Source organism: Phaethon aethereus, assembly GCF_964289735.1.
Source record: "Phaethon aethereus genome assembly, chromosome: Z".
Taxonomy (NCBI): domain Eukaryota; kingdom Metazoa; phylum Chordata; class Aves; order Phaethontiformes; family Phaethontidae; genus Phaethon; species Phaethon aethereus.
In genome coordinates, this window is record NC_138577.1 from 47,490,447 (window position 1) to 47,730,536 (window position 240,090).

The 240,090-nt window shown below is 39.4% G+C and overlaps 1 protein-coding gene across 1 annotated transcript; it reads left to right on the forward strand.

Moving 5' to 3' along the window:
• Positions 1-41,409: 41,409 nt before the first annotated feature.
• On the forward strand, positions 41,410-232,974 carry AOPEP (aminopeptidase O (putative); the record flags this gene model as incomplete). Its single annotated transcript, XM_082012852.1, is given in 17 exon segments — positions 41,410-42,215; positions 54,385-54,551; positions 62,123-62,279; positions 67,479-67,727; positions 111,728-111,917; positions 113,719-113,825; positions 118,916-119,018; positions 119,136-119,243; positions 129,815-129,858; positions 139,621-139,681; positions 154,918-154,980; positions 155,630-155,713; positions 167,102-167,131; positions 167,133-167,171; positions 210,849-210,965; positions 229,503-229,589; positions 232,282-232,974. Coding segments are annotated over 17 exon segments (2,553 nt in total). The 3' UTR covers positions 232,423-232,974.
• Between the last annotated feature and the right edge of the window lie 7,116 nt (positions 232,975-240,090).

Sequence of the window (240,090 nt, forward strand, 5' to 3'; positions counted from 1 at the left end):
CTTCTCTTCTTTACCACACAGAACACACAGCTGCTTCAGCCATCCTTGTAGACCAGAAGCTAACTGTTTCCCCACAGAAAGTGGTATTTCATGCCTTTATTCCATCCTGTTCAGCAATTATTAATCTCACATATAGGAAGTGCCTGCTGCTAGGGCCGGCCTAAGGTCTAGGGCACATCAAGATGCCCCAGTTCATAAAGCATTGTTTATTCCTTTGTAGAATAGCACTAGCTGAGAAAACTCACTGCAAACTGCAGTTAGGTGACCATTTCCTGGGGATGTAACAGATGACACTGTTCTCTATTTTCACACAGGCTGAGACTAGGATAAAAAATTATCTTAGTGGGGTGGGGAGAGAAAATTTCACACTCTCAGCTTCCAAGAAATGGCATAATAAGGCTGATATGGATAATGATACTGGTGCAAGCAGGTAACTCATACACATCTGTATCATTCGAGACTATGCTTCACTCACAGACATTTTACTAGTGACAGAAAGAGTAACAAGAATGAAATCATTTAGTATGGTGGAAAAGATATATTCTCTATTTTTTTTTCTCTATCTTTTGTAATACTGCTTGAGTTTTATGAACTACAAGGTGTAGTTTCCTTGCCTGAAACCTCTGTTGGAAGGGTACAGAATAATTCTTGACAGGGAGTCTTTTCTGCATTGTTGTTAGGGAAGAAAAACCACAGGCCAGCAGGCCTAAAAACATGAAGCTGGAGTTCCTAGTGCTTATGGAGACAAAGAAGCATGTGGAAGTTCAAATCAATAAATGGCTCTGACATTTCACAGAATCACAGAATCACAGAATCATTAAGGTTGGGAAGGACCTTCAAGATCATCAAGTCCAACCATTAATCCAGCGCCACCATGTTCCCTAAACCATGTCTTGAAGTGCCACATCCACACGTTTTTTGAACACTTCCAGAGATGGAGACTCCACCACCTCCCTGGGCAGCCTGTTCCAATGCCTGACCACCCTCTCGGTGAAGAAATTTTTCCTAATATCCAATCTAAACCTCCCCTGGTGCAACTTGAGGCCACTTCCTCTCGTCCTATCTCTAGTTACTTGGGAGAAGAGGCCAACACCCTCGTCGCCACAACCCCCTTTCAGGTAGTTGTAGAGAACGATAAGGTCTCCCCTCAACCTCCTCTTCTCCAGACTGAACAACCCCAGTTCCCTCAGCCGCTCCTCATAAGACTTTTCTCCAGACCCCTCACCAGCTTTGTTGCCCTTCTCTGGACACGCTCCAGCACCTCAGCGTCCTTCTTGTAGTGAGGGGCCCAGAACTGAACACAGTATTCAAGGTGCAGCACCTTGAATTTCATTAATTTTAATGGCAGAGCTCTTTTTTATTAATTAAGGCTAAGAATTTATTAGTGAAATTGCTCATAAATTCAGCTGCCCGGTTCTCTGTTTTGCACCCATCTTCACGTGATATGCTGTGCACGACCTCTGGCAAGAGCAAGGTTCAGTTTGCAGCAAGCTGCAACAGGTACGAGGAAAATTTCAGCGTTTTAAGGCCAGGTCATAATGAAGACATGTGGGTTTTTGTATGTAAGGCCGGAGTGGATGTACTGAAACACAGCGTTCAAAGCCCTGTCTTTCCAATAGGTGCTCAGTTTGCTTTCCCTCTCTTGCGTTATTTCAGCTGCGCTGCGCATTGCCTGTGACGACGATTGCAGTCTGGTCTCCGTGAAACAGAAGCACCTCAGAAAACCTGGGGGAGAAGTCATGCGTTCCACTAATGAAATGAGATAAATAGTGGGGAACAACTTACAAAACCAACCAAGAGAACAGCCACGATCTAGTAGAGCTGTTGTGCTTAGAGAAAATACTCACATAAGATACTTAGGAGCAGGCTGGAGGAGGCTGAGGCAAAACGTTTATTGAACAGATTTGGATCATATCTCCACTTAAGTTGCATGTTTGTGCATATGAATGAGAATGCAAGTCCTGCATGTCTGTTTTCACTCTCTGGAAAGCCATTAGCACATAATATGGTACAGCATGCTGAGTAAGACAGGAGCAGATATCCAGCACTTACAGATAGCACTGCACCAGTCTAAATGTAGTATCTTTTTACAAAGGTGAGATGGTACTTTCCAAGTGACAAATTAGAACAGTGAGAGCTCTTATAACAGTAAGTCCATGCATGACAAAGGACAGTAAACCCAAGTGTCATGTTTTGAAAGGGTAAAGTGACTGAGGTACATTCCAATTTTCAAAGAACTGTGGGGTTTGCATTTGTGTGTCTGCACTACCACGCACTGGTTTTAGACTTGCTAGGTTAAATCTTGGTAGCAGCATGGAGCTCTGCATGAGCTAATTAACAGTGTTTTCCAGGCTACTGGAAAAATAATCTCAGTACCTCATTTCTTCCCAAGAGGAAACTGGTAAGGTACAAAGTTGTGAGCACCACATTCCACATCAAGGAACTGAAAAGCTGTGTGCTACAGAAGTTGAATTATTTGCCTGGTCTTTGCTGTTTTCAGAGAAATGAAATACATCAGAGTTGCCTCATTCATAGAGTAGGCTGTGAAGATAATCAATTAGTAAAGCACTTTGATATACTAGCACAGAATATGACGTAGAATTGCAAGCTACTTATTTTTCTCTTCCTAAAATAAATTACTAGTAATCAATCTTTTCCCTTTTCCAGGTCCCAAATCCAATGCTATTTCAACCTGGCTCTGTTTAGCAGTAGCACCAAGATCATCAGTATGTCTCGTTTGATGAGAATTGACCCGTAAGTGGGAGCAGAGTTCTGAATTGAAGGGCAGGCTTCCCGTGCCAAGCAGTAAGCCTGGCAGCATTGGAAAACCAACCTTACAGTGGTGAGGCTGAGACACAGTTATACAAACCACTGTCAGAAACACACAGTGGGGAATGAAAGCTCTTGACAGCTGAAATACACTACTAAGCTCTTTATAAGGAGTGTCCCTCTAAGCACAAGACACGCTGCCACCTGAAACAATAGCATGGCACTCGGTAAATGCCAACCATCCAAAATCACAGTACGTGCACTCAGAGAGGTTTCGCTACCTACCACCCTGTGCTTGTCTGAATGGCTGTGAGCAACACCACAGAAGGCCCAGAGAAGGAAAAAGCAAAAGCAGAGCAAAAGTTTCCAGCATCCTGTCTCTAAGGAAAAGCTAGAAACACAGTGATCAGGGATGAAAAGGGTTTTTAAAGTTGCAAACATCAAGTGATCTCTTTCCTGCTGCTTAAACCCTGCTCAGTTCAGGAAAACAACATTTTCATAACGAGAAAATCATCATGAAATGGTGTCAGAAAAATGAAATCTGTTCAGTCATAGCCACTTCCTTTGAGAAAAAGCCATTTGGTTTAATGTCAGTTTTCCACTAGCAGGGAGCTGCAGTGCAGTACCAAGGCTCCTCCATCAGATGGCAATGCTCATTTACGCCAAACTACTGCAAAACTGGAGCCTGTCGTCAGCTCTCACGGGGCACAGAGGCCGGTCTGGGCAGCCTCCGTCTCTCCTCCAAAACAGGTTGTGAAGCTCTTGGCACTGATGGTGACTAAGCAAACAGAGGGGAACAGAAAGTCTGGATCTCTTCTATACCCGTGGAGAAGAGATTGGCACTGTATTTCGAACCTACTGCTAGTACAAAATTGGAATTTAAATCCCACTGGAAATGGTGTATTCACTACCTCGAGGTCTCTGCTGCTGCTCACTGAATACTTCTCCCACTCCCACAGCTGTGTCACTCCTCACAGTCTGGCTCCTTCCAGGCAGTCTCCAGTGGCGAGTGAAGCTGTTTTAGCAGTACAGGATTAGACATTGTGCATTTGTCATCCCTAAGTGCTGCTGCTGCGATGGCTATGATTATTATTTTTAGTACAGTTGTTCTTTATTATGAAGCACATAATTTTTTAGCAATAGAAGCAATTATTTGCACCATACAGACGAGAAAAAAAATGCAGTCCTTGCCCTACACCATCCACAGTCTGAGGATAAGAGAGAACAGACAAAAACAGGCGTGTGAGGATGTGCCTGGTTTTACAGATGAGCTGCTGCAATGCTTGTATGGACAAAAATTCCACTGTCATTCAAAACTTCACTGTCAGTTACTCACCTCTTCCTCTTTGCATTTCGCAGTCTAAATGTCATTCTGTGAATGGCATTTTGCCACTGTCTGCTGAATATATCACCTTCAGAAACAAAAAAAAGGAAAAAAAAATGAGAAAAAAAAAAAGTAACCTGTAAGAATAACATATATCGAGTTGGAAAAGATAATTTTCAATGCTCAAAGTGGGTGAGCTTGCCAGGTAACACATCCCTAAGTCTTCCAGCTTACATAAAGAAAAGATGGCAAACTGTCCTTGTACATTCAGCGCTTCCTTCTGTTTGTAAGCCCAGATCACAGGTTCAGTCATTTATAGGCTGAATACCAAAAACAATTAAATAGTCCCCACGTGTGTTTTGTGACGTGAAATCCTTATGAGACAGCAGGAGTCAAAACATACTGCCCTCAGCTTCCACTGCGTCTTAATTGCAAAGGATGTGCAAGCACCACACAGCCAAGCACAGCTGGAAGTTGATTTAGCCTATTTTTCTAGGGGAAAGAAGACACTTATTTTTAAAATGGCCGATAGGATTTCTCTTTCATGCCACAGACACAGGCCTAAGTAGAGGATTATATGTGGATTTTATTCATTACAGATGTAATAGCTGCATAGTGCTCAAGGTGAACTAGATGCTCTAGAACAGTGGTCTCTAAAATTTTTTAATTGCATACCCTTGTGAGTAAAAAATTTTTGAGTATGCACTCCAATATATGTATACTTATTCATAAATTATATACATGTACTACTGTACTAATGTTGTGTACATAATAAAATATACACAGAATAGAAATTAAAGAAGGATGACATAAAGATAAAATAAACACTATTTTTAAACTTTCTTTTATTTTTTAAAGGTGAAAAAATACTTTCTTCCTGCACCCCAGTGGATTGTCTTGTGTACTTGCTGGGGTGCAGGAACCCTAGTTTGGGGACCACTGCTCTACAGACAAAAGCTGTGAGGTCTGCTACCCATTGTCCTGTATCCGGCCAAAAGGATACTTCTGTTCTGATTTAGACAGGATACGAGGTATCTCCCTGTTCCAAAGGACAGGCACCTGCAGGATCATTTTAACCGGCTTTATGTAGGTGGATGGCTGCAAGTGAATGGTGTTCATAGCTGAAAAGGACTTAAAGAGCTATTGCAAGACTGGCACCTAAAGATCAATATGCTCCTGGGATCTCGCACAGCAAACAGGACAGGGTTTGAGGACAAAAAGGTGTAGAGTGTGTGGCCACTTGTTTATGAGGTGTTTATGCACTTAGCAGGAACCAGTGCTGCTTTATGAAAGCGAATGTTTACAATAACTGCAAAAATCTCATGGCAGAAATATACTGATGGTTTTTCCAATGCTAACACTGACTTCCAAAATATTTTTTGCAATCTGCATGAAAACTGTACTTTCCAAATTTTTAAAGAGCATTTTTATATAATACAAGCTTCAGCTCCTAAACTTAAAACCATTCATATTTAACCATAATTTATCTAATTATACTATATTACTACCTTAGTAATAGTGGGGTGATATAAAGGTACTACCAAGGCAATAATATAGTATAATTAGAATGAAAAAATATGCTTTCTGATAAACTGCTGAGACATTCCCACTGTTTGACTTCCTGAAAATGAGAAATGATTGATTAACTTCAATTAAGAAGTCCCTGCTGCTCTTCCCATTTTTTGTCATGCAGAAAGAACTTCCCATAGAAAATGTCTCCCTGGGGTCAAATTCTAAATGACCCACAAAAATCGTAGGCGGATTTTTTTAGTCAGGAGTTTGAGCATTCAAGGTGAAAGACTGAGTTCCCAGCTCTACTGCAACTCAGCCTAATTCTCATGTTAACATTTACGCACCGACTCCTGCATATAAAACTAGCTGTGAGACACCTGCCATGAGCATCTGCCACGGCATCGCATGGGAACCGTTTTGGTCCAGCTGCACAAGCCTAGCTGAACAGTTAGAACTGGTATGAGACATAACACTACTCCCATTTCAGGTTTTAACAGTCTTAAGGTTCTCAACTACAAACCTAACGCTACTCAGACAGCCCTTCACTTTCTAGGAATAACTGCAGTTTATCAGCATTCATCTGAAGCTTTTTGGATCCCAGTTCTGAATGTAGCCTGAAAGCTGCAGTGAGCCCCAAATCTTAACCCAAATCTTAGCCCAGACAATAGCCTCTGCATTGGCTCAATTGTATTTTCAAACTGCTCAGTCATATTACAGTTGTTTGACTTATAACCCAAATCTGACATTTATGCAGTGTTAAGTGATGCCTTTATACAGAAGCATAAAGGATTGCCATCTGGGCCCTACTGTCACCAGTCTTACCTTAGCCTTGCCACACCATTCCAGGCCCACCACTATTCACAGTTAATCATTCCCCTGGGGTCCCAAATCTAGATAAAAAATTAAATTTAGCCAGCTGCTTATTTACCCCAGCAGCTGCTTCTGTCTCTACCTAGTTTGTCAGCCTTCTTTAAGACAAACCTTAATCTCAAACCTAATCTTAATTTTAGTCATAGCCCTCTGATGACTTGAAGCCCTAGAACCACTAACAACATGGAAGCCCTTATCACAGAGTAATGTCCCCATCCGTACTCAGCCTTGAACCCAGGTTCTTGCAAGGCCAAATCCTAAACCAAATCTTAATCATAGTCTCAGGTGTCCAATGGCTGCTGCCAGGTGGAAATACAAATGTAGCCACCCGTAAACCAGGATCAGGTGGTCTTTTGTTTACTAAGCTGTAATTGAGGTTTGCAGATGTCCCTCCTCATTGCAGAGGGGTTGGACTAGATGACCTTTAAAGGTTCCTTCCAACCCAAACTATTCTATGATTCTAGGAATCTATTAGCCTTATTCCAAATCCCAGACTTTGCCTAGTGACCCCTGCCACCCCCAAACTGTTCTAAGCACCAGATCCCCTGAGCTAACTGGACCATTCCTGCCCAGTCCTAAATCAACCCACTTCCTAGCGCTCTCCTGAAACTTGGACCAGTGCTGCTTCCATGCCAGACTGCAGTCTAGCCCAGCAGTCGCTATTGCTGTCAGAGGCAATCACAGCCCTTTGGCCAACGATATACCGTGCGCACCCTAACCCCAAAAGCTGTTCTACCTTCAGAGGTTGAGCACGCCCGTTTTATAGCCTCTCCTTCACAGAGGAAGGCAGCTTCAACGTTCACTCATTGAGGTGTGGATTTGGGCCATCGTTACACTGTTTGTGACACAAGCACTTACGTCTGTTGACCTACCATGATGCTCCTCCTGAGCGCTGCACACACACTTGTGTGGGCATGTAGTACATTCTCAGCAGCTTGTCTCACTCCTCAAGTAGAACCAGAAGGGAGCTTTTGCATGGCCCATGCATGTTTTTAAAAGACGTGGACATCTTATTCCATACACTTTCTGAATTCGCGGAAGCTGTGCGTTGCTGCAGAAATTCAGACTTTCAAAGGAATGGAAAAAAGGGTTATAAGAGTTGCAAAAAATATTTGAAAACATGATCTGAACATAAGGAGTCCTTCCCTGAAGCCTGCACAAAGCTTAAAACAACAATAGTTTGAGGCTTGGGATAGGCTTAAAAAGTATTTTCAAATATTGCAGTAATCAACATATGTTGGCTGAAGGAAGGTGAACACCGTTAAGGGATGTGATCGATGGACTCTGACAAATCTTGCTGTGGCAGCTTACAGGGTCATCGGCCCTTGTTGTTTCCCTTCCACTTCTGGCCGAGGCTACAGTCCCCCGAGCAGCCTGAGCAGAAGCTGTCGTGTGGCTCCACCTCTGTGCTCACTTTGTCATCTTCAAAGGCCTGAATTCAACTCCCTTGGGGGTCAGCAGGTCACGTTAAACCCCAGGTTTTATGGAGGAAAGCAAGGCATAAAATGGAACAAAGAACTGTCTACTATAGCAACTTTATAGGCAAGTCTTACATGCATTTATATAGTAGGCTAGTAGGAGTCTAGACAAATTATTTAAGATCATACAGTCTAACCCAGAACAATTTTTTTCTGGTATATGATTGGATGAATCACACTTGAAGCTAAAAAGGAAAATAGCGTTAAGTGACGGATAAACTTCTTGACCTCTTGCATTAAGGACAAAAGCCTCAAATGAGTTATAGACTGCAGCAGCAATGGAAAACTCCACCAAGTGCTTTTTTGGCAACTTGCCATTCTGTGAATGCTTAATGATATATTTAAAGTAAAAAACCCAACAAGCTGTTGTCACATTTAGCCCAATTTTTCTTTCGCTAACTTAGCCTTTTCTTGTCTACAATCCAAAGCAAGTAGTTTTGGACCTGGAAAAGGCCTGTGCTGTTACACATTTTTTTTCACCAATAAACTCTTAATTTTCAACTAATAACATGCATTTAATTCACTTTTAAATATTAACATTAGTGCCAGAGAATGCAAGTTCAGTACACAAAGGCCTGTCTGAATAAGTAGAAAATTTCTGAGTGGGTATGAGCTATGGTTATTTTGCTTCATATAAATGAATTTTGCTGCAGGTATACCCTGTTGGTAGAGATTATATCCTCTACTGGAAGTTAAATCAGCTTGTCAGCAAATTTGGGTGTCCTGATTTTACATTAATTACACAAATATTTAGCAAGTGTATTCTTGCTTCTCACTGAACTCCTTTTGTTCAAATGCTTTTTATAAAAGCTTTGCCATCTAAAATGGCTTGTGGAATGTATGGCATTATGGAGCTCTTTTTAATGAAAAGATAGACCGGGGAATCCAAAAGGAGAACTGAAACTCTGGTGTTTCAAATTCTAATGCCACCGTTGATGCTGTTCTCATGGAGACAAAACAAAATCAGTCTTACAAAGTTGACTGGTGCTTGATGGACAAAACTGGCAGGAGAATGCAAGGTTTCTGCACAACACCATGCACACTTGTTTAGCCTGTGTTCTCCGAGCTACGGATCTTCAGACCCCAGTCACAACTGCCCTTTCCTTCTCAAGATCATGCTGGGGATCGTTCACAGAGGCAGACAGAATCTGAATAACAAAGTACCGACATCTGGCACAGCATCACAACAGGGAAAAGGCAGAGGGTTTGGTTGCCTGATGGTCTGAAGAAAAAGAGCTCTGAAGAGCTATGAAGTAAAAAAGAAGGATCCATGAACAGAAAAAAAAGAACGTGTTTCTCTAAAATGAGAGCAGTGTTTGAACCCAGAACATAATTCAGAGGAACATCAGGAATCTTGCTCACACTGTAGGTCAGGCCACCTCTGTACTAGAATGAATTGAAAAACCTGATTTTGGACACTTGTTTTGGAAATGTAACTCTCTGTTTTCTAGATCTGAGTTTTGACAGCAGGAAAACATGCACTGCAACTGTTTGGATGATTCTTACTCATTTTTTGAATGAGCTGAAGCGGTGTTGCTGACAGAATAGCACTTGTGTGATACATAGTCTCTCCTTCTCCTTTGCCAAGACAGTCTGGTAGGCTACTGTCTTTGCCTCCGAGGCCCTGTAATTTTGTACAGTCAGTGAAGGGCTTGCCGTAAAATTTGTCTCAGATGACAACTGTCTTAGAAACTGTCACTGCTGTTCAGCTTTTACTTTGGGTTCTGTTTCAGATGTTTTTTGGGTTTTTGCTTACACTGCCAGCCCTGTAAGCTCAGTCTGCTGCCTAAGCTGGATTCTTACTGGGTCTGCATCACTGCTAATAAGGAAGACTCCATAGCTCAGACTTTGTTAACACCCTGTAAACTGGGGAAACAAGATAGGATGCTTGGTCTTCCCCTTAGGTCTCAACATGTTCTGCCTGTTTACTCTCAGAGTAAAAAGCTGGGAAAGGTCATTTTACCTACAAAAGTAAGCAGGAGGGCTCTTATAGAAAAAAGGGAAGTAAAACCTTGGACAAACGAGTGGTTACTGCTCTCACATTTTGCTTTTTTGGAACTTGCAATTCTGTTTTCAGTCTGTTAATTTCAGCCTGTACAACAAAGAAAAGCGGAAGAGTGCTGGAATCACCGACTGCTTTGAAGAAACAGAGTAGTGTTACAGTCGATAAATGTGCTTTACTGAACAAGTGGACTAAGGGCTGTCTGGTGGCTACAATCAACATTGAACTATGGTAAATAGTGGCACATTTTAAGTTCTATCACCCTACAGGAATGTCAGGATTTTTTTATGTATGAACATGAAATAAAAAATAACAAGCTTTTATGTAAAGCCATGGGCTTTGAAATGAGGTATTATAATGCTTCATAAATCAAAGGTTCATGATTACCATGAATAGTAGCGGTGTAAGAACCAGGATATTGGAATAAACTAGTGGCCAGGTATCCACAAATGTTACACTGTTTCTCTGTATTCAATGGAAGTCAAAACAGTAAATATCAGCAGAAAGCTCCACACTCTACAGTAACTGAAAAGGCCACTGCATGATTGACTGCTAGGAATATCCCCTGAGCAGTCAGTTTCACATTTAATCTTTCAGTGGAATTAAAAATTAAGAATAATGGAAGTAACACTTAGGCAAAGCATACCAATCTGCTATGTTATTACAATTTTTCTTTATTCTTACACAATTATAAGAGTCAAAAGGCCAGGCTATGAAATGCCAAGAACATCCCCGTGGCTGATCTGTTAATCCTGGGAATGCATAACAAGGACTGCATGGGCAGTCATAAAATTTTAAAGAGCTATGGTAAACCTCTCTGCAAATACTGCCTTCATTTTTACAGTAAAGCAGTTAAGTGAAATAGAAACAGGTCACTCATCTCCATTGAGGAACCCACTTAGGCCGTAATAGTACACCTTATTTTACTCCCTGTCTCCCAATGCCTTTTGCCTTCCCAGTGGTATTTCTGAAAGAAATAAACATAAGGGTTAAGAATTGATGTTGTCAATCATTAACTAACTTTTGTTCACATCATTTTTGTCCATTGCAGGAGTAATTTAATTGTTTTTTTGTCAAAATGCTTACCTGCAGTTTTCTGGCACAGCTGCTTAACACACCAGTTTGTTCAGAGGCCTCTGGCTAAAACTCAGCTCTGTGTCTTCCGCAGTTATCAAAAACAATACTTATGTGCTAAGCAAGAAGGGTAGTTCCTGTAAGGCATGAAACAGGGAAATGAAAACTAAAAGAAACAATTCCATCATTTTCTCCCTGAATTATAACAAACAGAGATCTCACATGCAAACTAGCAACTAAATCCAGCTGGCGGTGGTCACAAGCGGTGTTCCCCAGGGCTTGGTTCTGGGGCCGGTCTTGTTCAATATCTTTATTGATGATCTGGATGAGGGGATCGAGTGCTCCCTCAGTAAGTTTGCAGATGTCACCAAGCTGGGTGGGAGTGTTGATCTGCTGGAGGGTGGGAGGGCTCTGCAGAGGGATCTGGACAGGCTGGATCAATGGGCCAAGGTCAACTGTATGAGGTTTAATAAGGCCAAGTGCTGGGTCCTGCACTTTGGCCACAACAACCCCACGCAATGCTCCAGGCTTGGGGAGGAGTGGCTGGAGAGCTGCCCGGCGGAAAGGGACCTGGGGGTGCTGGTTGACAGCCAGCTGAACATGAGCCGGCAGTGTGCCCAGGTGGCCAAGAAGGCCAACAGCGTCCTGGCCTGTATCAGAAACAGTGTGGCCAGCAGGAGTAGGGAGGTGATCGTGCCCCTGTACTCGGCACTGGTGAGGCCGCACCTTGAATCCTGTGTTCAGTTTTGGGCCCCTCACTACAAGAAGGACGTTGAGGTGCTGGAGCATGTCCAGAGAAGGGCAACAAACCGGAGCACAAGTCTTATGCGGAGCGGCTGAGGGAACTGGGGTTGTTCAGTCTGGAGAAGAAGAGGCTGAGGGGAGACCTTATCGCGCTCTACAACTACCTGAAAGGGGGTTGTGGTGAGCTGGGTGTTGGTCTCTTCTCCCAAGTAACAAGCGATAGGATGAGAAGAAATGGCCTCAACTTGCACCAGGAGAGGTTTAGATTGGATATTAGGAAAAATTTCTTCACCGAGAGTGGTCAAGCATTGGAACAGGCTGCCCAGGGAGGTGGTAGAGTCACCATGTCTGGAAGTATTCAAAAAACTTGTGGATGTGGCACTTTGGGACATAGTTTAGGGGGCATGGTGGCATTGGTTTAACAGTTGGACTTGATGATCTTGAAGGTCCTTTCCAACCTTAATGATTCTGTGATTCTGTGAACTACATTTACAAGAATAGGCAAAGGATCAAGTGATGTCTGTCCACTGAAAAAGTGCTTTTAAGCTCCATTCTCTTTTTGGTTAAACTTTGAAGAATTAATCTTTATGAATAAAATTCCATTAAATTGCTGTCTGCTTTTAGTTTTTCTTTCCTATTAGAAAAATATAAACGGATAACAAGAAGGTTTCCCCTTGGCCTTTCATGACTTCTCAAGTTATTTGGGTGTTCCATCTCCCTCCCCAGCACTAGTGATATTTATTTATATAGATATATGACAGAACTGAGACAAAGTGGCTCGCTTTGCCTTAGCACTTACGGACTCTGCCATTTGTCCTGCAGTCAGGTCCATAGGAACTGATTTTTATACGGAAGCGTAATTCAAATTCTGTCTGCATGGCTGTGCACTGATCTAAAAAAACAACCATTTTTGTATCAGATTATGGGCTCTTGGTGTAAATGAAAACCCAAGGTAAAGTAGTTCCCCAGCTAGAATTTAATACTGGAAAGGACTCTGCCTGAGTGATCAAATTCAGTTTCCTCACAACTATACCCCACAGGTAAGAGTTATCAAATGCAGAACCATCTACAAATACCTGCTCTGACACCAACCTACACTGCACACTCATTTCTAGTTTTAAGTGTTTAACAGAAGGGTAATGTTGGCAATTGGCACAGATGATGCGTTACCTGCATGCATCAGCAGAGGTCTGCATAGGCAAAAACGCTCACCTGGCCTCGCAATGTAGACCTGTGCTGTGGAGAGGGACAAGGCATCCCATCTGACTCCCACTGAGAGATGTGGACAGCAGAGAAAGGAGTGGATGCGAGAAAGATTAAAAAAATAAGAAAATAAACATAATGTCACATGAGCAAGGAAAATGCACGAGCATAAATATAAAAGAGATGTCAGTCTCATTAATTCCCTCATATATCAAAGAATGTAGCTCATTAAGTGTGTATTATACCTCACGTCCTGTGTATGCATCTACCGTCCAACAGCAGGGAGGAGCTGGCAGCGGGCAGACCCATACCCAGCCCCCTTCCACAGCACTGCTTCGCTCTGGAAAGGAGACAGCGATGTGCAGACCTGGTGTGGGGAAATGAAGAGTATTTAGAAAGGCAACTGTTCACCACCTGAGGAAACATCACAGTGACACACCATTTTGAAGCAGGCATTCAATTCCCTAGGCTTAGTGAAAAAATAGACTTCAGCTCGTGAATCACAATCGCGATTTTACTGGCTGATGAATATGAACATGAGAGCTCAGTAACTCCAAATAATTATCCTGTTCAGTCTGATCTCCTTCTGCTGGATGGCCAATTAGTCCTCAGGAGACAAGGAGTAGGGAGTACCCTTCTTCTCAGTCCAAGTTTAAAATTCACGGTCTCTACCCGCTTTTCTGTCCAATTGGAGACGAAAATTTGGCTAACCTTGCTCATATATTCTTCCACGCCTTGGAGTAGCTTCCCAGTCAAAACCTCGTCACCCACTCTGTTCCGGTGCTGCTTGGAAATGGTCAGCTCCATTCTTTACCTTCCTTCAAGTTCTCACCCCATTAAATCCAAGAGAAAGCTATGAGAGAAAACACATCAGGAAAGCTCTTTATATCTTTTCCAGTGACTTTTTATTTCTTTCCATAGCGGAGAAAAGACCAGGCCTCCAAAAGCCTGCTTCTGAATTCAAAGTGTTGCCCAGTCCTAGAGGAGACAGATCCTTTTTGTGCTAGAGAAACACAGGGGTGCTCATCAGAGAGATGTGAGCTCAAACACGGAAGGAAATCCATGAAATTTTATGGGGGACTTTGTAAAACTCAGTTTTGAATTTTCTCTGCAGGCAGCAAGTTTTGAAATCTTTTTTTGTGAAGTTTTTTATTCAATGTGCATCCATTAATAAAAAAATTGTTGCACACGCATCTGTGGTGTTTATTTTATAAAAAAAATACACTGTACAGAAAAAGATAAAGGGAAGGAGGAAATGAAGAGACTATCAAAGTGTCATTGTTTACAGAAAGACCACAGATGATGGCAATAAAGCACGACAAAACACTTCTAGTTTTGAACTAATATGACAAGCATTCATTTTGTGGGTATTTCTGTGTTATGATGAATGTGGGTGATCCCATGCTGAACTAACAGTACAATGATAAGTTTTCAGGATGCAACAGTTGTTATTTGCTAAGATAACAGAACAACAGAACAAATGCACCACAGATGTAAGCAGACTGTAAATCTCAGTTTTCCAGAGCTGTGCCTTCCTATATCAGGACTTTGACACAACTAAGTGATTATAACTCTTGCTGGAATAAATATGTAGAAACTTTGCATAAGCTAAACCTGATTTTGAAGCTTTAATCTCTTATCTTACAATACCTGCAGTACAATAATACTGCTTTAGTGCAAAATATATTTTACTTTATTTGTTCTTATCTTCACTCTTACAGCAATTAAAAATCAGTTCAATATTTGCGTTATATTCACACAGCATTTGCTTGCTGTCCCCTTGGAAGGTAAACATCTACAGACATCTGGAAAGGCAGTGTCTTTCCATTGCCTGAGTCTCCGTATGCCACTCAATATAAACATTTAATAATAAATTAGAAGTTACAGAGTTGCCATGACAGCTATTGCCTATTTCCAGCAGCTAGCATGGGATCTGCAGCTATTAATATGCACCCAGGACACAGTACTGCTTGATGCTTTGTGCAGATTGCTATTCAAGTTAGCACTGAACTAAAGCATTACAGGTGAAGGTAATTTGCTCTCTCAATGGTAATCTTTTAGAGTACATCGGTTAGCTCATGATTAGTTAGCATGACCTTTACTGTATGGTTCTAATAGTTTAAGGCAATGTTGTAAACCACCTTAAGTAATTTTAGGATTTGCAAGTCTGAAGCTTTACTTCATCATATATGCTATAAATATACATGCTATATATCTAAAAGACCTATGAAGTGTGTGTGTGTGTAATATAAACATGGTTTTGATAAATAGGGTATTAAATTTAAAATAGACAAGGATGGGAAATTAATTCTCATACAATAATGAGAAACACAGAGGCAATGCCAGTGAATTTGATAAGTAAGTGAAAAACCATGACTGACCTACACAGTGGTCCTCAGTACATTAAATTAACAGCATTGCTTTGCTCCGTTGTCTTTTTTATTTACACAAAATAAAATTTTACCTTCTGTGTCTTTTGCCTTTGTTTTACATTTTTTTCTAGATCCTGGGGCAGCTCAGTTTAATAAAATAAAACCTACTTGATTACTCTACAAGCTTTAAGTCAAAATGCTAGTTCTTACTTTGTATCAGGGTAGATTTGCATCATGTTAACATTTGTTATGGTTAGCTATGGAAGGAAAAGGTGCTATAAACTTTGAGGTCATGCAGCTGCAGAAACCATTATACCACTGTAAGCATTTACTCGGAAGGTTGTGTACTTTTGTCTTTAGTCCTCAGAGCTAAGTTACCTTTTCCCTCAAAAATCCTGATTCCACCAGGATCCAACAGCACAAACTGGCAGCAACAAACCACTACTCAGAGAAGATGAGTCTGTCTTCCCAACACCTCCTCACTCACATCATCCCCACAAGCAGCTAGTTCACTTACGAGCTCTGACAAGTGAAACATCATCTCTGTTAAGTAAAGTGCCTATGAAAAATATTAAATTCTCAAGGATCATTTTCACATGTATTCAGATGATAAAAAAGCTGAAAAAATCCTCTTAACATGCAGCTGCATCTACTGCATTCCATTCAAATATGAATGTATCAATTTCCCTAAGGCAAGCAGAGGCATTCCAGGGATTTCTCAAAGCATCCTAGATTCCCTACAAAACATGCTTGTGTAGCCTATTTCATTGGCCGAATCCTTAAAATGAAGCTTGTTGGAATAACAGAAAACTTCCCCAGGCTAAAATGATATCACTAGGACTGCAAACCTGTTCAAAACCCTGGGGGCACTGGGTCTATCTACCACCTGCTTTATGCCAGTCCCCACCCTACACGAGCAGTGAAGTCCAACGGGAAATATCTACTGTCCTTGAGGAGTGAGTTAACCAGATCTTCTGCCAAAAAGGCAAATTGTCAAATGTTGTTGAAAGAATATCACAGACTAAAAAAAAGCCTGTGTGTCAAGTGGACTTATCGAATGACACTCACTTTCCAGTTTTCTTCCTTGTGGTAAGATTGCTGAAAGCCCAAACTCTTGCAGTATCACCATAATCATACATATCCGCTGGTAATGCTTTTCACCCATGCATACATCAAAATAGTCTCAGGAATGCTACCAGGAGTCCCATGACTAAAGAATTTTTTCTTCTGAGCCTCAAACAGGCTGCTTTGGTGACACTTCTAGATATCTTGGCCACCACTATCATTTGGTATTGGTGGCAAACATATATTTCACCTAAGAGTAAATGAGATGACACACAGAATTCTTTCATGGTTAACATACAGGTTTCAAAGAGTCCTTATGGTGACTTTTTCCCTGCCAAAATTTTCAGCTTCCAAGTTATCACCACCCTACACTTAACACATGATTGACAATCTCTTCTCAACTGTGAACACCAGAGAGGCTGGGAATTGCAAATTAGTTTTGGGACAGAGATCCAGGTCTTTTGTCTGCCTCATGGAACTTAGCCACAGAAGCTTAGTATCAAAGAAGCACAAGGCTTGTAAACTAAGCAAAACATGAGCCAGGCAGTGATAATTCCAATTACATTCACTGTTCTCGAAGATAAAACAAAGATTCATAAAATCCCTGAGAAATCATACAACAATGAATTAGATTTTATTATCAAGGACTGAATGACTTGAGTTAGTCTTAATACTATTCCCAAAGCATGTTTATAAAGGATATTGTAATTTCCTTCCTTCCTTCCTTCCTTTTCCTTCCTTCCTTCTTTTTCTTTTTTCTTTTTTCTTTTTTCTTTTTTCTCTTTTCTTTTCTTTTCTTTTCTTTTCTTTTCTTTTCTTTTCTTTTCTTTTCTTTTCTTTGCTTTTCTTTTCTTTGCTTTGCTTTTCTTTTCTTTTCTCTTTTCTTTTCTCTTTTCTTTTCTCTTTTCTTTTCTTTTCTTTTCTTTTCTTTTTTCTTTTCTTTTCTTTTCTCTTTTCTTTTCTTTTCTTTTCTTTTCTTTTCTTTTCTTTTCTTTTCTTTTCTTTTCTTTTCTTTTCTTTTCTTTTCTCTTTTCTTTTCTTTTCTTTTCTTTTCTTTTCTTTTCTTTTTTCTTTTCTTTTCTTTTCTTTTCTTTTTTCTTTTCTTTTCTTTTCTTTTCTTTTCTTTTCTTTTCTTTTCTTTTCTTTTCTTTTCTTTTCTTTTCTTTTCTTTTCTTTTCTTTTCTTTTCTTTTCTTTTCTTTTCTTTTCTTTTCTTTTCTTTTCTTTTCTTTTCTTTTCTTTTCTTTTCTTTTCTTTTCTTTTTTCTTTTCCTTTCCTTTCCTTTCCTTTTCCTTTCCTTTCCTTTCCTTTCCTTTCTTTTCTTTTCTTTTCTTTTCTTTTCTTTTCTTTTCTTTTCTTTTCTTTTCTTTTCTTTTCTTTTCTTTTCTTTTCTTTTCTTTTCTTTTCTTTTCTTTTCTTTTCTTTTCTTTTCTTTTCTTTTCTTTTCTTTTCTTTTTTCTTTTCTTTTCTTTTTCTTTTTTCTTTTCTTTTCTTTTCTTTTCTTTTTTCTTTTCTTTTCTTTTCTTTTTTTTTCTTTTCTTTTCTTTTCTTTTTTCTTTTCTTTTCCTTTCTTTTCTTTTTTCTTTTCTTTTCTTTCTCTCTTTCTTTCTCTTTCTTTCTTTCTTTTTTCTTTCTTTCTTTCTTTCAAATATTCAGACACTTCATACTGTCAGTGCAGATGGTGAATCAGGTTTAGAATTCAAACAGTTCCTCTTAACTGAAACTGATGTTCTTCTTAAAATTTTAGTGTAACTCCAGAAATCTCTCCAAACTTGCAACATATAAAATTAAATGCTCTATGTTTTGTATACATATAAATAACATTATAAACATTATAAACAAATGTATTTATTTTGTGTGTATTACTTCTTTGTAGATTATGAACACATCATAAGAGTCTAACTCATAAGAATAAAACAATTCATTGATAAGTTGAGGATAATTATCATTCAACATTCACAGCTGTTAGTTGTAAGAGTTAGAATCAGTTAGGTCATTTAAGGCATGTAATGTGTATATTATGGAATTATGTGCTGTGCAGTACATCCTCTCCTGGAAGCTGCAATGTCCATTTTTTGGAAAAAGTATCATTTAATTTTCTTGTGAATACAGTGATTACACAGTACATAATCTGAACACCTTTTCAAGAAATTGCTTTTCACATTACATACTTCCACCCAGTATGATTTCTCATTTTGAAATTCTCTGGTCTGTGTCATGCAGAAGATGCAGTTAAATGTTAATTAATCCTCCTTGTATTAAAGTCTGTAATTTACTAGAGACGTATTAAATTAGGACAAAACTAACTCTTGAGTCCTGTGAAAGCAATGCTGAATTTTGCTCTTTAATTTAGGTGCTTTGGGGTCCATCCCCCCCCACCACTGGAGCTGACATGATGGACAGACTGCCCAGAACAGGCACAAGGTGTAATGCAGATCCAGTGCACGCTCCGTCAGCCTCCCCAGACACAGTCCTCCAAGTGCTAATGAAAGGATTTTCACAAGCAGTTGATCCAAAATGCCACTTTCGAGTTCAAAAAGCAACAGCTTTATTTTGGTTAAGAACATACATACATTTCCCCCATTAAGGCTGGCACAGTGTTTTTTATATGTCACCCATCACCCTGATATCTCAATACCTCTAAAATGTTTTGAAATAGAAATTCTATCTGTACTACATCTACTTTCTGCCCTTCCAAAACATGGAGTGAGTCGCTTGACTTGTGACAGTAAATAGTTTGACTAGTTCACAGCTCAGTTCCTAAGTGTTGGAAATGTGGTGATCGTGCTGAAGAAAGCTGAGACAAAGAAATTAGCCTTGTTGTTTAAAAATAATTCTGAATGCAATCACCTTGATTTTGAAATTAAATTACCTTTTATGATATTCTCAGTCCAGTTTTGAGTTCTTGGTTCCCAGATTCAGTAACCGGCGGGCAGTTAAGAACAGGGAGATGATTTTGTCACACTTTCTTGCTAAGTTACTTTACATTCAGTTTCAATCAGTGCCTTCTTAGAGAGGTGTGTATGTCACCTAAATACCGAGATAGCACTTACTGGACTAAAAGAGACAGACAGTTTTACATAAATCTTTCTGGCAGGCTCTCCCGCTTCTGTCCTCGCATCCCTACGTAACGCTTCTTGTGGATTTTCAATGAAATGATGTAGGGAGCTGAACCTCATGCGACTGCAGATGTGATCCCTCCATCATATTTATTTTTGGTTTTTGTCTGAAAAAATTGCACAGGCTGCAGCGAAAGATTCCACGGTATTCCTGTGGCTTCCTCGGGATGTGATGGACGCAGCTGGTGACGTGCAGGAATGCAGCTGGCAGAAGGGTGAAAGGCCAGCAGCCATGTCCAGGTGGCCTCAGAGGCTGACAGCTGGCAGCTGGCTCCAAAAACTGGACTTTGCCAGCTGTCTTCATCTTCGTGCTTAGAAAAGGGAGGATACATACTGCATGCTTGAGAGGTCTCCAGGTAATGAGTGAAACCCATGAGGTCTCCAGGTAATGAGTGAAACCCATTTTGGCACTGAGCACCCATATACTTCAGGACTGCAACTGTATTTCTTTCTGACATACATGGAGCTGGGGAAGTTACAGCACCACAGGCCATTCCCTGCAGCCATTCTCCTCCAGTTATGTGTCAGAAGCTTTTCAGCCTATCTGTCAGATTATAAAATATTCTCTGGACCCTCATTTGCTTATATTTAGTCCTAGTCTGCAGCAGTTCTTGTGCTCCTGAGCCTTCTCTTTCAACTTGCTAGTGGCAAGCCAATTCATATTATTAACAGTCACAGGCGTTCAGGAAAATATTAAATTATGCATATGTTTACTTACATTCTTTGTTTACATTACGTTTTGAGATCAGGGAGTGAATAGGAGGTTTTTTATGGTGATTGACTCCATTCAATTTCCCTTTGGTGTACCAGCTGCAAGGGTTCACAATGAGCTGATCTCTTCACTGAGCATAACGAAACCCACACTCTCAGGGACAACAAATACTTTTCTTGTGTCGGTTGAGAAAGGTTTCCTGAAAGCAAGATTTTTCAGTCTCTTTATCCTATGTTCAAATGACTGTGTTAGGGTTTTATCAGGCCAAACTGGTATCAAAGCATGATACCAAATTAAGACAACCATGTGTGTTCATGTGGAGGGGGTACTTTTCTGCACTGGATGATACGAATCACTGCATCTGAAATAAAAGACTGGATAAAAGAAATAATCCTTTTAGGAAAATACACATTAAATTAGAACACAACACTCGCAATGCAAGAGTAAAGCCATAGAAGAACATTCATATTTAGCAATTATATCAATGACTAATTCTTACAAGTGATGAGCTGGTAGCAATAGCCACTGAATCCACATAAAATTTGATCCTAAAATAAAGTGCCCATTTTTACCTTTATATTTGCTTCCAAAAGGTAACTTCATGTGAGAGAGATCTTTGGAAACGCAAAAGTAGAAACTGGAAACCCAAAAGTGGAAATGCTGTATGTGTCTACCTAACATAAAACTCAGCATCTGAGGTTGATTTTTATCTTCTTTGATGTCTTTTAATATTACTTGGTACTATTTTAAAATGTGCAACCAAGGAAAGATTACCAGGAAAGGTATAAATTTTTTCCTACCTCTTCTGGAGCTTCAGGGACATCTCCACAGCCAATTTGCTTTACAGACTTAACATACTACTTAACATCTTGGTTTTGAAGATTTCAGGAACCACTTGTGGATGAGTCTCCCTTCATGTTAAATCAAAATACTGAGAAAGAAGGACAGTGGCTCCAGCCATTGGCTGCAGAAGCAACTAAAGCAGAAAGGACTTCTGGAAGAGGATAAAACTTGGCCACAGCAGGGCCATCCCATCACTCTGAACCATGTGGTAAAAAGCTCCAGTTTTAGGGTCAAGCAGCATACCAGGTGGTACTCCTGTTAACTCTTTTTCCTAAACTCTGTGTGGCATTCAGAAAAAAACACAGTGAACTAAGAACTTGCTGGTAAGAGCACCTAGGAAAGCCGCCAAAATAAATAACAGAAGACTGAGGTCTGCCAGCTTCCCAGGCTTTTAAATTCAGTTCCATGCACACCTGCTTTTATATCATCTCCTCTACTGTGCTTCCTTACTCACCCTCACTTTTGTTTCCTGTTACAACATTTATAAAAATTTATGTTTATTACTTACACACCACTGCTACTAGAGGGTATGTGTGTGCAAGACCCTTGCTGCCATCACACCATTCATGCTGCCTCTCTGTTAAACCCTTTTCCTCTAGACTGTGTGTCTCTTTACTGCTTTAGATGATAACTCTCTGGAATACAGGATGCCTTTTCCTCTGTGTTTCCAATGTTGTTGCATTGCAAGGCAAGCCATATATTCAAAGGAGTTTGAAAGGAACCAACATCCACTTTTAAACTATGTCCAAAATTGTGCACACCCTCAATCAAACACATCTTCAACTTCAATTGTCAAATATAACCTTCAACTAACATTTAACAGCTTAATTTTCTGTGCCAACAAGGTGCCACACTCACATGTAGTGTTGCTTTTTGTTGTTCTAAAGAAGAGGCAATTTTTTTAACACAAGCTCATACTGTTCTTGAACAGCGCAACCTTGTAGTGTAATTGAAAAAGAGAATCTATGCACAAGCTTTAATCTGCTTAGACTCCGCAGAATGGAGAAAATACTAGTCACTAGCTAATACTAGTTACAAGATAAATGGCAAAGTCATTAGTGTATTAACTGTGTTAGTTAATGGCAATACTAGTCATTCCAGAATGCAATCTTCCCATCTTTTATTACTTTGTGGTCAGTATCTTGCGATCAATTGAAAGGTGATTATAGTTTGTGAATTGTAAGCAGTCTAGACTCAACTTGTTAGACTGAGTTTTGCCCTCTTCTCCTTGTTCAAAGTACTGCTTCTATAGAGCAACTGCTCCAAATAATTGCCACTGCTGTCATGTTTGACACCAAAATAAAGTTGATGTGGTACTAGTGACAAGGTTTTTTAAGAAGTATTTAATGGTTACTTTCCGTATTTCTGGGTTTTAGAAATTGTCTTAAGCCTGATTGTTAAAGGTGTAAAATACTAATACTACTGAAATATTGCCCAAATAAGCTGTTATAAAAATACCCCTTTATGTAATCTTTGGATTTTTTTAGTGAAAGTTACAGTAATATTTTTACACTAAGCTTTTCTTTTTAATGGCAAATCAACTTCACTACTGGAATCACAAGCAGATAACTACTTTGCTCACATTTAAGGCCAAATAAAGCAAGCCTCTGATATTGATGTACAGCCACTAACCACTGTTCACTTGACAATAGCAATCCCGAGTGTTTTATTGTAAATGGGAATGATGATGATGATGATTTGCCATGCCGTATGCATTGGGAGAGCAACAGGAAATGCTATTTGTTAGAGAATACCTCTTCTGTCAGGAAATAAATAGGTTTGAGGTAAATATGGAGCAAGAGAGAGGTTGATTTACACTCATGATGCGGTTCTAGTTTAGGTTTTTTAGGCTAGAACAATGCATTCTCTCAGTCACTGGAAAAGGCTGCCACATAGGCAAGTAAAAACAAAAACAGTCAACAGTGTTGACAATCCACTGATCTCTTAACGAAGCGTGGTTGATTTCAAGAGCTCTGTACATCACACTACATCAGTAGGAAACTTGACCCATATTGTGCACTGAAAACAAAAAAAACACTAAAAGGATCAGAAAAAAAATGCATTGCTTTTCCAGTATTTGAGAAGTAATGTGTATTTTCATGGTCATTCACTCTTGTTTTTTTATATATATGTATCTCAGATCTTCTCAAGCAGAATTCTTGCAAATACCAGTTTCATCTGGATTCAGAACACATACTTAAGCCTATGCAAAGTGGTACACTGATTTCAGACTCTACCTTTCCTTGATGACTGCAGATAGCCCTAGCCAGAAAGTCCTTCCTAAGTATGGGTAGTGCAGCTGTAATCCTCAAAGAGAGGACTCTGTACTGGAGCTGTCTGGGTCAGAGATATTTTCTAATACCTTCTTACCAGTGCTAGTATGCTCAAATTATTTTGCAAAGACTGTGAGTTCTAGCAGTTTTTAACACTTTAAAAACCATCTCAGGCAGACCTGCTCTGCCTAGGTTTGCATTTCACAATGGCAAGCTGGCATCCAAATATCATATAGGCTCCCAAGTCCAATGTTTGTGAGCCTCCACAACCTTAAAGTTTCTGTTCAATTGTGATTTGAGCTCACAGATACCTGAGTTTCCACAAGGCAGTCTTTAAGATGTCTTTGAGTAGGTTTACACTGCAATTGATACAGAGGTCCTTAACCACGAAACACACCAGACTCCAGGCTAGGTCTCAAACCAGCACTTTACAGCTGACCACGAGGTGGAGACTGAGCTACTTGACCCCAGCACTGAAGCAATATAAGGCAGATACATCGCTTCCAGGGTCCAAAATTCATTGCTGCACTGCTTTGTGTAGATATGCCTACATTCTCTGCTAGCAGGCATTCAAAAAACTAAACCAAATCCTTCTCCTCAGAAGGAATCTCAAACTACATGAACAGGTTGCCCAGAGAGGTGGCGGATGCCCCATCCCTGGAAACATTCCAGGTCACGTTGGACAGGACTCTGAGCAATCTGATCTAGTTAAAGATGTCCCTGCTCATTGCAGGAGGGCTTGGACTAGATGACTTTCCAACCCAAAATGATGATTCTACAATTCTATATTCAGAAATTCCCTGCCTAGCATACACTGTCCAGTGGGGACAGGAGGTCTGCACAATAGATGAAGTCTCGTTTCTTTCCCTATAATCCAAGGATAACAGCGTCTGCCTGGGGGGAAAGACTGGCACCTGCTTGGAGGGAGGGAGCTTGGTTTGCAAATTTCCCTGCTTAGCAAGGATCTGAATCCAATTTCCCACCTCTCTTGAAAATGACCTAGAAAATGCAATTGGGAGTTCTGGGAGAGGCTCTCCCAACTTCCTCTCTCAGCATTTTTTTTCCTCTTTGCATAAATAATTAAATGTTCATGGGGCTAAAGAGAAAGTGACTTTGCCAAGCTGTGGTTAAGACACTCACAATGGAAAGCCAGGTTTGAATCCCTTATTCTAATAGCTATTTAATTATCCTTCTGACACCAGACAAGCTGTGGAGGCATTTCCACCACCTCCTCCCCCATCCCTTAGGCTAGCCTCCTCAAGGAGCCCGGGCACCTGTGGCCCAAACATTTAACTAGTGGCAAGGCTCACAAAACCAAACACCGCAAAGCTAAACTCAGTATTTCAAAGATCTTTCATGGTCCCCATTTTAACAGTGAGTGTGGCCTGCCTACCCTTTCTAGACAGCTGCAGAGTTGACTTGGTGCTAGCAACCTTTGGGATATTTTTAGTGGCTAGTCCTTTTGCTGTCATTAAGTATTGGAATGATTTGCCAGCAAGAAGCACCCTTGGGTTGCTTGGGAGCCACTGGCAGCCCTGGCACCCAGCCAGCTCCGAGGCATAGAAGCAGAGCCGGGGGCGGTAGGCCAGCAGCCGATTGGCGACGCATTGCTCCTACAGCTTCACCGTTCACTGCCAATCCAACCGACGGAATCACGTTATCTAATTAAATCTGTCATGAAAAAAACCAAATTCTTTTATTTATACCCTAAGCTGAGGTCACTGAGATTTTGGTTGCCTTGCACACCAATCACAGGCCCCCTCCCGCTTAGTGTGCAAAAAAAAAAAAAAAAAAAAGTGCGTTTCTCCATCTTCTGATCTTGCCCTGCCCGCAAAGGCTGGTACAAGCACCCAAGCCACTCTGACGCCGGGAACTACCCGGTTACCACAGAAGGCCCGTTCCTGCTGTCTTCCCTCCTGCCTCACGCCCTGGGAGTGGGAAATAAAACCGTTAGGATGCACGATGAGGCCGGGCCCGTTGATAAACGGGCGTGTTACCCGTAGATAGCCGTACCGTGCGTCGCAGGAAGGTGCCTTCGGGGCCGCAGAGACGGGAACCGCCAGCCCGCCCGCGGAAGGAGAGGCCGGCACGGTCGGACCGCGGGTGCCAGCACAGCGGGGAAGGACCTGCGCGCGGCCGCCACAGCCTCAACGGCGTGGGCGGAGCCTGTGGGGCCCAGGGGCGGGGCCGGGGCAAGTAGGGGCGGTGCCGGGTACATGAGGTCATCAAAAGGCGCCGCGGCCGCGGTTGGAAGGCGGCGGGGGCTCGCCGTGGGCCCGGCAGGTAAAGCGGCAGCTGCGGCCGTTAGGCGCTCGCGGCATCTGGCTCACCCGGCGGGGCTGGAAAGGGAGGGGGTCGGTAGCGACTGTTTGTCCCGCTCCCCTCTCCTTCCCCGCACACGCGCCGCGTGGTCCCAGGAGCCGGCGCGCTGGCGGTGGAACGGCCACCGCCGGTGGTGGCTGCCGTTTGAAGCGTTCCTGCTCCCGCCACCCCTCCCCCAGCCCGGTCCTTCCCGCCTGGCGCGGCGCACCGGGCCCCCGCTCCAGGCGAAGGAGGCGTGAGGGGGAACCGGGCGTCCCGCAAGGGGCTAAGCCGCGGTTAGCTGGGCGCGCTGGCTTCGCTCGTCCCGCAGCCTTTACCGCCTCCGGCGTCGAGCCGGTCCGCCAAGCCTCCTGCGAGGCGCCTCTGGAAGTCACAAACGTACCGTCGCTGCCTTGTCTTACAAGCCAACCTGCTGCAGCTGGAGACTAGTGAGCAGTAGAGTAAGCAGAATGCAAAATAGCAGGGGGTGTGCTGCTAGCAGTACCTGTCGTGAAAAAAACACACTACCTATGCAGCTTGAATCAGTGCCCTTCCAGTAGGGCTCTATTTTAAGTATAATTTCCAGAACGACTTTAAATATAATTCTGTTTGAGCTTCTCAAAGGTGATTAACAAGCTTCTCTGCTTGTTGGCCTCTTTAACACTGGGAAATGTATAGGTGAAACTCATATCTTAGTAAATGACATTTTGTAATTCACCTGAGGATTTCAGCTTAGTTGTGCATTAGGCCCTTTAGTCAGAGTAATGCTTAGTTTTGCAAAGGTCAAGTTGACTGTCTGAAGTGGCTTGCCAATGTCAACAATGGAAAAAGAAGACTCTTTCTGATTCCAGCCTTAAGGAAATAATTCTTCCACACTGTAGGTGGTATTTATAAATGACAGCTGCCTTGAGTTAAAAATAGTCATTCCATTTCAGCACGGATTTGATTTGACCACTTCCAGTGTATGAATATCTTCTCACTTGCATGCTCCAACTCCTGAAAATAAGACACATGCACACCTTCCTTGTGTACTTTGAGTGGAAATAAAATGCAAAGGAATTTTGCACCTCTTTAATGCTGTTCAGCATCTCCACAGAATCTCTGAGGTTGAAGTGGACCACTAAAGATCATCCAGTCCAATGTCCAGCTTAAGCAGGGTTAGGTATAGCAGATTGCCCAGGACCATGCCCACCTTGAAATAATTTTGTAAAATAAAAAATTGAAAATTCCATCATTACACAAATGGGTTTTCTATAAACATAGTAATTGTAGATATGTGGGCAAGGACTTGTGAAACATTTAGCTGCATATATTTGGGCTCTGTTTAATGATTTTAGGTATATGGTCACTACTGTAATACAAAGAACTGCCAAAGGACTAAGGAGAGCTTATAGGGAATATCAGAATGCTCTTCCTAGCTCATTTACTGATAGCAAGTTATGCCTGTGTCTCAATCTTTGGTTAATTATGTGTTTTTCTTTGGGAATGGGTATTTTGAGGGCGGAAGGGGACTTTGATTTTTTGGTGTTTCTCATTTCACCTGAAAGAAAGAAGGAGTTTTCTGTCTTGACTTGTAATTTCAACTCATGGGAAACAACTTCCACAGCTGTTAACTTGTACTTGGTAAAGAAGGTATTCCAATATACTCATTATTTCTATAGTTTCCAGACTTAAAAGGAGGCTTCTGGAAAGGCAACAATTGCTTTGTCAAGGGATATTACTAATTGAATTTAGTTTCACATCAAAGCCTCATTACAATGTGTGCTGGTTTTCTTGTGACACAGAGTGAGGTCTGCAAGCTCTTTTGTATGTATTAGTTTACAGTATAACAGCAGCAAATGTTTCTGCTAGTTTGCTTAAGCCTTACTTTCATCTATAGAAGAACTCATTCCTGCCTTAAAAAGTTTTAAGATAGATTAGCTATTTGTGTTAAGTGTGTGGGATAAAAATAAGTTTGTAATTACCGAAAATTATGTATACACATTACTTGATATTTAAAGAGTAAAATTACTGTTGATGCTGTTGTTCAAAACTGACTTCTTGTTAAGATCTTAGGGTTTTACATGGTGTGAAAAATTTATAAAGTGGGATTTGGAAGAATCTTCCTTGAAAGCAGTTTAAAGGGAATTAGTTATAAACCTCTTATAATTATTAAAGAGAGTGTTTATCTAAAAGACTTTTTTTTTAAATTTTTTAATTTCTTTAAATAGTAAGTGGAGAGTATTGTAGGTTATAATTCTAACACCTGCATGTTGAAAGCAATTGAGTTAGCTTTTACGTATGGATGAAGCAAATAATGCTTAACTGAAGGTGAAGAGAAAACAAACATGGGTTTATTTTGCACTGTCTTTTACATGGGGATAAAAAGCTGGTGCTGCTTAAATATGTAGCATCTAGATATTGGCCAATGGCATGTAGGGAAAGTCTGTGGTGCTGAAATACTTCTGTACTTTTTGAAGAATATAGTAAGTCCATAATACAAACAAGTTGGTGTCTGTGCTTCAGAGATCCTTGTTTGCAGCCCAGAATACTAGCTTAAATTACCAGTTGGGCTGCATGTGCCAGGCTATGGGCTGGAGTGACTGTGCATGGAGATACATGTCTCTGTTAACTTGTTCAAAGGGGATGATTCTGGCGGAGAATTCTGGCAGCTGGGAGAAATATCTTCAAACAGACCTAGCATAAATTGGTAGGGTTTGTCTGACCGTCCTTAGTTTTCTAGGAAACTTGATTTGTGTAAATTTCTATTTAATTCCTTAAGTGACTATTATTTCAGGGAATGAGTTTGTCTACTGTCTGAAAAACAGACAAGCTGAAATAGAAGTGGCCCCTATCTTGGGGATTAATGCCTGCTACTTGTGTCAGCATTTGTGAATAAGTTTGTGCAACTCTGATTTTGCACAATAAAAATATTGGTATGGTTTTTAAGGCATTTACCAGTTAATGTATTAGCATTTATGGAACAGCTTTAAGTTGGGAATTTTCCAGGGAATGGTAGACGTCAAATACAATGTTGTAACTGCATGGTTTGGTTGGAGGTGAGTTCTCTTGATCTTCTCTCATACAGCCCTCTCATTCATTTTTGTTTTCTGAGATTTTGGAAATGCATGAAAAGAAACAGCTACAGTTGTGCTCTGAAATAAGAGGTATTTTGTGTGTGCTTACAGAAGAACATGTTTGGCATAGTCCTACATTTTGCCATGAATACTTATCTTAGATGACTGCATTTTGTGCCTACCTTTCACTGTCATGTATTAACAATGTAAGACAGTCCATCACCGTTCTAGCAGGCGTGCTATGAAATAAAGCATGTGGCTTGGAAAGGCGGTAGATGATTCAGTGCATTCTGGATAGTACATTTCTAGCTTGTGCCACTATGTTATGGAGCCACCTCTAATAACCATGTATCTTCTCTGTTTTTCAGTGTCTTTTTATTTTCTTTTTTTTTTAAGTTTGTAAGCTTTTCAGTTGCTTCTACCTAGTAGTGCCTCTGCTGGACCTCCCAACAAGTTCAGATGGTTTTCTGATTTTCTCATGTGGATTATTAATGTTAGAGTGGAATTGGACAGGAATGGTTAGTTATTAGCAACTGAATATAACAGCTTCCTGGAATAATGGAACATCAGTGTCAAGTATCATAACTGATCATTCTAGTTTTTAATAGGCTATTCATAGGTTTAACTAGACTTAATTTGTGTAACAATTATTCTCACTGTCTTAGTTTACTATTTGTAATGGGTATATTCCCAGGGTAGTTCAGATCCCTGTTTTTTTTCTTCTCCACTTTCCTCTGTAGGGCGCGATTATGTTTACAAGTTCTTCCCTTCTGCTGTCTCTTTATTTAATTTTCCTTTTAATGACCAAAACTGTGCGTTATTGTGTATTTCTCACCACAAAGAAACGTTTTTTGCTGTAGATATTTTTAGGAAGTTTATTCTCTAGTCTTGTCTACTTTGCAACTGTGTTTTATTTTGCCTGGAAGCTCTTTTCTCGGGCTTGCTTTCAGAGGTATAGGATTCTAATTCAGGCTGATGCTTTCCGTATTAAATGGAAAGGCAATGTTATATAAATATCATTCCATGAAGGATCACTTCTCCCCTATTTCCCATTCTTTGTGCCTTTTATGCAACTCTATTATGCACAGATGATCAAGAGTGACTGTATTCATGATAGCCACCATCTGCTATTACTGTTGTTTATTCTTTTGCAAACATCTATCTTCTAAAATATTAAAACATATAACCAAACAATTAGCTTGCCTTAATTTTTATGACTTAGGAAGTATATTTGATAAGGAAGATGCATTGAATGTGAGGTCTGTTTTTAAAATGTACTAGTAATTTTTTACATCTTTGCACGTAGAAGAAGTATGACACGAAACAGTGTTTGTGAAATGATCATCAAGAGTTTGTGGTAGTGTTACAGTTCCTAATTTGTTTTCATGCTTAGAATCCAGCTAGCAAACCTCCTTTTCTAAAGGTGAAGGGCATTACTTTCAAGAAAATGGAAACCACATACTCATATTATGGACAGAATATAGGAAAAAATATTACAGAAGACAATGTTGTGTAAGGGAAGTATATTAAAAACAAAGTCAGAAATAATGGCCGTTGTATCTTCTCTGTGGTGACAATACCTTGATATCTGCATAAGGTAGTGAGGAACTTGTCATATCAAATGCAAGGAATACTAACTCAGAACAGTGTATTTAGGAAACAGTAGTAAAAGATGTGCTATTTGCTTGTACAAAGCTCAGATATGCACGGAGAACTTCCAAGGTATACAGCAAGAATATTGCTTCAGCAGTTGAGGTAGTATGTATGTTTCTTGTATGATGTGAACACCATGACTACAATTTATTCTCTTAACATATTAAAGAAGAATAAAAGGAAATGCAGAATGAGTAGAAGTTATAAGAGCATATTAGGTAGCTGGACCACAAAATAAACCAAATGATACCTGTGTGCTTTGACACTTGTATGGCAGAATGCATACCCAATGGCTTTTGATTGTGTGGAAGACACTTTAGAGGTACTTGGTGGGATAATTATATTATGATTTTTGTACATTTTTGGGAAGACTTGATTGAAGAAAAATAGAAGTTGCATTTAATCAAATGCAGTTGGAATCAAATGGTAAATTAAATCATTATTTACAGCCCGCTCTGTTAAACTCCCCAAATTATCACATATTTATGAAAAGATGACACAGTTCAAATAAAAAATGAGAACATGGGGTTTACAAGCGTGTTTGGTTGTTGCACAGCTATACTCATTTACTTTTTTCTTGTCATGTCTCTTGTACCTATCATGACAACTTTTTGCTTCTGTGAGTGGATACATACTTTCTCTCTGTCTTATCTCGTTGATTTAGTCATGTTGGACCAATGAGGGGCAGTCTATGTGTAGATGCTAAACTTCAAACTAAATATCAGCATGTTTTTTAGAATATTGTTGAAACAGCCGTACCAATTGAAAGTAAAGATATAGATGCCTAGCATTGAAATAAATGCAACAATATATAGATGTATATCTTTGTGTCCTGTTCAGTTATGGGTTTTTACAATGGTTCTTTTAAAGAATCAAAAAAATAAATTACTTTTTAGCTCTGATGTTACATTCTGCAGTAATTTTTATCTTCCTCTCTTGTTCAAGTGCATCATTCCTTTATCAATTTTTGCTTGTCTTTTTTTTTTTTTCCACTTGGTTTGATTTCTGATTTGCTTTAATGTGATTCCTACGTCACCTCTTTCATTGCTAAGGAGGTTGGACATACAGTCATTAATTGCCTTGATCTTTTTTTTTTTTTCTTTATGCTAAAAAGGCTGTCCATTTAAGTGACCAAATAAACAGTTCATTCCTGTCTTTTCTTCTTGGATAAAACAGACGTTCTCCCAGGGTGGTTGAGACCCAATATTTGATAAGCCAAGCACAGCCTGAAGGAGGAGTAGATATCCATCTTGGCTGGAGCACAACCATTTATCCATGTATTTTAATGTCATAAAATTAGCAGTCCTGTTGAAGACAATGCATCTGTTCATCTCACATCAAGTTAATCCTTATGTAACATGGCTTTGGGCCCAAATGAAACGTTTATATCATCTTTCTAGCTCTTAATCGAGAGACTATCATATATATACCTTAAGTTATTTCTATTAGATTGTTCTAAATTCTGGGTGGCGTTATACTGGTTTTCTGTATTGCAAATGCTGTGTGCTTTCCAAAAATGCATCATTTTACCATTAAATTTCTTGTTATTTAGGCAGGTGTAAATAAAATAGAATTAAAAAGCACAACTGTTTTGCAGCTCTATTAATACTTGCTTTTTTAATAAAATCTGGCAAATACATTATGTTATCACTGATTATACTTATCTTCTATAAATTTTGGTCTGATGTGTGTGTGGAGTTGTAAGAAGAATAGTTTGAAGGCAGGGTGTGTTGTCTGTATTTTGTAATCACTAATAATTTTAAAGACAGAACTCTATTGCATAGGTACCAAACTGATGTAATGCGTAGCGGTGTAACACTACCCACACACAAGAGGGCACACTAAGTCCTCTTAGACAATTACAGAAAACACTTTCAGTTAGAGTAAATTAATATCTGCAAAGAAAATAATAAAAGCACACCTTGAATATGGTGCTATGGATAAATTTTAACAAATGTTTTGTATGAATATTTTATGTTTGTGCAGAAAACTTGACTAATCTAACCTTAAAATCCTTTCAGTTTAGTTCCGTGAATATTGTGAAGTTCTGTGACTGAAGATTAGCATTGTTGTTTGAGCTAGTTTAAAGAAAAGTAGAAAGTAATCTAACACTCACATCATCATTTCTTTCTTACCATACTGTTACAGTCAAAAGACTATAAATACAAGAGTTCCCATAGTGAAATTAAGTCCCAGTATTCAAATACACACATCTAATGATCTGAAAAGCTTTTGAAAATTACTGTTAACTTTTGGTAAAGTTCTTTCCTATATACATTTCAGGTTTTAATTTTTATTCACTCTCTGAAACAAGCACAATGCTTCTCTGCTTCCATACCTAAAATTTATGTGTGGAATTAATTTTTTAAAGTTACATCAGTGTCACTTGAAGATTTTTTGTCCTTGAATTCAACTTAATTTATTATTTAATTTATTACTGAAGTAACAACTGACTTAAGTTTTAAGGACCATTTTCCCTTCGGTCTTTTCTGTACTAGCATTAGCTTTGTAATTCTGTTTCAGAGCTTTCTGGAGTCATTGGAGGGAGTAAATAATTGGACTTCACTATGCATTTGGGCTTCTGTTCATCTCTCGCCTTTTCCCATCTCTCCCTTCCTAAGAAGATATTTAGTGGTCCAGTCTCCATTAACAGCACTAGGTACTATCTCTGTAGATCCATATACCTTCTGAAAATCTGTCATATAATTTGCAGAACATGTCTTAAGATGTCTTTAAAAAATTCTTAAGGAATTTTCTTTCAAAAAACAATCAATGCAGACAATATTGATTAGGCATCTTCATTGTTACAAACAATTAATGTTTTAAAGTAGCCACTCTGAATACTGTGTGGAACATCACCCTAATACTATAGCAATGAAATACATATTAAAGCTAAATTCTATGTGGAAAATAAACCAGCAACCTTAGAAACAGTGATGTAGTCTGACTACTTCTAAACATATAACCTATCTTGCAGATTTCTGATTAACTTGACCCTGGAGCAGAGGAATAATATTTTGTTCATTCTCTTGTTACTTCAACTGCGTTCTAGACGTCTATTGAAAATGTAAAGAACACTGATTCCTGGGAGTATACTTTGGTATACTAATTCTTAAAATGATGTATTTCTGTTCTTATTCTTTATTTGCTCCTTACCTTTTCATTTAGTGTTTCAGTTCAACAAAAAAGCAGCTCCATAGAATATAAAAATCACCATTTTTATTGTATTTTTTAAAAAGTTAGCTCTGTTTAATGCAATATAATACAGAATGTGGTTGTATTTGCAAGACAGCTTAACACCTTTTTGCTTGTCTTTTCTCTAAGCCTCTCTAAGAAGAGTCGGGATGCATCTTCTGTACACACCCCTTTAGGTACTGGGATATAGCAAGTAATCTTCAGTAACAACCTCCATCCCAAGGCTGACCAGACCCAGTGCCATCCACCTCTCCTCCTACGTTTGTGTGCTTCAGTCCTCTAGCCATGTCAGTGTCTCTCTGCTAGGCCTATTCTGTCAATGAAATTGCAATTTTTCAATAGACTTGTTATAAACTTCGTTTCTTGCCAGAGGATTAAATTAAGCTAAGTGAATTGTTAGGCAATCAGCTTATGAATATTTAGTGGAAAAAAACATGCAGTAGAGTCTTGGCAAAAGTTAAAGTTATTAAAATAATCTGATTGCTTTCTCTTACTAAACAACTGAGCTATTAAATAATGAAGAAATAATAGAAGTTTTGCTTTGCCTTTGGAAGGGCTCTTGTGTCCTGTATTAACTTGCTTTAATTTGCCTTTGAATTTAGTATTTAATTTTCTTTTATTTGTTTGTAATTTAAAAGCCCACCAAACAAAACTCTCAGGACCATCTTCAGCATTCACCAGTGATTTAATTTTTAAGTCTGAGAGCATTTTAGATTTATTTCAGCATACTTAAATGTAGTTGAGTCTGTCCTGGGTTTTGTTCAACTTTTGTTAAATTTGGATATGGCCTCATGCTGGGTTTAAGTATGACGTGATCTCCCTGGTGTGACCTGCTTCCCAAAGGGCGATCATATTCTGTACTCAGCTGCATGTTCCTGCCTCTTCTCTTGAGTTGTCCTGTGCACTTGTGTAGCTTCATAGGAAGGAAGGCTGTGCAGAAATTTGAGGAAGAAAGACACATTTCCTGTTGTGGCATCTCAGGTTAAGATTGGCTTAGTTTTGTTGTGAATAAACACCCTCATGTGTTTTACGTTTGCATTAGTCAAGTGATGGGATGGGGACAATCTGGAGAGGCTACAAGCACTTTAGAGTTCAGGATGTAAGTGATTTTTAAAAATGAGTTGAAATCATTAAGTTGAAAATCAATAGCAGTAAGTACAAAGTATTACAGAAAGAGAAATTCAGTGTGCAAATAAAAAATTGGGAATAGGTCAGAGAATTGTTTTGTGTTTATAGCAATATCAGCTCAGGTTTAATAGAGAAACACTGGGTGTTAAAAGCTGAGGTTACAAAGAAATGCCACTTCTAGCTTTAGCAGTACTAGTATCTATTGTCTTTCTTGCTGGGAATCTGCTGTCCTTGCAGATCTGTTAAATGACTAGGCTATATAAGTGGTTTTAATTTATTACAGGCAAAATGAACTATTTTGTCTCAGAGCACAATTTAAACTTTATTTTAATAATCTGCCTATTCTCAATTGGTGTTGAGTGACTGGAGAGATGGAAGAGTGACCTCGGAGTGTGGGTTAGAAGGTGTGAGACAAAAATGAGTGCTTCCACAGTATAACTAGGTCCTCTTTATCCAAAACTTTAGGAAACAAGAACTTAGTGAAGCTTAGAAGAGGAAAAAAATGTTTACAGGAAAGAATATTTAATTAAATGTTATGAAAAAATGGATCATCTTAACTAGTGAAACTGAACAATTCCCTTCCGCAGAGGTATTTAAAAACAATGCAGAGGTGTTTCACATACTTCTGTGTCATCTCAGGAGAAAGAACTAGATTCTTCCACTGAGGACTCTTCTAGACAATGTAATTAATCTATCAGATATATGAGATACATATGCAATAGTGGAGGCACAAAAAAATAGAGTAAACAAACTAACAAAAAAATATAATTTGAGACTATTTTCAATAAATCTAGAGTTTCTATGACATGGGTAAGAAAGGCCAAATGTGGTAGAAATGATACAGTTGGCCGATGAAAATACATTTTGATGTGAATGAAGGCTAACCTGCCAAAATTCTAGTTCACACATACAGGGCACATTTTAAATAGCTCCCTGCACGTATTTGAAAATTGTTACTTTCAATGAGTATTGGGTGTGTATTTTGAGAAGTGCAAATATTTAGTGTCAGATTATGACCTTTCTAAATAATCTTCAATGCAGCAAACTAGACAAGTGTGGACAGTTAATTTGGGCAAATATGAATAGGAGTGGGCAAGAGCTGAGAGTCCCATGCCTTATCAATACTGTGGAGGCCCAGAGAGTGATGTAGCAGAAGTGTTCTACTAATATCTAGCATTATTTTGTAAATGTATCCATGTACAGAGCTCTGTCTTTAGTCTCTATTTTTCTTTAAAAATAGATATGAAAGAACATTTTTTAATGTCTTGTTGCTTGCCCATAAAGCAAAGAATGCTGTGGTAGTAAGAGTGTGCTAACCACATACTTCTTTGCAAATGCATCATGATAACTTCTAATGAAATGATCAAACCATTCGTCAAAAATACCTGATTTTCAACTTTCACAACCCGAGTTGCATGTTTATATTCTCTGAAATTTCTAATCTGATACATTTTATTGATGTTTTAATGTTAAGAAGTGTCAGCAATTGAAAAAGCTAATAGGCATGCAGGAAACACCTCATTAGCGTAAAGCCAGTATCACATGTGGCTGTTTCTTTACAGGACAATAGTTCTAGACTGAGTTCCAACTAAACATTTTTTTTGTGACTTTTTTCTTCTAAAATCTCAACTTGGACAGTCTTAAGAAATATTTTTATAAATTTTTTGTTATTTTGCTATTTTATACAATTTTGTATTGTTGCAGGGAGTTAGGCTTCTGCTTTTCAGCAGGTAGAAGAAAATGTCTGGTTCTGTTAACAAGCCTTGCTAATGAATTATTATATGCTTCTCAGCAAGGGGCTTTATCTCTGCAGTTCCACATACATATTCCCAGTGGCGTTTTGAATTTCTAGAGGAGTTTTTTGTTATCTGCCTCCATAGAATGGTAGTGTATAGTGGAGACAGATACAAAATCAAGAAGGCTTATGTAATAAATGGTCAAAGCAATTACACTAATAGCAGCTTCTTTCCAATTTATCTTAAATGTAGTGTCTTTCTATACACTATGTATGGACTAATGCTGCTGGCAGAAAGGTGTTAAATTGTTCTTTAGCAAAACTTTTGTGGATGAGTTCCTCACTAAGTTAAGAACTGTCCAGTTCAAGAATGTTAGTGGACAATTTCTTTGCAGCAGAATTAGCAGGCAATTAATGGTATGTACTGCATTTCTGATGCTCAGTTAGAGTTCCAAGATTGGACTTTGAGGTTCTTTTACTGCTTTTTAGCATTTACTTTTGGCCACTTATTTCTATTATAGAAATAGATATGTCTGAGTTCCTGGAATTGAAATGATACAGATATGACCAAAAATAGTTTTAAACTAACCTCTGAAATTGAATTTTTCGAAATAGTTTTTTTGTTTTACAGTATGTTTCTGATATTTCTTAATCTGTACAGCTGTACAGTAGCACAGAACTGCCTGAAACAAACATCGCTGCTGTGCATGACCATGCAACACTAGAGAACAGGGAAAGGAAGTAATTTAATTTATAATTTCTGTTCTGTTAACAGTGGATTTTTGGCATGTTATTTAGTGAGCAGCAACTCTTTGAAGGCTCCAGGCATAGACCAGATAGTATAGAAATGACACTTAAAAAAAAAAAAATCAGACTTTTTGCATACATTTTTTTCCTCTCAATTCAGTGTGTGTATGTTTGCAGTTGGATATTGAAAAACCAATGGTGAAGCTGTTAGCAAATTTGTTTGGTTTAGCTAGAAGCAGGTGCACTATGAAGGATCAGAACTTCAATTAACATCATGTGGACAGAAACTCACACTGAGGATGTGTATCCTGAGACTGACAAATAAATTCATGGTCATATATTTCCTTGGACTTCTCCAGTGTTGTTTTTAATACAATTTTCCATCTATTGTTGCAGATTATACCATCTGAAGTGGTCATGTTTAGAAACTCCACAGCTGATTAGTGGAGTTTGCTGTACCTTCATAACGTAACTCCTACTTTTAAAAAGCTAAAATTGGTGAAATTATTACAAAAGTAACATTTAACTTAAAAGCATGCATGATTACCCCTTCTTAAAATTGGAGTGCATAAGTTCAGTTTCTTTCCCACTTAGGAGGGCTCTAAAGAGGACTACCTCAAATTACTTGAGACGCCACCTCACTTCATAGGATGCAACTTCCAGTGTGAGGCTTTCATGGAGAAGTAAAATTATGATTTGTAACAAAAGCATGCTTTACACAGAAGGCAGAGCTTTTTGCTAATTCAATATCTATATGACATTATCAAAATACAGTACAAAAATACAAAGATATTTGAATGAGTGAGTCCCCAATACCATCAGAACAGAATAGCGTATCAGCTGCTTTGTTACACAATTCTAATGTTCTAGACTTCTTAAGAATATTTCATTAAAAAATCCTTCAGAGGTTCAGAAGCCAAGACACCTGAAAACAGACATTTAAATTCACTACTAGTGCTTGTACATAGAGAGGCTACCTACAATTTTTGAAAGCTGAGATGTCTAAAGTTAAGGTGATTTGAGATAGGATTAAACAGACACAGTGTTATATCTGAATTAAAATTCGGTGTCAGAGTGTATGCAGTAATAGTTGTTACTCGTCTCCAAGTGTGTTCCTCTTGTCTGTTGCTGTATTTGTAAACATGATCAGATGTGTCATCTCCACCCAACAGAAGTGTTGAGCTGAGACTTTAAACTGTAGACACTGTATGCCTACTCTGTGTGTTTTTTGGCCTCATTGGCCTTTGTTTTCAATTGCATCTTGAATCTCAAGGATTTAATGTTTTAATATTAATAGTTTTGAAAAGCATTTATATTTATAGAACTTAATTTTTTTATTATGCTTCAATTTTTTTTTTTTTTAATTTGGATTGAGTTTACTTGTATGGCACTATTTGTCACCTTTTAATCTGCCCTGTTAAATTAATGCTAAATAAATCTGACAGTCCTCTAAATACAAAATAAACGCAGTTTTGTAAGCATTGAACTGCAGCTTTAGTCTTTATTTTGAAGTGTTCAGGTGCTTCTAACCATGGTAGTGGAGAATTTAATGTAAGAAAGTGTAATTTTCTTAATACTTTTGATGTAAGAATTGATCGCATCTTCCAAATGTAAAACAGAAAAACAGCAATATAAACTACTTATTAGTAGTATAGCACGAATATTTATTATTAGTATAGTACTCAGATTTTATAAAATCTATCAGTGTTATATTATACCTGGTTTTCAAATAAGAAAATCTAAGTACTAGTGCAAAACAGGGGTTCTTGAATGCCTGTTCAGTGTTGGGTTTTTTGCCCACCAAGTCACTTTATTTCCTTTCTCTACCACCAGTACTTAGCTAACCTGTCAGAAGTCATATGGTTTTGGTAGTCAGGAAAAAATCAAGATAACATCAGGTTCAGTCCACAAGTGTTATGCACAGACATCGTAGATACATTGCTCATGTCACAGCATTTAGAACCTTTGGTTGCTCTACTGATATTCCAAGTTAGGTGTCAAGATAAGGACATGATTGTAATGGCCATATGCTATTTATAAACATTGCTCATTCAGCAGCCCAAGGTTTGCTGAATCTTCCCTCAGCCTTTCTTAGAGGTCTGGCTAAATGCTTTAGCTGCACTTCTGTAGTATTTTCCAGACCTCTTTAAATTAAGTTGAAAGCAATCAGTAGCATTTCATGGTATTTAATTCTTCACGTTGCTCTGCTGTTTTTTAAAAAGTCAAACTGGCAAAACACAAACCAACATTGCACATATATCTACAAAGGTAAGTAATCTTTGGAGAGCCTCACTGAAATCACTGGGACCACGCAAGAACTCATGAATTTGTTTCTGGATCCTGACACAAGGTTGAATTCTGAAAGTACACAGGTGTAAACATCAGTTAAGACAGTGCAAGATGCAAAGTGTTTTCTTGCAAATATGTGAAGCACTCAAAATGGTAAACTGTTATGATGAACAAGAGGATGATTAAATTCAGAGAAAAAGTTTGGGAAAACCCTCAAACAGAGGATAGAGAAGTATCTACTGGGAGCAGTTCAAAAGATGCAATGAATGTCTCCTGCAGGCAATGTTCAAATTACTCTGAATTTACTGGGGTATTTCAGTGAAAGAGGGCCTTCTGAAGTGAGTGAGCTTGGTGCCCTCGTATGTTTGCAAAAGTGCAGGAGGATTGACGTAAAAGTGAAAGAATGATTTTTCTCGGCTTGTCTTCAAAGACATCCCAGTAAGAGCTGTTTCTGACTGGTAGAAAGCCATCACCTAAGTGATATACTTGCTGGGTTTTGTGTGCTTTGTGTGAAGCTAGTTCAGGGAACAGTATAGATAATTTCTTGGCCCGAATCTTTCATTTATTGACGCTAGCCTGATAGCATGCCTTGGATTTGCCTTGGATTCTTACAAATGAAATAGCAAGTCTTGTGGGGGTCTTGGGTTCTCCTCTTTGCAGAATTTGAGAACTCCAGAAAAACTGACTTTGGACACTGAAGTCTGTAATGAGGCAGTGAAACTGAAACAATGTCACAAGGTGTTCATTTAAGGCACTTAAAAGCAGACTTGGCTGCCTATCATGAAAGTGTCACTGAACTTGGCAGAGAGAGGACTGCACATCTTAACAGTTGCTTCTTCGTCTTGATTTCTACTCCTAGTCTAGAAAGTAGACAAAAAGCACTTAGGTGAGCTAAAAGCGCATAACTGTAGCTCAGTGACCATAGCAAAACATGGAATGCACGACACTCAAACTTCTGTGATGAAATTCTGCCTGTTGTTGCAACAAATGTTGATGCATTTAAATATTTTCTTGCTTTTTATAGGTATTTGCATATTTTCCAGTGAGAAAAACTTTTGTTTTCTGTAAGATGTTATTGTCCTGAGTGTTAATGGGTTTCCAGCTATTAAGATGTAATCATATACCTTAAGTATTTAACTATATGTTTGAAAATCTTTATAAGCAATCTCAATACTTGAGGAATACTTGGAATGAACTCATAGTAAATTGACTCATTTTCTTCTAATTTACTAGAAGTGCTGATACGAGAGCAGTTGTAATGTGGAAAGTATGTTAATCCATGGAGATGCATCGCATATATGAAATCATTACTTTAAAAGACTTACGAGGTGGCTTAGGCTAACTCTTGTTAATTAGAATCACAGTAGAAAAATTATCACTATTTTTTGAGGTAATGCATTTGAAATAAATACAGCAACTTTAAAAACAAACTGCATTAATAAATTACATTAGATATTGCATAATCATGTATCTTTTCTAAAGGATTATTGTGTGTGAAAAAAGTGACCCAGAGGCCTAATAGTAAAGTTTGTTTCTTTCCGTTTATGAAAGCTGTCTAGAAATGTTTTCACTTGAGATCTTCTCTAAAAAATAAAGCCAGTGGTTCTTGACAGCAAATCCTGAAGCAACTAGCTTGATGCCATTCTGTGGAGACATGATTGCCCTTTGGCTGTACTATTTTTAATAAAGGCAACTGGACTTTAAATAACTTTTAGATTTAGTGCATTTCAGAAATGGTTGTGAAACGATTATCTGATTTCTTTTTTGTTTTGTTTTGTTTCTTTGTAGAATGTGAAGAGTGGAGGAACTGCAATTAATTTCAATACTATAATATAAATCAAAATTATTTTTGGCAACAGGAGGCGGAAAACCCTTGCTCTTTACGGAGACATCATATGTAAGAAATGTCTAAGGCTTTGTAAAACTGTTGCCCAATAGACTGGAACATGGAGACACCGCTGGACCCCATGAAGGATGACTTGCCCTTAATGGCCAACACTAGCTACATGCTTGTAAAGCACTATATATTGGACTTGGATGTGGATTTTAAAAGTAAAGTTATTGAAGGCGTCATAGTTTTATTCTTTGAAACCGGGAGCCAGTACAGGAAAACCAGCAGTACTGGCAAAGGCAGCTGCCAGTTGCAGTCTGATGAAAGCTATAAAATGATGGCATCTGAACCCTGCCACATTCCTGTGACAAATGTGAGTGCTTGTTCATCTAAAATGGTATATGATGATTTTTCTGTATGTGGTAAAGGTGAAGAAGATACTTCTGATAAAAATGGTAACTATAGCAACGAGGAACAGGCTTCTGGGATTTCTAGTTCAAAGGACTGCTGTGACATAGAGAATCATGGGAACCAGGATTTTCTGCTGGTATTGGACTGCTGTGATTTATCTGTGCTAAAGGTTGAGGAGGTGGATGTTGCTGCTGTGTCAGGCATTGAAAAATTCACAAGGTTATCCAAGCTAACTGGTGTTTCAAAGGAGCTGGAAAATCTCAGGAATCAGATTGTACATGAACTTGTGACTTTACCTGCAGATCGCTGGAAGGAACAGCTATACTATTTTACTCGCTGCAGCCAGGCACCTGGCTGTGGAGAGCTTCTTTTTACTACTGGCGCTTGGAGCTTGGAGATAAGGAAATCAGGAATTCAGACTCCAACAGACTTTCCTCATGCAATAAGAATATGGTACAAAACCAAACCGGAGGGAAGATCTGTTACATGGACTACAGACCAGAGTGGCAGGTATGTAACTCTTAGCTGAAAGCTTTGCACACACGTATTTTAAACATAGGTGCAAGAATGTAGAATTGTGTAATGCTGAGCAACTGTGAAAGTGACGAGCATTCCCTTCCATTGTTTTAATTTCATCCTTGGTTTGAATTCTATTGCTGTCCTGCAGGAGAATAGACAAACTCTCTGCTCGGGAAACCCCAATAGACTTGCAGACCTCAGGCCTGTCTTAAGTGATTGCATGCTTATTCTATGTGGGAGTAAATAATTGTATACTGGAATAAGTGTGTGCAGGGAATAAGGAGTTGTCACTTAGCGGAAGAGAAGATATGCATGACAGGTTATTTTCACTTTAATACTTTGTGTTCTTTTTCCTTCCTGGCTTACACAACTGATCATACAGCATAAAGATCAGTATACATAATACTTAATTGAATTGCTTCACAACTAGTCTTTTATCAATACTGTAATAAGTTTAGAGATGCAGTCTTTTCCTGTTTAGTCTCTCATAATCAACTTTTAAAATCTCCATCTATTATGTAAAGTACATTAATGATAGCAAAAGAACTGCAAACTGAAACTGCAAGAAAAATTGGCATTTTATCTAATGTTTGTGAAAGTACACAGTGCTGTACAGAAACCTTCAAGATAAGGTCTTTATAAGAGGGAATCCAATTCACTTTTGACTTCTACAACTGTTATTGTTTTACTGTAATGTTCAAAGCTGGTTTTTAATGGCTCTTAGTACTTTATGATGCCTAAAAAAGAGAAACAAATTTGGAAGATGAGAAAGAAATTTGGTCTAATTGAATACTTGCTTTTCATTCCCAAACTAGACATAATGTGGTTACTTTTCATTTCAGTTATGCTAATAGAAATTAAGAGTCTTCTCACTGGCATACATGTTAGGGAGGAGAATGAGGTCTTTCAATTGTACATCTGGTAGTTAGGTAATTCTAATGCTAAACCATGAGCAGTATCAAGTCCAGAATGTCTCAGTCCTGTTCATTACTTGTTCCTCTTCCTTCTTCTTCCTCACTTCCCATGGACTTATTTTTGGTATGAGCTTAGGAAATTTAACTCCATGTAGTATCTTTAGTTATAAAATTCTGAATTTTGACTGCATACAAAGGTAGGGCAATTGCCTGTGATCACACAACCTGTTTGTGTTTACCTGCCTCTTACTAAAGTCTTTGAGACTAATGTTAACAACGTTCAGCTGGTATAGGATTCCTCCTCTGTGCATTGTCTGTGTGTTTTGAACATTTGAAGGTTTCTCTTAAGCATCCAAATCACTAATGTCTTTTTGTTTTGACTTTTTTTCCCTTTCATTATTCTTACTTTAGAGGCATTTCACGGCAGTTATACACAAACGCATGGAATTTTATGAATCAATAATGAAGCAGGAGAAGATGGTTTGACATGGGTCAGGCAGTCCGTTGGTAGCAAATACTCTCAAGCTGGTTTATTTTCAGTGTTTTGTAGGGTATTGCAGAAGCTAATGCCTGCCAGAAAATAAGTTTTCACATCACAGTCATATAGAGTCTTTCTTGATACATTTTAAAAATCAAATTCTGTATGTGATGAACCCATAGATACAGTAGTAAAGCTCATTGTACAAAATGCTGTCATATTTTTCCTTCCCTTTCTAAAAATAAAGCCCATTTATAATGTATGGGGGAAGTACTATTACATTATATTCTCACAGGGGAATTCTTTAAATTGTTCCAAATTAGGCGTATGATGCTTTTTTAGGCAGATGTCAAATCCTTTCCCAGAGGAGTCTGTAATCTATGGTTCTAACCCTGAAGAAAAGTGAAGCAAATAACAAAGTACAAGCATTGTGTGGCCACTTCCAATATGTTTCCTCTAATTTAACACTAGTACAATGTTCTGAAATTTAACCTGTGCACTATTTTGTAGAGACTTCCATTTTATTTGTTTTAAACAATGATGTAGTATAATACACAAAAAATTCAGTTAAAACAAAGCTTTGTGGGATGAGTTTAGGCAAGCTGAGATATGTGTATGCAAACCTGATGTTAGCACAGCAGGACAGATTTCTGTTTTTAGTGGAGGAACTGAACACATGGAATTTCGGCATTTCTGTCTGTGCGCTTTTGATGCTAGAATATACGTTAATGATCAATAAGGAAAGTTTTCTTTAGCCTTACAATACGTTTTTTGTAATACCATGCTTTTTGGGACCTTTATGCAGAAGTTCTAAAAAGGGGCAAAAGAGAAGAATAGAGTATGTGGATATGCACATATATATACATACATGCATAAATACACACACTTTTTTGTCTCTCCAACAATTATACTCACAAGGACTATATCAGTTCTTAAAATTGGCAGGTAGCTTTTAACAGTGATCAATAACATAATTATTAAAATTGAAAAAAAGTGTTGATTATAATGTTTGTAATATACTTAAATGAACAGAAGAGCAGTTCTGTTTCAAAAATTTTCAATTGTTTACTAGCAAAATACAGGACTGGGTTTCAAACTGCGATGGTAATGGTGAAATTTTAACAAAATTATACTTTTGTTTGAAGTATTCTTACTAATATTAAGTATTATAAAATTATTTAAAATAACTTATTTTAGACACTATAATAACCACTTTGTGGAGGGAATAAGGTGTATAAAACATCTTTCATTACTGGGAAGCAGATAACTTTTTGCCAGCCCATCAAGGTGTTTAAGCAATTTTGCCTAACACACTTAGTGTTGAGTCAGCATGGCTACCAGCATATTTTGAATTAAAAGCTTTCTCATGATCATTGTTAATAATCCTTACTCATTAAAATATCCTGGGATCCCATCTCTCTATTGTTTAAGAAAAGGATTAAACACATTTGAGTTAAAATTATAGAGGTAATTTTCCTAGCAGACAGCCTTGCAAATTCACCTCTAATGGGAGATTCCTCCCACCTTTTTTCTGCTCTACTTGATCCAATTCTAGTGCTGTCATAAATTAGTTAATGGTTTTGTTGATATTAATGAGTGACTGGAATGGAACTCATTTCCTCATTGTGGGATTAGGAATGAAAGAATATCTTTGATATGAATAACATCAGTGAAAGACATTCCATGACACTAAAACCTTTCGGTCCTGGGTCCTAATCCTGTAAGCTACCTGTGCATTATTTACCTTGGCATACATGAATAGGCACATAAATCAGTCAGGCCCATGCATTTATTTTTTCAAGTTGAGCCCTAGATATCAGATATACAGAAAAGGAGAAATTCTGGGAATTAAAGGGGATGCGTTGAATTACTCTGAGTATATGATTTTCATGAGAATGCTATGGAAAAAGTGTATTTTTAGAAGCTATTAAAGGATTATTGAGCAGTTTTGGGGAAATGCTCTAGAAAGAGTTACCCTTGTGCTAATTTTTCAAAGTGGGGAATACTGGAAAACATTAAATGATCTCCTTAAAAAAAAGATTATGATATCTTGATATTTATTTGATGAATTTAAACGTCTTACCTTTTAAAAATATTTTGTACCTGTCTAGTTTATTGTCTTTATAATATCTTATTATTAGATTAAAATAACAATGTATTTTTAAAGAATTCAGGAAATATTTTTGCCTTTAGGAAAGCTATGAAGGTGAATACAGCAAGCATAAATGTACAGTTTCGTAGAAGTGGTGATGCTAGCATATGTTCTGTAATTAAATGTTTTTTTTCAGGGCCAGTGTTCAACTGTATCACAGACATCGCTGAACTGCATGACTCTTCATTTGTTATAAATAATCTTGCATTTCTGTAACATGCAGCTGAAGCACCTGAGGTAGATAGTGATAAGGAGAATATCCAAAGAGGTTGTACCTAACATAACAATGAAACAGACCTTGGTTTCCTGTTTGCATAATTTGATGTTACTGATTATGATGAAACAGCAAATAACTAGTAGAAAAGTTACGCCAAACCTATTGTGATCTGTTTTAGGGACCTGTGTCAGGAGTCCAATTCTGGCTGAATCTCACTGGCATGGAGACTGGCACAATTCCTCATTATCGTTTGTCTGCAGATGAAAAAGAGAGATTTTACATTTTTTGAAACTGCTTCTTTCAAGTCTGCCTCTTCTTAAGACACATATGTTTTGAAATGCAAATTGTGGTTGAATAGAGTAGTGGAAATTGTTCAGATGCATTGGTGTCAAAAGCTTCATTAAGAGATAAGCTCTTAAAAAGTCATACTTTTCTTTGGCACTGTAGTCATTCAGACTGTGTTATGTAGTATGTTGCATACAATAAGAACTAAATAAAAACTGTATAAAGCTACGCATAGCAACATGAAATTTTTCTTTTTTTACTGTTTTAACTTTTAGTTCATAGTTGATATCCCCTTGTGAGAGAGACTGAAATTTTCATAAATGTGCTAAACTTGAAATGTTTTTCTAAATATTCAGGGTAGTGGAAACATGCTAACGTATTTCTTGAGTATTTAGCTAAAGCTTGAAGTTAATTCTTGAGCAGTGAGCTCTAGTTTCCAGGAAGTTACACATAGAAGTCCATGTTTATGAGCTTTCTATAGATGGAAGTATAACCTAGAAAAAATGTTTTGTGTAGTTGTTAGCATCATGTTTCTAGCGTTCTTCATAATGACGATGTTTACTAAAAATCAAGAAGTGGAATTTAATATGTTTTAGTATATGCGTTTTCCTTAAGTTTCAGAACAATTCGCAAGAATCATGAAATTGTTTTGTTTTATCTAGAGACTGCTGGAGAAGTAAAATGTCACCATTTCATATGTGAAGGATTGCTTTCCAAACATAAGTCTTCAAAGTTTTGATTTAGAATTGTTTAAGTCTATCATCTTTTATGTCCTACAGTGGTCAAATGACCATCTAAAGGTTGCAAAATTATTTTTTGTGTCCTTAGTGATTGGTACTTCAGAGTGAAGAACTGCACTTGGCTACAGTGAGCTAACAATTTGCCTGCGATATTGTCTGGGTATTGGTAGCAAGTCATTCCCTAATCATACTCACATACCTGGGCATTTTGGGCCATACTTAGAACATGTTTGCAATAGGCCAGCAAAAAAAGAGGGTAATAGCACTGATTCTCAGACTGGGTCACAGTTTCTCCCTACTTGGTCTGAAGTCTTTCTTTTTACCCTCGAAGTTCAACATAATGTTTTGCATTTGTATTTTCTGTCTCCAAAGTGTATCAACAATATAGAGTCAACCACAGAGCTATTTTGTACTAATGAAAAGAAAGAAGGAGGGAGAGCTAAAAATAAATGAGGAAGAAGCCTACCAAAATACACATGCTGAAAGAGATGCTCTTGAACTCTCTAGATCAGGATGCTGGTTCCCTTCACCACTGCTATCATGACACAGGTGTGTGTCCAGCTGGGTGATAAGGCATATTAGAGAGCTAATCTAACTGAAAATAAGTGGGTGGAAAGGAATTCTTACAGGAGTTGTTTGGAATATGCTACTGCGGTTAGTTTGAAAGGTAGAGTTATCTGTTTCACTGGTAATACAAGTTTGTGCCAATGTAACCCTGTGTCTGTAGCCTTTGTGGAGTCTGAGGCATCCATTGAATTTTTGTAATATATTTGATATTGTCATGGTTTAACCCCAGCTGACAACCAAACACCACACAGCCACTCTCTTACTCTCCTCTGGTGGGATGGGAGAGAGAATCGGAAGATTAAAAGTGAGAAAATTCATGGGTTGACATAAAAACAGCTTAATAAGTAAAGCCAGAGCCATGCACACAAGCAAAGCAAAATAAGGAATTCATTCACCACCTCCCATGGGCATGCAGGTGTTCAGCCATCTCCAGGAAAGCAGGGCTCCATCACACATGATGGTTACTTGGGAAGACAAACACCATCATTCTGAATGTCCCCCGCTTCTTTCTTCTTCCCCCAGCTTTATATGCTGAGCATGACATCATATGGTATGGAATATCCCTTTGCTCATTTGGGGTCAGCTAGTCTCATGCTAGCTTCTACGAAGAAAGGTAACTCTATTCCAGCCAAAACCAGCACAGATATTTTCAAAGCAAATTTTTTCCAGGGTAGAAATTGCAAAAATGGATCAGATTTTCACAGTTTCAAACTGCAAATTAGAAAATGTGTCATGAAATTAGATGTTTATTTTTCAGTGGCATGAGCTAGCATCATTCTATGCTCTTGGATGCTGGAAATGCAGGAAGGGAATAAAGAGCTTGTTTTTCTTCATGGGAAAGGCTTGCGAGAATAAGATGCTCCAAAATCCAGGCAAGTCACAGACTAAATCCTAAGTGACTACCATCAGTCGTGGGGAATTCTCTCCTGTTATTTTATGTAATTTTGTTCCCAGTGTTCAATATTTGTAATTGAGTAAGTAATGACGTAGTCTGAAGTTTGTTGGATTACTCATATCTGATGCAGTGATTTCTAAGGAAGAGCAAATGGTATCAGGAGTAGAACAAAGTAGTAAAATAAAAATAAACAAAAAAAAAGGTAAACAGACCTTGATAGAAAATGAACTCATTTGATATTTCTGGAAATGTGGATGGCAACGAACAAATATTTCTAAAAAATTTAAAATAACTCCTCTGAAGTAGTTGTCCTAACTAAAAAGGAAAACCATGAGAAATGAGGTCTTTTTAGTGAATGTCATACTTTTTCAGAGTTATAGCAAGTTTCATGGCCTGGCAGGACAAGTGATACTCACATGTAGGTGGCACAGGACAGAGGAAGGAAGTGCTGGGCACTCACAGAGGCACTGCATACTGGATTATAAGGGGCAAGGCTGATGATGCTCCTTCGGGAAGAAGGAATACAAAAAAGCAAGTTGCCCCACTAAAATGTGCCAATGAGAGGACCATACTAGATCAGAGGAGGCTGAGAATGAAACAGTATTATGAAAATACCATTAGCCATATAAACATTAAAAGTCTAAGTGGTTTAATTTTCAGATCTAAAAGGGAGGTTAAAACACTGAAGAGCCAGTGATACGGTGAATGAAGAGTCAAACCAGCCCTTGTGTGTTTGTGAACTGGCTGGCCAAGAAACCAAACCAGCCTTTGATTTCAACATAGAGCTGAGAAAGTCCAGCTGTATCACAATTCATATCCATAGGAAAACTGTCTTCTGTTTTTAAAGACAAAGGCTTACAATGGGTTGGATTTTTTTGTTCATTGCTGTGGGAATAGAGCAATTAGGTAATCTCCTGTTTTCTCTGCCAATAGTCATTTATTTCCAGTATTTACTACCATTTTAGCAGGACCTATGGCTATGAAATTAAATTTTGTTTAAATGCAGTCAGGTTCATACTTCCTAAGGTGTTACAGGAGTAGTATTAAAAGATGTACAGAGAATGGAATACCTAAGAGATTGGTCAGATGTGTGACTTCAGATTTAGGAAGCTTTCTCATAACAACATTCAAGAAGCTGTTAAGTGTGTTGCATTTGCCAAAAATACAGGTCAAAGCAAGTGGCAAAAATCCTTGTTGTTAGAGGGCAAAGTGGGAGCACAATAAACATTAAATTGATTTACTTTGGGTTAAAAAGGTATGCCCTGTCTTAACCTTATTATCCTTGCATCCCAGTGATGGCTGTGCCAAAAGATAAAACCTTTGAACAGGAGATTGTGCATGTACTATGTCTAGACGAAGCAGGATTGATATACCTGATGTGGACCACAAATTAGTGGGCAAAAGTGAAAAAAATTATGTTGAAGTGTCAGTTCAGAAATGTAGCTACCAGCTGTTGGGAAACCAGCATAAGAGTAACAGGGATTACCGGAAAAGTCAGTGGAATCACTCATCTCATAATTGTATTTAGTACTTTTAAATTAGAGGATGGTTTGAAAAATGCATGGGTAGTTTTTGACTGATTTTTTATTCAACAGAAGAATGGAAATGAATACTTGCTCTGTTGGAATCTGATGACAATCACTGGCACCTTGCAGATACGTAAATTGATAAGGCAGAACAAAAAAGTTGGTGTGATTTAGGTGCTAGGAAATCCTGCTGCTTCATGGAAATGACACAGTCGTTTAGAGTAAGAAAGAGCTGCCAACAGCAGTGGTTTTACAGGGAGTGGCCTTCTAGCTGCAGGAGGTTGCTACCTTATATACTTACATGGAGGAAGAAACACTTGAAGAAATAGGGAATGTATATTTTCAAACACGAGAAAGGGATAGAGTTGCTGAGCTGGCAATTTTCCTTGAGAAAGCTTCAAACAGTCACTACCTAAAGCAGGTTGACATGGCTGAGCCTTACGACATGATTCAGGTGTTTGATGGCAGGTATCTCAAAGAAGACCTGCAGATTCCTGTTTAGAGAACGGAGTATCAACTGAACATTTATTACTAGCTTTAAGGGTAGCTTAATTTGTTATTATTATAATTGATAGGCTTACATGGGAGAGGGAGATCTGCCAACAGCTGTGTTGAACTGGCTTTGTTATGTTATGAAAATATATGGAATACTGATGAGTTAGGATTGCATGAATCAAATTTTCCTTAGAATCCTTGGCTCTGGGAGATTACTGAACAGCAGGCAGCCCAGAGTCTCCTCTTGGAGTAAAACCAAACAATATTACAACTAGTGTTTGATTTGTCCAGTAGCCTGGGCTGTTGATCACTGGGAGTTACTAGTCATAAATTTGGTTGGATGAGTGACCAGAGACGTATTTTGTGTTTTGTGGGTGCTTTTTTTTTCCAATGTAACAAGTAATTAGACAAATAGTCTGTGTTCTCTTTTGCTGTATTCAATTTCCTTATCTCTTCCAACCTATGGTGGCAAAGATTATGGTTGGCATAAACAACATATTACATAAGTAGATTATTTGAATGTTACGAGACCATTAAAAGTGAGAGAAGAGAGATGGAGAGGATGGATAGTAGGAAAAAGGAAAGGAACTATGAAGTTTCTTGCTAGCAGATTTTGTATCAATTGACAAAAGCAGTCTAAAACTAATTTTTTGTCATTGCTATTCTTTGATATACCTTGGTTAGCTAGAAATTTTTCTTTTTCTGGATCAGGTGAAAAATCAGGTGAAAAAGGATAAGAATTGTGTTGCCAGTCCTCTTATGTGCTGGAATTGTGCTGCCTGACCCAGAACAAAGAAAACTCTCAAGTGCAGTGGGTGTCCTAAAGTAACACTGCACTATTACCTATGTTGTAAAAGAAATTACTACTGTAAATGAAGTATAAGAAATTAGCAAAGTAAAACGTGATTTGTCATGGGAAGCAAAAAAAATCTGTGGAGGTATACTTTAGGGTGAGAAGAAAATAGATTAAAATTTTCAGTGAAAGAAGAAAAGATAAAGAAAAAATCATGAGTTCACATTATAAATGCTCCTTTCTAAAGCAGAACAGGAGACTGTTCAATGTTAGCTGACGTCTTGGTTTATGGCCTATGGTCAGTCAAGCCTCCAGGTGATCGTGCTATGAATGTATGAATATCACATTAAAAGCTGATGTAATTGTTGTTCTGATAGTTTCCTCTTGAAAGTTAGAACTTGTATGTTTCATTACTGTTTTCTTAGCAGACTTTGACATATTTGAATACATTTTGGTTTGAAATAATTCAGTTAGTAGGTATACCCAGACAAAAATGGTATTAAAATGGGTGAGGAGTGGAAAGGTGGCTTAGGTTTGAAGAAAAGATTATGTAGTTGACCAGTCTTTCTCAGTTTTTCTAACTCCCTTTCTACTTGGGCCTTAATTGTAGAGACTTGTGACTTGCCTGTGTATTCTAGCATTAAAATGTTTTAGGAAAAGAGATAGTTATGTAATACATATTATTTCTCAAAATGAGAGGCTTCCTAGTCCAATGTGAAAGCTATTGGACTGGGAGGCTTGAAACTAAGCCTGTAAGGTGCAGCTTGAATACTAGCACTAAGAAAATCTGTTCACTGTATTTAATTTTCCCCATCTGCAAAATAGTATTGACATTATTTGTAAAACACTTTATGGTCTGCAGGTAAGAAGTGCTCTCTGAGGGCGAGATAACATTAATGGCCTCAGTGGCGTCTCTTCCATGTTATGTTTGTATTGTATTTGACGCAGCATTGCAACATTCTGTGTGGTGCTGTTCTGCCAGACTGTTTTCTTAGTCATTGTGGCATTTCCCGCTAAAATTTCTTCAGGATATGAAAATCCCTTATATTGCTCTTAAGACTGGGTTGTACCAATGGCACCCAGGAAAACAGCCTTCACAAATGCATGGTAAATAATTGGTAAAAATATATATATCGGCAGTCATTAACCCCACCTTGCCTCTAATTCCTATAAACTCTACTAGGATCTCTTTTTGTAAGCCTGTGCATTTTGATAATGTTTTCATAAATGAAGAACCATCCTTTCCTCCCCATCCCTTCCCAGCACACATATGTTTTAGGGTAAATAATACGTGCGTTATCTCTTGGCTAGCATTATAAAGAGGAAGCAGAACCTTCTGGGTGATGAAAAAGCAAGCTCTTCCTTTTTCTTGTGAACTTACTGCCATGCACTGTTTCTTTTTCTGGGAGAAAACCCAATTATTTTGTGTGTATCAGAATTGGTTACAGATTCAATTTTAGGAGGTTAATTCCAAAGAAATTAAAGCTAATTAAAGACAGACGGATTAGTGGTCTTTTACATTTAGCTGTGCATTGTGTTTTACTGGGTAAAAGATAACCAGTTGATTTTCTCGCTACTGCAGTTATCTGTTGAGGTTCTCTGGATGTCTTTGTCCTACTCTGTTCACTCTGATACATGTTAGGGGGAGCCAGATTATTTTCTTCTTTTTTGTTTGGGTGTATTAACAATAGGTCTACTTAAACTGCAGTTTCCCTCCTTGTTTTACTGAAAGATCAGCTGGCCTGCATTAGTTAAGCCACAGTAACTTGATTGTGCCATGAACAGCTCTGAATTCAATAGCACAGATAGCCCTTTTGACAAGAGAGCAAAAATAGTTTCAGAATATTTTTCATCCATGGCCGTCAGTATCTCAGTTCTTTTCCTCTGTGTAGTTTAGAGTTGACCTTAGGGAAAGAATAATTTGAATTGAGGAGCTGTTTGGAGGGCAGTAAACAAGATGCTCAAAATAGGTTTTGCCCTAACAACTTTTCTCCTATTTTCCAAAGTGTTTTGATGATTTTTAAACTTGATTTATGAAAGATACTGATCAGAATATTTTTAGCTTCAAGCATTCCCTAAATAATGTGTTATGCTCCCAGAATATTGGCTTTAATATCATAATAAAATCATCGGTTTTTAAAAACTCAGTGCAGTGAAGTGATTCTCAAGATTTTCTTTCTTTTGCTGGAGAAACCTACTGGCTGTGTTTTTTTATATAATCTATATTTGAAAACTTAACTTTTTTAAGCTAAGGAATGGTGTTATGCAAGTACTAGGAATTAAAATAAAACTGCAAAATGCAACAAAAGAAGCAAACTGAGAATTATTACATCTGTGCACCAGCAATAGCAAGCTAGAAGGAGTTAATGAAAGACCTCGTTACTTTCCTGGCTGAGGCTAAGCTGCTGATAAGAAAATGGCTGGCATGTGATATTGCAGCTGAAATTGGAAAGGGGCAGCAGATGAGAGGCTGCCTAGGAGAGGGTTAGAGAAACTCCAAAAAGAGCAATACTACAAGCAAGACTGCTATGTGAAAAGCTAGAAGGAAGGGGAAGAAATGCTTTCTTCTCATTATGTGCCCTAGCATATATTACCTTACTGCAAGAAGAAATGTAAAAATGTCAAGATTTATTGAAGCTTGGACTAAGGCTCAAGGCTAGATCTATTGCTCTGAGTTTGGATGAGTCTCCAGGTTGTACAGAGAGATGGGATTAATGATAATTGAAACTCTACTGTGATGGCAACAGGCAGGTGTCACAGGTGTTGGTGAAGCCGTGTAATGGCATCTTCAGAAGATATTCAGAAGCCTTCTTTGCCTTATTGGTTCTGGCTGAGAGCAGAAGGCTCATGCAGAAGCAGGAGAGGGGAAAGACTGGAGTTACTCTTTTCTAGTTTATGTAAAAGTTATTGTGGTAATCTTGCTTTCCTTCATCCTGTCTTAAATTACTTAGATTGTACTTTGATTGGTTCATGTCATACAGGTTTGAAACTGACATAACTGAGATTAAAAAAAAGTCCTCAGTGCAACAGTAGGTTTGATTTTTAGTTCAGTCTTTCTTATTGTAACTCCAACTTCAATGTCTTTTCCTTCCATCTAGGCCTTGTGTTTATACGATGGGATCACCAATAAACAACAGAGCCCTTTTCCCATGCCAAGAACCACCCGTTGCCTTGTCAACATGGCAAGCCTCAGTCCGAACAGCTGCGGGCTTTATTGTGTTAATGAGTGGTGAAAACGCAGAAGAACCAGTCCAGCTTCAAGAAGGTGAAATATATTTTTCTATAGCAAATTATTTTCAATAATTTTATAATTAGAAATATAGCTTAGTAAATATATGATTTTTGAAATAACGAAGTTCCTAAACCTTAAAAGCACTTGCATATCTATCTGTAATCTCCATATCATTCTGCAGAAAAGTGACCTGCTCAAAGCCTCGGGATAACTTAGTAAGAATTCAAGACACCTACATTTCACTGTGTTACTTCTACTTATTTTTTTCTGTGTTTTTATTCCTTTTAACTTTTCCAAATCTACACTTCACTTGTCATAAATTGGCTTTGTTTAATCACTCTGGAGTTGAATGTTTCATAGATGAAGTACCTTACCAGGCTCTTGACAACTTCAGGCCTCAGTAGATAATTAACTTTAAGTTTTAGTTCTCTAGTCTAAGTGTAGCTCAGCATGCCAATGATTAGAAGTGGTCATTGTGTCATATCTGTTTCCTGAAATATATGGAATAGATGAAGAATATCAGGTCAGTGCCCTGAAAATCTGGTCTTCAGGGGTTTTTTGACATGGGTAGGTCATACCTTGTGCAACAGTAAGCAAGCAATAATTTTTCTTCTGTGTTGTTATACCTTATTCTCTAATCCTCTGTCTGCACAGAGAAGGAAGTTTTTAAGGCAGTTCTACACATAGTATATCTTGCTCCCATTAGTTTTGAGATAATCTGTCAAACAGGGTCAGTATTTTCTAGTGTAAGTAGTTCTGATGAGAAATAATGTATAGGAAAAGGTTAGAATTAGGTGTTTCTGTGGAAAAAAAAATCTTCTGTTCCCCTTTGAAGAGGCAAGTTTATTCTTGAGCAAAAAAAAAAAAAAAAAGTAAGTCTCTCTGATTTGAGAACCATAGTTAATCCATTTTCTTGGAATTGTCTGGTTATTTTTGGCCATATGTGAAGCCTGTTTCAGGCCTGTCTCTGGTGTTGAAATATGGAAAACTGCCATGATGAGCTGCTCAGCTCACTTGGACAATAATACTTTCCTGTCTCAGCATCAAGAAAGCAAGACTATTCTGGACTTCAGACTAGGAGAACAGCTCTGCCATCATTGTTTAATTAGTTTAATCCACACTTAGACCTTGCTAATGAGTTGTTGCTTGTCTGTCCTTCATTGGTGGCTATGTGGTCTGAAATATTAAGAGGAAGAAGATGTTTACGTGAATTTCTAGAAATAGAAACCTTGGAAAAATTTTCAGGCAGTATAAATTGGCATAGGTCAGTTAAAATTGATACTATCTGAGACCAATTAGCGAGTTGAAAAGGCTATATTGTGAAAGAATTATTTCCTCATTAACATTGTTTTGTCATTCTAGTGTAAAAAAAAATTAAAAATTTATTCTTGGATAAAGAAAAACAACCTAGTTGTGGGGAAAACCATTTTTAAAATGCTGTTGATGGAGTGTTGAGAATGATATAAGGGTACCATATGGTTAATGAGAGCACGGGGGCTTAGTCACCCAAAGTAAGCCTTGTCATCTCATGGAGAACAGAAGGGACTTTTGTTTAAGTCCTTATAGTTGTTGCAGTGGGTCAGTTTATGTTGGTAATTCACGTGTCAGCTTAAAGCTTTGTTTGTTTTGTTTTGGGTTTTGTTTGTTTGTTTGTTTAATTTTCCAAAGGCTAACTCAGTGTGTTTCCTAAGAACTCTGTGAAAGCAAGAAATACTGTAAGGAGTCTTTAATGGAAAGGTCAGTAGGGAAGGAAATTACTCATTTTAACTTCACTGTGGTAATGAAGTGCTGAATGGAAAGTGTGAAGTGAACTGGGAAGAAACAAATGTAGCATTAAAGCTGGCTCCTTTGGAAGTCATGTGACAATGGCAAAGTTTTGTGCTGAGCTTTACTGTAGAGAAGCAGCAGGAGCACCTACTGCAGTCCTGTCCTTACAGTTTTCCTTCCACCTTGCCTCAAGATGGAATTCGCAAGAGTGTGGAAGGTTCTGCTTATGGACCTATGTGATACAGAATTGTTTATGCTAATTTTTATGTCATGATGCAAGGCTTGCTGGGTTTCTTTAAAGGTAGTAGGCATTGTGTTCCAGTAGCTCTTAAAGTCATGGATGAGACCCTCATTATCTTGGTGCTTATATACAGTTGGAAATGACAAATAAGTGTTCAAGAGCTGTTTGGAATTGTAAAAATTTACAAAACAGATATAGAGGAAAGAAGAGAAAGGAGCAATATTCTGAGGAATGTCTTAAAAAACAAACCAACCGAAGGTTCAAGTGGTAATCTGAAACCCTGAATAAATTCTTAATGAATTTAGGAATACAAATTCATTAGTTTAATTAGTGGGACTTTTAAGACTTCAGAATGGTCTGTAGTGTTGAATAACCTGTCTCACATAGATCTTGTTAGGCAATTTATCCAACTTAAAATTTTTCTTTACATTTATAAAATACACCTAAAAGCCTTTCAGGATGGCTTCAATTAAAATAACTTTTCCTTGCCAAATTATTTACATACAGTACGCTGTTGCTGTCCTGCATATTTATAAAATCATACATAACTGGCAGAACATGAAAATATATTTTTAAAAATGCAGTTTCTCAGAAGGAATAAGCATTTTGAATTAATTTATTCTGAGTATAATTACAAGTCAGCTAAATATTTTTTCCTTTAAAAGTCATATTGATAACAAGTGTGCAGGCAGACAACAAGAGAACAGCAAGCAAGGATGATACCTTCACACTTTTAAACAGAGATTTTCATTCTGCTTCACAGACCTACATCACTAGATGCACAGATGCTGTGCTCCAGTGCATAGCTAGACCAGGTGTACTCACGTGTACAGATTCCTCATTTTCCACTTGTATTTGCGGGTTTTGGTAATAGTGTACTTTCTCCTGTTATATGCCATTTTTCCATGCTGCCTCCGACAAAAACTATGGCTTGTCCTGTCATTTAAAATAAAGTGAGACCATATTTGTTTGCTGATACATGACTTACTGAAGTACAAATGGTAACTATTCAAGTATGACTTAAAAGCACTTAAAAATACCGCACATTCTTTAAGGAGTACTTAGAGAAGAAAAATTTATCAGAGAAATGCAATTGACAATGCCCTTTGGGAGAGAACTTTACAGGGAGCACTACGTGTGTGTGTGTAATGTGAGCCATTTAACCATTGGATTTATTTTTCAACACTTGTCAATTTTACTTTCCTTCAGCATGTTACTGTAACACATAGAAGGTGCAAATATATTTAGTCACAAACACCTTTACATTTGTTTTGATTCATGCTCAAGAAGTAGACATTCAACCATTAAGTTTGAAATTGACTGGCTTGCTTTTTGTGTGGTTACTCTACCATTATGTAGAGTATGTATGTAACCTTGATTTTGGTTTGCCGTCTCTGCTTCCAGTGAGAAGGTGTATTCTGTTATTGAGAGGAAATATGGTGCTAGAGGAGCCCCTGCTACTGCTCTGTAGCTAGCAGCAACAACAGTTGCTTTTGTTTGTGGTCCTCTTGCTTTTCACAAGGCAAAACAAAAGAGTCCAGTGCTTGTGTTGATTGTCCTCCAACATATATCAGGAACTACAGCATGGGAGTTGACAGCTCCTCAAATGCTACTCATCCCTCTGAGCCAGTGTTGAACTAACGCTTTGGCGTGAATGTGAGGGTGCTCTGTGGGAAATTCTGGCTTTCAGATGAGATCAAAGATCTCTACAAGTTACAAAGAGTTTCAGAAAGCTGGAGGGTTCTTCATCCTGGTGCTCCAGCCAAATAGTTGCTTTGGCATAACTACTTAATTAGCTGCAGTTTTATGTATTAGCACTAGCTCTTACTTTTTATATCAAATGCTGTGTGGGTGTCTCTCTTTTTTTCCCTAAAGGCAGCTGAGTTTTTTGGGTTTTAGTAAATCATGGATATCATCTGTATTTTGTGGTGTTTATATTTGTGTTGGTACAAGCTATGTGAGGGAAAATATAAGTGAAAAAACTCTTGATGTTCTTGCATCTGGCATTAATAGGTACTGACTCTCAGGTGTTTCTTCAGTTATAATGGACTCCACAGGACTCACAGGAAGTAGTTACATCATTCATCATTATTATTTCAAGAGAAGAAATAAATGGCCTTTAAATCGTTCTTTTGCACAGTTATAAATAGATTATAATTTCCTACCCTTGTTAAATGTAGTCCTAAATTTTGCATGGGATGTTTTCCAGGTATACGTCCTAGAATAGGTGATTGCTGTTGCATGGCTTGTGCAATTATGACATGATAGGTTTGCTTTGCAGAACCGAAAAATAAGTTTTTTTAAAAAAATTATTTTCAAAATTACCTGTAGAAAATATTTTTAAAATATTATAATTGCCTGAAATCATTATGTGTAGGAATCAACTTGCTTTTATATTGTCTGGTTGTAAGGAGAGGGTATAAGCATTACGAATAAAAGAACTGAGGTGCTCTTCCTCTTTTTTTCCCATTGACTAACCCAAGCATAATCTCTTCTTCATCCCACGGTGTCCTTGCTTAGTCTGAAAATGTTTTTGTGGTACAAAATGCTGGTTTTGTACCACAGCTGGTAGAGAAAGCTGCCTCCCCGTTTCAGCTGCACTGTTTTCTCTTACCCTGGAGGTGGTGCTGTCTCCAAGGTAGCTACTGGAAAGGGGAAGGGGAGAGAAAGGAAAAGGAGCAGCGTGGAGCTTGTGATCCCCATCTATGCCCTGGGGTAGGTCTGAGGTTACAGATGAAGGAAAACAAAACAAAGCCCACTGACCTGAAAAAAGTTAAAGAAAGGAAGTGAAGTTATGGGAGAAAAGGGTAGGCTAGGAGACAGTCTTACCGGTAGTGAGAGGAGAAGACAGAAGGTAAATGAGGGCTAGACTCTGTTGGAAACAGTACTTTATGGCTCTTGCCATGAAGAGAAGTGTTGCCGGTATAAAGACCATTTCAGTCACCTGTCAGTGAATGTGCTATAGAGAGAACTCGCTTGTCATTCTAGTGCATGTGATTTCAGTCATTCAAGACAAAACAACTGTAGGATAAATATATAGTTATCCTACATAGTTTTAGAGTTTGAATGCAGGAGGTATCTAAAAGCTCTGCAGGAAACAGACTGACACCCAATTAGATGTGTAAAGACAGTACAAATCTTGGATCTTGTTGTGGGAGTATCCAGCGTTTGCATGGTTTCTATAATGCTTGTAAAACATAAGGGACTTAGAAAAAAGACAAGGATCTGTATGTTAGTTGCTTTTCTTTTCTTTGGGAAATCCTAAATTTAGATAAATCTGAAAACACATACCAAGAAAAACTAGCTGTCTTTGGTACCTTCACCCTTTTGCAAGGTTTGCTCCAGCTCTGAACAGCGTATGTTCGTTGCTAGTTCATGTACATTTCTGAACGCCATACATGCTGTTCTTCTCTCTGGACTGCTAAACTGATTCCCCATTAATTTTGACATTCTGTTCAAATTACCCTTGTTTTTTAAAAAACCTCTATGATCTTGCTTGCTCTAGCCCATCTTGCTAAACTTGCCACTCACTCTAACCCTCTGTGCTCCCTCTGTTTGCACAGCATAGGTCAACACCTTGTCCTTTTAGACAATCTCCTCACTGTTAGACCTCCTGCCATCTAGAACAGTTATCTGTGGCTGTCTTTTGACTTTAATGCTTGCGTCAGAACTCAGTTGAAAACACATTACTATTTTTCCATAACAATTCCTCAAATTTTCACTCTTCCTTTGCTGCTGTTTAACTCTTAAGGTTTTACAGTCAACATAACTGCATGGAGCATTTTGTAATGCTTTGTATGTAACAGATGCTACACAAAATGAAGTATTGTAGATTACCTTTGGGCCTTCTCTTGCATGCATTTAAGTCAATGGTAAAGCTGCTTTTAACTTTAGCGTGTGCAGACTTTGGCCTCTAGCACAGTTATATCAATAAAACTCTCTACATGAGGAGTTTGGTATTTCAACATAATAAATTGTTGCTGTACTGGGTGACCTCTTTCTTTTGAGGTGGCATTTGCGTGCCGTGGCTCATTCGTAGCTTTGATAAGTTAATTAAAAAAAAAAGGCGAGGGGAAGCAGAATTTGGCAAAACGGTTATCCTCTTTGTTCCTGATGTGTGTGAGGCAAAAAATTCCTTCTGCTCGCAAACTGACAGGAGATTAGGAAAATTACAGGAGTAATATATGTTCACCTGACCATACAGACAAAAGGTTTTTGATGGTAGCAGTGAATATTGCCAAAATTGGAATGGACTGAGGATGTGTAAGTGGTTGCTGGTGTATGCAAGAAGCAGAGGCTTTATCTGCCTTTTATAAGACTTCACAAACAGTATTGTTTTGTCATACTAAATTGCAGGTGGAAAATTTGTTGAAGCTAAGCAAAAAGATTTTTTTGCTTATGCTTCCTCTGGACAGCTTGACCTTCCGTGGTCATTAAGGTAGGAAACCCAGAGATGCTTTGCCGCAGTTGTTTATTTCCTTTCTTCTGTGCCTTGTGGCCTCCACTGGATTGGTTTTTTCCTTTTTTTTCCTTTTGACAGTGTTCCATAGCCCTGGTCAGAATATTATTGCAAAAGAACAAATATTAATATTCTCTTAAAATAACCTGTTTGTATGTTTTCACAGTTGCCACAGCTACAGTTATTTGAACATGATTCAGCAGGTTGTAAGTCATGCTAAGCTTCTTCCAAGAGTAATTAACCTATTAGCATGGTGTAGTAACTGTTTTTGTGACCATAAATGAGTACTTGAATGTTACCCTTAAGCTATACCCTTTTTCAAGGGACAAATGGAAAATCTAGGCAACATTTAGATTAATGAAAAGTATGCCATCCTAAAACATCCTCTAGTTTATCCAAGCGTGTTCGTGGATAGTTATCCTATACCATGCTCCTTGTCTTCCAGCACTGTGTTCACATAATGATAAGATTTACCATCTTTTTGCCTTTTAATAAACTCTCTAATCTTGTTTTAGCAGCTCCTGGATTATCATGACCAAATCATTGACTTAGGCAATATCCCATCTAATTCTAAGCTTTGATTTCTGACTGCCTGGTTGGCACATCATGTATCTCAGATTGCCAGGTCCAAATCACAAGCGCTAGTCTTTGTTAGAACTTGACTATCAGTTTGGTACTGTCCACAACACAAAGAAAAGATTTTGTTTTGTATGAGATAGTACAGTGAAGACAAAACCATAAGGGGGTTGATCCAGGGTTGAAAGAGTTAAATTTTAATCTTTTTGTGTGTGTGGATCTAAAGGTGCTATTAAATTTCACATTAGATACAATTCTTGGGCAGTAGCACTGAAATCATGTTAAGTTGCATTAGTAACATCCTACATATGGATGATTTATTTATAGATAAAGACATCAGCAGATAGAGGAAAGTTGCAGGTGTAAGTAAACAGTGCTGGATCCCTGGTGATTACATATGACTGCTTTTACACATCTCAGTGAAATTCTTTCTCTTTCCTCCACAAAAATACCAGGATATAAAGTGAGATTTTGGCCCAAAATCTCAGGTACATAAAAATGTCAAGTACTGAATGTGTGCTGTGCCTGATGAGTCTGTACCAATGTTCTTTTTATTTACAGGTATCTTGAGCTGGTACTACTATGTGACTATGCCGATGCCAGCATCCACCTTCACTATTGCTGTGGGGTGCTGGCAGGAAGTTAAACAGCAGTCCTCCACAGCTGCTATCCAGACAAACATTGAATTTTCCTTGCCATCTTCACAAGCTAATTTCAGGTTGGTGTTTAGAATACTGTTGAAAAACGAGATATATGGGTAGCATTTTCATTTACTCTCTGGAATGTGAAAATGAGTCATATTAGTCCAGGAATCAAAATAGAACTTCTTCAATCTGAACAGAAAAATCTTGACAGGAAAATAATTCCAAAGGCATTATTTCATGGTTAAAGGTATGTTTCTTTTTATGTGAAAACAAGCTGCTTAGTGAGCACCAGGGTTAATAAATCCCCGTGTCCTCTGGATTTACATCCTGTGTTTCTTAATGCCCTGCTGCAGCATTACCAGGTTCTTCCTTGTTTCTTATAATGCCTGGCTGTAAGATCTTTCATGTTACTACACTTGGTCCGTTCTGGATACCTAATGCCCACTACTGCAATATTGCCTACTCACTCGCTTGTCGAGTCCCATCCCAGAGTTAGAGATGGCCTGTGCAGGGTTTTTTTCTGGGGTGTTGTGTGCTGCCTGGGTACATGAAAGACCTGTTGCAGTGGTGCCATAAAATAAATTTGGACCAATGATTCTTTTCAATAAAAAATACCCTGTTATCTAGTACATGCAGTGGCTACTTAGCTGTCTTTCACCAAAGTCATAGAAACATAATTATTTTGGATACATCTCTTCCTCCTTCCAATCTAGTCGAAACTGCTAATTGAGTTTAATTTATTACAGAGTGATGGATGAACAGAACAATACTATATAGGCCTGCAAATGAGATTTGAAGCTAAAAATTAAGTCTCTGGAGAAATGGCACTTGTTTCCACATGTATTCATCATAGTTAGCAGAAGTCTCAGACATGGCATTTGATTTCCTTGCATATTGCATATTGCTGAGCATATTGCTCTCAGTTTTTCAAATTCAGAGAGTCATGGAATCACAGAACAGCCCAGGTTGGAAGAGACCTTGAAAGATCATCTGGTCCAGTCTTTTGTGGGAGGAGGAGCTTAGATGAGGCTATCACCACTCATTGCCCCTTGTCTTCTCCATGTGGCTCCTTGTGAAGAGAGAGCCTCTGTCTCCTTTGTAGGTGCCCTTTAAGTACTGGACTACTGTGATGAGGTCCCCCTGAGCCTTGCCTTCTCTCCCCCCATCTCCTCCTCTCCCCTCCCCTCTGTCTCCCTCTCTACCCATCTCTCCTCCGCTCCCTCTCCCCTCTCTTCTGTTTCTCATTTCCCTCCCCCATCCATCTGGTGTCTCTCCTCTGTACCTTATCTCTCCTCTCTCTTCAGTCTCTTTCCCCCTGCCCCTTTTATCTCCCCCTCTCCTATCTTCTCTCTTTGCTCCCCTCCCCTCTCTCCCCTCTCTCTTATCAGAAAGGGCCTAACTCCTCAGTCTTTCCTCACAGGGTGGGTTCTCTAGCCCTTTGTTCATTTTCATGGCCCTGCTTTGGACGCTCTCCAGTCTGTCTTTCTTGAACTGTGGGGACCAGACTTGGGCACAGTATTCCAGGTGTGGTCTGACCAGTACTGAGCAGAGTGGGGTGACCATATCTCTACCTCTGCTAGTAATGCCCCTGTGGATGCAGCCCAGATCTGATTTGCCTTTGTTGCTGCAGAAACGCACTGCTGACATGTTCAGCTTGTGGTCCACCAGGAACCCTTTCAGCAAGGCTGCTCCCCACACACACAGATGCTAGCCTGTGCTGGGCTCTTCGGTTATGTCCAGGTGCAGGACTTTCCACTTGTCTTCATTGAACTTCACACTCTTCTTGCTGGCCCACACTTCTAGCCTGTCCAGCTCTCTCTGTAAGATGGCTCTCCCTTCTGATGTGTTCACCTCACCACCCGGTGTGGTGTCATCAGCAAATCTGGTAGGGGTGCTTTCGATCCCATCATCTAGGATGCTTGTGAAGATATTGAGCAGAGTGGGGCCCAGCACTGATCCCTGGGGGACTTGTGACAGACTGCCAGCCTGAGTAAAACACATTGATCACCACTCTCTGAGAGTGGCCTGTGAGTCAGTTTCTCAGATTTCCTACTCATCTTGCAGACCCTCTATCCAGTCTGTATCTTGCCAGTTTGTCCAGGAGAAGGCAGCAGGAAACTGTGATGAATGTTTTGCTGAAGTCCGGGCAAACAATATCCACTGCTCTCCCCATGTCAACAGATAATGTTATTTTGTTGTAGAAGGCGATCACATTAGTCAGGCCATAAGTATTTCTTCTATTATGCAATTAGAAACTTAGCTGAAACAATACTTTATAGAATCATAAAACTCTGGGCTGAAAGGGACCTTTTAAGGTCATCTAGTCCAACCCCTGCACAATGATCCGGGACATCTTCAACTAGATCAGGTTGCTCAGAGCCCCGTCCAACCTGACCTTGAAGGTTTCCAGGGTTGGCGCATCTACCACCTCTCTGGGCAACCTGTGCCAGGGTTTCACCACCCTCATTGTCAAAAATTTCTTCCTTATATCTAGTCGAAATCTGCCCTCTTTTAGTTTAAAACCATTACCCCTTCTCCTATCGCAACAGGATCTGCTAAAAAGTCTGTCCCCGTCTTTCTTATCAGCCCCCTTTAAGTACTGGAAGGCTGCAATAAAGTCTCCCTGGAGCTTTCTCTTCTCCAGGCTGAACAACCCCAACTCTCTCAGCCTGTCCGCACAGGAGAGGTGTTCTATCCCTCTGGTCATTTTTGTGGCCCTCCTCTGGACCTTCTCCAACAGGTCCATGTCTTTCCTGGGCTGAGGGCTCCAGAGCTGGATGCAGGACTCCAGGTGGGATCTCACCAGAGCGGAGTGGAGGGGCAGAATCACCTCCCTCGTGCTGCCGGCCATGCTGCTTTGGATGCAGCCCAGGATGCAGTTGGCCTTCTGGGCTGCGAGTGCACATTGCCGGCTCACGTCCAGCTTTTCACCCACCAGTACTCTCAAGTCCTTCTCAGCACGGCTGCTCTCCATCCCTTCATTCCCCAGCCTGCATTGACACTAGGGGTTGCCCCGACCCAGGTGCAAGACCCTGCACTTGGCCTTGTTGTTTTAGATAGCTGTTTTGGGCTAATGCTGTGTTAATATCAAGACAGTGGAAGTCCTTACCGTTTTGGTAAAGCCAGTGAGACTTTGGAACTTGAGGACCTAATAGGATTTCTTATTGGAATTTAAAATAAACGGATGACACCAAGTTGGGTAGGAGTGTTGGTCTTCTGGAGAGTAGGAGGGGTCTGTGGAGGGATCTGGACAGGCTGGATAGATGGGCCAAGGTCAATTGTACAAGGTTTGATAAGGCCAAGTGCTGAGTCCTGCACTTCGGTCACACAATGCTCCAGGCTTGGGGAGGAGTGGCTGGAGAGCTGCCCGGCAGAAAAGGACCTGGGGGTGGTGGTTGACAGCCGGCTGAACAAGAGCCAGCAGTGTGCCCAGGTGGCCAAGAAGGCCAACAGCGTCCTGGCCTGTATCGGAACTAGTGTGGCCAGCAGGAGGAGGGAAGTGATTGTGCCCCTGTACTCGGCACTGGTGAGGCCGCAGCTTGAATCCTGTGTTCAGTTTTGGGCCCCTCACTACAAGAAGGACATGGAGGTGCTGGAGCGTGTCCAGAGAAGTGCAGTGAAGGTGGTGAGGGGTCTGGAGCACAAGTCTTAGGAGGAGCAGCTGAGGGATCTGGGGTTGTTTAGTCTGGAGAAGAGGAGGCTGAGGGGAGACCTCATCAATATTTTTTGTAGCAAAAATTAGTGCAAGTTTTAATCAGTGTGATGTCACTGTTATAAGCTTATCTGTGTGACTGTCATTGGATAAGTTAATTGGCACAGGTAGTGTGATGTATCTGCAGCAGTTGAGTTAGTGACAGTGGAAGAAACAGAACTAATGTGTTTTGGGAAAAAAAAATGACAAAAAAACCCCAAAAATCCTCTGCAAGTGTGGTATCTATTACGCCTAGACAAAAAAGGACAGCCTAAGTGTACAAGATTGTTTTGCATTTAATTAGGACATAAAAATCTATGCCCTTAAAAATCTACTCTTAGAGTTATATCCAGTTAATCTTTATTAGGGATTTAGCACAAAGACACTTGTTACTTATTTTAGTCATTGAGACTAGGTAACCAAACCAGCATTATGCACAGTAACAGGCATGTCTAGAAATGGCATGAAATGGATAGGCAAGCAAATGTTCATGTAGTGTCTCAGATAAGATAATGGAGATAAACTCTTGAGCAACAGAAAAAAAGAAGGGTTTCGGAAAGAAGTTGTTGAAATGTTTAATGTAATTTATGTCCAGGTGCCAGTGAGTTTCACACAAGGAGACTGTATCAAAGAAAATGTTAAATAGAGCTAGGGTGTTAAATAAGTTTCCTATCTCCCTGTGGTTATTAAGGACTTGGCAAGTTTTACAAGAGGTAAGGTGCTAGCTTTCATGTTCCTGCCTAATCTCAAGTCTGACAATTAAATACAAAGTGGCATTGTTTTAGAGCAGAAATATACTGGGTTAGACCACCCTTAGAAAAAAAATGTGTAATGATGGATGTAGTTTCTTTGCATATGTAATCAATGAAACAGCTCAGAGTCCACTACTTTCACAGAAAGATTTATGTAAGGTGTTAAAGTGTTGACACTTCAGCAAAATGTAGTCCTTTTCTATGTGTTCTCAGTTTGGTTTGTGTGTCAGCACTCACCTGGAGCATGATCTTCCAAATATAAATGCTTTGGGCGATGCCAGGTGCCATAACAATAAGTGCTTTGCCTATGCAGGCATAATAGAACTAGTTTCTTTAAGTTGAAATCTCAAACCAAGGAGAGGCTCTGTGCTGTACAGAAGACAGGCTAGCAGGTGAAAACATGAAGCTTGATTTATGCTTAGATATGAGTCTATTTGGGCAGGTAAGTTGTTGTGAAGATATATGACTCAGTGTACAGAAAGGGTTTCATTTACCCCTCCTTCCTTCCAGCTACAGCTCTGCATATCCTGTAAAAGTAAAGTAATCTTGATCCTAATGTGGTGATCCTAATTTTCAGAAGTCTATGGTGGTAAACCTGAATTGATATCTACTGTTGTTTTTCATTTAAGAAAAAAAAAAATCAGTAATAAGTTCCTGGAGAATTTTAGTTACAACAACAACAGGGGAAAAAAAACCTTTGGAATTTCATTCTAATTGCACTTAATATGTTTGTGTTAATATGTACAATATTTTATTTTCGTAGTCAAGTTGTGCACATTTCTGGTATCACATTAAACTATATTTTCTTTTTTTCTTGTTGTTATTGTCAGATGGCATGAAGAAACCTGTGGTCATGTGGAATATCCTTGCCGTTTCCAAAATCCTGCTGCCAGGTTGCAGGCAGTCATTCCTTATAGAGTCTTTGCTCCCTGGTGTCTTATGGAACTCTGTGAAGAACGTCTACTTCAGCTAATTCCTCAGTGCCTGTCAGCTGCTTACACCACACTGGGTACCCACCCCTTTTCCAGGCTTGATGTTTTGATAGTTCCTTCCAACTTTTCCAGCCTAGGAATGGCTAGGTAAAGAAAATTCTTTGTATCTCATCTCCTGTATTTTCTTAAGACTCCTTTTTATCAGCTAGCTAACAGTGTCAAGTTGCTATCAATATAAAGTTGTGATGTTAGTCTTCAGCCAAACTTAAAACTCTAGTTTCTGGCTTCATACTGGTAGGTTTGTTTGCATTCTTGGTGCTATGATCTTTAATTTTAGTTTTAACAGGCTGCAGGGAAGGAAGATAGAAGCTCATTAGACATGTGGATCTGAATTTCCTCATTTGCAAAACTTAAGTTCTTTTATTCGTTCTATTGATTTAAATACTTGATGCTGCTATCATTCTGTCATGTTTTCTTTTGGCATTGATTTTACCATTACGTCTTGACAGAACAAGATCATATTAAAATCCAGATCTAGAGTTTATTCATGAGCCTTTTGTGATTTATGAGTGATTTATGATTTTATGATTTTTGACTAGAAAATCAAACACTGGTCTTTGGAAGCTGAGTAAGGCAAACTGTAAGGATTATATTATCAAGTTTTCATGGAATTGTGGAGAAGAAAAAGCTTAATTAAATATTTTTGGTTTTACAGTATAATTTCCAGTCATACAATCACAATAGAATTTTAGCGTATTAGTTGTAAGGCAATGCCTAGCAATGAAAATTCCCTGTTTGCTTTTTATTTTTCTTGAAATTTACATATATATTTAAGTTGGTAATGAGATAATAATTGTTAATAGTAGAGAATAAAACACTATTTTATTCCTTGTTTGCCTAGTGCCAACAGTAGAGTGGATTCATTTAGGCAGATGGACAAAACGTCAGAGGGAAGAATTAAAGGCAAAGCTCTCTTAGAAAGATGAGGGCTGAAAGGAGAGGTGTATTCTCAGACTGTTGGTTTTGTATTTTTGAGCTCTTGGGGCAGTTGTCAAGGAGGTCTGATATCTGAAGCAACTTCAACAAATTGCCAGTCCAAGTGCTTAGATGAACCAGAAGTTTATTTCTTTTACAAACTGTATAATTCATCAAATAAGGAAAAATTTTGTTTCATGCTACATGTTTTGTTTCTTGTTTACAGATTTTTTTTTTTCCTACAGCTTTCCTCTTGCAGTCTTCCTTAGGGATAAAAGTAGAAATTTATGGTGGCATGTAATAATATTGTATAGTTTTTAGGATGTTTCCTTTTTTTAAAAATGAAGATCTGTAAAATTTAAAACTTAAGCATTCAGTGACCCTTCTCTGTCATGTAAGCTTCATTGCTTTGTAGATATCTTGTACTGGTTACTGAGTTTGCAATGACAGCTCTTTGCTCAATGAACTCTTAAATGAAAGCATGAAGAAATTTACATGAGTCCTGATTGCTTTGGGCACCTACTACGGACTATATTCTCTTCTGCTTTGCATAATGGTTTGATTTGGAGGTGTGATGTTGTGTATCATGTTCTTGAAGCCATATGAAATTGGTAGAGCTGCTTAGCGATTTTCTCTGATTTCAAAGGCGTGGTGCTAAAAGGTTGACACAGGTGCCTACGGATCATCACTTTCGTTAAGGAAGAAACTGGCCATTTTACTTACCTGTGTGATAAGAGCAGTGATCAGTGGAACCATGAAGGGCAAGACCCACAAATAGTACAAAATGAAAGAGAAAAGGGAGAGAGATGTCTAGGCCAAAATGACAGCGCACAGTAGGAGAACTCTTCAAGATTCAGTTACTGATATGCTACTGCTCTTTGGGAAGTTGTCGGAGCTTCCCCTGCATGTACCTTTCCCAGAATTTATAGGGCAAAGATGCCTGTAGGCTATTCTGTTGCAAAACCATCTGTGGTTATCTGAGTCCAGATTGCATGCTCAGAATATTGTAATTGTACTTTCTTTGTGAAAGAGATGAGAAAAACCTATGCTTTTATTTCCCTGTACTTCTTCTAACCACTGTCAGTTCCAAGTGATCCATATCATTGAATATAAGTAAAGGATGAAAGAGAGAGCATGCATACTTCCTGATGCTTTTCATTCAACAGTTCATCAAGCCAAGCCCATTCAAATTTTTCAAAATTGAAATAAAGGAATAATTTAAGCTGTTTAAATGTCAAGCTGTATTTGGACAGCAAGAGAAATTATTAAGTGACTCATAATAGCTCGTTTGTTCTTGATTTGTGTGATTTCTCAAATGGAGGCTTCTATATATATAGCAAACTACTTAAATGGTTAATTCCTGTGCATGCAGTGATAATTACCTAAATGACTTAAGTTAAGAATAAGCTATGTGCAAAACTGTGTCCAAACCCACATGAAAAAAGTTAGGTATTATCTTGGGTTAAAAAGGGTGCTGTAGTATTTATTTTTTTTTATCTTCTAGTCTATCTGTAGCAGTATAAACATAATACAGCATGCCAGCACAAAGGGGCTGTTGTTTTGAGAATTCTAATTGTACTCCTACCTGCCAGGGAAGGAAGCAGTCATAAATCTTAGTCATTATCTGAAGTATCAGGGCTTTGCAGCGCTTGGCACTTTTCTTTGTCTGTTCCTCATTATCTGATACTTACTGTGTTTTTTATATCCCAAAATACTTCCGTTTACTTAGGGAGGATGTTTCCCCAACATTTTAGACTGGTATGGAACTATGATAGCTCATGCATGGAGTGACCTAATTAGGTGTTTGAGGCTGTGTATTCCAGTAGCCACTGCTGTGCTTTCTTCTGAAGTCTGACAGATGCTTTATGAGAGACACTCTAGTTGAAAGCATATGCATTTTACTTATGTTTTCTGTACATCTCTTCCTGTGTTTTTTAATGTGCTGGGGACTTCTGTATGGAAAGGGAATCTTGACTGTATATAATAACTGCAATCATTCCCTCTTGCTTCCTGCAGATCTTTGAAGTTGGAGGATTTAATTTGCACTCTCTTTTCATTCTACACTATTTTAGTTCAAGTGATTCAGTATAGCTTCTCCCAAATTTATGCTAGTAAAAGAAGAATGTGGCCTACATGTCTTTATTGGTGATATTGTGTTAAACTGCACATAAATTAAATGGATAAAGCATTGTGGAACAAATTTGACTAGCTTAAAAGCCAGAGGGTCAGTGCTTCTTGTAGAATTTTGAGAGTTTCATGAACACCTAACAGCACTTAATTGCCTGATTTTAAGTTCTGTCACTAGCAGAAGGGAGGGAATTAAGAGGAAAAGGAGTAGAGGAGTGTGTCAGGCTGCAAACACTCTAGAGCTCCTAATTAGATTGTTCAGGGAAGAGATCCCTGACCTCATGCTACACTGAAAGGTGTGCATCAGATGTGTACTTGGAGAACTAAGAGGTTAAAAGCAAGAAATTAAAAGTAGCACCATGTTTTGGTGCTCTTGATGATGACATGCTACTCCCTGAAATTGTCATTTGGCATTTAAATTTGCCAATTGTCCTATTGGCATTTAAATAGCAGAGTTATTTCACGGTTGCAAATGCTCTCATGTGAGCCAACAGTTACTCATGTGAACAAAGCTGGCTGAAAGACTTCAAATAAAAAATAGGGCCAGTGTTTGCACTGTTTCCTATTTTTTCGTGCTTTTCAAATCAGTTCATTCCAAGTCCAGTTTTGTTGATCACATTTGAAAACCTAGTGTTTCAACATCTCTTCCTGCTGGCCTACAACTCAGTTTCCTTTTCTTTTGGCTAAATCTGAAGAGACACAGAATTCCTTTTCTTTTTCATTCCTAAGGGAAACCATTCTTACCAATACAGAGACTCTAGCTTTTTGTACCACCTGAGTCTGTGCATGAGACCTTGACTTCTTTTGCAGTGTTTAATTGTCTAAGGATTTGGGTTTTTTATTTTCTTCATGGAAGTAATTTTTTCCTTGATAACCATTGAAGGACTTTCACAGTCATGCCAATCTCTTGTGTTTCTATGGCTTTAGTAACTGCTTACCATCTTCCTACTTCTTTACAGCAAAAGTGTGGGTATTTATTTTATTCTCGTGGGGTTGTAAACCTTTGTTTGCATTGAGTTGAAGTACTTTTTTTGAAACAATGGTCTTCAAAGTTTTTTGTTTCCAGCACACATAGTTTAAATAACATAAGATTGCTGCTTTTTCTGTTTGAACTAATGTACTTTAGATATACTAGTTTTGTAGTAAGTGCTAGCACAAGGAAAAATTCTTGGACAAGCACAATGTGTCAATAACTTGAGTAGTCACATCACATGTTGCTGGGAACTGGAAGAGTATGATGAGAAAAGTGTCCATTGGTATGTACCATGCTCTTAGTTTTCCCTTAAACACTTAGTACTAGTAACTGCTAAAAACAGAATAATGGGATAGATGGACTTCTCGTTTTACCTAGTTTGTCTGTTCTTACAGCAATTTTGCCCAGCAGAGCTGTCAAGATACTGACATTTTCAAAACAAAATCCCAATGTTAGGTTGTTTGAATCCTTTTTAGACTCTAAAATTAGTGGCCTCATTTTCAAGTATGCTGGACACCCTTGAAACCCAAATGGTGTTTGATGACAGAAACATAGGGAATGGTTGGCACATTTGAAAATCAGGTCAATTTATATAGCTGGCTAAATATGGATTTAGCAACCCAGCTTCCAGTTCCTATTTATAAAGGTCTCAGTCACTCTTCTCCTCTCAGGTAAATGGTCTTTGGTATTTTAAGAGTAAAGAATATCCCTTCAAAACATGGTGTATCAGCAGAACTCCTGAGTCTTTCCAGGTGTTAACATTTTGAACTAAAGTTGTTAACATTTTAAACTGAAAAGGGAGAAGAAAAAAAAAAAGGGGTGGGGGGGCGGGGAAGCCCAAGCAACCTCTTTGATCTGTGCGTCTGTAGCCACCGTTTATCTGATCTGTATGTCTGCAGTGTTCCGATAACAACTGAAAAGTCTATAACAAAATGACCCAGGACTATTGGAAGACATCCAAGTATCAAACCTAAATGTGAGTCCTTAGCATTGTTCAGTCCTGCAGAACTGTGACTGACTATTTGCCTTGGCTGTAGAAGCCTTTTGTGAGTGTACTTTGTACAAACGTTTTTGCACAACATTTTCAGTTATGTTAATTTGACAAAATACATGCAAGAGTAATCCTTAAACATGAACTCTCTTAAGTCTATTTTTTACATATCACTAGTTGGTTATCCAGACAGAAATAACCATGTACAAAAATTAAAGCAAAAAGTAAAAGTATGATGTGTGGGAAAGAGAAAATTATCTATTTTTTAAACTTATTTTTGATTCATTATGTAGTGGAGAATCTTAACTTGAATCTTACGTACTCACATGTGTATGTGTGGTATTTTTTTTCTTTTGATTTTTTTTTTTATATGAGAGACTGCAAATTGCCTGAGATTTTAATTCCTGATCCTGCAAGTAGTTTTGCATGTCCTCAAATTTATATACAAAAGTCATTTTCATTCAAAAGCCATACTTGCATCTTAGTATACTTGTTGGCAGGATCATGACTTGGTTAAACATAAGTGAAATTTGACTTAATGATGCAGGTGACTTCAATGTGATTTAAATTTAAAGAAAAAGAAAAACCTATTGGGCCTAGACTTCCTGGAAATATTTGCAAGTAGTGGTGCTTTCGTATACATCCAGTGTTTTGTTGGTTGGTCTTTTTTTTAATAGAATTTGTAGCTTGAAATCCACAGCAGAGTCTACCTAGGGAGAAATCATGTCTGTCCTTGTGCTTCTAAGATGAATAATCAAGTAGGATATTTGTCTAAAAATATCATTAAATCCATTCATAATTGCAAACAGAAGTGCTAAAACAGGATTGAGCATGAACGATTTTCTTAACCCTAGGTTCTGTTTTTCAGTCCTGTTTTAGATGACCACCTATGCTGAGTTCTTTAAGAAAGGATGCAAATTACCAATTTTTTATTTCCAGAGGCAGTTTTTCTGGTTGGCATTTTTTTGTGTGGAAAATTACCTATTTTGTAAATCACACACAAATAAGTAAACATTGTTTATTTTAGTATTGTGGAAATTATCTATGAAATCCATGTTGTCTACGGTGCAAAGACTACCATAGAGAGTTATAAATACAGAGATTTATTTTGGTTTACATGGGGTTTCTTTTGAATAGTAGCTGTTCTGTTAGATAGCAGCGTGTTTGCTAGCCTCACACACTCTGTTCCAATGCTGCTGTAAATAATAGTTCAGTATACACCTATGTTTAGCAAAGGTACTCTAGAGATTTGCCCTGAGGAATGGAGAGGGAAAAGTGTGGTACTAGTTGGGGAGATTTTCTGAAAGAGAGAAAAAGTTGGGTATCTATTGAAAATGTTGGTTTTCTTTTTGATACTAGAAAGGTGGTCAATCCTGGATGACATAATACTCAAAATTCACTATAGGCTATATGGGCTATAACCTACAATCAGTTTTGAATTCAAAGAGATCTTGGATCCATCTTCCAGACGTCTAAATACATAGCTTATTATATTTCACTTTAGCCTTTTCTTCCTCAAATTTGTCACTGTCCTAGGAATTTAGATTCAGTTTTTAGTGCTATAGAATTTAATTAGAATTTTAATGAATCTAATACTAATCTACTGACAGGGTAACAATATAGTAATTTTTACTTTTCCTGAAGCACTGCCTTACTATTTAAAAGAAAAAAAGCTATTCAAAATTCATCCCAGTCGGAGTCTTAGCTATGATAGCATTAATTCAGAGTAAGTGCCTGTACAACACAAGCGTATGAACTTACTGGTATTTAGATGTTGAGAACATTTTCTGACTCTTAGCTGGAGCCTGAGGTGTAATTTGCTACCACTGCAATCACAGTCCTTCATCCAGTGTCATTTTGGGATCAAAACAGGATTTGGAGTACTTCTGGCACAATCTATTTCTTTACTAATGTGCTGAGCTGCCTTGTTGGTCTATTAACTCTTAACAGATGTTCTTTTGAATGTAAACCTGCGAAAAGAATAAAAAAAGTTCATTTCTTCATGGAAAGCAAAATTGTTTTTCATCATTTTATAAAATTGCTTCAGTCAGATAAACATTATTACTTTAAATAAATGTCAGAAATAAGATTGATTATTCCTAAGAAGATGTCCTTTTTCCCCTTCAGAATTATATTTGAAAGATTAATGAAGCTAAGAGATTTCTTACCTTCAATACCTGTTTTTTTCTTCTTACTTTCCTGAAAATAAGTACTTACAAGATAGGGAGTTCTTTAATTTTAACTTGGCAAATAGGCTTTCATGTGCTTTGAATGGCACTGGAAAACAACATGGCTGTTTCTTTTAAATAAACATTTCAAGGTTTGTATAAGGTAGCTGCTTAAGCCAGACACAATCTGATTTTATATTGGCATCTTCACTGATGTCAATTCTGTTTAACTGCTGCAGCACACTGAGAAAAGAGAATAAAAGGTTAAGCACTTTGTCACAGTCAAAGTGGGATGTAGAAGTTACCTGCTTTTGTTTTTATTGACTGTTTACCTCCTCCCACCACCTAACAGCCAAATTGTTTTGCACTATGTCTTATGACACCATAAAAACAAAAGGCAGTTGATGTTCTAGCAACTGCACATTTTGTGTATAAGACATGAAACTGTATTAGGGGAAGCCTTGTTTCTTTAATTTGTGGGATATCTACATATTCTAAACATGGAGGGGGGGGTGTCCAGTGTCTGAGCACCCAGCCATCTGAAAACCTTGCCCTTAATTTCTTTTATGCTTGAATGTGCAAAAAATTATATGCACTAATACACACTTAAACCCAACACACACAAGTTGCTTTTGAATTTTTTTTTCCCTCTTAGGCTTGTGTTTTACGGTCTGGCAGGTTGCTGAAATAGCATTTGAGGCTATGAAGAATAAAAATTGACTTTGGATTTTTTCACCATCCTTTTTGCAGTGCCACAGCAATAGCTCCTTTTATACTTAATCCCTAAAGGGTGATTATTCAAATAGCCTGTATAAGCACCACAGTTCAGATGGTGGTGTGCTTTTGCTTTAGTGTGATATCTCAGTGTAACATCTGTGCAAGAGTGTATATTGTTTTCCTTCCAGTGGCAGCAGCATAAAGCAGAAAACAATTTATTAGTCTACTAAAACTATGGAAGCAACTATTGCAGCTTAAGTTGGATTGAAAAGGCTCTACAGCAGTGAAAATTCCATGCTCTGAAACTAAATTTTGAATTGAAACCAAATTTCAGACATACTGCCTGGTATAATCAGCAGTCTGTGCTGGACCATGCATAGGTCCTCAACTCAGCGGGACCCAACCAGATTTATATATGATCTTGTTGCCTATGTATTATATCAATCTGTCAGTCATTACTTCCTTGCTTTTCAGTTGTAAGATTGCTGCCTCTTCATGGACACAAAAGTGTAGGAGCTGAGTTCACAGTATGGCATCACAGCTATCTCTGATGAGACTTCCTCAGTCGTTTCAGTCGTCCATTCACTGTGCTATCTGGGAGAAAGACTAACATGAGGACCTTGCTGATCTAGAAAGTGTCTATCACCAAATCTTAGCAGGTAAACTCAGAAAAGTACTATTGCTCCTGTTTTTTGAAAAACACGGTAAAATAGTAAAAAGTGGGAAAACGGGTAAAACAATGGTAAAACTGTCTTGTTTGAGTATCATTGATGGTGGTAAAAATGATGAGAAGTATCTGAAACCCATTGTCCTTAGAGGACACAAACCTGATCATCCAGCTTTGCATGTGCAAACTACATCTGTGTTTCAAAACAAAAACAGCTCACTCTTCAACCCCGGCCACTGAGCCCACTGTCATCTGGACTTCTGAAACGTGTCCTTCCTTATAATATACACCTTAAGTGAGCCTCTGCTATGGAATGTGTTAATTAACCATCCAAATGTGTATTTACAGTATTGGGGGTTTCTTTTGCATTTCTGTAGAGCTTTCCAAGTGTTTTTAGAAGGCAAGGTACAATATTTACCTGTCTTAAGATGCTTCACTTCTTGGATAGTACCACAAGAAGATAACATCTCAGTCACCGATTACAGTCCAAAACTAAACCAAAAAGGGATGTTTTAGACCATATGAATTTACTTGTGCTTCAAATATGCAACTTTAAATAGTTGCCATTTGTAGGTTTATGAGATGAATAGGGAATATTGTTTTAGGAGTTTAAAAATCATTTGCTTCTTTTTCTGTATGGCATATGAATTGCTAAAAGGACTTTTGGCCAGTGAAACTTCTATCTGAGTTTATTGAAGAGGTAGGACCTGCACTGCTATTAGAAAAGCACTCAAAAATATGTATCTTTATTAGGTAAACATTCTTAAAATTGGCTCTTGTACAGAAATTCACTTACTTCAAATGAGCAAAATAAATGTTACCTTGTCTAGAATAAACCTCATAAGATATCCCGTTACTTTAAACTGAGGCCTGAAGTTGGAACATGAACTGATTCCCTCTTCCTTCCCTCCCTCCCGCTTGGCTTTAGCCACAACAAATATAATTTCTTCTTGTAGTAACTGGGGAGTTCATGGGGCTCTTTTGATGCTACTGTAGAAAAGTAACTGCATGTTATTAAATTCTGGGATTGTAATTATTGCAGAGCCTACTAGCATCATTGTAGCTAAGGGTGCCTAAGCATTTCTAACGTAAACTTGTATTTCAGTGGTTTATAACTGGATGTAAAGACTTGTTCCCAGTTTACAGCTGCCATAAAATGGTCTGGCTCGGGAAAAGTCTGTATGTGTGTATTGTACACACATATGAGAAGCAGGCATATGTTTATGCATATTATACTTGTTATATGTTACACAGGTTTTATATATATGCCTAATCATATATATCCATGCCTACCCTTCATAGATGTGCATATATATGTGTGCAGGTAATATAAATGAATCTTTGTTGTTGTCTGAGTTGCATGGCATTTAGAAAGTAAAAGTATTTTTTTTCCCTCAGAAGTGACCCGTGTGTGGAGAGACAGAGTATGGAGAGATGAAAATAGGAATTCATTATCATTATTGTACTCTGCTTTTGCGATTCTGAAACAAATTCTCAGAATGAGCTCTCCTCTCTGTATCCTACTTTACCCCTCAACTTTTTTCTCCTACCAACAGAGCTGGAAAAAGTTTTGGGTTTTTTTGTTGCAGATTTGTAGTAACATAGTCCATCTACTGTTTAATATTGTATTCACAGTCAGCAGTATTACAATGTTTCATTTCAGTTTCTGAGTCATATAAATAGTAGAGTGCTTATAAATGCAAAGATTTTGCACTGGATGCGCTGTGAGTGATAAGAAAGAAGATACTTAATATTGTGGCCAATTGTTTTGAAGCCCTAAGCTTAATTTGAAAAGAGACAAAAGACGGGCAGTGTACTAAGCAGCCACAGACTTCTGTCATGCAGTTATCTCTGATCTGACTTGCTATACCAGGTATGCAAAGCTGTCTTGGTCTCTGTCTATCATAATCCCTAGTCGTCTGCAATTTACCAGCCCCGCCTGGGAAGAATCTTAATCAGGTGGTAGATTTTAGATTTTAAATGCAGACTGCAAGGCCAATGATGTTCAAAGCAAAAGGACATGTATAGAAAGCATTAAATCCATGCATACTGCTTTACTTTTTGGCACCAGTTGCCAGGTGCTAAAGTGTCTTTTTTGTTGCAGCCTTGGTTTCAAGTTTAAACAAAAATACATCAAAACTATGCAAACAAACTGATGGCTCTGTTTTCCTCTTTTTTTTTTTTTTCTCTGAAGAGAGAGAAAAAGGAAAGATTGTCTTAAAGATAGGGATTTGAGGTAGGAAGGAATGTTTCTGAAAAGTTGTATAACAGGAAGAGAATGAAGATAACATACAATTGTAGTAGGTAGTCCCAGTGCTGATGTTCCTCTGTTCCATCATGTTCCTCTGTATGGAAGTTTTCACAGGAGACTGATTTAAAAACCCTTAATCCTTTTCTCATATAAGTAGTAGTTTTGAGTACCTCCTGGTAACTACCTCAGAGAAGGCTAAGAGAATTCATGTTCCTACAAAACTGTGATATTACTGAGCAAAAACTCTACCAAATCCTGTCCTTGTGAGTAGTGATTCACCCTGAGATCCATCTTTTGCTTCTGGCCAGGGCACCTTTTTGGATAGTCACAGACAGTTGGATAGACAATTTTGGTTTGCTTCCGCTCTGCTCACCCACTCCTAGCCTGGGGCAATAGTCTTCTCTATACTTGCATCACTACACTGTGCTCAGTTTTGGGCTGCCTATTATGACAGAGATACTGACAAACTGGATAGAGTCCATCAGGCAGGTGCTAAGATTATTGGCAGCTAGGAGGATATGTTACATGAGAAGAGGCTGATAGAGCTAGATTTGCTTAGACTGGAAAAAGACAAGACTGACTGAGACTTTAATTGCTGTCTCCTACTACATGAAACAGTGGTCACAGAAAAGACAAAGCCGTGGTCCTCTCCAAGATGCACATGTATTACATGAGGCAACATTCCAAGTTGCAGTGAGGAAATTCAGACTAGATGTAAGGAAAAGTTTTCACAATGATCATGGTTAAGCACTGAAGCAAGTCGTCCAGGAAGCTTGTGGAACTTCCATCCCACGAGGTGGTGAAAAGAGGTCCGTTCAAACTTGATTTTTTTTGAGATTCCAAGCCTTTGTTGCTTTTACCTGTGCTACTGCTTTGGTTTTTATGTTCAGTGGCAAATGACATCTCCCTCTCCATGTTACCTCTATGACTCGTTCATGTCGCCATGGTGCTTTGAGAGCCTTTCACTAAGTAGAATATTTTGTTTTCACAAAATCCTGGGAAGTAGTAGGAATGTATTCTTATTTTACAGGTGGCTAATTGGTGTCTGTAGATGTTACAGGAGAATCTTTCAAGGAACCATACAATTTCCTAATTCCCTTTTCCTCTCCCATCCCATGCCAAGGTTAAGTAAAGAACTGACTCCATGTCATTTGGACCCAAACCCAGTGTTCTAACATTGCACCAGCCTTTCCAACCTTTTTCTTTTTTGTAGTAGTAAGTACTAGCTATCTGCCAAGTTTGAAATGCATACTCCAAAATTCTGGGCTGTTAGTGCTAACAAAAATCAGTCTTTAGTTGGAATCATGTACAGTGCTTCCTTTTTTTAGTCTTCGTTTTTAAAAACACTGGAAGCATTTTCATTATTACTTCTAATACTGGAAAATGCAAATTTCACATGTAGAAGTTTCAGTACCTTAAAAATAATGAGAGTTATTGAAATTGGGGGTAAGCGGTGGGATCTTTAGTGACAGAAGGTGTAATATCCTGACAGAGGATTCTAATATTAGTCTTATTGCCTGTGGTGTCATCTTATATGGAATATTTTTGCAGTATGGCAATAGACTGATGTTATTCACTTATTTAGAAATTGTTTCAGAATGTGGTTAAGCTTTTGGAAATGTCTTATTTGGTGCTGACATGGTCCTTCTGCAGCAGGATTAGCTCAAGAAAACATTGTGTATCAGCCATTGTGAATGGGGTGGTGTTTGGGGTTTTCTTCTAGGTTAAGTGGTGTTAGTTTTTATCATCTAATGTTGATTTTATTGGTTGGTTACATGGGACATTTCATTGTTGGCTAGATGTAAAGGTGTCTATCATGAGTATTTTTCTAAGCCTTTTTATCTTTCTGATGTTGTAAGTTAAGCTCAGACTGAACCCGCAGTATAGTCTTAGAGAAGAAAAATGGCTTTAATTTCTTCCCTTCTGCCTCTCCCAGTCCCTCAAAGAAACAAAAAGAACCCCAACCTAAACTCTTCTCCCCCCTCTCCCTCCTCCAATCCTACAAAGAGTGTTAATGTGTAGCTCTGGAAAAAGATATGAAGCTGTGAGCCAAAGACCAGATATCTATTTTAGAACATGTAATTATTTGGCGATAATGTAAAAGTAGCCTAAAACACTAGTATTTTACAACTGTTTGTTGCTAAACAAGTGCAAATTCTGTTCCTTCCCCATACCCATGACATATGATTTATGATTTAATCTGGTTTAAATTTCTGCTGATATTTTTAATTCAGTTTTTCAAATAACATGTCCAAGGAAGCAATTTACTTTTGCCCATACAATTACAACTTCATCAACCAGGTAATATATTAAGCTCATTATTTTTCTTTTGAATATTCTACAATGAATGTTATGGTCCCTGTAAAGCTGGTGTAAATCATGACTAATTCCATGAAGTTCTGTGTGGATCTGTCCCATGTGCATGAGATCATAATTTGTCTATGAAATTTAAAATTTTACAGCTAAATCCTAAAAAATAAAGAGGTAGGTACTCATGTAAACATGTGGTCTTTTTAGCTGCTACTGAAGATGAGGTGTTAAATGTTCCTAATTCTTGTGAGGTATATTGTGATATTGTGGAAAATAGATCTTGTGCAAATCAAGATTACTTGAGAGTTTAGAGCTCAGTACACAAAAAGCAGATTCTGTTGATGGCTTTCTCATCTAATTTATCTACAACTTTTGAGACTGGATGAGGAAGCAATTCACTCTTTTATCTGTGCTTTAGATAGATTTAGTCTTTGTCGAGCCACTAGTCAGTTGTACACAAAGTCACTTTCTGTGAATACAGCAGTTAACCATCATTTCCTTGAGCTGCTTCTGTCTGTCAAATAAAAACAGGGAACAGAGATGGGATTTTCTACTACATCTGTCAGCTACTAGCATCCTTGGTGGGGGGCAGGGAAGTGAAAGGCCATGCTGAGACTTCCTGCCAATTTCTACTGCAAGGTTAGTAATTTGTAGCACTGCTTCTTACACATGGAAAAAGGGGGGGGGGGGGGGTGAAGATGGAGATTATCCTTTCACTGCTTCACCTTATCTTGATTGCAGTGCATGTTATGCTAAGTATGTCTCTCTGCTTTCTGGCTGAGGAGCAGGGAGGCTTGGCATGTCATGTCAATCCTAACAAGTGTAGTCTGCCTTCAGTAGCTGGGTGCATCTATGGATGAGGCACTGAGGTGCCTTCTGCCAGGCAGTTCTGTGCATATAAAGGCTGTGTTCCAAGTGCATTTTATTTAATGATTTGACAGAGGCCAAATTGCTGACTTTCTCTTGTTTTCAGCTGCAGCAGTATAGAAACTGCCAGGAGGTAGTGTGGAGAAAGGCATAGTGTGAGATAACATGTTGTGAAGAAGAACAGATAGAGGATTAGCTGAGCAGTGATAACATGAAGGACAATAAATAGGAATATGTGAGGGAACAAACTAGAAAATGCTGTACCTAGTGAACATATTCCAAGTACAACCAGATCAGTAGGTGTGTTTTGCACGACTTAGTGAAAAACAGCAAATTTCTTCCTGGGTTCTCAAATTGTGTATTTGACACCAGTGAAGGATAAACATTATGAATTTATTAAATTGCTGCAGTACCACTTTGTGAATGTTATTTCTGTTTGTTATTATTTTAATTTTGTGTAGTGACCAAAAGCCACAGTAGAGAAGTAGATCTTCCAAAAGTACCTAATTAGGGCAGGGACCACATAGCCCTGTCCAGCAGTTCCTGTGGAGGGAGTTTCCTTTTGGTCTTAAAAAGCGAAGACCACAGCAATACTTGTTTTCTGAAACTTGGCAAACTTCAAACTTAGGTTTTTCATTCTTCAAGTATAGAATTTCTTCAAGGTGGACTTAGTACCCCATTGAAGGCTTCTTTTGATCTTCATTGGGAAATGTTTGCATGTTAGGATTGCTCTTTAGGGATATGAGAGTCCTTGATGGCATTCTGCAGTGAATGTGGATCTTCATTTGAATGAAAGTGACAGAAGTAAATGGTCGACAAGGGAGATGAGCATGTTCAGAGCCCATTGCAGGGGCATTGCAGTACTGTATTGACAGCTTTTGCTATTTGGTGGAATCTTTTATTATTGTTATTAGTAATAGTTGTGTCCTGTTTTGTGGGTCTTTTTAAACAAACTGACCTAAGAGTTCTTTTAATTAAGAACAAAACCAAAAACTTGCCCAAAACTGAAACAACTTATCACAGCCATCTTCTATAATTAGTGGAATAATTTATTGGTCATTAAGAATAATTCCTTTTCCATGGCCATCAACAAAACTAGTAGGATCATTGTTACTATCTTATTAATTTTTTCTCATTGAGTATTAAGTGGTTGGATATAGGTTAGACGAGGCCTTCACTGCTACACTCCTTTGCAGTGAGGATTTTGATCTCATGGTTTTACAGTGCTTTAGGGCTAGTTTCTGTTCCCAAAAATATGCAATTTCTCCAGTGAACTCTTACATAAACAAAATTGGGTGGTAAAAGCTCTGTCTTTATATGAATCAGGAGGCAGGAATACCTTTCTCATCACAGTTGGGGTTGTATTTATGTTTGTTTGTTTTTTTTAACTTTAAGACCTTCTGCAAGTACGTAATGATATGCTCATTGCCTCTGACCAAGGTAACTTTATCTTCCTAGACCTCCGTTTAGCTTTCAGTCTTATTTATCCTTGTCCTCTTTGAAAAGTTATCTCAGGATGTCTTTTTTAATAACGTTGGTACTTGGGATTTTTTTTCCCTGCTCTTTCAGCTGCTGCAAGTCTATTTTTTCACTTCCATAACATTCATCCCCTCCAACTCTATGCTATTGTATAGTTAAGTCACTTTTCCTCCTATATGTTGTAATACAGTACTAGCTTTGATCATGACCATTCAGCGAAGTCTTCCTCTGCTTAATGGCTTGGATCCTATACTTCCGGTATTTGCTATTCTTCTTATTTCTTAGCTGTCATAACATTCTGTCACTTGGGAGACTTCATTCCTGAAGGACACTTTTATCAAACACATAGTGTTCAGCAGCTTATTTCACCTTAGAGTGATCGTTTTCACTTTGACATTTGTTAATCTCTTTCTCTCTCTGTTCAGTCCCCACAACTGCTAGCACGGGGCTTCACAAGGGCCTCGATCAAATTTCAGTTACTCTTGATGAGAGGGGATAGCCAAAACTTTTTAGTGTCTCATGGTCCATTTTAAGTTTTCTAAGCAAATCTCTGACATTCATTTGCTATGCGAGGTGTGAGGTTTTCCCCTAACTTCAGCAATGGGCTTCAAACTGGTTTTAGGGGACCTTTGCTATTCTGAGTATGGACCAAAACCTTTGGGAGACTCCAGCATGCCTCAAAGGGCATCATTTTAATCTGTCACATATTCTGTGCTTTTAGAATAGTTAATCCAGTCTGCTTGGCTCATGTTACTGTTCTGACATTTCAACACTGATTAGTTAAATTTGCTGCTGAATCCACTGCTGAACTGTGATTATGGCATTCAATAAGCTGCTGCTGCTGTTTGGCTAAGAATGCAGAACTCATTTTTCAACACTGCCACCGTCAGATGCTGGCAGCTTTGGACCTGTTTTGCCAAGGAATGTAATTTCCTCTTTCTTTCTGGCTGCCTTCCACTGTGTATCACTTCCAGCTACTTTACACACCACTGTAGTACCATATAATGTTTCTTTCTTTAAAATTAAATAGCCTTCCGCTGCTTTGGTTTGGGAAAGAATGTTTGAAGGTGAGCATTCAGGTGGTTTACCACATCTTCCACAAGAAAGTTTTCTATTTTTAGATGAAAAATTCTGGTTGTTTGCAAGGTCTGATGGATGGCAGAACTGCTAAGAACAGCTTAGGCAGTGTTACATTTTCAGCAAAGTACACGTTTTTGGTAGATCTGATAGGAAACACTGGGTCCAGCAGCTGTGGAAAGATCTTACAATCCTTCACTGTTGTTTCTGGAGTGTGTATGTGTTGAGGGGATTGGCTGGCCTGCTCTTTTGATATTTTTGCCTGTAGTAAGTTGGGAAGGGATGTGGTTAGTAGTGCCTTGGACCTTTTGCTTGGAATGAAATCCATGGATGCTAACTTAAGTCACGGATGTTTTGTCATGGAGGCCTGTAATCCTAAGACATTTAGTTGAGCTGAGTTCATATAATTCATTTATCTAAGTCATTCCAGGCATTGGGTAGTAAGTACATTATGTCCCTGTTTTGCATTGAAATCAGACTCAGAAACTAAATGTAATAAACAGGTTTACAATGACACAGTGCTGAGCTAATTTCTAGTATAGAGATCAGCATGCTTAGAGATATGTCAATAACGTTACAAATATTTCTGGATATGTCTCTATATTTCTGCTTGAAAGAAAAAAACAAGCAAAATAAAAATTAGACAAAAAGTAGTCTTAAAAAACCCACACTTAACTGGCATTGACTGTGTTAACAAGTAATATAGTGCTGTTACAGGGGATAGGTTGAAGTAGTCAGTATGGAGACCCATACGTCTAGAGTTCGTACTGTTGGAGAGATGTACTTTCTACTTGATTTAGTCTGGTCCCCTGAGCTAAATATCCCTTCCTAAGCATTGAAGATGTTCAGAAGAATTCTTGTTTTTTCACACCCTTATGCTCCTGTTGGGGTGAAATGATGAACTACTGGAACAGAGTTTCCTCTTCAGCTTCCTCTAGAAATAATCCAGGTTGCCTGCACCAAAATATTCCTGAGAGCTGAACTGGTTTGGAAATACAAGTGTGAATGACTGGAGAATTTGCTTTAAAAATATACTGTTGGCCCAAATGAAAACACTAATGTGTGCATAACCATTATCTCCCTGCAAAAATAAACTCTCTACCAAACTGCACTAAGTAGTTTGCATGCAAATGATGTGGAATAGTGTTTAACTGTACTATTGTACATAGTAACAATGTAGCAAATACCCATGGGGAGATCTTATAGATAGGAAAGGTGATTTCATCTAAAATAAAACCTGAAATGAAGTAGGTTTCACTCACTCACTCACTCGCTCACTGTCACACTCCAGCTCCAGAATGTGCATGGTGACCGAAGTGTCCAACAGTCTGGCTCCATGATATTTCTGTCCAGATGTTAGGCTCTGAATCAGCTACCATGACGTAAAGGGCATGTTTCAAGTCCTTATGTCTCCTGGGTTCTTCTTAGCTTGGCAAGCATCTGCAGGTTTTAGATATGCCTTTTTGGATGTGCTTTTCTGTACCTTTTGGAGCTATCAGTGATCAGTGTTTCCATTCTTTTCCCCTTTGTGAGTGGTCAGGCTTTGATCACTGCTCTTTTGTCTCCGCATCTGGACGCCTTTTTGAAGTTTAGGGGACCTGGGGTCTTAATGACCTGCTAATCTGCGTGCCACTAACACAACATTCTGAGCCTTTTCCTTGCAGTGTGCTCCTCTGGGTGGCACCACACCCAGGCATGCCCGTTCATTCTCTGTGCATGCATACTATTGTGGTACTCCACAATACTGCCAAAAATTAGACACTGATGAGATTTTCTTTTCCGTGGCTTAGTTTTTGCTCGCTCTCAATGACATTTTTTCACGAAGGTTTTGTTAAACAGTAAACTCTCAGGACAACGTGCGGCTGTGGAGTTAAATTTGGACTAGGCTATGACTGGAAACCAGGAGAGTTTTCAGCAGGACGTTTATGCCAGTATCAACCCTGTAAACTAAGTTATGTAAGGCATATGTCCTAGACGTGGAGGAGGTACAGAGAATCCTGGGCCTTCGTCTCAGCAAGATAAAGGTACTGATCAACAGAGGCCACAGACTACTTGCCTGGAGAATATACCAGTAAGTCAAACAGGCCTACCTAGGAGCCTGTGTGGCCCAAGAAGCTCCAGATGATCCAGAAAGAACTGTAGTAGAACCTGTGACTAAATACTAGCACAACAACCTCGACATGATGAGCCAGTAAGACTTGCAAAGACTCTTGCCTGACAGCTATCAAGTCAGCATTGGTGACCACAAGAATTAACTACATTTATCTCAACTAACTGTAACTCTTGCAGAGGTCAGCATGTAGAAGTAACACCATAACTAAAAGGTGTTGAACTGGAAACTTAACAAAAACCTACATGTTGATATCATCCCCATGTCTAAGCAGCGTGGAATGATTATACTAACAAAGGCTTTTGCCATGATAGCAGGAAGTAGCAGAATTACATTTGTAAAACTCTGGAGCAGTGTCTGTTCCCTGAGAGCAGCTTGATATGCTGAAACTTCCTTTGAGTCCAGATCAGCAGGTTGGAATGAGCTAGACACTTCACATATATCTGGGCCATTGTTTGAGCCAAGTTACATTGATCTGAGAAACTGGCTACTTCAATTTTTGCCCTAGTAGTTCAAGGATAAAAATGCTGGGAAAAAGAGCTCCAAGAAGCTGGTAAACTAGAGCTGCTCAGTTTTCCTTACTCAAGTCTAGCATACACAAAGTCCTGTCTCAGTTTCTTCCCAGCTCTCCCTTTCCTTATATCTTTGTGCTTACTAATGGGGTCTACCAAATCAGTCATGGGTACCATATCATAACCTTCGTAAATTAGTTTTTGGTTGAGAGTGGCTGGTGCTGTGAGAACAGCTGATAGCAGCAGCTTTAAGCTCTATTTGGCAGAGGAAGATTTTGGAAAGATTGGAGTAGGACAGCCATTCCTTCTTGTACATGGTCTGGCTGTCACTTTGTTCTGGAGCTCATCATTCCTTGCTGATGCTGTGTTGTCTGCTGGAAAGCATTTTCCATCGAGGCTGGAATAATTTCTTGCCTGGCCTGGAGATGCCATCCTGTCCTGCCAGGCAAAGGCTGGGTTTTGACTGTTCACATCTGTGAGACTTCCTGGCTGCACAGTGCAATCCACCTGCATACCAAACATTCCTCATGTAGGAAATTGTGTAAAGCAGGGAGCTTAGTGCATTTGCTTGAGCAAGAGAGTCTGTTTTTAGAACGTATCAAACCTTTGCTTTTCAGATTGGCTTTCCACAGAATTAGATTACATTTCAAAGCTTTGAGTATCTTAAAAACACTCTGTCATACGGACACAAAATTCTAAAAGACTCTGTAAGGTTTCACCGTGGTGAAACCTGTGGTGATTGCAACAGAGGGGAAAATGGAAGAAAACTGAGGTTTATTTAGGCGGTTAAATGTTGGTGGGGTTGATCTAATTTTGCCAGGTGAATTCTTTCAGGAAGTAGGAGACAGGACATACTCTACTACCTTGCTGTCAGGAGCAAGGGGAATATTGTTGCCCCTGCTTTCTTAGCATAAAGACTTCATACTGCATATATTAATATATATATATGTATAAAAACCCCTCAAGCCCCATCAAAACAAGAAACATCTTTGCTTTTGTGTTTCCCCTGGAGGAATGATCAAAGAAGCAGCAATGTGCAACAGATGTTGGTCATATGGCTTAATGCAGTGTGATTTACAAAACTATGCAGAACAGAAATTTGCTTCTATTTACATTGTTCTTAGTAGATTAGTTTTTCTTTTCCAGTGACATAGTATTTTCATTCTGATAGCATAGTCTTTTTAGTGCTTCATTATTATTCACTTGGGAAGTGCTGCAAAAGCTAACCAAAGCTATTGGGACACACTGATACAAATCTTACTCCTTTTGTAGCAGAGCGTAAAATAACCACCAATAATTTCATAGTAACTCAGTAGTATAACAAGAACTCTAGAAGGTGACTTTAATGGTAAATTGTTGCTTTTACCGTTTAGTTGCACAATGTGAGTTAATAAAACTAAATCAATAAGGAGTGTCCTAAGGTAACTCTGTATTGTACTTTTGTACTTCTGTTTTTATATACATGCCTCCCACGCATTATGTGTGTAGTAAATTAGTAACAGGTATAAGCTACTGAATATACTGAAACTGGTGTAAAAACTTGGTGTGAAACTGTACTGTGCAAGCTTGTCTAATATATTCTGGACACCTTGAAGTTATTCTTTTAATGAAAAGTAGTTGTGTGTTTAATTAAAATCTAGGAAGGTAGATGGCAACATCTTGTAGAAAGGAGGACAGAAATGTACAGAGAACTCTTCCAATGATTAATAGCAGTGATAACGTTTTACTTAACACAAAAGACAGATTTCCCTTTTCTGAGGTATTTTTCATTTGTTTGACACTTGGGGCAGAGTGCAGGTGATCTTTTGAAACATTTAATTAATGTCTGCTTAACAAGACTGAAAGGTGCTAAGTTTGTTGTATTTGCATTCTAAACTGATGATTAATGCAGTTTTCAAAGAAGGTAAAGCAGGAATTACTAATATTTTTTTCCATCTCTAAGCAAATTGTTTTTTTACTTGTGCGTTTCTCTTCAATCTTATGTTGTCTTATATATGATCGTTTGTGAAGGCAAAGAAGGGAATTTGTTCTTATTTTGTAACAGCTGCATTTGTTTATGAGTTTTTACTTGTGGGTTGTTGTAATAATTTGACCTAAAATGGACAGATGTTTAAACTCCTGTATATAACCATATTCTAAACAGTGTAGCTTACTGCACAACAAGAATGCTGAATGTGCCAAAACAGAAATACCTTTCCAGTAATAACCACCTTAAAAGCAGAAAAGAACAGAGCTGTTAGTTCTGTGAGGTGATCCAGATGGAGATATCAGACTTCCATCGTTACATTTTCTGTCTACTTACAATTAATGTCACACATAAATCACATTAGTGTGATATCAGACCATTAAAAACTGTGCAAGCCAAAAGATTAGGAGAGTCCCGTTTCTCTTTTTTTTCTATGTGATTTACTGCTACTTAGAATGAATTTTAACATAGATTAATTTTAAGTGAAATGGACATTGTACACACTAAAGATGACACAAAAATCTTATAGCTGCCTTATAGTAAAGAGAACTACTGGCATCTCTAGAGGTCAGAACATTTTTACGTTGCATTGCCTCTTCTGTCTTCTCACATTTAGTCATCATTATCTCTGCTCCCACAGGTTTTCTCAAAGTTGCCATAACTTCTCAGTCTCATGAAAAAGTCAACATTCTCCACAGTTTTCATTCTTCTTCACATAATGAATAATATTTTATTGAGTATAAATAATTATGAGTAGTTTTTGAAAGTATTACTACCTGAACATCCAGCTGAGGCCTGACCGCTGTTCTGTTGCACATCCTCAGCTTCCATGGGGAGCTGAATGTGTTCACTGTTTTTCAGAAAGTGCTCAGCCCTCCTCAGATCACTGCCTGTGCTTTGTAGCCAGCTAGGAAATTTCATAACCATAACTGGCCTAAAAAACTTTGATTTGATATAATACATCCTGCTCTTTTAAAACACCTGCATAAATGTTACTAATGCTAGTAGGGATCGCATGCTCACAAAGAGGGGGAAGGATAACCATTTGTCTGAGATTTATCATAGTCTTTGTGATGTTATTTTGAAAGATTTCTGGGTTGTATTCAGGCATAAGATTTTATTCACAGGGTTCCTATTGACATCAGTAGGAGGTATGCTTTCATATCTGGAGAACATTCTTGTGTTTAACTACATAACATATGGATCAGTGCTTTAGATACAAAGATTATAGGAGCCAGAGAAATAGCTAAATAGAGAGACATGGGTGGAATGGCTAAAATGTATGCATAGTTTTAGATATTTAATTTACTATAGTATGTCTGAAAATGCAAGGCATTCTTAAGATGTTGATCTTGGCACTTAAAAAAATGAGACAGAGTAACCTATGATCATTCCCAATCAGTTTATAAATTTAGCTTTCCTTTGGATAAAAAATAAACTGAAGTCAAACTAGTCTCAGTTGATGCATAGATGTGCTAGAAAGCTTGCCCTATACCTTATATCTTTTGCATAGCCAGATGTAGTCAAGCACAAATTATCCAGATCTGAATGTAATATTGTTGTGCTGTAATCTTGTTGTGAAGGTAATGATACAATATCACATTAAAAAATGGCTGTTATTACATTAAGGTTTTTTTCAGTCTGCCAGTTTGTTCCTTTTCTTTCTGATTCGATTTTGCTTTTACCATTCCAAATTGATAAAAGAATAAATCCTTCCTGTTTATAAACTGTTATCACACTGATCTTTTTCTGTTTTTGATTTGACTGAAAATGCGAGGTGTATCATAAATCATAGCTAGCCACTTTCTCACATCATTTTAGCATTCTGTTTTCCATGTATGTATGGTACTTTGCCTTGTGATTTTTTGCCTTTTTGTGTTGGTTGAAAATGAGATTATGCTTTGGAATATGCAGTGTGTCTACTTCTGTGTCTCTTTTTGCATGTGCTATAAATATTGTTACCACTAATACTGCAAGTACGGTGAAAGAGTACTTTGTGTGCAGTGTGTTTTTAAGTTGGGGCTGAAACAGATCATCACTTTCTTCCTGCAAAGGTATCAGTGCTTCTGATAGCTGGACCTTTGGAGTCAGTTAAAACTCTAAAAGAAAGAGATTTTTCATTGTTGTTTGGTTTGATATAATTTTTAAAGTATTTTTCTATATGGCCATTGTGTCCAAATTATCTGCTTGTGTTAATAGGTATGAGATTGTATTACTGATAAACTAGCTGAAGAAATCAGGTGGCTAAATTCAAATCTCATACATTAATCTACAGAGATTCTCATTTCTGCATGACTTGAGAAAAGTGTGGATGAAAGAATTTAGTTGCGTTCTTTGTGTTTGTTATCAGGTGTAGGACCAAGATTTTTCACCTTGTGTGCAAGTTCCTGTTATGAGACTAAACTAGCAATTTTTGCTGTTGCAATTGCTTCCTAGCACCCCAGGCTTTTCATCTGGGTTGATTAAATACTAGTCTGACAGTACAGGAGTTACTTAAGGAGTTTGCTCTGGGTGACTATGGTATCTATGCTGCTGTCACCCGTAAATAACCTTAGGATCTCCTAGATGCTGTGAAAACTGTGAGTCTCAATACCTTTGCCACAACAACAGTTAGCTGTCTTTGAACTCCTACGTGAGAGACTGGAAAGGAGATGGTAACATCTATGCTTTTGTTCTGGTAGTATCTGCCGCCTTAGAGCTCTGGTTGGCGGCCCTACAGGTTAGAAATAGGTTACATGGAGTGCCTCCTGTAAGCGACCGTCAATTTACATGTTCCACTTCAGGGTGTACTTGCACGTGTGCATCTGAGCTGATACAGGTTTTTCTAGACAAAAGAATCTGTGTCTTGTACACACCTACCTTTTCTTGGTGCTTTCCACTGAATGCATGGAGGGCAATGCACGTCTTCCATTCTTTAGTGCCTCTCAGTTCTGGCTTTTGCTTAGGTAAAGCATTCTGTGGCTTCTAGTCCATAGTTTTGTCTCTTCTAAGCTTACAAAATATGTGAAAAAAAAAATTACAAGTTTGTAAAAATTTGCAAATTACAAATAAGTAGTCTCCCTTATTTTGTGTGGTACTTTTAAATAAACTGAGTTTGCAAAAACTGTAAATATGAATAGTATACAAATGCATTTGTGTTACTTAAAATCTAAGTAATTGTCCTCCTGGAAGCAATTTTTTTTGTTTGGTTTACAATTCTGTCTCACTCTTTCCACAGTAATCAGGCAAACAGGAAGTTGCATGACATGCAGCATTTTAAAACCCAACTGCCTTTTTCCCAAGTGCATAATTCATAGGCAAAACTAGCTAGTGTTTAGGTAGAATTGTGCTGATAGAGGCTGCTGTTACAGTTCTGCAGTTATGCCATAGAGACTCAATATAATTTCCTTTCCTTGGTCATGGATTTGCTGAGAGAGTTGCTACCTGTGAACTGAGATTAATATGTTGCCATTTATGGAGAAACTAATGTGGGAGACATGGATCTGACACTGACAGGCTCATTAGAGCTTTCCAGTCAATTGAAGAGTGCCACATATTCTCTTTTACAAATAGGCTGGGTTTTTTCTGGTTAAATTGTCAGTGCTCACAACTTAGTTAAAAATATCCGCTCTCTTACTTAGTGTACAAAAGTCAGAAAGGCACGGTGAAGCAGCTCTGGCAAAGGCCAGCATCTGATTATTTCTTATCACATGACGTTTAAATTGAATGTGACCTGGAGCATTCCCTGGACAAGGAACTTGCAAATAAAGATGATTTGGGGTTTTCTTTTCATGGTACTAATTGCATAGCACAGTGTGCTCTCCAGAAGCCTTTGGTGAAGCTCTGTGCAGTAGTTGCACATATTCCTTTATGAGATCCCAGAGAATAAGGTGGTTGTGTGCTCATTATTCCTGGGGTCTGTTTTGTAGTATGTTTTGCAAAGATCTTTTCTGGCAATTTCTTTGTGTAATGTTCCTGTGGGGCCAGTGAGGGAGTCTTTGAGATGGTCTGTGCTTCCATGCCGTCAGTATGCTGAAGAAACCCACCTCCCTGTCGTTATACCCAGATGGTGCAGGCTCTGCTTCCCCACTCTTTGTTTGATTCATAGGCTTACATAAGGAGGAGTTGGCTGAGTTTAGCTAGAGGTAAAGGAAGCTATAGGAAGAAAGGAAAAAAATAGTGGTGCTTCATCTGATTCCACTGTTGAGAAAGAATGCTCATCCTCTTTCAGGAAGTCTCATCTTCTACTGATTTACTAGATTCTCCTAATTCTACAGAGTCATTGTTGGATACAGCTTTTTTTTGCAAGAGGCACATCTTTTTGTGCTGAGAATTATTGGTCAATGAATGGATCTTTGTCTAGTTCAATTTAGACCCTCCTGTTTTAGTTCAGGATGTGGATAGTCTTCTTGTGCGGATGTTGGAGGCCTGCTGTCAGTCATTGCCAGTCAATTGTTTTGTTTTTTTTCAACCTTCAGCTATAAACTTGCCCAAAGTTTTATGTGTTGAAATGTTTTATACATGAATATTAGAATAAAATTATACTCTCAGATACAAGTATGTTTCTCTCCCATTGAAATAACAAGAGTCATATGCCTACATCTGAAGAACTGAACTTGGCTTTCAGCATTTTCTCAAACAGATATAAAGTATGAACATAACATGCTTTCATTTCTCTTTATGGGGATCCCTAAAAGGGCTGAGAACAGTCAACACAAAGAAATACTGCCATACACAAGTGTTCCCCTTCTGTGCTGCACTACTTGCTTTACTTTTTTCTCTTTTTCAGCTATCTTTGAAGTTACCTTTTTGTGATTTGAATGGAGGACATGCTTTATGACTGTGAGGGACCCAAAGCTGATGAACCATTTTGTGTCTAATCAGAATTTTGCCACTACGCAAGAACATAAGCATTGCATCTCTGATGCATCCAGTCACTGTACATCTAAGGAACAACAGTCTGTTAGCACCTTTGCTTATGTTTCCTGCATTTACAGCACATTTGTAGTGCTGTTTCTACTTTGGTAATATGACCAGCTTAAATTTCATTCTAACTATGTCAGATTATCAAGTCAAGCTACAGCACTGCAGTGGCCAGTAAAATGAGAGTCTGGACAGTAACATATTTGTGATCTAAATTCTTCCTGTTTTTCAATTCTAAGGCTGCTGTCATTTTTCCATTTTACCAGTCCAATGTACATGTTCAAGACTTGCCTGCAGATGTCTACATTAACTGAAGAACTATTTCTTTACATATTTATTGTTTGGCTTTTTTTTTGGTTTTTTTCTTTGTTTTAATTGAAGGAAAATCCTTCTGAACAAATAAACAAAGCTGATAAAGTTTGGGAATTGGTGAACTGAGTGATTCTTGATATTGAGTAGTGTGTTACATTATTTGGGTGGCAGCTTAATTCAACTTTTCTGCATATCACTACCTCATCTTTACATCAGAAGGAAGATACATGCCTTTGGAAAGTTTCAGCTTAAAAACAGCACAGTATGGTGTTCCTTGAAGAAAAATGTATTCTACATATTCTGAATAAATCAGAATTAAAGATTGGGTTTTTTCATTTCCTGGGCTATTTTATGCCTAAATCCAGATTTCTCATACATATATGACTCGGTGATGTGGGCGTCATATATAAAAGATGTATATGGGGGAGCATTATAGCCATCCAGAAACTTTATGTTGCTAGTTCTTGATCCAACTCTGTTTGCTCCTGCGTGTATATACTTAAATGGTATGTTTAGTCTTGGAGTAGAATACCACCTGATCTTCCTGAGAGGATTTTGACTGACAAATGAGAGTTGATTGGAGAGGAAACTTGCCCTTTTTCTGAGGTGTAGTTTAAAACTCCATAAGGAAATTGAAGATTTTGACCTGTCTCCTCAGAGCTTTGTGTTTGCAGTTGTAAACCTCCAGAGGTTACCAATGTTTTGGATTAATTACTGCTTGTTAATATAGCAGAATTAAACTGCAATGACAAAGTTACTAAGAGCTTGAAGGAAGCAGCTGGTAGTTAAGGATCTTATTGAGGGTAAAGAGCTTGTTTGTGGTCATGTGTATTGCTTCTGGCTCCCATCTGATGCTTGTAACATAGCTGAAGGAGGAATTACAGGGGATCTGTAAGATGCTTTGAAACCTGTCTCTTCTGGAAAAGAGGATGGGACCAGGTAATCTATTAACTTATATATTATATATACAGTTATATATAATATATATGATTATTAACTTCAGATAGTTAGATGTTTTAGCCGTTTTGTCATAAAGTTGGGATTTAAAAAGAAAAAGGTTTTAACACTGCTTGCAGATGATAAGCTTTCTAGCATACTGTGAAATGTGGTTGCAAAGTCCTGTGCTGCCCCTTGCCACAGTTATTACACACTGGCAACTCTTTCTTTCTTTCATACATGTAGCAGTTTTTACTGCTTTAAAAAAAAAAAGCAGAAAAGTGTTGGTGATGCACCAAAGTTCCATGGTATGAAAGGATTCCCTTTGCCCTCACTCTGACACTCAGGGAAATTGCTTAGTACTTACTCACGAGGCTTGAAAGCACTTTGAGAACTTAAAGACACCCATGCTGACACCATAATTCTTACAAAGCATCAGTGAGCTGGTTCATTTCTCTTAATTTGGTAGTCTCAAATTACCTGTTTCATCTTGCTGTCTTTAGCTTTGTTTTCTTAAGCCATAGGAAAAGGTGTTGTTACTATTATTGTGACTACTTTGAGCATAGTCCTGTGCCTGTTGATTGCAATGGGAATGATAGCAAGGGTTTGGCCCTTTATATATAATTCGTCAGGTGTTTTTCAACCTTTCTATTTTAAACTTGTCCTTTATTATCTGCCTAGAAACCACTCTTTTAATCACATAATTTTTAGACTTTTGATGTCTGAGTGGGATGCACACATACAATTCTTAATAGTGGGTGATGTTCATATCCACAGTGACAATACATCTGGCAAATCTCTTAAGCAATGGTGTGGATTTTTTGATGGTTTGATCCATTTCTACTTATTGCGGAGGTTACTTGGTTTAAAAATGTAGTGCTGGTATCTATTGTTATTAGTAATGCTCAAATGTCAAATCAGGTATTCCAACACACTTTCAACTAATCATTATCTGCTTACTCTAGGCTTTAACCGGTGTTAACTGAGTTAGGTCTCTTTGGCAGTAGATTATTTCTCTTTTGTGCGGTGTAGGAAACTGTTCTAATTTTCATTGTTTTCCTCCTTGACATATTAAGTACAAGTAGGGAAGACTGTTTGGATAGAACAGATGTGATATACTGTTGTCATGACACGAATGTCCACACGCTCATTTTGGAAATGTTCAATGGTATGCCTAAGAATATTCATTAAATAACAGCAAAAAATGTGTTGAAAGGAGAGGGGGCATTATAGGATGTGTTCGGGGGAATCTGGCCAGTAGTGATATTAATGCCTTGGTTTATCTGTGTTCTGAGACTTTTGCAGTGAATACACTAATAAAGTTAATAAAATGAGGGATGGTTATAAAAATTCTTTTACACCAAACATCTAAAAAAATCCTTTGCTAGCTTCTGTACTTTCTCTGCCACTGCCAAATTTTTAAGGTTTTTATGTTGCATACAGAGCAAGTTCCTTTGATGTGCTGGTCATCTCCAAATTATTCTGCATCCTTGTGTTTATTCATTGATGTGTGAGGGAAGGAATGAAAAACAGTCTTGTGTATCCTGAGAATAATCATGTAGCACTTGTGTCTGTTCCACTATATTGAAAGTAAAAATTACAATTCTTCTCTTCAAAAGTGAATTAACATGTATAGTTCATTTTAAAGATGTTTTTGCAACATTTCTCATAGGAAATAATATTCTTTGAAAGGTGCAAGAAGCTGTATGAGTAAAGTAACTATTTATTTAGAACTCTTCATATATATGAAACTGTATCAATTGCCCTTTCAAAACAATTTCATTTGAAGTCTCCTTTAGAAGAAAAATATCAATTAAAAACCTTCGAAGTGTGCCAATACTACCATCAAACCCTAAACCTTTAATGGGGTTAAAAAGAGATTTTGCAGCCTTTTTTTACATTTCAGTAATTGAATTTCTTCTGATCATGCTTACTAAGGAAAAGTTGGGTTTTTCTGAGAAAAGCTGAACTGTAGAACTACAGAATTTTTCAGAGTACTGTCAAAATATTATAGCTTGTCGTATAAAAGTTAGCACCTAATGGGATTGCTGATCATTCTATTTGACAGGAAATTTTTCTAAGGGCTGATATGTGATACATTGCAATCTGAGTGTTGTCATATGAATTTTCTCTGCACACATGCATGTTTCCCAACAGTTTGTTGCTGTTGGAGATTTGCTTTGGGACCGGTATCGATCTCGTGGTACAGTCTGAGAGTTAAACTGTTGAAATTGATGGAGGAATGCATGTAAGAACATTTTGTCCTTAGGAAGATCAGAAGGACAAGTAGACTGCTGAGAGTGCTTACAAGGAGGAGAGAAGGATCCTGTGTGTTTCCTTTTTCTGTGAGGGAATTGGGTCTATGATGAATTGCGGGAAATTAATTGAGCTGTGTGGGTTTGAAAATATGAGAAATTTGCTTGGAGATTGTGGTTTGTGAATAAAACACCATCTCTGTTTTCTGGGGTGTTTTTTTTATTTCCTCTGTCTGTGGTAGCATGAAGGAAATAGATGGTTTCATTCCTTTCAATTTCAAGGCCTGTCCATTTTCTTGCCGGGTGGCAGGCATCTGGTTTGTGATGACTGCCTGCTCTTTGCACAAGGTTGCATAAATTAAGTCTCTGCTTAACAAAGGAGGTTACTATGTGCTTTGGTATTACACATTCCTAATAATTTTGACTTCTAAGTCTAGCTTTAAACATTGAAACTGAACAGTGAAGTTATATTCATTTGATAATGTTTCATTAATGGTATGATGCTGCATTGATATTTACAGAGGTTCATTTCCCTTTAATTATAGCATCATTTTACAATTTCAAGCATGTTTAAGATTACTTGGAAAATTGTTATCTTCTGCTTAAATTGTTTGAAGGTGAAATTTAAGGTAGTGTTTTGAACTGTAAAGAGCTAGTACAGTGAATTTACAGGAATATTCTTTCTCATATTTTGTCAAATAAACATCTGGGAGTTCACTGTCAGGAATAAATTTTTCATATGATCACCAGCTTGGTAGTGATAGATACTGAGTTAGAGTTATGATGTAATTCTGAATAGCCTTGTTAGTCGTCTTGGAGATAATTCATAGACCACCAAAAGAAAGGTGCATATGGCTTGGCCATTGAGAAAATTTTTCAGAGGCCTAAATTAGACCTTAGCATGATGAAGTGAGAAAAGAGACTTGCTTGTCAGTGATTGAAATGGCTTTGTAACTATCTTGTACATATTACATATATATCTTTGGATATTTCAAAGGTTTCTGTCTTCGCACATGAAATTGTGTGCACTTTTCAGTGCTAGCTGAAGTGCTGTAAGTATTTTACTTACAGTACAGTGCTCCAGACAAAAATGCAGCGTATCAGAGACAAGATAGTTAGCTTGGAGAGAACATGAAGTTACTTCCAAGTAACTGTAGAACATAATTTTGAGCTGTTAGGGGCAATTTTTCTTTTCCCCACTGCCTTCAGTAGCATAATAAGGCAAGGTCTTTAGGGCCAGTGCTGCTTTTCTGATTTTCATTTTGTGTGATGTATTTGTAATACTTAACATTATATACTAATATTACATAGTATATATGTAAAAGCAGTATGTGCAAGTTGTGTCTTGGAACAACCAGATTTACAGATGAATTCTTCTTTCTGAATCCCATGACTTAAGGTTGGGTTATCATGTTTCCTCTGCAACAATTTGATAGGTTAGAGATGTGTTAAAACAGTGCAGAGAGAACTGCTTTTATTCACTCACTTTTCCAGAGCAATTGTAATACTTTATTAATTTAGTGGCATGAAGGTGCCCGATTAAAAAAACAACCATCTGCCTTTACTGCAAGGAAGGCGAAAAAGGTAAAATGAAGCTGCCTACAGTCTATGTGAAGTCTTAGCTTCACATAGTTTTCTGAAAAGAGAGCTATTAGCAGAGAAAGGATTCACCAAATTCTATTTAAGGAATAAGCAACATTTTTTTCCTCAAAAACCACACTGGGCACATCCTTGTCAATTCAAACCCTTCTGCCATTATGGCCAGTATAAACCAACAGTCTCTACTTACTGCTGTTTACTTTTTTTGTATAATATCTGAGAAACAGGCCTCTGACTTTGAACAGATGCTGGTTCTATTGGGCTGTCTGGTAGTGCCGGATTAGATATGTTATTTGTCTCTTGAAACTTAATTTCTGTTTTTGCTGGGACAGTTGATCTGGGTTAATATAACAGCACGTATGTATAAATGCAAAGTTCTCAGAAAAAAAAAAAAATGCAGTGCAGTCACAGAGATACTTCCAGAAGAAACAGCCACATCCAATTTGCATATGTCATTATAAATAATATTTGCAGTGAATTCTCAGTGAACTAAATTTAAACCTGCTGTAGGTATAGCTATAGAGTGATAGCTATTGGCAGGGGTGAGGTACATATTGCCATCACCGAAGAGCTTTTCTCTCCAGAACTTGGAACTGAGCCCAGCAGAAACACGGTGGCAGGCACTGTGCCATCCCTTCTAGTGTCAGGCCATGGAGAGGGTAACAGCTTCTTGTTTCTACACGTGACTTTGCTAACAGGTGGTGAAGACAGTAGCATAGACCTAGAGCTTTGAATCCAGAATATTACTTCAGTATGGAATTTATCCTTTTAAATGTTTCCTACTTGAAAACCAACATGAAACTGCTATACTAAAGTTTAAGCTGCAGTCAAGCAAGTATGTACAGTACGTCAGAGACACACTATTTTACAGCTGAAGCAAGTCTCAGTGTTCTTCCACTTGACATTAAATTCTGATAAAGCTAAAAATGTAAAGTAATTACACTGTCTGTGGAGATTAACTAGATTTAGTACAGGGACTGGATTTGGCTGTAAAACTGTTAGCTATTTGGAAACTTCAATCTGTACTTTCTGACAAATTATACAATTTACACAATGTTTTGATCACCAGATTCATAAATCTAAACCGATAGGAATGCCAAATACCATCTGAGGTTTAAAAAGATTGATTTGATTAGTGCTGACAATATGGAATACGTAGAAACAAAGTTTAACCATTTGAAAAGATATAGACCCAACTGAGTTTGCAAGGAAGTATCCATAAAGAACTACGTGTTATCCAACTAGCAATAACTTGATTTTAACTGGAAACCTGATTCTGTTTGGTCTTGGTAGAAGTTTTTGAATATGTTTGCTTCCTGTGAGTGGTCAATATCTACATGAAAATATGAATGTATGACCTGACAAAAAGACAGAAGCTTTAGTCTATTGGCAGAAATGTTGTCAGGAGAGTACATGGAGAGCAATTAAAAATTTTCTACTCTCTAAAAATTGAAAATCTTTGGTAATTTAAAACCAAATCACCTCAAAATGGATATCTTTTGACCCATAGTAGTTTATTTGCTGTGATCTTGCAAGGCAGGAAACCACTTCACTCTGTCCTTTTGGAATTGGGAAAATATTTATTAATATAATCTGTATTATCCTTAGCATTTTGCCAAATACAGAATTTGGCATTCTCAATTTAAAAACTTGAAAAGTTCCTTTCTATTTTCAAGATAAATTCAGAGGGCACAAGTTATCAGGCCACTGTTGGAAATCTCCAGAAGGAATGTTGGATGCAATAGATGTTTCTAGAATATAATGGTATTTGCTTCTTTTTGGCATCTTTGAAAAGAACAGGTAAATGTATTCTGTGGCAGTGTCCTGGACAACAGGAGAAGTATTTGTTTAGTCCTTTTGATGCACTGAAACAAATTTGGAGATGTATGAAAAGGTAAATTGATAGAAAATGCAACAGAAGAAAAGTTCATTAGTAGGTGATACTTAATATTCTAAGACATTTACACAGTTCTCAGTTATGCTAGCTATTTCCAGTTAAACTCTCCCTTGCTATGTGATTCAATAATAATAGCTGAATGTCTTTGTATGATGAATAAAGTAATTCATAGGCACACTAGCTACTTCTAGCTAACTGTCCCTTTGCTATAAGATTCAACAATAATAGCTCGATGTCCTGCATAATGGATAAAGTAATTCTCAGGCACACTGAAGCTCTTCTATCACTGGATATGATGTAATTTAATCTTATTTTTCCACCAGTACAATAAATGTGACTGTGTGTGAAAGAGAATCTGTGTTTGTGTATAAGATTTCACTTGGAAATAATCTTCCAAAAAGGAGGAAAATGAATGCATTGCAAAGAGTTGGATGTTCCCAAAAGATTTTGTTTACAGTTTTGTTGAACTATTACGCATTTATTGTAAGGAGAGTAGATTGTTCTAGTTTTAATAATTATAATGCTGTTCTGTTTTAATAGTGCATGATCTGTGGGCTGCCATAAAGTTGTTACAAATTGAAGGGCTGATATAACATGAAAAGAGGCACCTCTTCTGAATGTTGCTTTTGTTCTGTATTTAACAAATTAGTATGTTGACATTTGCCACTGATGGATTTCATTATTTGCTGAAAGGGTTTTAGGGGGTTTGACAACATGAATGGTTTGTCCTACAGACTTTTGAGAATTGATAAAGGCATCTTTGTTCTTTGTGCAAAAGCACAACAGATATCTTATTGACCGACACATACAAAAAAGAAGGCTTGCATAGCTGCTGCACAGAATAAACTAAGAAAATAATTTTGAAGCCATTACATATTCTTCTGTGCTGTTCTGTCTTTTTTTTTTGCTAACAACATGTATTGCGTTAATCAATGTAACGAGAAGCATTGGATCCTCATTCAGTAAAACAAAAGCAGGCATTTTGTATTGGTTCACATACTGTTTATAAATGACAAAAATAGGAAAAAAAAAAGGTAATGGATGATAGTAGGACTAGTTAGTTACACTTCTATTGCCTGAACCATTTTTAAGACGAGTGTGCAGACTCATGTAGTGCTTGTATATACAGAGGATGAAGGCATAGTAGACATAATGCATTTTAACAGGGATGTTGAAAATCAGAATAGACTTGACAGTGTTGAATTTGCACCCATTCTTTTAAGTAAAATGAAGGGCTTCAGAAAATGGATTTCTAGGTACCAATTCTTAAAAGCAAGAATTGTGGGTGATACTGTGTATGGGCAAAAATCAGATCACATGCAAATTTGATAATTATCTTAATCCCATTGTTTGCTTCCAGATTTGTACTTGGTACAACACGTAAGAGTGTATTAGACATGAACTGAAAATTTACAGGAATTGGATCTGTGCCTCTTTTATGATTTTAGACGTTTTGATCTTTTTTAAAAACTCTGAGCTTTACATATTATTTATTTTTTTCCTAGAAATATCAGTAATGTTTGGAATTTCCTGGATGATTCAGGGATATATGTGGAGTTTTCTTCGTCTGCAGATGAAGGATTTGTGATAGGAATCCTTAAAAGACAAGATAATTTTTTAGGCTTGGTTTATTTTGCAATGCTACTCTAACTGTAGTTTGTAGAGATTTAATAAGAACCACTTCTGTCTTCCAGCAGATTTCATTTCCTTGCTGCTTTTAGAACAGTGATGCCATGAGCTCTACATTGAGAAAAAGAGTCCTGAAAAACTTGAAGAACAAGCAATCTCTTTTCCTTAGTTCTTGTTTGTTTGACTTTGTTGTCGTTGTTGTTTTATTCTGGTATGTGTGGCTAAAAGCTTTCTTCTATATATTAAATTAAGAAAAAATGACCCATTCTTTATTTTATTTTGTCTTGTCCATGTCACCTTTTGTGACCACTCTGTACATGCCCTTAACTTGAGTGAATTTTCATTGAATATGGAGAAGCAGATACATTTTGCTTTTTCTGAGTGACTATTTATCATAGTTGGTTATTTGCACTTTGGCTCTCAGCTGTGTTAATATCTGCCAGAAACTGCGTGATGTAGTAAAAGGAAATCCCGGTCGTCCAGTAATAACAATGATGGAAAGCTACAAGTAATGAAATCCATCCATGATCAAATAATATCAACCATCAGTGACAAAAGTCATCATTTAGACTGGAACTGAGGAATGTTGTTAGAGACTGTTCATATTAATCATTTTAGCAAGAATACAAAGAATAGTTTGAAAAGGCTCTGAAACAAATGCTATGTGCATTTCTAATATAAAACAAGAGATTCCTTTTTTTAGTCTTCCCTTGGGTATATGAGAAGGAAACAAAAAAAGTTATTATCACAAAAAATCATTTTGTATTTATAAAATGAGAGGTGTGATTACCTGTATCAATCACAGAATCATTAACGTTGGAAAAGACCTTTAAGATCGTCAAGCCCAACGATCAACACAACACCACCATGCCCATTAATCCATGTCCCCAAGTGCCACATCTACACGTTTTTTGAACACTTCCAGTGACGGTGACTCCACCACCTCCCTGGGCAGCCTGCTCCAATGTTTGACCACACTCTCAGTAAAGAAATTTTTCCTAATATCCAGTCTAAACCTCCTCTGGTGCAACTTGAGGCCATTTCCTCTCATTCTGTCGCTAGTTACCTGGGAGAAGAGACCAACACCCACCTCACCACAACCCCCTTTCAGGTAGTTGTAGAGAGCAATAAGGTCTCCCCTCAGCCTCCTCTTCTCCAGACTAAACTCTTGTCCAGTTCCCTCAGCCACTCCTCATAAGACTTGTGCTCCAGACCCCTCACCAGCTTCGTTGCCCTTCTCTGGACACGCTCCAGCACCTCAGCATCCTTCTTGTAGTGAGAGGCCCAGAACTGAACACAGGATTCGAGGTGCGGCCTCACCAGTGCCGAGTACAGGGGCACAATCACTTCCCTGCTCCTGCTGGCCACACTATTCCTGATACAGGCCAGGATGCTGTTGGCCTTCTTGGCCACCTGGGCACACTGCTGGCTCATGTTCAGCTGGCTGTCAACCAGCACCCCCAGGTCCTTTTCCTCCGGGCAACTCTCCAGCCACTCCTCCCCAAGCCTGTAGCGTTGCATGGGGTTGTTGTGACCCAAGTGCAGGACCCTGCACTTGGCCTTATTAAACCTCATACAGTTGACCTCAGCCCATCGATCTAGCCTGTCCAGAACATCTATATCTGTTTCCATTACCCTGTTCTTGTTAAAATAATATCATCAATTAAAATAATTAAGTACAATTATCATTGTCCATCAGTTGGACACTTTTTTTAATTTTAGCAAGTGCTTAAGGTTAATTTTGTGGTTAATTTTGGTTAATAATCTTATAAATCAGTTTTAAATAAGAGAGAATGAATATAAAAGCATGGTTCTAATAGAGACTTTCCACACAATATTATTTGTTACTAACTGTTTTCACAAGGTTGCTACCATAACTTTTTTTTTCTGTACTTGGCCATTTTCTAATATTTGGAAACACTCAGAGAAATGTGGTAAAAGTTTGATATGAAATCTGGAATTTAGCAAATCCAGAATGTAAACCAAATATTGAATTTATATGTGTATATAAAGTTCTTATTGAAATTAGTGGGAACACGGTGTTTCCTCTATCCTCAGGCATGAACAAAATTTTCCTTTCAGCTTCTGAAACTCTTTTGTGATGCTACCTATGACAGCAAGAGTAGAGATGTTTTATCGTTGCTGTGATCTTACATCAAACCAAAAAAGATAACTTGTATGAAAATTTCCATATCCTAAAATACTCTTCACAGAACAATCTGAACTAGAAATATTTTTACTTTCTTGATCTTGGTTTCTTTGCTCTTTACCTGAAGTACTGTAGATTGACTTCTAATCTATCTGTTCTTTTAAGAAAAAAAGAAATAAGCTAATTGAGTTATGTAGCTTATAAGACTTGTTTGGAAACATCTGCCATGAAACTGCAATTTTGTACCATGAATACTTAGCACAGGATCTAGAAATTGGTGTCACAGATTCACAAATTATTTTAAATGTTAGCAGTGTAAGTACTTTTTGGGGAGCAACTGCATCTGAAATGTGAAGGTTAAAAATTGAGCTCCGTAAAATATAGAGGGTTTTTTTTTTAAAGAGTGAAATGGGTATTTGCATTTATTGAAGCCACATTATTTGCACTTACTTCTAAATATGTGAACTAAATCAGTTAAATATGAAAATATAATTCTGTTATATACAGCATGAAAAGCTTTAGTCCTCAAGGTGTTTCTCTTTGAAAGCTGACTGTAAGATTTTTGACAGTGTTGTAGCCACTTGTTACTAGGAGGTGTTGTGTAATTGATATTTATAGGAGAATTCCATTACTATGTGTTTTTTCAGGTGTGAGGTTTCAAGCAAATCTGGATCAAAAATCCTGATGGGAGCTGAGGTTTTGAATCTGTAATTCCTTCTTCCCACCCTGTAATTTTCAATGTTTGCTTTTCTTTCTGTGCAACAGCAGCAATTTGCTGCCTGTCACAAATCCTGGGTGTACGGAAGTTTTGAAATGAATAGATATTGTTGGACTTACTTAAGACATTAGGAAACAAAATCTGGAGAACTCAAAAAAAGTTCATGCCCTGAAAGTTCCTCTTTGTGATACAGAATGTGTAAGATGAAAAGAGGAGAGCTAGAGCTGCTGTTAGGCATCCTGGGGGCATCAGAGGAGAACTGATGAATAACTCTTCAACTCCACAGTTCTTACTTGGATTGACTGCTGGTTGATCTTGTCACCTCTAGTTCCTGATGATTATTACACAGCTGGGTTAGTTCACTGGCAATAATTTGGATCTGAGACATCAGGCTGAAGTCTGCATGTAAAATACATCATCGTTTCTTTCCTTCTTGGTTTACATCCCAAGTCAGAACATGTGAAGCATGTAGGATTTATTACCATATGACTGCAGCAGGATATAAGTCACAGGTAACTTGTTTCATGAATTTTTGTAAAACCCCAGTTAAAGGGGTTTTTTTGTCTTTGCACTGTCAGTGTGTGTGCTCTGTGTGTATTAGAGGATGAGACAGCCATTTTTAAAGAAACTAGTTGCATTATTACCAAATGGTTCATCTTGTGGTGTGTTCTGTGCTCAAGAGTTGGATCTAGGGAAATTCTTGTAACCCTTTTGTGGAAAGTGATAGTTTCAGTCCAGCATTTTAACGTTGTATATTTTGGTTGGATGATGGGGGACAGAGGACCTGAGCCCCAGGAGAGAGCTGGAACTTCAAAGCAGAGCATGCTTTAGGAAAAATCAGAAGAGAATAAGGCACATTTTTGGCAAGACTGGTGCAAAAATTAAAACCTCCAAAATGCTTCCTCTCTGCTAGATGTGCATTTTGTTGGGCAACTAAAGAAATATCTTGTTTTAGCAGGTGCAGCTCTGAATTTTATATTTGAAGTCCCCTAAGGTAGAAATATGAAATATGAATCCCACTTTTAGGATTGACTGTCCTATAGTACTCAGAGAAGAAGTTAATCGATGGTATCACCATGTATGTGGTTAGTTCCCATTGATCTAATTTTAAAAGAAAAAATAAATTCATTTTTTAAATTTATTTGTTTCTTGACTTTTATTAATTTTTTATTGTTAAAAATAATCTAAAAATAGTAGAGATTCTTCTTTTAATACTTTGACTTTTTAGTCATATGAAAGTTTCAGAGCAAGTTATAATTGAAATTATGAAGAAATTTATGCAAATATATTTATCATATAGCATGAAAGGATATAGCATATCTTTTCATTTGTGAACATAAAGTTAAGAGAATTGAATTATAGGGAATTATATGGATTGATACAGTTTTCCTTTCGACTGATCTTATAGTAGCTGGGAGTCCATCAAATTCTTTGTTTATTTTTTTGAAGCACATCAAACCTGTATGCTTTTTGTTCAGGTCAGTATGATTGGTCCTTTTGCAGTAGCAAAGTAAGGTCTCCTGATATATAAAAATTGCATTTGTCAACTCTTGTCACTTTTTTAAAATGTGTTTTAGTTTATTTTTGTTCATTATAAAGTTCCAGAGCTATTTCTGATATCTGAAGAAAATCTATAAAATTTCCTCTGTGAATAATGTCTGAAAAAACCAAACAAATAGTTGACTTCTAAGTCTGAAGACACTGGAAGGTGGTGTATGTCACAGTTGTATGTGATAAATACATACTGTCTTTCTATGCAGCTTTTTACTTCAAGGTTGTTTATTTGGTGTAATATGGGATTGGAGATAATGAGAAATTATCAAGAGTTGTTACAAACACAGTTGTTTGAATAGCAGTTGTTTGTGTAGCAGGTGTTTGAGCTTATGCTCCTGTTAACTTTTTCCTTTCACTGTATAATTTAATCAGTTTTATGCCAAGTACTGGTTTTGCTGTTGAACACTAACAAAGAGAGTTTCTCCTGAGAGGGTTTCACCCTTGTTTATACATCCTGACTAATCTGGTTTGGTACAGTGAAATAAGCAAGACTGAAGTGATTGTCTGCCAGTTCATGGAGCAGCTGCTGCTCAGGTGTTCAGATCATTAGTTAGGTGCTTGACTGAAATTTGAAGTTTGGATGTTGAATTCCTGTACTGAGTTGGCTGATACCACCTTCCCTCCAACACAGGGATTGGTCTTCTTTACCTATTGACTACCCTACGGTAATTACTACATGATCTATGGAGTAAAAAGTTAGTCATTTACTCTAGAATGACTTTCAGCTGTAACTTCCAGTCACTTGTTGGTTTACCAGTGTGATGGTAGGAAGGGAAAACTTTATGAAGTTTCCATTATTTCTGGAACAATGCTCAGAGTATTCTAAAAAACAGATCCTTGTCTATACCAGTGCATCTGTGTGTATGTGTGAGTTCCTGGTACACTACAAACATAAGAGATTAAAAAGGTTGTAGTTCTCTCAGTACTGGACATACACCAGAATGCTGGAGATTATAGAGATAAGTAGGTGGATGTTGCATGTTCTTGTGTCTGCATTCCAATGGCACAAGTGTCCTCAAAGATAAATTAAGCTAACATTCAAAGTCTGATGTAGATACCACAGGCTTTATGCTAACACTGTTCTTTGTATTGCTGGAGTAATGTTGGTTGAAGGCAACTGATGAGGGATTGCACAAACGGTACGTAAAAAACTGTCATTTAATTGTCTAACTTTCTCAATCCCAGTAATCTTAATGTGTTCCTATGAAAATATTTTTTGAGAGATTTCTCCTGCTCCCTTCTATGTGTTTAAGAAGAGATTTCTAGAAGTACAAGTCTGACCCATTTACTATCTGACTACCTTTTTCTAAATAGGAAAAGATAAGCAATATGTGAACTACTATCAAAACGTGATTTTTTTTTTATTATATAACTTCCATCTGTAATGGGGATTTTGGGTGCTACTTTTGACTAGACAAGCATAATTCTCCAGTTGATATGGTCTTGCCTCTGTTATTTCAATAAGTACATAAAAAAATGTATCTGCATCTGTGTGTTAAGAGGGAAAGACTTCTACTTCAAAAGGAATGGAACAAGTCTGTTAGAAATGAGCTTCATGTTCCTAGCTTAAATGTGTACTTAAGTTCTTGCACGTACATTTGGCTAGGGTTTGTGCTATGTGTCTCATCTGATTATGTGTGAGCAGCCAAAGATAGCACACTGCTGCAGCCTGCATCTAAGTCACAAGTCTGGAGAAGAAGTTTTGCAAAATTGCTTACAGAGATTTGGCCTCTCAACTGGTCAGATTACTGTTCAGAGCTCTAGGACCCATTGGAAACCTTTTATATGTTGAAGAGGCCATTTATTAAGAACATCTACGTGGGTAGATTTGGAGGATTGGAACATCAGCACCCTTTGGCCTTTCACACCAAAAATTTCTTTCCCTCTGGGGCTCAATTTTTCCTTCATATGCATTCATAGTTCATATGCATCCATAGTTACAGTGTTGAGATTTCCCTTAAGTGCAGTTTAACTGGAAGAGGGAACTTGCTCCTTCTTTCAGTCAAATGATACAAAGATCTAAGTTATGAGGGTGTGATTCTGGTCAGAATAATAACCTTTTGCTTTAAAAGTGGAACCAGGTGTATACTTGTTGAAAACAAGTCATTAACTTCTTTTTCTGTAAGAACCATTGGGAATTTGTCCAGCTTCCTGGGAAGGACTGGGGTTTTTTTTTATTTTTTTGTTAACTGGGAGAGGTTTCCCATCTTCCTTACCACATCCAGCTAGCCTGTTCTGGCCTGCTTTAGAAACTTGGGACAGACTTGAAAAGACAACCACTAGAGGCATTTATAAGCTGTGCATACCTTGTCAAGTCTTGATGTAATTGCTGAGGTGAATCACCTTTGTCCATTCCTAGTGTATTAATGGATTTATTTTCTTTTCAGTTTCAATGAAAGCAATGGATATCAAGCCTTGTAATTTGTTCCTAGTAAATAAAATGGATGGGAGGAGAGTCAAATTCCTATTCTAGTAAAAGAAAAATAAATTTTATGGCTATTGCAATTTAATCATCATCCTGATTATCTTATTTTTCACATAGACACTTTCCTGAATTACTGAGTGTTTTAGGACCAATGCTGATAGTAACAGCATTGCAATGAATAACACTGCATATCCTAGATGATGTAAAAAAATGCAGATTTAGTTGGTATCAGTAGAAGTGAAGCAGAGTTTCTGGAATTCAAACATGTGTTGGAAATAGAGAATCTGTATTTTAAACCAATATATAGAATCAAACTTCTCCCCAAACTGATAGGTGCTGGACATATTACAGAAACATGTTCAGTCTTTGATAAAATTACTCCTAAGATAAATGGGAATTTTGCACTGCTCTGTAGTGATATCTGTTGCTAAATGAGGCTCTGAATAGGTGATATAGCTGCTTGTTAAGGGCATATAAAATAAAAGGAGTCATTTAAGGTGTTCTCAGGAAAGGAAGTTGCTGGCTGTACCCAGACTCTAAAATGAAATTCTGCTGCAGCACATAATCATATTTTTGGCCTTAGAGAGAGTTGTATTCTTACTCTTTGGCCAAAATTTAACTCATACACATTTTTCTCACAGAAGTGATTTGCAATCTTTCCATAAAGAAGATTGTCCAAATGCAGCAATTCTATTATTTAAGTTATTGGAAAAAGCAGGGAATACAATCTTTACTTTTATTGTGTATTTACCTACAGTAGACTTAAAATGCAACCATTCTGTGAGCCTGTTTATAAGGCATGAAGTTACTTTTGTTTTGCTTAACCAAGTGGCTGAAACGTTGCCAGCAGTATGTCTGGAATGTTATTTACTTGGTCCATTTCTGTGTTTTTTCTTTGTAGCACTGTACACATGCTACAGTGAGGGGTCATTTACTTAAAACTGACCAAAGAAATACCCCTGAAGCTGCAGTTATTCTTCTCATCAGGGGCTAAATTTATAATAAAAGGTTCATCATATTCTGCAGCTTCTGTGCTTGCGCTTTTCCCCCCTCTCCCTCCCTCCCTCCCTCCCTTCTCTTAATCAGAATTGCTTTTGGCAAAGATTTGGAGAGCTGCTGTTTTTTCTTCCTTTGTTCTCTGTGACTTGATTCTTCTATTAGTGCTTTAATTTCTTACATTGTTGCTTACAATGCCAGCTGATTGAAATGTATTCACTTGCTTTGCTGGTTGACTATTATTATTTTATAAGGACATGGTTATTGAGTATGTTTTTCTATTTAAGTGTGTATCATATTTTATGGTCTCAGTTCCAGACATTCAACTGGCTGCAAGAAAACAGTAGGTGTTTTAACATTTCCAACGGAAGGGTAGGATGGGTGGGGATGCTTTTTGGAACGCTGATGAATAATATTTGACTCTTAAAAATGTCTTAAGGCCATGCACTCCCCTCCCATGCTCAGAAGGCTAGACTTAGTTTTAAAGACCTGTGATCTTGAAGGTATTACCATTATGCTTTATTTCCTTTCTAACTGTTTGGAGTTGAGAAAACAGTTGAAATGCAGGTTATGTATGCCAAGGGTTAGTGCAGGAATACTCTGCAGATGGTGGCCTTGGTTTGTACCCTTGCTACTCCCATCTGTGGCATGGTGCCCTGTTAATCCCTTACATGCTAGTCAGAGGGCTTAATTCTGCTATTTTTCTTTCCTAGAGTTACTTAATTGCAAAAATTATGTAACTTTTGAGACATTAATGTCTGCAATGTCTATAAGCATAGCAGAAATTGCCTTACAGCAGAACATGAGTTGGGAACTGCAGTAACTTGCAATTCAGTGTTAAGTGTTTTCAATAGCAGAGCAATAATTCATAACATTTTTTCCCCCCAATTTCTTCTTATAGTACTTGAGTGCAAAGCAGAGTAGACACAGATTGGGTTGTTCTCCCCTGTTGTGAAAAGCAGAGATTTAGTGAATAGCAAGTCTCCTTCTCGCTACTGTGCTTGCGATAAAGGATGTTCTTCTTCCTCTGCATTTGCAGAAATTATCAGCTCCTATCATCAGATGATATCTTTGTAGCTTGTTTTAGGTTTTAACAAGCACATGTGCTTTACTATACATGGCTCTTGTTGCTTCTGGATAATGATTTATTTTCTTTATAAAATGTTTCTGCTGCATTTATTTCCAGCTTTGATCATTTAACTGATAAATACTTGCTGCCTATATTCATACCTGCTCATCTTTTATTATCCTGGCTTATATATAAATGCTTCTATTGAAATAAATCAGTCTTGTAATTTGAGAAATATAAAATTTGGGTTTAAGGTACTTCTTACAGGTAATAATGTTTGACGAGTGAATACAAAACAACTGCTCGGCAGAATTTTAGTTTGATTCTCTGCCAGCCAACAATAAAGTACAACCTAATTCCTAAAAACGCCTGAATTATGAACTATCTGTCATGACCTAGCATGCATATAGTAATAACAGGCTGACAAGGCTAATAAAGCCTATACATTATTATGGCTACACAATTCATGTTATAACAGGTCAATAATGTATTTTGTCACTTATTCCTATTGTGCAGCCCACACATCATCTTCCTGTCACAGAGTGTATTACCAGGAGAGAGCCATCTCTGTGGAACACGTCTGTGCCATGAAATTGCTCATGCTTGGTTTGGACTGGCCATTGGTGCTCGTGACTGGACTGAAGAGTGGATAAGTGAAGGGTTTGCCACTTTTTTGGAAGATGTATTTTGGGCTAGGGCACAAGAGGTAAGGTGATGATACATCACTTCTCAGTTGAATTGTGTGGAAACTGAAATCATATACCCTGTTGTGAATTAGTTATAAATGAAAAGTCCTGTGTTGTGAAGATAAGTCTTTAAAATAATATTGGCATTTGCATGATAACTTGACTTTTAAAAAAATAAAAAATACTTCCCAATCCACAATGAACACTAATTTTTACAGAGGTGGGGGTTAGTGCAAATTAGAATGGAAACATCTGTTTGTCAATGATTACCTTCCTGCAAATGTACTACGCGGTTATTACAATTCAGCTATCAAACAGTTGCTCTGCATTCCTTCCACTTGTGTTCCTGAAACTGGAATAATCATCAGACTCTTACTGAATATTGTAATAGTCCAGGTACCTAATGAAAGTGGTCTGTTTTTGTCCAGTGGACAGCCAAGAAGTGTACTTCAAAACAAAATGGAAGCTGACCAAATAGGGCACGAGCACTTACACTTTTTTTTCTCTTATACAGCCCAGCAAGAGTTACCTGTATGTCAGAGGCTTAGAAATGATTGTTTGCCTTAAAGTGAAAAGCTTATAAATTGCATGTCAGCTAGTAAAGTGGTTTTCAGATCCAATTCTTATTTTTGTTGTACCACTGATATTTAAAACATTTCATGTATTAGTCATTTCTTCCTGTCCTTGTGTAGGGGCCTGATTCTCCCCCTTAAGTCTGCAGAGCTCCATCTGTGGAAGAGCAGGTGGGACTGGGAACTGAGCCTCCATTTTATTAAGTATCAGGCATATTTATAGCCTCAAACAAAACAGAATTCCTTGTCACTTACTGTGTTTCTGGAACAAGAAAGAGAGGAAGGCTGTCCAAACACTTTGCTTTTCCCTTCTGGTCCTAAAATTCATTTTGGCCCTTACATTGAGCATCACTCCTCTGCTGTGAGCTGTTCACATTAATTCTAAGCTTCTGTGAGTCACCTGAAAGCATTTTCATTGTAGAACACACCCTTCCATGTAGCTGAATGGAAAGCAGTAAGCAACAAAACGGGGTGATGAGTGCCCTTGTTAATTTATAAGGTTAGACAAGTATTACTGCTTTTTTTTTTCCTTTTTAGAATTTATGAGTAGTTTTGGTGCTGTGCAAGCATACAGTTGTAGGATTATAAGTATCTTCCACAGTGCCTGACAATCATTTCATGTGACTGAAATAGTGGTGTAATGCAGCATAATATTAGCTGCTTTTACTTTCTCCCATCTCCCATCTTTTCTTATAATAGATAAGCATAAATTAGTTGTTATTTGTAAGCTGACAACCTGGCATTTATTTCATAAGCATGCATCTCTGTTAATATTATGTTAATGGGGGAAAATACAACAGGGAGCTTTCACGAGTGTTTCAGAAGTAGTAGAAAAGAGGAGTGAAGTCAGCACGCAAAGCAGCTCTCTGCTTTCAAGGCTGGAAAGAGTAAAGATGCAACCAAAACCAATATGCCAGGTATCTGTACTGTACATTCAGTTCACTTATTGCTGGTCAGTAAACGGAAAAAAACATGCTCATCTCTCTCCTCAGGCAGAAGTATGTAAATGACTATTGATTTGATGCACACAGCGAGGCTTCTGTTTTCCTTAGTGCTGCTATTAACTCTTCTGGTAGCAACTGTTATTTTTTGTTTGGTTGGGGTTTTTTTTTTAGTCATGGATATCGGTACTGTTTCCTGCATCTTCTTCCCTGTTAAAGGGAAACAAAACAGGTTTCTCTTTCTGAAAATTATTATTATCTGTTGGGAAACAGCAGTCAGTGATCTCTGTTTTTTGTACACTAAGCAGCTGTCACATGATGAAGTAAAAGGGCAGCAGGAACTGAAAGCTTTACTTCGTTGGCGACGACTCAGAGATGAGGTGCAGAACTCTGAAGAAGAGCTGCAAGTTTTAAGGTAACAATATGACAGCATAATCTTTGCTTTTGCATGTTCCGCCTCTCCTGTTTTCCACCATTTTCTCCCTTCAAAGGATATGAATTCAAATTATCAGATTAAATCCACTGCCTTTCCTTATTTCCTTCTGAAGAAAAAAGAAAAGTCAAATTAAATTCACTAGGTTATTCATCTTATGTATAATGCAATTGCTTTACTGTTTGTTATAGAAAGCATTGAAAAACCATGGGATTTAGTTTGATATAAAATGTCTCTAAGCAGTTTACAAGAGCCTCCACTCGGGGAAAAAAAAAAGGCTGTTTCTTGAACAAAGTTCACTGTTTGAAGCCACAACAGATTCAGTTTCTGTGGCTGAGACAAGCACATACAGGAGTATGGTATCTAACTGCCAAGCTGAATGGAGCTTTAAAAAACAAAGGAAAAAGCATAATGAACTATATAAATCTATTTTCTCTTTAGAAATTACCAATAATGCTATATAAACAAGATTTTGGCCTTTAGGTGCGAGATGCTGAGCTCAAGACTTCTTACATAGCTAAAGACATTAGATCAAAAAAAGATTCTTGCTTTGCTAATGATTATTAATCTGGGCTGTTCTGATTGGTGTCTTGGGAATTTGCCATAGTCTTTTATCTTGAGTGGCCGCCTACCATTTCCACTGCTTGTCTCTCCATAGTCTTTGACCAAGAAAAACAAGTTTACTAATCCTAACTCAAATTAGCCCTACACTGACCAAGTCATAGAAGTACAGGGACAGATTTCAAGAGATTATGTAGACCATTCTTCTACCCTGATATACAGACAGTATACACAGACCATCTCAAGCAGGTTTTTGCTAACATGTTCTCAGAAACCTCCAATAAAAATTAGCGGTACCTAGCTAATCTGTTTTAATGTTAACAGTTAAACATTGTTTCCTAATGCACAGTTGAAATATTGTTTATTTCAAACAATGTAGATTTCTTCTTTTCTTCCACCAAGCGGAATTGAAAAACAAATTGATCCACACCTTCTATATAATCAACTTTTAAAAGTTTTTGGAAGACTGTTGCCATTTCATTCATTTTGACGTCTCCCCTTCTTTTGTGCTTTCCCAGTAAGACGTAAAAGCCTTTTATATTTGGGCAATGTTCACTAACACAGAAATTTGTCTCTATGGCCTCATGTAATCTGAAAATGTGTCACCAACTTTGTATATACTGTAGTCTGTCATTGATCTCTTTTACTTCATGTTTATTGATGAATTGTGTATCCTACGTGTAAGCAGAATCAGTGAAGTTATACATTTGCAAGTGTGCAATTTGAGGATAGGTGTAAACACAAAAGCAAGCCTTATCACCAGCTCTAATACAGCTGCTACCAACACAACTACTAACTGACAGGTTCTAATGTTTTTGTTTGTTTTTTAAAAAAAAAAAATATTTTTAGGAACATTGCTTCTTGTGATATGAGGCTTATCTGGATGTATGGTTCCATTTTCAAAATTATGGAATGACATTTGTCATCTTTTGCATCAATTATGTAGTTGTTACTTTTAATAAAATGTGTATGTGGTGTAAATTTTTAAAGTAATTTTTCTATTTAAAGGGCCAAAATATCCTTTGTAGTTTGAAGCTCAGGAAGGATTGATCTATCTCGAAATTGAAACTCAAGCTTTCTGTTGACTTCCACACTTAGTAGACATAAGTCTCTGTAATAAGCATGCTACTTACCTTTTGCATAGTGGTATTCTCAGTGCTAATACAAAAGAACGACAAATTGATTCTCCTTTGAAAAATATGCCTCTAATAAACACTTCAGGAGAGGAACATGATGCCACCTTGGGATTCTGGCAATCTCTTCCTCTCTGATGTCTCTAGTTTGCTGTGGTTGCATTTAAGGACTTTCCACTGGTTTCAGTGAGATATAAATATTCTTTACTTTTTTGTGGCATGGACTTGAATAGCTTCTCTCTTTGTATGTTTACGGGGTTTTTTTCTTTTCTTTTTCCTTCTGAAAGTACGTCCATGTGCTTTCCAGAGTTGGTGTGTAAGACAGCAAATTTCAGCCTTGGCGTTGCACTGGGTTTTGAGTCTGTACTGAGGCTTGTGCTGGTTCAGGCTTGTGTTTTTACACAAGGATATTGAAAATAAATTATAACTGTTTGTTACTTCTTGACAATTATGTCAGGAAGAAAAAAATCAGCCAACCCACTCTTCCCAAGCATAAGCCTATTCCTCAATTACTTTTTTGTTCCCTGCCCAAAATTTGTCAGCTGATCCAGCAAATGAATACTTGTTCAGACTAAGGCGAAAGCCACTCAGCAAACTGATCATCAGCATGATGTTTCTTCTTATTATGGATAGTTGATATTATGTTATAGTAGCATCTCATAAGCTACCTGTGAAAAAAGAAGTCAGGTATGAAAGAAATAGGTAAATGTCTTTTCAGCAGGCAGCAGCTCTGAAAGGAAGCACCAGCAAATCTGAGTATTGAAGAAGGAATTTGTGGCACTGTAGTGCTCATACAGGGTAAGACTTCAGACAGAACCCTGTGTATTTTCTCACAGAGTTTGAAGGAAACCTGCAAGGATAAAAGCACTTGTGAAATATATCCTTACTCTGCTGGCAAGCAGCAACACCAGCACTGTCATCCAGTCTTTCATGTTACGAAAGCAAAGATGACTAGAGAAGTCTATTTCATTCTGTGGAATAAAGCTGGTGTTGAGATTGTTTCATGGCCTAGCCCTTAGAATATCAGCTTGTGATTCTTCATTAAGACAAACCTGTGTTAATACCTAATTCTAAATTTGTCTCTGAGTTGCACTTGAGTCAAGTCCATTTTCCCCTGAAGCAATGCTGTCTGGTGGATGTTCGAAGAGTTTTATTCTGTCACAGGCATAGGAAACGTGCCTTTCAGATGGTCTCCTGTGATCTGTGCATAGGTTTTCATCACTACCTAGCACATCAAAGCATTTAATTACCAAGGACTTCCTGGTGAATTGTACTTTTACTTTGCACAGTGTACTTCTCTTCCTGGTAAACAAAAAGCATCTTTTGCTTCCTTCAGAAATTTGCTGGTATCTAAAATGTGCCAGGTAGCAGCTTGAATTTCTTGAATCAGCTTGCCTTTATCATTATGCCTAGCTTCATCAACTATGTTAGATACCAGATTTTGTAGGTCAGTTTTTCAGTCTTTGTACCTTCAATGTGTTGTAAATATACTAAGCATTGCTTTGAAATAGTGTGCTGAAGTACTGACAGCAGAGAACAGGGTAATTTTTTTAATATTTACATTCTTTTGCAGACGTTATACATCTTTTGCAAAAGGAAATTCTTTAGTACCATCATCCAGATGGCATGCTGCTTTCTAGTCACCTACTAGGATCTACACAGGCACAAAATTGGAGGAAGAGGGAAGGAAGTATAGTTGCCAAATTTAGAATAATTGTGATTATGGGAGGTATTTCAGTTTAGTGTGGATCCTGTAACCTGTGCTTAAACTAAAATTTTCAAAGTCTGTAGACTGGGCTATTTATTATGAGAGAAATGAAGCAGTTTTGGCTTGTTATATATGCAGAGAACAACGAAAAGTCATGTATGGAATGCGAGCAGGCCTTCCATCCAGCACACTGATCCAGAATGGAAATAGGTGGACCTCTGTTCTTCTGCTGTGGGTCTGCAGTGATTACATTGTCTTGAAGAACTGGAGTTATTGAAAACAGTTGTTGATCTCTTCCTTTCAATGTTGAAGGAAGATCTTCCTTGAAAGAAAATATGAACTATAGCATGGTAAAGGACTGTGTTAGGAACAGTATAAAACTGAATCTGCATTTTGGTTTTCTACTTTATTTCAAACAGTTATATTTTATCAAGATACTACTGTGTGAAGTGAATTTCATGTGCAAAGGTCCTAAATGTAGTGCCTAAAGGGTGAAAAAAACAGCTTAGCACTCTGGACAAAACTCTAATAAGAAACCATTACACAGATACAAAAAAGGAAGAATGTTTTCCTCAAAGCAGACATAGATATGAAAGAAATTTGACCACAAAGATTAGCTCGTGAGAAATGTGTGAGTGATGTGCTTTGAAGGATCGTGCACTGCTGTGGCCTGTGTTGCCCATGTTCTCTAGAAGTGAGGGGAAAGACGTTTGGTTTCCAAGACTGGCCATTTCAAAATCCACACTTAGAATTGGAGAGATTGTTTCAGGCACAGGGTTAGGCTCCTAAGACAGACATCTGTTCTCAGGCCACTGTTAGCTGGGATTTCTTGTGGATGGAATAAAAAAACCTAGAGGGCTCTTTAGTACTTCCCTGCTTACAAATGAAGAAAATTGTTTACACAGCTTCCCTTTGGTTTCACTCTGTGCTCAAAAGAGCCTCGCTGAAGTCCTCCAAACCTTACTGCTGTAGATTTCTGGCATACCAGATGCTGTATTACATTTTAAAATCAGGCATTGAAGAATTAGGTTTCTTCTAGACATTAGTGTGTAGAACAAACCTCTGTGTGTGTGTGAAAGGCTTGTTTTAAAAATTCAACTACTTTCTTCCAACCCCAAATGGCAAAAATGAACATAATTTCTTATGCAGTGTACTGCATGCAGATGAAAGAGGTTATTCTTGAAGTATAGTTATGTAACCTGTTAAGCCAATGTTCAGGTATAAGAAGAGAAATCTGTAGTTGAACATAATTACTTCAATCCCTTCCCTTCCTTCTTCCTTTCCTCCTTCTTCCCTTCCTTCTTCCCTTCCTTCTTCCCTTCCCTGTTTGATGCGCTTTGTTCATAATGTGCCTGTGCACTGTAGAATGGCATGCAATGTGATGTCTTGCTGGCAGTGAAAAGAGGACACCAACTCGGTGATGGATTTAATTCATACCCCAGCTGTCTGGTCAGCTATGTACAAAATTCCATTAAAAGTTTGAAATTGGTATGTTGGTTCATCTGTCTAAGCGAAGTTATTTACTTAGGGTAAAGAAAAAAGACTAAACTAGCCATAGGTGTCTAACATTACTATGTCATTCACAATGCATTCAACTATGAGAATGTGTAACGTTTTAATTATTTCTTTACTTACTTATCTAAGACTTAATTAGTGTGTTGCCATTTTAGGCCCAAAAAGGAGAGTACAGGAGAACTAAGTGAGTCTGGAGCTTCTATTGTCAAACATGGTCTTAAAGCAGAAAAAATCTTCATGCAGGTTCACTATTTGAAGGTGAGTGTTGTCAACTGATTTTTATTGAAATATCATACTAATATGATAAAGACTTCTTTCTTCTAGACATCAGCAAATTCACAGCATCCTAATTGTTTCTGGCTTAATTTCTTGCAGGGTTATTTCCTTTTGCGGTCTCTGGCAAGGACAATAGGAGAGGCTTCATACCTTGCTTCTTTACGAAAATTTGTCCATAAGTTCCATGGGCAGCTTGTCCTTTCTCAGGTACTGTGGTTGGGGTTGTTCCTCACTTTCTGAAAAAAACAATGACCTAAACTTTGATTTGGTTATCTAAATCACCACTTCTGGTTGTGGTGAAAAGAGAGAGGCAATTGTAACTTGGCAATATTAGTGAAATTCCTACCTGCTAGAGGGCAGAACATTTTTTTCAGTGATACATAAATTGGAGACCCTGCTAGTATCTAATAATGTAAACAATGGGTGATTTTTATTTTAAATTAAACTTGATACTTTGAAAGGTCAATGTTCATAGGTGCTGATGTGCTCCAAGATAGGGTCATTTACAGTACTGGAATTGTCTCCTGTAGTCGTCCAGCTCCCAGGTTTTGGTTGTGATCAGTCAGTCTTTTCCCCGATACCTCTCTGTTTCTTACAGAGGAGAAACACAGAGCAGGAATCTAACTGAAAACTTCTATAAATAGAAGTGTGTGCAGTGTGTGCACATTATATTTCTGACTTTATTTCCTTCCTCGCTGCATGCTGCTTCATTCAATGCTTATAATTTCACACTTTTTCTTATGAGGACAGTCTGTTTCTCACCAAGTCAGAGAGTGATGTCCCATCACTCTGTGACATTGCACGCACCTGTATTAAAGTCTTGTGACAGCCAGCCTCTGTGTAGGTTTCCTCATCACGGTCCATAGTCCCATGCTTTCTAAAACATTCTGTTACTGAAGTATTAATCTAAAAGGGATATTTAAGATGCGCTACTTCTTTCTTTCAGCAGAATTTCTCTGACAGTGATAGTATCAGTGGCAGCCCACTCTTAAGAGCAGTTGTTCTCATAGAACAGGATTTTTTTCCTGGATTGGTGAAAGCTTGGTTGTAAAAAATAATGTTGAATTGGGAATCCGAATCTGGCCTCCCTAAGTCCAATTGCATATATTAATGACTTGTACTACAGACTCAGCCTATTCTCTTGCTGGCATACGTGGTGTATAATTATTTCATGCAAAGTAGAACAGCTTCAAAAAGAAAGATTGAGCAAGTCACACCACAGTATATTGTACCATCTGTCACACAGAGAACGCACCTGAGGTTATAAATAGAAATTCACCTCCCGCTAGGTCTTCCTGAAAGAGTCCTGTAACCACTGGCTGTAGCATTAAAAGGGGGACTGTCTTGTCATCCAGTGTTTTGTCTTGAGAAGGGAATGACATAGCTCTCCGAACCCAGAGTTCTAGGAAATCCTGTCATAGGTGATGAATCCAGCTTGTGCCATGGCACTTAACGTGCTGTGAAGACAACCATTCATGGGGGTGTCTGTGAACCAGGTCACTAAACTCATCATGGTTAAAAACAGGCCTGAAACAAAAGGCACAACATGACAAATAGTTGGCATCACTAGAAGAGCAGTGTGATGAGAGGGAGTAGCAGGGCAAGAGAGAAGAGAAGGGGTATGAATGAATTTCTGAAACCAGTTTCTTTGCCGAAGTCTGTCTTTTCTGGAGTTGTGGCTGAAATCTTTGAGGGGACTCAGGATGGTAATAAATGTCTCCTTGCAATACGTTGTAAGGGCCTCTGATTTTGAGGGAATGGGATCTAATACTCCTGTTTCTCCCAGCCACAGTGATTCTTTGTGCACTTGCTGTTTTGAATCTCACTTTTATGGGATGAGATGTGCGCTACAAATAGCTTACAGACCTGTGGGTTCTTTCATGTGTCAAGTCACCCAGAAGATGGGCACAGCAGGTCTACTGCAGCGGCTCTGCCCTGTGGAAGAACGTTTGGGGTGTTAAGGGAGTTAACGTTTCCACTGCTGCAGCTGTGTACTGTACCATGTTAACTGAGACCTTGAGCAGTTAATGTTTGGCATAGTGTGGAAAATGCCGATGACTATACAAGTCTTGCCTACATTATGGTGTCCAAACTCATAAATATGATGCTTCACTGTTACACATCTGTAAACTTCTTGAAAATTACAGAAATCATGAAACTGCTAAAAACACAAAGCAGCCCAATGTTTTAACCTGGTGGTGAGAAAGGTGCTCACATTTTGGTGAGAAAAAGTTACCTTGTTGCTCCTGGTTGATGTGAGATGAGTTGTGTTGGTAGACTGTTTAAATGCTGCAAAGTGTCTTAGCACATTATGCTATTAGTCATGATAGCTAGATTGCATTGCAATTGAACTACCCATCTACTAGAGACTTCTCCCTTTGTCCACCACTTTGCTATGAAATTTGTAGCATATCTAACTCCAGTCTCATATGATGAAATACTGTATGTTGTTTCTGCACCCAGAAACAACCATTTTGGTTATTGGATAAAAAATTGTTTAGTGTTCTTAATTATTCAAGCAAGAGGAAGTGATGCTCTTACTTCAGGTTTCTTAGGCTAATTTTTATTTGAATATTTGCAATATGTCCATAGTTACGTGCTTATTGTGGGTCAAAAAAAGATACTTTCCTTCATGTGAAGATACTTGCTCTGCTGGAGAAAGAGCTATGTACCACATAACTTTTATTGTGTGCTTTTTTGTGCTTTTACCTTGTTTCACAGCAGCCTAAATCCAGCTCCCATTGAAGTTGCTGGGAAGATAATTTTAATATCATCATGTTGTTTGGACACTATGTTAAAAATGGAAAGGGGATAGGGCTACATCCAATTGTAAATGCATTTACTGTCTTTGTAAGAAATCTTAAGGATTGTATTTATGTCGATGACTGGTATAGGTAGATAAGCAATCACAGCAGGAATGGCAAATGCAGAAGCAATGTTAGTACTAAGTTTATTATTCAAGTTCCTTCTTGAACAAATGTGCTGTCAGTGTTTAAATTAATAAAAGTTTTAAAATAAATAGAGGTGCAAATCGTAAGTTTTAAGTGTTGTATTTTCATTGTGTCCAAAATAATTGTAAAAGTTCCCAGCATTAGGAATTGCGGGGACAAGGGAAAGTAAAAACAGTGAAAATAACTGCCCATGTTCTGAATACTAGTCTTGTGTTCAGTGATGTTTGTAGTATTTTTCCTAGATGGGAGCTGCAGGTGCAAGGAAATGACTTCAGATGTGAAACATTAATCAGTTTGCCTTTTTCCTTCATTTTGATTGCATGCTTAGTATGTTTTTAATAGTAGTTTTGTTTATTTTAGTTGAGTTAGCAACAGATGAGTAAAGCAAGTCTGGAATCTTTGAGAAGGATTTAAAAAAAATCTTCTATTTTTCCTTCTGTGAGAGAATTCACTTGGTAACTCCTTTGAATGAACTTTTAAAATAATGAATGGAGTGTTACTGACGATAAATAAATAGAAAGGAGTGCAAGTTGCTGATATTTCTAACACAGTTAAAGCTGTTCAATTTGATATTGAACTAAGAACACCTTGGGAATTGAATTGTTTGCAGACTTTAATTTTTATGTAGTTCTGTCTGCTATAATAATAACCCAAGTTTTGTAGTGTTCATCCATCTGATAGAGTTATAATTTTCTATAATAAAATGATAGTTAAGGAGGCAACATTTCAAAAAATAATAATTTATGCTATCCTTAGAAGTTTTAAAGGCAGATGTATGGATCCAAGCCTACTGTGTATGTACCTATATTAACACGTTCCTGCACACAGATTTGCATATCATCATTTTATAAAATTGGTAGCTGCACACACAAGCTGCTATTCAACTATCTGTTAGCTTGTAGAACTCTTGTAACTAGAATTGTAAGTCTAAGGAAGCCGTGTGCATGTATTTTGATGTTTCAACCTCCAGAATCTGTTCTTTAGATAAAAGTTTAACTAAAAATTTGTCTCTGCAGTTTGTCCCCAGCTGTTCCATGCTTACTGAGCTGGGAGCTTGAGCGAGCAACTGTTGACATCAGTGGGGTATGGTGTGGACTCTGGTGCTGTCCCATTCACAGCACATCCCACTCCTCTGAGACAGGGGTCTTTGCTTTCTACACTCTTATGTGCTTGGAAAACAGAAATAGATGGGTTCGTTTTACTCAGATGGTTTTTCTTGTTCCAATTCTTACATAAATGAGCATATTCCTACTTTTTTGTTAGCAGGGCATCATGCAGCCTTCATTAATTTTCTTTATATGTCTGCATTATGAGACAACCTTTAATTACTACATGATCACTGTTCTTCTATTATTTTTTTTCCAAAGACCTTTGCCTCATTTCTGTAGAATAGGTGTTGCTCTCATATGAAGTAGCTGCTTGGTATTTTGTTTTCTGTTCACTGTTTATAGGCACTTTATTTACCATGCAGTATGCCTTTCTTTGTGTTCAACTTTTTAAGTTCTAACAAGTGTAAGCCAATAAAAAAGACTGCTTCACTAAGTTAGACATTTTAACATGAGATTAACTGTGTTTAAAATGTTTATGGATGTGACAGTTGATTAACGTATGGATCAGTTAATTACATTGCACATTTTGACAACGCATTGCGTTCATATATAAAAATCTAACTAGCTTTAGGCCATATCTCTGCTTCAGCTCAAGTATCTTGAAAGAAGGAATATTGTGCTTGAAGACTAGGTTAGTAAAAGTCATTCACATGGCATAAGGCAAGATTTTCTTTTGGTGAGAAAACTTTCTATCTCTTTTTTCTGATACACTTTTTTCATAATTATATACGATAAAATGTTTATTTTTGAAGGACAGAAGTCAGAATGAGCTAGAGCTAGAAATGTAACTGGAGAAGAAAGCAGGGACTAGTGAAGCTAAGAGTAGCTCAAATGATTTTATAATACAGATGAGTGATTAAAAAGTCAGTTAATGTGTCACACATTTTAATGTCTAGCAGTATAGTTGTATTAAAAAAAACAAGTATCTTTTGGTATCATTTATCTCAAGTATAAAGATCTTAAAAGAAGCTGTAAGTTTTGCCCATATAATTGTCTTCGATCTTGGAAATGACCCATATATCTGAAAATGTCTTGGACCTTTCTGACAAATCCTTCCCACAGCTGCTGAGAACTTACTAAGTCTTGAGCCTCAGTCTTCAGCTGTGGAGTATCTTTTTTCATTTCCATTCTGTTACAGTAGTCTCTCAATCCTCTGCTGACCTGAAGTTTTTGTATTTGCTTAGCCTCCGTTCGGCATCTGTCAAGCTTAAAATTACATGGTGGCTTGTTATGCAATATCATTTGATAAGAAAAAATATAAATTCTTTAATTGTGACCAGACCAAACTGACAAGGGAGCAGTCCTAAACCATGTGGGTTTTATTAGTGCTGAATCACAGCTCCACCTTTTGTCTGATTTAGTGAGATATATTTTAAATAATTAGAATCAAATGAATCTTACATGTGATTTTCTGCTGCATAGTCTTAAACAGAAGTCCAGAGAATGATTGAGGGGATCAGTACTGGGTCCGGTTTTGTTCAACACCTTCATCAATGACCTAGATGAAGGGTTGGAATGTTCCCTCAGCAAGTTTGCTGATGATACAAAACTGGGAGGAGTGGCTGATACACCAGAAGGTGGTGCTGCCATTCAGCGGGATCTGGACAGACTGGAGTGTTGGGCAGAGGGGAAGCTCATGACATTTAACAAGGACAAGTGTAGACTTCTGCACCTGGGGAGGAACAACCCCAGGCACCAGAACAGGTTAGGGGTTGAGCTGCTGGAAAGCAGCTCCGTGGAGAAGGACTTTGGAGTCCTGGTAGACAGTAAGTTGTCCATGGGACAGCAATGTGCCCTGGTGGCCAAGAAACCCAGTGGTATCCTGGGGTGTGTTAAGACGAGTGTGACCAGCAGGTCGAGAGAGGTTATCCTCCCCCTCTACTCTGTGCTGATGAGGCCTCATCTGGAGTATTGTGCCCAGTTCTGGGCTCCCCAGTCCAAGAGAGACAGGGAACTTTTCGAGAGAGTCCAACGGAGGGCTACGAGGATGATTAAGGGACTGCAACATCTCTCATATGAGGAAAGGCTGAGAGACCTGGGGCTCTTTAGTCTGGAGAAGAGAAGGCTGAGAGGGGACCTTATCAATGTCTATAAATATCTGAAGGGTGGCTGTCAGGAGGAAGGAGACAGCCTCTTTGCAGTAGTGCCAGGGATAGGACGAGGGGCAATGGGCACAAACTGCAGCACAGGAAGTTCCACCTCAACATAAGGAAAAACTTCTTTACTTGTGAGAGTCACAGAGCACTGGGACAGGCTGCCCAGAGAGGTTGTGGAGTCTCCTTCTCTGGACACCTTCAAAACCTGACTGGACGCGTTCCTGTGCAACCTGCCCTAGGTGATCCTGGCTTGGCAAGGAGGTTAGACCAGATGATCTTCAGAGGTCCCTTCCAACTCCTACCATTCTGTGATTCTGTGAGGGTTCTACGTAGAACCATTTATACATAACAGATCTAGTTCCCCATCTTTTTCTTAGATATATCTGTGTGTGCTTACATGTTTATACATATAAAATAGAAAGAATTTGTGTTTAATTCCAACCAATTATGCCACCAATTTTTAGGTGGTGGTATATTTAGTATTTTTAGTGGACAGTGAAAACTTGTGTAACTTCTGAAGAAATTTAAACATTTCAAGTGAATTTGAGACATCATAGGCTCTGGTGTCAAAGCGAAGGTGTGTTCAAGCTGCATGCCTTAACTTTCCTGCCTGGGGTCTAGTTTGAACCTTCCCATCAATAAGGTAAGGAGGAATGCCAATGCTTTGTTCAGTGAATTAAGTGACAGTCAGCATACTTTTGAACTGGACTTACCTGCTCTGAGGTGTTTTGATATTTACAAAGATGTATTTTGTGAAAGACCTGGGGCTCTGACAGAAACCCTTTTACAAATATAGCTGGGGTGATTTAAAGACTTGCTTCCCTTAGTTATTCACGCTGTACCTAAGAGGACAAATTCAGTCTTGTTAGTATGGTCTGTTACTAAGATTGGTTTGTGTGAAAGCACTGGACTGTGATTTTGGGCAGCTCAGGCAGGGATACAGGTTGTCTTCAGCTGCTGTGCTACACAGGGACAATAACCTTAGTCAGAGAAATGCTGGGGAGGGGCCATCCAGGGGTCTGATATCACCTTAAATATCCACAAGAAGATTTACCAGAAATCGTTGTCAGATCCAATCTTACTTGCCATTATAGCTGGTCATTTTTCTTCAGGGAATTGCTAGTGATCTGAATGTAGTCCATTGGCATGGGGTAAATGGACAACAAATTCTGCTTTTGAGTAGAGCTAGTCACTGGCTCTGTTGTTTGGTGCTTAAACCATTAAGCTGTCTGGCTAATAATTGCTGCTTGATAATAGAGCATGTAGTTGGGGAATCTTGCCTACTCTTGGCAGGAAGTTGTTGTCTTTGGAAGGGCATTCTGGGCTTTTTACCAAAATGCCAGGAGAAGGATTTCAACAGGTCGCTGATTTTGTTAGGTAGAAGCCAGGAAAGTGAATGGGGAGGGAATTCGAAATAAACAGGATTCTAGGAAGGGTGCTCACTATTTGTTTTTCCACCCAGAAGAGACAAAGTAACATTTACCGTTTAGTTATGTAATTTACAGACTGCATACTTGATAGGGATAGTTTAAATTTGAGTAGGCAATTTCCGTAAGGAATTGGACATAAGTGCATTTGGAGTTTATTTGTTACCAGCGGAGTATCTTTTTAGATGTATCACTAAAAGTAATGAAATCTCCATTACTCTTATGCAGTCCATTTATATTTCAGCTAGAGAATTTAACTGAAAGTATCTGTTGGTCATAGAAAACTTGAAATACCTAGATTTAAGTTTTTCATAAGGAGGATATAATTTGTCTATTAATATTCAGTGCTCTTTATTTAATATCAACATGTATGATCAGAAAGAGGTACCTGTCTGGTGCCCCAGAACAGTTCAAGAGTAGAAACAAGCTGGTCATTGTTCAAGACAAGAACTGGAGTGGTAATATAGTATCTTAGTCATTAAATAAAAGGTCTTACAAACTCGTATCTGTCTAGTTATTGCTTCAAGTAGCCTTCATTTCTACAGTTCGCAAAATTACTTCTCTCAACCTCCTTCTCAGTCATTCGGTCCCCACTCTTCTTTGCCTTTGACTCAGATGTGATACATGCATTAACAGTGCAAAGAAAACTTCTCCTTGATCTCAATTCATAGTCTGTATCCAGATTTGATCTGCTCGGCAGCAGTCCAAAGTTGCAGTTGTGATTAAAATTGTTGGCTTCAGTCTGGGCTAAGGTGAGACCAGACAAGAGTCTTTGGGAATTTAATTATGAGGGTCTAGCAAATCCTTAGCGAACGTGTGTGAACTCATTTTTCAGAGGCTTTTTCAGGTTGGCCAAATGTCAATAAAATTCCACAAACTGCAGAATAACAGTTTCTGTATACAGGGAGAAGTTGTTTTCTAGCCTCCGGGTTCCCAGTCAGGGAAGAGCAACAGGAGTATGTAGGGAAGTGAGATTATTTAATAATATGAATATAAGCCAGTTTGTTAATAACACAGCACTGTGGTGGCATGTGATTTCTAACTCATGTTTTCTTTCTGGCTTCATTGAATTACTTGCATCAAAGACAAAAAACAAACTATAATTTGTTTTATGATCTGATTCAGCATTTATTTATGATTACCTTGGTCATCCACAAGTCTTTGCTTCCAACTGTAAGGTCACTAGAACCTCCTAAAGAAATGGCATCAAAGCTTAAAAAAAACCCACAATACCCCCTAACTTTTATCTTGGACACTTCCGAACCATTTTATCTGGGGAGGAAGAAACAAATAGCCTGAGGATAAAATTTCACTCCAGATGGTTAAAGTTTGGCAAAATTCTAAGGAGTTGAAAAGTCAGACCTATAATGGGATGTGCCATGCAGACTTGATAATAGGCAAATGTTAAAAGCCGTGCAAATATGAAGTAAGTGGTAAATTGTTTTCCTATTCTGTTTCAGAGCATCAAATAGAAGCAGTTAAAATAAAATAGTATAGATTAATTCTAATTTTAAGAAAGCACGTAGAATGATGGTTACTGCCTTATTCTTAATACATATTTGGAAAAATGAAGACAGGCTTAATCACAAAGGAGATGTTTAATTACATAGTATAATATACAGAATATAAAAGCACTTCTAATGTCTAAAAATGTACTGTGGGATTGATTATAAAAAGTCGATACAATCCAATCAGGGAATCTAGCTGCACTAATGTATACAGAGACAGTGCAAACAGTGTCAAGGATGACCACTTCAGTGTTACTTTTCACACAATTTTGAAACAACTCAAAAGATGATGTTTTCATAGTCTTTATTTCCATGTAAGCTTACTCTGGCTCCAGCAAAGCTTCCACAGGTGGAAGGAGACAGTAGTTCTCTGTTTACATACAGAATAATGTTACAGCACTGCAAATAGTCGTACGAAATAAGGGGATTTCACACTTTACCATCATGTCAGCAATACACTGTAGTTAGGACAGAATGAATCCTGGCATAGTTAATGATGGCATTCTTGCCAGGATAACGCTGAGCCCTGTGCTGTGTAGTTTACCTTTTGTCGTAAGCAAATTTTGCAGCCACTGCAGAATAGCCTGAATCTCACTTGTAACCTAAAGGAGGAAGGCTTAACCGTGTTACCAGTAGTTTCCTTTGTGCAATCACTCTTTTATTGCCTGACAATGCCATAATCATACAGAGAAGCAGTATCTTTTGTTGAATGCTGTGGCACAGTCCATAAATAAGTTTTCTGCCTTTTACGAAACATTCTTCAAGACCTTAGGGAGCAAGAACTTGCACTCAGAAGTGAGCCTGCACTCATATATTGCAGTGAGGAACATCATTAGCCTATGAAACTTGTCTCCACAAAGATTAGTATTAATAAAGTGGATGTATTGCTTCATGAAATAACATATAAATGAGTAATTCATATTAATAAATCCTCTTATGAGATCATTCAGAGGAGTGCATTGTGACAAAGTGATTGTCATTAGGTCAGATATAGTGTGGGGTGCCAGAGAACCTTTGTGTGATGCCAGGTGTAACTTTCTAAAGAGGGCTTATCATGTAAGTGAGGATGATAGTAATGCTGTCCCACTGGCATTGCACCTTCTTTGTAAATGCATGAAATAAATTCTAGCTACCTTTTCTTTGAAGAATTTACTCCTTAGCTGGTGTGATTGGCAGCAACATTGTGAATTTAGTTATGGAATGAGGTGTGATCTTCCAGTCAGGTATGTGCATTAAGGATAAAAAAAGCTTTATGTGGTTATATAATTAAAGACAGTGTGATAACATAAGCACAGTGGTGAGAACGCAAACACCCTTAATTCTGGTGTTTCTTAGCCTTGTGAGTATGAGAATCTGTAGCCTTTAACAGTTTTTAATATAGTTTGTGTATGTGTATTATAGATAAAACAAAAGTGGGAATATGGGATTGTGTTAAAATAGTCAGGAGGCTTTTCAAGCCCATTTTCTTTCAATATTGACACTTTTTGCAGAAGTGGGTTGGAAAACTGACAAACATAACGTATGTTGTATAAATAACTGAGCGGTGTATCACCATAGTGGATACATAAACTTCTTTCTTACCATTCTGTTATCTGCAGTCTTTACAAATCCGTTGCTCACTAGCAATGCAGACACAAAGTTATGTCTTCATAAACATACTAACTGTGGTGCTTTGTTCATTTTCCAGGATTTTCTTTGCCTGCTGTTGGAAGACATCACTGAACAAAAAGAGTAAGTATGAACCGCGCTAGAAAAGTCAAAGAAGAAAGTAGAAATCAGATTTAAATATCAGCTGTGCTAGCCAGAAATAGTAGGATTTCATTTAGTATTGTTCTGCTTGTTTTTTTCAAGTGTGTGTGTATCTTTCTCTGAAAATTCTCAGACATATATACAGAAAAAGTACAAGACTTGCTGTGTTGTTGCTATAACATGCTCCCTCCAAGTAGTGCCTTTAACTTGCATGTTAGGGCAGCAATGAGGTCCTGTGTTCACTATGCAATCTGAAGTGCCAGGCGCAGCTGCCTCCTCAAATTAATCTGTGATCCTCCTGCCAGCTGCTTTTGACACATGGCACCCTAGAGCAAGGAGGCTAGAGCTTTGCCGTGGATCTGGGAAACCAGAGAAGATGGATTTTCCTCAAGCAGTAGTCTGGTACCATTCCCTCCCTGTCACACAGTGTGCCAGACAGGGAAGGATGGAAAACGCTGACGGAAATCCAGCATTTAATTGCCTGACTTGTCCTTCAGAATCCTGCTGTATGTGACTGACTGGCCAAAGATGATACAGCTAGTCTTTAGCAGAGCTTTGAATCCATCTCTGCTTATCTGTTGTTTTTTTCTGTGCTACAAATGCAGATTCTTTTGTAATGGAGCTTTACATATTATAGTTTTTAAAAACAATGTATTCACTTGAAAAATGCAGTTTGGGGAGCAAGATTCCAAAAGTCTTTATAAATCTGGGTGAGTAGTTTGAAAAAAAAAAAAAAAAAGAGAAGATATTCATAGAAGTCAAATGTATTGAGTTTTTTTGTGAAACATTTCTGTTCTTAGGGGGTGAGGGACATAGAAGCTAGTTGTCATTGAGATATTGTGTTTTGTGGAACCATGAGTTTAGTTTGGGTGGTGTTACATTTTACAATGATGTACTGTAGTGTGGTATTTTGTTTCTATCCTTGGATATGGATTTCCAGCCCCAATAGAATGAGGAATATTAAATGGAAGATATGGGAAGCTGAATTATTTAATGGCATGATTATACATTGATTTGTTAATAAAATCTCTGTCTTCCTTTGTTTTTTTCACTTGTGTTCTCTGAAGCCCAAATCCAGTGCAAAATGTTATTTGAATAAGCATCCAATTTTCAGCTTAAAAACATGCCAAAATATTTAAACTTTCAGTGAGACTAATGCAAAAGAATTATGTCTCCATTTGTGTTGTACCATACTCCAGAATGTATGGACAAAATTTCAGATCTATGGTAATTCATTTTACAGTCAGACATATAGTGTATCTGAACTTACCTACTGCCAAAATTACCTTGGGTGTAGATACCAACAGCGAAGCCAAGAATAATAGAACACCTGGATAAACAGAAGGCCTTTAATTCTTATCTGCTACAAAGATGTTTTTTCATTCCTGAATATATCCTGTTGCTAGTACACAAATACTAGCCTGAGGTAAAAGCAAAGGGAGGAAACAAAAATTAAATATGTTTAAAGATCATCTGCTGATAAGTGCTTTTTTGCACAAAGCTTCAGTCAGGAATGAAATGCATTTCAAGATTAGAGCAACAAAATTCTTTGTAGCACACAAAACCTCCCAAACTTGTGCAATTCTACCAAGTAAATTGTTAATGTTAAAACTAAATGCTTCTTACTTGAAAAGTATTAAGCACTCTAATATACTGAAGTTTATAATGGAGGCTGGACTTAATAATAAAAAAAAAGCAGAAAAGAGAAAGTAGTAGTAGTAGGGAATCAAGCCAAATCCTGCCCTCAGCTGTGGCAACAGGGGCAAGCTAGTGTTGCTAGGAGTAGAATTTGGTTTATGGCAGGTGAGAACAGGATTAACATTGGGAGAAAGCAATCATACAACATTGTGGAAATTTTCTGTAATTATGATGTCGGTGTAATGCAACAACAGTTTTCTGCTATTGGATACGGCAGACTATATCTAAAAGATTCTCACTCTTCCAGTACTGAATTCCTTTAGTTTTTAGTTACAGGAGATTTTTTAGTACATTCCCAGCAATGAGCAGTTCCAAGATACAGATGTAACTTCTTAAGTGGCAGTCATTGATTTTTGCTGCCTTCTGTACTCAGAGGAGGATGATTTTATATGCCTAGTTTATAGGGCTACTTCACTTCCTGCTCTGATGCAACTTTAATGGCATGTTAGCTGTAGGAATCCATTCTCCAAGGCAGGATCCTCCTGTTTCTGGACTGCGGCTGAATACTGACATCAGACAGGCCTCAGAAGTACCTTCTGGTCCTTTAGAACTTCCTAACTTGCCCTTAAGGCAGATTATTTCTGTGTGTGAAGGGCTAATGGCAAGAAGGACAAAGATGTATCTATCATTATCCTTCTCTGTTTTCAAAGCTTTTTAAAATATAACATACACTGGCTATAGCCTCACATGACCTTGGCCTTTCTGTAGAAAATATGCAATACATCCCACCTGTAACTGAGGCATCGTATTTCCTAATACGTAATTTGAAACTTCACTACATTAAAAAAAATAAACCAAACAACAACAACAAACCCTCTTATGTATCTATATATCACTAGATTTGATAAAACTCCCAGTGGCTCTATTCTCCTCAAGGCTTACACCCATAATCTTTGCTGTAAATCGATCCTCTCCACATCTGCCCAACATGTGAGCCCTGCAAAGACTCAATGTTTTTTAAGGTCTTGTAACAGAGGGTGAGTTTCACCAGCTTCAGATAAATCAGAGTTTCAGCTGCTTGTGCTCTTTACAACTGCAAATTTTTTTGAGCAGGTCAGTTCTGGGTTTTGGGGTTTTCTGGTGGTATTTTATTTTATTTCATTCAATAAAATAAGTAAGTGTACTAATAAAGCTCTGGTTTTAATAATACACGATAGACAAAGGGAGGCTTGTGCTACAGCTCTGCTATTTGTACTGTTAATAACTCAGGCTTACTAACCACATTCCTTGGATGTCTTCATAAATTGTCAATTAAGTACTAAATCAATGTTAAAATAACGCTGTAATTTCAAACAACTCAGCTGTACAGGTATGTGTCTCTTTCTTTCATGATTGCTTTCTTCGTTGCTCACATTGTCATGAATGTGGTGATTTTGACTAATACAAACTGCTGGTAGGCACTCAGCTCCCAAAGCAAATCACTTTTATGTGCACTGTTTATTTGCTGAAATATCTTATTCTAAAAGTGGTTTCTCCTCCTTTATTGAGGAATTTAGTGGGTTCATGATGATGTTTGTAGAGTGTCTTCAGGCCTTGTGCAATGAACGCTTGATATATAGGCATTTTTTATAATGCTAATTTTCAAATTATTAGTAATGTTAGCTTGCTCTGAAGTATTGAATCTGGCCATGACCAGTGTGTATGCATGTTAGGAGATCATTCCTAGGCTGATTGGCTTATCGTCTAAACAAATAAACAAGGGTGATGAGATAATGGGTGTACTAGGATTCTCATTTTACAGTAGGGAACTGTATTACAAAGCAATTGAAGAACCTGCCCAGCCTTTAAGAGCTCTGTTACAGTGCTAAGCAGTTGAACCCAGATCCAACAGTCCAATACAGTACCTTTAACCAGGCAGCCATTCAGGAAATCACATACACACCAGATTTAAGTCCTTACAGATGCTTAACTGCAACATAAGTAGGTGGTCGGTGCCCTTTCTGAATATGGATGCTTTGCTGAACTGCAGCCTCTATAAATATCAGGCCCCGTGTCCTTTCTCTAGGACATTTGTTTTGAAATAGCAAGCTGTTTGTGATCTATTTTTTGGGCTTGATCCGAAGTCCAACAGGTTAGTGGAAACCTTTCCAAGGACTTCACAGTTCTTCAGTAATGACTCTCAACACATTCAGGGTAGATCTTTGCAATAGTCTGTATATTGTTAATATACTTGGAGAAAAATAGTGAATGCCTGTAAAATGCTAAAACAAGTTGCTTTTTCTGATGGGTGTCAACAAGAATATCGTAAGTTGGAAAAAAAAAAAGGCGTGTGAACATACAAAGATGACTGCATGTGGTCATATAACAGGTGTTTAGCTGAAATTGAGGGTGTTGCAGGCAAAGGAATAGCAGCGTTGTTGTCTTTGCCCTTGAGAAAAATGTCAAGGTTTCAAGAGAGGCTGAGCAACTTGCTAGTGGTGTTTCTGCCTGGATTAGTGTGGTGTCAGAACAGTGCAATTCCCCTCAGTGTCATAAGCTCATTTCAAAGCCAGTGTTTTGAAATGAGCTGTTGTTGGCTTTGAAAGAAATAGAGGGTATATTAAACAAAGGCACTACATAGCAAATGTACTGTTATTATTTTGCATAGATTGTTTTTTTTTCCTGAGGAAATCTCACACTTTAAATTAAGCTTAGTTTCTAGAGGGGGAAAAAGACAAACTAGCATTGTGAGGCTGTTTCTTAACCCTAGGTGAGACAAAATAAATGCACACATAAGGGTATTTTTCCCTAGCTGCTAGCTCTGCTTCATCATTGGAACACTAAGCTGTATTGGTTTTGATTCATGCAATAACAAATAAAAAATTGTTTTTCTCATTATGCTGCTTGAGACAGAATAAATGGTATAATCCACCTGATGTACCTTTGACTATATAAAATGTGGATGTCCAGTTTTAAACTAGTCCTGTATACCCTCTCTGTAGTAACCAGACAGAAATAGGAGCTCAAGAAAAACCATCATCTTATCCCGAGGAGGGTCAGTTGACTAGAGATACTTCTCTCTCCATTCCCTGTGGAAGGGACTCAGCTGACTAACTTAGACTAGATAACAAATTTTAGAGCATTGTAGTCAGGTAAAGGTACTTATAGCCTGAAGGATCTGGCAGTCAAATGGTGTAAATGTAATAAACTTGCACAAATAACAAGGTACTACTAAAAGCTGATCAAATCTGGATATTTAGTAATTCATTTGAGTGTAGACCACTACCCCGTTGCATATATGTTCAGTTAGATGTAGAAAATTTATTTCCAGAGTAATCAGACATGCACAATGGTAATTTCCTGAAAATTCAGAATCCTGGCCATGTAGAAATGCTTCTGCATGACTGCTGCAGGTTATTTGAACCACATGATCAGAGGGAAGTTTTTTTTTTTGTCTGTGACAATCTGTGATCTAATATTACAAGAGATATTTTGACATTTCAGATTTAGTGATTGGGAAGATTTCTTTGTCTCTGTGGGAATTATTCTCCCTTCTGGGGCTTTTTATATCATCTCTTACTTGTAAAGACACTGTTGAAGTAAAGTTTGGGCCTAAATTGCGTGAACTATCAAAATATATTACCAGCAGCACATAGACTACTGCTGTTTCTACATTAAGCCTCCTTGGTGTGCCCCTTAAGACTCATCAGAAAATGAAGAAAACTATTAATAGTGCAGTGAACAGATAGACAATGAAAATATGTATAAATGGCATTATTGTCATCTGAAGGTTCTTTTTCTTTAATCTGGAGCATTGTATTGGGTTTGCATGGCAAGGTTTTGGTAGTGGGGGGAGCTGCAAGGGTGGTTTCTGTGAGAAGCTGCTAGACGCTTCCCCTGTGTCCAACAGAGCCAACATGAGCCAGCTCCAAGACAGACTCACCGCTGGCCAAGGCTGAGCGCATCAGCGATGGTTGGTAGTGCTGGGGATAATGGGATTAAACATATTTAAGGAGGGGAAGAAAAAGCACAGCAGTATACAGCCAGAGAGAGGCATGAGAATATGTGAGAGAACATCCCTGCAGAACCCCAGCTCAGAGCAGCAGGAGGGGCTCCAGGCGCCGGAGCAGAGGTTCCCCGGCAGCCCCTGGGGAAGCCCATGGTGAGGCCGGCTGTGCCCCTGCAGCCATGGAGCTCCACGAGGGAGCAGATCTCCACCTGCACCCGGGGAGGATCCCACGCCGGAGCAGGGGGTTGCCCAAAGGAGGCTGCGACCCCGTGGGAAGCCCACGCTGGAGCCGGCTCCTGGCAGGGCCTGTGGCCCCGTGGGGAGAGGAGCCCAGGCTGGAGCAGGTTTGCTGGCAGGACTTGTGACCCCGTGGGGGACCCAGGCTGGAGCAGCCTGTTCCTGAAGGACGGCACCCTGTGGGGGGACCCAGGCTGGAGCAGCCTGTTCCTGAAGGACGGCACCTGCGGGGGGACCCGGGCTGGAGCAGTTGGTGAAGAGCTGCAGCCCGTGGGAAGGACTCACGCTGGAGAGGTTCATGGAGGACTGTCTCCCGTGGGAGGGACCCCACGCTGGAGCAGGGCAGAGTGTGAGGAGTCCTTCTCCTGAGGAGGAAGGAGCAGCAGGGACAATGTGTGATGAACTGACTGTAACCCCCATTCCCTGTCCCCCTGCATTTGCTGGGTGGGAGGAGGTAGAAAATTGGGAGGGGAGTTGAGCCCAGGAAGAAAGGACAGGTTGGGGGGAAGGTATTTTAAGATTCGGGTTTAGTTCTCATTATCTCTACTGTGATTTGATTGACATAAATTACATTAATTTCCCCAAGTCATGTCTGTTTTGCCCATGACAGTAATTGGTGGATGATCTCTCCCTGTGCTCATCTCAACCCACAAGCTTTTTGTTATACCTCCTCTCCCAGCTGAGAAGGGGAAAGCAGCTTTGGCGGGCACCTGTAATCCAGCCAGTGTCAACCCACCACAAGCTTCTTTTGATTTTCAGTGGGATGCTGTAGCCTGTGTATGCAAACGTATCTTAGTAGCTGAATGACATGGGGCAGCATTTGTAAGGCAAGACTTTCTTATGTTTAAGGCACTTGGTGTCCAGTTTTTGCCTTTGTTCCAAAATTTATGTGTATGTTGGACAAGTTATTAAGACCAGATTGCTTATTTTTTGCATATACTGCTGTTGAACAATTACTCAGTGAGAAGCCAGCTGATTCTCTATTTTGATCAGGTTCTCCCACTCCTAATTCACATTGGCAGAATTTTATTCTATTAGGAAGACCTGCTCATTTTAATGGACCTCCTTCAGAATACTGCCCAGTGTGAGTAGGGATGCCAGATCTCCCAACACGATGGTGTAGAGTGGAGGTTGTAGCTGCTAATTCTACCTCAAAGGATTAACATATTCCTAACACATAGTTCTGCTTGGAGATGGAGGGTAAATTTTTCATCTTGGATTCAACAAGGGTAAGAATATCTAACTCAGGATATAAGCCGTGCCTAGAAGAGTGCTGTTGTTACATGTATTAATATCAAGAATTTAAATATTTGATCATTCCAAATAAAACCAGCCAAGTTAAAAAAAAAAAGTTTTAACTATGATCAGTAAACAGAGATATTTTTATGCTATGAGTGTTTTTGAGGGCCATTCACTGACATATTGCTTGACTGCTTTTGAGACTCCATAAGCTCTCTAAGCCTTAGTAGCATGTCAGGCATAACAGTGGTTGATCTCTCTCCCATTGGCATAGTGCAAGTTAATATTTAAAGGTGTTTAAAAATCGCTCGCTAAAAAAGACTGATGTGTTCATTACAAACTCTTCTTAGTTACTGAAACAGTTCATAAATAAACATCCTTTAGAGTCAGAATTTTGAGCACAGCTTTGTCAGGGGGAAAAAAAAAAAGAGGCTTCTTTGTCATATAATTCAAATAAAAATCGTATTGGGTTGCTTGCCTTCCTGGTTCAGAGCTTCTAAATGGCTGTTCTTTTTAGGAATGCTTTGTTGGTTATGGGTCTACATTACACATGTGCAGGTAGCTACAAGTACTAGAATGAGTCTTGCCAAGACATTACCATGCACAGGACCATGCAAATCTATTCAGCTTCTCAGAGTATTTACATGCATTGAGGGCTTATCAAGCTCCTTTTCAGTATTGGTACAATGCATGGACAGTGTGATTTTGCCCCTGCCCCTCCTTCCACCCTTCTCCCTTGACTTCCCTGCAAGTTGGTAAGAGTTCAACCAAAGTTCAAGTAAATGCAACTGAAGTTGCTTACAAAAGTAAAAGGGAAGATACAACTTCTGATTTTGCAAATACTTATGCATGTGGTTATTTCAGTCCCACAGAGCTTGGTCAAGACAAACTTTTTCCTTTTTTTGGATCCCCAGATGACCCTATGACTTCACTGTGAACATTACCATAGAATCATAGAAGCTTTGGTTTGGAAAGGACCTCTAAAGGTCATCTAGTCCACCACCCCTGCAATGAGCAGAGACATCAACTGAACCAGGTTGCTTAGAGCCACATCCAACCTGACCTTGAAGGTTTCCAGGGTTGGGTCATCCACCACCTCTCTGGGCAGCCTGTGCCAGGGTTTCATCACCCTCACTGTGACACATTTCTTCCTTATATTTAAACCTACCCTCTTTTAGTTTAAAATTATTACCCTTTGTCCTATTGCAACAGGCCCTGCTAAAAAGTCTGTCCCCACCTTTCTTATCAGCCCCCTTTAAGTACTGGAAGGCTGCAATAAGGTCTCCCCGGAGCCTTCTCTTCTCCAGGCTGAACAACCCCAACTCTCTCAGCCTGTCCTCACAGGAGAGGTGTTCCAGCCCTCTGATCATTTTTGTGTCCCTCCTCTGGCCCCACTCCAACAGGTCCATGTCTTTCCTGTGCTGAGGGCTCCAGAGCTGAATGTAGTACTACAGGTGGGGTCTCACTGGAGTGGAGTGGAGGGTCAGAATCATCTCCGTCAGCCTGCTGGCAATGCTGCTTTGGATGCAGCCCAGGATACGGTTGGCCTTCTGGGTTATGAGCTCACATCGCTGGCTCATGTCCAGCTGTTCACCCACCAGTACTCCCAAGTCCTTCTCGGCAGCACTGCTCTCCATCCCTTCATCCCCCAGCCTGTATGGATACGGGGGGTTGCCCTGACCCCGGTGCAGGACCCTGCACTTGGCCTTGTTGCACCTCATGAGGTTCATACAGGACCATTCCTCGAGCTTGTCCAGGTCCCTCTGGATGGCATCCTGTCCCTCAGGTGTGTCAACTGCACCACTCAGCTTGGTGTGGTCTTCAAACTTGCTGAGGGTGCACTTCATCACACTCTCTACGTCATTGATGAAGATATTGAAGAGTACTGGTCCCAGTACGGATCCCTGAGGGACGCCAGTCATTACCAGTCTCTATCTGGACATTGAGCCATTGTGCAGTATCCTCTGGGTATAACCATACAACCAATTCTTCATCCAGCGAACAGCCCAGTCCTCAACTCCATATCTCCAATTAGAGAGAAGGATGTGGGGGACTGTGTCAAAGACCTTACAGAAGTCCGGACAGATGACTTTGGTAGCTCTTCCCTTGTCCACTGATGTAGTCACTCCATCATAGAAGGCCACTAGGTCGGTCAGGCAGGACTTGCCCTTGGTGAAGCCATGCTGGCTGTGTCAAATCACCTCCCTGTCCTCCCTGTGCCGTAGCATAGCTTCTAGGAGGATCTGTTCCATGATCTTCCCAGGCACAGAAGTGAAGCTGACAGGGCGGTAGTTCCCAGGGTCCTCCTTGCAACCCTTTTTAAAAATGTGTGCACAGTGTTTCTCTTTTTCCAGTCTCCAGGGACTTCACCTGACTGCCAGGACTTTTCAAATATGATGGAGAGTATCTTGGCAACTCCATCAGCCAGTTCTCTCAGGACTCTGGGATGCATCTCATCAGGTCTCATCCATCACCTCTAATGGTATTATTCATTAAAAAGCCAAGAATATAGTACCACTGCAGTACAATCTCTACTTGGAATTCAGGGGTTTGCTCAGCTTCTAAAGTGTTAATTTACGTATGGCAAATTTGGTATTTCTCTGTGTGTACTCTAATTTTGTTTTTTTGGTTTTTTTTTTAAGATCTGGGTTAACTGTAGAAAGTATCTTCCAGAATTGGCTTGACACTTCCGGAATACCAAAGGTAAATGCGAAATACCAGTTCCCAGTTCTTTCTGGAGTCTTGCATTTGTCATTACATTATATGTTATTTAAATCAGCACCTGAGCTTATAACAGTTATGGTTTTAAATAAACGGTTTTGATGATGACTGCTTTCCACATCTTTATACAGGTTTAGCTTTTATCAGTTGCATGTTTTTGCTTCTACCATTGTCTCAACAAACCTGCGAAAGGGCAAATCTTACAAAACTTATCCTCTTGCTTAATATTGTAGTCACATGGAAGTATGCTTTACAGGATAGTGGTGGGCTCTACTAAATGTAAGGGGCATTGTTCACAGTTGTCAGTGTATGAATCACTTGAAAGCCATGCTGGCAGCAGTAACTAAATGTTAAATTATTTGTACTTTAATTTTTTGTGAATATTGTGACTTGCTCAAGAATCTGCTGCATGGGTAACATATTTAATTGGTTTTACAGCTCTCTTGCAATTGTGATTGAACATTATTTTCTCCTTTTAATACTAAAAGCTTTTAATATTAATGTTTTAAATTCTGTGAACTGAAAATGCTTCGCTGTGTCTGTGTTATGTGAAGGCTCTGATTATTCATTGGTCCAAAACTGGGATTCGCTGAAGAGAGAGATCTCCCTATAAATCTTTCTAAAAACCACCTTTATACACAGTATGTTTTTCTTATGCACTGGGGGCTCAATTTCTAACTGATCTCCCCTAAGCTGGCATGCCCTAGGTTGCTCGGGATTTATCTTGCCTACTGGGTGCACTTGTTTCCATTTTGCATTAGCTTTTTTAAAAAATGCAACTTTTAAAAGTTAGAATGATAAGTCCTGGTTTGTACGTGCAAAAGTGAAGGTACTTAGGCAGCATGACTGAGGCTGCGAGGAGTCACCATGTTTGCAGGTAGAATTGTCAAAAAAGCTGGAGAGCTCAAAACGCTGCGCAGTGGCCACTGAGCCGGAGCTGTTCCCAAACGGTGGGGCTGAGCTCTTCCCTTGGTAGCTTTAGAGGTGTGCGTGTCCACTGTTCTCTGTAGGCTGTAGAAGGCTCTTTTGGAGGTTTTGCCCTGAGGTCAAAATGTATTTGAACTAGTATTCGAAGATGCTATAAAACCAAGGTGGAGTTTGTTTTCTGCTGTAAAACTACTGAAAATATAATTAGCTTTAATTGGAAGGGAGGAAAGGGAGGGACAGTAAGTATCATCATGCATCTTGATGTTCTTTCACTTTTTGAAAAAGGACCTTGATTTTAATGCCATGTTTTGATCAAGGTTTTGTTCCTGATAGAAAATTCAATACATTGTAGAACAGCTGCTTCAAGTGTAGGGGAGAAACTGATGTTGCGCAGCTGTAGTTGTAAAATGCTGAACTGGCTGTCTGAAATGAAAGTTTTCTGGCATTTTACTTAAATGTACCTCTTTGAGGATGTGCCTTATTAGTGTCCCACGATCAACTCTAAAATCACAAATAAGGAAGATAGGAGCAGACTGAAGAATTGAAAATGGTTTTCATTAATGTGAAAACTGAACTCTGTTGTCCTGAGTGTGTGCCGTAGGTTGCTCAGAATGAATAGTGAGTAGTTTCATTATACCCTGCAAGTATCTATTGCTTGTGTAAACAAAACATGTAGCAAAAATATTTCCACATCCAGCAGGCTTGTAAATCATTGTAAATTTTCTTTAAAATCAAAGAGATTGCCCTGATAGTTTGGCTGTTTTGTAAAAACAACATCAATGGGAATGGTGCTGCTCTAGTAGCCTGCTTCTTCTGAGCATCAGCATGCTGACCTCTATCCCTCATCCCTCTATTGCTCTCTTCCCTCAATAACCTTTTTGACGATTTACACTTGTTGCCTTCAGCACTTCTTCAGCTCTTGTGGGAACTAGTTTCCACTCTATTGAAAGAACTGGAGCTGTTGTCGTTCCAAATAGGAAACCTTGTTTTCTTTGTGCTTTATTAAATCATTTGGGGATCCCTTATTCCTGAAATCAAAACTGTAGAGGTTGCTTAACAGCCTTCAATACGTTAGTATTTATAATCTAAATATGACTGTATTTACTGAGTACAGAAGTATAAATCTGCTTGTGTGCTGTACAGGAGTAGTATTTAGTATTATCTTTATTTACTATTTAGATTATCATTATTTCAGCAAACTATTAACTTGGCTAACATGATGAATCTATGTGAAGGCAGACAGACCACCTTCTTACATGCAGATGAACTACCTGCATCATAACTAGCAGCCCAGGAACACCACAGAACTGATTTGTTCTCTCTCATATGGGTTACCAGGTGAGTGGACTAGGGTGTGTGTGGAGGAAGGTTTCTGTCAGCTCCTTTGGGCGAAGTCGTACGGCTGAGCCAGCCAGTCCAGGCAAGTGTGAGCAGTATGTGGTACAGAGTACCCACTGCAGCTGACTACCTTTTTTGAGTACTGGTGCAACTGAAAAGCAGCTGCTTATCACCCTTATTTTACTGACTGCACTATAAAGTCCTGTAGCATAATAGTTAAAGTCACTCTTAACCCTGCAGCACCTACTCTTACAGCAACAAAATGCATTTCTTAGTGGTTTAGTCGATACCTATGAGAAATAACTTGATTGAGAATTTAAACATTTTAAATTCACAAATACTCTCTAAGACTTCACTGCATTTGGAGTGGCAACTTCCTTACTGGGGAGACTATCCTCTGTAATGGGATTGGGAAATATGCATCCTCATGTCCATTCTGAAAACCAGTTCAGAACATGGTTCCTTTATATCTCTCCCATATGAGCATTTTTATGTTTTATAATGTCTGTGGTTGTTTCTGCGGCATCTCTTATTTCTGTGTTTTGGTGTGTTGTGCTCAGGAAATTTACGTCATCCATTGACTATAAAGAAAATTCACCACTTGTGGTTCATTTACACCATTAGCTACCAAAGTGTTTTAAATAATTTTATTCCACGGTTATATCCAAATCTATCACCTGTACACAACTGGGACTCTCTAGAATTTGGTAACAACATGGCCACTTAAAAACAAGTTGTTAGCCCACCCCTCAATTCACTGTTTTCACAACAGTGTCTAGCTTAAGGACACTAGAAGGGTACTTCTGCAAAAGATGGACGAGGGTAAATACTTTCCACTCCCCAGACTGCTGAAGCAACGTTACTTACCATCTTCCTTCCAGTAGAGGAATTCGCATTTTGTATTCTTTAGAGTCATATGTCATGGCATCTGTCTAACTGAAGATCCTGTACTCCTTTACTTGTGCTTTGTTACATTTGCCGTGCCAAATCCTGCCTCCAACTCTGTCCAGGGAACTACATATATTTGCGATTTTAAATATTCAAACTTCAATATTTGTCAATTTCTATTACCATTTCACTCTTGGAAAGTAATTTGGTCTTTTCTAAATATTGGGCCAGTTTCCAGGCAGTAATCAAGAATAACGGCAGTAATCAAGAATAACTTAAGGAATTCATACTGATAAATAAAAACAGAATTTGGCCTCTTCCCATGAAAAAATAATTCTGCATGCCAAGTTATACTTCCAAATTTGGTATTTTCTAAAGCATTAAAGGTTAATCTTATAAAAAAGGGTGTGTGGTAGTGCCTGGCCAATTCTTTCTTAGATGGAAGAGTGCCACAGCACAGTGGTTGTCTTCAGTCTTGCTGTGCAGGAAGGTTTTCTCACACATAAAACAGTAAGGTACATAAGAGATGAAAAGTAAGTATTTCTGAAATACAAACTTTCATGAGGATTTTTTTCTGGGAGCACATCGTGGTGGTGTTAAATAGGGTGAAGCATATTGTGTTGTTGAAAATACCTTTTATCAAATCAGCAACCTTCAGCATGTACTTCTGTCTCAGAGGTGACTCACCAGGGTATTATAGCAACTTTTCATTACATGCAAGTAGTAATGACTTAACACGACTAAGTTTAGTCAGTGAGTTAAGCTGGCAAGGAATAGAATCAGAAGAACAAAACAGCATTTAGAGCTGGAAAACACCTATGAAATCACTTAAGTCCACTTCATCCCTGCTGATGATGGTTTGTTCTCTTAGGTACATTTTCTATTGTGTCTTTCAGTCTATGTAATGTTTAATTAGATTTTAATACTAAAAGACCATATGCTTCTCAAGGAAGTTTTTCTTAGTTTTGCACAGACTTGTCTTTGTGTTATATTGCCTGCTTACTCTTACCTGAATTTCTTATTCTAACTTAGGTAATTAACCTTTTTAAAATGTGCTTAAAATCTTTCCCCATTTTGAGCTCTATTGTACACTGTTTAATTGAGAAGTAGACCAATAAACATTAGGTAGTCTCTGCATCTCATAAACTCCTTACATGTATTTTTTTAACTCATTCCAGTTCCACTACCTTTTGTTTTGCTTCTGAAACGGCATTGTTTCATAACATACTGCTATTTACTGATAAACTTGCTATCTTGAATGTTCCTTGGGTGTGTAATTCATTTTTTACCTTGTGTGATGAAAATTATGTTCTTCAGATTCATTCTTGAGTTTAAAAAAAAAGGGGGGGGGGGAACAAAAAAAAAAGAGTAGTTGGCCTGCTCCTTCATGGTTTTTAGTTTCCAACAGATCCTTCAGTGTAATCTGCAAGTCTTAGGTGATCACACAGGTGCCCTGCAGGCACTGGGATAAACACATCAAACATCCCCTCAAAATTATGAAAAATTTGCAGGAGGTGATAGCACTACTGTATCCTTCTCCTAGTCCTTTTTGCTACTTTATCCTCCTGTTAAACTTAATTCTTATCCACTGTTCTACCTTAAACGGTATCTCCTCATTAAAGTAGGTACTGCCAACAGGTATTTCGGAGTACGTAGAGCTCGTAGTGTGTATTGTGAGAATACTACTCCGTGCTTTCTAATTCTGAATGAACACTGGAGTACAGCGTCCTGTTACAATACTAAGAATTTTGCCACGTTAAAAGAATTCATACTTCTTCCTCTCTGCGCTGCTGTTTGTTACTGTGGTAAAGCAGTAGTTTAAGCTACATCTACTGTTATTTGTAAATCATCTATATTTCTGGAAATACACAGTCAAAATAAATCTTCCTGTGGTCAATATTAATTTATTCATCATATTTCTGGTTTTGTATGACTGGCCCTGGGATTGTCCTACTTGAAGAAGAAAAGGATTGGAAAGAAAACTCAGAGCAAAACTATTAAAAAAGTTGAACTGAAATGTAATTTGTAAAGTATTCTATTTCTGTGGTTTCATAAATTTTAGAAGGATGTTACAGCAGCAGCTCAAGTACTTAATATGTTTTCTGATAAAGCAATTTACTTTTAAGAAGGTTCCTGGCTTTTGCCCCAGTTATAAGCTTTATAGATTTCCTGTTTCCTTTTACTAAGACAAAAATACAGATGAAAGGATAGCTCTCCAAGAGAACGCATTGCAGGGTAGCAGTTATGGTCAATTACTAACAAAGCAGCCACATTCAAATATTTTTTAAAAGAATGCTCTCTTACTAAACTTCTCAATTATCTTTAGCAGTTGTTCACCCAAGTTTTACAGAGGGTAGCAGAAAAATTTTTCAGCAGAAAAATCACTCGTATTGGATCAGAGTGCAACTTAAGCTTTGGGTTTGTTAACACTTGATATTTCTTGTCATTGCTAGTCATGCCTTATCTTGCAACATTTCTGTCTGGGAATGGCGACATTGAGACAGCAAATAAGTGGAATCCTTATTGTTTATTGAGATACACTAAACTTGTAAACACTGGCAGTGAGAATTACCTGTTAAGTAGAAAAATCTCATTCAGGCTTGTGGTTTGGGGAAAAAATTGGGAAGGCTCTTACTTAATAAAATTTAACAGTGACTCTGTTAGATTAATTTCAAAGTTGGTGTTAAGTATTAGTCACAAGAATAACATGCTGCTGCTTAAATACTGAAGTTTGCTACTTACCCTTTGATTTTTTTTTAATCTGAATATGGAGGCTTTTGTGTGTATTTTAACATCAATGTAGACAATATAACTGATTGATAGTTGAATAGCTGATATTTGAGAAATAATCTGAAGAAAGCGTAACTGCTACTTTAAGATAAGTACTTGTTCTTGTATGTGGAAAGCATACTTTGAAGAATATGCACTTCCCCGCAAGTAAAATGGTATTGTTTTGATATTAGCAATCTTGCAGACTGGAAGATGAAAAGATCTTTCCAAAGTCCTTAAAAATTTAAATGAGCATAGTCAACAATATAAATTGATTAATGGATTCCCTAATGATAACGAGGACAATAAGAAAAAAGTTTTTGAATACAAATCATTAGTGCTGTGCTTTTTGCTGAAATTAGAAATTGTACTGTCAACAGTGCAGTAGCATCCCATTTTCTTAGAAGAGAAGAAAGAGTTTTGGAAAATATAAAAATGTAATCAGGCAAAGTGTATAGTACTGTAGCGTGCATAAATGTTAGATGAATCACGAAGAGAAATAAATCAAGAGAGATTGCACAGACAGACTTTCTGTCTATGTTGTTAACTCTTTGAAAGAAGTTTTTGATAAAGACTATCCATCTGAAAGTCCTTCTAGATAGACCAAAGTATACGGCTAATTTGATATTTTCTTTGGGGCAAGCTAGCAAATAAGTTGTAAGGTCTGTTATTATTTCAATAGATCCTGTGTTGATCTAAAGAAGGTTATTGGTATAAAATGGCCTTGTAATTTATTTAGCCATACCTATAAGTCGTACTTAAGATACTGGTAAACGAGACACAACACTAGTATATTTTTTTTTGTTGAATAGTTCAAAAATTCAGGAAAATAGCTTACATAAAATGACACATCATTAAATGTTAGCAAGGACCCAAATTTATTTCCAAGCTCTTCAAGTTCAATCGTGGCTTAGGGTATTGTTATAATTTTGGAGGGTTTGGGGTAAGTTTCTTCTGCATTGCATGTGATGCTGATTTTAGGAGAAAAACACAGACAGTCAAGATCTGAATACCATTGTTACAAGTTATTGTGTGATCACATTCTAAAATTGGAAAAAATGCTGCCTCAGTTTAGACACCCACATAGCGCTGAGTAACTTGGTGTCTAGGTTGAATGTCGATGTTCATTTTTAAATGTTAGATTTGGAAGTATTTGCCACAACATTTCAGTGCCTCTGTTGTACTGATTTCTAAAAGTGAAGTTTAAAATAGATTTTTAGGAGTCTTAATTTAGCCATTAATTGAATAAAATGCTTTTGAGATTCTCAGCTGGGACTGTGAGTCACATTAAGGCTGAGGAGGATACTTCACTGGATTTATTTTAAAAACCTGCTAAAATATTGGCTTCCCTCTCCAGTCAAAAGCCAGATTTTCACAAATGTGTTTCTGTTTTTCTTCAGGCCACCTTTCAGTATTGTATGTGTCCAGCTCAGATGTACAGTAGTAGTAGTATAGTGAATCTGCATGAGTAATAGCTTGTTCAAGAATTTGAAATGCATTTGAAACAAATGTTTAGTTTCTGAAATAATTGTGGGCTGGATTCCACACGTTTGTTCATTAGAATCTTTTTTAAATTTAATAATCTCAATCAGTCATTCTGGTTCCCTTTTCCTATTAATTGCATTGCTGAACACAAAAGCTGTGTTATGTGCAGAATGACTGGGCTTATCCCTACTAGAAAGGAGTTATGTTTGGTATCTAAAGAACAATAACAGTTTGCTGCCTCGTTGATCAATGCTGGATCAAGTTCACATTCCCAAGCTCCCACTCTCCCACCTACATGTGCAGGGGGTGGAAAGATAGCAAAGAGAGGGAGGACAGGTCCTCTTTTACACAGAAATGTTGAACTGAGACTTGCCTAATAAGGACACAGCTGGGCTTGCATAGCAATAAACATTGATTTTAATCCGTTGCTTGTAAAAACATCCCAAGAAAAGCAGAGAAGTTAGCAACCAATTAATTTTTAGCTTGCCCGTTGTTTTCATTCCTCAATGGAAACAATCCATAGAGGATTAAAATACTTTTTGTGCTATCTTGCAAGAAAACAGTTTTTCTATATTCATTAGCAAAAAGTAGCCTTTGAAATGGCCAAAATCTCTCCAGTCCGGAGTCCCTTACAAGTAGTTCTAGTGTATTGGACACAGAATATGAAATGTCAAACACTACTTTAGGAAATAATGTTTTGAGATCTTTTTAGTGCCGGAGGATAGAGAGTTGGGCATGAAGCTGATGTAAAAATTTTATGTGACAGGAACAAGTTGCCACCTTCCCTCCCCAGGGGTCTAGGGTTTTTAAAAGAAACACAAATTTTACTTCCTGGAAAATTTCCCTGCTTTCTAGGCTTTTAGAATGACATGCTTGTGCTTGGAAGGAATGAATATGTGGGGAAGATGTAGTTCATGCATGTGTATAAACACATACCATATATCTGAAGACAATGCAGCTCCCTGTAATGCTGACTCAAAAAACTGTGACCTGCTGATTCATGCAGTGGTCCAGTCAAAAACTCGAAGTGATCCTGGGGGTTCAGATCCTGCCATTGCGTTCCCAACTGTCCAGAGTTGGGGATAGAAGCTCTTGCTGTTGAGCCTAATGCTTTTTTTCATGCATTCTGCAAAAACACTGAGCTGCTGAAGTACTTCTAGAGAGCAGATGGTAACAAAATTTGTTTTTGTTTGTACTGGTCTTCATTCCATCTCCATCTTTTGTCTTCCACAAAAGTTGATATGAGCAATGTCAAAATATTTCCTGGTTTATATTACCTTCAGTCATCCTCTTTTCATTTAGCAGCACTTCATAGTCAGACTGAAGGTGTAGATGATTATCACCTTCTGTTGAATCATGGAGGAAATAAGTGATTCTTCTAAAACTTATTCCATCTCCAGAAGAAAGGGATGTTTTTCCAAGATGCATAAAATTAAGATTTCTGGAGAAAGATAGGTTTGGAAAGTCTTGGCTGACAAAGCTACTGGTCAATACAAAAATGGTTCAGCTTACGGTTATTATCCTTAGCATGTGGGCTAACAGTATTTCATGGCCAGAGGTCTAATGGACTCCTGCTTTGAATGTTTCTTTACTAGGTATCTAGTTGGAAGGATTTTTGGTTGCTTTAAGGCATCAGTAAGACTCAGAGGTCAGTAACTCTGAAAGATGTATTTTATTTCTTCAAGAAATAAAGTCTGCCTCATTTTCTTTGAGTCTCTTTGTACTGGAAAAGGAAGAAAAACACTGCTTGTCACATCAGTGATGCAGGACTATCCAGTATCCATGTTCAGGCATGTTTTTCTTTGTTTTTCTCTGTAACTAAAAAGAAAACCAATAAAAAAACAAACCAACAAAAAACCACAACAAAGGCCTTTCAAAGTCCTAGGTAGTTGGGCCAGGCAGCAACTATCCATTGCCTTCCAAGATCTTGGTGTTGGATGGAGCCAAAGTGAACTTTATAGAGGATTCTCTTATGTCAAGGTAACTTGAGCCCTAGTCTTTGTCCTCTTGGTTCAAAATGTGTGAATTCAAATCACTTTTAAATTGACAGAGTGCAGGGCCAACCTGAAATGAGTAGGGAAGTGATCGTGCCCCTGTACTCGGCACTGGTGAGGCCGCACCTCGAATCCTGTGTTCAGTTCTGGGCCTCTCACTACAAGAAGGACATGGAGGTGCTGGAGCATGTCCAGAGAAGGGCAACAAAGCTGGTGAGGGGTCTGGAGCACAAGTCTTATGAGGAGCGGCTGAGGGAACTGGACAAGAGTTTAGTCTGGCGAAGAGGAGGCTGAGGGGAGACCTTATTGCTCTCTACAACTACCTGGAAGGGGGTTGTCGTGAGGTGGGTGTTGGTCTCTTCTTCCAAGTAAGTAGTGATAGCATGAGAGGAAATGGCCTCAAGTTACGTGAGGGGAGGTTTAGAATAGATATTAGGAAAAATTTCTTTACTGAGAGTGTGGTCAAACATTGGAACAGGCTGCCCACGGAAGTGGTGGAGTCACCGTCACTGGAGGTGTTCAAAAAACATGTAGACGTGGCACTTGGGGACATGGTTTAGTGGGCATGGTGGTGTTGGGTTGGTGGTTGGACTTGATCTTAAAGGTCTTTTCCAACCTTAATGATTCTGTGATTCTATGATTCTATGAAATCTAAGGTCTTATTTCCATACATGATTGTATTAAAAAGTGTCACATCTTTTATATTCCCTGAAAGGGTTATCAAGCACTAGAACAGGCTGCCCAGGTAAGTGTTTGTCTCCACCCCATGAGGTATTTAAAAGACGTGTAGATGTACTTGTGGACATGGTGGACTTGGAAGTGTTAGGTTAATGGTTGGGCTCGATGATCTTGAAGGTCTTTTCCAACCTAAATGATTCTATGATTCTGTGATCTTTTAAATATTATCTTGCTACTTGTAGAGGAAGGTGCTGTAATTTGCAGTCTGGTGTGAGTTAAAGTTCACAGCACACGGGAATACTTCTCAGCAGAAAGGCCTAAATATAAAAACAATAATCTGCTTCTCCAGTTGCTCCAGAGGCACATGTAGAGTAGAACAAAATGAGTATTTTAGCATACTCTAAAAATATTATTACAATATAAATAATATAATGTAATATGCATACATTATATATTATTATATGCTATATGCTATTATTTAGTAATGAGTAATAAGCATAGTATTTAAAGAGCCAGTGGCCCTGTGGGCAGAGGTAGTTTCTTCATCAGATTACGAACCTGATCTTAAACTAAACAAGTGGGTATACAGTGATTCATCTTCACCTAGGAACTTTCTCCACAAGGCAGGGCTGCCAATGTGGACAAAAAAGGGTGTATTTGCGTTACCCCTTTGAAAAAAATATCCCTGCCACAGTATTTGAAAGTCATGTTGCAGTGTACTGAAAGTACATCCTCAAAGTTACTGTTTCAACAGGTTTTTGTCTCTTGGAGGTAGAGATGTTTTCAGGAGGGGCAAGTTTGACTTGAACATAATGTCTCTGTAGGGGTGTTACATTGAAGAATACCAGACAGCATGCTGATCTGATAAGAGTGTGTTTATGCCACCACAGAGACTCTTGGAGGAATTAGAATATTTGGATTTACAGTATCAATATAAATGACCATCTTTCCTAAAATGCAGATAATGTCAGAACAACTTGATTTTCTATTTCAGTGGATAAAGCTGTCCCTATGAAAACTGCACAAAATCAGTTGGAGGACTTGCTGTTCTTACAGGAGCACATGCTGGGCTGGATTTCTTTTTCCGTAATTCTGATCTGCCGCTGATATGCTGCTTCTTGCAGTGCAGATGCAGCAGCCGTCTTGCTATTTTCAGTTGTAGCCCACTGCCTCCTTAGTCTTTCTGCCAAATTCTGATAACAGTAGTTTTAAAATTCTTGCAATTGTTGCCCTTGGGGAATACAGTCAAATGTTTCAAGACGTTATTAATTATATTGTGAGCTACTGGATGAAATAGTTTGCTGTATTTTCATTTTCTGAACCTTTTTGCAAAAGATTGGAAGCCAGGTCTCTTTTGCTGAAGCAGATTTTAGGTCACGCAGAGTGTTCTGAGGACACATCGTATTCTCAGTTTCCAAGCAAGTTAATTTTCCAACTTAAACTAGTGTTTTTTTCCTATAAATCTTCTGTCTGGTAGGAAAACAGTTATGTGTCTTGCATTTTATCGTAGTTCCTTTAAATTATCTTTTACTGCTATCACAGAGGTGATGGCATCAGCCATAAAAAGTAGGCAGTATCATTCTAGTACCATAGAACAAAACGAGGTGGGAGTCCATTTGTTTTATTTTATGTGGCATGGGAAGGCATAGAAAGGTACTGCAGTTTGTAGACTGGTCAGGTTAGCTACATTCTCTAGGAGAAAACATGACATGATGGTAAAATCTTTACACTTTTCTGTGTGCTTGCTGGAGTCCACATATATCTGAATATATAAGTGTGGATGTGTATATGTGATGTAAAATTCAGTAATTGAGAGGCAAATAAAATCTTTAGAAATGAGAGGCTGGAAAATGACTGCTTTAGTTATCAATTTTGTCTGCTTTGCAGAAGCTGTTCTGAAATTCATTTATGGTAAATATTTTTATTCCTCCATTTTCAATTTTTTCTTTTTGCCTTCCAGTATCTGAGGATGGCTGGCAAGCCAACCAAATGGCACTGATTCAGTGTTCACCTTAGATAAAACAACCTTCTTAGTTTATCAATATTGAATGTTTTAGTGTTAGAGTAGTGCAGACCAGCTGAAGTTATAGACAACTTATGCAAAGCACGATTGTAATTTTTCATTGAGTAATGAAATGTCATTAGTAGCCATCACAGCCTGGACAATTTGAAACCAGTTTCTGTTTCAATTTGAAATTAAACAGTTGTCTGTTGCACAAATATCCTGTTTTTTCCTAGGCTCTGTACAATACTGAAAGTTCGTTGTATGCTTGGTATCTGGTCTGACTTGAAGAATAGCTGGTATAAATTATTGCTTAAGTTATTTACCAGTATATTGGGCCTGTCTTCACCTAACTGACAGAAAGTGCTACCTCCTCCCCCTATTTCAAAAGTCAGTCATATTTAATCCTGTTGCTGCAAGAATGAAGGATCCTGGCATGCTTTGAAATGTTTAAATACTTGTTTGCAATCTAAGCATTACATAGGGCATGTCCATCAGCAGTCTCTGAAAGAAAGTCTTCCCAAGCAAAGAAGGACACGGAGCATGGACTAATCTCTTAATTTCTGTTGTGAAGGGATTCAAGCATGACAGTGTTACGTGGACAGCAAACAGGACTGTTGATGGAGAGTGATGCAGTCATTCTCCCTTTAAGTTGGGTGTGCCATCACCCTTTTATGTAGCGTAAGTAAGCTCCTTCCTTTCAGAGTATGGAAGAATACAGTAGGAGACCAAATGTTCTTAACCTCTTTTCTTCCCTACCTCCCCTCCCCTCCTCCCATCCTCTTTTCCCCTTCCCTGCCTCTCTTTTCCCTGCTCTCTCTCCCGCTTACAATTTTCCCAGCAAAATTTCCTAGTCTGGTCATGAGCTAGATCTTACTGAAGCATCAGTAAGCAGAGTTAACGGTTGACTGCACAGCCGGTGTGCTGTGACCACAGCTTGTTAGGCCCACCCGTTTCTCTGGGTGCTTTCTTTCCTCTGTGGGCTGCCGGAATGGGCCTGGTGGCTCTTACCTTACGCTGCAGTGCCATCATCTTACCGTGGACGAGTGTTCGAGTTATGATGTGCACAGCAGCCAGACCAGGGAACCCCAGGTGTTGGCTCCACAAGGTGTATTACCAGTATAAAAAGCTGATACCAATTCCTGATGAGTTTCCTTCGCTGCTCTGCAGCTACTAACAGGAAAGCAGGAGCCACCTCTGAGTTTTAATACATGGTGTGTTTGCATGTTCAGGGATTTTCATGCCAATTCAGCCTCAGGGTCTGCAGGTCTGAAAATCAATGTCTCCTTAGTTTTCTCCGAACATTTGACAGAAGAGGAAGTGTAATTCTTTGAAGGATTTAAAGTATAAATCTGTTTAATTGTTTCTATGACCCAGTCTTTCCCATAACTTCTTCAGTAGGAATGCACAACCTAATCTGTTAATTGATCCGAGGGAATATTGTTTAGGTAGTTGCATTAATTTGTGTTTGCCGTTAACATAATATTTTGCTCATATTCTTGTTCAGTCCTTTGAACAACACTCTGTTCTTCTTTCTTCATTCAAACACACACAGTTCAGGAGTCAATTTATAGGAGCTTTCAGAATTACCATTTAGTAGAAAATCTGTTGTGGCTTTACAAAATAAAAAAAAGTTGTTGATACAGGTTTTAAGTTGACCTGTTGTGAGTGTGAAATAAAAATCTGTATTAAGATTTTCTACTGTGATATCTCTGTTAAAAAGTTCTTCTTTGTGTAATGCTTCATAGTGAAGTTGCTTCTATTTAAAGCATTGAGTTTGATCTTGGCTTTGATCTAAAGCTTTTGATCTTGAAAGAAGGATGTTGTGGCAGTAAAACAAAAAGTGTAGGAGAGGTTTTTTCTTTTTTGAAGTGATAAAGTGAAAGGGATACTGTCAAGTTTTGGTATGCACTAATTGGACCTACCTTTATTTACTTAAATCTGTTTGCAAAGTCCATCTAATTCTACATATGGGAGGGTTTGCTCAAACACGTGCTTTAATGAGCCTTATTATTTTACAAGAGCACAGATTTTCTTTTGAAGCTTTCAGGGAATTGTCCTGTACAGCACAGAGTATAAATTATTTTGAAAATACTGAAAATACCTCACTAGCGTCATTTTAACTGTACCAAGTGTAGTGCCTTATTGTTTCTCATTTTAAATGGTAAACACAAAGCACTTAATAAAATCCTAACTCGAGAATTTCCAGTATTCAGATTTTGCATGGCTGACGTCGCTTGGGTCTCTCCCGCCATGGTGGAGCTTGAGTATCCTCATCAAAGGGCGCGGAAACATCTGTTGAGGTCCCATGCCCAGATTTAATCATCTGCTTGCAGTCCCTTGCTGAATAAAGCATTTCACCGAGGCCTCAGTAAAGGGTTTGCTGTGCTGGAACACGAATAAAAAGCTGCTTTGGTTCTTGCTTTTCAGATGCATTTCAGACCCTCCAAGGTGATTTAAGGGTTGGGTTCTTTAGATGCCAAGCAAGTACCAGGGGCAATCTCGGAGCACTCAGTGGCGACGACACTGTCCCTCCGGAGCTAGCCCCCTTAGGCCATTCCCGAGACCCGTGACAGAGGGTTTTTACAGGCAGGCTGACAGGAAACAGGCTTTCACAGTAAGGGACGTAAGGGGAGCGCTGCTGCACACGCGTGACGAGCGGGCACGCAGGGCCGCGGGGGCCGTCCCTTCGGCCGGGCGGCGGCACCGCCGCGGCTCCCGCGGGCCCGGCCGGGGCTCCGCTCCGCTCCTGCGGGGCGCGGAAAGCCGCGGCCTGCGGCCACCGGCAGCGGCACCGCGGGCGGGTTTGGGGCGCGGCGCTCCGGCCGGGGGAGGCGCGGCAGCCCCGGCGGGGCAGCCCCGGCGGGGCCGCCCCGCAGCCGGCCGGGCCTGACGCCGTTAAGGCTCCTCCTCTCCGTGGGCGCCGGGGGCCGGAGCGCGCGGGCGGGGGACCCCGCGGAGGTGTTTCATTTCCGACCGACGGCTGCGGGGCGCCCCCACCCTGCCCCGGGCTGGCGGGGCGGGACGGGGCGGGCGCGGCTCCGGGGCCCCGGGGGAGCGGCGCGGAGCGCACCGCACCGCGGCGGGGATGCTCCGCGGGCGAGCCCGCCTCAACCTGCGCTTTCTCCCCCGTGTAGCCTTTGCTGGAGGAGGGTGAGACTTGGAAGGAGTGCCAGCTCGTCCAGCAAGTGAGCGGCGAGGTGAGGAGAAAACCTTTCCCAAAAACCTTTCGCAGCTGCTACGTTGCTCCCCCCGCACTCCCCGCTTCTTCCCTCGCAAATCTGCCCCTCGAGTTTTCCACCTGACACCCCCTCCTCACCCCTCACGCTTTTGCTTAAAAAAAAAAAATCGCTTTCGTATTAGGAGTAAAAGCACTTGTTGGGGGGGGGGAACCCCAAGTGTTATTACTTTATTAAATAATAACAACCCCACCATCTAAATTTGGCGTCGGTAGTCTGGAGCAACATTCGAGTGGGTAGCTGGAAATACATTTAACTTGAAATAGAAGGTGTAATGGATAAAGCGCAGAGATTTTCCCCCACTTTTTTTTGCACACTGCAATGATAACTTTCCATTTGGCAACCTGGTCTGGCATCAAATGTGTTCTTTGTGCAAAAAGCCCTTAAACTGAAAGCTCTTAAGGTGAAGAACACCACCTCACACTTCGACCACACACAAGTAGCTGAACAGATTACCATGTCATTCTAAATGGGAAAAGTGCTTTTCCTCCTTCCAGGGAAGCAATGGAAGAAATTGTCTTGAGCCTGTTTATAGCTTCTTGCTAACGCTGAATAGCTGCACTCAGGTTGCATCTTCTTCCTAAAAAAGTGCCGTGGTTTTGGACTCCAGGTCACAAAATGGACTCGGGCAAACCAGAGGATCAGGAAAAGCGGCAAAAAGAAAAGAAAGCAGGATGAAGTAGTTTTCCAAAAGGTAAGGGTTCATGATGTGCGTTTGTGTAGAGGGACGCAGAGCGGCACATCCAAAATGCTTACCGGTGACGCCCTCTTAAACTCTATAGAGATGTTCTTTAGCTTCTTTGACAAGGTGATGGTAAAAGGATGTTAATGATAAAGTTTCAGCGTCACTATGTAATTACGATGGAAAGAAATTAATAATTTTTTCAGATGTCTCTAATTCAGGAGACAAAATTTCCCCGTATTTGTATTTAACTGGAACATTCTGAGGAAGAAAGAGCAGAGTGCTTTCATCAGAGAAATCAGTAGCACTTGAGAGCTTTTGACAGGACCTGCACCACTATTTACAAGTTTTCAGGTGCTGGTAGCTGAGAAATAGTTTTTGTGGTGGATATTGGGACAGTAATAGATGTGATACGTACGCTGAAACAAATGTTCTCACTATACTGTTGGCTCTTCATTCAGAGGGTGAATTTGAAAATCGTCCATTTGCAATACAGATTTCAACTAATGAAAATGTGCCTGGATGGTTATTTTACAAATTACTACAGACAATTTTTAAAACTGAATACAACCTAAAGGAAACCATTTTTAAACCTGTGATTTTTGATTTAACTGTTGTGAAACATTGTTTTATGTTGTTGAGTTGACCATTTAAATCACAATGCAGAGAGGTAAGTAATTAGTTGACACTTTTACTAAAGAGCTGTTTTCTGTCCTCTGAAGAAAAAAAAAGTCACTAAAGATGCATTTCAAATGCATTATTGTAACTATGTGTTTTTGCTTGCTTTGGTTTTACAAAAAAAATTTTAAATATTTTTTTAAACCCCTGTTACCTTTAAAGGATTAAAATAGCAGTGTGTTGTTTTGGTGTTTCGACAGTGCTTCTAGAATGCATGATGAATCATGGCTGTTTCTGTAGCCAAATACTTGCTGATAGCATGGCTGCCAACTCCTGGGATGTGTTGCCTTAGTATGGGCATTGCAGTATATGACAAATGTCTACAAAGTGCATTGTTGTGTGTGGGTGATTTACCAGCTCCGTGGTGAGTTAACAAACCACCAAATAGCATCCTTTAATTCACTACTGCTTTTATTTTGTAACTGGAAAACATCGTTTAGGAAAGATGTTTTGTGGTGTTGTACTTAAGAATGACATGATCTAAACAGAGATTCCATTTCTGTTTATATTTCCGTATGTGAATGTTTGTTTGCATGTATGTGTAGTATTTGTATTTGCAATGATTTTATGCTAAGATTGAGAAGACTTTAAGTTAAAAAATGTGTCATTGTGTGAATTGGTGAGCAAAATGCGTCGACGGTACAAATAGCTCTCGTACAAGCTATAGTCTGCATACATTTTGAAGTACTTTTTAAATGGTACAAAGTCAGTCCCCTGCTACATCTTAACAGTAGGCTTAAAGGTACCTTACGCTGTTACACCCTTCCTCATCTCTTTTTATAGGAGAAAGCTTCCTCAGTGCAAAACCCCTTTATAATGACAAAATTGATTTCTGTCGGGGGTGATGTTCTCCCCATACTGCTCCATGGTTTGTGAGAGAGAACCGAGGCATGTAGACTTGCCGTATTAGAAGTGCAAAACCTGATGTGTAAACCTAAGGTGCACTTACTGGTTTTTTAAACAGTAATTCCTGAGTAACGTCTGTGAGTAGAAATGTGAATTGAAGGCAAGAATACACATTGTCTTCCAATATCCAAAAGTATTAATAATTCTTGGAGATTCAGTGCAGATTCACAGCACTGCATCAGCAGGGTTTTTAACTCCATGGGAAGGAAAAGGTGTAACAATAAAATGACATTTGGTAGTGAAACCATTGACTAGACACCAAGGGTGGGATTCTTCACGTTCCTTAGAAGTTTGGTCATTACGATGGTGACTTTTCCAATACAGTTAGAGAGACGAGAGAAGAGAAAAAGGACAAAGCACCGCCCTGGTGCTGGCAGAGCTTTCTTGTATTGCCTGGTTTCAGAGTTGGTTACAACTAGGTTTCCAGGATGGACTTGCTAGTAGGTGTGGTGCCCAGTCCGTGTGGATGATGCTAACCTCTGTTCTGATAGAGTTCTTGATTTTTAGCTGTATCTGTATTGGCTTGTAGCAGAAATGGCATCTTACAGCACTTTTAAGTACTTATTTGGGGATAAATGAGAACAAGAAAGAAAAAAGTACATAATGGGAAAGGCATCCTTGAAGAAAGTAGCAGAGGTAGGAATAAAACCATGGGCTGAGAAGAGGGAGGTGAGAAGCAGAGGAATAAGTAAACAGAGAAGTCAGAGAGCTGGTACCAGCTCATATGACAACTATAATTAAAATAAGGATACTGACTTATTTTGCTACATCTACTACTGAGCTTTGCATTGATCTTGCATAATCCTTTCAGAACAAGCACTAACTTTTTAAAAGTAGCTTCTAAACTTTCATGTGCCTGTGCTGCCCGATTCTCCTCTATCATTTTTTTTCTTTGTGATAGGAAGTCCTATTTCTAATACAAGATGGATGACTTTGCTATACTGAGACAGCGCCAAATCAAAGCAACTACTTCTGCATCCACGTACAAAATCTAGGACAGAGAGATAACTCTATATGGAATAACTGAAACAGAATTGTGGAGGAAAGGTTGCTGACAACCACTGGGGAATTGCTTCCTGAAAAAAGTTGCCTTCTACACAGTTAAGTTTGTAGGAGCTGACTTTACATACGTGTATATGTATTTAAAGAACATTTGAAGATACCGTGTGCTGGATAAGAACTGTGTAACTGGTAGCGTTAACTGTGCCCAAGTGTCGCATGAGCCAGCGGGGAAGCTCACGTAGAAAGGTGTGCTGCTGCTGCTTCCAGCGTGGACCCACGCGTGATGGATTACAGCAGTGTAACAAATTCCACGGGTGAGAGACTTTCTCGTCAAGTAACTAAGGGTTGTTGTTCTTTTGCTCATTTTCTCTCTCTTTTTTTATTTAGCTTTTTTATCCTTTCAAACCTTTTTGCTGCTCTTTCTCTGAAGTATCTTAGCAGCTTTTATTGCAATCTTTCCTTTCCTGCTTCTTTTTCACCCCTCTCTTCTTTCTCACCCGTCTCTTCTTTCTCTCTTCTCCTTTGGTCACCTTCAGTACTGTTCATTAACTTCTATTTACTTCAGTCACTTTTTCTGTTTCATAAGTTATCTTTTGCTCACCTTGTTTTCTGTTTATAGTACCCTGTAGATGTTCTTCTTATGACATGTGCATGTGCGTATGCAATTTTAAAGCCACTCACCCCTTGCATTTCTAGTTTTGTCATTCTATTTTCATACATTTTTTACTCCTTATTTAATCTTACACTGTCTCTTCATCTTGTCATTTAGCTGGTCAGTATGTGTATCAATACAGAATGTTGTTTATGTGAGACAGAGAAGATAGAACAGAGCTTGGAAGGAATTGGTTGGTTAAAATTAGCGTTGGTTTATTAAGAAGAGTGTGATAGAAATGCTAAGTGTTACTATTATTTTTGTTGTTACACTGGACTGTGCCTGCTTGAAAAAAGATTCAATGATTCATGCCAGTGCTGAGTGTTAGGCAGAAAAAACCAATCTTTCATTCAGACTAGTGGAACTGTAAACATGCGATCTGTATCCACTGCGGAATTTGAGAGGAAACATCTTTTTATTAGGAGACTAATTCACTTTTACATAAAGTTCAGTGTTAAAACATAAAAGTGGTAGAAAAAGTGTCATAGGATGAGCTACCAAGGGTACACAGTAGTTAGGAAGAGCATTGAAATACGTGTGTATATATATTCCTAGGTAAGGAAGATGATTTGTGCAAATTAGCAAGATTGCATTTGTCTGTTTCAGTTTTAGTTTGACTCTATACTGAAACTTTGAGGAATAATTCAACTTTTCCAGGATAATTGCTGCTGCTTCATCAGAAATACTGTTTTGAAGTGTTCAAAGTTTGTCTGCTTGTTTACTAAATATTGCCATCTTTGATTTTTTCCTGTTGGTTGTTGCTATTTATCATTCTTTTCACTCCAGAGATTTACAGTTGTCAGTATTTAAGCTCTGTTAATAACCTGAGCAAAAATGACTTTGTTGAAATAGCTGTTAAGTTTCTAATAAAAAAACAACAAAACACAAAAAAAACCCCAGTTGTGATATGTATGACTAATGCCAAATGCTGTAACTCTTCCATCCTTTAGCAACAAATTCACCAGTGTAACTGAAACACAGGAAGCAAATCTTGTAATTCATTGAAATGAGTTGTGGTGGTGTACTTAAAGTAGACAGTGTTTTGAAGTCCAATGAAAAAATAGGTAGGGGGAAGAAAATAAAACACAGTAAAAGAGAGCTTTTATTTAACTAGGGAATTTATTCAAGATGATATGCTTCTAATTCAGGTAGAGGAATATTGACATATAATGCATTAACATCACTTTCAAACTTTAATTACCTTTTTTTTTTTCCCCCTCAAACTTAATGTTTTTGCTCAAATCTGCCAAACTGAGAATCAAAGCAAGGATCAAATCGGAAATAGATCTTTTGAGCTTGTGCACTGTATAATGCTTAACAGCTAGAAGAAACATGGTAAGAAGTCCTAAAGCGTTCTTCAGAGTGTTCAGTGAAGTCATTCGCTGTGCCTTACCTTTCCAAATTCTGTTAATCTGGCAGAACTTTCTAGGAACCCTGTAAATGTATTTGCTGCCCTTCACTGATTACAGATAACATTTAATTCCTTTGACAAACAGGGATTCCGGTAGAAGATTTTATACCCACCTTGTGTACAAGGGCTGAATTTCAGTCAATGTTAAGCTATCTGAGAAACAGAGCCTGTCATTTTAAAAACTTTTCCTGTGAATACAGATGAATATAATTTTAGGCCATTAAAACTAAACATTTTCAGCATTTAGTTTTCCATTCCTGTAAAAATACCTGTATTTGTGGATTGTTTGGAAACCGTAATTGTGCAACTAAAAAGCTATTATTTTTTAGGATAGTGCTGCTTCGAAGTTCACTTAAGAAACATTTAATAGCACGAGAAAACATTCCGTGTATAAAAACAAACAAACCAGTTCTGACCTCAGTATCAGCTGTATTTTATGCAGTAGTGTTGTGTCAGTATCTTAGTTCCCTTTTTAATAGCACCCATCTCTATTAGCAAGGAAGTGTTGTTGCATACCATATTTCACATTGAGTCTCCCAGATGGATATTATTATTTTGTTGTCAAAGGGTGAATGTTCCTATGGGGCCACATTGAGGCCACGTTTTTAGATCAATGAAGCAATTTATCACCACGCGTATGATGATGCACCCCTTCCCTTTCAGACTCTGAGATGACCGTTTCTAAATTAGGAGAACTCAGGCCAGCATGGCCATGTGTTGAAAAAGTTTACGGATAATTACGTCATTGTTAATTATAGCGGTGCAAGCCAGCAGCCACCCTGTGCAGTGAAAGCTTAAGGTCACTTTAATGTAAAACACAAGGTTTGTGCTGGAAAGAAAAAGGCCGTTTTAGTGGAGAGGTTTTTTTCCCTTCTGATTTGGAGGAAGAATTAGTTACATGCCTGTGATGGAGCACTATTTGGCAATCAGTCCCATTGGAGGCATTTTAGTGAGGCGATGTTTGTGTATGTTATCATACCATACCAACAAGATGAATTCCATTACTGGGATCTACTAATGCCGCTAACTTTTTCAGTCTGCCGTTGTTTCTAGTTACAAAGCCCTATTTTTGGTGGTTGAAATGTGCGCCTTTGTACCTTAGCTTACAAATACCTTTTGTCTTTAATAAAACAGGAAATGGAAAATGTGAGAACAGTTTTGTTCTTCCCAAAATAGCAGAAAAACAAAAAGCATTTGCTCGTTTTTAGTACTTCTCAAATGTCTGCCCCCACCAGTGTTTATGCAGTGAATTCTGAGCGGTGATGTAGTGAGTTTTGGGAGCAGAAGGAAGGCTGTCTGGAGCAACTTACTACATTTGGAAAGAAGTGGTATGCTGCATTCAAACACTCCATAAATTTTCTTCTGCAAAATTTCCTATGGATTTTTTATTAGTTGAGAATATACACTTGTGCATGGCAGATGAATAATCCACTTGATTTAAATGTCCCCAAGTTGTTCTTGATGTGATTGACTGTAGTGACTCTGAAGGAGGTTTAACGGTCTGCTGGCTCAAACGTGCTTTATTTCAGTCTTACATGTGTTTTATTTCAGTCTTACATTTATTGCGCATTGTCAGAAACAGGCTTCACAATTTTTTGATGACCGGTCTTAGCTATTGTCCTCATTCTGTGGTTTTTTTCAGTTTAGATTATGTTCACATACTGTATAGTAAAAGCACATGTATAGAAATCTGTGAGCGTGGACATTGTTATTTAAAGAAGTATATGAGCACGGAAGGCAAAGGCTAGGCCTTTTACAAAACCAGTTTAAAAGGTTTTGGTAGTTTAATCTGCTTTTTGATGGCTGTAGTACTAAAAGTAGTCATGAGTACAATAATACTGTCATCCTCTCCTCCCCTTCCAGCCCACAAGAAGAGTTTTCAGAGCAGGAAGGTAGCTCGCTGTTAAAAGCAGATAAATTCTTTGTTGATTTGATTAAACAGACAGGGTTGAATTCATAAAGGTGTGTAAATTGTACTATACTCATTTGATTTGTGCTGCATATGTTTTCTTGTGTTATTTTTCTTCTGGCCACAAATTGAGTGACTACTCAAAATTGTCTAGTTCCTCTCATCAGACACTTCGCTTACAGGTTTTGTGAAACCTATACCAACATTTGAAACTAGACTACAGTATCTCAACATTAGCATGGACATTTATGCTATATAAATGTGAATATATATGCTACATAAATACAGAAAATATTTTTGATCTGATGAGATGTAAGACACAAGCTGTCTATTTGTTGTTTTATTTGGACTGCAATCTCACTATGGATAAGTGAACTGAAAATATTTTCCCTTGCTCTTTTTTTGTTCTATTAAGCTAAGTTCTTACCCTGCATTGAGCTCCACCCAGGCAGTCTCCATATCTGAACAGCATTCTTGAATGGTACCGATACTTAAATTTTCCATAGCTTTGATTCACATATGATTGCCAGTGACAATTTACTTAATAAAGAAGGTACAGGAATTTTGTTGTCCCCCTGTGCTATAACTGTGTTCTAGTTAACAATTATTTTTCAAGAAAAACTTTTATGTTTATCCATAAAAATTGCTGAGGGAAGGAAGCTTAGGCAATTATGTTGTTCTGTATGTGTCTTTCTCCCTTTTCTGCCTTTAATTCAGGCATCCATTGGGCATTTTTAGTGAAATTAGTTAATGCTCTAAATCTGCCATGTTCCTGTACGAGATGCTATGGGGAAAGCCCACATAAAGGCAAGGCAGAAGTGTGAGCTTCACCATTTCTGGGAATCCTAACAGATGCGTGAGGGGGAAGATGTTATGAATGTCATAACCACAGCAAACATTTTTGTTGAAACTTTGAGCCTGTGAGACAGTTTGGTCATGAGACACAAGTTCCTAAGAAATTGGATTTCATTACTTTTGCTTCTCACAGAATCTAATGTTTTGGTTTTATGAACTATATCCTATGTGGTCTTCAGGTCGCACACTCTAAATGTGGTAACAACCATGTAATGAATTTGCCTTACAGTTGGTTTCCTTCTTCACTCCTAACACAAATACCTGAGAAAAAAGGGGCTTAGGGCTTGGCCTGGAAGACTGATGTCTTGCTTATGTTCTCTCATCCGTATTGCATGCAAAAGGAAATGAAATAAAGCTAGGGAGTATTAAATGTTTCCATGCTCAAGATCCTGTTTATTTCAAAGAAAAGATGACCAGCTTGGTGCAAGGTCTGCAGTAACTATGGTTGTCTTGTTTTTGTTTAAACTGAGAGATTTCTCCGTGTTTTGGCTCTACTTCTGACAAATTCAGTGAAGCTACTCATATATTTAAATGCTTTGCTGAACGAGGCCTTAGTCATTCATCCTCAAGATCTTCTTTCAAGTGACTGCTTCTCTGATTGAAGAGGAGATTTGACATCTCCTAATTACCCAGAGTGCTTTTTACTGGGAGATGTGGTGTGAAATTTTTTTAATATATTTTACAATATAGATTAAACCATTGGGGGGGGGGGATAATATTTGAGGGAGGATAATTGTAGAATTTATTTGTCCTAGGCTGAAATTCCTTCTATGTCCTTCAATTTCCCCTCGTCTTTTTTGCTTGTTAAAGCAAAAGCAGGTGCCCTTCAGAGCATATGCCAGGTTACAGTGTGAAAAACCCACAAGATGGAATTCTAAGTTTGCCACCCAAATTCACTTTCATCGTGGCTTGATAAATATGACCTGTTCTTTGACAACAGGTGTTACCCTGAGTAAGCCTCTTAGGTTTTCAAATGTTTACAAAGAAATAGAAGGAAGTAAAAAAATTTTTATGTTATCTTTTGTGGAGCAGAAGAAACACAGGCATTCATATTTAGGAGAAATGATTGCTTGAAGAGACTAGGAAGCCAGGGAAGGTGATTTCAGCTTATTTGGTTTTATAGATGTGGATATGTGAACAGAAGATGCATTTTAAAACTTTTTCCAGTCTAAATAATTAATGTACCATACTTTTGTTTTAATATACCCTCTTATTTTGTAACATCTGCAATATTTTTCAAGGAATTAAACATTTGCTTTTCTTTGAAAAAACTAGCAGGCTTGTTTATCAGCACAGGAGAGGAAACTTAAGTGACAACAAAATGCTTTTCTTATATTACATGCATTGCTCCTAATTTTAAAGCAGCTCGAAGTTGCAGGATTGAGTTGTATAAAATACAAAGGTGTTGCTGAGAGATTCTAGACATCTTAGAACATGCCACCTACTAGTGTGGATGTACAGTTTCAATGCAACTGTGTGTTTACAAAGTGTCTTCTACTAAAGGATTGCAAAGTGCTTTTTTTCATTTAAGGACAATTATAACAAATGCATTTCATTGCATGAGATACCTCAAAAATACGTAAAATCTCCCTTGAAATTCTCTGTCCTTCAGAATTGAAATTAGAATGTTGATCATGATTTTACAGATGGTAAACCAAGGCATGGAGATCCTAGGTAGCTTGTACAAAGATAGCTGAGAAAGTTGGACAGGGCAAGGAAATGGACTGAAGTCTTCAAGTTTGATGCCCTAACACAAACCTTTACCTGAGGGCTCTCTGTGTTGTGAATACCAAACAATTAAGCCAGACCATGTTCCATGAAGCGGCTAGTGCTCTATACGCCAAAGTGTGGACAGGCTGGTGGTATTTTAACCTGCAGCAGAGATGGGAACAGAAACTAGTGCTGACTGCGGAAGGCCCGGTGCATATAGCAGTGTAACTGAAAAGATGAACTTGAGCATGGGAGGATTCGTTTTATCAATATTTATATATAACAATCTTTCTAGTAATTAATTAAGTCTATGGTTAGTGGTTTCTGATTGTAAGTATCAAATGTAAGTGTTGGCTTTGACTGTATTTTAATGGGTAATAATTTAATGGACAGCTATTTAGGTTTTTGTCTTTTGACTAAGTGAGTGTATGCAGTCCTGTAACTTTTAATGCAAAGGGAGAGTAGAATAATTCATAAAAGCTTGCTAAATCATGTTTTTTCAGTGCAAATAGTTTTGATGGTGAAACTTTCAGGCATGGTATGACAAGGTGTTGGGGGCATGATACTTCGTTTAGAAGCCAGAAATGTGCCTGTATGTTGTGTCAGCAAGCATGGAAAGAGGTATGACGGACAAGTCTGCTCCTGTCTTAGTAAGCTGGAAGTAGTGCAGAGCTGGAATGTATGATAAAGAACAATTGCGTGCGTAATTCTTTACTATAGAGGTTTGCTTATCCTAATGATGTGTGTTGTGTTGCAACTATGTCAAGACAGAAATACAGAGTTGAGTATCTTGTGTGAATGTCCTGTGTAGTGATCTAGCCTTCTGGTATGAAGGGGCATGTAAGTAAATACTTAATGAGTTATATTTAATTAAAAGTATCTGCTCAGTTTATCAGATTCTCTTATGGCTTGTCAGGGACATAGGGACTTTTTCTGAAAACAAGCCATTTTGTACTTCCAGGGTGTATTTCATATCTTGCACTTGTTTTTAATCAATTGAAGCCTGTGAATGTCCGGTATAGGAATTTGTTTGAAGTGTTTTTAAAAAGGGAGGTTGTGTAATACCAGTGACCTAGATGGCGTGTAGACACTAAGTCTTTTCATTTGTTTTCTCTTGTCCAGGCATTGAGACAGGAAGCATTCTTAGAATTATTTTTAGATTTTTAAAAGTCAACCTTGATTTCCTCATGTAACATTAATCCCTTGGCTAGGCCTAAAAGCAATATTGTTTACTCTTCCACAGTGCCATATGCTTGCAATTTTTTGCTTTATTTTGGGTGCCTGTGTTTTTTTTTAAAGAAAGTACTCAGAAACTTCCATTTATATTGGATTGTCAGACTTGAACTGTTTGGGTACAGAAGAAAGTGCTCCCCAATGTATCCATGATTCTTCTCATTGTGGGTCTAAATCAAACACAGTAAGTGGTTTGATTTATTGAAGTCTAGTGAGATCATCATGCCTAAAAGACCACTTTCTTGCTCTATGATTGTGTTGTCTTTATGACATCACATTTGTTGTGACAGAATGATGGCTGAGCAATTAGGAGTGAAGGAATTCTGGTTTCCTTCTTAGCTTATAACCTACTTATTTTCCATCTCAGCATTCATCTGAGAAGTGAGCTATTGATCTCAATGCATCTTTACACCTAGGTCATGGCGCGCTGCTGCTGCTTTAGTTGATGTGTCTCTCTTTTTAAACTAAAGAGAAATTGGGTGTATCAGTGTGTCTCTGTAACCCCTACCATTGATCCTCATTCCATTTCCAGCATTAAAATCTGGGAAACTTCTATGGAGATGTTGTCTTAAGCATGCATATGCTGGAGAATTACTGAAACTTCATATCCTTTCTTCTACCACACAAACAAGCTGTGCTATGTAGAGAGGGTAAGCAGCTTCAAGTTCTGCATCTTTGTAATGTAAGTGTTTTGTTACTTGTCACGCTAAGTTAATATTTGTAAAAGGTACTGAGATTGGTAGATGTAGTGACTTGTAGACTTCAGGGAGTTCTGTTTGTTGTTGCTGGTGTCAGAGCAATGACTGATGGTTTTAAGTAAGGGAATTGTTAATTGTTCCTTGTGCTACCCATACTTGTCTTGCAGTACGACTTGATGTTTCCAAATCATACACTAGCCAGTGTTTGACTGTATTCCTTTCATCAATAAAAAGCTAGTGTCTTTCAGCTTACCTCTTCCTGAGTCATCTTCATCTGAATGTTTTTATTACCCTCAAATCTTAGAATAAGCCAAATGATTAAAATGTTTTAAAAATGTCTTTTCATGACAGGAGAAAAATCCTTTGTGACTCAACAATATCTGCTATGGACAAGAGTTACTTTTGAAAACTATTATGTGAGTTTTACTTGGCCATAACATTGTGAGTATCTTTTAAAGTTTAGGAAAACTTGATTATGGACACAGAAACATGAACTCTGGATTACTCACCTACAGATTTAAAAAAACAAAAATAGCTCAATATTAATTACACAGAGAAAAAAATGGAAAGTGAGAAAAGTTGGATCAATCTACCATCACTCTCATTATAGTGATTCTGATTATAGTTACAGTTTTTATAGATTTGTAAGTCACAAAATGGGAAGCAACCAAACCATGAAGTGTTATCAACACAAAAAATATCCTTGAGATTTTGTAATGCTCATTGCTACTCACATGTTGCCTGAGGAGGTCTGGCTAGGCATCAGAAAGGAATTGTAGAAGGAAGGTTGAAGCTTGAGTTTTTCTCTTTGTGTTCCCCCTCCCTGGCCAGTACCTGCATTTTCCACTGGGGAGGCTTCTGTTCTCCTGTGGGCATATTATAAATAGCCCTACTGTTGGCCTGTAAAACACTCCAAAACTGGACATAGAAGTAAAGTTGCTTTAAGTTACAGGTAAGGAGAACTTGGCTACTTAATTATGTTGCATTTGCTTTTAAAGTTAGGAGATGGGAATGAAAAGCTACATGGAGGGAATGTCAAGTTAAAGATGCCTGTACAAGGATATCCTTCATATTCTGGAAGCTAGCATATAGTGTAAGTGGGGTTTTTTTCCAGTTTATTGAATTTATTGCCATCTTGGCTTAGTTAAGAGTGGACTGGGTGGGTGTTTTGCAACGCAGACTCTTTCCAAAGCACTGGCAAAGATTTAACAGTAAATCCAGCTGAGTTCCCCTGAGGGTTTGAGCTGAAATTCTGACTTTCATATTAAATTAGGCATGGTTACAAGACAAGAATTACTTGAAGTTTTTATGAAGCATGTGACTGACAGAACAGGCAACTGGGATGCAAATCGCTTTTATGTATGTTTTCTTTGTTGGGTCAAAAATATATTCAGAATACAAAAGGCTCTTATTTATGGGACTTGAAGGGACATACCTAAAAAAATATAGAAGTTGTTAAATCTGAAAAATAAAAAACAACCCCCTCAAACTTCTTTGCCCAAGATTAATTTGTTTGAGGATTCACCCTTTTTTCTAAACACCTGAAGCTTCATACAGTTATCCCATGTATTTCAACCAGACAATGTTTTGGGGTTTGGGCATTTTTTTTCTGTTTAGACTTCAGTTGTATTTTTAAAATTCTTTAGCAAATGTATTCCATGATATGGCAATGGCCAAATGGACTTCCCATTTGTTTCGTTGGCATGCTTTGTATCTATATTGCTGTTATTCTTTATAGGAGGGTGCTGCAGCTATTTCTGCCAGTATTTTGGGTTATGTTGTTAATGAGAATCATGAAATAAATGTTGTCCCATGCCACTTCAGGCAGAAATTTCTATTAAACTTTGAAATGACCCATCACCACACCACTTTTTTTGGTTTTTTTCCAACTCAGAATTGTGCTGTGCTTTGGGAATTACCATATATTTGACAAGTTTAGATTGATGTGTGATTAGAGAAAACAGTGGCAGTCAGTCACCCATCTACACCTGAGTCTTCTCCATGGTTCCTGCTGGATTAGTCACTTGCTAGTGTCAGGGTTAGCAGTGCTGGGTGCTTAAAGGGAAATGAAAGGAAGCGTGACACAATTCTTAAGTCAGTCTCTCCACAATACCATATAGCAAATGCAGTCCTTTTCATTTTAGTTTTCTGTCTTGCATCATATCCAGTCTGCCTGCATTTTCACATTGGTTTCTTACCATGTTCCCTACTTTCATTTTCCTCATTACATTGTAGGGAAGACTTTGGTTTCGGCAACCTCTTTATTTCCTCCTTTTGCAAAAAAAGGCTGTCATCAGGGTGAAAATCCATTTCTAACCAGAAAATTTTTATAGATACACTACTGTAATGAATACCTGTCTTTTACCTGTTTTAAACCTCTATTAATCTCTTTTTTTTTTCCCCCAGTTTGCCTATAAAAAAAAGAGGGAGAAGATAAAAGGTTTAATGTCTGCTTGTTTTGTTCTTTTTAATTGAATCAGTGGGAAGCTAATACATCTTTCTGTATGGAGCAACTCCACTTGTCTTCTTTCTTTCAATACAGCAACTCCTAAATGTTTACCCAGATTAAATGTTTTGACAGTATGCTGACAGTTTTGATAACTGGACAGGGTTTCTGGGGAGAACAGTGGCTGTATAGAGCCTTTTGTTTTCTTAAGAATGGACAAGATTTGCAATAGCTAAAAATTGGCTATATCTAAAGGTTGCCGGGTGTTTTCAGTGAGGTAAGACACTCCTTATTCCTTCTCAGTAAGAATGGCTCCTAAAACAGCTAACAAGAGAGTTGGTGTTGCTTAAAATCCTTTTTTGATTGTTTCAGCAAAAGCCAAGGATAGGACAGATTTGAAGATACATGTCAACATCTGAGGCTCTGAGTTGATGCTAGTTCTCCCAGCCTTCTATCATTTGCAGGCTTTAAAGGCATTCACCCTGGAAAGAAAGAAGATCAAGTTTTCCACTATTTACTCTGAGGGTTTTGTTTTAATTATTTATTTCAGGTTTTTTTAATGTTTAGCATTCATTCTGGAAATCTGCAGTCCATACAGGGAGAGAAGATATGTTTGAACTGAGCAAGATCTAAGGACTGAATGTGTTGTGTATAAGCCAGGCAATGGGAATGCTTAGTCAAAAAGCTCCTTTAAAATTAAAACCATTGCTAGGTCAGTTGACATGCTGGTTGGTAAACTGGGGGAGGGCAAGAGACGGCTGATTGCCTTTCAATGGAGCTGCTAAGCTTGAAGTGTGTGTAAGAGGGAGCATCCACTAAGAAGTAGGGAATATTTACAGTCACACCATAAGTTACTGGGAGAGGGCTGAGAGATGCCTGCTTGTTACCTCAAAGAGAAGGAAGAAATAGTTTAAGGAAAGCCAGTATGGGAGGTGAGCCTGAGTTTAGATGCGATCCATGCTGTAAGTTTTTGGGGAAGGAGTACCTGTCCTTCCTAAGAAAGGCTTTGTCCCGGACGGGAATATCTGTCTCCCAGTGCGTGCGCAGCAATTCCCAACCTTCATGGCCTCCTGCCTAGTTTCATTAGGAAATTTCTGCATAAAATGTTTTGAGTTTCCTATTCTTGCTAATGTCTTGGCTCCCATACAGAAGCCAAATGTTACAGTCGTCTTTGACTGCACTGCTTGAAGATGAGGTAACAGGGGGACTCTTCTGAAGTCTTTGTGAAAACCTCTGTCTTTGCTTCTCAGAACAGTCTGGAAAGCTCCTGAAATGCAAGAGTGGGGAGCTTGGGGAAGGGGGGAAGACACCTTAAAACTGACAGTGCGAAGTAGAATCTGTACACACTGGGATCTCTGATAAAGTGATTTTGGATTAACTAACTGCAGGATAAATTATAAAGAAAAGCAAACTGGTTAAACCAGGAGTTCCTGTTATTAACATCACAGAGGCATTAAAAATAGAATTCACAGCAAACAGGATGTCTGGTCATAACTGTGCAGTTTCAGTTGCCCGCTATTTATGCAGTTGACCTTCTGTGCTGAGATCAGAGAGCAGCGAGGAGCATCGTGACTTTGAATAAAAATCCCGTTTAATCTGATCACACCAACATGGCAGCTCCTGGAAGGAGTGGGCTGGCACTTAAGGGTAGTGTGGAGAAACTAATTAATACCTCCAGGGAACAGCACGTATGCTGCTCCCGCTCTGGGGGTGACACATCCTTTCTTAAAAGCTGTAGTTTTACCTGGCGTTGGGGCCAGTGGAACTATGTATTTTCTTTTTAATAGTAGTGGGGTTTTTTTTTTTTCCTTTGATATTAAATTTGGAAGTAGATTGTTGGGAGCACAAAGACTTTATTCCAGGCTCCTGAACTTGTTGTACCAAATGAACGAACAAACCGATAGGTTTGAGAGATGGGCTGTGCTGCCCAGCCAAAAGGGTATAGTGAGGACTCAGTGCATCATGGGAAGCGTTCCCCATTGACCATTTAAAGTAGAACTATTAAGAAAATTCTTTCCTCAGCCCTATAGACAAACAGGCGTGCCTGCATCTTAAAGTCTGGACCAGACGACACTGACATTTTAGCACAGAGAACAACTTGTATTCGCAGTCCCTGCCTATTGTGTGATGGCAGATGAGAGAGCCGGGCTGGCTCCCGCGAGCTGGAGCGCGCGGGGCTGCTCTTACTGCCGTATGCAAATACATTTTTTTGTATTCATGGTGTTGGGAAAAATGTGGTCAGATGTGCCAACAACGCTTAGCTGAAATTAACCGTTCTCTGTTGTGTGCTTTTCTGTTATCCTGAAAATCTCCATCTCTTTCAACTGAAAAGCAGATTGTCTCAAGTTTTAAGGAGCAAATGCATGAACATAACAAAAGACAAGGTAAAAAGTATCTGAGATACTACTTTCAAGAGCTTATAGCAAATGTTGAAATTTGTTGAAAATCTGTTGCATGGTTGCATAAAAAGGAGGCTTAAGAATCAATATTGAAAGCCCTAAAAATAAGGTTATTCTTTTTCAGTTTGGAGGAAACAGGCTGTTTCAAAGTTGGCATATCTCAGTATATAAACATTTTTTTCTTAATGTTCAGCTGAATTCTGAGTAATCCAGTTGGTATTATTTTAAGAACTCCTGAAACGATGTATTTAGTGTCTCTGAATGTGTATGCAGTTTTATGAATATTATAGAGAATTGTTTTCCAGGTAAGTGTACCTCAGTAAATAAATGAAATAATAAGAGTATTGATAGAAGCTCAGAAATTTCCCCAAACCTGTGCTATGGAACAATTGTATGTCAGTAGTAGACAAGACATGTCTTGGAGAATGAATATGGTTGCCATGAATGGGTCTTTTGGAGAGAAAAAAAAAAGTTGGGAGTGGAGAAGGAATTTCTGTTACTTTGTATTGATCTGGGTCTTAATTTTGTGATGATTTCACTCAGGTTAGTAAAGCTGTACATATAGATCTTCATTGTGGCTCACTGCCAAGGTCTTTAGGTTTTGGGAGTGCCCTACTTTCTGATTTTTCCTCCCCTTCTTTTTAAAGGAGGACATTGACTTACAGCGTCAGAAATTCTATTGCATATCAACATATATATTAATGGCATACTTGAAATAAAAGTTGGTTGAAATAGGTATTCCTGGCTTATTTCTCAATGTCTTTTTGCCAAGCCATTTGTTTACTGAACCTTTGAAAAGAGGGAGATAATTTTCAATTAACTGAAGGAATGTACAACATTCAAATACCACGCCCAGCCCGCTTACGAAGACAATATTTTTTTTGTGCCTACATGCCCTTGAATAGTTAAAGGGCAGGTTTTGGGTTGATGTCAGTTCATAGTGGAAAAATACAAGTCTGAAGCTATTGCTTGAGAGAGCAAAATGTGTAGGTGAAAGCAAAACACTGGAAGAACATACAGTACAAGAAGTATAGTCTTCTTAAAGAAATGTAACCATATTAGTGGAATGGGATGGGATTGACAAAGACTTCTAGTCAAATTTTGATTTCCTCTCAGACTGGGGGAAGCTTTCTCTAGGATGTTACTTATCCTCTTAAAGAAGGTACAGTGTGTGTATATAGATAACATCTATATACACACATATAACATATATATAAATAATTTGGCTTTCCCCTCTTGTCCTCCTCTGAAAATTAAAAGAAATGCTGTGTTTTAAGAAATGTTGGTATTGATTTTTAATTTGTTTCATTATAACATTTTTGTTTAAAAGAGGTGGTTTTTAGAGGAAATTTGGTAATACTGCTTTTTTGACCTTGTTGGGAAAGCGTGACTAATCCATTTTCAGTCCTTGCTCGGTCCTCTGCAAGAACCGCGTCTTTCCCTGTGCCATTTTTTTTCCAACAAAGTAACCAGGCCTGAGTAAGGACATACACGATTTTGTGTCTGGGACAGTAGAGGATGTGGATTTAATTCCGAAGGGGTGGGTTGGTCTACAGCAGATGTATTCAACACCCATGGAAGGCTTCCTTCCTCCCCACCCCATGTCCTCACCAGCTGTCCCTGCTCACTGCCTGTGGAGGTTCACGCAGCCAGCTGTGGGCAGAGCTCCACTTACAACCTGACGGCTCTTTCTCAACAGGTATGCTAGGGGAGCAGCAAACTTTCCTCAAGAGTGAGGGGAGGCACCCACAGCTCAAGTGGTTTGAAGGTTAGTCATCAAGTGTAGAAGGCCAGGTCCTTCGGCGCAGGAGGCTATGCGGAGAGTGTGGGCAGGGTCTGCATTTCTCCCTGCTGACTCTGAAGGCATCCAAGAGCCAGCCTGTTGTAACTTGCTTGCCTGGCCCCTTCTGCAGTGAAGTAGCCGTTGTAATTCTCCAGAGGACGCTCTGCCGGTACCGTGCAAGCGTGGAGTATGTTGCAGCTCCTCACTGCGACTAATGCTAAAAGACTGGAGCTGGAAAGTTTTAAATTTTTTTTTTTTTTGAGTCCCCATGTTACCAATTTATGTGCTCTGAAGTGATAAATTGATAAATTTATCAATATAATAAATTGCATGACTTCAGGGAGGAAACCTGAAGATAGATACTACAAAAAATGTGCTTCTTCCTAGATTCTGGCCCTAAACTATCACTGTTTTCCCCTTCCTCCTTACCTCTTGGAAGTCACGAAACTGAAGCTTTTTGTATTTCATGCATGTATCCACAGGACAATGAAAATCCACAAATAAGGCGTTGTCAATCAACAATACACATTACTGATGGTAGGTTTTCATAGAATAGATCATTAGCAGGCATTCTTCCACTGTGGATTGATAGTAACTGTATTATATTCTAATGGACCAGTTTGCCTGATTTAAACTCCTTCTGCTTAAATATCAGTAGAGACTTTAAAAAAAAAACAAACTTGTTTTTAAATTACAACCTTTATGAAAAGAAGAAAAAGAGGGTAAATAAAATTATAAAATTATAAAACCTAGTCTTATTCAAGATTCAACAAATTTTGGGTTTTGAGTGAGAAGCTCAGTCTTCACTTTCCGTTTTTCTTTGTACCAGGGGCCTATATATAGAAGCACAAGGCACAGGCTGTTGCATGCTGTTCTGTGAAGCAAAGTGTATAAAACAGTAAAAGGAGCCCAAACCTTATTTTGTCTTTCGTTGGTCAGTCGGGCATTTCAATAGTGGGCCAGTTTCAAATCTAGGCAACATAGCTGTGCAGCAATGTACTCATCAGGTTTTAGTCTTAAAGCAAGGTCTTCATAGGCATGTGATGCCTGTGTCCACAGTAGTCTGCATTTGGTATATCCCAGTGGAAGGACTGGCAGTTTTTCAAGTGGGGGGAAAGCCAGAAGGATTGAAGAGCTCAGATTTAGCTGAAACTAGTGCAAGTTTTTACAAAAGTGGTATGTGCACATTTACTGTTCTGGGAATGCAGCCACTGGATTAATGTTTGCAGATCTGGTCTTTCAAATTATTTTTTGTGGTTTTAAGTTTACTTTTAAGTTTGTAGTTTAAATGTGAGGACTTGAATAAAGCATGTCTGTCCATCAGTTGTGATGGAGAAGTACTACCTGTTTTGAATTAAGTGGTTTTGTTAGTCCCATGTCACATGCAGCTTCAGTGGTTCCATGCTTTATAACCCACGTAAGGGAGCTGCTTTTGTGTAAGTTAGAAATACAGTGTTCCATGTAACAAAAAGTCACTTGTACTCTTGGAATAAACCTACGTTAGTTTAAAGCAAATGTCACTATGTACGTTTTCTCTTCTGAAACTGTGAACTGGTATAAACTTTGTGTAACCTGAAGAGTGCAATGGCACTAAACTGAGTGTAAAACAATATAGAACTTGGTGTAGAACATCAGCTTGCAGAGAAGCTCAATAGTTTTGGATTGTTTTAGTTCACCTACATAAATGTTCATACTGCTGTATTTTGGCAGTGACATGACAAAAAATTCTCTGTTTTAAAAGGTCGTGGAAGAGTACTTTAAATGTGCAAATACATTAGCTATTGTTTTGTTTTTTAATTCTCCCTCTTCTTGAAAATATTGAGAAGTTCAGTGGCATAAACAGGAAATTGACTGAGCTCCTCCAGTAATCCACTGTAGGTTCAGTGTTTGTGCCTTTCAAATTACAGTGGCTAGACATAAGCAACGTAAATTGCTCTGAGACCCGTATGGCACGTATAGATAGAATGGCCGCCGCCAGCAGTTTCTGGATCTTCTTCCATGCTGCCGAAATACCATGTTGTTTAGCAACATTAGAAAGATCAGTTCAGAGAGATTAGTGTAGGATCACAGGGGATGGTCAGTCCAGCCACATTGCAATAGTGTGGCTGTAGGAACAGGTACACCTAGTGACTTGGATTGCTTTTCATAGTTCTTCACAGATACCGTCAGGACTTTGCTGTCGTAGAAAAAACACAGTGTTTCACATCTGTAACAGTGGAGACAAAGTAAGTTAACTGCAAAGGTTTGGGCCAACGTGTACGAGATCACACATCTGTGTGCCAGATCTGCATGCTTCTGGGAGAGTGTTTCTGCTCAGTGGTCTGCACAAGATGCTGTTCTTTACTTAGCTTAACTTTTGATGGGTTTCTATGAAAGTTGAAGATTATGGTTTAGACAAATCATTTTTCCTCCCTAACAATTCCTCCGTCTCATCTGCCTTTCCTGTTTTTTAGCAAATTTTCTCCTGCTGACTGTTGCTGAGACAGTGGCTCTGAACTCTTCTGCTGTCATGTTTGTTTTGGCATGGCAGTCCTTACTTACAGTGAAGGAACTTTCCTGCATGTCCTGGAGGGTTCCCTTTGGACTTCCACTTTTTCCAAATGAAACAGTGCAGCTCTGTGTAAGGTCTGGAGGGACAACTATGGAGCTTCTGCATCCTTAGCTGGGTGATGGTCCTCAGTGAAGTAGGTGGCTCTGTGTAGAGTCCTGTGAGGCTTCCCTTCCAGTTGTGTTGTATGACCTCACAGATCCTCTCTGCAAAATATCTCTGTTCATGGATTGCTCCCTGATGGCCTTTAACTAAGATATTTTACCCAACTATTACAGAATGAAATCAGATTCATCTAAAAGGACCTACTTCCCCTAAAACTGTAATGCACACTGGCATTAGTAATATTTTTTTTCCCTGAACTAGTAGAATTCCATTTGACCATTACCAGCAGGTAGGTTTTGGGTTGGGTTTTTTTGGTTTTTACATACTGTTAGAAAAGTTTTCATTAGTTCACTAGTATTCCTGCTATTCAGCCTGGCTTAGTCCAGTTATCCTCTTCTCAGCTGCTGAATACCAACTGCCAAATAATTTTCCATATTCTGTATTCCTCTTTTTTAGGGAGGATGGCATTGCATGCACAATATAGGATGTTAAGGCACGATCTTACAGCCCCTGGAGTTGCTGGCTGTGTTCAGGCTAGGCTGGATTCTTCAGCTGTAAGATCCTCCGAGGTGTAGAACTGTGAATAGCTGGTAGCTATGCCTCAGCTGACTTGAGAAATCACCCTCGTGCTATGCAGGTTTTTCTCTCCTTTCTGCTGAAGTCCAGGCGCTGGCCTACCTAATGCTTCTCCAGCACTGCTACCAGAGGAGACGTTAGATCTGAAAATTGAGTCTTCTGCCACTGCATAGCTTTGAATAGCAACCACAAGCTCACTTACACTGAGTGTATTATCTAAATTACATAAGTCATTCTCTCTTCCCCTTTGCCCTTTTCCTAAATTGTTTCCTACAATGATATATTTGCTTCAAGGATGTTCCCATCTGATTTCAGAGGAGAGGAAGAAAGCTGATCAGCTCCCAGGAAATTCCTTTGGTAACTGCAGGGGCTGGGCTTGTGATACTGTGGTATTAACAGTTGCTGTTCAGAGATTTTATGGATGCTGTCTTTCACCTCCTAAAAGGATTGAAGATTATTTTGGTCTTGTTCCCGATCACATATGCTCTCATAAAGCTAATTTCAGTGTATATGAGTTTATCCATATGTTTTCTGTAGTAGCCTGGGTTATTTAAATCAAGTATGACAGAAAGACAGGTGCCAAAGACAACTAAAAGAGTAAACACTAGCCAGGTAAAGGAAGGAGAGTCAATAAATAATGACATTGAAAGAGAGCTTGTGATTTGTTAGACACAGGGAATCTCCCTGTAGAAAGGCCCTAGAACTTTAGAATAAACTTCAGGTGAGTTTACAGTCAACCACAGGACACACATCCAGGGGAAACCTGGACTGCATGGATTCTTATGTGCCTGGAGCAACACAGTTTTACTACATGATGCTCCGTTGTGATGAAGCAAAGCTCTTGCTCCTGCAGCCTTATAATTCTTGTACAGTAGTGTCAAAGGGACAGGTAGGATGTTGGGTGCACCTGCAACTAGGAATCGGGATGTATATATCTATTTCTCCTTTTGATGCCAATGAACTGAATGACTTTAGGCAAAGTAATTCACCTTAGGTTTTCTACAAATGACTCCATATAATAATCGTGTTCAGTACAGATGTCTGCAAGACCTATTTCAGGGGGTATCACAAAGAACGCACAGTGTGGTGACTCACGGTGTATGATCTGTAGACCTCTGCTCCTGAATGGGATGCTTGGCTATACATTACTGGGTTTGTGTTCCAGCTTCAAAGACTCACTATCCGTCCTTTCCTGCACTTTGTAGTACTTTTTCAGGAATGATACACATGAGCACAAAAATAAAGAACTTTGAAAAAAGCTTAGCATTGGAGATTGTTCAAAACTGCTTGGTGGTGTTGCTGTTTGTATTGTACCAGTGCCTCAGACAGTATGCAGTTACTGCATGTAAGGCTGTATAAGGGGAAAATATAGTTTTCTATGTTGTGAAGTTAGCAACTCGGTGCTCCTGCTTCACTGCAGAGTGTTTCATGAACAAGACTTCCTGACCACATATTCTGCTTTTTCATACTCTCAAACATAACATAATGTGATCACACAAAGCTGTGTCTGATTGGACAAATGCAAAGGTAGCGATTACATTCTGGCGAGGTCCTTAGATAATTTAGGATCTAGGGCTAGCTGTTGAAATACCTTGTAAGGGGATTAAAGGGAATGCAAAATCCGCTAGTAATATATTTCCTAGTTTTTGTTTGTGAATAAAATTAAGTCGGATCAGGTAGTGTGGGGAGTGTTCTTTCAGCATTGTGAAAAAGGGTATTTGAGTCTGAGGGTTTTGTCGTTTTCCCATAAGTTAAGTTATACTGAATGTGGATCCAGTTAGAGAGAATCAGTGTTGAGCTCCACCCAGGTTGTCCAGTCATTATTAAACTCACTCCATCTCCAAAGCTGGACTAAGACTCCTGAACCAATTTGGAAGCACGCTGCTTGGCCTGTCCCACAGAGCACATGCGAATACTATTACTAGCTAGACAGAAGTGTTTTTCAGACTGTCTTACACACTAATTTAAAACACAGGTGGAAACTCCTCGCAACTTACTACTTTTCTCATAGTCTAGTAGTTCACATTAGTCAATTAAATGTGCTCTGTGTGTGGTGTTAGTTAAGGTGAATTATACTTTGGTAATGAAAAAGAACCCATTTCTTTAACTTGCGTAAAAGAACAGAAATCAATTTAATTTTTAATTTATTCTTGATTCACCTGGTTTGCTGCTGTGTGGCTAAAAATGCTGTGACAAACATAGCTTGTTTTATGTAATTTCCTCTTTGGGGAAAGCCTGGTCAGGCAGGGCTTTTACTACATTAATCTTACTCAATTTTACCAGTCATGTTTTTCCCTGCCATGAATATCGGCATGTGATAGAGAAGAGGAAGAGACAGAGACAAGCTAACATTCGTAGTGTCTTTGGGTAAAACAGCTGGCAACCCATCATGGCAGGAACCTGGAAGTCTTGTATCATCTGTGTGGACAGAGCAAGTGTGCTGGTCTCTCCAGTTCCACCTGAACTGACAGTGGCCTGTGAAGCAGGTTCTGTTTGATGTTTTGTGCAACCTTAAAGGACAGAAAAATCTTAATTCACATTCTTGGTAATTGCATTAACTCTGTTTTAGGGTTTTTAGCGTGCTGATTCACATCCTTCTCTGGCATCACATGGATGAGGAAGAAAATACTGTTTCTAAGTATTTTGTTGTAAGCTACACGTGTGCATATGGGTGGTACCGTGTTCACATGCATCACAACCATGAAAGTTTTTATTCTTGATTTTCAAGAGGCCCATCTCTGGCTGTCATGGGCTGTTGCAGCTGTCAGGAAGAGCAGATCAGTGACCGCTGCAGTCAGTTGAGATCCTTCCATTTTCCTCTCCACCCCACCCCTCCCCAGTATTTTACATGTTTAGTAAGCTTTCAGAAATTGTCAGAGGTTATAGGCTGTTCTTTTGTGAGTAAGCATCTTCCTTCTAAGTTTCCTTACTGAACTCTGAGAAAGAAGTGTCTTGATTAGCTTCCCCCAGCCCTCACTGTGGTTTTCTATGGTATGAGCCATTAAACTCATTAATCTAACAGCAGAGAATGGAAAAGAACACGATCAGAAGGAAGATGTTATGCCTCTTCTTATCCAGTCCTTTCATTCTCTGAGGGTCTGATAGGCACAGGGAACTTAACAAAGATTTGGGGTTTGCAGTCACCATCTGTCCCTCTGTTTGTTTGGCCCTCTGTTGGCCTTTTTCTTTTGTTCTCTTTCTTACTTTTTTGTCTGTCTCTCTCAGCTGGCTGGGAGGGCTGTCCTGATATCCCTCTCCCTTGTAATATGCACATAAGACGTGAAGAACGACTGCTTTAAATCAATCATTACATTCATCACACAAGTACCCTGTAGTTGTGTCAGCTGGCAGATTCTGAGTGCAGTATGTTTTATTGCTTTGCAGGCCAAGAGGTCATGCAATGATGGTGATCTTTGCTGCTCTTATTTTCCACCCAGTGTACAGCATCAACTGACTTCCAGCTGATGAAAGCGAGTCCTTCAAAGACTGGGCTCAGCTTTCTAAAACAGTGGGGGGGGGGGGAGGGAAACCCAAAAGGAGCTACAGATGACTCCCTTTCTTGCAAATGAGGGAATACAGTGCCTCTGGCAGGAGCATGGGGAGAATCCTGGTAATGCTTGGTGCTGTTGCACAAAGTAGTTGCAACTGTGGTAGAGCGCCGCTGGATGTCGCGGTACGATACGTCACGCATTGGAAGATTTCCAGCTTTGACCATATAGTTTGGCAATATTTTCCATGTCAGAAAGAATGATGTGTAATAGCCTCTGAAAGTAAAATACGTAGAAGAAAATCAATCTTGAACCTGAATTTTAGAATAATCATATATATTTACTCAGTTCCTCTTGAGTCTAATTGACTGTCTGAGGGATAGAGTTTGATCTCTGGAGTGGATTGTGAGACAAGCCTGACCTATCTAGCTGAGAGAACCATTGGGTAAGTGCGAAGTATGGAAGTACAGAAATAACTTTTTATTTCGTGTCTGTAAAATGCTATGATCAGACATTAGTTTGTGATTTTAAAAGTGAGACTGTGCCATTGTGTTTGCTGTTGAGAAGTATATGTCCTTCCCCACTCTGCTTTGCTGAGCAGTGCTGAAAATTTGTATCGATCATGTCTGATGATTTTTTTTTTCGTCAAAGTAATGCATCTGATATGAAAGAATCAGTCTTGAGTGAATTTCTTTTCGATTTCACAATGAAACCATTTCATTCATAATACAAGTTTTAGGATAGGAGATGTTGATACAGTCCCTTCTTCTTTTCTGAAAAACTTCAGCAGGAAAAATTTTAGTGTTACAGTGCCCATCAAGACTTTTCACCACATGCACCCTTGTGCAGTAAGGCCAGTTCATTGCGTCTTAAGCATGCTGGTTTTGGGTTGATGCCAGATTTATAACCGGTATTACAACTGTATGCTGGGTAACATTGCTCAGCCTGACAGCAGTAGCAGGGGTGTCAGTGTTTCCCTTTTGTTTTCAGGTAATCCAAAGTCACATACTGAGCATCTGTGCAGTGTTCCTAATTCTCATCTTGTAAGGAGCTGAAGGCAACGTAGAACTGAGCCGACAGAGTACTTCAATACAGCATAAAATTTTCCACTGCAAACCAGTGGTTTCCTAAAAAGAAAGAGAAGGCAGAAAATGCATATGTCCATTGATTTATTAATAGGCAGTGCTTTAAAAATGGTCTGCTCTATCCATTTTCCAAGGAACATTGATTTCAGCACTGGAAAGTATTTGGGGGGGTTTAGGTGAAAATAAAGTACAGCCCTGAGCACTTCAACACGGAAAAGGAATAATTTCAGGAAGATAGGTAAATATTTAGATTACTAAATGTTCACACCATCTCTTAAGCTCAGGCACCTAGTATCTTGAAATAAAATGTGGTGCTTAGAGGTTGCGTGGTCTTGTCATTATCCCTTTATCCCTCCTGCAAAGAACAGTCATTGTTCTTTAGAGCTCCTTTCACGATTCTTTAGCTTGCCTGGCAGCTTTTTTGGCATCTAAGCTAACTCTTTATTTGCTTTGTATAAAGATCCAGATCTGACTAAATAGTCTGTTTGTGCTGTGATCTGAAGGTTAACTGATGCTAAAGACAACAATAACTCTTTATTTTACCCTGAAGCAGTACTTCAGTTGTGTACCAAAACTTCACAGTCCAGTTGCAAGATCTCAGTGTCTTTGATGTTCAGAAGAAAAAAACTAATTTCAGACATCTCTTCAACTGTGATCGACGGCCAGCCATTTGTAGACGGCCAGGTAGAATTTGTCATGCGCATAGCAGAACGGCATCACTGCAGCACGTGTAAAATGTGTGTCAACGATGTCCACCCTTTAAGTTGGGACATAAATAAAACTCTACACCCAATTTATACTGTAGGAGGGATTTAGAGAAGCAGTATGGTGCTACTCTTGCTCGAGTATGGTCAGCACATATAGTAGTATAGCTTGGAGCAGAAACCTGCGGGGAAAATGCAAAAACTTTTGCTAAATAAGTTCTTTGAGGACTTGTGATTTTAGACAGAACTTACTGGGTAGGATGGGTGGGTGGGGGAATGACAATGAGTGGGAAAACTCATGAAAAAAATGGTCCTTGGATCTAGGGTGCTGGTGGTCTCAGGCAGGATGAGGTGACAGCTTTCCCATGGCCTGAGTGAATCCCTGAACTGAAGTGAAGCCGTGGTGGTTGTAGTAGTGGTGTCCAGGGAAGCTGCTGGGGAACGTGTGTGCCCACAGCACCCGACTGCATGATTTGGGGACATTCCTGAGAGGTGCACGATGCTGCCTCACCACCTCCCAGGCAGAAGATTTGGTAGAAACTGTTTCTGCCATGTTTAGGTGATGGTTCATAGCAGCAGCACTGTATCCATCACCACTGTCCCTGTTCGTATTCTCACTTGGTTTCCAGCAAGGGAAACCAGAAAGGAACACTACGTTTGTTTGGAAGTGAAATTCTGGGAGAAGGGTTTTGTGTTCTTAACTAAAAATGTAGCAAGACAGCAATATTTTCTCGCCTTTTTTGTTTGGTTGGTTGGTTGGTTTGTTTTTTGTTTTTTGTTTTTGGGGTTTTTTTTGTTTGGACAACCCAACTGTTAAGCTACCTCTAATACTGCACTTTGATCTTCATGTCAGAGTGCTTTTGGTCATTGTAGCACACGGGATCTGTGCTGAAGCAGTGAGTTCAGTCCTAACCAAAGGCTGTTCAACAGGTTATATTAATTCATTCACTTTTGGTGTACTTTTCTGCCATGACAAGAGGTACCAGATCCTCTGTGAAATGAGGAGTCAGTGGGTAGTGATACCATCCAGAAATGGATCTTAACAGTAGGTGAACCATTTGTGAGCTTTTTTCATGAGATAAGGTGGTATGAAGGTGAAGGGGGAAAAAAATGTAGTTTTATTACTGATCGCTTTGCAAGTACAGCCCTAGAATTTTTTAAAAATGCCTACTTTTTTTTTTCTGTTTTAATTGTTCATGTGAGAATAGATACTGCGTTTTCATGGCTTGTGTTCCTTTGCCCCATAGGCTGAACCGCACAACGCTAGCTGATGTATTCTATGGCTGTCTCTTTCCGCTATGTAACATGTTATGGTTTGGCTAGTGTGTATTATTTCAAACCTCTTTTTGCATAGGGAATGTCTGTAAAAGAGGGTGTGTGCTTTGAACACCAGTATGTTCAGAATTAAGCACTGGAAAAAACTCCTGTCCAGAGCTTGACTGTTAAGCAGTGCTTCTTAGTTCCAGCTCTGTTTTGATGTCAAAGTATGAAGACCTATTCCTGAATTATTTCTTTGTTCCTCTTTATGCTACTAACACAAAATTAAATTCTATGCCAATGACCCTATTATCAGGAATCACTTTGGGAAACAAATTCCAATTTATTCCATACTTCAGAGTTGTTCTTGCTCCAAATGTAGGAGCCCCCTCAGTTTGGTCTCTTAGCCCTCTGTCAAAAAAAAAAAAAAATTTTGTCTGTATCTTTCAGTGTTGTGTGGGCTGACAGAAACCACCAGGGTTTTTCTGATCCATTGTAGTCTTTATTAATGGAGGGATTTTTTTGGGCTGAAGCTGATGATGCTGGAACCTGAGGGTAGAAGCCTAAATTGTTTTCTGTCTTCTTTAGCTGACACTGTAAAGTGTTTAGTTGTGACTGTTGTGTAAGGTAAATGGAACTTCTGTGAAATGGCTTTCTGCCTGAAAATAGGGGTTTGGTTTTGATGCAGCAGGGTGTTGCATCTGAAATTCTACCTCATGAAAAGAGAGGTGGCCCAAGAGAATTGGCAGCAGAGCCTCTTGCATCTGGAGTGGTTGGTTGATTCCACGTTGACACTAGAAATTACCACCTCTTTGTTCTTCAATGTCCTTCTTCAATGTTAAGTGAGCTTTATGGACACTTGACTGCATTATGCATCAAAACTTGCTGGTTTTTAAATGAAATACCGTGTGTGAATTATGCACAGTTGTTGACCAAAACATACTTCTTTCTTGTTGTTTTTGCTGCTGTGTCGGTTTACTGTGTGCATGAATGTTCTTGTCCTAGTTTCAAATTCTGAAATTGATATAGACTTAGAACTTGCTGATTTTTGAGCTCTAAGCATGCTTCCTTATCAGAGTCATCATCTCTAAGCAGTGTTTTGCTGTAAAACTGAAATTTTGTCAGGAGGGGACCTCTGCTTTACTAGGTAGTTGACTATGATGAGTTTGAATACTGTCATTTCGTTTTGTTCTAGAAATGGTGGGGGGGGACTCTGTTTATCAGTTTTCAAAAATACTAGTGTTCTACTATGGGAAGATATGAATTCTTCTAAATAATTTAAAGTTCATCTGTGTTTTTCCTAAAGTCTTGTTCCTTTACATACATAGTAAATCATGCGTCAAAACAAAATTCCCGCTGTGTTTCAATTGCATTAGCAGAAACTAATTTTTACGTGAAACCAGCTGTTACAGGGGATGCAAACTCCACCATGTACCGTGACCATTTTTAGAAGGCAAGGAGACAGTATTTATAGTAGATGCCGCTGTGGAGTTGCGCCCACCCAGAACCTCAAGACCTTAATGATCCTCTGGTAGTATGGTTGTCACTGAGAGGTTGCAATGTAACCAGAAGGCAACACAACTGTGTTCTTCATGATATGGAAAGTTCTTCTGTCAGGGAAGGGCTGTAGTGTCAAGTGAATATTGTTGTTCTCTTACATGTATTTAGGTTGGTCAGTATGAAAATATAAGTTACCTCTGCACTATTTTGTGGTAAAGTGCCAGTTGCAATGGGCTGGGCCCCTGCTTTTTTACTGCTGATCCAAACAAATAGTAGTCGCTGTTAGAAACTGAATGATAAAACCAGACTTAGGAAGAATTACAAGGTTTCTGTAGCTGCAAAGTTTTATTGGTAGGCTTAGTAATTTGCAGTATTTGTTTTCATCTTTCCCTACCATGTAATCATGAGGCTACAATCTATTTCTGGCCACTTTCAAGAGGTGTTAAAAATTATGGCTCTAGTTTGTAACCAGGGTTTATTTAAGGAAAAGTAAAGGAAAGGCAAAATTGCTGTCTGGGGACTTGTGTAAAGTCTCTTTGTTTTTCCTCTTCTCTTTCAAGCTTTTCACTAAGTCTTCTTGAGTGCCATGGCAAGGTCAGGAGGCAACCTGGCAATAGGTCAAGTCCTGGAGAGACATTCCTGAGTATTTAAAAATATCTTGTTTTACTCCTTATTTGCTTATATTTTTAAACTTTACATTTTAAAGTCCTGGGATGTTGTCATCAAGTAAAATATAAAAGTTGCAGCCACTTCAAACTGTGAGGTGTGGACGTTCCTGAAATAATGGTTCTCAGTCATTGTGAGCCCGCTGGACTGAGGAGTAAATTTCTGTTTCAGAGGTTGAAACAAATTTCATTGGTTTCAACACCATATGTATTTCATAAAAAGTAAGTAACAACGCATAGAGTATTCTTAATGTGTTGCAAAGTGAGTGAACACTACAGTTATTTTTCTTTTCAGATTTCAGCTTATAAGTGATAGGTATTTCAGAATTGAGCTTTTTTCCCAGCCTAACACTCATGTAGAAAATAACATTTCTGTGCTGTTGACTACTGGATAGTAGTATATGTACTGGATGTATCAGTTCATTTGTGGATCTACAATCCCTTAAGTAATTATTTTTGCTAAATGTGCCATGGGTTTTGAGGGCATAGTTGAATAACATAGCATTAAATGGTTTGTATTTGACAAGAGGTATAATTTCTTATAATTTGAATGATTTTATAAATGTAGCTTTTGTTTGGTTATCTTTACACAGAGATGATACAGAGTTATGTACAACCATGTTCAGCGGTGGCATGAAGGGATGGTAGAAAGGGATGGCCATTTCTAAAGAACCTGCGCTGATTTTCTGTGCTGCGTAATCATAATTCACGTACACAGTGCAGAAGTAACAGGAAGGGCAACTGAGACTGAGCTAACTGAGAAACAGAGGCTTTGTTTCACATATTCTGGAATAATTTGATTGCTAAATTAATGCCTATTTCTCTGGCTGCTGACTCATATGAGAATTGCAGTCATAGAACTAATCCAAAAAGAGATGTTTTTGAGCCCATTTTCAGCAAGTTAGTGTGGCCTTACCATGCTGACTGTGCTTTCTATTTCTGCTGAATAGCCTGCCACAACAAAAGGGAGCCAGAACAGGGTAGTCAGTGAGCCATCCAGGAGACACAATAGCCCTTGGACCTCAGCCATGTAGTGGGCATATATTAAATACAGTTCTTATGGAAATTTTTTTTTTCTTTTTTCTCGCAAGAGAGCACTCTAAGGATCTGATCATCTAGAAGCATTCGGACACATGCTTCTTTTAACCATTAGGACAACGATTGTTCCTTTCATAAAGTATACTTTTAATCTTTGGCTTATAGTACAGAGCTTGAAGTTATAAATACAGTGCTAAGTTTCAAACTTAGGTGGTCTTTTGGGAAATTAGAGTGTCCTTGCTACCTACACTAGAGTCTTTCTGTCTGTTTGCTGCCAGCTTGTTTCTTAACAGGCTTGCCATCCAGAAGAACCCAGACAAGCTCGAGAACCGGGCCCAGGTGAACCTCATGAGGTTCAACAAGGCCAAGTGCAGGGTCCTGCACCTGGGTCAGGGCAACCCCCAGTATCAGTACAGGCTGGGGGATGATGGGATGGAGAGCAGCCCTGCTGAGAAGGACTTGGGGGACTGGTGGATTAAAAGCTGGACATGAGCCGGCAATGTGTGCTCCTAGCCCAGAAGGCCAACCGTATCCTGGGCTGCATCCAAAGCAGCGTGGCCAGCAGGGCGAGGGAGGGGATTCTGGCCCTCTGCTCCGCTCTGGTGAGACCCTCCCTGGAGTCCTGCATCCAGCTCTGGAGCCCTCAGCACAGGAAAGACATGGACCTGTTGGAGCGGGGCCAGAGAAGGGCACAGAAATGATCAGAGGGCTGGAACACCTCTCCTGTGAGGACAGGCTGAGAGAGTTGGGGTTGTTCAGCCTGGAGAAGAGAAGGCTCCAGCGAGACCTTATTGCAGCCTTCCAGTACTTAAAGGGGGCTTAGGAGAAAGATGAGGACAGACTTTTTAGCAGGGCCTGATGCAATAGGACAAGGGGTAATGGTTTTAAGCTAAAAGAGCATAGATTTCGACTAGATATAAGAAAGAAATTTTTCACAATGAGGGTGGTGAAACCCTGGCACAGGTTGCCCAGAGAGGTGGTAGATGCCCCATCGCTGGAAACATTCCAGGTCAGGTTGGACGGGGCTCTGAGCAACCTGATCTAGTTGAAGATGTCCCTGCTCATTGCAGGGGCGTTGGGCTAGACGGCCTTTAAAGGTACCTTCCAGCCCGAACTATTCTGTGATTCTGTGATAATGAACTCTCGTTACCTGTGCATGTGGCTGTCAGGCCAAGCCAGGAGCAGGCGGGAGCAGCCACAGGCTTTAATTTCCTCTGTCATCCAGTGGCATTTAGCTTTGGTTTTAAACTTCTATAATTAGGACTGACACTTTGCCCAAAATGTCAGTACTGTTCACCAGATCTGTGCCTCCTGGAGGGAGATCCCTTGTGGGCTGTGGGTGGAGAGGCAGGCTGCACGGGTCTGCGCCTGGAAAGAGACTCCCGACAGCAGAAACCCTTCCATTCAGCAGAATAATACAGTGCAAGAAAAATGTCTTAGGGTATCTTGCAGGTTTCTGCAGCTCCTTGTTGTCTTTGAAATAAAGTGTTTTTACTGTGACATAAAGCAACATGACAGTGCTTTTCTTTGAGCAAATGTTGGCATGGTGGTGTTGCATTGATGGTTGGGCTGGATGATCTTAAAGGTCTTTTCCAGCCTTAGTGATACTGTGATTATCGTGGCTTACTTTCCCGAGAAGGAAACTTCTGTTCACCTTGTGTTACGGAGCCTGATACAACTTCGGTGTTGAGACAAAGCTGTGGCCATGGAAGCAGTGGTCTAATTTTATAGGCACAGTGTGTAATGTCACCCTGGTGGGGCTGCCTTTATATGGTTCCTTTGATGTTGTCTGTGTTTTGGACTGGCCACAAATGCTGCATTCAGAGTCATGCCCACATGAATGATCTGAAAGATGATGTGATTGTCATGGGATTAAATGGCACACTGAGATTAGCGGTGAATGAGTTCTGGATGTGTCGCTTGCAAATAAAGTTATTTCTCTGAAAATATAGCATAGAGGATATGATGTTTTACCTCAGGAGCATGAATTTGGATAGCTGTCTTAATTGGAGATCAGGAATTGTTGGAGTTGGGGAAGCTGTTGTAGCATGCCCTTGTAAAAACACAGTGTCCAGTTCTGTCTTGTTTTGTGCTCATAAGATTATCTGTACCAACACCAATGTTCACTTTCCTCGATAAATAAAAATTATGTACTATTTCGAGGAAGGCACAGATTAAAAAGGTACCTGGATATCTTGTTTACTATGTAATAAACAGAGGAAATGATTTTAGGTCATTTCACTTACAGAAGTATTTTCCATGAATGAATATATTCTCTGAATTTTCAGACATTAGGTAATAGTATCTTTTCCTGTTTGTTTTGGGGGGTTTTAAGGTGTAATTTACAGGGAGACGTCAGGTTTTACTGAAACTTTAATTTTTTATTTCTAGGAGTGCAGCCAGCTCCATCTTACAATATTTCCTGAACCGTGTGTTGAATTTTTGTTTTAAAGAGAAAGCTGTAAAGACAACGAGGTGGGAGGGTTGCCTTCCATTTGTAGCAGCCTGTGAGTTTAAATGAAAAATCAGCAGGGAAAAACTTGTCATATCTAGGAATAGCAAGCAATTCAACTGAAGATGTTGACTGTCGTGACGATACTTGGGCGTTCCCCATGACTGTTTGCATGGAAGGGATGACTGGAAACATTTTTTTTTCTTCCCTCCCCTCCCCCGGACGAACAATGCTAGCCACACCATGAATTTTTGCATAAGGACAAAGCATCTCGTTGTATCATGCTAGTTTTCATTTTATCATGCTAGCAGTCTGTGTGCTTCAGGGTCATCTCATGATACCTCGTGATATAGCAGGAGTGACATGCAAAGAGGAGCAGACTTGATCCTCTGAAGTGAGTTCTTCATCTAATTAGACATCTCTCAAACAGTGATTTTTGGCTGTCTTAAGTCATTGTTTTAATTTGCTTGTCAGTCTTTAGCTTTCATTTTGAAAGGTACAGTGGAAGAGAAGTCCTGGAGTTAGGAAACCGCACAGAGTCAGGTGTGTTGGTTTTCTAATTAACATGGTGGAGTCCTCCAGGTAATTACAGAAGAGCTGAACAGAAAAATTGCCTTTATTCACAGACTATTTTGCAAGTCTCAGAAAAACAATGGGAGACTTCAGTTTGTGCTTTGTAGACCATTATCTATTTTGACATTTTTGATCATAGTTTTTGTCCTGCCTGTCGTTACTCACCAAAACAACCTCTTTCATGCACAGGATGAATTACCAACCACAACTTTTTAAATGAAAAAGTAGTCCTGGACTGAAAGGTTTTTTTATTATTATTACTATTATTTCCATTGGAACAAGAAAGAGGACAATAGTGGGAAATTGGATCACATCAGACTTCCCAGTGTTGGGGTGCATTAATGGCAAAGTCTCATCGGTGTGGGGAATGTGCCAGAGATTTTCTCACAGCTGGTAATTTAGCATGCATGAGGATCTGAATTCTTCTGCTTTTCAGTCTCAAGGCAATCTATGCAAGTCTAAAAACTGAATGTAATGGGATAACAGTGTAATAGCATAAATCCCTTGTGTAATGGTAGCTAAAGCAAACAAATTTTCAGCATAACCTGGCTGTGTAGCAAATGTGGCTGTTGAACTAGGAACTGTAGTTGGGAGCCACTGGATACTTCATCTTTCTGTTGCAGTGTTCAGGAACAGCTAAATTAATTAAAGCTTCCTGAGTGGAAAGCAAATCATGCTTGAATCAAATTAGCAGTAGCCTGCAATGGGAGTTCCTATTGCAAATGTCTATTGCAAATAGACATTTATCTTAAATTACTGTTTCAAAGAGGAATTTTTTTTTAAATTGTATTTAGCTTCCTTGAATGGTGTCATACTGAGAGTGCTGCAGACTGAGGGATTGTGTCCACGGAAAGGATGCATCATGGACAGGAGTGGTGCCGACTTCTGACACACAGCTTACACTGATCCATACGGACCACCTACAGGGAGAGAGGGTGTAATTCAATTTCCACACTCATTCAATCCCCATGTCCATCAAGGTTGCCGGTTGTCAGGGCAGTTTTTATGATAGGGATGGGATTTTTAGTAGGGGCTGAACTGAGGCAACTAAGCTCATTTCATCTCATTTTGTCTACCTTTTTGTTTTATTTTTAATCTTGCATTTCTTCAGAAAGGAAGTTTATCTAGAAAAGAGTGTTTAAGCTCCACTGTAAATGTTTAAGCCTCTGTTTTCCATTTGGTAAATCTTTATTGCATACAAGACCGTAGGCCAAAAGTACACTCATCCTTTTACAAAGTTGGAAGTACATAGACGCTGTGGACGTATTTCATATAGCACAGAAGCCAAGATTCCCACAGCTTACAAGGGGACTTGTGAATGTCTAAGTCTGATTTAGCTGCTATTTCCAATAAGGAATGGTAGAAAAATAGGAGAAAAAGATCCCATTCTGCTACTACTGTAGAAGCCATACTGGAAATATGGCTATGTAGAGGTGTCAGGATTTGGCTTCGCAGTGTGTATATAAATAAAACTCCTAATTTTCTCATGCAATGAATTATTGTAACAATACATTACATTCTGGTTTTATAGCTGAGATGTACACTGTAAGCCTTCCATCCAGGGCCTTTCGAAGTTCCTGTTTTCACTGTTAGCTTATGCAAATCTGGCTGTTTGCAGTTGCAAAAGCCAAGGCTTAGCATTTGTCTATTTGCCTACATGGCCACAAATTGTTTTTATAAAGTATTTAGAGAATTCTAAAGCCAACTTACTAGAACAAGTTTTTGGACACATCTCCAGTGACCAAAGCGTATGTTAGAAGATGTGTTGGTAAGACATACTTTTTATGCATTGGTTGTATGGTTATTGGTTTAGATTCTATAGTAGCTTCCTGCCAGTGTCTAAAAACCTTCTGGGTTATGAGTTGGAAAATACACCTGCACTGAATTTCATCATTTTATGAGTGTGTAGGTTAGCATGACTGTATACTGGTCTGCACAAGTATATTATTTTGAAACCTCTTTTTTCCTATATTAAATTAATTAGACCCATATCAGTATATATGATATCCCTAAGTAAGAATGGACACAGTGTGCAGATGTCCTCAATAATAAAAGCCGTGAACAAGGGGGTTACCAGTATGTTACGTGTTGACTTCAACCTCAGCTAGATTTGAACAACGCTGTTGCCTGCAGCACTTTGCTTTATGTTATGCTCTTTAATGTTTACAAGTTTCGGCTTTGCGCTGAAAGTTTAAAGCTAACCAAAGAATAAAAAATGTCAAAATAAATGTAAATGATCATAGTGTGTGTATGTTAAAATGATTACTCAGAAGGTGCTGTGTGCCCCACCCTACAATCCTTATGCAGATGAGTTTCACTTGAAATCTGTGGGAATTTTGTCTCAACAAGTACTGCTGCAAAATCAAGCCTGTTATGTCTTAAGTGCTTAACGTATAAATCTGATGCAAAGCAGTTGCAACTCAGATTCCCTAGTTTCAAAAATGTGTGTGCAGGTCTCTTTTTGAGATGTAGATAGCCCACATAGCATAACAAAATATGAAGTGACTATTAAAGTCTACTACACAAACTTGTTTGCATTTTAATATTGTCAGAAATAACTTGATTGTGTCCTCATTTTTGTTTCTTCCATGCTATTTTTACAAGGTGGTTCTGTGAGGTCTTTGAAAGTTTTAGCCCTAAGTCAGTTCAGTCACGTCTGTTCTGTCAGCATTCATAAATAGTTACAACTATCCATTCAATGTATTATGTTTTAAATGTTGTTTTCCTTGTTCTTAAAGGGTTTGTATGAAATCTATGTTTTTCCCAGTCATGGCATATTGTCATATGCGCACCTGTTGGAAAAGTAGTGCAAAACTATATCTGCGCCTTACATCAGGACCTACTAATTTGCTCTGCAAAGCACAGTTTTATTGGCAAGTTGTGATGAAGGCGCAAATGTGCGGAAAACTTACATAACATTTATCTAAACGGTAACTTCTCTCATTGCCCCATTCAAGTTATAATAAAATCTCTATTTAAAAACGTGCTGCAGATTAGTTTTTCGATATATTTGCTAATTTATGTAGTTGGGGAAAACTGATTTATAGTTATTCACAGTAGGACTTTTTTCACAGTAGCAGTATATCAGGAACGTGCAGCTAATTTTAAATAAATGGCCAAGCTCTCCTGTGCTAAACTAAAGGTCCTGTGATATTTACCTAATTTATCTTGAAGTGTCACATTATATAATTTAATTATGAAAATGTATGTGGTAAACTAATATGGCTGGAAAATTAACATCAGATTTAATGTAGAAGACTACAGATCCTTAATTTGAGCCTGTTGTCTCTTTGCTTGACTTTATTTCTAGTATGTTTTTCTTTTTACTTTTCATTGACTAGTAATTACACTTCAGTCAAGACTACTTCTACCTGCCTTTGATAATAAGGTACTTCAAGCACAGCTTTGAGCATGGTTTCAAATACAAGGTAATTGTGGAGTACTGAAGATATTTTGTATGAGAAATAGCAGTAAGTGTATTTTTCATAGTAATTGCACAAATTACAACAGTTTTTACTTCCACTTTAATTTCTTTTGTATTTGCTTTGCATTAAAACATAGAAATGAAAATGTGGTAGAAAATGAGCAACAGCCAAATACCGCTTGACAAAATCCTTCTGCGGGTGCTAGGTAGCATCATGTAGCGCGTGATTATTCTGCCTGGAATTGTGTATGACTGAATTTAGTTGTTTCGGCCACAAATAGCAAAAATTGACTCGCAGCGTTTCCCGACTTTCAGGTACGTTTGGCTGCCTCCCCTAACATCAACACCACCACTGAAAGCCTTTAGATGGAGCTCAGGATGAGTCGCCGGGAGGTAGCTTAGAAACGGCTTTAGAAAACGAAGCAGGAATGTTTTCCGCGCCCGAGGTGCCTCCTGCGTGCGCCCGGGGAAGGTGGCCTTGCGCGTGCGGGAGGAGCCACTTGGTGGCCGCAGTTCGTTTTTGCGGGGTTTCAGCTCAGCCCTCTTCCACGGGCTGCGTCCTGGTGTTAGTCTCCCTGGGGAAGGGCATGGTGCTAATCAAGTGTCAAGAGCAGAAAATGTGGGGAAATGAGAAGCAAGAGAGAGTTTCAGCTGAAGTTATATTGAAATACTGGGAAAAAATATGGGAGCTTTGAAAAGTGGTGAAAGGGTGTAAAGTCTCTGCGGGAAAAAAATGTCATCCTATCAATGGAATTTTTTTTTTTTTGCCATGTTTTCTAGCCTTCTGTTGAATTTCATAATACAAGCATGCTTCTTTGTTCCTCTCTATTCTCTGTCAAAGTCCTCTCTTTCGATTGAGCAAAGTGTGTTTCAAAATCTACATTGTTTGTTTTCCTTTTTGTTTGTTTAAATGCTCAACTTGAAATATAGTCAGCTTCAAAATGTTAGTTGAAAATATGTAAGGTCTCCCCCTGCTTTGTCACTCTGCCAAATTTTGTGGTTTTACAATCCAGTTTCCTGGGGAGGGTTTTTAAAAATTATTATTGGCGCTTTTTTTTTCCTTTTTCCCCTGTTGCTGAGTAATTAAAAGAAAAAACACAAAACAACCGGAGAAACTGACTGTCTGGAGGAAACAGTAAGATGTCAATCATTAAGTAAACATTCCAAAAATAGAGGAAAATCCAATCACCAAGAATTGGAAAAAAGCAATGTATATAAAATAAGTGTAAAAAAACCAAAAAAAAACCCCGAAAAACATGTAGTGTAATGGAGTTCACATTTTTCTCTTATGGATAACCTGCAACACATTTTTAAAAAAACAGACAACAATATTTGATTTGCTGCTCTAAATAGCAGGTATAAGTGGGAAGGGGGAGAGGCATTCAAGAAATAACTGGCTAAAAGCCAGCAGTATATTTTTGCATGACTTTGAGGTCTCAGCAGCCTGACTCTGCCAGCTTTCATTCTGTCTATTGCAATTTTACGTATCCAAACTATGGATTAAGCTCACCCCTCTTGCTGTCTGCCCCTCCAGTTTAGAGCCATACTGTGACATATGGCGTGTATCTGTGTCACCACGGTGCCGCTGGCCTGCGCAGGGCGGTGGAACGGGAAACCTGAGCTTTGATATGAGGTATGCTATACATTGGGAGGCCCTTAATTTGATTTCCTTTCTGTGTGCAGCAAATGTTGTCATGTGCAGCAAATGTTGTCATTTGCAAGGTGGCTACGCGTAGAGTCAGTAGTTCTCGGTATTCAGGGCAATAAGCTCTGATTGCCTTGGCGATACCAATATAGACATGTAAATGCTGAAAAAGCCAGTCGCAACAGTTTGGGGTTTTGGGCTTCCCCCTTTCCCCCCCGCCCTTTACTTTGAGTCAGTTCAAACTGTATGGTCAAGGATCCCAAGGGGATTGGGGGCAGGGCGGGGGGGGGAAAGGGTGTGTTTTTTAAAACGTGGAAAACACGTTTTCCAGAGAAAGCCAGTCCTCAGCACTGTATGGAACTCGGGCAGCATTGTGAAAAAAAATGCATGCTGTTATATCACATGTTGTGATGTCTTTGTTGTGACTTTCCTGTCCTTTCCCTTGAGATACCTCTCAGAAAGGCATGGATCCTTATTATTTTGCTGCATCCAGATACATTCAAAACTAACCAGCACTGTAAACACTTTGTTTCTGTTTGGACAAACTATTTTTTCACCACAAAGGTTAATGTAGAAGGGCAGTATGTAATGGAAAGGCTGCTTATTTACACTGGCTTTGTTAATGATACAGAGCTGCTGGAAAACCATTGCTTTATTTGTTTATTCCAGCCAGACTCCCTATGAGCTGAGATTGGTGTTGTGAAATCACGCAGACCAGCGCTTATGATTTACTGTAAGCATGCTAGTTATATAGTATTCATAATTATAAGAAACTACAGTTTCAATAGACTGTTACTTTTTCCTTTTATTTTATTTACATTGCATATAAAATAAGGTGCAGTTATTCTGAAGATTAAGAAATATGCACTGCCCTTGGCAAACCTCGGTGCACATACTTGGTATTTCAGCTGTTAAAGGATATGTTTATTGCTTATGTTCCCTTGAAGTCAGTGCACTAGCACCTGAAATTAACAGAGCTTTTATGCGAATGGGCGCTCTCATCTTGTTACAGGAGGCAAAGGGGTAACATTTCTTCCTCCGTTTTTTGTCTTAGAAATTCAACTGCGTTTGGGGGCAGATGAAAAAGGGCTTTACTTTTATGTTGTTATTGCCCCTGGAATTGTAAGATTTGTCAAAACTAGTTTTGTGTAGTTTAAATGCCAAAATTAAAATTTCTAACTAATGGGATTATTAGATGAGAGATAATGCTCCCAGAAGAGCATTGATTAAAAAGGGCTACAGTGCGGAAAAGGAGGAGGGAAGGAAAGAGGTGGAATATGATCACCGAGAGCAATATGTAATTGCAAGGGTGGAGCATGTCCAAGACTGGTTTGTGATTGGATTTAGATTAAGAAGAAGAGCTTGTGTATTTAGTCTGAGGAGAAGACGAGTATTATAGAGGCACCACAGTAAAGGTATAATCAGGTTAAAGGACTTTGCGCTCCCGCCGACTGAGTGGAACTCAAATTGCATTTTCGGTAAGCATAACCTTGTCTTTTGGCCTTTTCATAGTAACACTGCATTTCTTCTGTCAGGTGCTTTACCAATTCTTGGAATAATTCAGCTGTTAAGGGTTACAGCACTTGTTATGAATATTGGTGAAATTCATTTCATATCACCTTCTTGCCTCTATTGCCCGTTTGCAATGGGTGGTGGTTAAGAACTTGGATTTGTCACGAATCACCTGTTTTAGGGGTGTTTATGAAGGAAAATCGCTGTCTTTTGCAGAGTTCAATCATAATGTTAAAACAGTAATACTCAGCTGAGAGTGTTTTACCTGCCAGTGCCAGACTGGGCATTTACAGCGCAGCTGGTGTCTGTTCCTTCACTTTAGAGGTATATGAAACAGGCAACTTCTTCAGGAACAGTTTTTTTGGGGGCAGGGGGAGGAGGGAAGTATGTAATACCCTTGTAATCAGATTCCTGTGTCTGTTTGGATGTTTTCTCAAGGTTAATTTTTTTTTTAATGGTGAAATCGAAGTCTGTTTAACATGTTTTTCCATCTTTAAAGTGGATCTTTTGGCTTCTCTGGAATTTAGACAAAGATAATTGGCAAAATGAAGACAGATACACTGATTCATAGCTAAGCTGATTGTGGGCAGGAGTTTGCCCTCTTAACAATCTATGGTGAAATAACTGTAAGATTGCCAGAAAAACAGAAGAGAAAGAGGAGCTCTCAGTGTACCGTGCCTGCTTTCCTTCGGCCTCTGTCATTGAGAGGTTGTGAGGTCCTTCATTTCCAGAGGTGCCGAGTGCTTTCGGTTCCCAGCTTTCTAGGACTTGTGGGTATGTGTAGATCTGACAGCCAGTGCTGCAGCAGCTTCCCAGGCTGAAGAAGTCAGCGGTGCACAGAAATGGCTTTAAAAACTGACATACTATTGTCGCTAAGACGCCCGTGTTCGAAAATAAGGGGGGTGTAAAAAGTGTTAGATTTTCAAGAATATATTGTTTATTTCAGTGTGTTTTCAGACTGGACAGGCTAAAGTTGTATACAAATTAATGAGTTCATTAGATTCTGCACATAATAAGCAGCATATAATAGAAATTGCTCTGCGAGTCTGTATGCTACAATATAGAATCCTCATGTTTTGAGCTAGTTTGAAAAAACAATAACCATACTGTTGCTGCAAAATTCTACGCCATGACTTTGCTATTCATTTATTAAACCCTGTGATGCCCTTTTAAAAGGGACGTTTAAGAGGGCCCAGTGCTGTAAACTTGTGAGCACGTGTAGGCTGCGGTTCCCTTCAGTGGAGGTACTCATGCAAGCAAAGTTAATTACACCTAAGTGTTTGCAGCTTTGTGCCCATAAACTGTGGTTGTCTTAGCGTTTTGTTGCGGTAAGTGATCATGTGGCCGGGATTTTGAGAGACATTTTCAGGGGTTTGCTTTCAAGCATGGGGGAAAAAACCACACAGCTAAACTAAATCTCTACTGCCCCTTTTGAAAGAAAGAAAAGAAAAAAGTGCTATCATTTTCTTTTATGTTATTTAAGATGGAGCTATGAAGGGTTAATTTTGGCAGTGGCAAACATTTACTCCTTGAAGTAGCCATAGCTATTCACTATTTGTTACCATAGCTGTCCTAATTTCAAGGAATTGCAGATGTCATTAGATTCATCCTAGAGTCATCTATTGTTAAATATTAATTTCTAAAAAGTAGGAGTTTGGTGATAGACGCTTGTCTTAAATTGGTAAACTCCTGGGGCATTTAATCTGGCATAATAATAGTGAAAATAATCTTTTTTAAGTCTCTTATATGCTGAGAACTTCTATGCCAATTGGCTTTGCTTCTTAAGGGCAAGATCAGTACTAAGCAGGTATTTTATATGTGCCGCAGAATGGGTTGCATTTCAGTGTTCAAAAGCATTCATTACTTACCTTAACTTAGGTTTAAAAGATCATGTAACCAAGCAATTTCTTACATTAGTTGTGGGATTGCACTGTTTAAACTTCTCATTTAAACAAAGTTGCGCCAGGGGAGGTTTAGATTGGATATTAGGAAAAATTTCTTCACTGACAGGGTGGTCAGGCATTGGAACAGGCTGCCCAGGGAGGTGGTCGAGTCGCTGTCTCTGGAAGTGTTCAAAAAACGTGTGGATGTGGCGCTTCAGGACATGGTTTAGGGAACATGGTGGCGCTGGATTAATGGTTGGACTTGATGATCTTGAAGGTCCTTTCCAACCTTAGAAAATAAAATAAAATAAAAAATTAAATTAAAATGAAAAAAAAAAATTGGTTCTGTCACTGTGCACAGCACTGTTGGCTCTCGCTACAGGCAGCTTTCAGTCAACTATTTCCATTAGTAGGTAAGATTATGAATTACTCTTGAAGCACTGTATTTAACCTAGTGGTTATCCAGCCATTCGTATATGAATAATGCTCTACTGCTACACCATCAGCCCACTGCTCCCTGGCGTTACCTGCTTGATAGTTTTCACATTTGTATGTATCTTCAGTAATGAAGTGCCAATCTCACTCTCCTTACGCGAGTAAATATTGCCTTGAAGTTAGTGGGAGCTCTCCTTCCATAAGGAGTATGGAATGAGGCCACAGGACAGCAAAGTGCCCACGTACCTTTCCTGGAGATCCATATGTTTTCCGCTCCCTCCTTTCCTGAAGAGAGAGAAGTTAAGTAGCAGGCAGCCTTAGAAATAAGTGAGTAAGTAAATGCTGTTTTGTAGAGGACAGGCTCCCCTGCTATCGATGGCAGGGATTTGCTTGACGTCTGCTTACCGGGAGGTTCTGCGCTGGCCCATAGCCGTTCCTCCAGGTCCATGTAAAAAAGTCAGAGTTAAGCAGGACATGAAATGTCTGAAGTGGAATCCAAAAGTGCATGGGTCAGGAGGGGGATAGCGGGCACTCCCTGCTTTAGATCCTTTTGCTGAAGGGAAAACAGTATGGAAATGAATGGCAGTAAATTGAATCATTTCTCTGTGTGTTTACAGAATGAAAATAAATTGCAATTTCAGAGTGCTTTCGGTTTAGGATTTATTTTTATTTTTCTGCAACAACTCCCTTACCCTTTGCTTCCTCAGCCATTTGTAAAGCATGGGAAATTTTCAAATAGCTTTAAAAATGAAGGTTGTAAATGATTGACTGAAAACATCATAGAAAACTTCTGTTTCAAAACAGAGAACCTAGAACCCTTCTCCATTTCAGCAAGAACACTTGTTTTTGTGCCTGCTTCTGGAAATGAAGTTGCAAGTACCTGCATTTTATGTAAATACGTTAAAAGGTTCCAGGGACTCTCGAATGTGATGCATAAACCTAAAAGGGTGTGTGGGGGTGTGAAGTCAAGGTGATCTTAGCAACTCATGGAATCTTCCTTACAGATACATAAAAAACCCCAACCAACCAAACAAACCCCCCCCCCCCAACTTTTTTAGAAATTATGGGACTTGTTAGTAAAAAAGAGAGGTTTGTAGAAAAGTAAAATCTTTTCTGTGAGTTATTATATGAGCATATCTTCGTATGTTTGATGTGCATATAACAAGATTACAAACGAGCATAATAAATTACATTTATCCCTGTTTTATGGGAAATTAATATATTAAAAGCCTCTAGTTTTACCCCAACTGTGAGAGTGAATTTATAAGGGAGTTTGTGCCTTAAATGTCATTTATTTTGTTCACACCCCTTCATCAACTCAGTAGTTACTTAATATGTCTTTTTTTTTTTCTCTGTCACTTATGTTGTCATAAAACCAGCACACAAGAAAGTAATAATTTTTGTTTTTTCAAGAGGGTCTTCACAGACTAGTGCTTTGATGTAATTCTGTTAAATTGAATAGAGTTGTTCCCACAGAAAGCTCTAGGTATGAGTCAAGAAACAAATCCATTATCTGGATCTAAAAGTAATTATTAATGTTTTGTCTATATGTGGGCGTACTGGTCAGTACAGGTGATAAAATAACTCCTTCTCCCTTTTAATAATTTACAGATCTTCCTTGGCATTACAGAAGGTTCCATCTGAGAAAGATGAGCAGAACATAGTACTTTTATCACATTTATCTGGTAACTACTTCTGAAAACATTAGTATTTGAACTAACTTTTAGGGTTTGATTTGCTGTTTTGTTACTGTTTTTTTTTTAAGAAGTTCTGCTACTACACATGCTAATGGTGTGCAAATCCTTTCTCAAGCCACTCAATTTCTTGCACTCCTTCAAGCTAAAAATCCTTAAGTCAAATTGCAGTTTGGAAAAGTTCATGTCCAGCAAGTTTCATCTTGGATTTATTTTTATTGTTAGTTTGAATGCTCCCATGTAGGATTTTGAAACAGAAAATCTGACAGCTAGATTCTTGCTAATAACTATAACATCTTTTAAATAGCACTGGGCATAAGAGTGTCATGCAACACTCATCCACTTGTCCTCAGATCGTTTAAAGGCTTGATTTCTTTTTTCCAATGGTAATTGTCTTCTGCAACAGTTTGAAACAAAATCTTATCCATATTTTTTAAATCAGGAATAAAAAGTAATGGGATACGCTTGTTCTGTTCCATACCACACTCAACGCCATAGAATCTGAGTAGCTTCCACAAGTGCATTAAGCAATGAACTAACATCTGTCATGTGTTTTTTATTGTCTCATCCTCTCCCCCTGGAGAGAGCTGTGTGCAGTGGAGCGTTTTGTTTCAGAAAGGCTTTCTTGGGAGGGAGAAAGGGTTGCTTCCCCACCCTTGAGTACATGCTGGTGTGTATTTGTACTAGAGCGGGTAAAACTGAGAAACTTGCCATGCACCTGGAGTGGAAGGTGGTGGTGCTTGTGACCAGTCCTTCATTCGCAGTGCAAGTTTTAGATCAACCCGTTAAAAAGTTCAGGCTCCCTTTCAAGGAGTCCATGTGGTTTGGGTGGACCACTGTGGAATGGAGGAAGACCCCATTTGGAGGGGTGGAGGCTGCCACCTGTGATCCTGGGTTGGCAGTCGGAGGTGGCCTTCTCAGTGTCACTGGCACGGGCTGCAGTGGCTGGGATTCTGGTGGGAACCAGTGTAGAAACTGGAGGACCAGTGACGTATGCTAACCTGTGTTGCTAGAGTCGCAGTGCAGTGTTCAGCACCAGTGATCTTCTGAAGTGCCAAAGGCTTCATTTTGAGATGCTGAGGTAATTGGACTGAGAAGTGACAGCGGCTGTGGAACTGGGTCACTTTGAGCTATGATGAAAGAGTTCTCCCAGACAACTGGAGATTTTTAGTCATGGCCGTTATGAGATCTTAGTTAAAAAATTAATCAAGAAGCCGACAGTGGTGGATTGGCAGCTCTGCTTCTTTGGTCAACAGAGACTGTTTCATGAGTGCAAACTCTTCATACTGCTCTTCTGAATTCCCAGCATCACCTACGTAGTCTTAGGTTTACATCTTATCTTTTACAGTTGCATCTGTTGTAAGGTCATCTGTGATTAAGGCTTGCTTGAAGGTATGTGTGTATTTCTGAAACTTGAGTCCACACAATCTGGTCGGTTGCATTCTTAACAAATCTGGAAAAAAAAGGAGAAACAACCCCCCACACACACAACAAAGGATCAAATGGATGTGACATGTTGGAAAACCTGTTGTGAGCACACACAGGCTGTGTTGGACACACGATGCATCAGAGCCAGGTTTCAGGTCAAAAGAAAATATTGCTAGCTGAGGTCTGGAAATGCAGTTGATCTACAAATGTGAAAAGACAACTGACATAATTATACATGAAATCACTCATCACCTGTTGTTGTGAAATCAAAAGAGTAGAAAAGAGAGTTGGTTCTTGGGGATTCCAGGAGTATAGGGTCAAGTGATGGAAGTGCAGTTTCCCTTCTGTGCTCCAGTCCTTTTCACCAGGAAGGCTTGTGGCATTATTAGTGCTTTACGATGAAACTCAGCCAACCCTCCCTGGTGAAGTGGTGTCTTATTCTGCAGCCATGAGCTAACTGGAATGTATATGACTTTCTTCAGCAGCAGCCAGGCTGATGAAAGGTTAGAGAAGAAAGAAAGAAAGTTCTCGTCTCTTTCCTTCAGCTTCTTTCTCTGAAGTATGCCGGCTGTTTGGGACAGATGTAATACCTTTGTGATTGACTTATCAGAAAGGAACATGTTCTGGTGAACACGTCGTGGTCTCCCCAAGACCTGACCACCCTGTAAGAGAGTTGGGAAACTCTTGGTGAATTCCCGTGATCCTTGAAGACCACAATCCTAGATGAACTCTGGGCATTGACTGGGTCCTGCATTGGTAAGCATAGGTAGAACAAATTTCTGTTCCAGAAATTTCCATCTACGTGCCAATTTCTCAAGGAAAAAGAAGATACTTCTTCAAGCTAGCCCTTGCTCAGTTCTGTTGCAAGGATTTTGGTCTGAAGAGGTAGCTTAACTGCCGAGGATAGTTTCTAGCGACAGGATTTCACACTTTCTGTGCTGGGTGATGAGGTTACTTGGCCAGTAACTTGCAATATAGCAAAGCTTAGAAAAAATAGTTAATTTTCTTTGGCTCTTAGGTTTTTGTCCCTCATTCTTATTCTAGTACATACACTCGGAAAAATACAGGAAATTTGTCTGAGGGTGCTTTCACTGGTAGTTGTGGCTAGCACACAGTGATAATGGTTTTTCAACTCTTCATTTCACAGTTGGTAGTCTGGTCAGTGAAACACCGGTTTTCAGTGTCTGCTGTAGTCTGCAACTTGTTTTTAATGTCTCAGACGACACTGCTGTGTTTTTTCTCAGAGGATCTAGATGACGGTCATTCAAGGTGAGATGGTTTATACTGCCATTGATCTCGGCATCAGTGCATAGCCTGGAGCAGCTGAGACCTCAAGTGTTTTGAGTGGACAAATGAGGAGGCAAATACTTCCACTTTAGCATCTGCTGCAATATGGGTATGAAATCTTTCCACCAATTGCTAACTAAGACTTGTTGGTCTTCTGTATGAATCCTTTAATTTGTAGTAGTATAAGAGTCTGTAAAATGAAACCAGAGTTCTCCTTGGCTTTGTTTTTGTAGTTAGAGGAACAGTTTGCTGAACTTGATGTGCCTCTGTTGGGTCTGCTGTTAGATGAGACGGTGGTCTTAGTGCCAGCTGCTTTCACGTGGCTGGACAGCATTAACCACGGGGCTGACATTCTGATCACCTCTCCAGTGCTGGGAACTTCTGAGATCGAGTGAAGGGGTAACTGAAGATCTTGCTGTTGCCAGCTTCAGCTTTAGTTTGTGTCAGAGCAATGCCTTCTGTTCCCGGTGTGTCTAACTAATGACTCAGTGGATTATGATTTCAGATGGGGAATCTGGCTTCTTGTGTCCACTTTTCTCTTGCTGTGGCCATTTCTTCTGAAACCAGGAGCAGCACATGCCGGAAGCACAGCAGTAAGTGGCAGAGATGATAATCTGCACTGAATAGACAATGTGTAGCCTATTATGCTTAAAAGGGAATTATTATGCTCGTGGGTAAAGTTATGGTGAAACATTTCTTTGAGAAAACTAGGATTGAGGGAAAGCACTGTATAACTTGACTGAACCTGTAGTGGAAGCCACCTGGTTTTCATTTTGCTGGCTCAGCAGTATGTTAGATCATAAAGGTTTAATAATTTTTGACATTTCAGTGCATTTATATTAGATTGCAGATGCTGAATTTCTTCGTAAGTGGATCTTCTCTCCATTACGTAAATTATGGGAAATTATTTTGTACTACAGCTTAAGAAAAAAATTTTCAGTTTATGGACTGGTAGCAGTGTCTGGTGTTTTAAAAACATTACTGTTTATGCGTAACTAGAATATCAGGCACAGAATGTGAAACAGCTTTAAATTTTCATTTGTGCTGCTGATTCCCACATTGAAAGTCAGCTGAAAATACTGATAAAGTTAAATCCTTGCATTTTCATCTCACAGTATCGCAACGTATATACCCACAGTTTCCCTGTCTGCTTTTGCTTTCATGCTATCCTACAAATATTTTTCAGTGTTAAGAAAATGAAATGCTAAGTTTGATGCATAAGCACTGAACAGTTTGGCGCAAATAATATGATGTGATTTGTGCAATGTTTGTACAGTGTCAAAATCGCATTTAAATGCAACAGGACAAAACAACTGTATGAATACGACGAAGTTTAAGCACGAAAGTAGTTCCAAGAGCCTCCTCCAATTGGGTGTCTGTAACATTTAGGGAAGTATGTCATTGGTTACGCAAAGACTATTTGACAAATCAATCACTGTTTTTAGGACAGGATTTGAGGAGGGCATCTCAAAGCAGCAGCCCCGTTTTGTAAAGTGCTTGCCCATCAGCAGCTCCTCTTTCAAGAACGCTGAATACATTGCTCAGTTAGAAAAAGTTTCCCAAGTTCTGTTGCGTTGTGGACACATTAGTGTTGCACATACCAGGTGAAGTTATAATTAAAGTCAAACACAGGCACAAAATCTTTCTGAACACTCCAGAAGCCCACCTTAAACTGTAGCTGTGTCATAACATCTATTACTTGCATATCGACAGTTCCACTCTGATTACTGCTATTTTTGCCCTTGCATTTGAAAAGGAGCGTTGCAAGTCAGTGGAGATCAGGTTGTTTGACTCATGTGCATACTTAAGTTTGTGTGGTTCTTTGGGATTTGTGTCCTTCATCCAGCAATGTTTTCATATGCGTGGCCAGAATAAATCAAAACTTTATACTTGAGTAGGTAGTGGCCTTAAAATGATTTACGACACAAATGATCTGCTTCCAAAAATAAGAAATCCTTAATTTTGATGTTGTAAGGAAGAAAGTAAATGGGAACTAAATGCAAGTGCAGTTGTTTATTAAATAAACTGTTTTCACTGTCATTTTTATGTCCTACTAGTATGAAGAAAATGATACCAGATGTAAGTGTCCCAGAAACAGTATTTTGAAGTGTAACACAAGTCAAATGCTGATGAACTTGTTGCGATCATTGCTTCTTGAAGACAGACTTTTTGAAGCAAAGTTCAGAGGAGTTTATTTTCCATTATAAAAACCCCCAGTACAATTCCTCGCTTTTGGTTTTTAAAATAGACACTGAAAAATGAGTTGCCAAGCACAGAAAGAAAGAACTGTCTGAGTGGAGATGGAGGAAAAATTGCACACAATGGGAAGACACTTCATTGAAGTGTAGTTCATAGGTAGACGAGAACGTGTTACAGAGATACTTGTTTTGCTTTTAAATATAGTGAGGTCTAGTTATCTTCCAGAGGTGCAAAGGGGAGCTGATTTTTCAGCGAGAGGAGTCTTAAACAAACTGACCCAAATAAAGTTAAACAGAACAGCCTGCTTCACTACACACTTCTGAAATTTTGTCAACCTCTGGCATAGATGGATTTTATTTTGCGAACCAGTTCAAAGCATTTTTTTGTCCGCTGCAGATTACTTTTTTCCCCCTACATATTAATCAAGCTGCAGACTAGTTCTTTCAGAGTTTGACTCTCAAGTAGTGTATCGCACTATGCTACTTAACAGCTGTTAGCGTGGACATTTTTATTGAATTCGTATGTTACTTGATATGAGCACATTTTCGCCCCTGAAGAGGCAGGGGGGAGAAGAAAAACAAAACCATGTTTTCATTTAAAAGAAGTCACCGTGCAGATGAAAACAGCATCTGAAGAATATTGTTTGAGGTAAACAATGACAAACTCTGTCTGAAAATGTTGTTGAGTAAATAGTGTTTTCTTGAATTTTCAAGCTAACAGTTTTCTGGACAGTTTGAGGAAGGGGCGGATTTGTTTTACAAAGGTTTTTTGTTTAATTGCAGCCTGCAGAAAACAGCCCTCAAGGCAAATTGTCTATGTGGAGAGTTTATAACGTGAGAGTCATTCAGGGATTTGTTTGAAGGGTTCCGAGCACAGGCGCAGAGATGGCCTGGCCCTATAAATCCTGTCTCCCGGACTAGTAGCAGCGCTTTCTTATCTGCAATTAACGACGAAATTCTGTCTGAAGGGAGCCATTCACTATTGAACTCTGGGGTGGGTTTTTTCCCTTTCTTTCCTAAGAGAGGGGTGGGAAGGAATTTGGTTTGACTTTGGAAAACCTTGTAAAAGTGTAAACGAAAAGGCATCGGGGGGGGGGGGGGGGCACGACTACCTTCTCCCGAAGCAATACGGAAGAAATGTATTTGTGCCTTAGAAACTCGAAACTGTGTAATTTTCAAAGGTCAAATCGCTTTAATTCTGTTTTGGGCCTTGTTTGTGTTGTATTTCGGCCAGCCTTTTCCAGTGCACAGTAGTGACTTTTTTTCTCCTTTCCCCCCCGTTTTCGCTCGGTGTAAACAGTTCCTTGCTGTGGTTTCACAGACAAATATAGCAGAGAACCCTGTTCTGGGAGAAGAATGTCCCCGTGCATTTCTTAACCATTTTTGGGAAGAATCGATCTATCTGTGCATGCGGGAGAGGGAGGCAGTAGCTGTAAATTGAAGTGACATCATATATATTACCCCCATTGATCCGCTTTTAGACCAGAGCCAGGATAAAAGGAAATGGCATCAGGGAGGAAGTATGCTCGTTCAGGCACAGATCCCAGTGTGATAATGGAGTAATAATAGAAATCACGCCACTGTCAATCGGTTGCTGCATTAGTCTGAGGCACATTTCCCCTCCGAGGAGGCTTTCAATGACTTCATTCAAGTGCAGGCAGGAGCAAACGGGATATTCGGCATACCAGCTGTACCGCTGTGGTGGTTTGTGCGCTGGCTCGGGGCTGCGGCGCGCGCGCTGGTGCTGCGGATGCTCCAGTAGATATATCTGTGTCACGTTTCGTGGCTGTCAAAGGTCAGTGGTCAAATGTTTCAGTGGTGTTTTTTCTAGTCGGAAGGGTGAATCTGGCGTTGGTTGCGTTTGTTGACGTAGGTAGGAATTGATAGATGCGCTCCTTTGCGTGGGTGGTCTTCTGGGATGTGAGGTTGGTGACCCCTGTAGCTGCCATAGCAGGTCTTTGAAGAGGCAAGATTTGTTTTCTTTGTGCTTTTTACGGGCTATGGGTAGGATTCAGAAAACTCGATAGTTTTGTTCCAAGATTGTTCGTGGGAACCCTTTCAAAGCTACTAATGCCTTGAGATATTCTTGTAACACAGTGCAATGGCTTAAGTGTCTTGTATATGGATATGAATAAAACACAAATACGCTTTTTCTTAGTTCCCAGCTATTTAGCCTACATTGAATCTTAGCCTCAGTAAGCTGCTTTGGTAACAGCCTGAGTTATACTTTCAGTTTGGTGAAGTTTTCTTTTAATTCTTTCATCTTGTCTTTTTCAAATACAGACCTGGTTTTGACAGTCTGTCATTTGCAGTTTGTTTTGGAGGTAACAGCCTAATTATTCGAACTTTAAAACCACTACATGAGGTAGCACAGGGGAAGCAGGGGACAAATAGCTTATTCAGTGGCAGGACAAAGCGTGCTCTTTGAAAAGGCTGAAGAGCTGCAGGAGAGGTTTTACAGTCTTAAGGGCAAGATAAAGTATACAGTGCTGGGATGTTAATTACGTGGGACATGACAGAAAACCTCTGGTGTGCTTGGTCGCGACGTATTAATTTATTCCCTCTTTGTAATGTCCGTACTCGCAACTGGGGGAGGGGGAAGCCTGGGAAAAGCAGTATGATTTCCATGCGGCAGGCATAGGTCGGGACAGGAGCTATCTGCTTTACAGCGTAGATGGGTGCTGTTGCAGCAGTCCTTGCCCGAACGAAAACTGTTTCTTGATACTCGCCACATTCCTTGCTTGAGTTGATCTACTTTAATAATCTCATGTGTTTGAGCATTTTGAATGAACATGCTCCAGTACAGTTCAGAGAGTGATTTTTATATATATACATATACACACACACACACATGTTTTGGTTTGTTTTTTTAACAGGAAGACTGAAATTTTATGTTTGGGGTGTTACGGCTGTTTTCTGAATCTTTTCAACGTGGAGATACACATTGACACGGTCAAGTTTATCCTGCTGTGTTTTGCTTTAGCTGCATCATGTGGGGGGTTTTTTATGCATGTTAGAAATTTAATATACATTTACAGAATATGAGTTGTTGCAAAGGAAAGTGGCTTCACAGTACTTGCAAAAACATGTACTTTTTGTTTTCTCCAGCATTATGTCTTGGTAGCACTTAAATGCAGGGGCCCTTTTGTATTAAGCATAAGGCAAACAAATGGAAAATCGACAGCATGTACCCCAAACAGTTCTCGTGGTGTGAAAGAGGAGAAGTAACAGGTGGGTGGGACAAATAAGGGTGGTGGTGGGGAAAACGAAACATACTGGAGTGTGGGCTTTTTGATGGAAAATTTGAGCGCGATGTTAGGAAGCTTGCTTATAACCATTAAAAAGCAGCTTTGGAGATAGTGTTATTCATATTGCTATGCTTGGGGAAAAGAAGATTTCTGAACCCCTGAAGGAATTTTGTGGTCGTCTCCGTCGTGAAACTTCGGCCAAGCTTTCTGCCTCTTTGCTTAGGATAGGCTTTTCTCTTCGGCGGTGTCTGTTTTGTGAAAAGGGAGGGATAAGAAAGGACAGAGAATTTTGTGTTGGAAGTGGTGGGAGAGCAAATGTAGTAGCTGTGCCCACTAGTGCCACTTTGCTTACAGGTCAGTCTGCACTTCTTCTGCTGGGGCCCCCACCCTCTCTGCCGCTGCTCGGTAGCTCCTACCTTGGACTTTAATTAAACCATGAGCTGGAAACTGGTATGTGAAGTCTCATCTTGGGCAGCTGGAACATGGGAAAAGAACAGAAGCCATGGTCTCACATCTCTTTTTTTGTTGGTTTTTTTTTTTTTCTTTTTTTCTTCCCCCCCCGCAATATCAAATCTAAACTGATAAGAGTTTAACCTGCAATTCTGAAAACTTTTCACCTATAATGCAGCACTAGGCTGAGGTAAATTAAGGACATGGCTGTTGCTCTGCCGCTGTGATTTTGTTGGCTTCAGTGAGGTTCTGTAATGTTACCTTAAACAATAGCTTTCTGTGGGTGAATCTGTATAGCAATTATACTGGAGATATATTATAAAATAATAACTCTCAGCTGTTCTGTACCTATGTATTCAAGCAGCTGTTCCACAGTTTCTACAAATCTGGTATTGCTGTGCAGTCTTTGTAGTTAGCAGAGAAGGCTTTCTAAATCAGAAGTTACCTTTCCGTGCATGGTGTTCTGCAACATTTCGGATTTTATTAGTGTTCAGAATGAATGCAGTTTCCAAGCAGAGGCACTTCCCAGAAGGCTTCCCTGGTTTATTTTTTGGAGTGTCTCACCATTCCCCAGGCAGCTGCTGTTGGATTACGCAATAAATGTTCAAGCTGGCATTTTAGTAACTGTCCTGAAGTTGAAATATTCAATATTTTTAAATGTCTGACTATTTTTAACAACTCCCATTTTGTTGGCAGACTTCAGTATTACTTGGAAAATGTTCCAGTAAAAAACAGTAAGATGTGAATTTTTTTCAGTGTCCAAGAATGCAACTTTAATAATAAAAAAAAGGAAGGAAATAAAAATCCAAGGAAACCAGAGCACTAAAATCCTAGAAATCTCTTTTCCTCTTCATTCTGATTTAGGTGCTAATGCTAAACTATGTCAGACTAAAATGAAAGAAAATACCATCTTGCTTAGTTAGCTGTTAACAGCAGTATTTTTACAGATTAAGACTCATCAGAAGACCCTTGATATCTTCATGAACTTGCTGTTCCCAGGTACAGGCTTTTTCGGCCCACATAAAGAGCCCCAGCTGTGGGGTGTGTTCTCGGAAGAGGCATTTCCTATGGAAATTCCTAAAATGAAGGCCGGCTTCATTTTGTACCTGCTCAGCGTGTTGACGCAGCAGAGGGGGACGCGGGCAGCAAGGCGGGAGCCGAGAATCGCCAAGTGGGATAAAAGCTGGAAGTAGCGTTAAAGTAATGGGATGTCTTTCTTTTGTTAATCTGTCTGGAGAACATGAGAAGTGAGCAGTGCTGGTTTCTTTCTGTGTGCAAAAGCTTAAATTCACATTCTTCCTTCCGTCCTCCTTCCTCTTTTGGTGCCCTGCAGTGATGAATCGTGGGGAAGGCTCTGGGGCATATAACAAAGTTCTGACTGATCACCCTGAACCCTCAGTTTCCAATAGATGCTTCCTGGCAGCTGGTGTAATTTCTGTCTGAGCTCTGTTTGAATTATTTATTTGTGCATCCAATAAGCCTATTAAACAGAGCACTTAAGTACTCGCTACATCAGACTTCTTGTGCTTTAGGTTACATTGGCTTCAACTTGAAAATGAACCCAAAGGTTCATTTGGATGATGCGTTCTGGAGTCTGGCGACTAGCTACTAAATATATATGCATGTGTAGACAGATGTAGACTGTGCGTGCCATAAACATTACACCCATGCGCCTTTACCATGTATTTATGGATGGCTTATTGCCATTGTTGTTGCCATGGCACTAGAATATGCCTCAAAATGTGTCATTACGACACTTGTTTTGTGGGTCACTTATTTCTGTTGTTCCTTTCTTCACTGTAAGAATATCATGCAATTGTTTGTATAACAGATAAAAATGCCACTCTTAAAAATTACACATTCATATGTCTGGTTGATTCCTGAAATTGTGCACTGTAATTTATTATCTTTTTTTTATTCCTTCCAAGCTGAAACAAAGTGGAATTACTTAGCATATGTATTCCATAAAAATCTTACTTAATAAGCTATGATTATGTTTCAATGAGATAAGCATGGTTTAGTTCTGATCTAACTATAGTACTGAATACCATGGAAAATGAGTCTTAATTGTGCCCCAGCACAGAGTCTTTCAGGATACAGATACATAAACCCTGAGGCTTTTCAGAAACCAGGTAGAAGTTCTTGTTGTATTTCCAGCACATGCTGGATGTACACGGGTTATCACAATCTTGTCCTCTTCGGTTCATTTCAATTTAATTGCTCAGTCAGTAGAGATCTTTATTCACACATGGCATTTGTTTTCCTCTTAGCTTCTCCCTGACCAGCTGGTCTTACTTCTGGAGTCTCTCTTGGAGGAGAAGACGTTGTGTCCTAGAATACTGCAGTGCTTAGAGAAAACGTACCAGCTCCGGGAGCAAGATGCTGAGGTAATTCACTTCAAAAACATCTCCCTAACATACACCATTGCATTGTTGACTAGGAGTGACAGTGTTCCACTAGGATCCAGGCTCATTCCAGGTGTTTTTTTCCCTGTCTAAATCTGAAATTGGCTGTTCTTAACTCCAGTATTGTTGCATCTTCAGATGCCTTATTTACTCAGTATCTCTGTGTGTTTTGTGTAGGTCCTGGTGTGTTCGCATACCGTGGTAGGAGGAGGCAGTGCAGCCTAGATGCTGTTACTGTTGTACATGTACCTTGGGCGGCACATTTGCTCAATTGTTAAATTTCTCACTCTGTCATGGTGACTGTGTATTAGAGCCCAGTTTATTTTAGTTGTGTGTATTGTCTCCAGATTCAGTCATGTCTGTTAGGGTCTAAAATTACTCTTCCCCATGGTCAGCCAATATTGTTCCTCTTCGAGTGCTCTGAAGTCTCACTGAGGATTTAGAAAAGTTTGCTTTCCAGAGAGACCATAGTATGTTCTGGTTTTGGGCATGAGTCTAAGGGGGAATCAGTTCCTTACAGTTGCTTCTAGTAAGTGCCAGGGATATTAACAGTCCCTGAGGAAAACACTGTTTTATATGATATTGTAAATGTGCCTTCCCCATCACAGGCACTTATGAGGCTAGCATCCCTGCTCCGAAGAGCTCTATGTCTTTGGGGGGCAAACCAGTAAATCCTTATTACCACACGCAGCACTGGCTGTTTTGTAGAGTCCCATGGATTTCTCAAGCTGGGAGAGTTGTGACGATTAAGGCAGCAGAGGTTGTGGCTGAAAACACCCTTGCAAGGATTCTTTGCTTCCGAGTATGTAGTATTCAGGAGGGGAGGTAAGAAGATGGAATCAGTCATGAAAATAAAGGATGTGTAGATTTATGTATGAACAAGGGTTAGTTATGAAGTAGCATATGATCAAACCAATGTGCAATGATGGAGCACAGTAAATTTAACATGACATTTGACTCTTGTTTAATTAGAAACTACTGTGAAGGCTGTGGAAAGTCAGTGTGCGTGACTTATCCTGTTATAATTGGAACTTTATGGCAATAATTAAAATTGAAGGAGAGAGCAAAATCTCTCGTTACTGTAACACTGAAGATGGTGGGTGGACGCTTAAAGCACTTGGGAGTGCAAACATTAACGTAAAGATCTATAGAAGAGAGGTCTAGCTTTTTTCAGAAAAACATGGACAACATTTCTATTGTTGTTGTTTACTGCACCTTTTTACTTTTTTATTGATACAGGTTTCCAAATGCCAGATTTGTTTTAATTAGTACTTGAACCAACACTTCTATTTATAGGTATTAGAATATATTTTAATCACATCTGAATACCAGTGAAATGTCAGGGGTTCTATAATGGGAAGAAGAATTAATAGGGAGATAGATCAAAGCAATAGCTGTGGTGTTGCAGCTTCATGCCTGTGAATTGTAAGCACCAGGCCTCAAACTTTGGTTTCTCAGGTTTTTCCTTTCTCTCCACTTTCATGCTTGCTTTCTTCTGTGTGGTGTCGTATAGAAGTACACAAGTGGTCTGTCAGAATTTTCTTTCTTTAAAAAAAAAAGGCAAAATTATGTCCTCAGTGAAAGGAGCATAATCTCCATTTTATTTTACAAGGTGAAACCAAGGGCTTAGCAGACGTTGAGAAGTACAACTAAGATAACATTACCATTAGCATTTTACCAGTCATCAGACGCCAGACACCTACAGTCCTTTAGAGGGACTGTTAGCTTACACGTACCTGAAGGAAGGACTCTCCATGCCTCTCTCTCCAGTATATACACAGGGCATTTTTCTTGTTGTGACCTAGGGACAAAGAACCACAGTCCGAGCCTATAGCTGAGCTGTTCTTTTCTAGATTTAATTTGTGAAGACATTAATCACGTTCAGTGATCCTGTTGTGTTACTGAAGTTCAAATGTTCTCAGTAGCTGTATGTCAGAAATGGATCGTTAAAAATACAAGCATAAAAAATTGCAGGCAGGCCAATAAAAAAACTGTCAATGTCAGAGGTTTTGTTAAGGGATTTTTGTAAGTAAGGTTGTCAGCTGTGTTCCATCCAGCAGCAGAAAGTTAATAAATAAGAACTTGTTTTCTTACTTTTGACAAGGAGCGTTTAAATTCACATTAATCTTCTGGTAGGGATTAGCAATGATATGGCCAGTAGTATGTGAGACTGGTACGCAAAGAAGTATGTTTTTTTGTATTTTACACGAAGTTTAGTCTTAAAAATTGTACGCAAAATGTCTGCACATGCGAGAGTTGGAAGGCTTTCCCTGTATGTATTGTAGGTAGCTAAAAGACCTTCTTACAGCATCAGGGGAGTACAAAGGAGAGCGTGTATATGTGTTGCCGAGTACTCTTGCAAAGGCAAGGATGTCCCACATTTCATAGTACTTAGGCGGAAAAAGTAAAGGATGTGGATAATCTCACCTTGTCAGATAAATGTGTTGGTGGAGTAAAGGGGACAGTTGCCTGGTGGACTTTACCATTGGGAAGAAATCAGCAGTGAACCACCCTGCTCCCTCTGCCTGTTTTAAAGGACCTGAATGTTCTGTGTAGACGCTTCAGTCCTGTAGCACACTGTCATTGAAGCACCACACCAAAGATAGCACTGGGAAAGTACTGGGGAAAAGTTGCCCAAAGATTGCTTGAGCCTCGTTGACTGGAAATGGGTTGTGTGTGCATTGGGCTTGTTTTGTCTTTGAGTTACTTTACAGTTCACTCATTGAGAAGCCTATGCAACAGACCTCCCTAACTCAAGTTTCACCAATGCTGCAAGAGAGCTCGTTATTGGGGGGCATTTTGTCCTATGCAAGTACAGCATGGGAAATCCTGGTTCACGTTGTGGTGTTGGGTTGATGGTTGGACTTGGTGATCTTAAAGGTCTTTTCCAACCTTAATGATTCTATGATTCTATGTTTCTTAAAGATTTTGGATCTGTATTTCTGAAGCATTTTTATTTCAACTTTAAAGTTCAGTGCACTTGTTGTAAAACCATGTGCACCTGGTGGTGTCTGCAATTGCCCACGGTGATGTGCAGGTCTGTCCTCAGTCAGTAAAGATTGCCAACAGCACTGTTTGGTACTCCTGACCACTTCTTACTACATGCATGTCCAGTCTTACCAACGAAAGGGCACACCTTACTTAGAAAGGAGAGGAGGGTTTGCAGCATGTTACCTGCCTTGTTTTGATTCCTTTATAGCAGCCAGGAGAGGAGAGAGGTGTGAGTCAGCCTTTGCCCGGAATTTAACTGTTGATCTCTGTTCAAGAAGTGCTCAAGCTGTGTCACAGGATCATAGAATGTTTGAGTTGGAAAGGACCTTTAAAGGTCATCTAGTCCTGCAGTGAGCAGGGACATCTTCAACTAGATCAGGTTGCTCAGAGCCCCGTCCAACCTGACCTGGAATGTTTCCAGCGATGGGGCATCTGCCACCTCTCTGGGCAACTTGTGCCAGGGTTTCACCACCCTCATTGTGAAAAATTTCTTCCTTATATCTAGTCGAAATCTATGCTCTTTTAGCTTAAAACCATTACCCCTTGTCCTATTGCATCAGGCCCTGCTAAAAAGTCTGTCCTCATCTTTCTTATCAGCCCCCTGTAAGTACTGGAAGGCTGCAATAAGGTCTCCCTGGAGCCTTCTCTTCTCTGGGCTGAACAACCCCAACTCTCTCAGCCTGTCCTCACAGGAGAGGTGTTCCAGCCCTCTGATTATTTTGGTGGCCATCCTCTGGACCTGCTCCAACAAGTCCATGTCTTTCCTGTGCTGAGGGCTCCAGAGCTGGATGCAGGACTCCAGGGAGGGTCTCACCAGAGTGGAGCAGCTGGGCAGAATCACCTCCCTCGCCCTGCTGGCCACGCTGCTTTGGATGCAGCCCAGGATGTGGTTGGCCTTCTGGGTTTTGAGCGCACATTGCCGGCTCATGTCCAGCTTTTAATCCACCAGTACCCCCAAGTCCTTCTCAGCAGGTCTGCTCTCCATCCCTTCATCCCCCAGCCTGTACTGATACAGGTGCAGGACCCTGCACTTGGTGTTGTTGAACCTTACAGTGTTAAACAGTACCGGTCCTAATACGGATGCCTGAGGGTCACCACTTGTAACTGATCTCCATCTGGACATGGAGCCGTTGACCACTACCCTCTGGATGTGACCGTCTGGCCAATTCCTCATCCACCGAACAGTCCACCCATCAAATCCATATCTCTCCAATTTAGAGAGAAGAATGTTTCAGTGTCTTTCCTGGGATCTCCTCAGCAATTGAAGATAGTTCCTGCCTCTCTGAAATGAGGTCTCACCACAGATACGGAGCATCAGAGGAGGGTGGAAAGTCAGTGGTAGCCTCTCCCTTCTAAGATGACTACTGATTTGAATGCTTCAGCTGAAAAAAAAAAGTTAGGTAACATATATATGATTCATAATGCATAACACATCTACGATTGATAGCAAACTTCGAGCCGCAAGAGCCAGAAGTGAGATACTGATGGCTGACTCACATTTCAAACTGGTCTGCCCCCAGTCTTGCATACTACAGGAGGCTTGTAGAGCACCTGCCTAATTGCAGAATTTGTGACTCTCTCCTATTTTTTTTTTGATCCATTTCTATAACAAATCATGATTTCATTTTCTATTTACTGTTCAAACCTTGGAACATCTGAGAAGGCACAAAAGTACAAGTTTCTTTTCCAGAGATTAAATTCACCAATGTGAATTGTTTGAATTGAACATATTCAGTATAGGTTTAAAGAATGTTTTGAGAGCAGCGTTTCAAAGTTTAAAGCCATTTTTCCATCACCTCTCAGTGCCTTGAGCCCATCATGGCTCATACCTTGTCAGACAAGTGATTGCATGGAAGAATGATTGTGTCCTCAGTTTTCTCTTCCTGTTCCCTGTTTTCCTGCTATGTAACAAGATAGCTCATGGACAGGCTATGTCTCCATGAAATAACACATGACCTGTGTCCAAGAGAAGCATGAGAAGCTGGCTTCAGTTTGAAGATTGCAAAGTCCAACTGGAAGTTCATCTGACTGAGGAGAACTGGGATATGTTATAAAGGAGCTACAGGTGCCACCAGACAGCATGCTGGGATGGTAGAACTGAAAGTGGGTCTGGGCTTGTTTTTGTTTTGTTTCTTTCTGAGGTGGCCGTTTTATGCAGATACTCAATTTATTCAATGTCTAACATCTGGCAGAACGTGGAGAGTTGCTCCACATGGAAAGTTTATGGTTGCAAGTGTTTTTTTAAGTCTGCCTAACCTTGGTGACACCTCTTCTGATATGGCTGTACAAGCTTATCTTGTTTGAGCTCTTGAGGATTTTCACTGAAAAAAATTTGAATCAGTTTTATCTAATATTATATAATATAACAACTATCTAAAGACAACACTGGGAGCTCTGGATAACACTCAGTGAATCTGTTAACTAGAAGAATCCTGTGATTATTTACGTTATTTCTGTCGTAACATCTTCATTTGGTTAGGGAGCGGCCCTTTACTTGTGTGTACACAAGATGACAGGACGACAGAGTAGCCTGCAGAATAGAAACAAAGGCAACAGGGAAAAGATCACTAAGGCCATAGAAGAAGGGCAGTGGGTGTATGTGACACTTTCAGTCATGTTTGAGACTTGACAATATTTCTGCAAGTGTGTTTTACTTGTTGCTGAATTATCTAAGACCTGGTGATAAAAAAATTCAGAATGTGGATGAAGCAGAAAGATTTATGCTGTATTTCCCCAGGCTTTTCACCACAGAGTTAGCTTTTCTTTCTCTCCTACTGCAGACATCACTTTTTTATAAAATATTTTGCCTGCACAGCATATGGAAAGTTGCTTTGTTAGTTTTCCTTGTCTCAGCAAGTTGGCTGAAATGCTCTTCACTTACATAATGCTTTCCCTGTATTCAGGATCATAATGTGGTATATTTTGGGGAGAGAGGAAAGACTTGTAACGGTTTCTGCAGAAAATGTGAGTAAAGCGAGTTAAGATCATAATATCGTCAGTCATGTGGGTGGCGTAAAGCCACTCTCACACAACTACTTCATTGTGCATGAGGTCTGCCTATGAGACCAAGGCTATAAAGTGGTGGCATCTTATTTCACTGACAGAAATCCAGTCAGGCTAATACAAGCCATATAAGGTGCTTGGTGTCCTAAAAGTTGGTGAGAATTGTGTTTAGGACACAACAACTTTGATTCATTGAGCTTTTCTAGCCCATGACAAGCTGGCAGACGCGGAACCAGCAGTGAATTACAACGCGGTGTCTGTCCAGCCGCTTCCCATTCCATGGGGACTGCCTTCGGCTGAGCACGTTCTCGCACCGGGTTGTTCGGCTGTCCTGCCAGTCGTGGCTGGGCATTGTTGGAAGGCACCGTTATGGAACAGAGCTCTGCGGAGTACATTGTAAAATGTGGGAAGAGGGAGCTGCTCGGGAAAGGTCAGTCCACGCTCGCAGGCGGAGGCACTCGGCGAGCTTTCCTTTCATCACAGCCCCTGGGCTAGTCCTCCCTCGGGGCTGGGGCTTGGGAGCAGTGTCCATCTTTTGAATAAAATCAGCAATGTGTCGCAAATACCCACCCCGGGCTTGCCAATCCTTCTTGACTGGACCACAGAGCAAGAGCTAGGCACGTTTCAGGTAGAGGCGTTGCAATCAAACAGGCAGATACGCAATCCTTCTCCTTAACCTGTGTCGTCGTTGGTATGAACCACCAAAAAGGTAACAGCTTGAGCTCGTGACCACGTTACAGGACATTACTTTCTTCAGAAGTGTATACAGTAATGTTTTGTTTCTGCAAATGTAAAATTAGTTTCTGTACTTACTCCATATCTAAACATAGGGCTTATTATTCAATTTCAACTCAAGTCAGGAGGAGATGCTTTATTTTGTATATGAGAGTACGTTTTGCAGGACTTACAAAGCTGCTGTGAAAATTTATCACGGATGCGAAATAAATTTCACCTGCCTTTTCCTTTCTTAGTGCATTATTGTGGTACTAGAGATAGGTAGGCTTACAGTGAAGAATTTTTTATTTGCAATTGAATTGCAATTAGCAGTTCAGTATTTAGGAATTGGGAACTTAGAAAAAGCTCTGTGGGGGCACCAGCCTGCATGACAGATTTGTTTCTGGAATAGATCAGATTTGAGGTTTGTGTACCCAACTGTTACTCCCGGAAAAGAAAGAAAAGAGAAGAAATGAGAGTTTTCACAGAGTGAAATCTCTGTACTGTTATCAGTCTGATGCTTGTCACACTCATCCTCACAGGAATACTAATTTTTTTCCCTATTCTTCTCCTGATACTTCCCTTGGCAAATACTAGCAAACAATATCTCGCTGTCACAGAAAATCTTTCCCATTTTCACTAGTAAAGGGGCTAATTTCAGAGTACAGTAGACTGTCCCCATCTCCTGCAAAGGAAATGCATTGACCAGAGCAGCAGCCACTTGTCAAAAGGTCCTCTGTGATCTTGATATGTTTTGAGTCTTCACCCTGTTTCATATTCTTACGTGTTGCATCTAAATTCAGTTTGCAGGCTCTTTGGTGCGGTTGGTATTGGTGTTGCTGTTAGTAAAGGTAGTTTTTCACAAGCATTCGCAGGAGATGGATTTTTTTTTTTCCCCAATGAAAAGGAACTTTGAAAAGAGTAGCTTCTAGGAATATGGCACTTGCTTCCTAAAGATGAGGCCCAAAATTCGATGTGAGGCTAAGAAAATTGGATCAGGATGAGGGAAAGCGCTTCCAGTAACAGCAATGGGAGTCATCCCCTGGGGCTGACCCTGGCTCACGTGCCTGTCGTAGCCGAGTGGATGTGTTGGGATGAATTTGTAAGAGTGACTGAAGGATAATCTCAAGTAGCTGCAGTTTGGGTTTGTTTTGTTGCTACATGCAAAATATCCTTCCATCAGCACAAGCTCTCCGAAGGGTATGATCAGAGTGTGAGATTTATGGAGCACTGGAAACAGCTTTGCACCAGGCAGCACTCCCGATCCCGCACCCTTCCAGTAGCCAACAGCAACATGCTCGTTCCAAGTGATCTCACTCGCTGCCGGGTGGCATTAATAGGAGTTTCCAAGCCCCTGGCTGGTGCCATTACTGGCACAGTTCACTTATCACCCCTTATTTTTCTGACTGGTTTTCGGACTTAATTTCCTCCTTATCTGGTAACCCAACAACTTAGCGAGACTTGGAAGGTGAGGGAGCTGATGGTAAGAGGGAAACAAATATGGAACTGAGTTGGTTTGGGGTTTTTTTTACTGTTTATGCAGAGAATCCATGGAGGAAGGGATTGGAGATAAGTTCCTGCTTTTTTGTGTCCTATTGTCTGGAAAGGAGAATTAAGTGGTGGGGTTCTCTGAGCTTCTGAAATCAATCCCAAAGGCCTTCTGAATTGGGTGCAACTGCTCTATATGAAATTTTATACAGTATTTCTGTGTAGGGCAACACAAACCTAGCATAGTAATACAAACCACCTGGCCTCGTCATGAAATTTAAAAGGTTACTCAGTTTGCATATATATGATAGCACTGACTTGGTGGCCAGGATGTCAAGGAGAATGTAGTTTTTAAAATACAAACAAAAGCTCCTAGCCAACAACAGTAGGGTTTTTTGTTTCATTATGAAGCTGTAGGCGTTTTCATGCTTGTGTGGTGTATTGTCTTCGTTTGTTTGGGTTTTTTTTTAATTCTGAAAAAAAAAATCTGAAGATACTTTTTATTTAAAATAAGCTGATCTTGAGGCTACATCCAAACAGCTCATCTAGTATTTCTCATTCCTGTGTAAAGAGACTGACTGCATTGCAGGTTATGCCTGGGCAGGACCACAGAGTTGAAAAAGAGCTGGTATGCCATAAGCCCGTGAGGTCTAAATAGTGCAAGAAACAGGACAAAAATGCATTTCTGACGTCATTACCTTAGCCGCACGGATCTGGTCCCACCGCTGAGTCACTGACTTAACGTGTGGGTAAAAGTCTGCTGTCCTCCTTTCAACTCCATGCCATTTAAATACCTTCAGGGTTGCAGCGTGCTGGAGAGGAATTTTGTTGTGTTGCACATGGGGTAAGCATCGTCCTAAGCAGCAACAGCCACTGTGTTCTTGGGGACAGGGAATAAAGGAGGCGAAGATGACTCAAAAATCTGAAACATGGAGTAAAATATAAGTGCTGTCATTTCAGGAATGAGCATGTTTCTTCTCAGTTTATAATATCAATACATATTTTGCTTAAGAATTTTTGCTGGGGGTTGGGGAAAGGGGTGTGTGTGTGAGTGATGTGAAAGGTCTTTGTCTTTAGAGTCAAAATCTGGTGTTTAATTGTTTTGAAAATTGGAAGCAAAGTTTTAAACTATGCAAAACTGGAAGGATGTGAGCACAGGCTGGGTAGGCTGGCTGTGACCTAAGCTGTGGAAAAGCCAGGCAGCCACATTGTTCATTGCCTGGGATTTGACTATAATTTTCTCATGGAGCTCCAGATTCTGTCTAGGACAATAATCTTGCCTGGCAATCGCAAATGTTTGGACCATAGTCACTGTGGGAGACCAAAGATAAAAGGAAAGCGCTTTTTTTGCCTCTAGTTAGAGAGGGAGGAGGTGGAAGTAGAGGGATGGAGAGAGGGGCATAAGCAAAGGGGATAGCTTACTGTTGCCTTGATACTTGCAGCAGCCTTTCCTTTTGCTGAACAGGGGTTATAATTTAATAATAATTGGTAACAGGCGGCTAGTGTGCTTGATCTCAAACTCTTCAGAGTTGGATTCTTGCTTCAGATGTATGGGTGTTTATGGGCTTTTTCCCACTACAACGTTTGGTTTTATAAGCCCAGCACACTTTTATGTGCATGTATAAATAGCTTGTGTTGAAATACGTATACAAACACTGTATGGGTAAAAACGCTGGGCAGACTTGGTCTGGAGACAGCTGGGAGAGACAGTGGTGATGGGGAGTGTTCGACTCACTGGCAATGTTGATACTAAAAAAAAAAAAAAGGTGACACCAGAGCTATTCTAGCAGATATAATGTAGATAGGCATTTCAGTAGGGTGTCGGAGGCAGTGCGGGTGGGGTTGCGTGTGAGGTGGAGAGGCAGTTGTGGTGATGCGTTTTGGATAACGTGTCAGCTGGGATGCATACCTACAGCCAAGCCGGTCTTACCTTGCTGGAGGTGTGGGGCTTGTCCCTGCAGTACCTCCTGGTGGAGGCTGCAGTGTGAGGTGGTCGTACCTGGGGAAGGACCTGGTCTTCCTTCCCCTCCCTCTGAGCTACAGGATCCGCCGGCCCCCCAGCACCCTGTCCTTACTCGCCCACGGCCCGCGCCTTCGCGCCCGCGGCACCCAGCTGGGCGACGGGACGAGCGGGAGAGGAGGGCGGGCGGGCGCGAGGCGCTGGGAGCACCCGCCAGGCCTCCCCTGGGGACGGGGAAGGCGCGCGGCGCTCCCCGCCGGCATGGGGCTGGGGGCCACCCTGCCCTGCCGCGGGGTCCCGCCGGGCCGCGCGAGCCTTTCTGCTGCCGCCTGCCAGAAGGCAGCCCTGCTGCTGACTGCCAGCAGGACCGCAGCAAAGCGCAGCCCAGCGCGCGGCTCCAGCAAGGTCGTTAAAAAGGCGACGGATGACATCTTTTCTGCCATCTCCATCTTGCTGCAAGCTGTGAATGGCACTAAGGCTCCGGCGTGCTGAACAAGCAACACTGAAGAGGCAGGGGAAAGGGGAAGCATTTGGTTCCAGTATAAGTAATGTATTCATGTTTTTAATTAAGGCTTATTTTTAAAAACCTTTGTTTTTCAAATTAAGTGAGTTCACATGCTGTGTTAAACATTTCCTTACCTCACATGCACCATGATATAGGAGCCGCTCCCCTCAGCAGGGAGATGGCGGCAATGCAGACGGGAACGCGGTGAGAAAAGCCTTCGGGCACGGCGGGGACGCGCTATCCCAGCTGGCGTCGTCGAAGCTGTCACGCTGCCTTGGTGCTGGTGGCCCTCTTCTCATCGAACTGTGCTGCAGGTCGCTGTCCTGTCATGGGTTTGTTGGTCCACCATAAAAGAAGAAGAAAAACCGGAGGCCAGCTCCTGGTGTGCGTCCATCTCCTGTTAGACGGGGCAAGGAGGGGCAGGCTGAGGATCACTGAGATTACAGAATTAGGTGTCCTAAACCGAGTCACTTATTCACAGTGACAGCTTTGACACCAGAAGAGAGACGCTGCCTGTGCCACCTTTGAAGAAGAATTAGGCATGGCTTCTTAGCCTTTTGCATTTTCTGACTTCTTTTGGAAAATGTTCTTCTACCAACACAGACGTCATTGATCACAGATGGAGCCTACATAGGGAGAAAAGTGTCTGGTCTCTAATTGGGAGCTCTCTGTGAACCTGAGGTGGGGAAAAAAGGGCGTTTGTCTTTTCCAGACAAATCCTCAGCGTGTGCTTCATTGCCAGGAATGAATCTCATCCTGAAATGCTGCCCTTTGGTCACTGTGCCTTTCTGATCACAGCGAGCAGCGGGGATGCCCACTGCTCTGCTTGGACTCGCCTAAGCAGCATGTTTGGTGATTCCTGGGCTTCTGTATGCTTATGTGGGAAAGAGTCTCCACGCTGGGTGTGGAGAAGCACGTGTTTTATTTGGAGGTGGAAGTGGAGTCATGTTGACGGTCTGTGAGAGCTGGAGAAGGCGGCGGCTGGTCAGGTTGCTCTTCTGCAAGGCGCTGGTACTACGGAGACTTCTTCACGGTACAGTTCAACTGCGTTGTGTAAAACCGGGTGAATGCTAAAACAGCAGCATGTGGTTGGAGGGGAGGGGAAGGGACATGAAGGAAATAACATGCACATAAATCACATTTATAAAGGTGAGAAGGTTCAAGGCTGCACCTGTTGCTGATTGAGGCTTGCACAGCTATGGGAGCAGGCTGCCTGGCCTGCTAGCAGACTTGCGCAGTTACGGGTTCAAATGCTGCCAGTTGTCCCACAGTCTGCTGTTGACCAAAAACCAGAATTTGTTTTTTAAAAGCTTGATTGTACAACACCTCTCTTTTCTGTTACTAAATGGAGGCAGTTGCTGCGTGAGCTCTACCCATAGCGCTCCTTCAGTGCTGTCAAGAGGAGGAAGGAGAGGCAGAGCTTGCAAGTCCTCCCCTGTTGCCAGCACCCCTCATAGTGTCCAACTGCTTGATCTGTGCAGAAATGGAGATCAGGAGGAGTAAAATGAATTAAGAAAGTAGGATATTGCCACCAATATTACCAAAATCGAAAATCTGGTATTCTGCTAAAATTATTCTGCTAAAAGATTTTAAGTTGCTTTCCAATGAGCAGTTCATACTCCGGGTTTTAAAGTATTTAGACCTCTTGTAGTTCTCCTCAAAATGATGATTAGCTCCTGACAAAAATTGTTTTGATTAGCCATGCCATTATTACCGTAGGGTTTCCTGAATGACTGCGCTATGTTTTGCTGGGCTGTCAGCGGGCTAAGATACTCATGCAGTGGGATGCTCAGAGGGAAATGAGGTTGTCCGAGGTGGCAGGAATTGGCATGGAGCTGCCTGTATGATCAGTGATGTCCAACGCAGCGCGTGGTGGGGCTCAGCGGAGTCAATCCGCCTCGGGTCCAGCCGCCCCATCCTCGCTGAACAGCCATCCCTCCCACGACTCAAAAATAAAATAAAATGAGTAAGGCTACCAGAAACTGGTTTTTAGATTTGAAGTCTTACCATAATTTTGACCGTAGCTCAGGAAAATTAAGTGTTTAATATCGAGAATGTGCACTGCACTGTAAGAAACAGCATTAATTGAACCTTGACACTATGAGGTCTCAGGAAAAAAGGTTGCCATCAAAGATGCCTGCAGCTGTGACGCCGTATCTGGCCCACGGTTCTTTGGCCCCGCAGTGTTGTCAGACCTGAGACACAGCTGGAGTTTGTGATCCAAGATACAAGCTCACTTAAGCTGTTGGACAGCTGCTTTGCTCATTCTCCTGACAAACCCCTGGCATACACGATAATCGCCGTTACGGAATCCTTGTCAGAATGATGAATCCATTCTGCTTGCGTCCAGTGGGTTTTTGGCTATTGAGTACATTTTTTCATGCCAAACTGGTACTCTGTCAGCATAGTTGTAACACATATGGCTGCTTCATTGCTCCTTCTGAGCTGCTTCAGCATCCCTGATCACCTTACTTGTGTAAACGTTCATGAAACCAAATTTGCATCAAAAGCATGCGTATACTGTGGCATAAAAGATAGGAATGCCCATTTGAAATCCAGACTATATAGAATGAAAAGTCACTGATGCAACCTGGCTGATGTATTAAAGGGTAACTATTTCAGCTCAGATAGAGGGGGAAAAAATTAGATTATTAAATGCACTGTAAAATTGGCAATTCTTAAACTGTAATTATTCTATGTTAAGCAATTGTAAGACCTGTTTTTCAGTCCAAATATTGCCCTGTAACGTGTGGCATTGTTCCTTAATTATCTAGGAAAATGATCTAATATTTGAATACATTTTATGTGTAGATAGGAAGAGATTGGCGATAAATGCTTTCAGATGGAACAGAACAGCATTCCGGTCCTCTGGAGATACCAGCTTCCTTCTTTTTTAATTAAAACTAATCTGTTGTAGCATAGCTTGGTTATTTGAAAAAGTGTCTTTCTAGTTTTTCCTCTACAAATTAGACCGGAGTCTGGCCTCTGAGAATCTTTAATTGAGATTCAAGTTGTTCAAATAATTTTTTTTAATGGAGTCTGAACCTGTGTTTTATAAAGATCACATATGCCTCCTACCTTTAATAAAGGTTCCATTTTGTTGGACAATAGCTCTTACTGTATTTCAAATTACTCCATTTTCTAAGATGTCTAAATATGTTGCTTTTGTTCAGTGATTTAGATTTGTTGTCTCATGGCGCCTTTTAAATTGGATCCAGCTATTAGTAAAATGTACTCATTTTCCCTGAAGCTAGTCTCCCATTCTGCAGACCAAAGGCTTAGTGAACTCTAGCTTTTTTCCCTCCCTTTAATAAAGGCATGGTTTAAATTACTTGCTTTCTAAATCTTATTTGTGGACCTTAGAAGTAAAATATTTTTTGCTTGCATACATATGATTAAGAACATTAGCAAGCTAGATCATTACAATATCACATATAAAGTTTTCTGTGAGGATGTTTGTTTTAGGCTTGTCTGATCATTTGTGTGGGGCAGGGGAGAATAACATGGATTAGGCAAGTAATTTATCACCTGAGTCAGAAAAAAAATAATTACCGCTTTAATTTAACACCTGTTCAAAATAATTTAAAAATATTGTTTCTCAGGTGTGTCATTGGGAGCTTTTCTTTGGGAAGTCAAGCCACATATTTGATGCCTTCGATGGGTTTAGTCAGTCAGCTTCAAGCGCCATTTCCCAAAATTGGCCCAGGTTGATAAAACAAAGGGGCTGTCTTAGAGGTGGATTATTATTATATTCTATATCAGCATTTATTTCAGTTAAATAATCTCGCACAACAGCTTGCATTCTCTGAAAACAGATTAATACAGCATAATTTTGGTTTCTCGACATCTTCCATTGCACTGATAAGTACAGGTAATGTTTGAGTTGCAAATGATGCTGTGCAGTACTGTGTGTTTTTCTTAAAATGAAATTGAAAGTTAATATGGGACCACTGGAATTATTATTTGTATAAGCTGCTGGCCCTAAATTTAGGACTCTCTGGTATCTGACAGTAGCATTCCTTCAAGACATTTCATCTCGGTGCTAGCCAATGGTTAGATCTTGATGTGGCCGATGTTCATGGAAAGTAAGAGCTGGTTTCCAGATGTTGCACCTGAGACAGGGAGTGTCTCGGGGCCTTCCTGCCACCGAACCGTGCCTCGGAAGTACGCTGCTAACACGGGCAGCGTCTTGCAAAACTCACAGTAGCAATCGTCATTTAGCCTGAAAAGCTGGTAGTGGAGACGTCCGCACCAGCTGCGAAAGCTGCAAAAGCAGGGCACGAGGAAGCCACAGTTCCCAGGCGATGAGGGTCCGTCCATGAGGAACCTGAGGTCCCGGCAGACCTCCATCACCCACCCAGCTGCCTCTCCCCACCCTGAGGAGTACCAGCCGTCAGTCATGGGCTCGGAAGGACAGCGCTCAGCCCGCAGTCGGAGGCTGGGGAGATAAATTGGCGTTTGCAACGTTGGCGCATGGGTCCCTGCAGCTGCCAAAGCAGTAAGAGCACGTGTGGGTGGGTGGGCGGTTACAGGTCTTGCTTCAGATCCGAAGTCGTGCGTGCCGTCTGCCAGCAGTAACAGGCAGGACTGCTGTAGATTGCTTTTCAGGTTCAATTTATATTGCTTACGGTGTAACCAGCCAAAATGACATATGGTGTGCGTCTCTGAAGCCTGCAGAAGAGCACAGAGAAATGTGCAGAGAAAATTTGGAGAGGACTAATGGATTCTTACTCTTGCCACTGAGTGTTTGCTCCTGGGAGGAACAGAAAGCCAGGAAGAGCATACACAGGATGCGGTATGGTTAGCGCAGTCCTACCACAAGCTACTTAGTTTTCAAAATTTCCTTTCGAGACTGGTTTGTTAAAAGTGCCTGTTCACATGACTCATTCATTAGGCTGCGAAGCTGTGGGGCCCGTTTTACTTTTCCTGCTCTAAGCATTGGATGAGACGTTGGGAACTGGTTCCCGCCCCCTCCTCCTGCCCCGTCCTTCTCTTATGTGAATAAAATTCTCATGTTTGTGGTATCAGCCTAGGGCGCGGATTATACCAGAAAAATTAACTTCCTCATAGTGCGTGTATCTGAGAAATGGCTGCGTTCGCTTTAGCTGCAGCTTGTGTTAACGTGGCCAAGCCCTCTTGCACTTAGAGCCGGCCTTGGCTTCTGCCCTCTGCTCGCTGGGGTCCCATCCAAGAGCCGGGAGAGCCGGCGGGGCCGACCACCGGCCCGTGAAACTGGCCCTTCAGCCACGGCTGCTTCTCCTGCGTGTTCGCTCTGCCCTCAAGAGAGCGTCTTGGGGCTTTTTCGGAAAAGAGGAGGCAAAGGTGTCACCTGAGGGTACCAGGCGTGCTGCTTCTGCCCCAGCTGGCACAGCGCCGGCGTTTGGATCTGGATTTGTGCTCGCCCTGGGAAAGAAAGGGGAAAAAGCGAAAGAGAGAAAGGAAAAGTGTGTATTGTCCCAGATCTCGCTCAACGAATACGTATTTTTAACTATTTGAAAGGAGATTGATTGCCAAGAACAGGAACTCTATAGAGGAAGGAGCGATTCAGGAGATGGGCACAGCTTAATTGTTCCGTGTTTTCCAAGGCTGTTGGGCTTCAGATGATCAGGCTGTGATACAAATATAAGGCAGACATACACAACATCAGCGTGTGAGGAAGTAGCACCACGTGAACGCCTTCGCAGGGAGAACTTCTGTTCTGCTCTCCATGCAGCTATCATGGTCACACAGGGAAGGGCATGTTGGGGACGAGCTGGCTTCTGCACTGTGCGAGCCAGGTCCCTGCTTCTCATTGAAAGTACTCAGAAACGTAGGCCCTAAAGTCTTATGACCTCCTCCTTTAGGACCAATAAATATTTTAATAACTGCAGGGAGAAAAAACAGCTTCACCAGGAGCTATGAAGAGAGCCCCATTCCGAATACTTTATAATCTGCTGTTGAAATATTCTCACTGAAGGCACCGTTTGAGATCTTGAGCAGAGACAGACACTGAACCTCATTGCTGACTTCCCACATGAAGTGCTGTAACTGCTGGACCATGAGATGTAGAAGAGCAGTGATCGCAGGAGAGGACCATAGTCGCTTTCTCCTACTTGTTTCTCATACATGCTATGAGAATACACAATGAATTTTTTTTTTAATTACATGAAAGAAGGTGCAGGATAAAGTGTGTCACATGAATATACACAACTTTTAAAATATTTTAATATTCTGTTTGGCTAGCTCACCCTATGCACCTTTTTGAGCCTTGAAGGTTTGGCCGAGGCATGGAGCTGCTAGGTGCTATGAGAAACACTCTGTAACAAAGCTGGATTGCCTGGGAAGATTTTGTGAAGTTAAATGTTTGGTGTCTCCAGGGAGAAGCAGCAGCTGGGTAGGGTTTTGAAGGTCTGCATTATGATATCGGCATCTACAGCAAAGTGAGTTGAATCTTGGAAAGCTACCTACTTTCGTAGATTTAGCTCTGGTTCCACTTGCAGGCGTCTTAACTGCTTTTATTTTGTCAGCAAAAAGCTTTAAGAGGCAGCTTTCATTCCCTTCCATGCATTGCACTGCAACTGTTCAGTATCTTACATGCCGTGAGTGCGAACTCCACTCAGCCACAAAACCACTCGATATTTCTTTCCATCCATAAGCCAAGCTCAAACTGTTCAGTGCAAGAGGTCAGCTGGAAAGAGATACCCGGTACCCAAAAAGGACTCTTCCCTGACCTGTGAGCATTTATCACTTCTTGATTATGCTAATGGGATTAACATCTGATTGCATACCTCTGTGAAATTTTTTCCTGAGATGAAGAGTTGGCAAGGACCAGTACAACCAGGAAAGTATTTCCAGATAACCTTATTTCCAAAAGCAACAATATACTTAAGTTGGGCTTTTCTCCCCTCCCTTTCTGGCTTCCATTCTCGATGTTATCAGTAAATCTATCATGCAGAAAAAGGTTCATGTTCAGTTACTTGATATGAGCACAATTTGGACTCAGTTTTGAAAAATACTAGAACTGTTAACATTTTACTCTTACTGTGAAAGGCGATTGCTCTTACGTGCCTTGTCTTTTGAAAGATGGTAAGAACGAAGGCTGAAACAGAATGATTGGGAGGGTGGGAGGGTTTTACTGCACTTAACTGTTTTCCTTTTGGATCTGTGCTCAGCCACTAACAGAATATAAAATGTTAGGTTGATTACTACCTACAGCTGAGGAAGCCTTGCTGGAGAGTAAGATGATGCTTATGCCACAAGAATGACTAAGAACAACATCAGGAATTTAAAGACAACAACAAAAACCCCCACATGTAATTCATGATCACGTTACTTAAATAAAAGTATTTTTCAAGTGTGATTTGCTTGAAAATTTCCATACCTTTCATTGCAGTATGTTAATAACTTTTTTTTTTCCCGTAATGTGCATTTGGTAGAACAGCCCAGCTTTTTAAGTGTAGACAGATTTTAAACACTTTTCAAGGTGCTTAAAATCTATTACTGGCAAAGGGAGCATGGCAAAACTGTGTTTCGTTTAACTGAAAGCTCCCAGTTTCATGGCTTTATATCTAACTCTGACCCTTTTGGCATGGATTCACTAATAGTAAAGTTTACTAACGTGGAACCAGGAGTTTGTCTTTGGGCATTCGGAGTTTCCGAAGCCTGGGCTCACACACGCAGAGCACTGCACCTCTTACTGGTGTCGGTAAGGCATCTGCTGCTGGAGTCAAAAAACACAAACCCACCAAAAAACCCAAACCCAACAACAATGACAAAACCAAACTGGTTAGAGATGTGTTATTTATCAGCACTCACACAGACACAATACAGTTTCTTTTTTTTTTTTTTTCCCCACTAATATTTTTTTCTCTTCCCAAAGGTTCGTCATCGGTGGTGTGAACTTGTTGTTAAACACAAGTACGTGCCTGGGTATGGAGATGTTGAGAAATTTCTCAGAGAAGATCAGGTCAGTTACATTTTATTAGCAGTTTGAAAATAACCAACTTTAACCCTTAGTGTGAAACTAGAAAAATTATTTTAATATGTTTTCTTGCTGCAGTCTGTCAAAAACTTGAGTGTGTATTCATTTTTTGCCTCTCTTGCCCCTTAAACATTGCAGTTTAAGGAAGCCAGCTAGAGGTATTCAGTCCCACCTAAGCATGCTAATCTTCTGCTAAGTGGTGAAATGGGGTATATTCCCTCCTCTCCTTCCATTTTATGCAAGCCAGAGGTGGCAACGATGCTAGGAAGATGCCTCTCAGCATTGTTTCCTTTTGCAGGATGACAAAGGCAAGTCTACCTGTGAGCATTAATGCGTGTAGATACGAGCTAGGTGCAAAGCAGTCAGTGTTGTTGGTGACTTCAGTTTTCAAGACAGCATCCAGAAGGAGAGGCATAGCACGTGATGAATGCAGGCCTCTCCATGGCTAGGGAGTTGGTACCAGGAGATTGTGAAGGTCTTAAAAAGCTGGCCATACATGATATCTTTACTATGCCTTTATATTTAGGCTATTATGAACTTAGAATTCTAATTGTACCTCTGCCTTGTTCTTTCTACTTCACTTTTATTTATTTTTGTTCACTACGAACTCTGTAAAATAAGACATTCACTGCCTAGGATGACTGTTACGTATTTAAGGCGTATGTAAAAAATAGAAAATGTTGCCAGACATTGCATAGACTTTGACATACAAAGTCTAGGCAAGTTATAAATGTCTTTACCTTTTTATGTTGACAAGGAACAAAGCCATTTACAGCCAATGAGGTTTTTGTGCTTTCAGGCAAATACATTTTGTCACAACAGCACAATAAAGTTCTTGCAGTCTCTCGTGCGCTTCCTTCCAGCTCTGAAGTATACCTCCTATTTATATCTTAGCCAAGAAACAAACCCCAGACCTCCTGGCAAGCTCTTTATTTTAAATAAAGAAAAAGAAGCAGCATAAAACAACATTATTTATGAAAATAAGGAGTTCTACATATTGTGTGTGTTTTAATCCTATGAAAGGATGGAGATAACTACCAGCAGAAGCTGGGGGAGGGGTGGAGGGAGAATCCTTCAGTTCATGAAACCAAACATACTGTATTGCATTATGTTTGGAAGAGATACTATGCCAAATTTCCCTGCAGTGCAGGGAAATAATTTTTGCAATTTTTTTTAATGTAATCTTCAGTATCTTTCATTTCATTTACTCCAGCAGTGCATACAGTTTATGGCACAGCCAGCTTCTGGAGTGATTGCAACTCAAATCAGAGTAGTTGCATGTCCTTACTGATCATGAAAGACTTGACTTTTTTTAAAGTCTGGGAAAAATGCAAATGTGACTGTTTAAATCCTTTTCAGGACTACAAAAACCCAGTGTCTTTACTGCATGTTAATATTTAGGCTTGGGGAAGAATTACTAACACGGGGTAGAGAAGGTAACTCCTATTTGTAATAAAATTCCCAACATTTTGAAATTCTCAATGGAAGTGACTGGAGCCCAGCTTCAGGGCTGTGTGCATGCCTGGCGTGGCTGCCAGACCCTGGTGCGGCTGCAGACCCTGGAAATCCGAGTTCTTGGATCTCTGGATGGAAGAGAGCATGCTTAGGGGATTGGCGAGGAGGCTGGCGGCTTTCTGCCACTATGGGCCTTTTTCCTTTGATTTCAGTCTTTGTTAAACTTTAAATTTCCCTTCTTGTTGAAACTTAAGTTTTTGAAGGCTTCCCAGCCAATGCTAAAAATTGTGAGGAATAATATTAAAAAGTGCTGTCCAAATTTTTCCTCTCGGGCAACTGTCCAAACATTAAGTACAACTGTAAAAGTCAGTGTGCTAAGCCGCTAATATTTTGTCACGTGTATAATCCTATTTTGATAAGTGCAGCTTAATGCTTACTGAATTCCTGTAACTAGGTGAAACAAATTGTATCAGCAGAAAAAAATGGCAATCCCCAGCATGTGTGCCATTAAGTTAGCCAGCGCTCTGCTGCCTGCCATCAAAGGGGCCCAGATCTCACCCCCAGGAGCCCAGTTATCTTTCTTGAGAGCTGCTGTGTCCAGAATGAGTCGTTAGGAAAAGCCTGCTTTCGTACCAAACCAGAGCTTTGTGCGTGTTGAGCTGCATCTCAGGTGTAAAGAGGAGAGTCTGAAACATAGACCCGCTTGCATTCAGTTGATGTCCAGTTACAGAATTGCCAGATGGGAATTTTAGAGCGGACTGTTTCAGTTGACGTCGCTCTTTATTCATGTACATGTGTATAAACATTCCAATTTGAAAGAAAATGTGTGTCCTGTGGAAGAAGGGACAAGCTGTTTTCTTAAGGGGTGTTTGGAAATAGTTCAGGTAGTGGATAAAAGAAAACAGATTTCAACTTGAAAAGTGGCAAGAAAAATGGGGTGAGAAAACGTTTTCTTGTCACGACATAATATACACATCTTATATTAATATTCTGTTCTTACACACTCAATACCACATATAGACAACCATCCTTAGACTAAAGAGATCCAGAGAAAACTACTTTTTTGGGGGAAGGGGAGGTGTTATAGAGTATATGGTATTTTCTGTTTTCGGGATGTTTGTTTTGTCGTTAATTAAATGAGTACTAGAGGTCAATGGCCTGAAAACCAACTAGCTAGTTGTTACCAGTGATAGGATGCCCGTGTGTTATGTTTCTCTTTCAGGCAATGGGTGTGTATCTCTATGGTGAATTAATGGTGAATGAAGACGTGAAACAGCAAGAACTTGCACATAAATGCTTTGCTGCAGCACGAGAACACATGGATGCGTCCTCAGCCAAAGTGGTGGCAGAGATGTTATTCTGAAGAGGTGATTTTTCTTTTTAAGTTAAACACGCTGATTTTTCCTCATGCAGAAGGAATATGCAGAGCTCACTAAACGTAGTAAACTTTGGCATACCGTACAGCTTGTGCAGCTTGTGTCTGCTTAGCTCGAGGAGTAACTCTTGTTAAATACCTTGCCTTTTTTTTTTTTTTTAGCCCAGCTGTTGGAGCAGTGAGTTAGGTGTGTGTAGGCACTAGCTGGAAACCATGGAGCACAGTTTTGTTGTAAACTTTGTAATGGGCTGTAGAAGATGGAACTGTAAGTCTGAATGGCCGGAGAAAGCCAGGCTCCACCTGCAGTCATCTCCCATTCTGTATTCTTAACTCTGCTTACAGAAATTGCAATTGTGCAAGGAGCGTTTCTGTTTAACTGCATGTTGACTTTATAGTCAGCATGGTCTTTGAGAAGAATCTGAGCCCCAAGCCCACAGTGGAAGTACGAAGCTGTGTACTTGGAAGCAAATCTGAATCATGAATGAACAAGCTGATAATTTAAATATTTTTGTACAGTGAGGCCTTTGAGACTGATTATGAGGTAAGAAGAGTAGCCTTAACATGAAGAAGCTGCTTGATGTCATAATGTAATCTAGCTTGTTTCTGAATTTAATGGGCAGGAATCACCAGAGAAAAAGCGTAAGTGCAAGAAACAGTCACAAAATAAAGATTGCTGCAGGCTATAAACTGGTAATTTGTGAAGATATTCTCTATTTCTCAGTCTATTTGAGTAGCCGGAGGTAACCTTAGTGTTTGTACATGCATGTTTAACACATAACCAATTAGGATTGGTATGAAGGTCTCTTCCAGTACAGCATACCTCAGATTTCTGCTTAATGATATAATGCATCTGAGAGACTGATGGCCTTGGTTGTTCACATAACTTTACAGTTGATTTGTGGTATCAAAATTCAGGCATCTAGTTTAGCAAAATCATCATTTTCTAATTGGTACTGAGCAGAAGTCTTAATTTTCTCCTGTTCAAGCCTGTACATGTAGCAGTACTTGATAGCGAGTTCTACTTGAATTTGTGGTGTTTAACTTTGTTTATATGAAATACAGTGGATAGATAGCATGAAAGCAAGTTTGTTGATGAACAGCCATGTTGTTCTTCTGTATAAACAAGGACTGTGGCTGTCAAGAAAACTTTTTCTTAAAACTGGGTTAGACTGTAGAGTGCTGGGATATCAAGTATGGGGTAGGAGGTTTGCCTTCTAAAACAGGTAGGGCTAAGAGAGTTGCTTGTGTGCTCCCAGTTATCGAGGACCTACAGGAATTTGAGTCACATTCAACAATTTTTAATCGGTAGATGCCTTCAAGTGTCTGAAGGCCGGAAACATGGAGATGCGGCTTGTTTGGGTACTGCTGAACTTGGAACTGTCTTTCTATAGTTTGTTCAATAATAAAATAAAAATCCAAATTTCTACAAGCTTCTGGTGGTAAGTATCTAGCACAGGAAAATTATATGGTATGTAATTTTGCTAGCAATAGTCTAGAATTGCCCGCTTGACTTTTCTGACAGACTGGAAGTGCATGGTGAGCTATAACGTAAAGTCTAAAGATACTGTTACGAGAACAACACTCTGTGTGACTGCACAGCTTTCTTTTAATGGTGTGGCTGTTTGGGTTCCTGGCATGATGATTTGTGACTTGAGATTAAAATCACATTGCCAGGGATTACCACACAGCCATGACCGCAGCTGCTGGTATGAAACTCACTGTAACTATCCAATCCGCGTACTCTTCTCCGTCAATTAAACAAAAAAAAAAAAAAAAAAAAGAGAGAAGAGGAAAGCAGCAGATGCGTCACAGAAGAACCTCACCCGATGATAATTAGCGGTACGGAGACGGAGACCTCTCTGGCGAGGTGCAGAGCTTAGCTGATTGGTGAACAGTGATTGTTTCCCTCTTTGTTCACAGTGGCTAAGTTCTGCACCTGAGGAGAAGGGGAGAGGAGACTCTGCTTAGCCTCAGCCTGCGCAGGGCGCGGAGCCTTTGCTGGCTGAGGCACCTTGCTGCTGAACGGGCGGCTTTACGATGAGCGCGGGCCTGTGAGAGGCGATATATCGAGGGTGAGGGGCAGAGGGGACTTGGGGAGGATCAGAGACTCTTGGCTTTAGTTGAGAATAAGCGGCGCTCCTTAAATCCTCAGTCTGACTGCAGACGTAAGGCATCGCCCACAGCATGCTTTTTCTAAAGGTCAGAGGAAGTAAATGTTTGTGACTTTAAGCTGGAATTGTCTATAAAGCTTTGTTTTGTAGTAGTCTCTTCCATGGATGCTGTCACGATCTCTCTGCAGCTGTAGCTTAGCGTTGTGTGTCCTTTACAGGAAATGGTTGTTTCCGACTGGAGCTGCCATTTACGGCTGCTGCTGTTGTTCCAGGCTGTTGATGGACCCGTCCTCCGGTGCCTACTGAGCTGATATCAGTTCTGATTTTACACACTGGCTCAGTTCAGCAGGAACAGGAGTCGAGCCCTAAAGCAAAAAAAGATGTACCTTTCCTAAGAGCCTCTGAGAAATGTTGTTACTGCCTTCTTTCAAAAAGCAAATTAGTATACATGTTAAGCACTAAACGGCCTAAGGTGGAAAAACTACCGCAGTACTGTTTAGAAAACTGTTGACTTAAAATGAGAAAGTACGTGGACATGTAGCGCATCACATAGTATCGCTCTGGTATCTGACCTCCAGCATTATTTTCAGAGTAACCTGCTAATAAGCGAGAGAATGTGCTTGCACTGTGGATCTTCCATGTCTTCTCCAGACCTTGTTGTGGTAGCTGTAGGAATCTAAAGAGATCATTGTTAACTCTGTAACCACAGTTAGTTATGCTCTACTGGTAACCTAAAAAATAACTCCATTTGGAAAGCTGGGGCGGTCAAGAACACACAGATACTCCTTTATCGTGACAGAGTAATAACTTCTACTGCTGTTTCCGTTGCAGGAAAGATCACAGAGAAACTCTTTTAGTAGGAGATATATTAAACCCTGATGGTACTAGGATTTCATTGACCCAAGACATCAAAGGAAGGATTATGTGACTGCTAAAACAATCAGCTGACAGAAACATTTACCTCTCAGTATTTACGTCTTCCAGAGGCTCACTGTAACCAAGAACACATGCACATAAAACAAACTACAAACACACACGTTACTGTGGCTTCAGGTAGTTCATTAATACAAAAAATTTGGGGTTAATCCTTGCTCTTTGGTGATACAACCATTTCAGTTTGCAGATGCCAAGGACTCTTGATTTGAATGAGTTTATGCACTCCAGTCATTTGGCCAACATTAGTAATCTCTGAAATTCGATGAAACTGTATTCTGTACTTAAAATTTTGTTTGTAACTTCAATGCCAAAATAAAAATCCAATATAAAATTAGTGGGAGCTGGGGTGGAGCTGGGGAGGTTAATTGGAGGATGAAATAATCTGTGAAAAGTGACCAGCCATCATCCTGGTGACGGGATAGGACTGAAGGAAAAACAAAGATCAGCATTCTCTCTCTGTCTTGTTTCAGTTGACTTTTACCAGAAATGTCAGACCTTCAACTTTCTGAAAATGTCTTCCATACCCCTATGCTGTTCCTTTTGCACAGTGATAAGTCAAATGTAGCTCTTCTTTCCTAGGAATGTACCGCTCAGAACTACTGATCAGAAGACATCTTAATTGTTCCTTTTAGACAGCAAGAATTTAAAACACAAAAATTTGTGAACATATTTACTTTGTACACTACTGTTTTACATCAAATACTCTTGTAAAAATAAATACTATTTTTAAAGTATGTGTAGTCTTTCCATCGCAGTGGTTCAATGTTAATTTACAAACTTAGGGGAAAAAAAAGACCTCATTTCTGCTTTTGCAGTAGGTGAGAAGCAGCTGAAAGTCATTAGTTAATGGATGTTAACGAGAAAAATTAAATGTGGTAATTAATTTTTTTTAAAATTGTTGTGCTCAGAATCTAAAGTAAGAGCCTGCCTCAATAGTGACTTCAGTCCAAAGAGTACAGTTCCTCTTTACCTCAGTACATTTTCTGACCTCCCCTTTTGCAGGCACACAGTGACAATACCTGAATTATGGGACACTTGGCAACTTCTGTCAAATACAGCAAGAATTAGGAAACTGTCCAAGAACGCACTGAGATACCGCAGTGACTTCTAATGTAGTTACGCTCACAGATGTAGTTATTAAGGGATCCCGTTCATAAAAGAGTTACGCTTTGTTTTACAGGTTTTTCTGCTTAAGGCCAGCAACGGAAACCAGCTTGCTTTTTGGTTTTTCCGTTGTGTAAGGGAAGGAACCCAGAGCTGGATAAGGCTCTTGCACAAGACATGCAGAAATTAAATACATTGTGAGCCTGTTCATAGACAGTACTGTTAAAACTTCATGGCAGGTAACACTTTCCACACACTTGCAAATATTGCAAGTATCACCAAATTTTTATTCTTTCAAAACAATCTACTTTTCTTACCCTTTTTTTAATATTGAACACAGCAGTAGTTTATTTTGCTTGCTGCAGCTGTTCCAGTCTCTCTCAGCAGTATTAATGTGTGCATGAACTTGAACATTGATTTCCCTCACAACAGCTTTGTGATCCATCATGCATTGTAGCAACTGAGAAAATAAACAGAAAATAAAACACTTAACACCAAACAACCTAAAAAAATGGCAGAGAGATGGCAGCCCTGGCCCTGTATCTGGTTTTATATGGCCTTTTGTTGCTAATCCAAGTGTTGAAAAATAGAGTGAGGCTCTGGATGGAGAAGGAAGCTAGAGGTGGCTTTGAATAGTTACTGTCACCATAACTCATCAAAAGTAAGAGAGAACAGGAGACTCCTGTATGTATTATATAGTGGCTTCATTAACATGATATAAGCATATAAGCATTACCATTAATTTAAAATCCTTCTGAATCATGTAAAAAGCTGTGGGAGTGAACAAAGTGTCACTTAATTATTTATGTTTTTAATAGACCCTATTGAAAGCTTAGCAGAGAAAAAAAAAGTAAACCCATGTTAAAGCACTTTTCATTTTACTCAAGGTTCTCCCAAGGTGGGTGTTTCCATAGTCGTTTCCTGAGAGGAGGAAGTTCTAGGTTCTAATTATAGTAAATAAAAGCAAGTAACAAAAATACCCATTTCCAAACTTACTGTAACTAAAATCATTACTGGAAGTGCTGTTTTATCAAATGATACCTCTATCCAGACTTGGCTGTCAACATAATAAAATCCAGTGCAACTGCCCATTTGTTGTTAAAGTTGTTTGTTCTTAAGTATAGTCAGGCTTTTGGGGAAATTAAATCTCTGTTTGGAGGTGAAAACTAAGGCTCTCAAGGCTAACACAGATTTACGTATCAGTGTTGAGTGAGTATGATGAGCACAGGCATTCATGTAGGTGTATCCTTGCCCTACTTAGGTTTCATTCCGCTGCTGTTTCATAGCCAGCCCCCTCTGAACAAAATAAAGCGTGCTGTTTGGGTCTTTTTCTCCCATCCCTAACGCCGTCCTTTCCAAACACAGTGGTAGCTTTACTTTGGATAGTGTTAGAAAGCCCAATGCAGAAGGCTGGACCATCTCCCATTTACTTTATTAGGCCAGCAGCCGGTTTAGGATCGCACTGATTATTTTCTGGACATCATAGCTTTTAACTGTAAAAATGAATCTCAGATCAAGGTAAAACTGCATCTGTGTACCTAGGCAAGGCTTCACCATCTGCTTTCCTGTGCCGCTTACTGTGTCACTTGTTCAGAGTGAAGGCAGACCCTAAGGAGGAGGTGACCTAGGCAAGTCCCTTGCCCCCTCCAAGGAGATGCATTCCTGGTCATACGCTTTCTGCTACAAACACGGAGTAAAACTTACCATTTTGCTGGCAGCGGCTCCTCCGCTTTGTTTTCTGTCTTCAGCTTTGCTGGAAGGTGTTTGCAGCTGCTGCTGGCTCTGTGCTTTCTGCTTTAGGAGGGAATTAGCTGTACCCTATTGCCTATTCCTCACACAGAAGAGGGAAGGAAAAAGCCTGGAAGCGGCCGGTCTTGCCGAAAACGCAGCCTGAGCAACTGGGCAGCTTGGGGAAACAGGTGGGACTCGAGGCATAAGGAGCCTATATGGACTTCTGAGACAGAGAGAGCACTATGAAAAAGGGTATTACAAAGAACCAAGAAGGTTCTACAGAGCTAGGCCATCATAACGTATCGTGCCAAGTACTGCAGCAGCCAGTTTATCTCCACAGCTGATTAAAGGCCTGAGAACTGTATTTATTTTACAGAAAATCTTAGCTGTTTTGCTGGAGTCTGCAGGTGTAGGCTACAGTTCACAGTATTCATGAGTCAGGTTTCATGTTCTCTGTAACAGGCAAAGTTTTTAAGAGACATGTAAGTGCATTTCTGCTCTTGGCCCCAATCTTTGATGCTCAGAGTAGTAGGCTAAAAAAAAAAAAATTACAAGAAAGGATGAGGAAGCAACCAAAAAGATGGGCCTGACTCATCTAGAATTTTACCGCAAGTATACCAAGTTTAGGCACATACATATAAATACTGAAGTGAATGTATACACTAACGTGGATATGTTCCCTTGTTTCTGTGGGCACAACATACTGAAAAAATTACTTCAAAAATTTACCTTGCTGGCAGGCTGACATTTTGTGCCAGTTAAATATGCCAGTGCATAAAGAATTTGAGACATTTGCACTGTGCCTGGGAGATAAACTGCATTTGTCCATTTACTGTAAGTAAAACTGAGTATTTTCTGCCCCAAATTAAGAGCCTGATTCCTGCTGCTTATAGCTGCCAGAAAAAGAACAGGCATTTGTCATAACTGTTTTTAAACGCATGCAGAAATTGCAGCTGTGCAAAGATTTGCTCTTTTGTGATAATTAGCACATCAGAAAACAGAACTAACTTACTTTTCAGCTAAGCATAATTTTCCATCCTGCTGGGGGACTTTAGCCACCCCACCCCATCTGCTGGAAAAGTAGCACGGCGAGCTGTAGGCAACCCAGGAGATTCCTGGAATGCATGGAGGAAGACTTCCTATGCCAGGTAATAGACAGCCCTACCAGAGGGGGTGCCACACTGGACCTGTTGGTCACCAGTGCAAGTGAGCTAATTGGTGATGTCATGATGGGAGGCAGCCTGGGCTTTAGTGATCATGCACTGGTGGAGCGCGCAGTCCTGAGGGACATGGGGCAGGCGAAGAGTAAAGTCAGGACCCTGAATTTTAGGGAAGCAAAATTCCAGCTCTTCAGGGAGTTAGTCAATAGGACCCCCTGGGAAACTGCCCTCGGGGACAAGGGGGCAGAACAGAGCTGGCAGATCTTTAAGGATGCTTTCAACAGAACATGAGAGCTCTCGATCCCCAGGTGTAAGAAATGAGGAAAGGAAGGCAAGGGGCTGGCATGGCTGAGAGGAGACCTGCTGATTGAACTAAAGGGCAAGAAGGAAAGGCACAGGCAGTGGAAGCAGGGACAGGTGTCCTGGGAAGAGTAGAGGGACACTGCCTGGTTTTGTAGGGATGGGGTCAGGGAGGCCAAGGCACGACTGGAGCTGAACTTGGCAAGGGGTGCAAAGAATAATAATAAGAAGGGCTTCTACAGGTAAGTCAGCCAGAAAAGGAAGGTCAAAGAAAGTGTACCCACCATGATGAGCAAGACTGGCAAACTGGTAAC